Here is a 286,467-nt window from a genome sequence, read left to right on the forward strand (position 1 = left end):
TATTCAATTTTATTTAAAATATTTAAAATAAAATAATCTATATTCAACAAAACAATCTACTTTTACTAATATCTTTTTACGAATATGAATAAAGATATAATGGGAATAAGATCTATGAAATCTCTTTTTATGATATACAATTGTGAGTAAATAGTATCTGAAATATTCAAATATTATGGATTTCATTTAAAAATATCTTTAAAAAATATCTTATTTAAATGATTTAAATACATTTTTCTGGAAAAAAAAGGCAAAAGCACTGATTTAGAAAATTTTGTTTTTTTTGTGCAGTATACCATTGTTGTATTTGTATTTATTTTTACCTGAATGTTTTGAATTATCTTTTTCAACAGACATTGATTCCCCAGCCAATCTGGCAACTAGGGAGGTGACGGAGAACTCTGCAATCGTGACATGGGATGGTGTTCGTGCTGAGATTGATGGCTACATGCTGACTTACAGCTCTGCAGAGGGCACCAGCCGAGAAATTAAAGTGGCTGCGGACGCTACTTCTTACCAGCTGACCTCTCTGAAACCAGGAGTCCTGTACACAGTTTTCCTCTGGGCCTACAAGGGCTCTCGTTCCAGTAGGAAGAGAATGACCGAAGCCGAGACGGGTAAGCTGTTCGCCTTCTGGGTGAGGATGTGGGGCTTTACCCTCACTGTTTTTATTTCCTCGTCTCAAGTGTTCCCTCAAGGGATCTTGCCACTATGCTTTGATCTCTTGAGCTTCGCAGTGAATGGAAACGTGGCATTTTCATATGTTCATTGTTTTCTTGCGCAACTAAGCAGTCATTTCCGTACTTGATTTAATTTCTTTTGACAGAGATTTTTTTATTATTATTATTATTATTAATTAGTCATTTAGCAGATGCTTTTATCCAAAGCGACTTAACAATGAGGACAACAGAAGCAATCAATTGTAGTATTAAAACAACTAAAAACCGATCCAAAACTAAAAGCTAAAACTTTATAAATACTACCTATACACATTTAAAAAATAAAGAAATTAAATAAAAATGACAAATGTATAGAACAAAATTTCAAAACTTAACATTTAAAACAAAATAAATAAATAAAGCTAAAAACAATTAAAAATATTAAAGAACAAAAAGTATAAGAGTATAATAATGATTCTAACATAACACTAAGCCAAACACCAAAAAAAACAACAACTATATATATATGTATATGTAGAACCACACACACATACTTACATACACAAATATATATACATACACATATATAAATTTAATATATATATATGTATATATATCATTACATTTCCATTTGGTTTTGAAGTATTAAAATTACTCAAATTAAATAAAACTAAAACTTAACAAAAGACCTGTACAGACATAATAAATTCTGACATTATTTAACTAAAATTAAAACAGATAACAAATACAAATCACAACAGTACAGTTCATAAGTAATCCTAAGAAATAACACTACCAAACACACATGCTAAAAACAACAACTTAATTACACATAGTAAGAAACAAGGCTTTCCAACAAGGCTTTTGCATGCATTCCTTGGAAAAAAAACCATCTACATTTGTGCAAGCACCAGCAATCTACCAGTTGTAGACATGCTGGAAACAGCGTATTATGGAGCCATAATCTTCTAGTATTTTCCATTCTCCATAAGATGAACCATTATTAACAAATCTCTTTTAAGCTCTTTTAAACCACCATCCTTGTATTAAGACGACTCCTTCATAGCAATTCAAGTTTAAGAAAACGAGAGAGGTTCTCCAGTGGGTGCTGCTGTAGAACAGTAAAGCTGATGGTCTAAGTGCATTACCAGCTGACAGTCAGAGTCAGGAAACACAACCCAAACAGAAGCTCTTGGATGTATAACAAATGTACCCATGCATATTCTCTGTTGGGTTTCCATAACTATTTATCACTGTCCACATTACAGCGTCTAAAGAGCATTAGAAGAAATCTGTGCACTGCAGTGTGAGCTGCATTGTGTATTTCTGTTTACATTGTTAGTGATGCAGCCTTTAACCAACAGCATGAATGATTGGAATATCTACCTTTGAGGCTTTGCTTACTGGAACCAGGGAACTGAAAGTTTAGATTAGCCTTTAAACAAATGAATGTTTTTTGTAAGGAACCTAATCATGTTGCTTACAATAGCTGGTGCCGAAACTTACAAATAACAGTGCTGTATAATATTTGCTACTGGCTTAATTAGCCTCAGGCACGTTAATATGTAATGTAGTAATGCAGATTTTATGTTAATATTTCATATTAGGGAATTAGCATCTCTGCTGATTGCTCAATAATTCACCTATCACTCGTGTTTGCTCTAATATCTGTGCAAATGTTAATCTGCACCGTTTTAGCAAAATGGTCCTTTTACCCTATTTTATCATGTTTTGTGTTTGTATTAACGATTCGCTCAGTGTGTAAATCTTTAGTTTAAATGGAAAGTGTCAATCATATGAACTTCTGTCATCCCAGGTAACACATTTAGGTTATAAAAATGTTGTGGGAACATTATTTTGAAATGTTTCTAAAACATTGAAATGACCAGTTTTCTTTATATAGTATAGCATACTGTAGATATAACATGATTTAAAGGTTAAAATGTTTCTTACAACGTTCTCCTAACTTTATTTTCAACCAAAACAAAACAATATCTGAATTTTTTTTTTTTGTATCCTAACAATGTTCAAATGTCCAGTTTTCTTGTGATTAACGTGATTTAAAGGTTAAAAAAATGTTTCTTACAACATTCTACTAACTTAATTTTCAAACAAAATAATTTTTTTTTCAAATGTTTATTTTTAATATTCTAAGAACGTTAAAACATCCAGTACAAATATCATCATAAGGACGTTCTAAGAATGTTGTTCTAAGGACATTTTCTTTCAACATTATGAGAATGTATGTATATCACATATTAATAATGTTATAAGAACTTTCCATAAATATTACTTAAAGAACATTTTGTCCTAACATTTATATAACTTGAAAATGTTTGTGAAAGATGTCAGAACATTCTTTGTTACATCTATTGATTTTGGTCAGGGTGGCCTTATGCAGACTCCTGCAATCATCATGAATATCATGAATATCAGGAACAAGATGAGTTCACATGCAAACAATGCGGATAGGAAGTTCCTGAAATTACAACAAAACAATAACAGCATAGAAATGGGAAATATTATAATACATATTGATTCAAATGCTGCTACATTTCATAACCAGCACTGACTGACCTGTTATTAATTTTGCTCATGAAAAACACAGGCAATGACACAAAATCAGTGCTTTTTCTTGACAGTTTTGATACTTTCTATATATATATATATATATATATATATATATATAAAACATGAAACATTTAAGAATACTGTTCTACAGCATGTTGTGCTGTTTCCTTTTCTGTCTCTGTGGTGTTGTGAGAAATTGCAACATTATAACAGAACCTGCTGGCTGCATTAATCAAGCTGAACACTAATTTGAGAAAATTGCACTTTTCATGAGCATAGAACATTTCCAAATTTACATTAATTGAAGTCATTAATTTTCGCTGAAGAAGCAAACAACATCAGATAAGATAAAATACTTTATTGATCCAGGAGGGAAATGAAGTCAAACTGTGATGGGAAATAATAGGATTTACTATCTGCATCCTGGATTTATAGCTAATTGTATCAGCATGAAAAGGATAAACTGGCTACCTTCAAGCTTCAGTGATGCATTCCTTTACATGGACATGCATCTTCTTACATCTCCTCTGCTGCACTTTCTATACCTGCATGGCTGAAATGTAGCAATGTTGTGCATTAACCTGTTGTACAAATGGCTTTTTAGATATAGACGCTCCTACTAACCTCATGACCAGGGAGGTGACAGAGGACTCAGCGTTGGTGTCGTGGGATAAGGTGCAGGCTGACATTGATGGCTACATGCTGAGCTACAGCTCTATAGATGGCTCCAGTCAGGAGGTTCAAGTAGGAGCTGACAGCACCTCCTACAGGTTCACTGCTCTGAAGCCTGGAGTTCTCTACACAGTCTATGTGTGGGCTATCAAGGGCCCTCGCTCTAGCAAAAAGAGCTCGACAGAAGCAGAAACAGGTTTTTGAATTGTCTTCCCAGTCGGCTCATGCAAACTAACACAAAGTTCTCTGTTTTGAACAGTTTATCTGTTTGCAGAAATAAGGCGTTATGGCAAGAAGCCGTAGGTTTCTTTCTACAGATAAACTGTCCATCAGTGCATGGCTTTAATGTACACTGTAAAAAAAAAAAAAAAAAAAAGTTGAGCCAACTTAAAAGTTTAAGGTAACCAGCTTCAGCAGATTTTTTAGTTTTCTCAACTTATTTCATTCAAATTTCTTAACTTTTTGTTATATAAACTTAAAACAAGAAGTTGAGAAAACTCAAAAATCTGCTGAAGCTGGTTGCCTTAAACTTTTAAGTTTGCCCAACTTTTTTTTTTTACAGTGTAGAAATGTGCATTAAAAGAGAAGTGTGTCATTTTTTTAAATATTAAAATACTTTCTCATATGCCGTGGTTGTTCACCATTGATTGATTGATTGATTGAATGGTCTTAGTTCTTTTTCCTGTCATTCCAGTTAAACGTCAATGTAGGTTATGTGCAACAAACTTAAGTATTCTGTAAAACAGGCTGCATCGAGTTTTACTCAAGATGTCTTTAAAGGAGCTACCAAAGATGAGCATAACCAATGTTTAGACTGATATCTAAAGATTTTTTCTTCTCGGATATTACAATTGAATAAAACGGCAGCAATAAACCTAGCTAGGTAGGTTAGCTGATTGCCTTACACGTCCATATCGTTTTCAGTTATTAACTGCTATTAACGCTTTCTCCAATAAGCGGGTGAGATTTGTTTATGGGTTGGTCGGCATAAAGCCCATTCAAATTCTAAGACCACCAGTTTGGCCAACAAGGAAAGTAGGGCTGTCACTAACGATTATTTTGGTAATCGAGTAATCGGACGAATATTCTGACGATTAATCGAGTAATCTGATTTTTTTGTAGTAATAAAATAGACCTAAATCAACAATAATAGCCTTTAAAATTACTTAAAGTACATATCTAATAGCAATGAGGCAGTATCAATTAGTTCAAATAGAGTATCAAAAGATAATCATATGGTTTTATTGAACAAAACTGTTAAAATACATTATAAACAATTGAGCTAATGTACATTACGCATTATAACAAATGACTGCAAAGGGCACCTATGGCTCGACGATTGTTTTTACACTTTACTGTGTGATAATGCCGGTTACTTGACATAAGCAAAATACAATCGAGTATTTTTAAAAAATCGAGTACTCGAATTAAATCAAGGAATCGTGACTGCCCTAAAGGAAAGTGTTTGGGAAATTACTTAGTAATAATTAGTAATTATTTTTGCTATTCTCTTTAGTGCCACTAGTGGTAAAGAAATGACGTGCTTCACCTTTAATCAAATGTGTCAACTGTTAATTTAGAAATACATATTCCTACTAACCTCTTGACCAAAGAAGTGAGAGACATCAATGGTTATGGTTGTGTACTTGGCTCGTCTGGGCATATGAGAAGAAATCAACAGCGCCCCCTACAGGTTCACTAGTTTAAGTCCTACAGTCATTGGCATTTGAAAACATGCCTCTAGAATAGCTTTCTTTTCTTCTTAAGTACTTCACACAACAAAACCTATTCATGTCTCATTTCTACCACTTCACTGGTCGAGTCTTTATCTTGTATTAAAAGATAAATTAAGGAAAGAAAAAAAATTAAATACTGAAGCAGACTGTCGTACTTCCTTGAAGAATTCACACTGTTATGCAAATTACTTTCTAGATATAGACGCTCCTACTAACCTCTTAACCCGAGAGGTGACAGAGGACTCAGCATTGGTGACGTGGGATAAGGTGCAGGCTGACATTGATGGCTACATGCTGAGCTACAGCTCTATAGATGGCTCCGCTCAGGAGGTTCAAGTAGGAGCTGACAGCTCCTCCTACAGGTTCACTGCTCTGAAGCCTGGAGTTCTCTACACAGTCTACATCTGGGCTATGAAAGGCCTTCGCTCAAGCAGAAAAGCCACAACTGAGGCTGAAACAGGTTATCTGATTAAAGCAGGCTGTGTGGCTCTGCGCCCGTGCTTTCTTCTTCTGCCTAAAAATGTCAAATGAAGCATGTCGAAGTCTTTGCTAAGGTCTTGTCTCAGCAATAGTGATAAGTGAATTAATTCTGAACATAAAGCTTAAATAGGAAGAATCCATCAGTTTTCGACAGTAACTGGAATGCTAACGCTCATAGTTGTAAGGAGAGACATTTCTCAACCATTTAGAGCTCATTAAGAATGAGTTGTGTTCTCATGATCTTTTCCAGACACATATGATGTTGACTTCATTTAACCTAGTGCTATTTGTTGATCTGCAGAGATTGATGCGCCAAAGAATCTCAAAGCCATTGATGTCCAGACTCAAACCTCCACTATAACATGGAAAGCTCCTCAGGCTAATATTGATGGCTACATCTTGACCTACAGGGCTGAGGATGGCAGTATGCAGGTTTGCTCTACATGCTGACAGCTTTTGAAACCTGTTCAGTTCAATACTGTGTCTGTTTACTGGTAACACTTTACAAGGTGTTTTATATTAAGATTAATCATGCAATAGCTAACATGAACTAAGGATAAACAATACTTTTACTGCATTTATTAATGTTGCTTAATACATTTTAACATTTCAATTTGTATAAATGAACATTAATGTATTATGAACAAACATGAACAAAATTGTAAAAATATATAATTTTATTCATATATGATTTTTAAAAATGTAATCTCTTATACTCTCTTATCTCTTATTTGATGAAAAGAAAGTTCAAAAGAACAGCATTTATTTTTTTTTGTAACATTATAAAAGCCTGTTATGTCACTTTTAATAAATTTAATGTATCCTTGCGGAATAAATGTATAAATTTCTTTAAAGAGAGAAAAAAAAAAAAAAAACTTACACTCAAACTTTTGAACTTTTGTGAATGTATTTTATTTTAGTAAACACAAATGAAAAAATGCTTTAAAAGTTATTGTTCATTGTTAGATATGGCATTTATAGAGTGAATGCATTTTATTTTAATTAATAAAAAAAGAATGCCATAATACATGCAAAAAAATGCTGCAAAATTATAATATGCTATAATATGATACCCAATGCATTAGCTAATGAACTTTATCATAATGTTTTCCCTGTTTAATTTGCATCTGCTGTATTTGTTAATATCTGACAGACACTTGTCAGTTTGTCCCAAATGAGTTTTTCTTTGTTTCACTGATTTTCTGCTTTATTTTTTTAGACTGTGGAAAAAATGTTGACTGCGCGGGAGAATAGATTTGCTCTTTCTGACCTTGCAATGGGGAAAAAGTACACTGTCACCCTTATTGCCTACAGGGGCACGAAGAGGAGTAGGGTAGTGGAGACAAGCTTTAGCACAGGTAATATATTCAGTACTATGTTCCTTCATTTACACATTTATGAGACACCTAATGTATAAACACATCTCCAAGCCATTTTCCCCAAATATTATATATATAGTCATATATAGCCAAGTTAATAGAAATAAAAAACCCTCATGCATTTATTGCACTTCCATTATATTTTAGTGGGCCAGGCCTACCCGTTCCCAATGGACTGCACTCAGATTATGAGGAATGGACACATGGAGAGTGGCGTCTACACAATTTACGTCAACAACAACCGTAGCAGAAACCTGCAGGCGTATTGTGACATGACAACTGATGGAGGCGGCTGGATTGTGAGTATGCCATTATTATTACTATTTTTTCTTACAGATTATTGAATACTGAGATGACTTCATAAAATACAAGGCTTCATTTATTAAATATTCTTCCTGTTTTGATTTTATTAATTCATTTTGTGTCTACAGCATACAGTATGAGTGTTGTATCTAACAACTTATCCTATGTATCAATCACAGGTGTTACAGAGACGAAACACCGGCAAATTAGATTTCATGAGGCGCTGGAGAGAGTATATGAAAGGCTTTGGAGAACTGACAGAGGAATTTTGGCTCGGTATATCTAATAAAGATTTCACATTATACGCTTATTGAAACCTTTCACTTACCCATGTCTTTGCTTCATACCGAACTAGATATTGATTTTGAGCTTTTTTTTGTTGTTGTTGACCAGGCTTGGATAAGATCCATGAACTGACTAATACTCCTACACAATATGAAGTGCGTTTCGATCTGGGCTTGGGATCAGAGCGGACATATGCGGTCTATGATAACTTCAAAGTAGCACCATCCAAACAGAAGTTTAATCTTACCATTGGCAACTACAAAGGAAATGCTGGTGAGTTGAATTATGTAACCCGATTATGCCAGCTAAGTTATATGATGTTATTACACATTGTGTACAGGTGATGCTATGACCTACCACCAGGGAGGGTCTTTCTCCACGGTGGATTCAGACAATGACATTGTGCTTGGTAACTGTGCGCTGAGTCACCAAGGTGCGTGGTGGTACAAGAACTGCCACCTGGCCAATCTGAATGGCAAATTTGGGGACAACAGACACAGTATGGTGAGTTATGAGGGTTTTGTTATAAAGCAGAGTGAAGTAAAAAAAAAAAGGGGGGGGGGGGGTCTGTTTTGGTGTAGTTTATTATTATTTGCCATAGATTCTGCAGTATTGAGATGTAATAACCAGCAGAGGGAGCTCTCAAATTACAACACTGAAGGGAGGATTGAAAGCCAAACCACTTACAAGAAATAGCCCAATAATTCAAAAGAAAAGCAGTGTCCTGGATCTATCAGATCTCATAAGTTCACAAATAAGACGATACTTTCAATTTGGTTGGAGATTTATGTTCTCATTAGAGCCTTTATTTCTTTGAGGCTAACAGGCATACTGAATGTTTTTCATGGAGGAAGGAAAACAACATTTTAGGCCACAAAGTATAGGAAATGTTTTTTTTTTTTCTAAACATCAAACTGAACTTAGGAGTCAGGGCCTACCAACCTTTAAAATTAATTTACTTATTATTTAAAAATTTGTCCATGCGTTGTTTCAGTGTTAACTTTGGCATTTTAGTTTGATTTGTTTTTTAAATATATAATTATAAGTGACCCAAACATCTACTACTATTCAGTAATGTAAATAAATACTTTTATCCTGTACTATAAATTCTTTAATTCAGCAATGATCTATTAAATTGTTCAAAAGTGACAGCTAAAACATTTGCAATGCTACAAAAGATTTCTATTTTAAATAAATGTTGTTCTTTTAAACTTTCTATTCATCAAAGAACCCTGAAAAAAGTATCATGGTTTCCACACTGTTTTCAATATTGATTATAATAAGAAATATTTCTTAAGCATTCTTAAGCATCACCTGTTGACTGCTGAAACAGGAATGAATTATATTTTAAAATACTAAATAGAGAACAGTTATTTTAATTTGAAATAATATTATTGTTTTTACTGTTATTTTTCTTTAAATAAATGCAGCCTTGGTGAACATAAGAGACTTCTATCAAAAACTTTTCAAAAGCTCCTGAATATTTTGAAGCATTTCTGAAAAACTGTCAATCATGGGCAGAATAATTACTGCTCAGTATGAAATCTCTCTGTTTTTTTTTTTTTTATCAGAGAGGCTGCCCAATGATACAATGAATGATTACATGAATGTTAGTAAAATAATCTTAATACTTTTTCTGATTGTGTCTTTTAGGGAGTAAACTGGGAGCCATGGAAGGGACACCTCCAGTCTCTTGACTTTGCAGAAATTAAGATCCGGCCAGTGGGAGCAGCGGGCAGACAGAAGAGGTCATTGAAAAGGAGAGTAGTTGTGTATTAATAATCACTTGACAAAAACTACAAAATGTTATATTAAAATCCAAAAATCAGTATTGGATCAAACCAGGTTGGAATAGTTCTTCATATCAGCAAAGCCACTCTGTAGATTGTATGCTCTGTAACTGTATTTTTGTATCATTTTACAAAAGGAAGATTTAAATAGAATATGCTATACTTTTTTTGATTTAGTAAATATACACACTGCATATGAAAGAAATCCAAACTAAAATTTGTAGCACGACTGACATCACAGTGCCAATCCTAACCCAAAGGGTGTTTTTCATACATTTAAATGAAGGTATATTACATTATAATCTTCACAGAACCTCTTTTATATTACAGAGTTTTGCACCAAAAGACTTTGTACTGTATGATAAAGTTTTGAATGGATATTCAGGATTTCCCCCCCATCATAATAGCTGACGATTAGGATTTAATTCAAATGTCCTGGATAAAAAGACGTTTTATAATACATATTAAGCTAAAATATCTTCCATCTGGTTGTGTACTGTAGTTGTACTATAATTCCTGACACAGACACCAAATCAAGTGTCACATATTTTCACAGAAATAAAGTTTGTTGAAATAAAAAAGAGGTTGGAATATTTCACTCACACATTTCAGGATCAGAGTTGACGGCTATATAGCCAGAAATGATGGGAAATTAGGAAAATTGCACCGCATACTGCAGCATTTCAACGTCATCGTCACTGCAGTGGGCCGTTTGTTAGAAATCTTCACATCACCCCCTCAGAGTAACCAGAAACATAAGTTTAGATCATACCGTGAAAATAACTGTTCTTATAGAGGAACTGATATCAGAAGGAGACATATCAGCCTCAGCAGGAGCTGGACTGTATTGGCTCATCTTCAGGTCTCCAGACATCTGCCAAACTGGCATATCTACTGGGCAAATAGCAGGCTAAAGAAATGTTTTTATTGTTAGTTATTTTCTTTCTATAGGAATGTTTTGTTCAAAATCCCCATGGATTCTGGTACCGAAATGTACCATAAAATGTCCCGGACACCATTTCTGCCGCTCAACAAATGTGGCATGTGTTCAGCCTACAGCTTAGCATGCTTAATTTTTCTCTCATCAGTCCATGGCTGAATCACTGTTTTGAATGGGGTTTGTTATATTTTCTCTCCCCGCCTTCTCCTCCTGCATTAGTGTGAGCTGGAGCATGAGACAAAACAAGGTCTGTTTGGGTGGAGGGATCTGGACTGTGGGTGTGTTTAACCAGGGGAGCCCTGCCTCCTGATGCTCACGACTGTTATGTGATGGAAAGCTGCAGCAATAGGGTGTGTTCGTGGCTGAAAAATGTTCACTAAGTGCTTTTTTTCCATAAACATGCAGGTGATTCATCACACCTTGTTTTTACCATATTCTAGGACTATCGATTAAATTTGAATGAACCATCTGAAGTGTAGGTGTATGCGTAATTTAATTACAAAATAAATGTAACTGTAATCTGTTACAGTTACTGAGAAAAAAATGTGTAATTAAATTACAGTTACTTATGAAAATGTATATATTACAAAGGGGGTTAAATTTGAATATTTCTTGTATTAATATTAACTACTGTCATGGCCAAAAATATCGGCACCCTTGGCAAATATGATAAAAGAAGGCTGTGAAAATTAATCTGCATTGTTAATCCTTTTGATCTTTTATTTAAAAAAATCACAAAAATCTAACCTTTCATTAGATTTTTAATTATTTAAAAATATTTTAAAATGGGGGGGAATATCCTTATGAAATAAATGTTTTTCTCTGATACACATTGGCCACAATTAACCCTTTTATTCAATACTTTTTGAAACCTCCATTTGCTAGTTTAACAGCTCTAAATTTTCTCCTATAATGCCTGATGAGTTTAGAGACCACCTGACAAGAGATCAGAGACCATTCCTTCATCCAGAATCACTCCAGACCCTTTAGATTCCCAGCTCCATGACGGTGCTTCTTCTCTTCAGTTCACCTCACTCATTTTCTACAGGGTTCAGGTCAGAGGACTGGAATGGCCATAGCAGAAGCTTGGTTTTGTGCTCAGTGACCCATTTTTGTGTTGTTTTTGAGGTTTGTGTTTGGATTATTGTACGGTTGGAAAATCCAAACATGGCCCATTATAAGATTTCTAACAGAGTCAGTCACTTATTGATTTTTTTATCTTTTGGTATTTGATAGAATCCATTATGCCATGTGTCTAAACAAGATGTCCAGGACCTCCAGCAGAAATATAGGCCCACAACAGAAAAAAATACAGCAGTATAGTTCATTGTACACATGGGGTGCTTCTTATCCCTGTGTTCACCAAACCCATCTTGAGTGTTTGCTGCTAAAAAGCTAATTTTTTTAGTTTCAGCTGACCTTAGAAGCCAGTCCCATTTGAAGGTCCAGTCGTGACTGATAACTGAATATGCTGGAGTTTGTTTTTGGATGAGCTAGGAGAATTTTTCTTGAAACCCTCCCAAAAAACGAGTGGTGATGTAAATACTGTTGTTTAAGATTTTCTGACCCCGAGAGTCAACTATTTTCTGCAATTCTCAGGCTGTGGTCCTTGGAGAGTCTTTAGCCACTCAAACTCTCCTTCTCATGCATTAGGACGATATAGACACACGTCCTCTTCCAGGCAGTTTCGTAACATTTTCTGTTGATTGGAAATTCTTAATTATTGCCCTGATGGTGGAAATGGGAATTTTCACTGCTCTAGCTCTTTTCTTAAAGCCACTTCACTAATTTGTGAAGCTCAATTATCTTTTGCTGCACATCAGAAATATATTATTTGTTTTTTCTCATTGTGTTGGAGGATTAGGGGAATTTGGGCTTTGTTTTCCCTCCTATTTATATTTCTGTGAAACAGGAAGCCATGGCTGGATAATTTCTTATGATTTTAAAACTGTAATTAACCTCAGGACAATTGTGAAAGTAAAAAGAAGTACTAAGTCTGATTTTGTGGTGGCTGTGCTTCTAATTATTATAATCTTAATTCAAGTGATGAAGGATTTTGAAAGTCTGACTGTAATCATTAGTGTTGAGTACTACTATAAGGTTAACTCTGCCTGCATGCTTTAAATGTTTGAAAATGATTAACATGAAATTGAAAACATTCATTAGATATTTTGAAAAGTAATCAAACATTAATCAGTTACATTATTTTAATAAAGTATTGTTACTTCTTACATTTTAAATAGGGTAACTTGCAATCTGTAACCTGGTGGCCAAAATTGTTATAACACGGTATATTTAAGAGGTTTTTGTTTAATTGGCCATGACAATACCCATAATCTTTAAAAAAAAATTACCTATAAAATTGCCAGAACTACCTGCGATGGAAGGAATCTGCTGGAACGGCCTCCTCAAAGTCCGGACCTCAACCCCATCCAGCAAATTTGGGGCGAGTTGGAAGATAAACTGGACAGAACTATTGTACATTCAAAGCAAAGCCTTTGGCTTGAGTTGCAGAAGGCATGGGATAACATTAGTGTTGAAGTTCTCAGGGAATATATTGACACTAGTTGAAAGAAATTTCTTATGTTCAACAAGGCTGCATTTACTGTATTTATACTGTATTAAATATACTGTATTTACTGAAATAATGTGTGTGTGTGTGTAATGGTTTCATAGTTGTTTAACATGATTAAACAAATTATTGAGTTAACTTATTACATTTAAATAAAATGATGTTGACTCTGACAAGTCTAAACGTACAAAAACAGCACACAATAAATATAAAAAAATAATTTTAATTTTGCAATTCAAGAAAGAGAAAAAGAAAAGACAAGGCTGAAAAAATATGCATGCAGAAAACTTCTTAGCAACAGAGTAAGAAAATGCTGCTTTAGCATATTCATACAAACTGACACTCATTTTCATGCAGAACTGGGCTGATCAAAGCTTTGCCATCACATATGTTGAACGAGAGTACAGGTAACAGAACTTGACAGCTTCGTTGTTCAAACAAATGAAAATGTTCTCCTTTGATCCAGCTGTACCAGAAACCAAAATCAGTGAAGGACAAGTATGATCCAACCTCACTGATTACATAATGAATAATTCAGTGGTTGCTTTACCCGAAATGCATGGTAGTGAAACACAGCAGTTAAGTGAAAAAAAGAACATGATGAATATTAATGCATGACTTTCTGACATGCGTAATCAGAATGTGTTGAAGTACCACATAAACATCTAATTATGGCACTGCAAACATCCCAGCATCTGAAAAGTGCAAGAAGATCAAAGTTTGTTTATCAGCAAGCTCAATTTCACACAACTGTGATGATAATGGTTTTTCTATCAGTCTGAGTTTTGAGCTCAGTATAATAATTTTTTGACTGTATTGTGAATGAAGGTGTTTAGGAGGAAATTATGAGACCAGTGTCATGGTGTTGTTGAACTGCTCTCTAGTAAATCCATCCATATGTGTCAAAGAAAGAAAGGCAGGTTATATTTATAGAAATTGTTTTGTGAGGAAACTATCCATTTCACATGAAGCCATTTAAAGCAACTCATTTTAAAAGCATCGCATCTTTCAAGTGAAGGACAAGTGGTTGCGACCCACTAAGTGCGTCGCTAGAAGTTTTTGACATCTGTATATTACAGCATCTTTGGAAAATGATTTTATTCTAGATTTGGTTTAAGTGCAGCTTTTAGAAGCATTTGAAATTGCGGTAAGCTCTTTGGAAATCTGACATTTTTGACATTTTATGCTTTTAGAAATGTTAAACAAGCAATATCACACAAGTGCTGTTGTTCCGAATATTGCAGGCAATCACATGGTTGCGCATTATATATATTTTAGACAGCAGTTCAAAAAATTTGAATTTCATATTGAGTAACTTACATTTTAGACACAATATTGTATTTTCACTCTGTCTCTGCCAACTAACAAATTCCAAACGTAGCCAAAACAGAATCAACTGGTGCGTCTCTTAACAGTGGTATGTTTCATTCCAGAATGAAATTAGAATGAATTGGTTATGAAAATGATTCAATGACTCACTTATATAGATGGTAACTATAGTTTCGTTCCTGAATGAATCTTTGCATTTGAACAAATCAGATGAATTAATAAATCAAAGATACGCTCATATACACTTGTGCAGTTGTTGCACACATTCAGGAAAACGCAGTACTAATAATACTGATACAGTTACACTGTTTGTTAGGCCGCATTTACAAGACTACATAGTTCAAGTGACCCAATACTGATTTTTTCCTCCCATGTAGCACAGATCAGATATGATCCACAAACATGTAAGCATGGAAAAAGCACACAGATTCAGAGCAGTTTCAGGCCTCATTCATATGTGGAAATAAATCTGTTATAAAAACGGATACGCAAGTGAATAGATCAGATATTCCTGACAATGTGAGTCATATGCAATTGAAAAAGCAATGGTGGTGAATGACATCAGCTCAGGTGGACACCAACTGTGATCATATCACTCTTTTCAATGGCGAAATGGTGGATGAAGGCTCAATCCAGTGGAGTCGTGCTGAAATCCCACAGTTTTCAAAGGCTTGTATTATCATTTCATCTGCCTCCATTGCAAATCATGCCATCTTTACTCCCTTTTCCGCCTAAGTTTTTCCAGGTCAGTACGTCTACCTTGGGCTGTTTTGCCAAGTGTATAGTCTAAATGCAGACATCAGCTTTGGGTCATCAAAAAAATTGGATATAGTCAACAAACTGGATATTGGGCATCAAGACCTGCAATGTAAATGTTGCCTTAGTGGCCGTTTAGACAGAATGCTTTTTGCGGTGTAAAAATGTTTAAAGATATGCATTTTTTTCTCCTAACATAGGTTATTGGAAATCCTTTCAGGACAACACACACCATACAGCATTTTCTTACATATTCATTCACTCCTAAACTTTACTTCTATACAAACATTTTTTTTTTTTAATTCTCTTTTGAACTTTTTACATTCAGGCACATTTGAGTAAACACTGGCTGTAACACTTTTGTACCTTTATATGTACCATGAAGATAAATAAATATACAATTGTTCACACCATAGTCAGTGCAAGCCTTTCATTACTCATATGATCTGTTTTGACGGAGATCCACAAGTCTTCATTATTCTGGCTGCCGTTTTTCTTCTTCTTTTTTTCGGTTTTCGTATTTGTGACTGAGGTCTCCCCTTTACGACAACAACACCGGCATCCGTCGGCATTACGACAGCAGCAACAATGACAGCACACCAGCAGAGATATGAAGAGGACAACCAACGGTAGAGTCAGAAGCACTACCAGGCACACCGTGTTGTAGACGCTCTGGTCGTGCTTGGATGAAGCGAGGTTCCATATGTAATTGAAAAACTGCAGGGTTTCCTCCTTCATGGTTCAGCGAGAGTTCTTCAAAATCTCTTTGGAGTTCCTATAGAGATCAAATCCAATGTGATCTGAGATGTAAAGCCACCGTAGATCCGATTAAACCAGTAATTAGCATGCAATTTCTATCTAGAGATCAAGAAATTGTCCATTTGATCCAGATCCAACACCTGCTAAATGTTCTTACATCATAGCAAGTCCCATCCTGAGGAAATATCACACAAGCCAATTGTAATAAAAGGTGGATGGACAATTTAAAAATCCTTGATGCACACAGTTATTGTTTTAATCCCAGACTACACCATTTATCTCATAAAACGCCTTGCCTTTGGGGTCTAAGAACAAAGCATTGCTTATGAGATGCTTCTCTTTGACTTTTCACGATTCATATCTTGTGGCTGTGAGAATTGGAGAGATCGTGGATTGTGTTTATACTGGGTGGATTCCTCTCAGCATCGGTCCCTCTGGAGACTCCAACTCTATTTTAGTCTCTTCTGCCTTGACTCTCACAGATGTGATGGAATGAGGGCATTTCTGGAGAGAGAGAGAGAGAGAGAGAAAGAAATGTCAAGAAAAAGACAAAGAGAGAGAGAACAGAAGTTAAGTCAGCTGTGGAGCCTCAAATGACTCCTCGTCTCTCATGTATTCTGACTCTCATCAATGTTGCAGGCCGGAGTCATGAGTTCACAGCTACATGATTCAAACCATGTCTAAGAACGAATCTGTATAAGTAGCTGAGTGGGCCATGATATATACTTTTTATTGTAGTGTTTTTAGTTATTTACTTATTTTACTTACTTAGTATTCATATTTTTGTCAAATATGAACTATGTAAATAACCATAATAAAATAAAACATGTATAAAATAAAATAAAACAATAAAACTATTTTTATATTTATATTTAAAAATATAACATATTTAATATTTGAATATTATATATGGTAAAATCAGACTTTGGATAGTTAATTCTTTCAGTGATGCTATTATGTTCACTTGTTTTGCTTTATTGTTTCAATGTAATCCAGTAAAATGGACAAATATATTATAAAAACAATGAAAGAATACATTATTTCAAAGGATGAGGAACCAGTGAATATACTCAACTAGAAACACTCTGATGTCAATTCATATACCACAATGACTGTGACAAAAAGATATGCTCAGCAAAACCACCATATGACAGATAATTGATAGTTAGAACAAATACCACAGCAACATAATGCTATCAATATAATAATGAAGCATATTTGTACTGTAAGTTTAACTGAAGAATAACGATTACATGTAAACTTAGTTTAAATTGCTACTCGCCCCAAGATTTAGACCACAATGTAGGTCATTCACATTGGTGGATTTTATGTCCCCATTAAACAATACTGCATGTTTTACCCAAAATATTAATTCACTTTAATGCCACATGATTTTTCATACATAGATACGCCACATCAACACAAATTCATAATGATTAGTAACTATAATAAAAACAAGAAACATTTCGAAGCAATCAGCAATCCCCAATAAGGATTTTTCATTTCAATTTCACATTAAAATAAAGAATACATATATTTTCAAATGAGCAATTTTGAGTATTACTCTTTGACATAAAAATGAAATTTATGTTGATACACATCCCCCTCCCCCACCCTGTTACTGGTACTTGCCATTTAAAATCTTAACCCTATGCCCTAAATTACGTGGCTTCATAGAAGTGACATCATTTCTTTGGAAGGAAAGAACAAAGTATTAGGCAAACATTTTTTCATTATAATTTTTCAGAAGAATTACTAAAAAAGAAGTATAAGAAGTATAGCCTAAACAAATAAAATGTCCACCCTGTTGTGTCAGTATATACAGGATAAATTAATAGATTGTATACCTCTATTAAAATTATTTCTAAATCATCTCCTAGAATATTGTTTTTTTTCATAGCTAGTAATGGGCTTCATTAGCTTAAACGCAACCTGATCTCATAAAAATACAGGTGCATCTCAATAAATTAGAATGTCGTGAAAAAGTTCATTTTTTCTTGTAAGTTATTTCAAAAAGTGAAACTTTCATATATTTTAGATTCATGACATGTAAAATAAAACATTTCAAAAGTTTATACTTAGTTTTTGTTTTAATTTTGATGATTAGAGTTTACAGCTCATGAGTCAAAAATCAGTATCTCAAAATATTAGAATATTTACATTTGAGTTTCAATTAATGACCATCCCTACAGTATACATTCCGAGTATCCCCTGTTCTTTGAAACCACAATAATGGAGAAGACTGCTGACTTGGCAATGATCCAGAGGACGAACACTGACGCCCTCCACAAAGAGGGTAAGTCACAGAGGGTCATTACTGAAAGGTGTGGCTGTTTACAGAGTGCTGTATCAAAGCCTATTAAATGCAAAGTTGACTGGAAGGAAGAATTTGGGTAGGAAAAGGTGCACAAGCAACAGGGATGACTGCAAGGTCCCTCGGGGGCCGGAGATACAGGCCCCAAAAGTTGAAAGTTTGACCGGGTATAACTCACCCTAGGCGGGGACAGACTCCACCAATTTTTTCTTACATTTCACTGCTGGTTATACTCTGTGTAATTGTGTATGTGACGAATAAAAAATCTTGAATCTCAGACGTCTTCAGGAAAAGGCCTACCAAGCCACTTCTGAACCAGAGACAACGTCAGAAGCGTCTTGCTGTGGAGAAAAAGAACTGGACAGTGGTCCAAAGTCCTCTTTTCAGATGCAAGTAAATTTTGCATTTCATTTGGAAATCAAGGTCCCAGAGTCTGGAGGAAGAGTGGAGAGGCACAGAATCCATGTTGCTTGAAGTCCAGTGTGAAGTTTCCACAGTCAGTGATGATTTGGGCTGCCATGCTATGCCATGGTGTTGGTCCACTGTGTTTTCTGAAGTCCACAGTCAATGCAGCCATCTACCAGGAAATTTTAGAGGCAAAAAAAACAATGCCGCAAATATTTGCAAGAGAATTTAAGTATTGCAAAATTAAATAAAGTTTTCCAAACAAAAATGAAAGTATTGAGAAAAAATAATGTACTTTTTGCAAACAAAAATAAAGAATTGCAAAAGACAATGAAGTATTGCAAGAAGAAAATAAGTTTTGCAAACAAAAATAAAGAATTGCAAAAGACAATGAAGTATTGCAAGAAGAAAATAAGTTTTGCAAACAAAAATATGGAATTGCAAAATATGAATGAAACAGAGCAAAATCAATGATTTTGCAATACATATTTTCCATTGCCATATCTACTAATTTATTTTGACATGAGGGTGGAGTCAAGGGATCGAGGCATGTACAACAGGCCTGGGCATGCCTCCCTGGAAGTTATACCACATAAAATATTAATAAATGCATCTCTGATAATCCCAGGTTGCTATGGTCACGCGGGTTTGTTTACCCATTAATACCTCATGGCCACAACAAAACTAAACCAAAAAGACTCAAGCTTCGTTTTTTAAATCTTCCAGTGACAGTCATTTATGCCAGGAGTTATGTAAATGAAAAACGAAGTTGAGATCGATATGAAGCTTGAGTCTTAGACCTTTTTAATGATGTATAGTTTATGATGTTAATTGCATTCTTTTACATTAAAACTAGCATTAACTCTGAACTAATATAAACAAAGAATGCTGTGCGCTGGCGTCCTCCCACAGGTTAAGAGATTTTAAACAAGCACTGTTAATACACATTTAGTTAACCAAATGAAACAATACACATTTTAATTCTATAAAAGTGTGCACACTGAGAGAAATAAACAGCAGATGTTCATATTAACAACTTCTTTAACTTGAGCAAACGCAGCTAATACACATATACATTTGTTAATAAAGTTAATAAAATGAAAACATGCATGTTTGAAAGCTAGTAAATAAAAGAAACGATCCACCCGCATGCCTCTGCTCAATGATGGTGCCTGATCATTTGTGATCTGCATCTCGGGCCGACGTCACTTCCAGGGAGACATGCCCAGGCCTGTTGTACATGCCCCCGTCCCTTGACTCCACCCCCATGTCAAAACAGTACCACAAAGTGAGACACGCAGAAACGTGAAGCGCAAAGGGGAAAACGGTATTGCAAGCTCAAACTTGACTGAAATGCAATATAAAAGCAGCCTTGCAAATAATTGAGTAGATATGGCCATGGAAAATATGTATTGCAAAATCATTGCTTTTGCTCTGTTTCATTTTCTTTTGCAATTCTTTATTTTTGTTTGCAAAAAGCTAATTTTTTTTTCTCAATACTTTCATTTTCATTTGCAAAACTTTATTTTCTTTTGCAATACTTCAATTCTCTTGCAAATATATGCGGCATTGTTTTGACTCCATACATTTGTTAATGCAACCCTGCTATTTGAACTTCCTTATATGCAGATTTCAACAGTTTTGTCAAACCGTAGTTACACGGGATTCAAACCGGAGCTCCGTACGTCTCCGTAGTCCGTGAGCTACTGAACAAATCTACTGTCTCTGAAAATCCATAGATATGAAGCTGGATATATGCGATGCTAACATACAAAAGCATCGTTTTTCAAATCTCCCAGCATATTAATATTGTTTTGAAGTCATAGCGTGATATTCGTGGAAAGTCGTGGCCTAATGGTTAGAGAGCTGGACTCGTAATCCAAAGGTTGCGGGTTCGAGTCTCGGGCCGGCAGGGATTGTAGGTGGGGCGAGTGAATGTCCAGCGCTCTCTCCACCCTCAATACCACGACTGAGGTGCCCTTGAGCAAGGCACCGAACCCTCAACTGCTCCCCGGGCGCCGCAGCATAAATGGCTGCCCACTGCTCCAGGTGTGTGTTCATGGTGTGTGTGTGTTCACTGCTGTGTGTGTGCAGGTTGGATGGGTTAAATGCAGAGCACGAATTCTGAGTATGTCACTTCAAGTAACTGTGAAAATTATGCTTTTTTAATCAAAACTCTGTAAATTTGTGTGAAAAGGAATAAAAGGTGTCAGAGCTTTACTGCCTCTAGTGTTAATTTCTTTTGGAAACTGCAGTGATATGTACTTATTGGTACGTATTATACGCATCTTGCTAAAATGTGCACCCAGGTACATACGTAAATACATAGGGGCAGTCATGGCCTAATGGATAGAGAGTTGGACTTGTAACCCGAAGGTCGTGGGTTCGAGTCTCAGGTCTGGCAGGGATTGTAGGTGGGGGGAGTGAATAACCAACACTCTCTCCACCTTCAATACCATGACTGAGGTGAGACCCTTGAGCAAGGCACTGACCCCCCCCAACTGCTCCCCGGGGGCCACAGCATAAATGGTTGCTCACTGCTCCGGGTGTATGTTCATTACTGTGTGTACACTTGGATGGGTTAAATGCAGAGCACAAATTCTGAGTACTTGACCACACACCACTTCCCCTTTCCCTAAATGCCACCCTATTACACATTGCACTGAAAAAATGTCATGTACAGGGTGGACAAATTTCTTAGACCAAATGTGAAATAATGGTGATGATTATTTTGTTCTACTAGGCTGAGCTTGACCAGTGGTTTTCCTTAAAGACAGACCTTTTCTCCCTCAGGCTAAAAAAAAACAAAACAATCCTCAACAATCCTGCTCAAAATCCACCAAACTGTAGGAAAGATCCTGGTGTGGATTCATGAAGTTTGCTTACTCACTGATGACTTTTTTTTTAAACTCTGAATTGATTTGTTTATCTTTTGTTTCTTTTTATCAAATACTACACACATCCATATAATGCACATTTTCAGATTCAAATTCAACAAATTTACTTTAACTATATAAATTATTTTTAAGGCAAGACACCACTGGTGAATCGGATAAGAAAACTAACCTCTACACAGTACATAAAGTTGTTTTGTACTACAAGTTTTCTAAAATGTTATATTTAAATATTCCAGTGAGTCATTATAAAATTACATATGCAAACATTTGCATACATTTCTAGAACAGAAATATGAACATTTAATGAAGGTTCAAAGTTCCTGTTTCATTTTGCCAAGATATATAAAGTTTTCACAAAGGAGCTTTTAATAATCTCTTTTTATTACTCTATAAATCAGAAAATACCATCAACAACCAGAAAAGAGAATTGCCATGTTTTCAGGAGTAAAATGCTACTTAAACCAGCAGGCAAATGTTATGTGAACAAACCTTTCTGTAAAAACTTTCAGAATATATACAGGAATAAAATTGTAAAGTTTGGTGTATGCAAGCACCACTAAAGTGGAGATTTCTAGTAAGAGTAAAAAAAAAAAACGAATTTCTAGAAAACGATCGTATTGTATGCAGATATATATTTTGGATGTTTTCTTTGCACTAATCTGATGAGAGTTTATGGAAGTTATGGGATTGCATATGATCATATTTCCCCAATTACTAAACAAAAAAATCCTCTGTTGCCCAAATGTTGAGTTGCACAAACTTTCTGAAGCCTCAGCAACTTGTTTTGGCTGTGCACAGTTCATGCGGGAAATGTGTTCGCCCTGCTTCCTGCAGACAGTTTCACAACAGGAAATCTGTTAGAGGAGCACCATTTTTAGATGTGATAAACACCTATGCAAGAAAAGGCAACTCTCTTCTTAAATACAGACAATTTGAAAACTCTCCAAGAAGCTTAGCACTAATCACATCATATCAAGAGCTGATAAAATGTAAAAACTGTAACTTGAATGCAATGTAAGTCGCTTTGGATAAAAGTGTCTGCTAAATGCATAAATGTAAAATGTAAAAAATATAATGTTTCCCGTTTTGAAGTTTCAGCCGTAGACTTGTTTAAGACTTCGAGAGCATTTAGCTCTATGTTCTTACTCTCATCCTTCACCTCCTCAGCAAGACCCCTCTGAAGAAGAACAATCACTTTAAGTAATTCTCAGATCGGCAGAAGAATGTTAAACAGGAAGACTCTCACAGCTTCACACAATTTCACTCCGAATTTCACTGACAACATCAGTTACATGCAAAGACATGCTGTCGTGCAAATCAGATTCCTCCAAATTTTGTGAAGAGATTATTAGATTAAACCAGGTAGACAAGTAATTTTTTCAGAGGCTCACAAGCAGTTTAACACATTTAGAAAAGACAAATTAACCTCACACAAGAGAGGACACTGTCTAAATACAGAACAGGCCCTCAGGGTCCAAAATGTGTCAGAGAAAAAGAGGGAGAACAGAAAGCCCTGCACAATTACTTAGTTTCATCAGTTGAAAGCTCTATATCAAACAAAAGCTAAAGAGTCTGTCTTGTATTCAAACACTTGCATGCTTCTAGACCTGTTATGGAAATATTTACAAAACCAGAGGACCTATATAAACCTCCACCTGCCCTTCGTTTACGGTGCCCAGTTTATATTCATGAGTGATTTGTATCTCCTGCCTTCCTACTTTGGTGATGTAAAACAGCAATATTTTTACTTGAAAGCAAAGTGCACAATCCCAGGCCTCAATATAAACAAATTGTTTTACCACATCTTTTCCAAGACTAATCTGGAAAAAGGTCAACAGTTATTTAAGGAATATCAGCCAGACTGCAGTTAAGCAAGTCATATCGCAGAATGCACATGTGGTATATATCAAAATTAGAAAAACATATTTCTCAGCATGTCCACAACCTTCTCCATTAGACAGAATGTCAGTTACGACGCAGGAGGAGCTCAGAAGTTAAAGGGGCATATGGCCTGAATTGAGTTAGCTGTTCTCAGCTATGCCACATGTGACAAACAGATGCTCATCAGGCCAGCAATCCATCATTTCTCAGCCCACAAGCATTAAACCTTACCGGCTCTGATCAGAGGTCAGTCCAGACGTCTCTGCGGGCATCACATAACCCTCGTTTCAGCAACACCATCTGCTGCTCTGAATGGACAGCTCGTACGGCACATATCCACTGCTGTACCTGGAGCCTGTGTGTGAGAGGAGGAGTCGAGTCACTGTTTCTCAGTTTTCCTGGGCCGACAGTATAAGAAAGAGCCCTCTGTCTGCTCGCAACTCTTTTGCCTGACACACTGCATTCTTGTGGTTACTTTATAAACTCAACTTCCCTGTGATGTCACAGAACGAAGGGAGGGGAAAATGTGTCACTGTGTTTACATAGTGCCCACAAACAGTTTTTAGCATGTAATGAAATCAGTTTGAAAGTTCACCAAGAACCTAGAGTTAAGTTTAGCAAGAGAATAGTTTCAAATCCTTTCTTCTATTTTAAGAAATGTTTGTGCTTTTAGACTGAGGTGCAGTAAAACTGAAAATGTTCTTTCAAATTGAATGAGGGCAAAAGTAATAGTGCATTCTTGTATTATGTTATCTTGTACATTCATATCTTGTATTCTTGTATTATATTTGATTTATGCAACATTTGCAACATTTAGAAAATGAACAGTGAACAGGGTTTTGTTACTCACACTTATGAATATGCCACTTTGCCAAAACAAGCCATTGGATATGAGATTTGAAAAACAGAATTATCCTTGACCTTACAAAATGGGTCAGTTTAGCCCCATTTCCCTTTATTATTTTCTAACTCATAATATTCCCTACTATTTTTTTTTTAAATGTAAAAATTATAGTAGTGAATATTACACTACCATTCAAAAGTTTTTGGTAAATATTTTGGTATTTTTAACTTTTTTTTTTTAAAATCCAGTCTTCAGTGTCACATGATCCTTCAAAAATCATTCTAATATGGTATTATGGTATGGGAAAATGTATTATTATTGTATTAATATTTTTGCTGAAACCGTGATACATTTAGGGCAGTCGTGGCCTAGAGAGTTAGAGAGTTGGACTTGTAACCCAAAGGTTGCGGGTTCGAGTCTCAGGTCCGGCAGGGATTGTAGGTGGGGGGAGTGAATGTCCACTGCTCTCTCCAACCTCAATACCATGACTGAGGTGAGACCCTTGAGCAAGGCTCTGAACCCCCAACTGCTCCCCGGGCACTGCAGGATTGGCTGCCCACTGCTCTGGGTGTGTGTTCACAGTGTGTGTGTTTGTTCACTTCTCACTGCCACACACACATATATATATATATACAACCTGAATTCTGAAAACTTTACAAAACAGTATGAAGACGTCTGGGCATCAGGGTTATGAGTTTCTGAAGTTTTGGTGTTGGAATTTGGTCCCAACATATAGGTTTATATGATATAGATTTCCAGCTGCTGAAGAGTTCGTGGTTGTCTTTGATGTATTTTTTGTTTAATGATGCACCAAATGTTCTCTATAAGTGAAAGATCTGGACTGCAGGCAGGCCAATTCAGCACCCGGACTCTTCTACTACAAAGCCATGCTGTTGTAATAGCTGCAGTATGTGGTTTTGCATTGTCCTGCTGAAATACACGTCATCTCGAGGGGAGCATATGTTGCTCTAAAACCTTTATATACCTTTCAGCATTCATAGTGCTTTCCAAAACATGCAAGCTGCCCATACCGTATAGACTTATGCACCCCCATACCATCAGATATGCAGGCTTTTGAACTGAACGCTGACATGCTGGAAGTTCTCCCTCCTCTTTAGCCCGGAGGACACGGCGTTCATGATTTCCAACAAGAATGCCAATTTTGGACTCGTCTGACCATAGAACACTTTTACACTTTGAAACAGTCCATTTTAAATGAGCCTTGGCCCAGAGGACATGACAGTGCTTCTGGACCATGTTCACATTTGGCTTTCTTTTTGCATGATATAGCTTTAGGTGGCATCTGCAGATGGCATGGCGGATTGTGTTTACCGACAGTAGTTTCTGGAAGTATTCTTGGGCCTGTTTAGTAATATCAATGACAGAATCATGCTGATGAGTGATGCAGTGTCGTCTGAGGGCCCGAAGTCTTTGGCCTTGTCCCTTACGCACAGAGATTTCTCCAGTTTCTCAGAAATTTTTATGATGTTATGCACTGTAGATGATGAGTTTTGCAAAGCCTTTGCTATTTGATGTTGAGGAACGTTGTTTTTAAAGTATTCCACAATCTTTTTATGCACTCTTTCACAGATTGGAGAGCCTCTACCTGTCAGGAAAGGAGAACTCGGAATCCAGTTGCAAGTGTAGTGCAGTTTATTTAGAATAACAGTGAAAAATAAGGCAAGGTGAGTGGTCAGATGATATCAAGCAGACGAGCAGGTCTCAGAGGCATGGAGACTGCGAGGCACTGACCCGATCCAACACAGCAGGAAATCCGAGGCAGGAAGCAATCAGGAAACAGAAGCACGACAGGCATGAACAAACAACAATCTGACAACATGCACAGCAAACGCGACACAGATAAAGGCAGCGGATAATGCACTATAGGTGCGACCGCGCTGATGAGCTCATCAGCACCGTGGTTGCCGGAGCAATGCTGACAAGCAATCAGACAGGTGACAACAACACACAGACCGGTGAACCCGTGACAGTACCCCTCCCCCTAGGAGAACTTACCTGGCGATAAGTGAATATGATAATCATCGATAAGTGAATGATCCAAAATGTCTCTAGCAGGAACCCAACTCCTCTCCTCCAGACTGTAACCCTCCCAGTCCACCAGGTACTGAAATCCGCATTCCCTGTGTCCCCCGAATTCAGAATACGTTTTACCGAATAAGCAAGTTCCCGAGTTATCTACGAGTCACGGTGGTGGGGGAACTGGGGCAGGCGGATTAATGATAGAATGAAAAACTGGCTTTAATTTGGTAATATGGAAGACGGAATTAATTCTCTTGCACGCTGGAGGAAGTTTAAGGCGAACTGCCACCGGGCTAATAATCTTGGTGACAGTAAATGGGCCAATGAATTTAGGAGCAAGCTTATTACAGACGGTACGGAGAGGAATGTTCTTAGATGAAAGCCACACTTTTTGACCAAAGATGTAGACGGGAGGCTTTGACCGGTGGTGATCGGCCTGGGCCTTGGTGCGTGACCCCACCTGGAGGATAGACTCCCTAGCCCTCTTCCAGGTGTGGCGGCACCTATGGACAAAGGCTTGGGCAGAGAGGCCCGCGATTTCGAATTCCATACTCTGAAAAATAGGTTGCTGGTAACCCAAGCTACACTCAAATGGAGACAGGCCCGTAGACGACAATGGTAAAGAATTGCGTGCGTACTCCACCCATGAAAGTTGCTGACTCCAAGAGGAAGGGTTCTGAGACACCAAACACCGCAACACACGTTCTAAATCTTGGTTGGCCCTCTCCGTCTGACCGTTATTCTGGGGATGAAAAGCAGAAGAAAGACTAACAGTCGCCCAAAACAAATGACAAAATTCCTTCCAAAATTTGGAGATAAACTGAGGCCCCCTGTCAGAAACCACGTCCTTTGGGAGGCCATGAATACAAAAAACGTGATCAATGACAGCAACCGCTGTTTCTCTGGCTGAGGGTATTTTGGGCAGAGGGATAAAATGAGAGCCTTTTATCCTTTTATTGCCTTTGAGAACCGGTCCACCACAGTCAAAACTACCGTGTTACCCTGGGAGGGCGGGAGTCCCATAACAAAATCTAGCGAAATATGGGACCAGGGTCTCGAAGGAACTGACAGCGGTTGAAGGAGTCCAGCAGGGGGTCGATTGGAAGTCTTAGAAATGGCACAGACTGAACAGGCCAAAACAAAAAGTTGTATGTCCCGAGCCATAGATTGCCACCAGAACCGTTGTTTAACGAGAAAAAGAGTACGACTAACCCCTGGATGACAAGCTACCTTGGAACAATGACCCCAACGGATGACATCGGACCGTAAATTCTCTGGCACAAACAAACGACTTGGTGGGCATCCTTGCGGAGACGTTACCCCTCGTAAGGTCGTACGGACCTTCGATTCGATCTCCCAAGTCACCGCAAAAACCACAATTTTCTTGGGCAAGATGAGCTCGGGAGCCAACAGGCACTCAGATTGGTCAAAAAACGTGGGACAACGCATCAGGTTTAATGTTTTTATAACCTGGACGATAAGAAATGGAAAAATTAAAGCGATCGAAAAATAAAGCCCACCGAGCCTGCCTAGAGTTTAACCTTTTAGCAGACCTGATGTATTCAAGGTTCTTATGGTCTGTCCAGACTATAAAAGGTCCCCCCGAACCTTCCAACCAATGAAGCCATTCTTCCAAGGCGAGCTTGACTGCCAGAAACTCTCTATTACCAATGTCGTAATTGCGTTCAGCAGGTGATAAGCGGTGAGAAAAATACGCAAAAGGATGCATCTTGCCATCTGAGGGAGAGCGCTGGGAAAGAACCGCACCACAAACTGACGAGAAGGATCAGGGGCAACAAGAATAGGAGCTGAAACAAAGCAACACTTTAGTTTGGAAAACGCAGCCTCAGTCGAGCTGGACCACCTGAATGTCATTTTGGTGGAGGTCAAGGCAGTTAAAGGAGCGGCTAGCTGGCTGTAATTGCGAATAAAACGCTGTTTTTTTTTTGCAAAATTTGTAAAGCTCAGGAACCTCTGCAGGGCCTTGCGGGAATCTGGGGTTGGCCAATCTGCCACAGCCTGAACCTTGTCGGGATCCTTGCACACTCCCTCGGACGACATAATGTAACCTAAAAAAGGGACAGACTGTGCATGAAAAACGCATTTCTCCACCTTGACAAAAAGCCCATTCTCTAGCAGCCTCTGAAGCACTACCCTGACGTGCTGAACATGTTCCTGGAGAGATCGAGAAAAAATCAATATGTCATCCAGGTAGACATATATGAACTGATCGACCATTTCTCTCAGCACATCATTGACCAGTGCCTGGAAGACGCGGGAGCGTTGGATAGCCGAACGGCATAACAAGATACTCAAAGTGCCCCCTGGGGGTATTAAAAGCGGTCTTCCACTCATCCCCATTCCCCTCCCTTATGCGAACCAAATGATAGGCATTACGAAGATCCAACTTTGTAAAAATGGAAGCACACTGCAGATTCTCGAAGGCTGAAGACATCAACGGCAAAGGATAAGTATTCTTTAGGCATGGAGAGGCACTGGAGAGATCAACAGAAGCACTGGAGAGAACAACAGGCATGAGCAAACAACGATCTGACAACATGCACAGCAAACGCGAGACAGATAAAGGCAGCAGATAATGCACTACAGGTGCGACTACACTGATTAGCTCGTCAGCACCGAGGTTGCCGGAGCAACGCTGACAAGCAATCAGACATGTGACAACAACGCGCAGGAATGAACACACAGACCCGTGAACTGTGACACTGTCCATCTTTACTTCTGAGAGACTCTGCCTCTCTAAGACATTCCTTTTATGCTACAGACCTGATGTTAATTAACTTAATTAGTAGCTAGATATTCTCCCAGCTGAATCTTTTAAATTTTTCTTGCTTTTTCAGGCCTTTGTTACCCCTGTGCCAAGTTTTTTGAGACCTGTAGCAGGCATCAAATTTGAAATGAGCTCATTCAGTGGGTACAAGTGTAAAATGTATTCTTTTAAACATTTATGTTATCTATGTTCTATTGTGAATAAAATATTGGCTAATGTGATTTGAAAGTCTTTTAGTTTTAATTTTATTCAAATTTTAAAAAACGTCCCAACATTTCCAGAATTCGGGTTGTATATATATATATATATATATATATATATATATATATATAAACACACACATATACTGTATATTACACATATACTGAGTGAAGCAGCACAAAGACTGTGTGTTTTAATCTATTAAGCATGGAAAAACAGAGAAATGCAGAACTGAGCATTTATTTTGGGCACGTTCAATTTCTCTTAGTCAACCAAGCAAAACAGGAAGGTTTCCAACCCTGCTGATGCTCATTTCCAACAGTACTTTCACAATTTTGACTGTCCTGGCTGCTTTGTTAAACTTAAACTGAAGCAAGAGGATCATTGTCTGGATTTTACATGTATGAATGTAAAATCTGTAAAACCTTCTACAAGACTTGGGTTGTTGTGTACTTGATTATGTAAACCTGGACTCATCACTTTTGATGTCTCACAGGCTTGAAGTTACTGTGGTTATTCACTCCCAACTGTATAGATCTATGCTGAGGCAAGATTACTAATCCAAGGAAAGCAGACTCTCTCTACCAGTCTCAAGAAAAATGATCTCTCTACCAGTCTCTTCCATCATCTTTATTGTCTGACGTTCTGTTCTCTGATTGGATCCCTCAGAAGCAGTAAACTGCACATCCCAAAAGCACAGTGTGCGCTTTGGAAACATTAGGGTGTTGAGTTAATGTGTAGTACCGCTAATGAAAAATAAAGCAGGCTGCCTCTGAATCCAAATTTAGCACAGGCCGTTCCTAACCAGTCACAACTGTAGCTCATGAGTCATTCTAATGAAATGTATCAGAACGGTGCTATGAAAACAAGAGGAGGGACCAGTGAATGCTCTGTGCTCTGCTATAAATGGACCTGCTCCCTCCTAACTCGCAATATTACTTGGACTGAAGAATCGGGTAATTCACAGAGTAATTTAAACTTTTTCCATTTCTTTTTTTTGTATACTGTTTCATTTCAAACCTAGAGTGAGGTAAAGTGTATACATTTCATTACTAGACTTCTGGAGCTACACATTTCTTTAAACAGGGAACTACCCAATTTAGAAAAGATGCAAGGCTACACGAATTTGTGTTGAACCTTGAAATTGAGCTTCCTGTTTTCACACTCACCACACCTATCCCTCCCACTGTCACAATTAGATAAAGATCAGTGTGAAGTGAGAGGTGGAAAGTAATGTTAAAATATGTGGTTTTATAAATTGAATTCTAAAGCAGATTTAAAAATGTAATTGAATTAGACATGTTTAAAATTAAAATATAGTCAAAATACAGACTGCACCTCACCATAATTTCATATAAATAGCCTATGTAGATAGGCTAATAAACTACACTACTTCATGGACTTCATTTTCTCATAATTTTCAGTCACTGGGGTTTTTGCTTCATTTCCTGTTGAGCTGATTATCAATTGAATCGCAGCAAGTGTGATTTTTACTTTATTCTGTATTTTATTTAACAGAATTTGTGCCCACGAGACCCATATGACGAAAACTTAACAACAACATCATAAAACAAACAAACAAACAAACAAACACAAACAAACAAACAAACAAACACACATAAAATAAGCATATCATTTCTTAAATAACCACTTAATTCTGACTAATATTTCAATAGTTTTAATAACATTAATCTCCTTTTTTTTGAGACATTGGTAGTGAGCACTACAATTTGTGCAGGGCATATTATTTTGATTTAATTTACTATTAAGATAATGTTTAAGGAATAGTTATCTTCTGTGGAACATAAAATAAAATATTTTGAAGGATGTTGGCAAACTAAACTGTTTCGTTTTCCCCATATAGACCAAAATAGTTCACACTTTTTTTTATCAGCATTCTTCAAGATATCTTTTTTTTTGTGTTCAGCAGGTTTTGTTATGACTTGAGGGTGAGTAAATGATTTTCAGTTTTGAGTAAACTATCCCTCTAACAGTATCTAATGACTCTCAGATTTTTATTTAGATTATGACAGCAGTCTTGTTAACACATGTACATCATGTTGTTAGGTAGTCTAAACATATGACCATATGTTAGTATTGTTGACATTGTTCAGAATATCAACCAAAATTACTCAAAATAGAAAAGCAAACACGTAGCTTGAGAAAGAAAGAGATGATTACAGAGATCATGGCTGAATGTGTGAATGTTTACTTCTGCTTTTGAGAACATGAAAAAAAAGAAAAAAAGAAAAGAAGATCAACCTTACTTAATTTTTTTTAAAGGAAGAATACTTTTAAGCGTTTCTAAGATGGTCATATGAAGGTGAGTATAAATTCTGTCAAACATTAAAGTTCTTTTAAAGTACTGAATCTTTTTCAGCTGACGACAGAAAGCTTGAAATAGAATGATTCATTTGAAATGAAGTAACACAAGGATTAGGTTTAGCCTGGACCATATTGAGGCAAAAAGACAAAACAGTTGCAAAATAATGCCTCCCATAAAAGGCCTCAGGCCTGTACTTATTATTGGGTTTCCAGCCCTAAAGGGCACTTCTGTGGTTTTTGCACCGTATGTTGAGACATCTTGATAAAAGGACAAAAGCTTGGGCATGCTCACTACAAGAAGATTGATGTTGCCTGAGAGCATAAATTCCAACATGGCTGAGGAACTCAGAAAAGCCTGCTTTTGTACTAAAAGCTTCTTTTCTGGAAAGCTATCAAGCTGAAGTGTGCCCTAGAAATCCAAGCAATATCTTTTCAACAGTTGTCACGCATGTAACAAAATGAGGTGCAAAATAAACTTATTCTCTTTCAGTTTGAATGACAACACGCGCCTCAGGACTGACACTTTTCTTCAAGTAAACAATCAAAACAATGACTAATTCATCACACACAGATGAAGAACGCTCATATTTTCCAGTTAGTTTATCACTTATATTGCAGCCTAAATGAGCCGTGAAGTCAGGATGGATGAAAATGATCTTATTCTGAAATAAATCTTTAAAGACAGGTAGTATTATAATATTAAAAACAAGCTTCAATGCTTTGCCTGATTGATTAACCGACATAAAAATATTTTATACTTTACAGGCTAATTAAAGAAGTGTAAATGATAGCAAGCTTAAAAAGCATATAATCTCATTTGTTTCATTTCTCAGTTCCACTGACCTGTCAAGATCAGGAAAAGAAACTAAAAATAAAGACACATTACTTCTTTTAGCAACTCATTCATTCTTCTCTATAGAAATCACCTGCAGTTGCATGCATGTTGCGTACCTTCAGATGTACATTGATTGCCGGCGTTCCTCCACAACATGTGCATGTGACACTGAACGTACCTCCACTGGTTCTGTTGAAGCTGTTCCAGAGATTTGAACTTGGTTTCTGATTTAATCCCCGTGTGTGTGTGTTGCCATTAGAGAGTCCTCCTACAGGCAGTCACCCAGCCTCTTATTCTAGTGTCAGAAGTGATTAGTTCGCAGCGTTCAGTGACTTGTGAAGATTTGGGGGGTGGTGTATCTGCCTACTTAGATCAGACTCACCCTGGGCACGGTGCATGCAGGGACCTACAGCTGTGATAATAGAGCAAGAGGTTCTGAGGCCAGGGGGTTCAACCATTTTGAGAGCCCTTTTGGTTGGTCATCAGGCCATAGAGTGCATTATAGGGCTACTCTAAGTGTGCTCTGCAAATATCTGCGGTGTGGCTCTCATCTCTACCTCATACCACCTAGAAAGCATTGAAAAGGCAAGCATTAATGTTACTTTAATACAAGCCCTAGCAAGTCAGTTCAAGACTGCTGTCCACCCGCCTCAAGTAGATAAAAGGGGTTATTACAGCTGTCAACATCTCCAGGACGCTACGCTCCATATGACTAGTAAGCCAATTCTCTTCATAACTGCTATGATGACTTTTATTCTACCCACTTAAAAGATAGAAGTACTTGCGTTGTCCAATCTATACAGACTGTGTCTGTTCCCCGAATAGCGAGGTCAAAATATAAATTTAATGCTGGATCTAGAAAAAATCTGATCGTGATTAAACCAGAAAAACGCAAAATAAATGAACAAAAACTATTTTTAAAGCTTGGGCTCCTAAACATTAGATCACTCGCACCCAAAGCAGTTATTGTAAATGAAACGATCACAGATAATAATTTTGATGTACTCTGCCTGATTGAAACCTGGCTTAAATGAATATTTTGGTCTAAATGAGTCTACTCCACCAAGCTACTGTTATAAACATGAGCCTAGGCAGACTGACCGTGGCAGCGGTGTTACAACAATATATAGTGATGTTCTCAATGTTACTCAGAAAACAGGATACAGGAGGTTTAACTCATTCAAAATACTTCTGCTTAATGTTACACTGTTAGATATGCAAAATAAATCTCTCCTATCTCTTGCTCTGGCTACTGTGTACAGACCACCAGGGCCATACAGATTTCCTAAAAGAATTTGCAGATTTCCTCTCAGATCTATTGGTCAATGTTGAGAAAATGCTAATTGTCGGAGATTTTAACATTCACGTTGATAAAACAAATGATACGTTAGGACTTGCGTTTACTGACCTAATAAACTCTTTTGGAGTCAAGCAAAACGTCACCGGGCCCACTCATCGTTTTAATCATACGCTAGATTTAATTAAATCGCATGGAATTGATCTTACCGATATAGATATCGTACCTCAAAGTGATGATGTTACTGATAATTTCCTTGTATCGTGCATGCTGCGTATTACTGATATTAGTTATATGGCTCTGTGTTATCGTCCGGGCAGAACTATTGTTCCAGCCACCAAAGACAGATTCACAAATAACCTACCTGATTTATCTCAACTGCTCTGTGTCCCATAAATACAAATGAACTAGACGAAATGACTAGCAACATGGGCACTATCTTCTCTAATACATTAGAAGCTGTTGCCCCCCTCAAATTGAAAAAGGTTAGAGAAAAACGTACTGCGCCATGGTACAACAGTTATACCCATTCTCTCAAGAAAGAAACTTGTAATCTTGAGCGCAAATGGAGAAAAACTAACTTAGAAGTTAGTTTTCTACAGGAGCGCATGTGACCCTTTAATCAGAGGTCATGCATATTTAGACCAACAGCTCGATAGTGTTATTTACATAAAACAGTTCAATAGTGGTGTTACTTTCGACAACAAAGTTTGTAAAAAAAAAAAAAAAAAAAAAAAAAAAGAAATGTTTAGGTTACTTTATAGGTTACAGTACATAGCAACCTATAAAGGGTGTCTCAACTGTACCCACTTTACCACCTTGTATATTTCTTAAAATGCTACGTAATCCTTTTAACATTCATGTTAGAAAATATGTCCATTAATGATTGAGTTGAAATATCACAAATATAATTTTTTTTAACAGAATTTGCGTAGCATATGAGTAAATGTGACTTTTACCCTATTATCATAAGACTGTACAGGTAAACAGCATGTGAAGCAATAGGAGACCAATCCCGGCACAGTTGATACACTGTATCTCAACCACACCCCACTGACATGCTCGCACGCTTCTCTAGATTATGAAAAGATTTTGCATGGCACAATGCCATGAAATAAGTCTATTTTTAGAGCACAGAGTAATGTTTGCAATGATATATGTTAAGTTTAACAATCATAAAATAATAATAAGCTATTAATTGTGGAAGGGACATGGTAAAATTAAAATCTCACCTTGGAAAAAAACTTGCCGATATCTTCGGAGTGGAAAGACACACATTTCAAATTTCCCACGATCAAAGAGAACACTAATACACATGTGTGGAGCAAACATCACGGCTCGGAGTTCTTGTGTACGCAAGTTATTTAAGGTGTTTCAACTGTACACACGTAATGTACTCAGTCTACCCTACTCCATCACAAAGCTTCATTTAAGATTCACTACAATTCAATAAATGAGAAGTTAATATAGAGTAACTTATATTTTAGACAATATTGCCAGTTACTTTGTGTATTTTTGCTCCGCCAACAAAAATAATTCTAAACGATCAAAGCAGAAATGGTTAAACGGTTGCAGCGAGCAGCACAGTTGTTTTGGATGAATCAGTGTTTTGAACGAATTTTTTGAGTGAATGACAGTCAATGACTCACTCATAAACTTACCAACTGGTATATTGATTTAACGTGCAGAAAGATAACATTTACATTTATTCATTTAGCTGACGCTTTTATCCAAAGCGAATTACAATTGCTATATATGTCAGAGGTCGCACGCCTCTGGAGCAACTAGGGGTTAAGTGTCTTGCTCAGGGACACATTGGTATCTCACAGTGGATTCGAACCCGGGTCTCTCACACCACCATGTGTCTTATCCACTGCGCCATCACCACCTCATATCTCAAAATCCTGAAATATCCACACCAGAAATGCACAGACTAAAGCCGGGCTCACACTGTGCGATTTTTAAAAGTATTTTGCGATTGTTGCTTGTCACACTGTACGAACATGATCCCCATGTCAGACTGTAGGATCTCAGTTGTCTTAATGTCAGACTGTACGACAGTCAAGACGCGACAAAAACGGACGTACTCAAGAAGACTTGTCCGGAGTTTTACGTCATCAATACGTGACCCGCGTTCTCTCGCTATAATGGTAGCTAGCAAACAACAGCAACGTGTAGCGTTAGTTTTATTAATTACATGCCTTGATGTTAAAAAAAAAACAAACAAAAAAAACGAAAAAGACGACGTGTGTGGAGCAAGTCATGGCTGGGCAAAAGAGGACTTTATGGACTTCCAGTTCTACAGAGCGAACTTGAGGTAATTTTGTTATTCGAGTTTAAACATCCTGCCCCTTAATAAATAAACTTTAAGTAAACTTTACCTTGTACATGTATTGTTTTTACAAATAATGAATGGTTTGAAGTTGTCGCGCTAATTGCGTCATCAAGTTCAGTGCTCCTATTGGTTCTTGGTTTGACGGTCGTCGTAGGAGATGTCACACTGCAGGAAACTTGAGGGAAGTGTCTGAAATCTTCTGACACTGCCAGAATTTAATCGGAGGAAAAAAATTATCGCAACGGCCATTAATCGGCTGTCGGTGAACATGTCAAACCAGCGATCTAGACAACCGATTTTAGCCTAGGATTATAGGAATTTTTAGGATTTTAGGATTTTCAAAATTTGTCTCAGACGAACAAATCGTGGCCAAAATCACACAGTGTGAGCCGGGCTTAAAACAGTGTCTGACTGGCAAAACACAGACACAAACTGTTGAACATCCAGGTGCGGATGAAACACCGTTCTGCCAATAAAATTTGAGGTGCGGAGCTAACTGTGGAATAAATCCCTGTTCATATTTTTATCTGTCAATATATTCGAGGGTTGAGCATGTTAACAAAACTATTAATCATTTATAGGCATTAAACAATTAATTAAATAATAAAACAATAAAATCACTTCACAGTCATACTCAAAGATTTTTTTTTTTTTTATTTTGAATATTTTATTAATGTGTAGAAAATGTATTAAAAAAGGAACTATACAGCACATTTTAAGTTAAACTAGAGCTAATTTGATGTTACAATAATATCCAAGGTTATCTGACAGTGTGGTTAGCGAGTTAGGGACAAATGTCTCAAAGACCGTTCTTTTGCACACATTACCTGCTTCATTAGTGTTCATGCTAAACACATTTTCCAAGAGCCATGGGGTAAAGAACAAGCAGTCGAACATTTTTGCTGCTCTACAACATCCTCTTAGGTACAAAATGTAGCGAATATTCACAATATCAAAATGAAATTAAATAAATGTTTATGAGAGTGGTAAAATGACCTGCCTTCATAACACAGAGTTACAGTTCCAAATGTTGTGTGTAACATGTTTTTAAGTATGTTCCCGTGGTGAATGGAGCCATAAGTGGTTTGGTGGATGGGAGGCATGAATGAATGAAGGGGACTTGGAGTGCCCCCACCATATGCTGAGTCAATGAATAATAAAGGAAAATCTGCCATCTCTCTCAATCAGTCAACACAACACTAAAGTCTCTATTCCTCTTTCAGAAACAACTACAGAAGGGCTGCTTCACTGTGAACCCACAAACAATTAGTTTTCTGACAGAAACGGTTAGAAAACAGAAGAAGGAACACATTTTTCCACCCATGTTCTCTATAGAACAGTAACTTGAGAAAATTATGCCTTCTGGTGCAAGCAAAATGTAAGTATTTTTCAGTGTTAAATGCAATTAGCTTGAGCTGATTAAGAATTTACTTGCTTTCTAGTTCCCATCCCAGCTGTTGCTAAACTCTCTAATCTTACCCCTCAAAAAGGAAAAAAAAAAATAGAAGCAAAGGAAAAACGTAGAAACTCTTTGAAGACATCATAGTGCCGTCTGTCAGAAGAGGCTGATTAGGAGATTTGCCACTATGCGAAACAGGTGTTGTGAGAAGCAGAACTGAAGAATATTTGTCTACAGCCTTACAGAAATGGGTAGAGCATACAGATATATCAAAGAAGAAAAATCTGAATTATCTTGCTGATGTAAAAGTTACATTGCATGAGGACGGTTTAGAAAAATATGACATGGTCGTACTCCTTCACAAACCTTTCAATCAATGTACAAAATACACTGAGTCTATGTTAAACTACAGAATGAAATAATATATTCTTGTCAGGTACAAAAAGGTAAAAGAAGAAAGGCTATTTTCTAAGTTGCATTAGGAGTTGCATTGCTTTTGTGACCTATTGTGTGTATGGCAGGTCTTGAAAACTCAAGCTTTACTGCTTGTCAGCAGGTGTCTGTCCAACTCCATTTTTGACTATGCATGAAAGGAACATAGGATCTATGAAAAGAACCCTTCAGATGGTCTTCACTCTGCATGTACTACTGCAGTGCAAAACACAGACTGCAGTTCTCTTGCACTCAGCTATGAATTGCTATTAATCTAGAGGATTTACCAAGACACAGATGGACAGCATTATTCTTTCAAGCCTACAGGAACAAAACACTCAAAAGCATGGAGTGTGAGACATAACTATGTAAAAATCCTCCATATGAGTTTTTCGTACATACTGTATCTGTGCTCTCAGGCCAGTTTATAAAAACAAAAAAACAAAAAAAAAAAAAAACATCTGATGTGGGACGATGTAAAATTATTACTTATCAGCCTTGCACAAAACTGTAAAATTTAAAATAAAAATAAAATCAAATATGGGGCAAATTATATGACTGAAAAGCATGTGATCATTCTTTTTTCCATTTCAATCTGTTTTGACCTCAGATACTGAATAATTCTTTGGTTTCTGAGATTTCAATAATAATAATAACAACATTTTGTGTTTTGTAACATCTTTTCCAGAAAACCCAACATTTGCAACTTCATCGACTGCAACGCTTCAACAGTACAATGGCCAACTGCTAATGTTTAAGTTTAAATATGAGATGAAAATGCAGTTACAATAAAACTAATATTGTTGGCTTCAGGGTGCAATAAATGCAAAATGTAACACTGTAATGGGTCACATGAACATGAATCAAAACAGTTACTTTTTTAAAGGTATTTCTCATCATTTATAAAAATAGAAGCATCTCATTTTAACGGGCATTCATTTTCTTCTAAAATCTTTTATCTCAAAGGGAGAAATTATCTTTTCTTCACTTAATAATGAGGTTCTTTCCACAAGCATCAAACTGTAAACGTGCTAAAAATACCAAACCCTACCTAGTCTTCAATCTCCCAGAACTGAACAAATAGCATTACACATATAGAAAGTCACCGAACCTCAAGGTTTACAATTCACATCAGACATTCGTCAAAGGGATTTTGTCATTTGAAGATTTAAATAAGTTACATCACTCCTTCTGTCCTCCTCGCCCTGTTTAAAAATAGAAACAGCTAGTAGGCCGGTAGATTAATGGGTGGACCTCCTCCGCTTGCCACTGATGCTGCGGTAGTTGAAAGGTCTCATCTTCATCTCCACAAAAGGAATGGAAAACTCGTGGCCTTTCCAGTGATACCAGTTTATACCCTGCCGAAATCAAACATAATGTCAATACACAAACAGTTGTTTAACTACAGTAGGTATTCATACATGAAGTGTTTAGATAGTATACAGTAGCCTATACAGTATATAGAAAAACAGTATTGTGCAACCTTACTGAACCCATGGCTTCATTTTATGAAATTTTTAAGTCCTGTTATAAAATGGTAGGCTACAATGAAACCATTTTGTCAATTTCAGCTTTGTAACAACTCGTTTACACAGCCGCGCAGACGCAATCATCGCCATTAATTAAAGGGGACTGCTTGTTTGATTCTTATCGTGCCGTTTTAGTGCCCTGCTTCACATCTCTGGCTTGTTTGGGAGGCCTGATTACCTCTTTTCGTTTGTATAAGAGATAAAACTGGCCTCTGTCTCCTTTTTCTTTTTTCTTTTGATTTAAACCATTTAATCTTTTGTTGTTTTGTTTTGTTTTACTTTTAATTCTGTGGAAGTAAAGTTTGTTTGGCTTGGTACTCAATTTTCTTTTCTTTATTCCTGTAAAACCAATTAATTGGTTATAGTTCGTGATGCATGTGATCAATCATCTATTAATGCATCTCGACTTGTGTGTGATCATCTACTGAGTTCAAGTTGTTTTGTAGTAATCTCAGGTGACCAACTATTTGATCCTTCTAAGGTTACATTGTTTCCTCTCCTTACTTCTGTTTGTTATTGATATTCACTTTTGTGAGGACCTGCTTCATTAGTGATGTATTGCCATTTCTAAGTCCATTTCTATAGTTTCTTAATCTCTTTTGGATTTATTGCAGGAGCTGGGGTCCCACGGGTGGATTGATCTTCCTCCTTGTGGTGGTGGTTCTTCTTTATCATGTGCGGTGTACACTTTGAGTGTTTGATAGTGTGATCAGACTGCATGGGTGTGTGTGCGTGTGGACGTGTGCCCTTGTAAAACCGAACTCTACATTGATTCCCGCCGTTGGGAGCCTCAGCCCTGCCGGTATTATTCAGTATTTGTTTTACATGTTATACACATAACTGCTACATACTAAGTTGGTTTGTATTATCTTTTTTCCTTTTGTACTTTGTTTTCTTTTGTTTGAAGTGGGGTTTCTTGTTGGTTTTAGTGTCCAACATTTGAAACCATCTCTGTATCAACATTTGTGTTTTTTTTTATACTTTACTCTCATCTCTTGCCTAATTCTATGAGGGAACTGAACCTGTGTGCTTTATTACTTTATTGCTTTATTAATTTTTGAGTGGTCTGAGTATTTTCCCTCGGGTTAACTCCTAGGGTGGTGTAGTTTCTTACTAGTAAAAACTTGGGCTTGTGTCTCAAAATTGCACTGCCCCCTCACACACTGATACCAATGGGAAATATGACCTTATCGTTTATAATAAACTACACCAACCCTCTAATGTGAGAAAAGCTGAAATTAAAGCAGACCGTGAGACAACAGGACATGACACAATGCAACTGAGCAAGGACGGATCAAGAATATTTTTACCATTGGCCTGTGACTCTCACATATTGAGGTTTATTTGTTTTCAGTTAACTTCAAATTTCTTCTGCATGTTTCCTGTGTTTTTAACGCCTGCCCTTGCAAACAACCTCAAACAATGACTCACAAAGCCCCTGTAGGTGTAAGATCATTTCTCTGAATTAAGATGGTAATCAAGGTAATAAGTTCCTATGAGATTTTATGGGTAGGCTGGTTTTGCCTTCTTGTAATTCCATATCCTGTTTAGGCAGTGGAAACAACCCTTGTTTTAAGGTGTTAAGGCCACATTAGCAAAATTTCAGGGGCAAAAAAAGGTCAGTTGTCTGTCATCAAGAGTCTAGTGATCTTTGAACCACAGCTCACACAGAAGCCACTTTCAAACCAAACAGCTTTGTGTTGGTCAAACAATGGTGAATCTTGAACTTGTTGTCAAATCTGCATTGGAAACGTTTGCCTTCACTTGATATTCCCAATCTTTAAGTTTCCTACTGAAACAACTGGATTTGCTCGCCACGGTTTGCAGAACATCGATAAATGTGACCGAACCAGAAATTTCAGTCCAGTGTTTGAGACTACCTGGCTTACCTGACTATGTCTGGACTCTCCGTATTTGCCGTTAAGGTTGGCCCGATGACAGTTTTTGTACCACCAGGCTCCTTTGTAGGACAGTGCACAGTTGGTGACAGCAATATCATTGTCCTTGTCCTTCGTAGAGAAAGGTCTGCTCTGGTGGTAGCTTAGAGAGTCACCTAAAGTAAAAAGAGAACATAATTACAACTAATAGGCTTAAATATCCAAAGCCACTCTGAATAGATCATCTCTGGGGTGTTTTAAATGATTGAATGAATCAAAAACAAGTTATTTCCTTTCAGTGTATGTAAAATGAATACAAATGTCCTCCAGCCGCACCTGCGGTGCCATTATACTCTCCTATCCGCAATTTGAAGAGGCTCTTGGAATCTCCAATGGAAAACCTGTCATAGTTGGCATATACAGACTCCTGGCCGTCTTTCATGTCAATGCGGAGCTCATAACGACCTTGAGCTGCAATCTTCTGAATGTTGTCCAAGCCTGCATGGAAAAATGGAAAAAAAAAACATGTTCTACCATCCATACTATCTCATCCCTGTGTTCCAGCCTCTTAACAAGTGAAAATGTTGCCTTCAAATACTGTATGGCTCCCACTGATAAGAGCCTATAATTTAATATAAAAGCAGTCCTCCTGTTTGGTGGTCCATCTCACTTTCTCTGACTCTTATATGTTGTGAAGATAAGGAGCAAAAGACTGCAGATAAACAGTCTGTTTGTTGAAGATAATTAAATCTTCTGACTGTGCAGTGGAGAAACACCCTGTCTGGCTAAAGACACAATCACTTTTTGATAGCGTAGATGTCTATTGATAATAGAACTCCATCTATTTTGTGAGTATCTACAAGGATGTGCCGTAACTCTGAACTGTAACTAAGCTCTTAAACTCACCTCAGGATTTAATGCCACAGAATGAACCTAGGAAGCAGAAAGGTGATAAACTGTAACAGTTAGGGGAAGAGATCTGAATTACCAGACATAGCCAAAGAGTATCTATAAAGGCGGCCATTTTTGTAATGAGATTAGTTTAAAAAAAACAAAAACAAAACAAAAAAACTAATTAAATAGCAGCATGCACACTATTTTTTTACTGACCGAATCAGTAAAATCTCAGCAAGAGACTGTGTATTTACTTGATTAAAATCAGCCAGGCATTATACTGCATGATATCTAAAATATTACTTTCATCACCATTTTGGGCTAAGTACTGCACTTTAACAGCACACAGCACATTTTTATTATCCCACTAGCATTGTTTTAAGCATTAACTGAACAAACTTTCGTTAGATTTATGCTTAAAACAGGAATAAACTATTTCCAAAGGAGTAATAATAATAAAATAAAATAAATTAATAAAAATAGAAAGTCATTGTATATGATGGATTAAAAAAAGAAAAGAAAAAAAGAGCAAAACCAAAACTACATGCCAAAAATAAAATAAATAAAATAAAACTAAAGAATTAATTCATTAAAAATAAAAATAACAAACATACATATTTGTTCAAGATATTCTCTGAAAATGATTTTCCTTTTCTTACACAATTTTACTTCTTAGGTAAATGTGCTGCATCAGTGCTTAGATATTTTTTTTTACTGTAAAACAAGATAAAACAGACTATTTTTTTCAGTGCAATGGGGAATAAAATTAACCATTTTAAACCATTTTATCACACTGGTTAATGAAGAACAGGCTGTATGCTTCTTATTTTATAGCATAATTTTGGAGCAGAAACTGAAAATATACATTCAATTAGTTCTGTGTCCTCTGAGGAAAAATACTAATTTTCAAATGCGTTGCATAGAAAATACTATATATTTTTTTTATCAGTCCAGGAAAGCTGCACTGAAATCTCCTGGAACAGATTATTGGAGTCTATTACTTTTCAGAATGGCTTTGCGCCTTCTTCCATAACACCATATCTCTATAGTACTGTCCTGTCTGCATGGTTGATCTTTAGCCCTATTACCCAAATATACCATTCAGGAGTAACCGAGTGTCATGACTAGGTGAGGAATTATAAGGAAACCCATGGACCATGCAGAAGTGAGAAGCACCATGGGAAAGCAGACGTGCTCTCTAATTTGAATGCTTGAATGGAGCAGGGCAGCAAAGTTCGTGTCTGCCGGGTTGTGTGGTTGATGAACAGAGAGTATTTGTGGGAGATGTAGGTCACTAAAAGTTTTGCAGATAAATAAGAAATGTGTGAAGTACATGCTACTACTATGTAAAAAAAAAAAAAAAAAAAAAAAAGATTCTCAATAATTCAATATACCAGGGGCAACTTTTGAAAATTCAGGGGTCACAATGACTGATTTCTTCAGGGTTGTGAATAACATTTCTTTCATGTATAATAGCAATTTATGTAGACTATGTGTGATATGTGGTATATAACCATCAAGGTATTTTTATTTAAATCTGGTATTAGTGTACACTACCATTCAAAAGTTTGGGGTCAGAAAGGTTTTTGAAAGAAGACCAGTGTTCGAATTGTGTTAAAGCTCTTGGGGGGTCCCCCTAACCAGACCCCCCTCGCCCCATTCAAAAATAAATAAATAAAATAAATAAAGCCTTGTATAAATATGATTCATATTTTTTGTCTTATCGTTGAGAAAACCTAATTCTAAGATGAAAGCTTATTTTATGATGCTCAGTGAATTATGTGCAAACAATCACGAAGCAAAGAAGAATTAAATCTATATCTTAGGGGTGTGCAATATAGACAAAAAATAATAATAATATCTCGATATTTTCTGTGATTTTATCGATACCAGATGACATTTTACTAAGTGTGTTAATCTGCAGGACTGCAGTGGACAGCTGACTCCTAAAGTTTTTGATTTTCTTCATATTCTGCGTGGTCAGTTCACAGCAGTTATATAAATTAACATTTTCTAACAAGTTTAAAGTGATTTTTACCCTTTATGGGCATTTTTACCTTTATAAAGCCTTTTTTCCCAAGAATATCATTATTATTAAAATCTTTATCAACAAAATTCATCTTTGCAAGAGGAAACACAGAAGCTGCATCTGAAGTGTTTACACACTGTTTAATGCAAGACATGAATGTATTTAACCTGCAGTTATAAATGCATAAATATTTTTTGATATTTTAATCCAAAAACATTGAATACTGATATTTGAAATTATTTAAAAATGTATACTTTAAATGTGAAATTAAAACCACCAGCAGGTGGCAGCAAGTCACTCTTATTAAGTGAGTCCTTGCTATTGAACCAAATATTTAAACGGTTGATTCATTCAGGAACAATACACCTTAATGTTGCTCAGAGACTCAAAACACTGCTTTGGCTGTGTTTGGAACCATTTTGTGTAGGTGAAATAGACCAAAAATAGGCAATGTGGTGTCTAAAACGTAAGTCTATTAATATTAACTTATTGTTTATTGAACTGTTGTATAATATCAAAATCACTTCGTGTGATATTGATTAACTATATAAAATTATATAAAAATACATTTTCTGCCCCCATCTTGAATTTTGGGAGCATTCTGCATTTCATTAGACTGAATCATGCAGTGAAAGAACACACTCTAAATGAGTACAGTCAGTTTAGCTAGTGTTTAAGCACTCATAACTCCTCTTATAATCTGTATGATAAATGAATCTCTTACTTTTATCGTACGTACGTCTGCCCTTTTATTGCTTATGATGAGGGAATTCGCGAGTTTGAGGCTAAACAAAATTCAGCAATGACTAATCTGACCGCCTCTTATTGGCCACGACATTCCTAAGCTCAACAGAATTGTGTGTGATTGGTTATAACGAGCAACGCTGTACAAACGTGTAAAAATAAAATACGATGTAACATGAGCAGGTCTAAATTTAATACAGCCATCGGATCTTTTCATTTAATTTTCATTTTTACTAGTTTCATGTTTCAAGTATTATAGTTTTACTGAAAAACCAGGGGACCCCCCCAAATATATTTTTTTGGGTGTTATGGGGGGTCCCTTAATGCTTATGGCAGGTCCGGGACCCCCCAGCCCCACCTCAATTCGAACACAAGGCAAAATTTGATCAGCATTTAGTATCTTCCATAATTCTTCAGAAATCATTCTAAAATGCTGATTTGGTGCTCAAGAACGTTTCTTATTATTGTCAATGGTGAAAATGGTTGTGCTGCTTAATATTTTGTGTAAGCCAGTTTTTTTTTAATTTGATTAACAGAAAGTTCGAAAGAAATTAAGTATAAAAAACTTGTCACTTTTGATCAATTAAATTCACCCCAGCTGAATAAAAGTATTAATTTCTTTTAAATAAGCAAAAAATAAATAAAATAAAAAATACAATAAAATAATAACCCCAAATATTAAATAGTAGTGTATATCAAAATATAGTTATATTTTTCAGGAAATTCAACCCACAAATAGCAGAAAAATAAAATAGCCTATTTTAATTTTATATGAAACTTGATGGGCACAAACACAATAAAGATTTTTTTTCCAGAAATGAACAACAAGTCTAGCACTATTACAAAACAGCTTCACATTACAAAACATGCTGAAAAGCCAAAGACACAACAACAAGTTGTGATACCATAAAGGCCATAAACAACCTGTAGTTAGACCATGTTTCCACCAAACACAAGCGCAGCGTAACACTTTGGTAAAACTAACAATATAACAAGCTCTCATCTGTGACACAGTCTATGCAAAATAGATTATTTTCAGCTCTGGCTTTTTTAAATCACAATGTGGTATTACAGATCATTTCTACTGACCACACAGCCCTGCTAATTATTACTACGGTAAGAAGGCATACTAGTGATTATTGTAGGTGCATTTACCACAACCTCTACTCCAACATAACAACTATGAAGTGATTTTATTGTTGTAGTTATGTACAGTACGAGTCTAGTATGTGAAGAAGACGCTCTTCAATGCAGAACTGCCACAGAAAGTATTTACTTTCTGCTCATGAGCTGAAATTTGTCAAAAGAGCTCCTTCCACACTAAATATGGTTATACTTATTATCCAGGCATAAATGTCTGCAGAGGCATAATTTGTAGTGTTTACTTTTTATCTGTAATTGAGACAGTGCTTTGAAATCCATGGCAAGTACAAATGCTATTTTTCCCTGATTTTTAATTAATACAATTATAGCTTTCTAATAAGATTTATGCATCAGGGATAAAAAGGAAAAGGGGCTCTATTGTTTTCTATCAAATTGGATTTTGATGAAAATAATTACCGGATCATTTAAATAGAATCTGAAAGCTCAGAGTCACCATGACAGACTGAAGGGTCCAGGAAGCACAGAGCCCACACAACCCCAAGATACCGTATGCGGGAAGGCACACTGAGAATTTCAAAGGATGGTGATTTGATGCATCCTCTGACAGCGCTAGAAGACTTTGTGTTATTTTCACCTTTATTCAGAGCAGCACCAAGCTGTCTCTCATTTGAAAGTGTGATCCGTATAACGCAAGTAAATGGACGAGTTATACAGTGTCCCTGAAGCAAGTTAGGGTTAAGTACTCGATTAAAGCTAGGCGGCTTCCCATAATGCCTATCTAATATTTAAATGAAAAAAACCTTCTCATTGCTAGTCAAGAGCACTCACGGAGTTACATTTCCAGGACTGAAGCTTAAATAAAACTCAGACATGTGCGAGAAAGTGGTGACCAAATTTAGATCAGCCTGAAGAGATTAATGGGGCCTTAAATTACTATATTTTTAATGGGTCATCACGTAGCAGCTTTTTTCCCAGACAGCTCTAACTGCTCTGTCTATAATTCAAGCGTATTTCACGTCTTCTCACCGAGCCAGAATTCATCCTCCAGGTTGCCAAAGCCGATCTTGTAGTCACTCCACTTCCTGGAGAAATCAGTCAAACCGTTCTGACGTCGCTGGAACACCTGAAACAAAATCAGCAGAGGAACAGCTGCCACAAAAAAACTCTATGCCAATTAAATATAATGCATTTATGTCAATATGGAGCACATGAGTGGCAATTGATCCCTGCCAGTATCATTTTACTTTGGGATGATGACACCTGCAATAGAGGCAGCTGTGTCGACGGTCATTACCAGTAAAAAGCCTGTTGAAAAGACCAGAATGGGCAATCGCCAGAATACGGTGTGCTTCAAAAACTGGTCTCTGGTGTGGGATGCAGGCAGGGTCCAAAATTTACACTTGTTATGATTATAGCTTTTTGCCAATTTGCCACTAACTTTATTAGGAAAAGCAACATTATATGGTTTAAATTGAATAGTAAAATCGATAGTCTGACTTTAGCTGATGCAAGTAGCGTATGTCTACTGAAGAAACATTTATTATGAAAAAGTTTTTTTTTTTTTTTTCCCAGACCTCCATGTGGTTTCAAAGAGTGCCAGAGATGGGCTCATCTTGTTTGTAAAAATAAAATGTCTAAATAAAAAATAATAAGAAATGCGTAAATACATAATAAATGTTTTTTATTAAATAGTGATAATAAAAATAATTTTTATTTATAAAAATGGCTAAATAATCATTGTCATAGCTATAATGATATACTTTTTAATATAATAACTTTAATCAATAACTTATAATTTTATTAATATAATTAATTTCTGTTTTTATATTTTACATTACTACAGTTTTTTGGACAGTAAGAGATTTTTATGGCTGGTTAATTTTCTCGGTTCACCTGCCAGACAGATCTATCAAAAAGTTGATTTTGGACAGATGTAGATGCCCTGGTTTTGACACCAATTCCTCAACTAGCTTAACCATTAAAGGGATAGTTCAACCAAAAATGAAAACTATCCCATAGTTAACTCACCCTCAAGCCATCCTAGGTTGTTATGACTCTTCTTTCAGACGAATACAATCAGAGTTATATTAATAAATGTCCTGACTCTTCCAAGGTTTATAATGGCGCTGAATGGGGTTTAAGATTTTGCAGCCTAAAAAACTACGTCCATCTAACTGGGGGGTTAATAAAGGTCTTCTGAAGTGAATAGATGCATTTTTTAAAGAAAAATATCCATATTTAAAGCTACATAGCTTCCACTAATTGTTGTACATGCGTTCACAAGAGAGTGGCATTCCACCGGATGACATTACAGTTTATAAAATTTTAAATATGGATATGCAAATGCATCGATTCACTTCAGAAGGCCTTTATTAATCCCTGGAGCCTTGTTGAGCACTTTTTATTACAACTCCGATTGTATTCATCTGAAAGAATAAAAATCATATACAGCTAGGATAGCTTGAGAATGAGTAAATCATGACGTAATTTTCGTTTTTGGGTGAACGATCCTTTTAAGCTATGGTTGGTTAACCATGGTTAAAGAGCATGCTGATCATCTAGCTAGGTTTGCTTGTGAACAGCATTGGTTATGCCAGCACTGAAAATGAACAGCGAGCCAGTCCTATAATGCGGTATTGTGGGATTTTGTGTAAATCATCGTGCCAGACATTCAGTACAATACAGACAGACTAAGATGTGATAGTCAGATCTCTCACTCACTATCCAGCCGCCACCGTCGGTTGTCATGTCGCAGTAAACCTGCACACCTTGGCTGAGGTCTCTGTTGATGTAGATGGTGTAGATTCCGCTCAGCGTCTCTCCGTTCAGGAGGTGTTGTGCACAGTTCTGTGGCGTGGGAAACAATCGGTTTCCTGAGGAGGAAAAGGATTGAGAAACATCCAAAACAACAGAGCAAAAGAAAGTGAGGGGCCACTGGGAGGTTAATGAGCGGTGATTTACATCGCTGCCATGACAATGGAGTGCGAATTTGTTGGTTATGAAACACTATCTTTGGAAGTAGGGTCCTTGAAAAGTCACAGAAACACAAGGTAATAAATGAGTTATGCGCACAGATGCTTTGAAGGTGTCTCTACTGATTTGTACTTTATGATGCTGATGGACCGATAGTGTGAATTTGCACCTAATGAGGTGAGTGAACCCGATCTGAAGTCTACAGGAGATGTGGAAGATTTGCACCTGTTGTGAAAGATGTAGAAACAATGGCGCTGGTCTCTAATCCTCTGGCGGCTTGCAGTCTCACAGTATATTCGTTGGTCTCCGCCAGCCCCTCGAGACGGATCCATGTGTCTTCGGCATCTAAGATCAGCTCCTAAAACGCAATCAAACACAGTCTACTGATCCGCAGGCACGCAGAGGCATTAGTACATTACCTCTGTTCAAACACCGTAGACCAAAACTAAACAAAGAACTGCTCAGCAGCAGAGCGGGTTTGTGGAAAACATAGCAAGAGATAATACAAAGCACAGCAGCTTTTTGCATTGTGGGTAGGAAAGATATTCCTCAAAAACAAACAGAAAACAGATCACAATCACTTTAGGAACTGTCTGACAAATTGTTGTGATCCCAAGCAGCTTACTGTTGGGTGCTTTCATACAATACTGCTTTTACTCCTTGTTTTTCTACAATATGATTGGCAGCTCTAAAGCCCAGGATGGGGGAGGAAGAGTCTTATCAGGCCCTGGTGCTGCTGGGGAGAGACGGCATTTCTATTTTGGTCTTCGGCTCATGACAGTTCACTTCCCCTCTTGTTTTTTGAAAAAATTACTTTTATTGAACTAATCTGCCATGTGCCTTTTCAGACTTTTTACTCCGGGGATTCACTAGGGACCTGAATGGATGTTGGCACACGTGACCCAGCCTTGAGATGTATGAAATATTTGATTCAATATTCATCCGTTTCCAGGAAAGTAATGTTCCAGATTTTAAGTAATGTGTATGTGAATTATGCAGCACAGCAGTGTTTTAATGAAGTCGCATCAGGGTTGCTCAGTATGCAGAGGATATTGAACAGGTAATTGTTATAGGGAAGCTGCTGTCTATAGCAGAGTGGGACTCATTTCTATGTTCTCCTCTTGATTCTTTCACAATCCTGAATCTGAAATACGGGTTGAGGCAACACATAGTGGATGCAGAGATTGTATTATTATTTTCAACATTCTAAGTCTTCGAAAAAATCCCAAATTGTCTGTTATTATCAAAATTCTCAGCATTGCATGCCAAGCTGGCTCTAATGGAAAGAGAAAACTTTTATGTCTAACACGCACCAGCAGGGTTTATATCATCTGTGCACCACTGACACCCACTGGACGGATACAAACACTAACAAAGGGCTACTAGGTCAAAGCATTCTGTGTTGCATTGATTGTGTGTGTCTGTTTATAACAACATAAATCTAAAGAATACAATCCATAACCTTTTGTATTTCCAATTGAGTTTTCCCATCAGGCTGGTTAAATAAAGATGTCCAAAACAGATTGTAGGACAGTGATCATGCATTACAAGTAATGCAATTATTTAAAACGGATACTGTATCTACTGTATAATTTCAGATAAATTATTTCAGGGAAGTCTTTAATAGACATATTGTGTCTGGAATGACTTTGTTAAATTATTTCATTAATATTAATGAGCAACATCAGAGAATTTAATTAAATTGAGCTATTCCGGTTGGAAGATCTAACAGCTTCCTTAGATGGTTGATCTCTGTGAGATGTAGAGATCGTAAAGTTGTTATAAGATCAGGCTGTACATCAAGTACAGTTTAATTATGAATTGGAATTAGCACAGAAATGTGAACAGTTGTTAAGCTTAAACCACCAAACAAATGTTTACACAACAAGCATATGCTTTTGTTTTTATTAAACTTCCAGCTGTATTCATTGCTCAAGGGAAAATCCATATTATGCTTGCCTTTCGACTGCCGTCTGCTGCTTTGTAGGTCAGCATGTAGTTATCGATGTCTGCGATGGGCGGCCGCCAGGATATGAGAGAGCTTCGATGGTTAATCTCACTAGCTGTCAGGTTCTGGGGCGCATCCATGGCTGTTTAAACAAAGATCAAAGACACTAAAGTCCCATTACCAGGTTTTCAAGCAACATTACATTACATGGACTTAACTTTACAATGACTGTAAATACATAGATTCAAAAACCCGATAAACGTATGGTTTACACTACATGTTAAAATTAGTTTTTTGGTCAGATAATAATATTTACTTGTTTACATTTATTAAGTGTATATTTTGTTTATTATTTTTTTGGTGGCTGACAATGTATATAATAAAATGACACGTCCGTTTAAAACATGAATTTTCTTTGCTGAATTTATGTACAATGCTTAAGCATACTTGCAAATGCTTCCATATGTGGCACCAAGAATGCATTTATTTGATCAAAACTACAGTAAAAAGAGTAATACTGTAAATATACAATTTAAAATAAATGTTCAGTTTTATTATTTTAGTATGTAATTCCTTTGAAGTTGCATTTTCAGCAGTTATTAGTCCAGTCCTCAGTGTCACATTATCTTTCAGAAATCATTCTAATATGCTGATTTTGTGCTCAAGAAACATTTCTTATAATTATCAATGTTGAAGACAGTTGTGCTGTTTAATTTCGAGGAAACTATGACGTGCTTTTTAAGGAATATAGAAGTGCTTTTTGATGAATAGAAGTTCAGAAGAACAGCATTTATTTGAAATAGATATAATTTGTAACAATATAAATGTTTTTAATGTCACTTTTGATAAATGTAATGTGTCCTTGCTGAATGAAAGAAACAATAACAATAATAAAAATACTTTGGAAGGGCTCGATTTCTGTTATGCTTTATTTGTTGATTTGTTTTGTTTTAGTATTTTGTCACATGGAATTTATGGCTGAGGCTCAAAACAATCTGGCTTCAGCAATCATAAGCAAAGACGGTTTCACAGGGGTTTTATTCCTATCAATTGCTACTAAGATGAACGGGAATGCTAACAGATTATAGCGATTTATAATCTACAAGTATTTGAGACCTGCTGAGTTTAAACTGACAAACTACACTAATAGAGCATGTTTATATTTGACCACCCCCCACCTGACATTGAGCTGTTTTTTCTTTATCAGACTGGTCTGTGTATAGTGTGTATGTTTGGAGCTGTGTCAGCACACCCGCTAGAGGCATGTTAACTGGTCGCTAGCCTGAGGACAAAATAAATCACATGGTTGTGTGTAGTGTAGGTTTCAGGCACAGTGACAGATCCACTTCAGAGGGAAGACAATTAGTTTGTGTTCACCGGCGTCCTGTCTCTCAACGTGATCTGTTATCAGTCAACGTGCCACTCTCCCTCCAGAAGAGCATCAGCACTCAACCTCAACACAACACAACACAACACACACACACACACACACACACACACACACATACTTGTTTTTGTTACTTTGTGGGGACTCATGACAAGAAGGTTACACATGGGGACCGTAATTTCTAAATACAATAAAGCAATAATTTTAAGTCAGAGGTGTCAGGAATAATTTTTGATCCCCAAAAAACATATTTATTATCAAAAAAACTTAAGTTTAAAAAGCTTCATTTTTGTCAGGTTTTTCTATTCTGGCGGGGACGTCACTATTGTGTCTTACCACAAACCACCATTGGGTGTCACTATTATGAATTATCTATAGATTATCTATTTTATAAGAATAATAAACCATTATAAGATTAACAACAAAGTTTAAGTTTAGACAATCATTAAAGAGTTGTTTAAAAGGGATAAATGTGTCTGTATTTATATATTTTATCTTGCCTTTCACTAATTAACCATCAACTGTATTTCAATAGACCATTTCTGGGGATGTAAACAGTGGAAAAAAGCCTTACCTCACCTCCTGTTTAACACATCTAATTTTCTTCAGTTTTGAAAATCTGAAAAGGTCCAAATGATAACTAAGATAAGCAGGATATGTTCATGGAGCATTGACACCATGGGTATCATGATCTTTGCTAAATAATAATGATCTGTGCATACTGGAATCCACTCTGAATTAAAACACCACATGCCTGGCATTCATAATGCTATATATTTCTATCAATATTAGGCTTGTAACAGCACACAAAACTCTGGAGAAGATGAATGGATCAAATGCATCACTTTTTTATTCAGTATTTAACACTACTTGCACAATATGCAACAGGCTGCGTAAGAATAAAATTGTGTCATTTCAGCTTCGGTGATTGTTTACATTAACTGCATTTGTGAAACTAAAAACTCTCTAAAACACTTCACTTGAAAGTACTCTTAACGTACTGAAATTTGTTTTCTAAGCAACAAACACAAACTTGTTGCCTTCAACAGGAAAAAACATCCAGATAAAGGCCCTTTCCCCTTTTCTGTTACATTTTTCGCTTTAAAGAATCAATACGATTCTTAACATCAAATTTGACGCCCTCCCAACTTCTCCCTTGAAGTGCTGCTGGAGAGCGTTCAATACACTCCATACACTGAGCTTTACCAGGAACCTGTCCAGACCTGATGCTGTCCATCAGAGTCTTCTCCACAGCCTCAATCTCCTCTGGAGACCACTTTCTCCGGGGGTTCTGTGACAGTCCTGAATAAAACCAGAGTAATTAGTCATTGTGATTAGTTAAAAGTGACTCAAAACATCGACACATTTTTTGCTAAAATCATGGTTGAAAATCTGTCAATTCTGGCACGTTTACATGCATGTCACCAAGTAACAATGGGAAACAAAACTGCTGGTAATTCAGTCAATATCTAAGATAAGGACAAAAATGACTAAAGATTTCCTTTATTCAGTTTTATTGGTCTTAATCATAAATTACTGCATGGGAAATTGGTGACGGGAACTTTGTACTGGACAAGCCTTCCCTTTCTTCTCATGTTTAAGCCTTCAGTAGATACTGGTCTGAAATAGGTTTTTGCTAATTAAAAGCTGCACATATGCTTGAATCAAATTGGCCCAGGGTGACCAACAGCAACACATCTAAAAATCTAATAAGAGCTTTTGTAAATGTTTTTATCCAATTCTGACATCTCTAGCTGCACTGCAGTCTACAGGAGTTTTGTTGATACTTTAATTAGACCCATTCACATTGCAATCATACAGTGTTTCCTTCTTGACAAATTATGATTTCCACGATGCAGAACACACAGACAAAAATCACAGAATCCAGTCATATTTTGGATGGATACATCAAACGTAGGTCAATATGGACTATTGTCTATGAATATTAAGCCGCAAAAATGCAGTGTTTTATTGGACAAAACTGTCTAAGAAGAAACCACTGAAATGAAGACTTGGTCCATTTTGGATCTATCTGCCATGCTGCTGTAACACATCTCCATCAATGCAGATCACTGAGAAATACACACTTTCTATACGGTCGTGTCAAACCTCTCCAAATTTCAGCTCCACATGAAAATCAAGGGAATTCTGTTGTCATCAAAATGGTTTTTTTGTGCAGATTCCTATTGAAATGACTTGATTTTGACTGAACTTTCACAGAAAAATGGAAAGTGTGGCCTATTTCATAAGACATTTGAAAATAGCTTACTCTTCGTTGTGTGTGGTTCCTCCAAGTCCTTGCCTTTCGGCTGCAGTTGTTTATCAGTCTTGCCTGTTATAAACAAATGAGCAAAACTGAAAAGACTTTCAATATATGCAATATTCAGTAATGGCATAGAATACTGACTAAATGGTTACCAGTAACTGTGTCACACATGTATTTAACAAAGATTAACAGGTGAAACAACAACAAAAACATCTTTTCACTTCTCTTCTCAGGATATAAAAATATAATATAGCATGTATAGGATATAAAAATAATAAAAGCACTGTACGGAATTGAACTCTTTTTACAAGTACAACAATATCAGATGTAGGGCTGGATTTAATCGATTAATTCAAATTTATTTTATTTTTTAGAAATCAAGGATTCACAATTTTTGAATAAAAATATTACCAAACGTGTGACGCGCTCATATCGCAAGGCCTTGTGTTGATAAAGATGCGACGCGTGCAGAGGAATAGGAGAAACATGCAAGAATATGGGAGTGAATGTCTTTTAAGTTGAGCGCTGTTTAGAATGAGCAGCTGATGCGAGCACAACAGTTAAACACGTCCATGGTTACACAGAAAAAAACAACCATGGAAACCTGTAACTACTGTATGTCTCATATTTCATGTGACAGACTGACAGATGCATTTATACATAATAATAATCTACTGGTGTTTTATCTTCAGTCATTTTGAATTTGAATTACCTAGACTTTTGAGATTTATTTTAAAGCATTTTCCTCCTATTATATCTGAACATAATAAGACAAGTTTGAACAAGATGTAGTTGTAGTTCATGCATCTTTTCTGTAAAAGATACTTTAACATTTACATCATGTTGACAACTTCATGTGGTGCACCTGGATTAGAATTTGCTTTAAATAGAGGATTAATAAAGAAAACGATCATTTGAATCATGTTGTAGTTACATTTTTTAAGTTGACTAGTTAAAAATCGTAAAAAAAATCTAGAATCGGTCAAATGGTCTAAAAAAAAAATTGAGATTTTAATTATTTTCTAAATTGCCCAGCTCTAATCAGAAGTTTTCTTAATGTTTTTAAATCGCATTACCTTTGGGTGGTTCTTTATTTTTGTGTTGTCCAACTCCAGCAGAGGACTTCTTTGATTTATCTGGACACAAAAAAGATTATTCAATAACAACTCCTAAATATCAGCAAGCACACTCAATGTTTTTCTTCCAGTAATATTTAGCCTTTTCTAGCTTTCCCATCGTTCCCTTTCAGACTGTTGTGAATTAAATTAGATTAGTAATAGTGAGAAAGTTTAATTCTTCTCCAATAATGCCAGCAGTAACAGTTTAAATACTCATTTATTGTCCTGTACACGTTCAGAATATGTTGCCCATAATGCGTTTCTAGACTGAGAGCATGCTGGACGGATGAATAATGAACGACGCGTGCGCAATGCACTTCTTGTATAGACATGTTTCTGAACGTTTAGAACAATGCTTTATATTTCCGGTCTCTGTTTTCTACTCACATTTACATATTTTCCGAGCTGATATAATATAATGTGAAACCTATTCAAATGATTTTAAAATCACGTGGCGCCGTTTTTCATCACTTTACAGTGTTTTTGCAGTAAAGCACCTGTCATAGTTTAATGAGTGGGAAGATGACATGAAGCGACGCGAGGTTAGCTGCATTGAAAACACATCTGTAGTGAACAGGGCTCTCTGACCACAACAGTGGACAAAGGTTTGCTACATTTTGATTGGATCTTGGTGGACTAACATAAGCAAACTGTCCAACGCCATCAGATAAAGATGCCAGGACAACGGCCAGACACCTCTTAGAGGGCAAGAAGAAGTTCTTCCATCATGTTTGGACTTAATGTGTTCGTAACATTGCCAAAGGTATTCTGGTTGTGGTTTGGTAAGTGAATAATGCATTGGAAAAAGCTTTAGTGACACTTTTCTGAATGTGTGTTTGGACAATGCAAATACGGTTCACAGGAGGAAAGAAGGCCTCTGATGGAAACAGCCAATCACAGCCTGGAAATGGAGAAGTGCCAGATTGCAATCTCCTTCTCATCAGAAATAGATAAAGGTACCTTCCCAAAAGACACTCCATGTTCTGAGTCTCCGGCCTGTTACAGGGAAGGCAGCAACAGAAACAACCGATCTGAGTCTCCAGCCTGCGGGGTAGGAGATAGAAACAGAAACATCCATGTTCTGAGTCTGAGTCCCATAAGGGAAGAGACACTAACAGATACCAAGTCCTGAGTCTCCAGCTTTGAGGCAGCAACAGATACGACCACATTCTGAGCCTCCAGCCTGCGAGGAAAGAGATACTCTATGTTCAGACTTCAGAGTCTTCGTCCAGCGAGACAACAGATGCAGCACGTCCTGAGTCTCCATCCTAGAGAGCCAAAACGGATCGACCAAATTCTGGGTCTCTAGCCCAGACGGGCAGAAGACACACAGACATCTGCAACAAGGTTAAGCTCCGGCGTGCAAACCTTCACTTCAAGGTACCTTTGCTTGTGTGTTCCAGGCTAAGGACCTTCTGCACCTACTCCACGGCCACACCTGCATGTTCCAGAATTTAGGACCCTTTGGTGCTCCAGGAGATCAGCATCCTCCAGCACTTCATGTTCAAGGCTGTCGAAACGGATTCCTGCTCCTTCTCCACTGCATTATTACCAGCACAAGCAGTGGATGAAATCCCCACCACCGGACTGCTCACTCAGCCACAGAGCACATAACCCTCACCTATCCAAACCTCTTCCAGAGACCTTGGCAGTGTTGTGTATCAGTATAGGATTTTTCTCATTTACATTAAATAGCTGATATAGCTGACTGCAGTAGATGACAAATAATGTTCCACGTATTTGTTAGATGCATAATAAGATTGTGAATGTACAGCTCCTGATCGGGGTGAGGTTCACAGGATTTTGTCCACAGAATAAGGGCAAACATTATTTTAACATTTTATTATTTAACACCCAGTATTTTAACTTAAGCGCTGCATACAGCTCCGGACATGACATGTTTTCTGGAACTCAAAACAAGTGCTTTAAAGGAATTCCTTAGTTTATTACGTTACCGTGGCAGCCAACAGCAGCACAGCTTAACCCTCCGCACATTTTTATATTTATATTGAAAAAGTTTCAATTCAGTCAATCTTTTTATCGTGTTTTAACGGATTTCTATGGAGACCGGAAAACGAGAGCATCCAAACGGAAGTTAGAATCCATCATGGAGCCACTCACTTACTCAGGATAAAGGTCTATAACACTGCACAAAACCACAATAAACAGCTCTTTTGTTTTTAATTCAAGTCGTCACTGGTCATTATTGCCTACTGAGCAAAGGCGGCACGACACACACTACATACCTGCTGAATCTGGAGGTGAAGGTGAAGGTGAAGCATCATTTTCGGTCGCTTCTTTCTCGTCCTCAGACTCTGATCCATCACTGTCCATCAGGACTCTCTCTAGAAAATACAGCAATCACATAGACAAAATAATCAGGTAGCAAACTAAACATTTTTTAAACCGCTACATTCAACAAATGTCTATAATCGACAGTGGTGTTCCTGCTGATCGTAACATGGTATTTGAGATTTTTCAATCAGCTTTATTTTTACATTGGCATCTGCCAAAATAAAACTATGGAGGAAAATGTGTAAATTAGGGCTGGGAATATTTAGGCACTTCACGATCCGAGCCGATTCTGGGAGTCATGATCTGATTCCAAAACAATTCTCGATCTACATTTCTTTCCTAATTAATTCTCCTACTGTGCAAATACATCTTTACAACTTTACATTTTAACCAAAATTGGAGTTTCTATGGTTTTTGTTTATAGTTGGAATCTCTGTGACAGTACTGCCATCTTAAAGGGATACTCCACCCAAAAATGAAAATTCTGGCATTAATCACTTACCCCCATGTCGTTCCAGATCTGTAAAAGCTTTGTTCGTCCTCGGAACACAATTTAAGATATTTTAGAATAAATCCGGGAGGCTTGTAACTAGGGATGCTCCGATCAGGATTTTTGCAGCCGATACGAGTACCGATTTCTTGTCATGGTGATCGGCCGATACCAATGCCGATTCTAATGCTTCAAGCTTTATATAACATATGTAATAAAATTATATAAATCATAGAAATTATTCCTTATACAGTGAACATTTTAATATTCCTTTAAAATGGTGTTTATGCATAACATTATGTATATCAGGGATGCTTAATATAAGACAAAAATAAATGCAAACAAAATGTCTGATGCAACCCAAGGCAGAGATGGGCTGGGACTCGAGTCGCAGTTTTATAGCCTTCAGACTTGACTTGACCTGAAATGACTCCAGACTTTATTCGACTCGAGGAAAAGGACTTGTGAATATTTTAAAAGCAACTCGAGTCTTAAATACTTATCCTTAAATACTTCTATAAGTGCATCCATCCGGACTGCGAGCCGTAACAGCAGCACCATTTTAAGTGAGCGGCGCATCAAAACAGCGGAGCGGATCACATTACAAGCGCTCCGGGTCGTTTATGGTAAATATCTTTCAGTGCTATATCCTCTTATTTTTATCTAAAGCTAAACACGCTTTATTCAAGCCCTTTCAGCTCGGTGCGCTTTCTCTCTCCGGATGCGCGCCGGTGCCAAGTTCAAGAGCTGCCGTGGTTAACAACAACAGAAACACGGTGAGAGGCAAAATTATAGATTACTTTCCCTAAAATACAGCAGAAAAAAACAATGCTGCAAATACAATTATTTTTCTATTTATCTATCTATAACTTATGACTCAAACCAGATGTAACAAGACGTTTCTGATCTACATTTAGCTATATATATATATATATATATAAATATATAAATAATTGTTGTTAGATGGCTAGGTTGGAATTTAAACTTTGAAACTGTTATTCTCAAGATGAGAACGTTTTGATTATCCAATGTATTGACGTCATCAAATTGTGATCGGTACATGAGACCGGCCAAATGTATGAGTACCGATCGAGTCATAAAATGTGAATATCGGCCGATACCGATCTCCGGCCGATCGATCGGAGCATCCCTACTTGTAACTGTCCCATTGACTGCCTGATAAATTACACGGTCAAGGTCCAGAAAAGTATGAAAGACCTCATCAGAGTACTCGATCTGCCATCAGTGGTTCAATCATAATGTTATGAAGCAACGAGAATACTTTTTGTACAGAAAGAAAACAAAAATAACGTTGTTATTCAACTTTTCGGCAGCGTAACGTCACCTTAGCGCCATTTTGGAGAGCACCCGCTGGACGCACATAGCGTGCGCTGCTCTGTGTCAGCTGCAATGCAACGAGACGTCTTCTACACGCATTTACGCTTTGATTTGAACACAAACAGCGTATCGTTCCATTGCAGCTTTTACAGCTCTGGAACGGCATGGGGTAAGTGATTAATGCCAAAATTTTCATTTTGGGGTGGAGTAACCCTTTAAAATTAGGGGTGCGAATTGGCACTGGTTTCACTATTTGTTTCGATTAAGATTATCATGTCAACGCTTCAATTCAATTCAAAATCACCATGCATCAGAATGCAACACATCCTCATTTTTTCTCCCACCACTAGTGTAAATGAGTTTACTTATTTATTCATGCCTGTTTACCTTGTGGATCAATCTGGATCTCATCTAGGTTCTTTCCTTTAAAGTCAGACAACTGTCCTCGTTCCATGGCCATAAGTATTTCGCTGATCTTCGCCAGCTGTAATGTTCCTTCGGGCAGGCGATAATACTGGCGATGGACCCTGATGTCGTGTCCTAGGAAGTCAGCGAGGTCGTCCATTTCATTGTCCTTTAAGTTGAGGACCTTGGACATGGTGGCCATGTGCTTCCTCAGTTTGGTGGAGGATAATGCAGTTGGGTGTTTTGCTCCACAGCTTTGAGCGATCTGACGAATAACATCCGATCCTCTGAAGTGACTGAGTGCTTGTGGTCTTCCAAACATGAACACATTCTCATCGAGCACATCACAGTTGCGGCGAGTCTTCACAAGCAACTCCATTGATGTCACCATATCTGGTGTGAGAAGAATGGGGACCTTTCGTCCACGTTTGCCTCTTATTTCAATTCTCTGGAAGTGCTTGCAAAGTGACTTCTCAAGGTCTGATAAAGCAAGCTCTACATCTGGATGAGTCGATGAGGTGTCTCTCAATATAAAAGCATTGAGGGGCATCTTGGACACCTCTCCTTCCCGTCTACGATTGAACATTATTGCCTGACAGAGTGTCACCTTTGCCAGTTCTGACCAGTTCTTGATGCTTGGTTCTTCTTCGAGTTTTGTCTGATACTTCTTACTCTGGCTGTCAAGATACTGGTGCATTTTTTTCACATCATCAGCAAAGGGAAGAAGTTGTGGAGAGTTCCATTTTGCTTCACTCAAATTTCGGAGGGCCTGGGACGACACACACTCACTCCATTTAGTGTCGCAGATTTGTTTGAAGGCCTGCACATTGCTAAGGGCATTCTTATCACCGGACATCATTGCCTCACATTCAATAACGTTAGCCATCTTCTTGAGGTTGTGCCCTAACTTCAGGGCTGCCACACTGTGAACCGCTTCAATGACATGAGGGAAATTAGCCGGGATGAAGAAATCTGACACCTCCTTCAACTTGCTGTTCTTTCCTCCTTGGAGGACCAGGCGCCCTGTCTCACGCATCTTTTGTCTGATATATTCATGTTTTGTGACATCATGGCCATGCTTATTAAAGAGATGCTGTCCTAATTTTAATATGATTTGCTCTTTGCGGACCATATTTGTTATCTCATCCTCATGCATTTCATGCACCATTTTCCAAAATCGTGCATTCACACCATCTGGAACTGGTTCAGCATACGTGCAAAGAGACTGAACTCGAGTTTTTCCTGGCTTCATTCCTTTGACTTTCTGGCTTAGGTGGCATCTCTGCATGTGTCTCCACATTGATTTCCTTTTCAGGTACGCCGCACAGTTTACGCAGTGCAAGTAGTCACTTGGTTTTACTGGTGCAACAGATTGCTGTCGGGGGATTACAAATCCTTTTTCTGTAACTTCAGAATTATGAGGTGAAGAGGACCTGCTTTCAGGTTCAGATAAGGAGGATTCTCCGGTATTGTTTTTGTCCGATGAAGAGGATTCTTTGCTTCCACTCTTAGCCAAAGAACAAGAACGTGTCAGACGCCTCCTTTTCAGTGGTCGAGATCTTGATTTCTTTGACATTATCTTTCCTTGACTTTTCTTGTTTCTTGCTTTCTTTTTTGCTGAACCACTCTCTTCCTCTGCTGAAGTGTTACTTTCAGATTCTTCCTCTGTCTCTGGTATATATTCTTCCTCACTCAGTTCTGAACTGGACAGATATTCTCCAAGCATTTTTCTGTTAAACTGTGAATAAAAGCTACGAGTTAGAGGTCTTGATCAGAAATGCCATGGCCGACAACATATTAAAGGAACAAGCCACTATTTTTGAAAATAGGCTCATTCTCCAACTCCCCAAGAGTTAAACAGTTAGTAAACATTCAGCCGATCTCCGGGTCTGGCGGTAGCACTTTTAGCATAGCTTAGCATAGATCATTGAATCGGATTAGACCATTAGCATCGCACTCAAAAATGACCAAAGAGTTTTGATATTTTTCCTATTTAAGACTTGACTCTTCTGTAGTTACATCGTGTACTAAGACTGACGGAAAATGAAAAGTTATATTTTCTGTGCCGATATGGCTAGGAACTATAATCTCATTCCAGCGTAATAATCAAGGGACTGTGCTGCCGTACCATGTGTGCAGCAGGAGCAGTGATATTACACAGAGTCTGTGGAAATAGTCCCCAGCTTGCAAGACACGCTCCCTGTGCAAGCAGTTGGTCACATTGGATATGTTGACGGAAGTTATCCTATTATCATTACGCCTGCTGCACTCGTGGTACAGCAGCACAGTTCCTTCATTATTACACCGTTATTATAGATTATTATTGTTTCATATGTGCAGGAAAAAGGGCCACTTTTCATATAAATATGTTAAGATGTTGAAATAAACTTACGATTACGCTATCAGTTCTTAGGAGCTCAGGTACAGTGTCCGTGTCCTTGTCTGGAGTGGGGTCAAGGGTCACGGTACAATCACTACCGTCGGAGCACTGATGTCTTTCCTGAAAAATGATCCGAAAAATACACTCAAATGCACATTTTTAATGGCAATTCATTTTTAGCTCGGAAAGCTGTTTTAGCTGTGCTTCAGTTAGTACAATGTTAGCCAAAAATGATCTCCTTTCACCTTGTACAACACAGATCGCATCAACATTCTTGAAAACAGACGGTTATCAGAACTCCCCAACATTTCTTTAATCAGAACAAGTAAAAGAGTAAAAATCACCAGGCTTTATTAAAGCTTTATTTTGGGCGTCCCGTGGCTCACCGTCTAGGGTACCTACTATGTCTGAATCTAACACAGACCCTCTAATGCAAGCTAACACGTTAACAATTTGTGGACCAACCGCTGACTAGAGAGACCTGCTAACTGAAAACGATAAGTTTGATGTTATGATAACTCAAAATTAACTTAACAAACATAAGACTGACCTAGCAAATGAAGCCATACAAAAGACTTAATACAACTAACCTTTGTTTTCATGCTCTGATATAAATATAAAGTCATTTACAGTTTTTGTGTACGCCTTCATGTATCGTTCTTCACAAGCATTGTGATGCGCTCTAAGCTTCTGGAGGCGACTCAAGTGATGCTTCTGAAACTACAAGACAAAAAAACTACGTTTTAAAGTTTTTGGGAAGCTTTTCTTTTGCTATTTATGCTACCTTCAGAACTGAACCTTTAAATAAGGACTTATTGTTGACAGCAGACACAGAGGTGAGCCACAGGAGATTCCCTATATTACACTAAACAACTCGTTAAGAGTCAAATTAGAAATGGATACAGTATCCTGCAACACAACTGTGTTTGACTGTAGGGTTCAGGTGGTTGCCTGACACAAACGTCTGCATGCTTGCTGGTGCAGATGGGCTTTTGTAATGGCTTGTAGGGCTGTGCGATTTGGGGAAAATATCTAATTGCGATGTTTTTTTTGACAGATATTGCGATTGCGATTTGATTTGTGATTTTAAATTTGCTAAAAATCTTCTGCTCCTCTCTAAAAAGATTCTAAAGTCAAGCCTCAGCTCAATCTTGCCAATAATGTGCAGCACAGTATGAGTATCGTTACCCTGCTGAAAAACAAAACTATAGAAACCATCACAGAAATTCTTATAGTTTCCCTAAAAAACATTACAAAATTCCTTTTTGTTTTGGGCATTATTCCAATGGGAATTACTGTTGTTCTATTGGTTGCCATCTGCTAGATTACATCCCACCAATAGAATGCATCAAATACCAGCAGACACCATTATAGTTTACATTAAAACCAGTACAAGTCCCATCATAACCCTTAAATACATTACATTTTCTATTGTGTTTTGGGAGGGGGTCTACTGGCTTTTTTTTTCTGCAGGGAAGATTATAATGGCATTACTACTTTTACAGAATTACTGAATTTCACAGGAAAAATTTGTTTATTTTTTATAAAGAACTGTATCTGTAGTCAGTTATTAAAGTATTACATGGGCTGATTTATTCATTTTTAAGTATTTGAGATTTTAAGAACAAGTGGGAAATGTGCTGAATGTTTTATTTCATCCAAGTGAAATTAGCAAGCAGTTAGACTTAATTTACATTAGTTTTAAACGCGGAGCCAGGCGCGAGTGGACACAGGTTGTGTGTGTGCGTCAGGCCTCGTCCATATTACCAGATGCGCTCGCGAGAGACTTGCGGAGCAGAACCGGACGCGAGACTATGAGTATAAAGAGCATTACGAGACAGGCTGCGTGTAAACGGCTCGTCCGTGAGATGCGTGAGGCGTGCAGCGTGGGGCAGAGCGGAGCGAGTATGAGAATCATTCAGAGACACGGCTGTGTGCGCGCTCTTCTGAATTAGCCAACATGCAGTATAAACTTACTTCAAATTAATCTGTTGGGGAGATAAAATGTGTAAGATAATGTTGATGTAGCCTACTAATAAAAACATCTAAAGATGTATCTTTTATTCTCCAGGACTGAAAGCAGAACCGATAAGGGAGCTCTTGATATGCGTTGTGACGCAGCTCTTGCAAATTACCTTTTTTGTTCGTTTTCTGTCATTTCGAGGCTGAAGTTACATACGTTTCTCTTTAGTTTTAATTTGCCTAAGTTTCGATCTGACCCTTTTTAGATGGTGGGTGTTTAATCAGTTAGCTAGAGCAGTGCTGATCGGGGAGAACGGAGGTCACTCTGTTGGTCAGTAAGACTGTCACTCAAGGCTGGCGGTCATGCATATGCTCTGGAACGGAGGAATAGCACGTCCACATCGCAGGCTTTGCAATTAGCAAATTGCAACGTCTCAAATCGCGATTACGATTCTATTTCGATTAATCGCACAGCCCTAATGGCTTGGGAGAGTTTAGGTGTTGAATAATCCAGACCTGTGAATCACTAGTGATCTTCTTTTCAGGACCGTCTGCCACATCATCCGCTGTAATTCACAGAAGACAAAAGCTTGTTTAGGTTCACAAAGAACAATGCCAGGCTGTTCAAACTTTAGTAAAATATTAGAGAAGACACTAGAAGTTCATTTTCACCAACAATGAATGCATGTAAAAATAAAAATGTATTATTTCAGAAAGGTATTTTTCACAATAACATAATCATATGTCTAGTCCTTTTAAACTGATTAATGCTACCACACCAAATAGTATGTCATTTGAAAGCATTTCAAATATTTAACAAAAAAAGTACACATATTGAATTGGTTTTTGAAATTTATTTTTTTTTAACTAAAAGCAGCAGATATAATTAACTACTTGGCTTACTTTCTACAGATGATCTCTTCTCTTTTTAAATAAACCCGTAAAGAAAATTTATAATCATTATAACAAAAAAATGCAGGTTTCGATTCCAAATTAAAGGTCTAGTTCTCCCAAAAATGAAAATCAGCCTGTCTTTTACTCACCTTCGAAGGTGTAGGTGACTGTTCTTTCAGACGAGTCCAGTCGGAGTTATATTAAACAATGTTTTTGATCTTCAAGCATTAGAATGAAGCATACGACTGTTATTCCAGAGGATGTTTCATCCATCATAAATCATGGGTCACACGTAGCGATCCCGTACATTGTTGTAATAACAATATCCATATTTAAGGACTTATGAACACTTTTCTCTCACTTCCTCTAACCATAGCCGTATGCCTCTAACAGTCAGACCGGAGACCGGAGTCCGCTGGAGCGACACGCTCTTGTGAACGCGTGTATGACCGTCACAGGAACTGACAGGAAGTGCTTCAAACTTCTTAAATATGGATATTGTTATTACAGCAACTAGGGGTGGGCGATATGGCAAAAATATCATATCACGGTTTTTAGAAATATCACGATTTCACAATTTTATCACGATTCTTTGTCATGTTGCTTTGACTATTTTGTCTGAGCAGCCTAAATAATTTCCTATTATAAAGACAAAGCCTTTTAAGGTAACAAAATATAAAAAGAATGGTGGATATTTAGGCCAAAGTGGGCGAAGATAAAAATATGTCATTATTTTATATTTGTTATTAAAAATAAGAACAAAGATACACATTACAAATACCCATAATATACAAATAAAACAGTGTTTCATTTTCAGGTACAATAGATGTATTTAGCAGAGCATTCAAGAAATTGAATGAACAAATATAAAAATAAAACACTTTATAGATTGATTCCTACTAAAGCAACTGTATTATTATAATTTTTTCTCGTTGTGTTTTGTTGTTTTAACATTAAAGAATAAAAATGATGTCATCTGTCTGTCGATTCTGGCATAGTGTATTATATTTATACCATCATTTACATTAAAATTAGTTTTAAACCTGAGTGAGTTTCTTTCTTCTGCTGAACATAAATGCTATTTTGAAGAAGGTGGAAAACCAATCAGTTGCTGGTCCTCAGTGACTTCCATAGGATTGTTCTTTCTATCAAAGTCAATGTGGACCAGCAACTGTTTGGTTACCCTCATTCTTCAAAATGTCATCTTTTGGGTTCAGCACAAGAAATTAATAGAGGTTTGGGACAACATGTGAGTGAGTAAATAATGACAGAAATTAAAGTTTAGGGTGAACTATCCCTTTAATGACAGTCGACAGCATGTTTAGTGTCCTGTCCCTTTAAGAGCTGCACGCATCTAATATACAGGCATGCATCTGCTTCTCTCTCAGCTGTTTAATTTCATTTTAGAGATAACCAACTGAGTCTGTATGTAAACCTTGTGTGTTTGGACAGTATTAGCACAAGATAAGTTAGTTCAGTAATCAGGCGCTGTTAGACAGGCCCTAGTGCGAGCGCTTCGGGGGTACAGGAGGGTGTGCGCTCTCGTCAGATGAGAGTGAATGAAACGTTTAATCAGTAAACGCTTTAAAACACGCAAATACTGTAGTTTTGTGATTGTGAATAAGTGCAGTGTCCTGTGAGAGTAACTCTACCGCTGACTGATGAGAATGTATGTGGTGTTGTACAGTATATTGAGACGGCGGCGCCAGAACTGAGCTGATAGAATATGTGCTGGAGCACCATACTACCATATTTCTTCAAAATCAGATCGTGGACACATTTTTATCATCCACGATCAAAGATCGTCATATCGCACACCCCTAACAACAACGCACGGGATCCCTACAGATCGCTTCATTCACCCCCCGGAGCCGTGTGACCCATGATTTATGATGGATTGAACATCCTCTGGAATAACAGTCGTATGCTTCATTCTGATGCTTGAAGATCAAAAACATTGTTTAATATAACTCCGACTGGATTCGTCTGAAAGAACAGTCACCTTTGTTTGGGGACACTTCCTTTCTAGTGATTATCGTTGATTTGATTACACAGATCCTAATTAAACTAAACTGAGCTAGACAATGACGTCTCTGCATTCAATAATGAAATGCCTTTAACTGAAAATTGAGTGTTTAATCTCTATTCTCCTATTAGATACTGTTAAGTGCTTTGACACAATCTGTATTGTTAAAAGCCTTGAGACTTCCATTTAAACTGACCGGTAATTAATTACTAAATTCTTTACCTATAAACAGAAGATGTGAGATTGAAAGCGTATGTCACGCACATCCATGCACTCGATAGAGGAGAGTATGAGGGCTATGTTGGGTATTTATTTTATTTCAAGGTTGTGCTCTTATAAGCCTGGGTTACTCTGGCTCATAAAGCTACTTTTAATTCTAAGCTTGAAGAATTATTTTGAGTAATATTTGCCACACTATAAACTTGATGAGCTCACCTGTGCATCCAGAGCTGTCCTCCACAGGTGACTGGATACCAGCTTCATCTTCCTGCAAGCACAAGTGTGACAGTCACTCAAACATCACGATCTAACATCACATTACACTCTACTTTAAGCTGCAATAGTGTAATTAGTCAATATATTAAAGTATTTCATATTGTGAATTAAGGCTAGATGTTTTCAGAACAATTTGACAGAAAATGGCATTTTCCAGTCTAGAAAACTGCATTACAGAAGTAGAAAAAACTTGTTCTGTATTTATTGAACTTGTCTCTTGCATATTTTAAACATAATGGTGGTGTTTTTAGTGGGCCAGTCATGAATCCAGCCTCAGACCCCCCACATGGCTCTGCACGTGCAGGCCTCTAATCAGACTCCAACACCAACTACACATATCGCTTCAGACATTAGTTTACACATCAAGGTCAAAATATGTCCTTCAGAAATAGCATTAAGACAACATAGCATTAAGACAACATTTTAAAGTAAATGAAGTTTATAAGTGGATTAATGCTAAAACACACGTTAACCGTGCGATTCTAACTGTGGCCTTAAAACATGATCTTAAGACTTATAAGAATCTACAGCCCTAATTAATATATTATTGTTAACATTACTGTCATTTTGGTACATTAATCTATACTTTCTGCAAAGCTGCATTAAGTTTATGTTGATTGTGAAAAGCGCTAACGCACAGAAATAAACTGACGTCACTTTTTATGTTCCGATATATGTCTAAACAATACGTAAGTTACATGAACAGCACAATATTATATTGTAATCATGCATAACTTACTTTCCCGTCGTCCATCATGTGTGGTCCTCCTCGCGGTGTGTGGAGCATCTCTGAGGCGGGCGCAGGTGTGGAGGAGTGGGGGAGGGGATGGTCGCGGTGGGGACGCGCATCTCCGCTTCTGTGTAACGCGCCGCTCCATTACAATACGATCGTTTCTTTACACTACTTTCCTTTGTGTTTTTCTGGGATTTCTGTTTTCTTTGCAAATCGGTGAATCAGCATATTTGCTCTAACAAAATAAATGCATTTTCCAACCTTGGAGATTTAATGACTCAACCGTTTTAGTTTTTTTTTTTCAAATAAAAAATGACAGAACGTTGATATAAAAATAAATTTATAGCCTATTACATTTTACATTTAAAAACAACACATGAAGGAATGGATCCAATTTAGAACTCCCTTTTTATGATATTAATAAAAAGTAACTATTACTAGCCCTTGTAATCATCAGACCTGATATTATTTGACCCTCTGAGAGGAGATAAAATAAATAAAATAGGACTGAAACAAGTGAGGCTTGTCTTCATGAGACCAAACGTGATCCTGAAGCCTCTACTTGAGGCCTTGTTCTCAGATGGTTTCTGACTAAGTGAAGACCATTTCTAGACTGAGGTGTCATAGATCCATGAACCTGCCTGTTTCTAGCTATTTTAACACAACACAAGAAGCAGCTTGAGTTGCAGCTAACATTAAATGACTTTCATGAATATCTTAACCAAACGTGAACTTTTGTTGGATTCTTAGAAGGGACTGAAATTAAGCGTGTGAAACAGAATGGGAGTCAGAGCTGTTGTTCTTGTTGATGTCCTTAGAAATTGTCTATATTACATTTTTTTACAATTGCAAGGACACATTTCTCAATACTTAGGTCACTTTTTCAAAACTCTTCACACAGCGAGTCTATGTGGCCTATCATTTTTATCATTTGGCACAAAATGCATTCATTGACCACATCTGTCAAATTATATGAATTCCTTTATCACTTCAACACAAACACCACCAAAACTTTATGTAATATACAAGACAATGTGACGTTTACATAATGTTTTCAAAACTATTCAAAACCTAGCACAGTACAAAAATGAATAAGCCAGAAATTTGCAACATTTCTACTGTAATATCATATAGAAAAATGTTCTGAATGTAAAAAAATGTAATGTTATCAAAGCAGTTGCTGTAGCTGAACATCTTCACAAGTGTTAGTCTTTCACTTTCATTATCTTCTATACAAAGGAGGAAAACTTAGGAATAATGTTGTAGTGAAATGTAAACATGGAGCATGTAACATACACTGCAGTGAATTATAAACAGTAGAGAGAGTCTCATTCTTGTCTTGTAAAGAAATTTTCCAAAAGAAAACATTGTATAATGCCCCCTGTTTTTAAAGGTTGCTGTGTTATGAGTGATAAAGTGTGTTTTAGTGCAGTCTGGATGTGAAATGAACTGCTGTGTCAAGCTGAAAGATGGTTAGGAGAGCTGTGTGAAGAGTTTAGAAGAATTGATACATGTGTGCTTTTGAAACTCTTTAACAGCATCCTCCTAACTATTTTTAAAATAAAAGCAAAATCTCTCTCCTTGCTTGTAATGTTCTAGACAGTGATTGAAACCGTGTATTGCTAGCACTTCTCTTAAGTTGAATCGCTTCACCCTAACCCTGACGCTGCAGAAGCATCAAGGGCTGGAAGCACCCTAGTAACTGTGTTTGCACTCTGCTGCATCTGGCAAGCGCTTCTGTAGCCTGATGGCAAACACTGAGAGACTGAGGAGGAGCTTCTTCCCCGGGCCATCAGGCTCCTCCACTCCTAAACTCAGCCTCTTAACATCACACCACTCCACTTATAATCACTAACATCAGTAAGATATTCATATCTCTACCTCATGCTGACAGTGTCATTAGCACACAGCACTTTCTGTCTTTTGGTATTTTTACTTATTATTTTTATTTTTTTGGTATTGCTGCTCCATGACAATCATGTACAACCTGTTTGCACATTCCTCTCTTGTACATTCCTGCTTATCTTAATATTTAAGTCTACAGTATACTGTCATGCACATGTTTATATTTAGTTCTTTACTTATTTCATCTTATGTATATTTCCTCTGTGTTGTATTCTATAATATTTGCACTGTCCATGGAACGGACCGGACTCATTTCACTACTGGTTATATACTCTCTATATAATCGTGTATGTGACAAATAATAATCTTGAATCTTGTATTCCTCATTTGTAAGTCCAATCGGATGAAAGCGTCTGCTAAATGAATAAATGTAAATATAAATGCATTCACCTAGATAACAGTTGGGATGGTAGAGGAGAATGGAAAAAGACTCTCTTTGCAAACTACATCAGATAATTGTCAATTCAGTTTACAAATGCTATAACATGATTTAATTCATGTTACCTAACTATAATACAACAAATGATGGTGCAGTTTTCCTGACTAAGCCCCTGATTTAGAGCCTAGCAAAATTATTTGAAACTACATACAATAATGCTTAGCTTGTGTAGACTTGTGTGTACATTTACATGTGTATATGTACTATACGCACATTAGACTGCAGTGATTATGATATATTGATCATCTTGTCACTCAGCATTAGGAATCAGAGAAGTCAGTGTGCTGCTAGATTAGAGCAGAAGCCCATCATGGCCCTGGTATCTGCTGAGAGAAGCACTGTCCACTTCATTCAGATGAACCGCTCTACTAACAGGAATATTAGTGCTAAAGCTTCCATCCTGTGATGACCTATGACCTTTATCTGCTCCTGTGACTCTGTGAACTGAGGGCATACGTGATCACACTGCATGAGCAATGACAGGAGCGTTAGCAACCAATCATCGGCCCTATACTTCACTAGCAGCACTAACATCTTGATGCTGGACCAGCAGATTTATCATTTCTTTTATCCAGATCTGTTTGTCTCTCACTCTGTACTGTTAACTTCATAAAGAGAGATGTACTGTATCTGGCCCCATTCTCCCACAATCAGCACTCTCCATTAGGTCACGCTAAAGCAGTATTGCTCTCTGTAATCTCATGGCATCACTACTAGCCAGTGTTGGGGGTAACGCATTACAAGTAACGCCAGTTACGGAATAATAGTACTTTTTTATTAATTATTAATTATTTATTAATTGCAAAAACAGATGATCACAATCTGCTGAATTAGAACTGTATGTAGTGAAATATCAAAAACATAATCCAGATGAGTTTAAATAACAGCAGCTGCCAATTTCAGGTACAAAGATTGTATATTATCAGAGCCTGATGATTTTTTTACATACTGTATATTGTTTGTTAGTGATCTGTTGAAAGTAAACTCTTCTGTTTAATATATGCTGAAAGGCTCAGCCACAAGGGTATCCCAGAGGGGGAAAACTGTATTATCATTTACTGATCATGATTTAATAATATTATAATTAAATAATAATCATATATTAGAATAGTAATAATAATGTTCAATCATTTGATGCCTTATGATGTAATGCAACAAAGAATTTGCTTAGTCAAAATTAATTTTCTGTTTGAATTGGTGCATCAACAGTAAATATACTTATTTCTGTTTATTTTATAAAGTAATATAAAATTTTAATTAAATAGTATAATAATATATTGAATACATATATACTACAATTTTTGTTTTATTATTGATCAATAGGTGGCGCTACAATTTTCGTTTTATTATTGACCAATAGGTGGCGCTAGAGAGTGTGGAAAAAGTGCCGCACTTTTCCGGAACAATGTTACTCGTGGGGACTGCAATGTTCTGTGTGATCACCAGGGGCGCATTGATACACAGTCACACAGATTTTTGTCTTGAAAAGGGCCCTTATGGGGACTTTGAAAAAAACGCGTGAGGCGTGTCTAAACACTGTTTGGGAGGAGCCTGTGGGGCTTTGCCCGTGGGGACCTCACTTTAGGTCCCCACGGTGAAACGAGTCCCCACGAGGCGGTGTGTATTCAGGTCAAAGTCCCCACCAGAATAGAAGTACAAGTACACACACACACACACACACACACACACACACACACACACACACACACACACACACACACACTTTCCTTTCATACTACAAATACTGATGCTTCTTTTCCATGTCTTCAAAAGCCATCATCCGCTGTCTATGTGCAGAAAACTAGATGTATTATTGTTGTTTTTTTACCCTTTGGTGGGTTAAAAAATACAGCTCGTTTTCTCAGATCCCATCTCTCATTCTCTGGAACTGAAATTATAAAATGTCTTAGATATGAAATGTTTTGTTGCACAGGCAGGCGAGACAACATTTTAATAAGAAACATGCAAAACTCTCTCAATGTTATGGAGGTGTAGAAAGTCATATCAGAACATATTTATGCATATGAAAAGTCATTCTTGTTTTGCACAGAAACCTACATATTCAGTAAGAGCTAGTATTATATATTGTCTATATTTTATATTATTGTCTATTTGGGTTTTTTGTGCATTTTTCTTAGTAGCTATGTATATAATAAAATGTCAAACATCAGTTTTACATGTTGTTTAATTTGAATTGTATAGTAAAGACATTTATAACATTGTAAAAATGTTACAAAATATTTCTATTTCAAATAAATCCTTTCTATAATTTTTTAATCACCAAAATTCTGAGAAAAATGTATTAAGCAGCACAACTGTTTTCAACACTGTTGATAATAAATGTTTCCTGAACATTAAATCAGCATATACGAATGATATTAAAGGGGTCATATGATGCGATTTCACGTTTTCCTTTGTCTTTGGAGTGTTTCAAGCTGTTTGTGCATATATAAGATCTGTAAAGTTGCAAAGATTAAAGTCTCAAACCTAGAGATATTCTTTATAAAAGTTAAGACTCTGCCACGCCTTCCTAAAACGGCTCATTCAAACACGCCCCCACATGTCTACGTCACAGTGTGGGAAGATTTGCAAAACACCGCACAAATGTATACGCAAAGAAAGATGGCATAACTTTTATTCTCGCTGTAGCATTGTTGTTGCCGCTGCCATGTGGAGACGCTGTGCTTCGTTGTGAAAGCGAAAGTACTTTGCTTGGCCTTCCAAATGAGTACACAACTAAAAATCTGTGGTTCAGTTGTATTTATAACACTGTTCCAGAACAGTACAAAGCTAATATTCGAGTTTGTGCAGCGCATTTTACGGAGGACTGTTTCCTGATCCTGGGAGAGAGTAGCCTACAATATGAAAACTATGAATGACTGTGAACACTATAAAGTGGGGCAATTCCAACGTCGCAAGGACAGTCTGGCGCTTCTGACTCGCAGCCTAAGTACGTTTCGATATTTAAAGAATGTGCCACTGACTATTCAAACGCTTGTTTGGCGTTTCTACGATCACAAATGCAGACATGGTGTTATGTATACGTGGCACAGCGCAAAGCAACGCATAAAAAGACAATTTGAGTCATTATAATCAGTAATTATGTCCTCACTGAATGCAACAAATGCCTCGTTTATAGTGGGTTTTATTGTTTTAGTCTCGTCGCATTGGGACACGGCATCACAACATGGTAAGGGGCATAACATTTCCGTCACACGCTTGAGGTATTCGGCCAATCACAACGCACTGGATAGCTGGCCAATCAGAGCACGCCTCGCTTCTCAGAACGATGAGCTTTGTAAAAATCGATGCGTTTCAGAAAGGCGGAGCATAGAGGAGCATCAATATTGTACAGTATGTGGAAAATGTGTTTTTTGAAACTTGAACTGCGTAAACACATTGCATTACACCAAATACACAAAAATAATGTTCTTTTTAGCAACATCATATGAGCCCTTTAAGATATTAACTTTTTTTTTTTTTTTTTTTTTTACATTTTAAGAGTATTTCACAATATTACCCTTTTACTGTATTTTTTAATAAAATAAATGCAGCCTTGGCAAGCATAAGAGACTACTTTAAAAAAAAAACATTTAAAAATCTTACCATCCCAACTTGTTGAATGGTATTTACATATATAAAACATTCAAAATGTTTTAACAGACCGGGCTAAACATTCTGCCCTTGATTTGCCATTACTTGAATGAGCAGGCAAACTAACAGAGTGCACCTATCGAGAATTAAATTCAACAGTGGAGAAATGGAAGGAGATTCTCCTGTGCATATCTGAGGAACACATTCATATTCCTGTCCTCACCTTAATCTCTTTAACGATGAAGTTAGAACTGTAATCTAAATCAAAATGACAGACAACACTAATCCTGAAATAGGCATGAAATTTGTTAGTTGTTGTCATCTTAATTACCCCCTTAAGCTTCCATAAGCCTCCTCATAAATGCCAAAATGATGCATCTATGACACTTCACCTCCCTCAGGGTGGGAGCTGGCAGATTCTTAAACACCGCAGGATGGTAATTTCAGGGAAGTTTTTTCAGGCATTGCAGGCAATGAAACATTTTTATCAGAGCATGGAAGGATCTAAATCCACTGTTATTAGAGCAGAACTGTTTCCGAATTAAATTGTCATTAAGCAGCCGAAAAAAAAAGAAAAAAAAGTTTGAAGGCAAATGAACATAACAAACCTCATCAAGCGATTATGTGTCAAGATTCTGCACGTCACTGAGCTGGCACTGAGGTTGCAAAGCCATTGGCCTGTGACACTTTTATGTGCAAATTAATTTCCTCTAAACAATCCAAACTAATGAAGTATTCTGGGAGGGCTGTGTGATTAAAGTTGAGGTCTAATGCATCTGAAAGCGGTCCGCCGCTCCACCTCCCTTTTAATAGATGAGCTGAAAGTTTCAATGCAGAATAAAGCAGCTTGAAATGAAACCGCTGCTTGTTCTAGTTCAGTCTTCTGAAGGCAGTTTGCCTCTCTCTGCGGACATCCTCTCTGTGAGGAAAGATGGGTAGTGATGCTGATCTCCTCTCTGTTCTCACATGGGAATCGGAGCTTTGCTGAATTCAGGATTTTGTTACGCAAACTACAAAAATAAAGTCACAGCCTTGTTTTTGCTTCGCATGAATCTCATCTCTGCTAAACTAGAAGAGTATGATGGTATAATTAGAGAAGTGCTTAATCTTGCAGCTGTCTATTTAAGGATATATAAGTGCTGTTTTACTGAATATCTTCACGGCTGCAGGTAACGTGTAACCATATAGGTTAAATATCAGCACTCTTGGGAAGCTGGTTGTCCAATCAAATTGAAATACTGGAACAGTGTATAACAAGTTGTAGATAATGAAATCAGCAATTTTTACTTCTACTAAACCAATGTTTCACAATCTTGCTCATCTCAGCACATTTTGGATGTCTGATTCAACTCATCATCTCATTAGTACAGAGCTCCATGACCTGGAGACATTGTGAGGGTGCATAAGGTTAGTGAAACACCTTAATTGTCGGCCATCAGCAGCAGGATTCAGAAACATGGCAATAAAATGCAAATACTATGATTTGATAGTTATAAAAATTTCACTCATTCCCAGTATTCAAAATATGTCTAAGCTTCTGGGTTCAATGACTGATGTACAGTATATAAATATCCCACTGTATTAGTGCTACAGTGAATATGTTCCTTGAACGGTTCTGGCTACTGAACTACTAAAATAGTTACCTAATAGTTACCTGTGCATAGCTCTTTCATCTTACCCTAAGATATTTTAAAATGTTATATGTTTGTCTGTTATGCTCACCAATGTCATGCCCTAGGACTGTCTGTGTGTGCTTTTCTGTCTTTCGTGCTCCCCTTGACTTAGTTTATCCTCGTGTATGCCCATATTTGGTTATGTTCCTGTTCCTGTCCTTATTGCTGCATTATTAGTTCATTTGTTTCCAGCTGTGTTTGTTTAATTATCTCATTTAGTCTTTTATTACTTAAGCCCTGTGTTTTCAATTGTCCTGTGTCCGGTATTAACGTCGATGTTGTGTTCTTGTGTGTCTCTGCCTGTCTTGGTTTCCCCTGTTTTGAGAAGATTAATTTTCTTTGAGTTTTACCCTCGTCTCCTTGTTCCTCGTTTTTCCACAGTTTGCAACCGTGACAGAATACCGGACCAAAACAGTAAGCAGTGCCCCTTCTCCTTGTTTTGTTTTTTCCGGTTTTGAAAGTCTTTTGTTTTCTAGTTTTTTTCGAAGTCGCCGCTCGCTCATCAGTCAAGTTCGCCGGCCGCGGCTCACTCAAGCCTGCCGGCCGATCCTCAGTCAAGCCCACCAGCCGCTGCTCACTCAAGTTCACGGGCCGCCGCTCGCTCAAGCCAGCTGGCTGCGGCTCCCTCAAGCCCGCCGGCCGCTCCGAAGTCAAGCCCGCCGGCTGCGGCTCCATCTAGCACCTTGGCATTTCCAGACCCAGAATTCGCTCCTGTGTTGGCTCCAGCCCCGGAGTTCGCTCCTGACCAAGAGTCCAGTGCAGGCTCAGGACCCTGACCAAGACTCCAGTGCAGGCTCCAGCCCATGACCAGAGTGAAGGTATGTCCCCTGAAGCATTGTCCACAGGAACAATTTTAGTTGGTCTTGTCTTGTCTGTTGGGGTTCTTCAGAAGCAGGCTGCTTCTTCTGTCATGGCCACGGAGGCCATTCCCAAGCCGCTTGCTTCTCTTGTTGCCTCGATGGAAGCGGTTCCTGGGTTCAGCCCAAGGAGGGCTGTTGGTCTCATGTCCGGCCTAGAGAGGGCCTCAGATTCCGAATCTAACTCAGAGAGGGCTCCTGTTCCTATTGATAGCCCCGAGAGGGCTCCTGTTCCTAAGTTTAGCCCAGAGAGGGCGCCAGTTCCCGCATCCAGCCCAGGGAGAGCCTCTAGACCCGAGATTCTCCCCAGTTAATTTTTTTGGGGGGCTAATAGAGCTCCGGACATAGGGGCCAGGCCATTAGCCAAGGCCATGGATGCCGATCCACCATGGCTCCCTGGACTGTCCATCCCGCCATGGCTCCCCGAGCTCCCTGCTCTGCCATGGCTTCCCGAGCTCCCTGCTCCGCCATGGCTTCCTGGACTGCATGCTCCGCCATGGCCTCCCGGAATGGGTACCGCTCTGGAGCCCGGCCATCCCCGTGTAAACCTGTCCTGAGGGGCCTCTAGAGTGCCTACCCCCTCTCCCCGGTAGATGTTATGCGGCGCTTGGACGCGCCTTCCGGCAGGGGGAGGTGATGTCATGCCCTAGGACTGTCTGTGTGTGTTTTCTGTCTTTCGTGCTCCCCTTGACTTAGTTTATCCTTGTGAAACAATGATACAATTTTTTTCCGGATTCTTTGATGATGAACAGCATTTATTTAAAAAATATTAATCATTTATGAAATTATAAATGTATATACTGTTACTTTTGATCAATTTTAATGTGTCCTAGCTGAATAAAAATATGATTTTTTTCAGAAAAAAGGTACACAAAAAAACAGTAAAAAAAAAAAAAAGTACAAAACAGCAGAACACTGCACTCCAAAATATTTTGTTTTGACCTCTTGTATTTAACCATGCAGTACTTATTGTGTCAGTTTGAATGTCTCAAGTTTGGTTTGGTCTCATAACTAAAGCAGTGAATGCAAACCTTTTGTTTGGACTCAGCTCTTGGATTCTCCTCTGCTTCTTTCCCTGAGCTCTACCTTTCTCAGAAACTGGGGTAAAGGCCATTAGGCCTGTTTTGAGATAATGAGGGGAGTATAACTGTAACTACGGGGTCTTGACCTCCTCAAGCCCCCTGTAATTAGAACACAGGGAACAGAGATGGAGCACTTACGTGTGACAAAGTTGGCAATGACTGTGCCACTGGTGAGAGGACCTTTAGTGGCATAAAGAGCCACTGAGTAGGTGGTGCTAGGGATGAGCTGACTCAGCTGGTACTCCTGCTTGTTACCCTCCACTAAGAAGGTGTCTGCAGTAACTGGAAAGATAACATTCATTAGTGCAAAAGCAAGTGAAGAACTGGAAAGTTTGCAAATACTCTTGGAGACCTATTTATTTTAAATTAGGGGGAAAAAAAAACATTATAATTGAAATTCAAATTACCTACATTGAAATTTAAATAATAACAAACATTACACATAGGTAGCAACATAACAGTTTTAATGTACAAAAATATTTAAATGTCCCTACTGTGAACTGGATTAGACCGCCAAATTAAACAACTATTACCATTAATGATAATTTTGGTTTCTAAAGGGCTGTTCAAACCAAAGATGACACGTATAATAATAACTGTATCTATAAAGTTTTAATAATCATTCTAATTATTTGAGATTGAGGAAGTACACTCTACAATGATGACAACACTTTCAGGTTATTTTTTCCAGCTGATGAAAAAGAAGTATATTGTTTAAAAAGCTTATGCATTTAAAGTGGCAGATGAAATCACTATGCATATGCTTATAATAAACAGAACATTATCGTCTGTTGGTGTGGATGCTGATAGTTATTGTTATAATCACTTTTATAGTTATTGTTCTTTGTGTGAACAACCCTTTTTTTGTTTATTTATTTTTTCCTTGCACAGATTTGCTAATGATATGTGAGGATGCCAAGAAACTGGTCCATGTTGGCATCTGCCTAATTTGCCTAGCATCTACCAAGTTACAGATGCATTAACTGCAAAAGTTTGACTGGATGTGCATCTTTGATGTCAAAAAAACTAATTACACAAATTCTCAACAAAAACAATTCTCTTCACCCTTTTTAAAAGTCAATAAGCCAATTCATTTTGCTATCCCAACTATGCATGATAATATGGTTAATTGCATTTTATTATTGCCATTTAGCAAGACCCATTTGCATAGCTACATTGCCTTTTCCCTACTGCACACAGACCTTAAATAGCAATACAGCATATATCTTTGTCCAGTGAGAAAATAAGTTACATATTGTATTTATGGCTGTGGCTTTTGGGATGTTATTTAAAGAGCAAATATTGCTGATAAATGATGGACAGAGAGGTTGTTTCCACATACCTTGGTTCCGGGTGAGGGTGAGCACGTAGTTATCAACACTGGAAACAGGGGGGTTCCAACGCAGCAGAGCCCCCTGAGGTGTAACATTCAGTGCAGTGAGCTCCATAGGCATGTCCATAGCTGTGTGAAACAGAGGATTACGTGCAGGTTACAGACAGACAGTCGGAGATAAGCTCAGCCAAGGTAATTGGCAGCAGTCTCATCTTCACCTTTTTTTTTCTTCCTGTGCAAACGATATTCACCGGCAATTTAAAAATAGAGCACCTCAGCAGCTTGGAACTAATTTGTTGTGATTATCTGGCTGGAGAAGACCACAATTTCCTTAATTAGCCAACATCGAGGGGGAAATTATACAGTCAAATGTGTGCAGAGCTCATTCTCAACAGCATTTCTATGCAAGTGAGTAATGAGAAATGTTGTTCTCCGTAATCCTCTATCCATGCTGTGACTTTCACAGATGGCCTTTCTTTTTTCAGACAGGAAAAATCTCACTCTCCTCTTTGCACTATGGCGTATGTCCTCTTAGATGAGGTCAGTGGACTGTAATCGCACATTACCATCTTCCCATCCTGTCCCACGCGCATTCTTTTTCTGCCAGCCTCTCTAGCAATAGCCATATCACTTCTACAGCTGTAGAGAGCTGACCCTCCCATTAGGCACCATTGACTTTGTTCCAAGAAATTCTAGGCCTCTCACAACCTTCCAGAGAAGCTGATCTCCGCTGCCTGACAGCCGTGCAGTGGCAAAATCCCCCAATTCCCCATCGCACCTTCCCCTCTCTCTGCTGTACCAAACAGACAGACTGGGAGGAGAATATCAGTTTTCACTTATGCAGTGAACGTGAACTTGATGATCCTCAGCAGGTCATTAGGCAGAGCTGTGAACCAGAACATAGCTCTGAACCAGATCCATCATGTCTCATCAACTCCTCTTGGTCACCCTTTACATAACAGCTGAAATAAGCCACAATGTTTTCTATATCCTATTAATAATAAGCTGTTTCCAAAAGATGCATTTTTTAAAAGGAGTCGCTTGTCACTTTGCATTGTTACAGCATTGGCAAGATTCCTGTCAACATGGGCAGCTTGAGATTGTTTGCCGGTCATATTTTTATTAGCTTTGAACAAAACTGTCAGGCTTTAAGCTGCGATGGGGAGTGTAGTTGTGTTTTGATGTATAGGCAAACACTTCCTACCTAGTTATTAAGCAAGTCAGCAGTGTTTAAGCAAAGGCCAGCATCTGTTTGTTCTATTGTACTGCATCAAATGATATGACTAATTAGTTAACTTCCTAGGCTCGAGACATAGACTAATTAATTAATTTCAGTGAAATAATGCACAGCTAGAACAAAGACTGTTCTGTGCGATTTGTCTATTGAGACGCAAGTTAAATATTCCTATATTAAATCTAAAGCACTATTGTATTCTTAAGATAAGCTTTTAACATTAAAGCATTACAATGAGAACAGGTTCACCAGGGCTTTAGTAATACTGGGTCTCATTCACTAACTGCATATGTGCTTATTTGTGTGATTTTTAAAAAAATATTAGACATTGCTTTATATTTATTATCATGTTTTAATAATAATAATAATAATAATATTTATAAACATTTTATTTATTTTTAATTCATAAAAAATAAAATACATTGATAAGTATTTTTTATTTGTGCTGGGCAACGATAATCGTGATTAATCGCATCCAAAATAAACGTTTTACTTTATATAATATATGTATGTGTACTGTGTATATTTATTATGTATATATAAAGACACACAAATAAATCATATATTTTGAAAATATTTACATGTATATATATTTATATTCATATAATTTAAATTATATATAAATATATTTAAAATATAAACATAACATTTTTCTTAATACATTTCATTTTTGTAATATATACATGCATGTATGTGTATTTATATATACATAATAAATATACACAGTACACATATATATTATGTACACAAAAACTTTTATTTTGGATGCGATTAATCGTTGCACTACATTTTATTTAACTAATTATATGTAGATATATAACATTATATAGATAATTATAATTATATATATTAAAATATATCTTATAGATATACAAATATATTTTAATAATGATAAAAAACATTCTACATATTATTCACAAAACAATAAACTACAATACATTAATAACTACTTAGAATAACCCTCATTTGAATAATAACCAGCAGGGTAGAAACTCTGCACAACATTTTGTGCATCTGATGGAAATTTTCTGTCAGTAAATTGTCTGAGCATTTAAGCACAAACACTTGTCAACAATTAGTGCATGAGACACAACCTATAGTACTAGCTGCCTGTCGCCGCCGTGCGGTGCTGTTCAAGTAAGACGGCAGGTGACCATCTCTGCTGATCACTGATTCCATTAGGAAAATTTCATTTCACTTCTGTGAGATGGTTGGCAGCCTCCCAGAGGACGGGCGGAACGCACAGGGTGAGAGATGGTACTCATCACATGGTAAATGATGTGCATCATTCCTCAGACTGTCATCCATATTTCTATCAAATCAAAGTTCTGTGACGAATGAGGCTATATGAGAGCATATCCTTCACAAAATACCAAAAGACATTTCCTAGGGTAAATTAGAATACCAGTCTGCAGGATGTGCAGTAGTATATGATTAGTAACAGAAGAGAACAGAAATACCTGTAAAGACAGTAGAGGTGATGACCTTGCTCTCTTGGCTTCCTCTGACTGCGTTTAGCTTGATCTCGTACTCCATTGCTGGATGGAGACTGGTTAGGGTGTAGTTGGTGATGTCATTGTCAATCACCACATTGTCCATCCTACCTGTGATGACAAATAGTAATGCTGACTTATTTGTCTACTTTGTTCCAATTAGACATGCTTTAAATATAAGGCAGAGAAAGTACCTTTTGGTGATTGGTAAGACATTTTATAGTAATCAAAGGGTGCGATTGGTTGAATCCATGATATGGTTACAGATTTCTCTGTGACGTACAGCACACTAATATCTCTGGGAGGGTCCATTCCTGCATTATTTAAAAAAAAACTATCTCAGTTTCCACCAACTATTAAGCAACACAATTAGTTTCTTGAACACCAAATCAGCATATTAGAATGATTTCTGAAGGATCACGTGGAATAATGTCTGCTGAAAATTCAACTTTTCCATCACAAGAATAAATTACATATTATAATACATAAAATAGAAAACTGTCATTTCTGATTGTAATAATATTTGATCAAACAAATGCAGCCTTGGTAAGCCACAGAGACTACTGTGAAAACATGAATAATCTTACCAACTTTTGAACAGTAGTGTAAGTATATCAATAATGTTGCCTTGACTGTAGAATTGCACTATTCACAGTTTGACATGATTAACTTATTCCTAAAGTAAAAATGTCCAATAACAGGGGGCTACTGACATAAAAATGAGTAGCACTCAGTTGGTCATGAGATCCCAATATGTCTTCCCCAATAAGGTCACCCAAATATATTATATTATTGATAAAAAATATTTGGTAATACTTTAGTTCTCGCTAGTTGCTTTTTAGCATGCATATTATTAGCATATTGTCTGTTTATTAATTGAATTGAATTGAATTTATTTTATTTGATCAGGGACAATGCACAAAAAACATTAGTCTAAAAAATAAGAGATGTCATGTGCCAGGTTATAGCAAAAAATGCTAATTTCCACCCGCAGTCCCTGGACAGGTTGATATTATACTTACACAAATTCATAAAATATATACAAAATAATACATGGAAGCATTACTTCACTCACATCATAAAAATACTCTCCACTTCAGGAATCTATCACTCACTTACTCACAATTTACACCATTCATATCACAGTCATTCAGTGTGTACAGGTTTGCTTTAATAATACTTTTTAAATAATTTTTAATTTTTAATAATTACCGCTTATAGTCTCCACTGCATTGTTATTTATTTCAGTGGAACAGTCATTGTAATTCTTTTCTATTCTCATGTAATTTATTTACTATTTCTATTTGTCAACAGCCCCAGAGTGGAGGAGTATGAGTATGCTGGACACACGACACTCTTCACAAGGACATTTGCATTGTTATTGTCCGCTGCTGTCCAGCAGGGACTCTTTCATGATTTGTTTATCTGTCTGAATAGCACTTAGCATTGCTAAAGTAAAGGTTACACAGCCTCTGAAAACAGCTTAACAGACTAACAGTGGTTCTGGAGCATTCTGGCAATTGAGAGGGAAATAAACTGATTTACTCTCGTCATTATTGAAGCAGCCAGTCCTTAAAGCGAGTGAAAAGTCATTCACACCTCCCATATTCATTAGACTAATGCATTCAATTCATAAACTATGGGTGGCAATTCATAAACAGGCTGTCAACCTCATTTAAATGCTTTCAGGGTAAAATATTCCTCAGTAAATGAGTTGTGATTATTCATGTATGCATATCTTAATTTATTTTCTACTCAGCAGAGCAGTCAATAAATATATATTCAGACTTTTTTATAAAGGGCAGCAAGAACAACTTTTTTTCAGCCCATTCCATCTGCATTTATTCCGTTTCTCATTGTTGAGCATATGGTGACATTTTTTTCACTTATGTTAATGTAAAGGAGCGTTAATGTGTGAAAATATGGTTTATAACTAAAGCGAGAACATGCTGAAAATGTACTAAACACATTTCTAAGCTAACAGGCTTTATAAAACTTTAGACGACAACATGTGCGAGTGCTTAAATTGTTAATGTACAAATCACGTCATTACGATAATAATAATAATATGAAGCAATGTAAAAGATGAAACTTTTTTTATTTAACTAATCAAGCTGCTGTGCAGGTGGCCTGCTGCAGAATTAATTTCTATGTTTAGAAATAGCTCAGAGACAATATCTCCTTTGGCAACTGCAAATATCAGTTCACTGACAGAACAGCTGAATAATTCTTGACACCTCCACATTGAGAGAGAGGTAATTAGGGGAGGATTACACACTGTTGAATTAATTAAGACACAAAAGGGTGAAAAATGTGCTTTGCAGCTGTGTGCATGAATCATAATGAGAAAATCCAACAGGTATAGATGAGATCCTGTTCGGCGCACGCTCACAAATAACTGTTAAATGACTAACACAAATGCAAAAACCTTTAAGGGATAGTTTACTCAAAAATGAAAATTCTGTCATCATTTACTCACCCTCCACTTCTGTAAACGGTAGCCATAGTGTTTGGCTATACATTCTTCAAAATATCTTCTTTTGTGCTCAACAGAAAAAAAAAGAAATTCACACAACAACTTGAGGGTGAGTAAATGGTTTTCATTTTTGGGTCACTATTCCTTAAAAGAGCACCCTAGGAAAAATGCATGTTAACTTGTTTTATGATTTTTCAAAAGAATCCAAACAACCACTCAAACAGACTATTAATTTAGTAAAAGTGTTCTTTTTCAGTAATATTTGCACTATTTTCAGTACAGCACTTCAGTGTGAAGTAAAATTTTTATTTTCAATGACGATAATTCTTCCTCTTGAAACTTCTATACATTTACAAAGCCTCTCATTTCGGGTTAAGCCAGAGAATTTCATTCACATAAAATAATATGTTTTCTCAAGTGGTGGACTTAAGGAAAGAACAGTATGAATGCTGATTCCATGAATGGCACAAATGTCTTTCAATATCTCTGCAGGTCTCTTTTATTGCTTGGAGAAAAGTTACTTTGTCATAAGGCTGCGGTTGAACAATTTTCATATCTTGAAAGAGATGAACTCAACAACTGAATTCAGAAATGGAGAATAGGCGAATGGAGAATAGATAGGCCACCATCACAAAATAGGTTTTCACAGATGACTCTATATATAAATAGCAAAGTCATGATAATTGAGTGAACAAATTCATAAATTACACTTTCTGTGCTGTGTGTATTACAAGCCCAGCAGGTATCAATTTGATGCTATTTGACAGCATGCCATGAATATAGGTTTCTCAGTTTCTCCCCGCTTACTGTTTTTGAAATCAAACTGAAATGATTCATGAAAATGGCACATGCAATTTGCACATGCACACAGGGCTGTGTCTAGAGCATTTTAAATGGGGGGGCCAGTCTGGGGCACTACCTTAAAAGAGGGTGGCCGGGGGGAGGGGTTGGATACACGATGTTCATAGGCCTATATTATATAGACTATTAATTGCACAGTGTGAGATTCATTGGTCCTCACAGAACTTTGTGAGATCGCGATGAACAAAGAGTGACAGCTTTATTGGTTATGAGCACTCTTTGTGAGCTTTCTAAGCAATCCATTTAAAATGTAGAACTTAGTTCCCTTCCAGGAATCTCGAGCTGCGTCCGGAGACGCTATGGGAATGCCATCAGCGTAACCGGCGCTCTGAATATCGTCTACAACTAGTCCAATGGAAGGACGAGGCGTCATGGGCGGGGTGACGTCACGACCAGGAAGTATATAAGCATGTGCGGCGGAGCCAGCGTCAGCTTTTTGTCATTCAGCAAGCGCTCTGTGTGTTGTCAGTCTGATTTTTGTCTTGTAAGTCCTATTTAGTGTTGTCTGTCTGCAAAGATGCCTAAAGCGAAGGCTAAGACAAGGGGCGATCCCAGATCGTGTTTCAGGTTGTGTGTTAGTCCTTGCCCTCGTTACATCACGGGTGGGGACACACACAACCTGTGCGTGGTCTGCCTGGGTGCGGAGCATGCGGCGTCGGCTCTCGAGGGAGCCGATTGCCCGCACTGTGAGCGGCTCCCGCTGCGCACACTCCGCACCCGGAAGGCTCTCTTCTAGAAGGGAGCCTTCGTGAGCTCCCCACGCGGTGCTGGTCCCGCTCCTGCCGAGGCAGAGCGGTGGCTGCACTCGTGGGGCTCACAGGCTGATCTGGCTGGCGGGAGTGAGACGGGCATGTCCCTATCTCCTCCCGTATCCGCCAGATCTGGTGACCCGTCTCTCGGGGAAGCGATTCCTTCCCCCCGAGACGAGGACTCAGCGCTTCGTCTCTCTTCCTCCGAGGAGGTTGACGTGACGAGCGTTGACGAGGTTTCGCCGCCTCTCTCGCCCCAATACGAGGAGTTGCTAAAGGTGGTAACTCGGGCAGTGGCCAAGCTCGACATCAGTTGGCCCCCCGAGAAAACAACTGTGCCGCAGTCCAGCTTGCTGGATGAGCGTTTTCTGCGCTCGCGGCTGCCACCTCTACGCAGGACAGGGTTTCCGTTGTCCGGTAATTGCCGGACATTGGCCGGAAAAAAAATGAAATGTCCGACAAAATTAAATCTCTCCGGTCAAATTGTCAGATTAAAATGGCCTAATAATCCCGCCCCACTAACACAATCTGAATTTGAGAATAAGCCTAAAATGTATAAAGCAAAAATACACCGACCTTTGGCTATGTTATAAAGGAACAGGCTCTACCGGTTGAAAGTTATTAAACAACATCGCATGCTGCATTTAAAATAAAGCGCACGCCTAAGGGGCCGCTCACATATCGCGTCTTTTGCGAACTCAAGTTCGTTATTTCAAATGGAGACGCGCGGTATGCGCGCTGCGCTCGTTTTTTCCAGGCGCGTCCGCGCCGCATCGAGATAAAAACATCTCAACTTTTCAGAATGCCGCAAGCTCACCGCAGGTCATGTGACAAGAACCAACCAATCAGCTTCCTCACCTTTTCCGTTACTTTGAAACCTCAGCAGCATTTTTGAAGTATGGGGTGCACCCAAACACTGCGGCGTTTTTTACTTTTCTTAGTAAATAAATCTTGTAACAGAGTTACAGCAAGTGTTTTTCGGTGTTGGAAATCCATTGCTGAAATTTCCTTGTTGTAACGGAGAGCGCAGCTGATGGTTGTTTAGCAACGACAGACGCCTCCGGAGCACAACCGCCCGAGCGCTTTGGAAAAAAAGAGAAAGCAGCGCGCCTAGCGTTTTCCACGCGTTTTTAGGCGCGATATGTGAATGGCCCCTGAGACGTCTATTTATAATAAGCGCAGCATTCTTTTGTTGGCCTATAATTCTAATATCGTTCTCACCTATTATATTATCTTATAGCTCTTCAATAATATGCAGAACCAGCGATCAGAAGGATTATTTGCCATTTTACAAGCATTGAGTCTGCGGACACCGCTCCTCTTATCGATGCCATAAGCCTGCGACGTGATGCCCTCGCTGTCATGACAGAGCTCCGTGGCTATGGAGGATTGCATTTCTCCACAGCCTGCGAAGTCCTCATATGTGATTTCAACGAAATGTATCCAGAGTGGACAAAGCTCGCCAAGATAGCCTGTGTAATCCCTGTCCCGAGTGTTCCTGCAGAGAGGGGGTTCTCGCTGCAGAATCGGATCAAGACGAAGCAGCGAAGTCGCCTTGCGGAGAACAAGGTTACGCGCCTTATGCGCATTGCAAGTTGTGGAGAGACTCTGGGAAGTTTTGATTTTAAGTCGGCAGCTGCACAATTCAGCACTGCAAAACAGCGTAAAAAGTAGCCTAAAATGACAGTGTTATAGGCCTAGTCATTTGTTTGTTCCAGTTAATTTGACAAGGAGTCATTTCACGGTGGCCAATTTAAATGTTACCAGTTAAATGAGACATATTGAGAGTGTATAATTAAGTTCGCTTGAGTAAAAACAATAGGCTACTATTCAGATATTGTATGTGGGGAAGGGGGATTGGTTTGTTAAACTATGAATGTGAAACCATGTTTTTTCCGTCTATTTGAAAGTTAGGCTAATAAACGTTGCATTCTATACGGCCTGATTATGTCATTTTTAAGTTACATAGCCTGCTTCCAGTTTTCCTCAACTTGACTAATTAAGAGGCGATATTTGACCGGCACATCACCAAAATGTCCGGAAAACGAAACGACCGGCACCATTTTTTTCTAGCGGAAACTCTGACGCAGGAGCCTTCCGTTTTTCCCCGATCTCCACACCGAGGTGTCGAGATCGTGGGTTAAACCATATTCATCCCGCCCTTTCGTTCCCACTTCTGATTACTACGGTAATGTGCAGGAATTGGATGGGCGTGGATATAGGGCGATGCCCCGGATCGAACAGACGCTTGCGGGCTATCTGTCTCCTTCCACGGCGTCGTCCTTGAAGGCTCCTACTCTGCCCACTAGGCCTCTGCGCACCACATCATCCTTAGTGGGCAGGGGGTATGCGGCAGCAGGGCAGGCTGGTGCGTGTCTGCACACGATGGCTGTGTTGCAGGCGTACCAGGCTGAACTGCTGAAGGAGTTAGATGAGTTCGGGGATATCAGAGCCTATGATATCTTAGAGCTCAGGAGGACCGCCGATTTGGCTCTCCGCGCCACCAAGGAGTCAGCCCGCGCTATCGGCCGCTCCATGGCAGCTATGGTGGCAGCGGAGAGGCATTTGTGGCTGACCCTGTCCGATATTAAAGAGAAGGACAGGGTCTGCCTCCTGGACGCCCCGCTTCAGCCTTCTGGCCTGTTCGGCGACGCTGTGAGCACTGTCGTCGACAGGTTTCAGGAGGCTCGCAAGCAAGCGGAGGCGTTTCGGCGGTTCCTCCCCCGTCGCTCTCTAACTCTGGAGGCTGCTGGGTGGGAGCAGCCTCCTCCGCATACCAGCTCCTCACACAGGGCTGCGCAGAAAGAGAGCGTCGCCTCTCGTGCTCCCCGAGGCGGAGCCGAGGGCAGCGGCGCTCCGCGCCGGGGACTTCGAGGCCAAAGACAGACCTGAGGGATGTCTTGTCAGCCAAGAGGTCCTCGGAGAAGAAGTCCTGATGGGCGAGCCCCAGGACTTCGGAGGGCGACCCCTACTGGGGTGGAGCGGCTTACACCGCGTCTCACGGTGATCGTCTCCCCTTGGTGCCCTCCGGGGATTTGTCTGCCAACCCTGCAGTTTCAGGGCACAGCAGGTCCCAGCGAGTGGTATTCTCAGGTTCTTCCGCCTGTGATTTCAGCGGGCCTGAGAAACTCGCCTCAGCCGCCAGATCATGCGTCTCCTGCCGGTGCGCCGCAGCGAGGCAGCGGTCTGGCCACTTCTCTGACACCAGAGGTCAGTCTCGAGAGACTGATTCCCTTAGTAGATCGTTTGGCAGCCTGGCAGTGGCTGCCAAATGTGTCTCTTTGGGTCCTGCGGACGGTAGAGGCTGGCTATTCCATCCAGTTCGATGGGCCACCTCCGCGGTTCAACGGGGTTTGTGTGACTACGGTCCGCCCCGAGCAGGCTCTGGTCTTGGAACAGGAAGTCGATACTTTGCTGAGAAAGGAAGCCATCGAGTTGGTTCCGCCTCACGAAGTCCACACCGGCTTCTACAGCCAGTACTTCATTGTTCCAAAGATACGCCAGATGCAGTTAGAAACTAAAAACAAGCCTATCGCAAGACATCTGGTAGGGGGGGCACCTGGGGTGGCCAGCCAAATTTCAGGGGGGGCCGGTGCCACCCCTGGCCACCACATAGACACACCCCTGCATGCACATGCACAAATATACAGTCTGTTTAGAAAAAGTGTTAATTGTTTTGAGTGCACTGGTGTAAAATCAACTGAGAAAAAATATAAATATTAAATAAGCACACTTAACAACCTCAGACATAATATCCATAAACATCATATTCATTATTATTAATACCTGTTGGGACTGAGCCTATAACTGGCTTTGAGGTCACATTGCCGTGCATGGTAACCAAGGTAACAGTGTACCACCTGGAGGGCAGGAGACCAGTGAGTGTGATTCTGGTTTTGGACCCGTCTAGAGCAATCTCAGAATCATCACTGGAGTCCTGAGCATTGTAGTTCAAGATGAATGCGTCAGCAGGCGGTGCCGGTGCACTCCATGCCACAGTCAATGAATCAGAAGTGACATCGGAGAAGAAGAGCTGTGTGATAGGGCGGAACCCTGAAATTGAATGACAACAACTATATTACGAAATGCTGGCTCCTGTGATTAAAGATATCTTAGTTGATTGGCAAATCCTCACAGGAAGGAGGAAATACGAGTACAAGAATGAAGAACAATAAGGTGATCGGATGAAGTTTGCGGAAGAGATGCAACCAGTTAGTAGATATCAAGCGAATGATGGAAACTGGATGAAGAAAAGTGGAAAATGGTGATGGAATATGATAAAATCTTGATAGAGTAGTTATAAATGTGTTGATGTGGCATGCCAAAGCAAGTGCGTGATAACGACAAGGAAGGAAGATAAAGTCTGACGAGTTATTACTTTGAAAGAGTAAAAAAAAAAAAAAATGAAGCGAAGCAGAGTTTGAGGCATTATCAAACCCCAAAGGGCTCATAGCTGCAGGGGGTTCTAGAAAGTTTGTGAAAGAAATATTAAATTAAATTCAATAAAATTAGTGCTGTTAATTTAATGTGTTAATTTAGTGCATTAATTAAAAATAATGGAATAAAAAAAATAAAAAATAAATATGAATCACGCCCTGACCATTATGTAAATCCCTCCCTTAAAAGGGGATTTCTTTTTTTTTTTCCTACTGGAGCAATTCAAGCATTGAAGAACCATTTTCATACCACCACTAGCGCCAACACACCTCTCCAAACCACACTACTGAGAGCAGACAGAGCTATTCTCACACCACTACTACATTCTTACCACTAGCTATCAAACAAATGATGGAAACTGAATAAAGTGGATAATGGTTATGAAATATGATTAAATCTTGATGCTGTAGATATAAATGTGTTGATGTGCCATGTAAAAGCAACTGAGCGATAAAGACAAAAATGTTGTAGAAATGCATAAGGAAGAAGAGCAAAATGATTAAATACATCTATTTTGCTGATAAAAAAGGTTGGCAACCCCTGGAGTAAAGGACAGTATTTTAATGAAAGATAATTAGAAGCAACTACAAATGAACCTGCTTGAAAAAAGCTACAGGAGCCATTGTATCTTCTTTGACCATGGTTAACAATAAATTAAAGGTCTTACATCCACACCATCCTAAATCCTCATGTAATTATCCAAGAGATTAGTGATATTTCTGGCCAAAACTGACATGAGATGAGGAGATGAGACAATGCTTTGGCTAGTCAACAGTGATTTTTGTGCTCTATTTCCCAAAAGATCAAATTACCTGTGAAGGCATCAATAGTAGCTGCAGAGCTCTGTTGCCTGCCTCTCTGTGCTGCAACTGTAATGGTGTACTCAGTGCCCGGCTCTAGAGCTGTCAGTGTGGTGGTGTTGACGTCCTTGGGCACTGTCAGCTCAGTTGTGACTCCAGTGGAGGAAGTGTAGGTCACCCTATAGTGATCAATAGGCCCCTGCACTGTGCCCCACAACAGGGTGATGGTGTTGTCTGTGGAGGCTGTGACAGTCAAATCCAAGGGGACATCCAGACCTAACAATCAGAGTACACTGTGGCTGTTTAAAGGTTTGTAATGGGAATACTAAGCTGTGTGGTTCAGTAAACCTTATCACAAACATTATATATCAGTTCTACTGGCAAAAACAGGTTTGCACATAGTCGGCAGTAGGAATACAAATTCCATGCAATTGAAAATACATTTATTTCACTGTGATCTGGCAACGGAAAGCCTATAATCTTATCCCTTACCCGTTCTGGCATTCATCGTTGCTGGGGTGCTTTGGTTGGCACCTAGAACAGCTGAAATTCCTATGCCATACTCTGTGCCAGGCAGTAAATCTAAAGAGGAGAGAAAGTAAAATAGTAAAAGATAGACTGTGATTTAAATAAAACGAGCAATACATTATGCACATAAGTAATATATTTTGCTGTCACTAAATAAGTTTTTGGTAAATATAGATTTGTGGGTGCTCACAAATTAATTCTCATTATGTGTGTGTGAAACATCTTGATGCGACTTCCACGTAGAGGTAAGAAACAAATAATTTATTTTCAATGCTTATTATCAGAAATGTTGCTTACTCGCACAAAAGCTGTAAAAAAAAAAAAAAAAATCTGTATAGCAAATTTGAAAGATATTTAAAACTAACATACACTTCAACTCATTGTACACTGTAAAAAAATCGAATTAATGTTGGAAGGGCAAAAATATTTAAGTTGAGCTAATTTTATTGCTTGGCCTTAGTTGAGAGGACATATTGTATTAAGTCTACATAAATATATTTGAAAAACATTGAATGAATGGTTATTTTCAAATCCAGTCAACAATTAGCTATGCTAATGTTGACTAACCTAATAAAAACACGTGCACACATGCACTATAAAACTTCAGTAAAAGTTGAGCCAACTAAAAAATAACAATTCAGACAACACTTTGAAGTCAGAAATTCACTGAACGTAAAATTTCTGTGGAACTAGTTACTAAATAATAATTGGTTGAAACCTCTTTAAATTATTTACAGTGGCGTGACAAAGCAATAAAAAATAAATGAAGACCTCAACCCATTATAATGACAAAGAAATATACATAAATTATATATTGATATATTTAAAATGTTAGGATTAATGCGAATGTGTGATGGCATGCTGTTTTATTATAAATACAATTTTAATTTTTTTTTCATTTTAAATTTCAGTTATGAAGCAACAATTGTATTTCAAATAAAACAATTTTCAAGCATTTTTTATTTTAAATTTGAATTTTATTGAAAATGTTAAGAATTTTAAATGGAATTTACAAGAATGTCACAATTTATTTTAAGGTCCATTTCTCGCCATTAACAAACCAACAAACTATGACTTTTGCCTCAATAAACTCCCAATTTGCTGCTTATTGATAGTTACTATTGATAGTAAGGTAGTTGTTAAATTTAGGTGTTGGGTAGGACTAAGGATGTAGAATATGGTCATGCAGAATATGTGCTTTATAACTACTAATAAACAACCAATATGTTAACAATAGGCATGCTAATAGAGGGTGCTCGCTGCAGAGCCAAATGGGAGGAGCTGGAGCTGTAGCTCCCCCTCGCTAGAGGTAATGGGTGGAGATAGACACCTAACCACACCCTAACCCTACCCTTTACCCTATCACTAAACCAGTGGCGGCTGCTGGTCTTTCAAAGAGGGGAAGCTCATTTTCGGCCTACATCATAAAAATTGTCTATTTATTTATACGTAAATTCTGCCATCGTGTGCAGTTTGCTAGCTGGCTAGTTCACCGCCTGGCCTACTGTATGAATGAATGAATGAACAAACAATCTAAAAAAACATTAAACTCGATGGAGGAAATGTGGGAATTAGGTTAAACTGAAACAAGGAATGTGGTGTATAATTGTGTGAAATGTATAATGAAAATTGGCCAGCAATTTCGCCAAGCAAATATCAAGAAATAGGTTGCAGCAGTTTGTCTTTTGACTACACTTGCAAAGTCCACTATGGGACTGAGCTCGAATCAGTGTTGCCAGCTTCTTTCGATGGAAAGTAGCTAAAGCCAGTTTGAAAAGTCGCTAAATGTCGCCAGATGACGCCATGCGCTAATTAGCATATTCATTACGTCATCGCGTCATTACCTTTTACATTTGTTTGTCTCTCTGTGCTCATACTGTATTTTAATGCAGCCAAATTCAAAATAAAACTGTTTTCCTTTATATATTTTACTGTTTATGTTGTCAGTCAACGGGATAAATATGAAATAGTGACTGAAACGCAGCCCTTTAAGAATACATAACCAGCTCTCCCTCCCAAGTAGTTAGTATGCACAAAAATACTAATTTATAATCGATTTGGGGTAGTTTTTTCGTTTGTAGTTGGTCTGGAGATGTCACACAGTCGGAAACTCGCTTATCTCTCACCATCATCCTCGCCAATTAAGAAGAAAACAAAACCAGCAGCCGCGGCGCCGAGCCCACATTCAAGACAATATAGCGGTCACTATAAAGCGATTTGAGGACATTTTGAAGGCTGAATTAGCAGCAATGCGCACAGAATTCGCCTCTCATATGACTCAAAAAAATCCAGAATATATGCTCTAAAATTGACTTTTTAATCGGGGAGAGAGCAGAAAAAAGTGATCGGCGAAACACATTGGCCGTCTGGATGCCCTCGAGCAGCAGGTGACTGATTTACAAGACCGCAGCAGACGCAGTAATCTTTAATAACCAAACCGCGAGTGTTTCTCTTCAAACTGTTACACTACAACGACAAGAATTTGATCCTTAATGAAGAAAGACGCCGTGGTCCTGTGAAGTGACGGTTCTTCCCCGACTTCTCTCCCACGAGCGCAAAGAAGCGGAGCTCCTTCAGTGCAACACGGAATGAATCGAAAGAGGCAGACCTTTCTTCAGTATCCTGCTACACTGAAGATCGTCATGAAACACAGCGAGACCAAACTAATGCACTCACCGGACGAAGCGCGTCATTTCCTGAGCTTCATTCCCTCTCCTCATTCTCCTGGGATGGACGTGGCATAAGGGTTTGATAACACAGAGTGACTCGACTTCTGATTTACTGATCTAGATCTTCATGTGTTAATCGCTACGGGCAGTTCTTCATGTAAGATAGGAAACTTGGTATCACTAATGTACAGTTTTCAATGTACATGATACAATTAAGCATACATAATCATTATTTTTTTTTTTAACCCCACTTTAGCACTCGTGTGAATTCACAGTTATTCTGTTCTCTTATAATAAGGCTAATGGCGGTGTTATAAAGATTTGTACTGGCTGTCATGTTTCTGTCACTGATTAAGACAGGGGAGGGCGGCAGGCTGGGGTTTTCACCCCAGTCTCTAAAGGTTTTATGGGGTGTAATTATGTTAATGTGTTTTTAAAGGCAGATTTGAGTTAATTCATTTGCAGTGGTATAACTTTCTCTCAATTGTTCAGTTCTCTTATTTGTTTGATAGTAAGGACTGAAATTAATATAAGTTGTGGTGTCAATGGTTTAGGTGGCCCCCATAAACATACAGGTTTTTTACAACTACTGCGACGAAAAAAGTTTGACATTGCTTTGATCCAGAAAGTTCATTTGTGGATGGATGATGTTCATAGATGCGATAATAAATATTACGAGGTGGTCTCTTTTGCTGCGACTGACAATAAAACTAAAGGTGTTTTGATAACTGTTTGAAGAAATTTAAATATTTCCATTTTAGACAGAAATGGTGATAATGCTGACAGAACTGCCTGTACATCTCTTGTGAAAAGTAATTCTCCCCGATCCTAACTGATAATTCTGTTGTTTGCTCTTTTCTCCTCATACAATCATGCAGTCCATTGTTGTTTTTGTATTCATGTGTTATTTTTTGTTCTTTTCATGTACAGTTTGCCTTTATAAAAAAAAAAAAAGAAGCAACTAGTTAATAGTGAGAATTGGTCCCTATACTAAAGTATTACAATTTTATTATAAATGAAAACCATTTTACCAATTACTGGTTTCATAATAATATATTATATAAAAACTGTATAGAATATTTCAGTACTATAAAACAAAGGAAAAAGGTTGGGTTTGAGTTTACCAGTGAGAGTAGTTTTGGTGGTGGCACCATCGTTGCGTGGGACAATGACTTTGTCATACTGATCACCAGCCAGTGTGCTGTAAATCACCCTGTAGCCTTCTACATCTGCCTCACTATTGTCCCACTCCAGCTCCAGGCTAGTGGAAGTTTTTGACAGCACTCTCAGGTTCTTCGGTGCATCGATTTCTAAAAAAAAAAAAAGACACAATCAATAATGTACTACTCACTTAGATGGATAACAGAAAGATGGATTATCAAGTTGCATTTCTGCAATCAAATATAAATGTTTACTTCTGTGAATCAGACCTACTCCACACTTAAAGATGCCGGTATAGATCAAATAAATAATGTGAAAACAAAAATCAAAAGTGAATGGTGAAAGATAATTTACACAGTCAGATCTTCTTTCCTTCACCTGTGGTAAACTCTGTGGAAATGGCTCCACTCTCAGTGCCATTCCAGACTCCACCGACTGATACTTCATATGTGGATCCAGGCCTCAGGACTTGGAGGGAGTACTGGCTCAGAGTAGGCTGGAGCCGAAAGGTGGTCTTTGGTCCGTCCACCCCTACCAGCCCATATCGCAATATAATCTGGTCCACTTTAGCCTTGGGTGGGCTCCATTCCACAAAGGCAACCGTGTCTGAGATGTCTCGTACAATAAGCTGTGTTGGCCCATCTATCACTGATGGAAAAAACATAAGACAACATCACTAAAATGAGAAAAGTCAGAGCTTCTCAATATGCTAGAAGGGTTTTTAACCATGAGTTTGAGGACCCTGGGTGTCCATACAAGTACTCAAGGTGGTCCATGGAGAAGACATAGAAAACATTCAAAATTTTATTTTAAATTGTGACTTTTTAAACAATTAAAAAAATCTGATAAGCATTATATAATCTAAATATAAATGCAGCTACTAAAAGTGATACTGAAAAAATATAGCAAAGGGAGAAGGTCCTTGGCTCTGTAAAGATTTAATACCCTTAATATAGAATTTATAGAAGTTTCTCTAACATGGTAAAAGCAGCATAAGAACTTCTGTTTTGAGTAATTTGTGCTTAAAGGTGTTTATTTGATGATTTGAGTTTAATATCTGAAAAAAAGAAGAAAAAACGACAGTCTGGATGAATAAATCCTGTGATTAATGATGGACATAAAAACACCCCTTTTTGTACCATTAAATGCAAATTAAGATAAAATACAAATGAAAAAAATATGTGAATTTGCTTGAAGCATATTTTTCCACAGAAAAACATAGCCCTGAGCTATAGACCGAACAGGTCTTAGTGCATTCAGAGTGAAAAATACCCACAAAAATGACTTATTTTGATATATTTTATCTATTGTATCATAAGAATCTCACCAAGGTAATGGTGCAGGGCCAAGAAGTGTTGGCAATATATATATACATATATATATATATATATATATATATATATATATATATATATAAAAAGAAAGTTAAATGTTGTGGGAATGTGCAGAACCTGATAACGCTGAATTTGCAAGTTAAGCTTGAACTTTAAATATAGTGAACTGTGACTGTGTCTGATTTAAAAGGTGAGGTGTGTAATTTATGTGGCACAAAAAGTACCAGAGGAACACCCCCCCCCCCCCCCCCCCCCCCAAAAAAAAAACAACAAACCAAAACAGAAACTCATTGTAATGCCTGCCTCCATCTACTATAATGGCAGCTCAGTTCAGCTTGGCTGAACGTATAACCTACTGAAATTTTGATGACATGCATTGTTTCTTGAAAAAAAAAGCTACTTTGTCAGAAAAGTGGTAACATCAGTATGCATAGAATGGCTGTCAGTTGAGCAAGATGTTTTTATGGTTTTGTTACAGCTCATGCTAAGCAGCCAAACACTAAATCTTGGGACAAATTCACCTTTTTAAGCCAGAAGTTGAATTACTTGAACCAAACAATGTTTGAAAACTTAGAGCCACAGTGCTTACCTCAAGTTTTTTTAACTGGAAATATATATTAATATTGAAAATTACACCCTTCACCTTTAAGTTATCCCTGGTTTAAAGTACAGTACATGAGAAAGTGTCAATAATATTCACCAGCAGGCAGTCCCACTGCAAACCCGCACTCAAGCGACTGAATCAAGAGGCCAAGCTGAGCCTCCAACAGGCTCTTTTAATAAAACGCTAACTGACTGTGTGAATAATTAACCTGCTTATTTATATAGGGCAACATGACCATCTGCCTCAGAAACAGGTATTGTGAAGGAAGATGAACATCTCTGGTACTTATGACCTCAAGAGTTCAGCTCATCTCCAACCTAGAGCTCATTCTGCTGTGATATGCAAAATGCTGCTAATTGGACCAGGTGAGACTGCGCTGAATCCCACGTATACCTTTCTAAAGATGAGTCTACAGCATATACTGCACATGATGCCATTGTGACTCCCTAAAGAGTATTACAACTAACTAATGTGACCCGTTAATCAAACACGAGGGTTTCGGAGGATCCCCAAGTAAATGAGGAAATTATGTCACCTCAGGTTCATGGGAATATTTACTTTAAGTTCTTTAAACAGCCTATTGAGTCCACAAGGGTGATTTCTTGGTTTTATTCAAGGCACACCCGCACAGACTCATTTTTAAGTCTAGGCACACCGCAGTCCAGGCAGTAGATTACTGTTTATTTTTTTACTGTGTATTTTAGCGCTTAAGCATAATTACTGTGAAGCAAACTCATGAGGCGCTGAGTGCACGCTTAGCGAAAGTCTTCCTGGGCTTTCTCCGGGGATAGATAAATCTTTGCACACATAAATAATTAAGTGACATCAAATTTGTCTTTTTTTATCCAATAAGGTATCCGCATTGGACGCGTGAAATATTAATGGGCTCGCATGCATAATTAATGCCTCTTTAATTATGCTCGACAGTGAGGCCCGTAGAAATTAATGGCGTTTTCACATGCAATTTCAATTGTCCAGGAAAAGTTCAATTGAATCTAATCCTCCTGTCTGTAAGTGACAGAAGAAGAATTCTTGGGTGAAGTTTACAGTAAGTGCATAATTGCTGGCAGACTCACCCATTCATCATAGTGACATTTTCCATTAGCTGAAGCAATGTGACACCTCCTTGCAGTTTATGCATTCCCAGCCCAGCTCGGCCCTTCTCACATGCCATTTGAAAGCTCTGTTTACATACCTTCCTTTGTGAGTGCACTATATTACTGGCTGCATGTTTTTCTGCATGTCTTGTCAGACACATCTGCAATAGCGTTTCGTTCTGACAACACACTGTCAGCAGATTAACAGTAAAATGACTGTATTCATAGTATAGTTTGAAGGTGAGCCCTCTGTTCAGCCTCACTGCTGCACTACTGATTTCAGCACCAAGGACAGGGGAAAAACAACAGGACATGGCAGATGGGTGGAGGAAATCACTGCTCAAGCCACTTCCAACTTGTCAGCTCCATCTACAAAAGAGACACTAGTGACTCAGCTGGCTGAGTAACCTGAAGGGAAAAACACTTCACACTGTTTGCTCTTTCATCTTCTCAGCACACACAAAACAACGGTAAACTAGATCTCCCTGCACTGTGCATCTGCCCGAGGAGCATTTGTTTGCTTTGCAAACTTTTATGTCTCCATCAAGGATGAAACATTCTGTTCTGCCATTCCACACTAAGAGCATCTATACTGTCTATCACAAAACTTGCTTGTTTGGTGAGCATAGTTGATTCAGTCAACTAGGGATGGCTGTTACTAAATAAGGCATTTTAATATAATAATATAATTATGTAATGCTGTCAAAAGATTAATCACGATTAATCACATCCAATATCAAACTCAATACTGTTTTTTATTTTTTATATATACATATACATATACATGTATGTGTGTGTATTTATATATACATAATAAATATACACACATATATTATGTAAACACAAACTGTTGTTTTGGATGCGATTAATTGCGATAAATCAAATATAATACAATATAATATAATGTAATGTAATATTATATAATATAATAGGCCTATAATATGTTTGTTAGGATAGGACAATATTTGGCTAATATACAACTATTTGAACATCTGGAATCTGAGGGTGCAAAAAAATCAGCTTTAAAGTTGTACGAGTTAAGTTCTAAGCAATAAAAAGTATTAATCAAAAACTGCGTTTTGATATATTTACGGTAGGAAATTTACAAAATATCTTCATGGAACATGATCTTTACTTAATATCCTAATGATTTTGGGCATAAAAGAAAAAATGATACTTTTGACCCATACAATGCATTTTTGCCTGTTGCTACAAGTATGCCTGTGCTATAATATGATATAATATAATATGCATAGAAACATTAGCAAATAAGAAAAAAAACAAACAAAAAAACAAACAAACATATTAATGGGAACTTTTATTAAATTATTAATTATTCAATTATTAAATTTAGTAATGTATTGGTATTGTGGACAAGAGGTGTCTAGTATAGCTTTTTCAATGTCATATTGAAACACAATGGTATATTTGTAGACAGATGACAGACCTTGTTCCTATATAATTAATTACCATACAAATGCATTCGTTTTGTTACTGTGGAGCCATGAAAATGTCTTCAAGTTCCTCAGAAACAATTACTGAACAAAAGGCTTAAGTTGCACAATAAAATCTTACACAGAACTTATTGACTAAAGGTGCAATATACTGACATTGTAGAGGTAATGAGAAAATGCATGTATTGGGACACACAAACCACTCTAGGTAGGTCATTAAAAATCAAAGACATATACAGCTAGTTCAAGAAAAACACGATTGAGTTATCGGCGAATGAAACAGCGAGGTGTAGGTGTTCCTATAGGTCGGCTGGTACAGCATGGTGCTAACAATGCCAAGGTCATGAATTTGATTCCCAGGGACTACGCATACAATAAGCGTAATACTTGAATGCACTGCAAAATGCTTGGAATAAAAGTCTGTCAAATGCATAAATGTAATCTAAATGAGTGAGAGGCGTACGTGTGATAACTGTTGCAGTAACAGGCTGGCTCCTTCCTTGGTCTTTCAAGGCCACCAGGTTAACAGTGTATTCTTCCCCAGGCCGCAGCCCTGTTTGGTGGAACGATGTGATGGTACTTGGTAGCTGTGCTGTCATCCCTCCATCATTGTCCTTTGAAGTGCACAAGACACAAACACATACGAAAATATCACATTTCACAATTCTGGCATCAGAGTGCAGGCAGGCATGCAGGAACAAACAGTACACCACTCAAATCAACAGAGATTGTTTTCAGGAGCCAGTCGGCTGTGTAAAAAAAGAAGCTGTTGGAATTTCAGCATAGATGCATTTCGCCAGATGTTTGATGTATTGAATCAAGCCTTGTTTTTTCATAAGACATCAACTAACCTCCCCTGGAATGCTTATGAAATCAAGCAATATCAAAGTGCGAGAGGGTTTCAGAAGATATTACTGTTCTAAAAAAACGCTTTCCTTTTGCTCTTTTGACTCGGTGAATGCACACTTATCCCTGCCCTCGCATCCATTACGATATTGTGGACAATCAGTATGGCTCTTACGCTTTGATTAAATGCGCAGAGGATAGGACTTCCACTTCTAATATGATTTCCCCAGAGGCATACCAGAGTTGGCTCTCATGCACAGTACTCTTAGCAGACCCTATCACCGATGGAAGATTGAAGTAGAGCATGATCCCCCGCCCTCGACCGTCAGCTTCTTTGTATTCGCTTCCTACTCTCCCGAAAGAGGCTTTTGACTTTGTTTCCAAGGTATTTTCTTCTTTTAGTCCAAAAATGAAGGATTTATGAAACTCACTTTGCCAGGATGTAAGTTATGAATTTTGCTGAGAGCTAAAACAGTGGGATGAGACCCAGACTTCCCAGCATAGGACAGAAACTGCACTCTTCAAGGGGTCCTAAAATGTGTGGCTTTTACCCAGCTGAGCTCTCAAAACTGTCTGCAAATAGATTTGCCAAATCATCTCCTGGCTGAAGGAAATCCTTTGTGTGAACCATTTAAGCAAACCATAATCCTCACTTTACCAGTTTCCATTACACACAAGTACACCTCTGATATGTCTTTTGTTGGAGGGTTTGAGTGTGTTTACAGATTCAATGGCTGGGTCTTAATAGTAACGCTACAACCAAACGAAATAAACAATGCCTCAGGGGCTCTGATGCGTATTTGTTATTATACATAGGGAGAGATGTTTCACCTCGATGTGAAATGACAGGTATGTTGCACAGGAGACATGCTGTTTTGCATACAGTGATGTCTACCACAGCTATTTCATAATGAGGCACCGAGCACAAGCTGCACATTTTGCTGGCATGCAGGAGCTGGACGTTTTTCTTCTTCCTGTGAGGGTGCAGAATGCACATGCTGAAAATGTTTAGTCCTTTCTCCAGATGGAACATTTGAAAGGGGATTAGTGAGAACATCTCTGCCTGGATGTATTGTGTTTCTGCCATGATGCAGAATAATTCTCTTTCAAACAAGAGCAGATTGACATTTCTCATGCTGAGAGGCACCTGTCAGAAACCGAATCATCTTTGGCTTCAAAAAGCATTAATTTATCAGCTGTGTACACATGTCTGTCAAAACATTATATTGCAGTTTTCTTGTTTACTGTTGTGGAAACACAATGCGGCGGATGTTGAAGTCCACAAATGCTACAGATTCCAGAACCTTAGTGTTGTTACGCCAGAAGCTACGGCAGGGGCAGAATCAAATGAAGTGTAAAAGAGCCTTACCTTGGGAATGAAGCTTATTTCCCAACCATCAAACAAGTAGTCTAAGGGTTGCCACTGAACCTCCACGGATGTCTCCATGATGGATTTGAAGAGTAAACCGTCTGGATTCGAGAGATCTAAAAGGTACAGATTGATGCATTATTGGCCTCCGTCCTGTGTGTGTTCAATAAATCAACATTTTTCTCAGCCAAGGTAGATCTTTACTCTCTGCTTTTAGCTCTGTAAAAAGAGAGCAGTGGATACAGAGAGGTTCACTTTGCAGACATATTCAGGATTATTTTAGTTTTCCCAGATATTTTAAACATGCAATGCGTCTTAAATCAGTTGACATTTATTGTATAATGGATGCAGTCGGGAAACCCAAAGAATAGAAGGAAATAGCATTACAGTCGTTTCACAGTGCACAAAAGTGAACCTCCAACCTTTTCAGTGTCAACAACAGTAAGAGCCTCCAGAGGATTTGAAAATAATATCACGGAAACAGTAATAAAACGCTATCTATGCTGGAAGTGTTCTGCTGCATCCATGTATATATGATGACATACAAAGGTTTGTAAGGAAGTGATAATGTACCGTCATACAATAAATAGTACTAGTCTCTGTTGCTCTCCTTTTTAGTAACCTACCTACACTACTATTCAAAAGTTTGGGTTAAGCAGATTTTTTTTATTAAAAAAAATTAAAGCTTTTATTCAGCAAGGATTTCATTTATCAAAATTTCAAATGAGATTTAAGACATTTAAAATGTTACAGATTTCTATTCATATAAGTGCTGTTTTTAACATTATAAAAATTCTGAAAAAATATAATTCTGTTTCTACAAAATATTAAGCAGCATAACCTTTTTCAATATTGATAACAATAAGCAGCATCAAATGCTTTGGAGTAATTTCCAAAGAATCATGTGACACTGAAGACCAGAGTACTGCCATCGCAGGAATAAATTACATTATATAATATAGAAAAATAGAACAAAACATTTTTTCACAAAGATTTCACAATGTTACTGTATCTGTCTCTTTTCTCTTTATTTCCTTCCTTGCTTTCTCTCTCTATTTATCCCTTTCTTGCTATATGTTTTTCTAATCATAACTGCACAGGATTTCGGCTATTGCAATCATCCTTCAGTTGCAGAAAATGGGCAATAATGTTCAACATTAGTCTCATCTTTGTTACATTATAGAAATTATGGCTCCACTAGTTGAATATCTCAGAAGTCTAAGCAAATCCTCGATGCCTGCCAGATGCCACATGCAGATAGCAATTTCTTTCAAATTCATTAAGTTCCAATTATCTTTATTATCTCTGAATTACCTGCAAAAATGTAAGAGACAGAAGGCCAGTCAGTGGTGTTTTATGATTGTCTGTAGAATGCCCAACTGGCTTTTCACAAATAATGGAATGTTTATTATGATATGTTCTATTCTAGGCTGAGGCATTTTGCTCAAGGCTGACAGGCAGTGACTGTATACGAAAGGCCCTCTAGCATTTTGCCAATCTGGCACTGCTACTCACCAGGTGGTGGGTGTCTAATCATATCCTGTTGGCAAAGACAGCCAGTTGTTTCTCTGAAGAACTAACATGAGGTATGTGTGTGTGTGTGCAAATGGGACTGTGAAGGAGTGTGTAATCTCACATCCAGGTCTATTAAACCCGGGTCATGCTTGGGTAACAATGATGCACTTACAATGAAAATGTCACATTCAAGATCTATGCAAAACGCCTCAGACATTTCAATAGAAAAATAGCCTTATCTGACCAAAACACCAATGCTATTTGAATAAAAGAGCTCTCAGAAGAGAAGTGCACTCACAGGTGGAGACTAAGGTGTTCATTGGGGCACTTATGATGTTGTCAATCACCGCGTACAAATTGATGTTGTACTCCAGACCCAGCTCCAACCCTTTGATGGTGGTGTTGGTAACATTTCCTGGGACTCTGATCTCTAGTTGGACTCCACCAGGGGTTGTGGGGGCGTAAGTGATGAGATAGTCTGTCAGGATCACAGGCCCCTCCCATTCCAGATCAATGGTGTTCTCTGACACCCCCCGAACTCGCAGATTCATAGGAGGTGACACTGTGTATAAAAAGGCAGACAATATCACATGAATATGAATTATTCTGATTAAAAAGCAATCATTCTGAGGAGACGGGTGTGGAAAATTTGATCTGAAGCAAATCACGCTGCAAGCATTTTACAACTTTTGTTCACAGATTAGACAGACAGACAGACAGACAGACAGACAGACAGACAGACAGACAGACAGACAGACAGACAGACAGACAGATAGATAGATAGATAGATAGATAGATAGATAGATAGATAGATAGATAGATAGATAGATAGATAGATAGATAGATAGATAGATAGATAGATAGATAGATAGATAGATAGATAGATAGATAGATAGTGTTGCAATGCAGCAATTTTAAGGGGTTGCTCCAAGCCACATCTAGTATTATCTGACAATGATGTTCTGGTATTTAGTGAACTTGAAAAAGTTAGAAAATGTAGCTACTTATAAAAAGAGTTTGAAGAATCCCATTTGGGCTACCCAAGAGACTAGGAAACAACCCGGGTCTCCGCAACACATGCGACTTCTTCCTGATACTGGGCTCATAGGAGTAGCCATAAGTGGCCCCCAGGGAATTGCTAAGGACTTGAGAAAGCAATTCAGCTCCTTCCACACGAACAGGACAGACTGGCGTTCCTTCTGGTCCCCCTCTACAAAAGACCCCTCAAAATATAGAAAAAAAGTCCCAGAGTGCATACTTAGCAAAATTTATCACTTTAGCATCTGTGCTTTTCACCCATATCTAGCTGCCAAGCTCCCAATTTTATTTTCAAAGAAGCAACAAGAATCCGGGAAGCGGAGCAGATACAGTTTTAGACAAAAAGGGAGCAACGGTCTCTCCAACTGGATACTTCTCAGTTTCCACATCTCACGAGAAAGTCTTATCATTTACAAACTTGGAAGCTGACATACATTATTTGAAAATATTTCTGTCATAAAAAATGACTGTGTGCAAGCATTGTTTTACACGTATAGCCAGGGCTGCCAACTTTTGAGTTCATCTTAGAGTGAGATTTTGGGGGCGGGGCTTGGTTATGGGGGAGGGGCTTATGGAGGGGCGTGGCTTGGTGTGGAAAAAATACAAACACAAAATCATTGCTGTAGCAGAAGTGTATTAGGTATATATTGATTGTCAAAGTATTTGGTATCTGTACAGAATTTCTTGGGAGATTTACATTACATTTAATTTTCACAAACATTTTACAGAAATAGGATTAACATGTGATTAACATGTTCACAGATTAACATGTGCTCTATTGTAAGACTAGGCATATCCAGATATTTGTCATGTTTTTTTAATGATAAAGTTATATAAAATAACTGCTCAGTGCTGCAAAACAAACAACTCTGCTAATGCTAACTTAATTCTATATAAACTATAACAGCATATTAGCTACTAGCCTAAACTGGACGGAGACACGGGGCGCCCTGTAACTCACTGACCTGCCTGTGTTCACAATTCACACGGTGCAGATGGGAGGGAGAACGGCTGACTACACAGTTTATGGGAATAAATTGTGTATTTCCCTCACAATTGTCACAAAAAACTCACTACACTGTCTGTCTGGGGGCTGTTCCATAAACCAAGATTAGAGTATAAGTCAGGCTTATTTCGGTTAGTCAGGCTTATTTTTGGTAGATTCGGTTTCATAAATCAAACTTAAAAAAGTTCAAACTCAGTTACCCCGGCAACTTATGCTGGCAAACTAACCTGGTCCGGAGCAGGCTAACTGTCAGGCTAAACTGAGCTCCTCTAACTCTGACCAATAGGAACGCATCCATATTACCACTGACTCTCTCACATACAGTCAGTTTCATTTATTATCGGTCCAAAAATACAAGTATACAGAAAATACACCTTAAATAATCCAATAAATAAAAAATAGGCTACAACCAACTGTATTTAATGTATTGTGCCCAAAATATAGGCGAATGTCATTTTAACATAGTTTCTACTTGTGCATGCAGTTGATCAGAAGTTTCTAGCCATGCAGCCTTTCTCTCTGAATTTATGACAGCTGTAACTTACCTTTTATGGTTATTAGAACATTAAAACATTACAATCTAAAATGGCTCTTTAAAGCATTAAAGCATAAAAACACAATCAAAAGTTAAAATCACTGAATTAAAAATGTAAATGTAAAAAAAATGTAAAAGTTTGATTTATGAAACCGAATCTACCAAAAATAAGCCTGACTAACCGAAATAAGCCTGACTTATACTCTAATCTTGGTTTATGGAACAGCCCCCAGACAGACAGTGTAGTGAGTTTTTTGTGACAATTGTGAGGGAAATACACAATTTATTCCCATAAACTGTGTAGTCAGCCGTTCTCCCTCCCATCTGCACCGTGTGAATTGTGAACACAGGCAGGTCAGTGAGTTACAGGGCGCCCCGTGTCTCCGTCCAGTTTAGGCTAGTAGCTAATATGCTGTTATAGTTTATATAGAATTAAGTTAGCATTAGCAGAGTTGTTTGTTTTGCAGCACTGAGCAGTTATTTTATATAACTTTATCATTAAAAAAACATGACAAATATCTGGATATGCCTAGTCTTACAATAGAGCACATGTTAATCTGTGAACATGTTAATCACATGTTAATCCTATTTCTGTAAAATGTTTGTGAAAATTAAATGTAATGTAAATCTCCCAAGAAATTCTGTACAGATACCAAATACTTTGACAATCAATATATACCTAATACACTTCTGCTACTGCAATGATTTTGTGTTTGTATTTTTTCCACACCAAGCCACGCCCCTCCATAAGCCCCTCCCCCATAACAAGCCCCGCCCCCAAAATCTCACTCTAAGATGAACTCAAAAGTTGGCAGCCCTGTTTTAACTGATAAGAGGAACACACATTTAACTCATTTGAGCTAGTGATTAACAGTTGCTGCTATCATAAAAATACACTTATATGTAGGAATTAAAAATTCTATGCGTCACATTTAATGTCCAACAACAAATATTTTAGCAGAATGTATATTTTACTCAGAATTCTTGCGCTAGTATTCTATTCTGCTCCGTCTGTGTAGCGCGCCGCAGCGCTCGTTCTCTCGCATAAGCTCCGCCCACTCCTGACAGCTAAATGGATATATTTGCATGGCTTTCTGACATTTACAGATGTAAAATATATACCTGTGACGTATCAGTAATGCACTGAGGAAAACACAATGTTTCAAATGCGTTAAACAGCACAAATATTCGCTGTTTGCTATGGTGGATCGATTTGATCCATGATCGACATTAAGGGCTGCTTCAGAATAAGCGTGTACGTCACATTATCCTGACTCACTGAACCTGGATAGCATTAGTCAGATTGCGTGAACTTGAATTGTGCTTTATGGAACCGCTTTAGTCCCGATTGATTTGTTAGGTTATTTCAAGTCAGGTTTTGGACTTTAATCCCCGCTTTTCTTAGCGTCTTTTATGGAACAGCCCCCAGGTCTCTCTGCGCGTTGCTTTGCGAGATCATGCGGCGCGATTTTTTTTTCTCACTGCTGCACGAGTCTACGTGAGAAAAGGGGGGTGTGGCGTGAGAGCGTGAGAATTGGGTCAATTGCGTGAGTCTCACGCTGAATGCGTGAGAGTTGGCAGCCTTGCGTATAGCCTACTCAAACGGATATACTTCCAACTGTTAAGTTTAATTAAGATGGTTTATTTATGTTTACTGAAGTACAAATGTTCATTTGAAATGGTCAATTTATGTTTATTAACTTCACATGTATGTTTATTTTCAAAATGTAGGAATTTATGTGTTCCCCAGTTTGTACATGGGCTACCAGCAGCTCTAAGATTTCAGTGTTAATTTTTTTTTTATTATACAATACACTAGGAACTAGTGTACTTTTCTTGGCTTTTAAGTAAAATAAAGGAGTATTGCAATAAATCGTTTTTATTTTTTTCTCCTTAACCTCTTAGCCTACTGTTCCTATTGCCTAAGCATAGAATAACAAAAAAAAAACACTTATGTGTCAAGCCATCAGAACCGAACCGAACCGAACCGAACCGAAAACCGTGTTAAAAAACTGAGGTATGTATTGAACCGTAGGCTAACTGTATTGTTGCATCCCTAATATATATATATATATATATATATATATATATATATATATATATATATATATATATATATATATATATATTCTTCAGCATATTACCGGTATCAGCATATATTTCCTAGCATACTAAGCATAATCCTGAAATGTTTTCTATTCAAATGATATATATATTTGTGAATTTTTCTAAAAATTTCATTCAGTACAGCAGTACAAATTCTAACAGCAATTTCTCAATCTATTCATACTGGACTCATTCTCAGCTTTGTACACGCATTAGTATTGGCAGGCCTGCTTGTCTAAATTATCGATTGTCATGTACTGAAGCAACAATATGTCAGCTAACAGTATTTCAGAATAATTTAAAGACTATGTTTTGGCATAGTGTGTAGAGTATAATTTGCTATTACTTATTTCATGATTACTTTTGTTGAATTATAGTAGAAAGACTTGTTAAAAGCAGGTGTAGTTCTATGTTTTTTGTCAGAGCAATTTAATTCCTTGATGAATAAAAAATATCTGATTAGAAAAAATGTCATTGTCAAAGAAAGACATTTCACATATAATTTCATTTTAAGCTATTTGAAGATTTCAGAAAGGAAATTCTCATCACATCTTATTTCCTTCATTACTTTTTCCCCCATCGTTACCTGTTTGCAAAATACTTTTTGCTTACGTTTTCATCGGCCTAATGAAACGAGAAAATTGGATAGAGTAACTGAAAGAAAAGCTATATCCTAATTCATTCCCTTGATAATATGAAGACCTAAGAGAGCAGAGAATCTTCAGAAGCTGTGTGGAGAGTAATAATTGAGCAGCCACGCGTCGTATGCCACCACCTCTCGCACACAACACCCCACTATTTTCTCCTAATTGCAATGAAATAAGCAATTTTGCCTCCACTCAGTCTTGCAGAAAATGAGAGGGAGAGAACTGGGCTGGTAATATGATTTGCCCTTCCCTCTCCGACTTGTGAGATGACAGCTGTCTTCAGCGATGTGGGGTTTCGGCAGCCTTTTCCACGAACTAGCTGTGAACCTGGGTAAGCGTGATGGATAAATTGCTTCGGCCTGGTTAATATGACACATCTTCCCCAGTGATTGTGACTTTTGACAAATAATGGTGTTACACTGTGAGTTGTCACCAATTTTACAGCCATAACTGAAAAGGGGCCTATCGTGGGATTAAGCATCTGTCGTGTGTGCCAGTAACTGGGGAATCGGTTACTCCTCTTCCCAGAGAGGATTTATATTGGAAAGAAAATATACCAGTTGCACATCACTTAATAAAGTGGCTCGTTTATCTGCAATTGGCTTAAACACTTTGATGTTATGAAAATGATGTTCGTATTTTCTCAAACAAGTTTTTGTTATAGCTTAATTTCTTCTTTGATGGATTTTAAATGCTTAAAGAACACCAAGCGTGTCAGACATTAAATATTCACTTGCACAAACTCATTTTCTAGGGTAACGGTTAACTGCATCTACTGTGCCAATATAGCAAGCTGTGATAATGTTAAAACAATGAAAAAAAGCATCCGTAAATGCTTTAACTACATGTAATGTATATACTGTAAACAGATTTAAAATATATTAAAATATTTTAGATTTAACAGAACAACACATAATTTAGCTGCAAATTGTAATAGTACAAATTACCATATAAATTACTGTGAAAATCTATTTAATATTTAACAAGATAATAAATGTACTGCTTTCTTACAGGACAAAATATGGTTAAATTTATGGATAATAGAAAACAAAACAAAACAGTTGCCTTCATGTCAAAGAAATAACACAGAAATGTCTCTGTCACACATCACATTTGATTATATTTCATCTATATTAATTGTTTCTTTTTTTTATCAGTTATGTACGTTAATGGGCTTTATGTTGCAGCACTTTGAACAAATTGATTGAATGAATGAATTGATGACTCACTTGCTGTCACCTACTGGTGGTTTTAGTTTCATATTTAGGGTATATAAAAAAACTAAAAATTTAATATTTTTCAGTATTCAATTAAAAAACATCAATACCCATTTATTATCATTATTTATGCAATGCTGAAACAACATTTTTCTTTCTAAAGCTACTGTTTTGTATTGTCTATCCTAGTGAAAAATAAAAATACTAAAATGTATATACTAAAAATATATGTTTCAAATATATAAATATAAAAAATATACTAAAATTCCTTTATTGCATGCTAAGTATGTTACAAATAAATTTATATATTTAGGAACCTACTAAAAAAATTATACTTTTAGTATACTAAACTGGTAAACTAAGTCTTAAATTGGAACAAATTAATTTGTGCACTTCAATTGTGGGGAAGTAGTGATTAACATAATAATGACTATCTTTTGGGGGGTAATTTCTCAGCCAAAATTGATGTGATTAATTTGCTAGTACTTAGATTAATTTGCACATCATGTAATTAACTAGATAAAGAAAAAAATTACAACTTGACAGCCCTAGAAATAACTAAAAAATATACAGGGAATAAATGTCTGAAACTGAAAAAAGTTATGTCTACAAATTTCCTGGCAACAAGAACTACAAGGGTGTTTTTACACATTGAACACTGACCTGAAGTGCAGTCATCTCCTGTATATCCCTCTTGACAGGCACAGAAACCATCCTTACACACCCCTTTCTGGCTGCAGTTATTAGCACAGAAGATGAGAGAGCAGTCTTCCCCCAGGAAGCCGGGTCGGCACTGGCAGGTTCCGTTCACACAGGTTCCTTGATCTGAGCAGTCATTCAGACATCTGCCCAGCGAGCAGTCCTCTCCAGCAAAGGCTTCCTCACAAACACACTCGCCATCGATGCACAACCCCCTGTCAGAGCAATCACCTGGACATCGAGGCTCCGAGCAGTTCTCACCGCCAAAGTTACGGTCGCATACACACTCGCCTTCAATGCAAATGCCCTGGCTGGAGCAGTCATCTGGGCAGCGGGGTTCAGAGCATTTCTTGCCAATCCATCCTTCTTCACAAACACACCCACAAACCTCCATACTGAACGTGCCATGGCCACACTGAGGGACAAAGTCCAAACGACCTAAGATTGAACAAATATGTTGAAGTTAATTAAAAAAATGAACATGTCTGTCATCATTTATCCACCCAACCGTCATGGAGAAATTGGCAGCTGGCGGTCTGATACATGAATTAATATTTTTTTTAATTAATCAGGTTTTGTGACTTAAGTCAACTTATTCATCAGACTCTACAATTTCATATGGATAGTTATGTATAATTGTGTATGTGACGAATAAAAAAAATCTTGAATCTTGAATCTAGTTCACTCAAAAATTTAAATTCTGTCATCCTTTACTCACCCTCATGTTGTTCCAAACGTGCACGAATTTCTCTCTTCTGCTGAACAGAAAAGAAGATATTTTGATAAATGTGTATAACCATTGATAAGTCAATATGGGACCGGAAAATATTTGATAAGCCACATTCTTCAAAACATCTTCTTTTGTGTTCAGCAGAACTGTTCAACTGTTCCTAAGTATATAACACTTAAATTACAGACTGTTTCTCACACAAGGCTATCATTATGTGTTCTGAAATAATTCATACCACCTTTATCATAATTTTATAGTGCTTTTTTTTCTATCATCTTGATCCTCACTCAGTATCCTGGACACTCTTTTAAACGTATCTTTAAAAATGACTGCATTTCCCTCAGAGGAATACATGCTGCTCACATATTATTGCAGCCCAGTTTGTGCTGATTACAGTGTTATTAAACTTTAGCCATTAATATGTTTATATGCAACTGAAAAAAGCACAAATGTCAGGGCATGTCAAAACTTGTTCAGGGCCCCAAAACACATCAGGTTGGACTAACATTAACCTTACCTAATGTTAATGTTCCTAACATTAAAATAGAAAATAAATGGATAATAATTCTGAGGCAATATCTTGCCATTTTATTAGCTCCAGCACATTTAGCCTGGTTTGATTCAGCAAACAGAGGACTTATCAAAGGCATGAGGGGAAGACCTCTCCAGCAGCAGTGCTGTAATTAATCTAGTTCACAATCTAACCTCATTTGTGTAGCTTAATATGACTTTCCCTTTACTACTGCAGTGTTTCAGCTGTTTTTAGCTGCCCTGCAGGGGCTCCGCAGCCAAGGTGTGTAGGTGTGAATCCACTCGAGTGCCCCTTTGAGACGTTAAACAAGCACAACACTACCACCGTCCACAGTTCTGTTGTCCCTATGGGTCAGTGCACAATATAGTCTCTACTTCACTTAGCACCGCAGTCACATCATAACCGACAGAAGGACCAGGATGCACTTTTGCTTCATCCACTGGGTACTATGAGCCAAAAGACACTTGAAATGGATTCAAGATTAAAGAAGATGAGTTTGATTAATCCATTATAAAACATCAAGCGGCGGTAGATACACAGTCTGCATATAATACATCCATGCTATTTTATTATGAATATTTATCTACAGCAGGCTATATTAACACTTTCATACAAGATGATAAAGGATCCATGGGTGAGACAACTATTGCAGGATAACCCAGTTCAGTTGCCTCTTTAATGACAACATCAATGAGTACAAGAAAAAAAAATATTAGGGGTAGAATCTGGTAAAAATATTTTCTGAGTTCCAGTGAGTGATTCTTAGATGATACTTCACTAATTCAGTGCTATTTGAGTCTGACTGAGAAGTAAGTTTTTAATTAAAATTAGTCAGTTTAAATTTTTAAGCTTAAAGTGCTAACAGTTTTAGATTAAAGAGAAAAGTGAGAGAAAAAGAAAGTGATTTCTTATTTTAAGATATTATAATATGAAATGTATTCCTGTGATGGAAAAGCTGTAATTTCTGTAGTCATTATTCCAGTCAGTGACCATTTTCAATTATTTTTAGTAAAGCATACAAATAGGCAATATTAGCTTTAGTAAAGCATGTGTTGTACATACACATAGGTACAATAAGGAGCAAAAACTAAATAAATAAAAAATAAAATAAAATACGTAGACAAAATCATTCATGGTTTTGTCTGATCTCACCCTAATATATTTAAAATACATTTATTTAATACTATATTATACTAAGTATAATTAAAATCTACCATATACTGACATATCGCTCAAGACTTTTACAGCATAAAAGTTATAATAAAACAACAATGCACATTTCTTATTATATTAAGCCTAAAATGGGTTTTAATGTCACTATTGATGAGGATAGTATTATCTTTCAATAATATCGGTCTTTAAATGCAAGATATTTAAAGTTTACCTGAAGTGTATTCACAATAGTTCCTCTTTAGCACAATCAAATATACTTCAGTATATCTTTAGTTGGACTTCAGCACTACAATTAATGTGCATTACGTACAAAATTAGTTGTTCCAGTTCCAGACTTAATAAACTAAAAGTACAATTGAGGAGTATTTCTATTAAGTACATACATATGTAAATGTATTTGTAGTATACTTAGTATGAAATAAATGTATTTCAAATAAAGTTTAGTACATTTATTTTTCACTAGGGCATCCTTGGCTGAAATGAGCTTGAAATACTTGATTTAAACAGCTTGAACATTTTTAACTAATCTTTTTTTTTTAGATCATTGTCTGTTATATAATGAAAATACCATAACAGTAAGCATGCTTGCATGAACAAATCCAGTCAGATCTCAGAAACATAACTTTTTTTTTTAATATAACAGTAGAGGATATGCAAGCAATGTATATCCACCTCACAATCTAAAACTTACCCATAACAGAGCTCTCTCCACAGCAGCTGGAGCTACACTGCGCTCGAAGCAAGGACACCTCCCTCTCCAGCATCTCTATGCGGTTAGCCAGCTGTTCCATGGCGACAGCCACAGGACAAGCACAGGCCTGCTTTGGGATATTGATGCGATGGGTAAAGGTCACCTGGCTGTCCGAGTCCACTGTCTCTTCTGTGTACTCTGTCGGCATCTTGTCACTCTCAACTGTACCTTTGTTTGTGCCTGGCCCTGGTACTGTGTCTAGGTCCACTGAACAGAGTGACTCTAGTGGTACATTGATGTTGTATACATGATTGAAGATCATGGCCTGGGTCTGGTTGCTAGAAGGACCACCACCTTCGGCAACCTGTCGCCTCACTCTTGTGGTCCTCACTAGTTTGTTGGTGGGGTTAGGAACAGCTTGAATCCCAAAGAACAGTAAAGCCAGGCTCACCATTGAGCCTTGTATTGCCATGGTGCACCCCCACATCACAACTTGGGCACTAGGGCGAGATCATCAACTCCACAAATAGGCCTCTGATTGGCACTGTGAACAAAAAGAGACAATTTTTAGCACTAGAAAACAGGAAAGAAAATAGCAGACCTTAACAATGGCAATATTTTTTACTGGCCTCAACCTCAATATATACATATTATAAATAGGCAAGTAATTTTGTGTTAGAGTTTATAACATTACAATTAGTCTATTTAATAGCATTTAGTAACTTTTTATTGAATATCTGACCACTGATTAACCAATTGGGTATTCCAGAGCAGTGTAATTCATCCTATGTACAATTGCAAGCATGAGAGGCGGGTATCAATCACACTGAGAGGTTAATCAGCCAATCACAGAAATTAAGAGAACATGATAGGCGGGTATTATACGACTGACAGGTCATTGAGCCAATCATGACACAAGTCACACTTCTCTCATGTGACTTTTCACCTGTATTTGGCCTGTAAAGGCCTGTAAAGAGGTGCTGTCAAAAACATTGGTATTGTTGTATGACGGTGATTCTTTTACAAAAACAAGTTTTAAGTGTTAAGTAATCCAAAAATTATAAAATTTGTTTCCGTTAACTGACATTAAGCTCAAAATACAATATAAATAATAGCTAAAAAAATGAAAAATGAAAAATGTTTCCTTGCCAACTAACTGAAATAAAGTTTAGGTTTAAGTTGAAGCACTAAAATGACTAAAACTGACATAAAAAAATGACAAAAGCACACCATTCCAGCACACAGACTGGAGTGAGTTTGCTGCCCAGGCCACCACAAACTCTCAGATTAACATTGACATTTATACCAACTCTGTCCTGGAGCACATCAACAGTTGTGTGAGCAGAGTGACTACACACAAAAAAATAAAAACTTTCCCCAATCAGAAGCCCTGGATGAACAGAGAGGTTCGCCTCCTGCTCAAAGCAAGAGATGCAGCCTTCAGGTCTGGAGACCAGGAGGCTTACAGCTCAGCCAGAGCCAACCTGAGGAAGGGTATCTGCCAGGCCAAACTCACACACAAACAGAAGATTGAAGATCACTTCAATTCTTCAGACCCCCGGCGTATGTGGCAAGGCATACAATCTATCACAGATTACAAACCACCTAACTCTGTGCCCCCCTCCAGCTCTGCCTCCCTCCCAGACGAGCTCAACCACTTTTATGCTCGTTTTGATCAAAATAATAAGGAGATCTCACTCAAAGCTGAGCATCAACCCAGTGAACTGCCTCTCACTCTCTCCACATCAGATGTTTACTCCACTCTGCGCAAGGTGAATGCACGGAAGGCAGCTGGCCCTGACGGAATACCTGGTCGTGTGCTTAAAGCCTGTGCGGAGCAGCTAGCTGAGGTCTTCACGGACATTTTCAATCTGTCCCTGGCCCAAACATCTGTCCCCACTATCTTCAAAACCTCCACCATCGTACCAGTACTGAAACACTCCACTGCCTCGGTCCCTAACGACTTCCGTCCTGTTGCACTCACCCCCATCATTGCCAAGTGTTTTGAGAAACTGGTTGCATCCCACTTAAAATCCTGTCTCCCTGCTACACTAGACCCATTCCAATTTGCCTATCGCCACAATAGGTCAACAGAGGATGCCATCTCAACAGCACTTCACTCTGCCCTCACCCACCTGGACAGTCAAAACACACATGTGAGAATGCTGTTCATAGATTTCAGTTCTGCATTTAATACTGTAATCCCCTCCAAGCTGATCTCCAAGCTCAGCCAGCTTGGAATCAGCACACCCATCTGCAATTGGATTCTAGATTTTCTGACTAACAGACCTCAGTCCGTGAAGTTAGATAACCTCTCCTCCTCCATCATCACCCTGAACACCGGCGTGCCACAGGGCTGCGTACTGAGCCCTCTCCTGTACTCCCTCTTCACCCATGACTGTGTTCCTGTTTATGGCTCCAACACCATAATCAAATTTGCAGATGACACCACGGTAGTAGGTCTGATCAAGGATGACGATGAATCAGCCTACAGGGATGAGGTGCAGCACCTGGCTGTGTGGTGTGCCACCAACAATCTAGAACTAAACACCCAGAAGACAAAGGAGATCATTGTGGACTTCAGGCGGACTAGGAGTCATGCACACACACCCATCTACATCAACGGAGCTGTAGTGGAGCGTGTGTCGAGTTTCAAGTTCCTTGGCATCCACATCTCTGATGACCTCACCTGGTCCCATAACACCTCCACTCTGGTCAAAAAGGCACAGCAGCGCCTTTACTTCTTAAGGAGCCTTAAGAAAGTTCACCTGAATCCCAGGATCCTTGTGGAATTCTACCGCTGTACCATTGAGAGCATACTCACGAACTGCATCTCAGTATGGTACAGCAATTGCTCCGCATCTGACCGCAAAGCACTCCAGCGGGTGGTGAAAACTGCTCAACGGATCACCGGCACCCAGTTAACTTCCATTGAGAACATTTATCATAAGCGCTGTCTGGGCAGGGCAAGAACCATCATCAAGGATGCCTCTCACCCTAACCATGGACTTTTCACCCTCCTTCCATCCGGCAGGCGTTACAGGTGCCTACGTTCTCGCACTAGTAGGCTCAGGAAGAGCTTCTTCCCCGAGGCTGTGACACTTCTGAACGCCACACCACCAATCTAACCTGCACCTGCTTATTACTGCACTGGTCACAGTACTTTACACACATGCATTTGCACTACTCATATTTTGCACAGACTGCACACTGTTAAAGTTATTACAATATAAACTGTCTAAAGTTGTTACTGTACAAAGCACAGTAAACTATTTCTATAAAATATTGCACTACTGTTATTTTGCATAGAATACATTGTTCTATCAATACTTGCACACACTCATCCAGCTGTATTTATTTATTTATTACCACTGTTCTCACGTCTCTGCTGTTCATAATGTGTATATATAATCCCACATTGCTCTGTTCATAATGTACATACAATCCCTACATTGCATTCCTATTTATATTCTGTATATACTCTGCTTAATACTGTATATAGCAATTCCACTGTACATTCTGTAAATCATATCTTCATTTACTCTGCACTTATATGTATATAAAACACTATATTCTTGCACTTCTGGTTAGATGCTAACTGCATTTCATTAGCTCTGTACTTGTACTCTGCATAAATGACAATAAAGTTGAATCTAATCTAATCTAATCTAATTTAATATAACTAAAACTTGAAAATGTGAAAACTGGAAATATAAAAATAAAAGATAGAAATTAATATAACAATAAGATATAAATAATTCTAAAATAAAACAGTTTTGCCTGTCTGATTTTTATTCCTAAGAGAAAATGCCCTGCTGCAAAATAAATTAATTTCTAGCTAATGCTTTCAGGACTATTAAGTAATTCTTCCAATTTCATCAAATCAGACAATGTTTGTTTGGTGACATGAATCAGCCTAATTCACAAGAACAGTCTTGAGAAATCCATATGTTTTTTAGAAGTGCAGCTCATACAAACTGTCTCACAATGGCCCCGTTTCATCAGGCCCTTTTTACTGTTGAGCCCTGAAAATCAGAACTGTTATTGAATCCATATTTTGTGCTGAATTTTTTTTCTGATAATTGTATAGACATTGAACCTATAAGCTTTCCCTACAGCATGAGAAACATTTGAGTAGTTCGACTGGGAATTTTGTTGATATGGTTCATTGATTCAGTAGAGACCTATGTATGGAATTTTCTTTAAATCTTCCTTAATCCCTTGTCAGCTAAAGAACTCAGGACAAGAGCAAACTGTAAAATGAATCACTGAGTCAGACTCACACCTGGACTTTTGGGCTATGGTCAGAGTGATAATCGCCTCTGACATTTTCTATTTTTAATGGACTGGCAGACATAGTCTTCCCTATAAGAAACTCTTTTTGTTGCTGCTCAATCACCTGGATAAAAGTAGGAGACTTTAAAGTAAATGTATAGTGCTCTATAATTTCTCATAGGAGAATAATTCATATGTAGAGAACAAAGCATCCATTCAAAACTTCAATCCTAATCACTCCACTTTAAACTAGCAATCTAAATGTACTTTCAGATTAATTACTAAAATCTACTTAATATGTTTCACAAAAGAATGAAGTTAACTACAAGCTTGTGCAGTCATATATTCCTGTCACACGGTGACATCTTATTTCTATCTGTCGGAGCCTGGGGGTGTGTCTAAGCGGGTTGCTCTCGTTTTATTTGTGGCACTGAACACTGGAGCAAGTGGCTCATTAATTCTGCCTCCATCCTGCCTCTTTATTATGAGTGGCAAACTTTGCACAGAAGTGGTCTGACATTACACAACCTATTTTGCCCTCACACCTTCTACAGAAATATAGTCTGATGAAACAAAAAAAACCTGAGTCTTCACAAATATTAGCCAAAACAATGCCAGTTGTGAAAACACAAATGCCGAATTTTTGTCACCCTTTGGTCATTCAAGATTGAAATGAGTTTGTTTCTCATCTGGCCATATTTAAAGAATCTTAGCATTAGATCACTTGCTCATCAATGGATCCTCTGCAGTGAATGGGTGCCGTTAGAATGAGAGTCCAAACAGCTGATAAAAGCATTGCAATTATCCACAATAAGTAATGCACACAACTCATGTAATGCTTAATTTCTCTAAATCTATTTTAATGAACAAATAAACTGATCTACATCTTGGATGACCTGAGGGTGAATAGATTTTTTAGCAGATTTTCATTTTTGGATGAACAACTCCTTTAGCAGGCAAAAATGTCCTTTTCCCTGAAGTGTTAAGTCTTGAGAAATGTCTTTCCTGTGGTCTAGTGTTCTCTCTAATGGAGAGGGTTAAACAGACTTCAGAACTATAGCGAGACAACAGACCACTGAAAAGACTGTCACTCTCTTTCGCTGTCTCTCTTTCTCTCAAAGTATTGTTACTTTTTTATACATGCCGCCTTCAAAGGAGAAGTCAGACCAGGGGGCTGTTCCATAAAAGACGCTAAGAAAAGCGGGGATTAAAGTCCAAAACCTGACTTGAAATAACCTAACAAATCAATCGGGACTAAAGCGTTTCCATAAACGACAATTCAAGTTCACGCAATCTGACTAATGCTATCCAGGTTCAGTGAGTCAGGATAATGTGACGTACACGCTTATTCTGAAGCAGCCCTTAATGTCGATCATGGATCAAATCGATCCACCATAGCAAACAGCGAATATTTGTGCTGTTTAACGCATTTGACACATTGTGTTTTCCTCAGTGCATAACTGATACGTCACAGGTATATTTTTTACATCTGTAAATGTCAGAAAGCCATGCAAATATACCCATTTAGCTGTCAGGAGTGGCTTATGCGAGAGAACGAGCGCTGCGGCGCGCATGCGCGCTACACAGACAGAGCAGAATAGAATACTAGCGCAAGAATTCTGAATAAAATATACATTCTGCTAAAATATTTGTTGTTGGACATTAAATGTGGCACATAGAATTTTACTACATATAAGTGTATTTTTATGATAGCAGCAACTGTTAATCACTAGCTCAAATGAGTTAAATGTGTATTCCTCTTATCAGTTAAAATGTACTCTGATTTCTATTATAAATTTACATTTTTAATTCAGTGATTTTAACTTTTGATTGTGTTTTTATGCTTTAATCCTTTAAAGAGACATTTTAGATTGTAATGTTTTAATTTTCTAATAACCATAAAAGGTACAGCTGTCATAAATTCAGAGAGAAATGCTGAAACTTCTGATCAACTGCATGCACAAGTAGCAACTATGTTAAAATGTCATTCGCCTACATTTTGGGCACAATACAGTTGGTTGTAGCCTATTTTTTATTTATTTAAGGTGTATTTTCTGTATACTTTTTTGGGTTATAAATTAAACTGACTGTATGTGAGAGAGTCTGTGGTAAAGTCGTGACGTATTGTCAAGTATGGTGACCCATACTCGAAATTGGTGCTCTGCGTTTAACACACACACACACACACACACGCACACGCACACGCACACACGCGCACGCGCACACGCACACGCTGCGGCGCCCGGGGAGCAGTTGGGGGTTCGGTGCCTTGCTCAAGGGCACCTCAGTCATGGTATTGAGAGCGCTGGACATTCACTCCCCCCACCTACAATCCCTGCCAGCCGGGGACTCGAACCCGCAACCTTTGGATTACGAGTCCAATTCTCTAACCATTAGGCCACAACTTCCCCTTCCTGATATGGATGCGTTCCTATTGGTCAGTGTTAGAGGAGCTCAGCTTAGCCTGACAGTTAGCCTGCTCCGGACCAGGTTAGTTTGCCAGCATAAGTTGCCGGGGTAACTGAGTTTTAACTTTTTTAAGTTTGATTTATGAAACCGAATCTACCAAAAATAAGCCTGACTAACCGAAATAAGCCTGGTTTATACTCTAATCGTGGTTTATGGAACAGCCCCCAGGTCACGCAGACAACTCTGTGTTTCTCCTGTTATAATGGGCGGATGGGAAACTTTTCTTTGACTGGAGATCTTGGCAATGCCAAGCAGCCCGCAGCCTTTGAAGAGAATGCGTGCCATCACGCTGAATTGACGAATAGGCTCAATTAGGAGAGCTCTCAATTAAATACCACAGGGAGGATCACGGGCTTTAAAATATAAGAAAATAGAAAACAGTTATTTTGAATCTAGAAATGGGGAGCAGAAGAGACGTCTTAAAAAAAAAAAAAAGTCTTACCAATCCGAGTCATTGGTAATGAAAATAAGAAAAGATTTCAAGTTGAAAATTTATTTTATCAATGCCAACCCTTTTGGATCCCAAAAACTATAATTGTAATGCATTAACAAGTTAACAAAAAAAAAAAAAATTAATAGATCACTGTTGTTAAAAATATATGAAAAATTAGATGAAAAGCATAAGTTGAAATACTACAATTACTAATACTGAAATAAACAAAGGCTAAATGGAAATATAAAAAGCTACTAAAAAATGACAAAGGCACACAACAAATTACTAAAACTTAAAATAAGCTGAAAATTTTTAAATAAAAGCCAATTCAAAATATAAACAAATACTATAATAGTATATAATTCATTGTAATAACACTGAAATCAACTGACATCCATAGTTAAAATGTATACATTCTCCCTGGAAACTAATTAACATAATATTACAGAGCCAAGCAAATAAATTAAAGATTTTTTTTTTTTTTTTCAAAGATTGGTCTGCAAATGTTCTGTTTCTAATGTAAGTGATGCTGTAATTATGTGAAAGAAGAATACTGTTACGGAAGTAGTCAGGACACAGAGGATTAGTTCATTTAGTAGAATGTTTTATTGATTCAGCAGAGGGAATATGGCAGTTGAAGGGGAGTAGAGACTTGATACTGAATGAGAAGCAGAAAGGATATACTGAAGGATGTTGTATCTTGCCAGGAACTCGTGGAAGACTTGTGGCAGCACACACCCCAGGATGACGTTGGAGACGAAGGATGATGATGATTGCAGGAGGAGGGCTGACGAAGGAGACACAGAGGATCAACGAAGGAGAGGAGCAGGAGGTAAGTACATTTGCAGGTAGGTATCAGGTGAGTAACAGAGAAGCGCTGAGAGAGTCCACTTTGTGTAAGTGAGATCAGACAATTGAACTGGAGTAGGGTGTGTGCTTAAGTAGTGCGGAGTTGATTGGGTTTTGATGAGGTGCAGGTGGTGTGATTCAAAACTCAAGTGACAGAGATCGCTGTGATGGATTGGTGATGGAGCCTGGCCGATATGTGACAAATACATGGTGGAAAGAGATGTTATAACTAAGAAAAGAACAATTGCATCATTATTTCCTATAATGACCAAATTGGACCAAACAAATCCCACAAATACCAGCTTAAGCTGTATTTTCCAGCAGTGCACATGCCTGAATCTAATGAAACCTTGTGATGAGATCATTTTCACCTGCAAGACACATCATCCATTCATCATTCATTCTTCAGAGAACACAAACACACCACTGATTGAAATGTCAGGGCTGAAGACATGAATAAATGTATTACATGATATCAGATAATTATGTCTCTTGCAGATGTTCTAGTGATATGACTCCAGCAATGACCGTATTTGTAATTTTCAAGCAGCAAGCTGATGGATACTCGCATGTCTTCAAGGAGTACTGGTAATTCTCCTGTGTCCTGCAGGACAATTCTCCTATGGTTCAGTAAATGCTTGTTGTGTTCTTAAGCCATGATTTGTTTAGAGAGAAAGCAGGGGACTTAATAAAAACAGAGCGTGCACAGCAGAGTTGTGATAAAGACATGTAGCCTACATGATGTTAGGGCATCAGGAGGTCAACAAAAGCATTAACCTCTCGCCAAGATAACAGATGGGAATGTTTGTTGGCTTCGCATTGCATTTGGAAAAGACTTGTTGATAATGGAAAGATAGCGAGGAACATTATTGCACACCATCACTTTTAGAGCTACAGTACAGTGGCAACATGATGGAAACAGTCTCTAACTGGTCTTAAAAAGTGAAAAACCATAATAGAGGAAACTAGATAAGATGACTTTGAAACAGCTACAATCTCTGCCTGACACAGTTTTAGTCCAGAGTGAAGACTGCTGATTTTCTGAGCAAAATAACAGACACAAGGCTTCCATGAAACCCTTTTGTTTTTTTTCTCAGCTTTTCAAAATTCCAAGTCTGTTTTCTAGTTCACATTAAATGAGAGCAAGGTTTCATGATGTAAACAAGTGTCTCTGCATCAAAGAAGAGTCAGTGTTTTATCATTCATTTTAAGTGTATTCAGCGGCGGATGCTGGCAGACACAGTTTTCAGATCAACATTCACTTCTTTGCCACTCACCAAATTTCTCTCTGTTCCGCTTGCTGCTTAAATGAACTGTGTCATTTTTTATCGGTTGCTGTCTGTTGGCACTAGCCTGTGCATTAAAAAAAGTGTCTTTATTTGCTAAAAGTCAGTAAAGGTCAAGTTAACATTTTATGCAGTTGCAGTTTTACTTAGTTTATTAAAATATATATATATTCCTCCACCCATTTAAACCCAACACCTTTATCACGCATAGAAACTCTCACTGTTTTACCAATGAGCTGTGCAATGTCACCAAGATATATTTTTTAATAGATTACTTTTATTATTTAACTGTATAAGCTTAAAAATAGAGGTTCTTTATTGGTATTGATGTTTCCATGAAGAACATTTAATATCTACACTGTAACTGATTTCTGTAATTTGAACAGTATTGTACTGTAATATGTGCAGTAAGATACTGTAAAATGTATATACAGTATTTTACTGTAAACTGCAAAGGATTGTGGGAAAATATATGTATTTTACAGTAAACTACTGTAAATTTACAGTAGTGAACTTGCCCGTGAAAAACTGACCAATGGCAAGGGAGATTTCTTTTATTTACTCTTTGGTGGAAGCAGCGGTAAAAGGACAAAAGAGAAAGGTTAAACTGTTAACCGGACAAAAAGGTAAGTATATTATTTATGTTTTATACAAAACTGAGATATTTTAAGTTGTTTTAACTGGTTAACAACAAACTAACATTATTCATTGTGTCCTTTTTCATATCGGGAGTTGGGGCCTTTTTTTCTGACTGACGGCCGGATTAACACCGCCATAACGGTGATAACATAGACTGGTGAGTAAACTAAGGTCACCTATATTAGTCGAAATAAACCTTAGTTAAACCGAGAAACACGTTTGTAGGTTATGCTAATGTTACCCCTTTAATGCAAGTTAGTTAATCTGGCAAATCCTTACTTAACCTTAACACATACTAACATGAAATAACGTTACTGAGGTAAAGTGCGTAGGCAACAACGCTGTTTCAGTCGAGATTTTAAACAGTATTTTCAAGTACTTCTTTTGTTTGTTCTTTTCAAGTTTCTTGTCTAGATTTCGTCTGCAACGTCGGAGGTGTATTTTGGAGCCTCTTCTTGTGAATGCCATCGATGATAACATCAACTGGTAAGTTAATAATGTCAGTTAGCCGAAGTTAACGAACACAGAGAAGCATAATATCTTTTGTACACTGCCTCTTTATCGCAAGTGTAATTCTGTTCAAATGCTATTTAAGTTAGAAACGCGTGTACCAATGTTGTATGTAACTTTAGAGACGGTCCCTAAATTCAGTGAGAGACGTAAAATAAAACCGCGAGCTAACATGAAATACTGAGGAAAACTGAGTTAAGAACTACCACTGTAAAGTACATCTTTTGTATTTTATTTAAAGGTGCCATAGAATGCATTGATACAGTATTTTAAATTGTTCTCTGATATCTACACAGAAGGTATGTGGCTTAAGTAAGGGCAAAAAATCTCCAGAAACGATTTTACATGTCCATTTACAACCCTAGGATTTCTCCCTAGAATGAAACGGTCTGTTATTGGCTTATTTGGCAGGGTCATGAATAATAATGAGCTCTGCTCTGATTGGCTGTTTCACAGTGCTGCTCAATGTTGAGCTCTGCTCTGATTGGCTGTTTCACAGTAGGGCTCATCAGCAAGAAGGAAGCACAGGGAGGAAAATATATATTTAAATACTTTCTCTCGCAGTTATATCGTCGGGTAATTGTACTGTATATAAAACGCGGGCATCAGGGAGCCGTTATTAATATGCGAGGCATTGAAACTGCTTTTGAACGATCCATCGATCACGTTATAGTTCACTTTCAAGAGACGCGATCACACAAACTATGTTTACATTATGGAGCAACAGTACTTATCACACATTTCACAAGATCAGATGCTTGTCAGTGGTGCTCAGGATCTGTAAGTCATTCGCCATCATCCTCATCTCTCCTTACTGAGAGTGAAATCTTATGTACTGTAACAGGCTACCGCTAGCAAGGAGCTAACCATGTCCCTTTAGTGGCTCGCGTTATTTGCTTTCTGTGCCTTTCTGAATACAGACACCAATCCATCCCTGCACTTCACACCCCCTGCACGGCCTGGAACATAAAATTTATTTTGTTATTTTCGCTGTTGTCCGCGCTTGTTTATTTACAATACCTGCAGAGCTTCTGATGGTTCGGCCGGCTTAGAACAAGGGCGGGTTTATGCAAATGTTGGGGGCGTAGTGATCCCGACTGTTGCGTCACAGTCGGTGTTATGTTCTGATTCGCCTGTTTTTCAGTGGTCTTTTTTAATCACGAGATTTACATATGAAGGAGGAAACTATGGTGTTTGAGGCTCACTGTATGTCATTTCCATGTACAGAACTGTTATTATTTAAATATGCCAGGTTAAAGACAGTTTTTCATTCTATGGCACCTTTAAGTTTGTGGTCTTGTCGTCTGCATCGGAGGAGTACTGGAGTCTTTTCCTGTGATTGCCGTCGTAACAACAGGTGAGCTTTTATCAACTTAACTAATGTTACTAAAGTAGCCAAATTAGCCACGGGCTGCTGTTCTCCACTAACTCCAGAATGAGTTTACTTTTTAAAGAGAGGAATGGGCTAGCAATATATTAATATAGTAAGTTTTGCTTATAAATATAAAAAATGTGGTAACACTTTACAATAAGGTTCATTAGTTAACATTAACGTTAGTTAAAAACATTAGTAAACATGAACTAAGAATAAACAATACTTCTACAGCATTTATATCTTAGTTAATGTTAATTTCAGCATTCACTAATGCATTATTAAAATCACAAGTTGTGTTTGTCAACATTAGTTAATGCACTGTGAACTAACATGACTAAACAACAACTGTATTTTCATTAACATTAACCAAGATTAATAAATAGTGTAATGCATTGTTCATTGTTTGTTCATGTTGGTTAATACATTAACTAATGTTAACAAATGTCACCTTATTGTAAAGTGTTACCAAACATGTTTATTTTATTAAAAATGTTTGTATTACCAGGGTTCCCGCGGGTCCTTAAAAAGTCTTAACATGTCTTAAATTAAAATCCGGGTAATTAAGGTCTTAAATTGTCTTAAATTTACCGTAAAGTTGCTGTAGGTACTAATTTTTTTGCCGGTGCGTTTAATGGCGATGGGAAAGCACAGTGGCCCACCGTAAAACATCTAATAGTTGATTAATTTTAGTATGGTGTGAAATGAGAGTCTCCGCGATTTAATAGCTGTTTACGGTACGTCGGCTACAGACGCTGACGTCAGGCTGCGTGTCGCCATTACGCGGTTGTCGAGGTGAGGTTCAAAATGCAAAGAAGATGGGGAAGTGCAAGTTTAACGACAAGTGGATGGAAAAGGATGCATTTAGGAGGTGGTTGGCGCCGGCTGAAAACAACAATGAGGCAATGTGTAAATTATGCAAAAAGACCTTTTCATTAGGGACCATGGGGCTCAAAGCCGTCGAGTCGCATGTGAGAGGAGGAAAGCATCAGTGGTAACGTTACGTTGCAGCAGCTAGCCATAGCGGGGCCAGGTTAATCCCTGCATTGTTTGCAGCACGACCTAACGACGTTACAAGTTCATACGCCACCTCTCAGTCGGCTATAAAAAGTTTAATTTCACCGCCAGACACCCAAAGGCAGAGGTACTGTGGGTTCTCCATACTGTGACGAGGCACAATTCATTTAAATCTAACGATGACGTGCCATATTCCCCGATTCGCAGCTTGCAAAGTCATTCAACTTTTTGGCTTGGGAAAGGCTGTTTTGAGGACTTTCATTATTGAGCTCATTTATGATGGAGACTGCTTTAAGTGTTGGAAGTATTATTATTCTGTCTCCCACTCAGCCATGATGGAGTCCGCTTTAAGTGTTGTTATTTTCATTATTCTATATGGCTCCTTCATGCAATGCATTGTGTTGTTTAGTGTAATCCAACTTATGTATGTTATGTTGGCTCTGTTCTGCATCACAAAGGAACAAAAAAAAAAAAAAATGAAAATGCCAACTATGAGCTTTGTTTACATCTATATTGGCCAAACAGTGTTGGAAGGGTTATTGTTAGTTATTATACTTTCTCCTAATTTGGAAAAAAAGGTCTCATGAAAGAGTATTTTTGCAGAGTTTACACCTTGCACATTATTGATAACAAATGGAAAAAATGTAAGTTTTGATTTCCATTGTAGGAGGCAATAAACTGAGTATTTCAAAGAAATTATGACATTTTTGGGTCTTAAATTATATTTGTTGAGGTCTTAAAAAGGTCTTAAAAAGCATTAAATTTTACTTTTAAAATGGTGCAAGAACCCTGATTACTGTATTGTAGTTTTAAACTATAGTAACACTAAAAGAGTGTTGTGACTCTGTCTGTTACAGGAGATTTCTCCAAGCAAAAACAGGATCCTGAATATGAGGGCAGAATCATCATAGAGCCAGCTGTCCATTTTACAGATATGCAGAATTAGGTAGCCCAAAATACATTTTGTTTTACATTGCATTACATTCATGCATTTGCCAGATGCTTTTATCCAAAGCAAGTTATATTGTATTTAAAGTAGGGGAGCACAGGGCACAACCTAACAGTGTTTGACTGTCTTAGTTTGTGTAAATCCACAGCCATGGGGTTCAGAGTATACATTTTTAATACACTTTAATTTCACACTTGTCTAGTACAAATATGTTGCGTTGTTTCATAATTACGGTGTATATGTTTTTCGTTATTTACCTAAAAAGAATGGAAGTGAAATGTGACAACATGCCCCATAGGTGGGGTACATTGTAACATGTGAGGGGCATGTTGTAACATAACCATATGACAGCTTAAAATATTATCGGGTCTAATGAAAAAATATACAAGACAAACTAAAATATTTTGTCAATAAAATAAAATCATTAACTTTTTCAAATAAAATAATGACGTTTTTAAAAATGAAAAATAATCTAATTTTGGAGTTTGACACTGAACACATTCCAACCATGCTTGGGACGGCCCTGATCGCAACACACAGCTACATATACAGTGTAGTTCAAAACAGTGTGTGCAGATGAATAAACACATTCATAAATGATCCCTCCACACACAGCTGTCATAGGACATGAGACGCATAAACAAGCCAAAATGCTTTACATTTCTTGAAATAATCATTTGTGAACATTGAACATCGATTGTCAGTCTTTATTCACCTGCTTCTTGTGGCTTCTCATTAAAACTCATAAAAGTAAATGGTGTAAATTGCATGGCTAAAATCATAGAATAGCATAGTTTAATAATAGCGGGGCACATAGTAACGCAGTGTTATAACGTTCCCCATCTGTGCAACTGGAATTTAAAACTGGTTAGTGTCTTCTGCTAGTTAGCGAAGCATTACAAAACTATCTAAACTGATAAATAACAGATTGGAGATTAAAATAATAACAGATTTGTCTAATTTTAAATGAATACTAAAAACTGAGATGACAAAATTTACTTTAGCCAGAAATTTACTTCGGTAGAATAAATATTCAGCGACATCTTCAAAAGATTTTTTAATTTTGGTGCACATTGTTCTCTTTATAGTGTTGATATGGCAGCTAGTAAATACTGAAAAAATTGGGTTATGCTAGCATGTGTGGAAATATTTAAACCATGTGTGTTACAATTAACCAATGTAAGTTTGTGCCCTGCGCTCCCCTACACATTTGATGAAGTTAATCATTCCCTGGGAATCAAACAGGGGCGGCGCTAGGGGTGGGCTAAGGGGGCTGAAGCCCTGAATGTTTTTAGTACCATGCATTGTGCGCATAAAGATTGAGTTTTCATGCGCATTAAAATTATTTCTATTAAACCAGCACTTGAACAGCAAAATGCAGCTGCTTTAGGTATCTTTAACTTACTGTAGCCTATAAATTCATAATACCGATATCCCCATCTGACAAAATTAGATTACCGTTACTGTATAGCAACAAAACAAATATGTTTTTAATCATGGTATAAGCACTGATTTTCTAGGACACACACACATTTAGAATGACTAGAAAATATGAACAGATTGGTTAGCATTTAATATGGTCTGTGGCAGACTTTACTAAGTGTCAGGGCAACAAAGTACAATAAACAAGAAGTTAATATTAAGTGATTTTAAATTGTGAAGAAAATATAGTTTTTTTGCTCTATTTCGCAAAAACGGTTCTAAACAAAGCCATGTTGTGCGTCTCTTCACACAACAGTGTTTCATTACTGAAAGAATTGACCTTTTTTTGAATGCCTTGAATCAGTGATTCGTTGATCCATTCATAAAAACAGTTTCTTCGTTGCTGAATGAATCAGTAGTTTTTAATGAACTGATTGAATAAATGGCTCAGTCATTAAGACAGTGGCTTGCTGCCACTGACTTGTACTTTTATTTGACTTGTATCCCTTGTATTCTGATACATAAATTAATGTCTCTGGGCTAACCCCCGGAACCCTAGAACCGCCCCTGGAATCAAACCCATTAATTCAGCATTCTAGTACTTTGCTCTACTGATTGAGAATGCATTGTAAACAAAAATGGAGCTTTAATAATTTGAATGTGATGGATTATCAACTAATTATGTACTTTCCCTTGTAGGTGCGTTCAGATGTAGTATATAACGTTTTTATTAACATCAAAGTGCATACAGCACCACGTTTGACAGTTGAGGCAAATTCTATAAACACTGCTTTAAAAAAAATAATATATATATTTTTTTTCTTGTGCTTGCAGATTCATTCAGACAGTAAATCTTTGTGGCACCAAATTCTTTGAAAGTCACAGATCAGCTGGAATTCTGGAAAGAGGGTGCAAAGAAAAAGGATCTGCCTGAATCTCATCCTGCTGTTTCTCATCGGAGAGCTTGTCAACTTTGACGGTCAAAATGACTGAAATTTAACACAACAACACAAACTCATTTTTACTGTATTATTTCATTTTATTAACACTACCAGTCAAAAGGTTTTGAACAGTACGGTTTTTAATGTTTTTAAAGAAGTCTCTTCTGCTCACCATGCCTGCATTTATTTGATCCAAAGTACAGCAAAACAGTAACATTTTGAAATATTTTTACTATTTAAAATGAATGTTTTCTATTTGAATATATTTTAAAATGTAATTTATTCCAGTCATAAAAGCTGAATTTTTAACATTATTACTCCAGTCTTCAGTGTCACATGATCCTTTAGAAATCGTTCTAATATTATGATTTGCTGCTCAAAAAAACTATTATTATTATTATTATGTTGAAAACAGCCGAGTCTAATTTTTTCAGGTTTACTTGATGAATAGAAAGTTCAGAAGAACAGCATTTATCTGAAATATAATTTTTTTGTAATTAATGTCTTTATCTTCAATTTAAAGTATCCTTGTTAACTAAAAGTAGTAACTTCTATACCCCATCCCCAAAAAAAAATTAATCCAAGCTTTTGAATGGTATAGTGTATAATGTTACAAAATCTTTTTATTTCAGATAAATGTTGGATCTTTGGATCTTTCTATTCATCAAAGAATCCTGAAAAATGTACTCAACGGTTTTAAATATTTATGATGATGATAATAATAATAATAATAATAATAAATGTTTATCAGCATACCTAATCCAAAATGCCGCTGCAAGATTAATCTTTAATAAACCGAAAAGATCGTACGTCACACCTCTGTTCATCAATTTGCGCTGGCTGTTCAAAAACTTTTGACTGTTAGTGTACTCGCTTGTTTTTGATTTTCAATATGTGCATGTTTTGCCATGATACAAAGTGCCCAGGGGGCTGTGGTGATGCCCTTTTTTCAGCTAGTTCATCCTAGAGACCTTTGTAATTTGTACTTTTAAAAAGAAAATGTTCAACAATTAAAAAGAATATTATCAGAATTAATGCTCATGAGTTATTGTGATTTTTATGGAGTGGTAAAAAATCATGTATTACAGTGCTGTACCACAATTTGTTTTTTACTGGTAAAAATTTTTTAAACTACATGAAAATAAACACTACAGCACTGATACTGTAAATGAAAATATGGTAATAATACTGTAAATGAAAATAAGATAATGATACTGTAAATGAAAATACAGTAAAGCCATTATTATACTGTAAATGCAATTACAGTAATAATACTGTAAACCTTTTTACAGTATTTTACTGGCATCCAGCTGCCAGTAAGTTACTGTAAAATTTACAGTAATCTTTTTACAGTGTACGGAACCTTTCCATTTCACAAAAGGTTCGTTATTGTGGAAAAAGGTTCTTTAGATTATTAGACTGTTCTTTATATCTATAAAACCACAGTTAGTTTAAGAGCTGCTCACTGAAATATTCTTTTGGGAACCTAAAATGGTTTTATTGGTTTCAACTGCATTGTTCTTTGTTTAACTACCGTTAAGCTATTCTTATGAAGTGGTAACACTTCATGTCTGTTGGGGGACCCCCAAAACAAAGTGTTAGCAGATATTAACCATGCAGTCTACTAATATTCTAATGACTGGTAGTTGACATGTTCCTTATAATTAGTAAAATGTCAAAAGTGGACTATCAAAATTGTGTTATCTTTGCTTCATAAGAGTAGCTTAACAGTAGTTGAACTTCTTTTAATCATGATTAATTTCTACCGTTTCAGTGCAGTTTACTGGTCTTAAGTCTACCTCTTCCATCATTTGACAAGGTGTTTCCAGCTGGCCGAAGTGTATCTGGCAGCAGGTTAGTAGTGTTCTTCCTTTATTTCAAGTTCGTCTAATCTAGTATTGCTTTGTCACGTCTGAGAGAACACGAGGAGCAGTTCCTCTAAGAGACAGCTATGCCTCATCTATCTCTTTATCCCTCTCTAGAGAGTCCTGTTTCTCTCTCTCTGTCTCTCTTACTTCGACATGTTTTTCTCATATTGCTTCCAGTGGTATCTTCTGCTTGCACTGGCTAGATTGACATGAAGAGATGTCTTTGTTGCCTGTACTAGGAGCCGTCCAATGACTTTGCAGGGCGAGTGTTAGCCTCAGTGAGGCACAGACACAGGCGGATGGGTGAGGGTTCTGTAACCCCTATTTATGCAGGTTAATGTGCAAACACCTCGACGTGGAGACCACCGCGCACACTAGCCTTGGCCTGGCTCGCAAATGCCCCTGCAACAGAGCTCAGCCCCGCAACATTACCATTCTATTCTCATTATTCCGACGGTGCCTGCCAAATTGCCTTGTCTTTCAGGATCATTGGACACTGTTCATTTCCAGCACCTGCGACCCAGCAGGTTTTACTTTGCAGCCTCCTTCTCACTCGCACTCCCAGAGTTCCCAAGGCAACGTGGATTTAAGCATGTTGGGACCAGTGTTGGGGAAGCTACTCTGAAACTGTAGTTTGACAAGCTACAAGCTACTCGTAAGTTAAAGTAGTTAAACTACAGTCAAGCTACCCTTTTGGAAAAGTAGTTAGCTACACTACAAGTTACTATCAAAAAGTAGCTAGCTACATTGAAACTACTTTTAATTTTTTTGAACAACGTATATTATAAATAACTGAATAAATGTCTGAGGAATGTTTTAAGTAAAATATTTAGTGTTTAAAACAATGCAATACAATTATGATTTCTGTTTAATTATGGTTTTATTACACACAACACTCAAATATCTCAGACTGTTACAAAAAGTGTAACCTTTACTTGTTTCTTTGAGGGACATGAACTTGGACAAATAAGGCCATGGGTAATTAACGTTAGTTGTTTCTCCATCCTCCAAATCTGCCGCCACGTCTTGCTCCATCATGGATAATATGGGTGTGTCAACCCACTTCTGTACGTCAGTGAACCGTTAGCCGCAAGATGCGTGATTAAACAACAGGTGGCGGTAATGGCAAAAAATGAGTTTGTAATCAAACAAGAAGAATATCCTTGCATCGCGCTGATTCGCGCAGGCTCGACAAAACGCAATGTAGCTTTTGCTCGCGCTAAACCGCTACTTGCTGCAAAAAGTAGTTAGCTACTGGAAAAGCTACACTGTTTAAAAAGCAACTGAGCTACTGCCAAGCTACTGAAAAATGTAGTTAAGTTAGTAGCGTCGCTACTTGTAGTTAACTACTCCCCAACACTGGTTGGGACACAAGGAAACCGTGTTTAAAGAAAGTATAATGTGAGGGCCACACTCCTTTTCACCAAAAGAGCTGTCAGATGTCTACTACTTTTTTTTTTACTCTGTCTCCAAGAAATAAGCATTTGTTGTTCCATTATTAAAAGAAATAAGCATTTGTTATTCTATTATTAGAAATAAGCAACTGTTATTCCATGTAATTACTGAACAATCTGATGCAAGACTTTAGAATTTATTTACTTCAAAATAAGAATATATTTATTAATGATCGTCTCTATTTTAATTTTTCCCTTTTTTCTGTCCATTGGCTATGAATTTATATATAATTTATTTTTATATTGAATTTATATTTATATTGAATTTATATTGTCATAAATAAATTATTAGTTATGGATAGGCTATTTACTATAGATAAGGGTCAAAGGTCAAACATGTGATGTTTGCATGCAAAATCACACGCTAACTGTTTAAAACCGCCTTTTAAAGATCTGTCCATCTTAATTAAAACGCATAATTCAATATGTAAAATGAAATAACCCCCCCCATATTAACTATTATTTTTAACTTAGCTTTTTTTAAACTTTTGGAACCACAAAATGAGTAGTGGTTAATTCATTTAATATATTGATATATTAATACTCCCAGTTCTTATATTATTTATATTAGGGGGAAGTCGGGGGAAGTCGTGGCCTAATGGTTAGAGAGTCGGACTCGTAATCGAAAGGTTGCGAGTTCGAGTCCCCGGCCGGCAGGGATTGTAGGTGGGGGGAGTGAATGTACAGCGCTCTCTCCACCCTCAATACCACGACTGAGGTGCCCTTGAGCATTCATTTAATATATTGATATATTAATACCGAACCCCCAATTGCTCCCCGGGCGCCGCAGCATGGCTGCCCACTGCTCCGGGTGTGTGTGTGTGTGTGCATTTGTTCACTACTCACTGCTGTGTGTGTGCACTTGGATGGGTTAAACGCAGAGCACCAATTTCGAGTATGGGTCACCATACTTGACAATACGTCATGACTTTACTTTTTACTTTTACTTTTTTATATATCATATATCATGTCCATATTGCTCTAAAGCATGAACAATATATGGACTTTGAAGAAACAGCTGTGCTTTTGTTTATGGAAGAAGTGTTATTTTTTATTTTTTTCAGCTGTCCATTTGTCCTTGCTCTGTTTGCGCCTGCCAATTTCATGCTTGAGTGAATTGTGTATAGAGAAATGTGTTCGACTTAATTTTATGCTTGAGTTTTTATTTTCATTTCAGAACAAAAGTGGGAAACTGTTAAGTTTAGACCTGGCTTGGGTTTAGAGTGATTCATAATAGAAAATTATATTCAAAAGGTGTGTACTGTCATGCTGGTACAATTCTGAATGTAAAAGGGAAGACTAAAGGTTTTTTTTCAGCCACTCTTATAAGAAACCAGGAGGTAAAAATGCATGTCATCAGACCAAATCCTTCAAGCAAAGGGAGAGAGAGAGATGTTCAAAGACTTAATTTACATTCTAGAAGCTCCCTGTGCACAAAAATGTCAATCTAGTCCCTCAATCCACTCAGGCCTCAGAATAATTGCTCATAAAGTGCTCCACTATTCTCAGCATGCAGTGCTGCTAGTTCAAGAAAACCGCCATTCAGAGTCAGACAAAATTCCAAATGGAAGAACTGGCTTACTTTCAATTCATGAGTTGAAAATGGAATGGAATTGGCCACACCTCACAGGATGTTGAACTGGAATTTACAGGAAGAGAAGTTTACTAAATGGAGTTTACAATTTTTCTTAACTAATTAAATGAACTAATACTTACTGTCAGAACCGCACCACAAATGATCTATTTTAAGTACATTTTTAGAAAAGTGTTGCTCTACCATAGTTTACAAAATGAAAGTTTAATATAATGAAATACATTGATTATTAAAATCATATTTCGGAATGATAACATTTATGAGTAAGCCATACTGAAAAGTTAGTAATGTGCATACACAAAATAAATGTACATTTACAACAGTCCTTAAATTCAAATTTGATGCTTTCATTCAAAAATATTTTCATTTCACCATATTTGCTTCCTCAATTCAAATTCAAAAACTGGATTGGAACATTTAAGGCATTCTCAATTTAATTGTGGATGGCACACAACCCTGCTGTTGCCATTTCAGGCAATTTCAGTAAAAAGGTCTTGAAAATGATGCACAGGTGTTTTTGTTTCATTTTTATGCCAAAGGCTGGGTTAGAGTCAAACTCATCATTATGATTTTTGGCAGTCCTGGTACAATTGCACAACCATTATGACCACAAAACGATAGCTATTCACAAAAAAAAAGAAAAAAAAAAAAATTCTTCACAGGAGTTTTCTGCTTTTTTCTGGGTTACACCTTGAATTATTGCATCACTGAGTACAATGAAATTCTTGCTATGTATGTAGTAATTGTGCGACTTTGGCAAGATATGAATTAATAAATATTTTACAACTTTTCTGATATATCCGAAGCTTTTACTACCTCTCAGGCAGAGTGTTTATGGTATTATCATTGCCTTTGCTCTCCCTATAATGTTTCTCTCTCCTATACATCAGTGAATCAAATAATTTATCAGGGGCGACGTTTGACAGGAAGCATAATACCCCCCTTCCCTTTAAGTGCAACCCCATCTGAAAAAGCTATTCTCTGCCATCCCTCTCTGAAGAAAATTTACCTTTCATCTTTTTCTCTCACAACCCTCTATTTCTTTTTCTACCCAAACTGACAGTTATTGTTGGGCTTTCATAAAAGACAGAAATGTCTCTGTTCTAAGATAGACAACAAAACACAAGATAATTTCAGGGAGTATCGGAAAGAGAATGAATCACCTAGAGGTCAAATATATATAAGTGTGTATATATGTGTATATATATGTGTGTATATATGTATATATGTATGTATATGTATATATACGTGTATGTATACGTATATGTGTATACGTATATGTATACATAGTGTATATAGATTTATATATAAAATATATAATATATACACATATATATATAACTTTTTTTTTTTAAACATTGGTGTACGATAGATCCTTCATAAAGTGAGATTGTGGATGCCAGAGAAGTGCATTTGGGATATATGTTGTGGCCTAATGGTTAGAGAGTCAGACTCGTAATCCATAGGTTCGAGTCTCGGGCCGGCAGGGATTGTAGGTGGGTGGAGTGAATGTCCAGAGCTCTCTCCACCATGACTGAGGTGCCCTTGAGCAAGATACTGAACCCCCAACTGCTCCCCGGGCGCCGCAGCATAAATGGCTGCCCACTGCTCCGGGTGTGTGTTCACGCTGTGTGTGTGTGTTCACTGCTGTGTGTGTGCACGTTGGATGGGTTAAATGCAGAGCACGAATTCCGAGTATGGGTCACCATACTTGGCAGTATGTCACTTCACTTCACTTATAAAAATTGAATGGCTCAGTGATGGTCCAAATATTCACAAACCTTTTGTTTTCAGCACTGCCAAACAAAGTTAAGTCTTTGATCTCTCTAACATATAAACAGTCTTTGTATATAGCTGTGGTTGTGTAAACTGTCAGAAGAGATAAGGCTGTAGATAAAGCATAAGGAAAAAGACAGGACTGTCCCGGATGGTGGACCTGATACTGACAGATACCGAGAAGCTGATGGATTAGAGGGTAAAATCGGACATGCGTTTCAGATTATATAACTCCCACACATTCATTATTGAGTAGCTTGGGTTCAGATTGAGATATTACATGTTTATATAATCAGAGAAAGACATGGTAAACACTTGAAAATATCTCCTCCAGGACCTGATTTCTAACATAAAGATAAAGTTAGGATGGCGGTGAGATGCCCTGTTGCAAGTGGCACACTTGAATTGATGTGGATGGCATTGGTCTTGCTAGATTCTTTTTAGGGGGCTTTAGCTTTCTTGTCTTTCATGTGAGCTCCTATAAAAGCTGCCAGGAAAAAAAGCTGTACAAATCTGCTTTTTGATCTCTCTTCATTCTTGTTCTCTTCAAAAAAAAAAAAAATTCTTCCACAAAAAATGGTATGGTAAATAGTAAGAGTAGTAGATTTATGCTTCAGAATTCAGCGAGACACTTGTTGTATTATGGAATAAATCAGTATTTTTGAGCAAATCGAAACGATTCAAAACATGGAATCTCTTGCATAAATAGCATATTCAAGTCTACAATCCTAGAATATTTTTATTGTATTTGCTTATGATTACCACAGCTAACAAACCAAAAAAAATGTTTAAGAACATTTAGCTAATGTTCCCTTTAAGTTATGAACATTCAAAACGTCCAGTTAATTTTTTTTAAAACATTTACCCCCCCCCCCCCCCAAAAAAAAGTATGGGAATGTTACTTTTGACTGAACATTCTAAAACAAGTAGTGCATTAAAAAAAAGAAAAATCCAAGGGCTGAGGACATCATCTGAGAGGTGCGATGGAAGTTGATTATATATTTTTGTGTTCCAATCAGCATAATTAAATCAACATACGCCTGCCGTCCTTCAGTTCAGTCTTCTTATAGATTAAAGAACCCATTCTTAGACGGCTCGAACTGACTAACTGATCGACAACAGTAGGCAGCATGAGCGAGTTATCGGTGTCACCCTAAAGTGCGCTCTTATCCACAGAGATATGTGAACTGGTATCTCTCTTAATTCAAGCCATGCTAATGGCTCATTAATATGAGAGTCATGGGCCTGTCAAAGACATGGCACAGCTCAGAGCTAAAGGACACTAATCCCCATTGATTAGAGTTCTCAGATCAAAGGCTTCCAGTGCTGTCACTTCACCTCTATTCTCTCCTACCCACTCGCGTCGCAATTAGAAGCCCTCTCAGCATTTCATTAAGATGTTAAAAATACCAAGTCGCCTCCCCCTCAGAGACACATACCGAAATCCTCATTTACCACTGTGAGAAACAAACCGTGGCATCTCCCTGAACATTTCAATCAGGTGGTAAGCCCCACTCATGCCTGCAGTACACAAAAGCAAATGCTGAGTCCTCAGTAACCCTGGACTCTACTGCGCATGGAATATGTGATAATGAGCTCATCGTCCACCAGGGATGAAAAAAGTACATTTAATTAGCAAGAGAAAGGTTTTTTTTTTTTTTTTTTTTTCCTGAGACAAAAAAAAAAAGAACTTAAGTGAGCTCAACAGCAATAATTACAGGCTTTAAATAAGGAGTGCAGATTCACAGGGCATCCCTTGATGTGTAAGTGAAAGCTGTCAAAGGACACTTTTATAAATAAACCTTTGACACAGATAAGAAAGAAGACAGGAAATTATAGGTAATTATGTTTAAATTGGCATGTTAAAAACACTGCCTCTTATTTTATGTCACTTTTTATAAATATCAGTGAAAGGATATTATGATATGTGTGTGTGTGTGTGTGTGTGTGTGTGTGTGTGTGTGTGTGTGTGTGCGTGTGTGCGCGTGTCCTGGTGTTCCCTACGTTATGGGCAGAGTTGGATGGATTACTTTGAAGTTGTGGTCCGTTACTGATCCCATATTACATGACCAAAACTGTAGTTAGTTACGCAATCAATTGCATCACACATTTCAGGTAATGTAATAAGAATACTTTTTGATTACGTTTAGATTACTTTTGACTTAAGTTGATTTACATTGATTTAAATAGGATAATCTTGTACCATGCTGATACAATAATACAAAGAGTAAGAAAAATATATTCCATTCATTGTAATTAACAACATGAAATGCATGAAACTTTAACCAACAGAGAACAGTATAAAAATCATTACATCTATGGAATGTCCCCATAAAACATGGCAACCCAACATGTGTGTGAAGCTGGAAGAGATATATTACAACTGCTCCCACATACTGAGTCTTATCTTACCTTACGTGCCAGTTCTGATGCTCTTCCTGTCTCACCACACAGAAGGATAATCTGCACCTGGAAGAGAGAGGAAACACATCGCTGAATTGAGCCATACATATGCATTCATGCACACTCCCAGCAGGTATTTGTAAATTTACTTGTGCATATAAAACACACCCATGAAACAATCATATACTAAGGCAAGATTTGTTTTCCTGTTGGGTTCTGCAGTCTCAGAAACTTAAAATCCTTGAATTGTAAACAAAAATCTCAATAAGCTATAAATAATATATTATATGAAATATTATATAACATGATGAAACAGATTTGTCCAAATACACTGATTCATTTAGGAATGAAACAAGCAGCTGTATTTTTGAGCGAGTCATTGAATCAGTCACTCAACCAAAACACTGCTTCTTTCAGGAATTAAACACCACAAGTGTGCAGGGCCTAACCACCAAAGCCATTGATGTCTCTCTCTCTCTGATATTTTTATATCATTGATGTCTCTCTCTCTCTGATATCACTCGCAAATGTCAAAAGGATTGAGATGGCTAGTCAAATCACAGAAGGCATGCTTAACTGTTTAGAGAAGCCGGACATGAAAACCAGCACACCTCTTTTTAATGGTGAAATAAGTTTAAGTAGATAAATAATCAAATCAAATTCAACAATTGTGTTATGATAGAAATGACCAACAGTTATATACAGCAATGCAAACGACTCTACATTTTTGGTCAGATTTCTGTGAATTGATAATAACCATCATTACCTTTTTAAGTGATATGTGTAATTTGTAATTGAAATTGACAAGAAACATTAACAGAGCCATTTTTGACAGATTTCATTTGCAGATAGTTAAAATAGATTGCTTTTACTGTTTGTCTTTCTCTTTCTTTATTCCCTGCTGATTACAAACTATATTCCTTAATCTACACAAATTATCTGTTAATATTATGTGTAGCAGAGGCCGTGGCCTTTAGCCTCCTTGTTAGAGCGCACGCCTCCCACGCCTGAGACCGCGGTTCGAATCCCGCGGGGAGAGTAGGACTGCAACATTGGTGCCGTGACCCGGATGAGAGTGAGGTTTAGGGGGGTGAGTGCAGCAGAGGCCACCGGGCAAGTGCTGTGCAGGTAAAACCTCACTCCCCGATCTTAAGAGATGCTCTAGCGACTGATGCTATAGGCCGTGACCTTTAGCCTGCTTGTTAGAGTGCCCGCTTCCCACGCTGGAGACCGCACGCACGGGGAGAGTAGGACCCCACATATAAAGTGAAGCAACATATAAAGTGAAAGTGAAGTGACAGACGGCCAAGTATGGTGACCCATACTTGGAATTCGTGCTCTGCATTTAACCCATCCAAAGTGCACACACACACACAGCAGTGAACACACAAACAGCCATTTATGCTGCAGCGCCCAGCGAGCAGTTTGGGGTTCGGTGCTCAAGTGCACCTCAGTCGTGGTATTGAGGGTGTAGAGAGTGCTGTACATTCACTCCCCCCACCTACAATCCCTACCGGCCCGAGACTCAAACCTACAACCTTTGGATTATGAGTCCGACTCTCTAACCATTAGGCCACGACTTCCCCATATATAAAATATATAAAATGTACAATGTATAAAATATAACTTACTCAATACTAACCTCTTGTTTTTTAAACTGTTGTATAGGCTATGAGCATTTCTGTTTTGATCAGAAGCTATTTTCTCATCAGTGTGGCCATAATCTTTGTATTTCTTCCTTAGGGAGAGATGTTGTTCACCAAAATAAAGTCAATTTATTTCTAGCTTCGCTTGTCAGCAGTGAGGATGAACAAATGTGAAAGATTATGGTATTTAATTTTCTTTCTGGCCGTAGCAAGATTTCATTACAGGGATGGCTTTAGGGTAGACTGGGGCTTAATGCTGTTCTCTAGAGATGTGAATTAAGAAGAAGTGCATACTTCCTATAACACAATTCTACCAATATGCATATGGATATTGATCGAGACTTTTGAATAAGTAGACCCCAGTGCATGTTTCCCCTGAGGACACATGCCATGTCTGAACTGATTTGAATATTTGAGAAGAGCAAGTAAGCAAACTTTATAAATGTAAACAATTTCCCAGAGAGCAGAGCATGCAGGAGGCAGGCCGAACAAAAATAGTGCCGCGTAGGCACAAAAGAATGGATCCATAAAATGAATACATGAATAACATAGAGCATGCTCGAAACAAATATGCTCTATCCATTCAATGGTATGCCAAAAAATCTATGTGAACCAACAGCGTTCCAGCTCCAACAGATGTCAGTGCTCATTTTCTGGCTCACCTTCCATCACTACTCACAACCTGTTAAGTGCTACAATCAACAGTGTGGCCAGTTCACTTGCAGTAGCTTTTCAATTCTTGTTCTCCTAAAAAGAAATTCATGAAGGACCAATATGAAACTTCTGAAGCTTCTGTTTTTCCCACACACACTTTTCCTTCACTGTTTGAACGGGACAAACATTGTACAATTTCTGTAGTTTTCCCATATGTTTCATAGTCCTCACTGTTTGCTGCAGCTTAAACATGACAGAAGTCCAGTGCCTCACATCCAGTCCCTGTGCTGGAAGTTATGTCAGTAAAGCATCAGAGAGAAGGATCACCATGGCACCAGTTCTCTGTGAATCACAGCAGACTCACTGTAATTTGTTATCTTTCGGAGATCCCATTTCCGATGTGTTGATGTAGCAGATAGATTCCCATACCATAACCATTTATCACCTGTCACTGGAAACTGTTGTCACACTTTTTTTTTAGCTTTCTGCAGGAAAAAAACAAACAAATCAGCTTTGAGAAATGCTCTTTGCAGAAGCCAAGAGTCATAAACTTTGACAACAAACAGTGTGAAAATACAAACAATATACAAAATACACGGTTTACATATATTCATGTCAAAATAAATGTAAACACTGTAGTACGACTGTATATTATGTTTGCAACACAATGTCTGTGTTGGTTTGAGCTCAGCTAGTCATGATCAATGAACACAGATAATTAGTCACCTTAAAAGTATAATACACTTCCTGGTAACTTTTTGACAGATTATAAAATGAGTAATCCCACTAGTGTCCTCATGTCAGAGTATTTTAAGTTAAATTAGTATCTTTATTTTTATCATCCTGCAGTATTTGAGTGGTGCAGAAAATGACAGTTTTTGCTGTTGATTGCTATTAGACTTAGCAAGTGGTTTTGTAATGTTCTCATTTTATTTTTATGTCTTCTAAACATCTAAGATAATTAAGACATTTGTTAGATTTTACAGTGATTAATTGAGTATTGACTCTTACTTAAGTGTCATTGCTTAAATATTACACAGTAAAAATATGGTAATGAAAATGGCATATGTTGTTCATATTGCTGAAATTGTGTTTTTAGAAGTGAAAAATGATTTGCATATGGAATGGTGATGTTCAATTAAATCTGATTAAGATTAATCGCTTGTCTTGGAATTAAGTGAAAATGCTGTTTTGCTCAACAAGTTAACTGAAAGGGTGAAGCTTCAGCGCCCCATTGTTCAATGATTTATGAATCCTTTTGTATTTAAATGTTAGAAGTCATCTTTTAATAAAGTTGTGCCATGGTTCTATTTGTAAATGACATGCCATTTAATTGTGCCCTTAGCCTTACTCTGCTTGGACAGCAAACTTACTTTACTTTGGTAAGTATGTCTAATGGTTAGAAATGATTAATGGAAGTGTCCTTTGTGCCTTCATATAAATGATTAAACAATAATGAAGTTATGAGAATGAAATTGAATTATCAGAGCAGCAAATTCAACAGGTCAAACAATGTCTTTTGTTGCATTCGAGTTTCTAATTAATCTATCGCCACACCCTCACGATTAGAAAGGTCTACTGCAAAAATGTTCTGTCTACAACCATTGCCACACCTCAGAGCTTTGATATAAAACCTGTCAAATTTTAATTAATATTATTTTCTTGGCTTGGGTTTTTATGATCGACACTTCTGATAATGAATTTCATTCACAGTTACAGACTGTGAATAAGGAATATGTTTCCTGTGTAAGACAGTGGGTAATATTAACCTTACTCACTCTCTTTAGTCCAACACAACGATTCACAGGATTTTAATTTCTCATGAATTGGTAATTCCTTGTTAAAATGGTGATGTGTATTGAATGAGAAAGTATTGGCTTCCCCACATCCATGGCTAAGTCCCCACATTCCACCTAATAAAAAAACAATGCTTAGTAATAAAAAAAATTAATGATAAAAGGATCTTTTTGGAGTGCTTTTATCTTTAACGCTTTTTCTGAATTGTGAGACTGAGTTGAAGTAGTAGCGCCCTTCACTAGGCAAAGTGTCAGCCTTCATCTGGTGATGCTATGACATCAAAAAAAGCCAAAACTGTTTTAAACTTAAAACCTGAAAAGTAGAAAGCAAAAAGTTTTGACCTGCTCTTTGTATTTTGACGAGAGTGCACTATTCAGTGAAACGCATAATAACAGAGTAAGCCTCGTGAGTACACAGGCTTATTCTGTTCTTCCGTTGCATTCATCGGAAAGGCTTCCATCAAAAGAGTATAAAATGACCTGGGAGTCTTAAAATAATGTGCAGGGGGTTTGCAGTATCTTATTAAAAGCACTTTTATGCCTTGTGGCTTAACCAACATCGGCTTTATTGTCTAAGGAGGTCAGAAACCCTCTTCCATCATGCATCACAGAATCTGAATACAGAAAAGCAGGAGAGCGGTTTTATCTCTCAGAACTCAGCAGACACCAAATCTGATACTCATTCCTTTATGCTAATGAAGATAATAATGTAATAGTTTAAGTCCGTAGACTAGAGTCTATCAGGCACTCAGGATTTGTTATTATGCAGACAATTAATAATCTAGAGCAGTGTTATGTAAAATGGTACAAGACTCTACTCTGGAAGTTCAAAATACTATACTTATATATCTTGTGTCTTATTTAGCAACTGTAGTGAAAAACTTAATCTGGAAAGGCTTCGCTTATTACTAGGCTGATTATTTTTTTTGTATAGTGTCATAGATTATTACACTGTAAAAAAGAAAAAAGAAAAAGGTGAGCCAACCTAAAATTTTAAGGCAACCAGCTTCAGCAGATTTTTGAGTTTTCTCAACTTGTTATTTTAAGTTTATACAACAAAAAGTTGAGAATCAGGTATAATTATAAAAATTAATTTCAAATCAAAAGTTTACATCAACACAATTATTTTCATGGTAAGTATAAACATCTGCTGACCACTAACACAGCTTATAGGGAACGTTCTCTGGCTAATGTTCTCGAAAGGCTCTCTCAAAGTTGAACAAAAGTTATTCCATTAACATTAACAGAATGTTTATTCAAAGTAATCTTGTTTTAAAATTAAATTCCAAAATATAAATATGCTTGAATCACACTGCATGCATTTTTATAGGATCATTTCGCAGATCGATGGCCTTGCCTCTGAATAATTTATCTTATCTACAGAAATGTAGATAGTAATCAGAAAATGCCATTATGTCGCTCACACAGTACCTGAGTTTCTGTTTAAAGAAATGTCAATGATGCTTGACCTGAAACGTTTGACCAACAGAATGTATGCAAGGAGAGCTACTTGTAAGATCCCCAGAGATTTACAGAGAAAGGAAAATGTGAGCAAAAAACAGACAGATTTCCATCAGGCCAGTACAAAGCAAGAGAAACCGTGAGAAAACCGAAACCTATAATCTTCAATCAATCTCTATTGAGCTGTTATTGCATTTGGATGGTCTTTAGAGAGGTGAACTATAACTTCAGTTTAACATTCTGGGATTAAAATGTCAAGTATAAACAGGATCGGTTTTATTATGGCTGCTGTAATGTGAGATTATTTATTTAATGCTGAAAAAGAGCTGGGAATCAGGTGCATTTTTGAGAAGTACTGCATATATTCTGCTCATTAATATAGACAGGCTATTAAACAAAAAACAGAGCAACATTTGCTGTAAACATGGCCTGAGGAAACCATCGATGCACACAGATACTATCAATGTGGGCAGCAAAGAGGAAAAGCCAGCACAAATAATCTTGTTTACCATGATAGTTGCGTAAATCCCAAATCCTGCCCTGCCTCAGAACATTGGATGTACATGGCCTCAGGACTACCGGGCACTTTGGTGAATGCTAATTAAAAACTATGAACCGATCAATTGAACTGCTCTGTGCTCTTGTAAAGTGCATAGAGAAGCAATGGGATGCCAGATTTGTACTGACACAGCAACCTCTCCTCTCTGTTTTTCTGCCCTCCTCGCACTCTTCTCTTTCTCTTGCTTGCTTCTCCACAACCTCAGCCTTTCACTTCTCTCCTTTCTGTCTTCATGTCTTTCTCTTTTCAGTCTCCCTTCACTTTGGTTTCTGGTTGTGCAAAGCGGTTTTTTATAGGGTTTTGTGATGGAGCCTTTGGAAAGCAACTCCCCAGAGCTCTCTGGGGTCTGACTGCATGACAAAAGATTTTAGAGTTGGGCTTTATAAGAGCCCGGAAAATGAGGGATAGCAACCCAGAGTTCTTTGGTTGGACTGTAAGGTTCTGGCATTAGGTTTGTAAGTCCCCTGCGGTTCCACTTCAAATAGTCACACATGAGAAGAAGAGCGTCTCTCTTCTAAGAGTAAGGACAAGCTCTATAGTTAAACAGTGTGCTCTCCCCAGAACTGAGGAGTTACTAACTAAAGGTACTGTAGTGACTCTTTACATTTTTCAGTACTGTGACAGTAGTTTACAAAATAACATCGGCCTGTAGTGACACACCACTTTTTCCAGTAGTACAGTAAAGTATTCAGATTAATTGTATTGCATATGCTGCTTCACAGTCCAGAAATCTCTTAAAATATCCTCTGATTGAGACATTATGTTTACTAGCCACATAACATGCATAATTTTGTATATTAGGTACTACCATAATGGACTTTACAGATAACAGAATACTTCTTGATTATAACATTGTAAAAATATGCATTTTCTTTTAAGCAACACAAATAAACTTGAATTGAATTAAATTGAGTTCATTCTAAATTGTTCTTTCTCATAAACATAGTATTTGAACATCAGATTGATTAATATTTAACTCTTCTGATTCAATTTAAGGAATCAGTTAGGTCTGAACGAACTAATGAATTGGTTAGCTGTAATCCGTTCGTTTTATACTCTCATATGCGCTATATGAATCGGATAACGCTAAACAATTCTTCCTGGTTTACTGTTGTGAATAGTTCACACTAAAAAGTCCTTTCTTTCATATGCAGCCTTTGGAAATTTGAATCATTTGTTTAATTGTTTTTTTAAAAGCATATTTTCCTCGTAAGTAGCTCAAATTTAGTTATCTTAAATTGTTAACTTACACTTTTTCAAAAAGGTTGCTTGCAGATGATAGACTTTTGGTAACATTATGTAACATTTTTGCTATTCCAAATGTTGATAATAATATACAATACTGATATTTAATGCATTTGTAATCACTGTTGCGTTTACAAGTCTCCTGAAATATGTGATAAATGACAGCAAATGAATGGTGGCTGAGAGAGCTCGACGCGCTGCAAATAGAAAAAACACCTGCAAATTAAGAAAATAACTTTGTCAATTTTACAACACACGCGCTGGAAATCCTCACAACACAACCAAAAAAATAAACGCTGCAAATAAAATTCTTTATTTGGTTGTGTTGTGAGTGCGATTTGCAGTGCATTTCTTTATTTGTTTGTCTTGTGAGCATTTGCAGCACCTGCTGTCAAATTGATGAAGATGTTTTCTTGATTTGCTGGTGCTTTTTCTATTTGCATGTGTTTTCTGAAGCTGCAGCGTGTTGAGCTCTCTCGGCCACCGTACCAAATGTGTGAATGTGAAACCTGTGTTAATTCATACTTTCTCAGCATGTAGTTGTGGTAGTAGCTGTCCTGAGAAACCTAATAAGAATTCAATTTTCTGACAGGAGTCATCACTTTAACAAGTGCGCGCACACACACACACACACATCTCGATACTCAATGGGCTTGAAAAACTGTCACAGCTGTCACAACCTGTCTTCGGACTTAGTACTTATACAAGGTTGTCTCCTTGGAGAAAGACGGAGAGATAGCCATAGCTGAATTGATTTTTACACACAAACTCAAAGTCAAAGTGACAGACAAAAAAACAACTCTGGATCATGGTCATGGTCAGAGAGTGCATTAATGCCTATAACAAATATTACATCACGCAAGACTGAATGTGGCACAAGTTGATTAATAATGCTATCAGCTCCTTCATTTTCTGTTGTCCTCTTTGATAAATTATAGATATTGCCATATGCGGGATGAACAAATATAGCTCAAGCAAGGCTGAGCCAATCACACCAATTACTATCTCATCCTAGATAAGAAAATCATCAAAAGTGTTGCATTTTGGTTTGAAGTGTCCACCATGGATGAGCATATATCCAGTTCTCAATATTTTACTTGACTTTAGTTGGTCAGCAGGGAGTTGGGCTGGTTTGAGAAAATGAGACAGGCAGAGTTGCTGCTGGCCTCAGGACATTTACACTCTGGTCTGTGAAGGTGGATCTATTGGCCCATTTTTGTGCTGGAAAGTGGATCATAAGAGGTCGCTCATAAGGGGAAGCTGGCCAGTTCAACTGGACAGAGACCAATCTGTTCCTGCTCCCCTTATGAGTGACTGAACAGTACAAAAAGTTTTTGTTTTTTATTCAGTGACACAGGTTACACAGTTAAGCCAGCAGGAGGAGACAAGTGACTGTTTTTACGAATGAAACAATGAATCATTCATGAATGAATCAAACAATGAATCGATTCGTTCTGATTCACTCAGGAATGAAACAAGCGACTGTATTTTTGAGTGAGTTTTTGAATCATTCATTTAACCGATTCGCTCAAAAACACTCATTAGAAATTAAACAAGTGAGTTTTTGAATCATTCCCTCAATTAGATGAAAACACAGCATCTTTCTGTAACAAAACACTGTGTGTTGCTCGAATGTACACGAGGTAGGCTAAATGGCAGTATTGTGCTTAAAATGTAAATCCATGAATTGTTGTATATAAGGAATATCGACACCTGTTTACCAAAGGTTACAGTTCTTGTTCGCAGTAACTTAGCAAGATATAATTAGTTATGTTAGTGGGTTAAATTAAATTTGTTGTCGGTTCTACATTTACATTTAGCTGACGCTTTTATCCAAAGCGACTTACAATTGCTATATATGTCAGAGGTCGCACGCCTCTGGAGCAACTAGGGGTTAAGTGTCTTGCTCAGGGACACATTGGTGTCTCACAGTGGATTCGAACCCGGGTTTCTCACACCAAAGGCATGTGTTTTATCCACTGCGCCATCACCACCCTTACATTTGGTTCTCTGACATTTTACAATGGTTCTTGAAACCAAACATTTCTTTTCAGTTCAGATTTACATAGCTTTGTCAATTGGTGACCAATGCATCTTATGTCGCTACCATCTACAAATTGACAGAACAATTTAGTGCATCAAAACATCGCAATAGATGGGTGCATGGATTTTGATTTTAACAACAAAAAGATAGGGAAAGTGTTTTCAATTCCCATCGATTAAACATTTATTAAATAGTTATGTCTTTGTTGCATTTTATTGTTTACATTCAGCAACGGGAAGTCGTGGCCTAATGGTTAGAGAGTCGGACTCGTAATCCAAAGGTTGCGGGTTCGAGTCTCGGGCCGGCAGGGATTGGAGGTGGGGGGAGTGAATGTCCAGCGCTCTCTCCACCCTCAATACCATGACTGAGGTGCCCTTGAGCAAGGTACCGAACCCCCAACCATACTTGGCAGTATGTCACTTCACTTCACAATGCTAATACCTGCTGTTCGCATATCAGAACCAAGCAAGCTCTTTTGTTGCAACCCACTAGAAAGACTATCGATCGTACAGTCCCTAAACATAGATCACGAGCTCAAAAATCTAATTATTATTTTTTTCTTTTTCTTCTTCCTCTTTCTTTGTTTTTTTCTCCATCTACACTATCTTTTAGAAAGCATCAGAAAACATGCAAGGTCACCTATCTCTGCATGCAATAATTTCTTAGGGGCATTTTAATTGCCAGACCACCATCTGATATTGAAACACTAGAGAGTAGCTCAGTGAGATAACACCGTCTGTCTTCCTACAGGGGTGGGTCACATAAATATGCTCTCCTCTACCATCAGCTCTTCATTAAAGACTGAATAATGTCGAACTGCTGATGAGACTTTATTTGCATCTCCACATTAATTCTAGTCAGCTCCTTTGTTCCCGCCAGAACAAGAGGGTGCAACAGCTTAGTAGCAGTAACAAAGGCAGACCCTAAAAAATTACAAGACCCCTGCATTTGTGTGTGCATCGCATACAGTGATTGCTGGTATCACGGCCTGCTACTTTGGTATATCATCCATCATGCTTGGTTTGGCGTGAAAGTATGAGGAGCACATTAATCTATTTTTAGAAATTTAAATGAGGAGGATACTTTTTCATGCCCAACTAAATCCGTGGGCACAGTTGATGTTTAAAGCAATGGATTACTCCAGCTGGAAGTCATTTGCAGCTAAGGTCAAAAGTAATCGAAAGTCATTTTTACTGGGGGCTGTTTTCCATGTTTGAAATACTGCATGCACAACTCAGGATGGGGGTTGGCCACTCACCCAAATCCCCATGAAAACGCCACCCACCAAACTCACCAAAATATAGGATCATCACAGCAATAAAAAATTCAAATAAAGATCACTGATCTTAAAGCACATTTCAGGAATATTATCACCTGCCATAAATACACGCTTAAAGAGGTTGAGATTTGCAGTAGGAGTTGAAATTATGAGAGAAAGCTTAACAATGGTTAGCTGCTATAATAATGTCATAGAAAATCCCTTATTAGTCATAGAAACACTTTTCATTATTCAGAATCTTTAAGCCGAAGTGTCTGGCAGAGAAAGAAAACTTTTCTTAGTTCCCCTGCAGTGAATTTCGATCATTTCACAAGGACATTGTTTGTCCTGTCCCTTTTCTGCAGGTTTGCGGCTGGAACGTAATGGTGACCATTTTGTGATTGAATCCTTTCCAATGTAATTGGACCATAATGGCTCGGTCATTGGCCTTCTCAGCAACAGCGATTTTCAAGAATCCAAACAGGAAATTCACACTGGACAAAGGAAAGGCAAATAAGCAGAAATTATGACTCCATTTACCTCCTGTGGTGTATGTGTTTTAATATGTATGCTTGCGCTTAGAGACCAGACCTGGATGTTTTTTGAGCTACTAGTAAAACAGGCTCTCCTGAAATAATAGAAAAACTAACAAATACAGTGTGGGCTTGTACAGATCTTGGGCTCTAAGCACATTCTCACTCGCATTCTATTGAATGTGGTGCCAACAACTGACTTCCAAATGTTTCAATTTCTTCTAGCTGATTAATAAGGTAGTTAAGGTAATGTTTAGAACATTTCCTAGCATTCAGTTATTTCTTGGTGAGAGTAGCACTTCAACTATTACTAAATTTGTCAGTGCCACCATGGTAATGGCAAGTTTTGCAATGCGAGATCCCAAATCTACCGTAGAAAATAGATAATCGGAGTTCTTGCAGAGCACAATGTATTTGGAAATTGTCACCCTTTCTCCTTAGTTCAGCTCATGTGTTAAACCAAATAAAATGACTCAAGAGAAATACAAATTGTCAATTTTCACCGTAGCTGAACGACCAGAGGTAAAGAGATGATGCATATCGCCGCTTAACGCTGATGCTTTCTAAACATCCCCACAAAATGCCATTGCATAAAATCTCTCAAGGATAAGCCCTTTGCCCATCTACACTAACGGCGTTAGCTCAACCCGATTTAAAGTGAACCCGAGTCAGATTTTCCACTGCCGCCTATGCATCATGCTCACAGAGGGTTGAAAACATAATGGCCATTTAGTTGACAGATCTCAATGAGATTATGAGGAAAAAGTGGAGGAAGTGTGAGCAGACTCAAGGCTTTTCCCGAACAGGCACATACCAGCTTTGGCTCCGTAATAAGATCTGAAAGCACTGATGCACATTAAATGCTCAACATCAGTCACAGGTAGGCAGGGCAGCACTGGGTTTACACTCACCTGTCAATGCCTATCAAGCTCTATCAAGGACATGGATATAAGTCAGTGCCTCGAGGCACAGAATGCCCTGCGAACGCTAAAAGCAGGTACCTGTTCAATCTGTTATCGTAAGGCTACTTGGCAGACCTGAGACAAATATGTAAGCATGCTCAGCTGTAAAGGTCCATTACTTGTGACACTGGGAAGCCATTCGTAAGATTGAACTGCTGACAAATTGCACTCTCTCAATGCATAGTAACAAGCCAACTGAGACTGATAGTTTATTACCGTGAACCTTTCGGTTTTCACCAGATTTGATACCTTTACTGTAAAGCCATTATTTAATTCATGATTACTGAGCCAGCTTTAAAGTTATTATCCCATTTGTTATATTAAAAGCTGATATGCAGAAAGGCAGAAGTGTATGTTGTTGGGCCACAACAAATTAGTCATATTTATTTAGGTATTTTCTCTAAAAGAGGGCAGATGCTTTTTTCACTAAGTGTTATAGAAGTAATGCACCAGAGGAAGGGAGAAAATAGCCTTGCCATCAAGATTGGCTATTTGCATTTGTAAACAGACACTAGCTGTTCAGTCTCAAAGAGGAGTAGAATTTATTTTGGTATGTAGCTTGTTTTTATATTAGCTTATTAAAAGGCAACTAAGTGCCATCTTCTTTCTGGGTGTTTTTAAGCACAAAAAGCTCTGGGATCAATGATTTTCTATGTCATCAAGTATGTTATTATCTCTAAGATTCCTTAGGCGAAAAATTGGTCCAAAACAATTGAAAATGACAGCTGAGCAACTGCAGTATTTTCATTTTTTTTTTAAAACGTGTTCATTATTAATGAAGTCAGTGATGAAAGACCGGCTTGAAATTCTTTTTTTTTTTTTTTTAAGGAAGTGCACCAGAAGGACAGTGATAAGAGTTAATTAACATTGTTTTTTATGTCTTTTGTGAGTTTTAATGACAGCAAATGCCCCAGTGACTGGTCAGAGAGTGTTTTGTCATGAATTATTCATATTCACCTAATGCTATTGCAACACTTTGGACCGCTTTCCAGAATACACATTTTTAAGATAAGTAGCAAAACATGCCATCATATTCAGTGTTTATAATCCAGCATAAATATATGTGAACTGGACCACAAAACTGATCATAAGGGTAAATTTTTCGAAATTTAGATTTATACATTATCTGAAAGCTGAATAAATAAGCTTTCCATTGATGTATGGTTTGTTAGGATAGGACAATGTTTGGCTGAGATACAACTATTTGAAAATGTTTGCAAAAAAAAAATCAAAATACTGAGAAAATCATCTTTAAAGTTGTCCAAATTAAGTAATAGTAATAATGTATATTACTAATCATAAATTAAGTTTTGATATATTTACAGTAGGAAATTTACAAAATATCTTCATGGAACATGATCGTTACTTAATATCCTTAATTATCTTTATTTAATTATCCTTAATTATTTAAATATCCTTAATTCATTATCCTGGTTTTGTGCTCCAGGGTCACATATAAATTAAATATAGCAATTTCACAGCATAGAGCATTTTTTTCTAAATTTAAATGCAAATAGAACTAATCCACTGATTCTTTCCAACCCTGTCATCACAGAGTTCACAGAATCTAATGCCAAACTTAATGCTTCAACAAAAGGAGGAGAACAAACAAAGAAAATTTGTTGTCCACTTCAAAATACAGTGTTGATTTGGTCCATCCGGGAAACGCTGTGACTCCCTGTGCTGTGTCAGTGAGATTGAGTTCTCTTTGAACTGATAGCACTTTTCTAGTATACATCAGTATCAGCAGTTCTCTGTTGCTGGCAAACACGGCAATGACAATAATAGATACCTTGTGTTTGCTGTTGTGCTTTGGCACTCAGGTCAGGAGTAGAGGAGATGGTTTATTCAGACAGCTTGCACCCCTCCCACCTCCTTTTGAATGATGCTTTTTGACTGCATCTCTGGTAAGATAAATGCATGCAGTCATTTTTCATTATAGATATTTGTGTGCTATTTTACGGAAAGTCGATCAGTTCAACCCCATTTGAGATTTGTCTATAATGCAATTTATAGAATTAAAGGGATAGTTCACCCAGTAATAAAAGTTCTGTCATCATTTATTCACCCTCATGTTGTATGATTTTCTTTTCTTTTTCCATGGTACATCAAAAAAAATATGTCGCACAGAATCTTCATACTGTTCTTTCATAGTTACAAACTGACAAATGCACTACTTTGGGGTCAGTAAGATATTTTTGAGAAATGAATGCTTTTATTCAGCAAAGAGGTAATAAATGTATCAAAAGACATTTATGATGTAACAAAATAATTCTATATCAAATAAATGCTGCCCTATTAAACTTCCTATTAAATAATCCTGTCAAATGAATGTTTTCAACATTGATAAGAAATGTTATTTGCGCACCAAATTAGCATATTAGAATGATTTCTAAAGGATCATGTGACACTAAAGAATGGAGAATAATCACAATCACAATATTGCTGTTTTTACTGTATTATTGATCAGATGCAGCCTTGATGAAAATACTATAAGAGAGTTTTAAAAACATTACAAATCTTCACGACCCCAAACTTTTGAATGGTAGTGTATAAGAAATGCAAATAGTTTTGAAGCAAATGATGAGTGAATGATGACAGAATTCATTTTGGCGTAAATTGTCCCTTTCAGAAAACCAACAGAAAAGTGTTTCATATTTTTATATGATCCTATCCCAGCAGGTCAGCTTCATCCTGGTACACCCCTAATATCAAAGTTAGTTATTAGCAGCTATGTGAGCTCCAACGAGAGACTGATGACGAGCATGTGGTTTGATGGTAAATTTGGCCTGCCTGTTGGCTTCACCTGCTCTTACTTAGCCCTGCATCACAGCCTTAACGCCTCTTTACACTGCTGTACACAGCAAAATCCCCAGAATTAAATCAACTCTGCTCAGAGTACATATTGTCCCAATCTACAGAGTGTTACAGTAACACTGAAGCAGAGTTAAAGTTAATGGGATAATTAAGCGATTCATTAAGTGATGAGTGAGCATTAGAAAAGAAAACCCGTTGTTAACAATGTTGAAGATGAACAACTACTGCTCTGGCTTTTAGACATGAAAACTTCTCATAATCCTCAACACTGGTAACTCTACTTCAGTGTTACTTTAACACTCTGTAGATTGGGACAATATGTACTCTGAGCAGAGTTGATTTAACTCTGGGGATTTTGCTGTGTAGAGCCCACGACCATCAGCAGAGTCTATCATCTGGACAGAATTGCTGACTAACTATTACTTCTCTGTAGTTGCCATAAAACCAGGCAATTAAATGCTATTGGCCTATTCTGTTCTGTCTTAAACCAGTGAGTTCTGGTTGGAGGCAGCCAGTGGAAATGGGAAATTAAATACTGTGACAGTTACTGTAAAATCGCACCTGATGAGGTGGGCTTGAAAGAGCTATGGAAATACTTTGTCGTCTTCATTGAAATTCAGCAGTCTCGGATTACTTTTTTGATAATCATAGAATGAATAGTGCTAGTGTTTATAAAGTTAGTCTCGATCATGTTATAAGATGAACATATTAAACAATCATAAAACTCCTACATAATACATGTTCAAAGTTTACCTTCAGACTTGTTGTGGTGTAGCCTACATGGTAAAAACCAAGGCTGGTGACTAGCAATTAAAAAGTTGTAGGTTTGTACTCTGCAAACGTTTTATGCTAAAACTTTGACCATTTTGCACTTTTATTACTGTAATATTTAATCGAGATTTAAATTCTGGCCCATAAGCTGGAAAATATTTTTGTGCTATTTATATTAAATGGCCAGTATTAAAATGGTATCATATAATGTCTAAGTAAACAAACAAAAATAAATTTTAGCATCAGAACATTATAATATAAAATATGAAAAACCAATGTTCATTTTCAATACTTTTATATTGTTCCTGAAAAACAAAAGTATCACTTTTTCTACAAAACTATACCGTTTCTTGAGCGCCAGATTTCTGAGGATCAGACTGAAGACTGATGTAATGGCTACTGAAAATTCAGTTTTGCTATTACAGGAATAAATTGCATTTAAAAATATGTTAAAATAAGAAAACAGGCATTTTAAATTGTAATAATATTTCACTATAAAATAATAATAATATAATAATATTTTTTTGCTGTATTTTTGATCAAATAAATGCAACCTTGGTGAGCATAAGAGTCTTCTTTCAAAAACATTCTTACAGACTCAAAAAGTGTGAACATAAGTGTAATCTGAGTGCATAAGCACAGTAAATGAGAATGCACAATTTAATATCTAATATAGGATAATGAATAATTAAAAAATAACCAATATGACACTGATATGTTCTGGATTCCTACTCAGATAAGTCTGAATTCTCCTAGCTAGGACCTTTGGAGGGAATGTAAAATGTTAGACTGTCTTACATTTTATATAGCGAGGGTACCTCGGGGGTCCTAGTGGTCGGCTCACGCTGTATTCACCATATTAGAGTTGTGAGTTTGTACTTTGTGTGCTCAGGGTCCTCGTTTTCAGCTTTGGCAATCTCAGACCACATGGCCTCAGGCTTTGGAGGCATGTGGCAGTCTATAATTTGGCCTGCACACACTGTACTGTAATTCACTTAATAATTTCACAGTTCAAGATGGTGCAGTTAAGAACAAATGTCAAAAAAATAGAATGCCAAAATCCTTGTCAAACACCTGTTGAGTAAAAATGAACTTAAAAACGTTGCGTTAAGGCCCATATGTTAAATTAGTGCACTAGACATTACTTCTATTTGAGAGATTTCATAACAAGAGATGTCATCCTCCATCTCCATCGTTTTACTGGTATAGGATGGGGGCATATAACTGTCAATCTGCTCATGGTTATTTATATCACCAACCATGAACCATATTTCTATTTTATCCATCACTGAATTTTATGATCTTTTTATGATCATTACACAAGCACAGGCTCCAAGACCTTTCTGTGGCATCTAATTTACTGCATTGGTCAACATTTTTGTCTGAATTTTTTACTGAATAGAGTGACTTGTAGACTCAGAATGCTGTTTGGGCACCTGTCACATGATGAATGAAGACAGACACAGATTTGCATTCTTAAATATAGAATATATATAAAACAATCCATTGGGTTGATTCCAGTTTATTATTTGTATGCTGGACAGTACTGATATCTCCAAGGACAAAGGAATGTCTATGAGAGATTGCTGCCAACTCTGCAGCTGTTTTCTCCTCTGTCACATAAGAAAAAGGTTTGTTTATTCTGCCCCCACAGTCTCCATATCCTAAACATAAATTGCAATCAAGCAGGATGCAGGTACACAATGCACCAAAGCATTACATGCACCCGACTCCAGTGAAAGGATCCAAATAGCTTCATGGCTCATAAGTGGAGCAAATGATTTAACTTTCATTTAAATCCTGATTCCACCCACTTATCCATCTTGTGTCTAATGCTTGTCACTGCCTGAAATTGGATGGATTTGAATGTAAAGCAGCCATTTGACATTATAAACACATCAAAGTGAGATCTGGCATCAGTTTACTGCCATGATAGTAATTGTGGTAGTGGTAACTGTTTTTGAGAGTGTTTTGGGCATAAAAAAATAAATGCGTCCATAATGTGTTTATTGTTATTAATTGTCATGATACATTTCCCTCCAGTCAACATCTGTTTAAACGAGTTAGTATGAGAATGTCTTAAGTAGAGAAAGTGTTGCAGCTGAATATTGAGCTGAGGAAATATAAACATAATTTAATATTGCATTTGACATTTAAACAGAAAAGTTAATCCAAAAATGAAATGACTCACCTGTCTTTCAGGGTTCAAAACTATATAGACATAGGCTATTAAAAAAAAAAAAAAAAAATAAAAGTGACAAAACACAACTTTAACTATTTAATTAAAAATGGAAAATATTAACTATAATAAACTATAATAGTACTGTATGTCAATGAAACTAAAATAGTACTGCTGTTATTTGAAACCTGAATAACGTTTTCTACCAAGGAACACAAGATGAGTTCTTTTTTATATATAGCAGAATGTCCAAGCTGCTCTTTTCCATTTAATAAAAAGTGAATGATGACAACTGTCCAGAAATAATTTTAGTTATCATATGGCTGCAGAAGATTTGGATCATAGTGCATGAGTCATATGGACTACTGTATGGACTACTGGTGCTTATATTGTCCTTTTTGTAGCTTGACATTCACTGGTCACCATCCACTTTGGATGGAGCAGCACGCCATGAATATTCTTCAAAACTTTTGTGTTCTAAAAAAGAAAGTAAGTCATACCGAAAACATGAGAGCAAGTAAATGATGACAAAATATATTTTGAGTGAACTATCCCTGGAAAATAAGCTGTAAAAGAAAATGATGGAAAACTAAATCTCATAGTAATGAGTTTGCTTGTTAAATTTGTTGAACATCTCAGCCAGGTATTCACAACTTGTATATTGATTTCCCCTCTATCATTCCACATCTCTGTCTCTGCCTCTTTTTGTTCTGTAAGTTCATTGATGCTTAGTAACTCTGAGTAGTGCCCCTCAGCCTTTTGGTTTGCCATGGTTTAAATCAACCTCGATTGCCATGGGACTGATCCCGTATTACATCATGCCATCATCGCTTTGCACATCACCTTCTTCTCCTTAGGCAATAAGGGCTAGAACTGGCAGTGAATACTTATTGCATTGTTAGCAGTAGATTGTCATTGTATTTCTTCTGTCTTGAGAGTCAGAGCTTAAAGTAGAGTGTTATTAAAGTTCAATCCAGGGCAAAAAATAGAGCTGTCATTTTGATGTATTCATTTACATTCAAATAACTGTAAAGAACATTTAAAATATATATATATAAAACATTTAAAGGGATAGTCCACCCAGAAATGAAAATTCTGTCATCATTTACTGATTTACTGAATGTTGGTAACCAAACCGTTTCCGTTCACATCGACTTCCATTCCAGTCATAGGGAACCAAAGCTCTTCAGTTCTTCAACATATATTATTTTATGTTCCACAGAATGAAGTAAGTCACATAGGGTAAGTAAAATATGACATAATTTTCATTTTTGGTGAACTGTCCCTTTGAGCAATTAATCATGCAAATTTTATATTATGTGATTTTTAATTATCAAATGTTTTTTTTAACTAATTTGAATAAAAAAAATAAATGGATTGACAATTCTAAAAGAAACAAAGGATTTGAATATTGAAGTCTCACACTTAAACCAGTAAGTCAAACAACTCTACCTGCTGGTCTTTAGTCACCTCTCTCTTTAAGGTGGATGTTCCTGTGATTGCACCAGATAAAAACAAACACTTAGCCAATATTGGCTGACATCTGGATGTGCACGTACACACATTGTTTTCTTGGCAATCGATGAGTCCCTGTCTTTGCTTTAGAGGGTGAGAGTGCGCAGCAGGGGGTGTCCGCTTCAGCCTCCGAGGCATTCGGAGGGGGAGTCTAGACACATGCCTTTTAAAAATCCAGCCAATCAATGCCCGTTCACAGAATCGATAGGGACCTCCTATTAGGAGTAATTAGAAAGCTAAGCTTAGTTCTGCCAAGCACATTTACCTATGGTCTGGTGCCTAGGCCATATTATAATGTTCTAGGTGATTTAAATGGGAATGCATTAATACTTACGGTTCCTTAAGGGTTTCTTATTTTTCAACTTAGGTTAAGTCTCACTGAGGAATGATTCAGAAATGTGTACTGACTGAATCTAATAAACTAGTGAAGGGAAATGCACTGCAGTGCTGCACACATTTGAACATTTTGTTCTGTTTACCGTTTTTTTATTATCATTATTTTGAGAACAACGTAGTAATAAAGAAACCTTGCCTTGGGATAATTTGTACTTATTGTGGTATTTCTCTTTGTTTGGAACACACACAAGGTGGTTTCATTAATAGTTTGTGCTCCTGTGCTATAGAGATGAAATAATCCATTTACGTAAGGACAGGTATAGCCAATGGCCCAGTTCTGAGAATAAATTAATTTTGATCATACTCCGCCAACACCAATCGCCCCCTTTTAAAATCGGTATTCACCTCATACCACTGAGAAATGTGCCACAACCTCTATGCAAACACCAAAGGAGTAGCCATCTGCGGTCGTTATTTACGGGCGGCATTAACATCACACTTTTCATCACAGAAATGATACGGTGCACAGCTCATTGTCAGATCCCTTTTCACCCTTCCTGCACTTTTTATCAAATTACAGGCTTGTCTTCCAAAGAGCGATTCTAGAACTTCAACTGCTTCCCTCTGGCTTAGCTGGCTCTCTGATTCGGTACAGGAGGATTAGCATGATTGATGTAATGTTCACTGCACCAGAGCTCTGCTTCTTTTTCAGACACAACATGCAGTGCTCGCCCAATATACTGTCTGTAAGGAACAGCCAATTCTTCTTTAAAGTCATCCCTCGGGTAATGTGGTATATAAATGCATAGTTATGTAATAAATGGAGGTTCTGTTAAATGTCTTGGATGCTTCCTCTCCATCTAGTGAGGTAGTGAATCTAAAATAAAAAGAATGTGCAACGAACTCAATGCTGGATAGGTGAAACTTCATCTTCTCGTGGGTGGAAATAGGTTTTCCGCATCAATGCAATAGTGCTGCATAAATTTATATATTTTAGTATTGTAGCACAAGGAAAACGGTCGTTAGTGGATTTCTATGCACCGACTGGCACTTTCTTATTAAAGCCAACCCATGTTTTCGATATGCTATCTACCCGGGGTGTAAGATATGAAATGTTAATTAGGTAACTAAACATTCGCCCAGTAGACATAAATGACTTGCTGAAGGCAAGAAAGTATACTAGTCATATTAGGGATACCAGCTGGCATAGGCTTTTGCAAAAGTCGTTGTTTTACATTGTCGTCTGCATTGCCGTCCCATAATTTTTTTGTGGGAGAGATAACTTTTTTAAATTGTTCTCTAGTAATTATGATTGTTATCATGCTATTTTCTCAACAGTGTTCATACATATTGTTGTGATGTTAGGAATCATAAAACACTGTTTAGACAGTATGTTTATTCACTAAGATTAAATTAATTAATAAGATTAATTTGTTCTGTAAACAGACTACACTGTTCACATGGTCTGTTTCGGCTCAGGAGTCATTCATTAGGAAAGTGGATTACACTGCATCCACTGTCTGTAGATTCAGTGAACAATTATTGCTGTAAAATCTGAATATTTTCAATATTCCTTATACTTTTGGGGAAGGTTGCATGTGCTAGAACAGTTAACAAAAATTAACATCATTCGGTTTTGGTATTTAACAAAAATAAATAAATAAAAGTATTGGCAGTTCCCAACCCTTTTTGAGAGTGTGGTTTATAACTAAAACAAGTACAATTTCAAAGTAAAACCCCTCATTCCCCACTCTCTGCACCGTCAGTGAGAAGTTACCAGTTTCAAATGAACAAAAATGCTTTTCTTTTGTGCTCATTTAGAAATTAAAGAATCAGGATATTATTTTAGCACAGCACTAAGAGATGTGTAGAATTAATGTGCACATATGGCAGCATGAACAAGCAGATGGAGCCTGAATTTCACTCTCTTTCCATCTCAGAGACTACCAATTAATTTCCAGGTGGGTGGGAATATAATGTGGAGGATGTGAGGGTTCTTTGCTGAAGAGGAATGTGTTAAAAATTTCTTCTTCATTCATCTTCAAAGGGGCTAAAGCAAGCTGGAATGATATAAGCTTTTTGTACTGTAATGAAGACAGAAAGCAGAACTACTACACTGTGTTAGCTTGGGACCAGAGTTGCGTACATGTAACACTGTACATGTGATTAAAATAAACACATCAGTCTATAATATAAAACATATCAATAAGGAGTCAACTAGTTTGGGAAATTTAGCAAAGAGAGGAGTAAACAGTTGTTTTCTGGTGAGGTTGAGAAAAATGGCCTGTATGGTCATTGTAGAAAGCATTTTTTTACTTATCAAATAATTAGGCATACCCCAATCTATTGCATTTATGCACCTCACTGTCTATTCTAATGAAACCACAAAATAAAAGAAAAATAAGAAATGTGCCCCACTTACTGCTGCAGAACTGCAATTTTGATTTATTAAAATAAAATGTTAGATTAGGGCACATTAGAGCACAGAACCCCATGTACTTGAATCAAAAATGCTACTTAACATTCAGACTGATCCATTTATCCACTGAGCTTCAAAATCCTGGGACCAACAGTGGCAGAAAATGAAGATTTGAGGATTTGATTTGATCAGCAAGAAAAATCACTCCCTCAAATCCCTGAGAAATGAAAACTTTGTGGTACGTTAAAAAATAGCAACTCAATTTTCTATTGATTTGGACAGTTTTTGACTTGGAAATGAGCAAATACTGTGTTGCGGGCTTTGATTAATACATCATATATTTATCAAAATATTTCACATTTTTAGAGCCTAACATAATTAATATTCAAAAGCTAAGACTTTTCCACTGTGATGACGCATCCAGCACATCTGTGCACCCCCTCTGTCTCATCATTTTTTTTAATTTATTTTTTTTAACAAACTGATGCTTTCGCTGTATCCTTTGACCTTCTTCTGTTTAAATATTTAGGTCTACTTTCCCTCCCAATGTCTGTTTCTCGCTGAGCATAACAGCTTGTTGAACAGAATGCATTACATTCAACCAGTGTTCGGAAAGTGTGATGATGTATATCTGTGCTGGCTCTTTTACAAGGTCACTCCTCTGCTTGAATAAAAAAATGTATTTATCCGTAAATGAGGCCAATAAAGCCTCAATGCTGTATTCATTCCTTTGGAGAATGTGCTACAACAAAGCAAAAGTGAAGCAATGTGTTTAAGCCCCATAAACAAGGTGACTCAGCATATCAGAGTCCAGCTCTATAGGAAAGAATATACTTTATTATATTCATTAAAATATCCTAGGAAAAGCATCCTGCTATTGTTGCTGTGTACTTAGAGGAGCTCAATATACCATGAATTCAGTGTTTGCGCAGAGGCACTAATAAGAAATCATTGAGACTCACCTAATTTAAAATGCATGAGGCAATGGATCTCAGATCTAATCCTGACAATTAGTAATTAACAAAAGAGACACACAAGCATGCTTGAATCGGAGAGTTGTTTAGATAATGCTTTGCTAGACCTATTTGTCGTTAATATCCATGCACTTCCGTGACAGGCTGAAAAATAACCAATAGTGATTAGCCAGACAAACTTTATGCAGTATTTTGTGTGGACCTGTCTGTGCCGCTGCCCTGTGGTTGTTCGCGGGGGGAAAGGCTTTCATTATAGCTTGACCCGTTCGCAATTAAACTGACCCCAGCTGTCCACGCTGCGCGGAGTGGCGGAAGCTCCCATCACTCTTGAGGTGAATAACTTGAACATCCGCTGTTGTGCATGCCTGAGCACTAATAAACATGCAGGGTGGAGTGTGTTAACTATGGCTGTAAAGATGTATGCTGTATGAATACATCACCACAGCCACAGTCCACAGTTCTCAAGGGGTTTTGCCATGTTTTATTTGTTGCTTTGACTTTGTCTATTGTTGTTGTGTTGTTTTTTGTAAAACTTTCATCTACTAAATTTGACTATATACTGTTTAAATATTTGGGGGTTGGCAAGATGTCTTTTGAAAGCAGTCTTCTTACAGAGACTGCATTTATTTACAAAAAACAATACAGTAAAAGCAGTAATATTGCAAAATATTATTTAAGTCTTTATAAGTCTCATTTGCTCACTAAGGCTGCATTAATTTGATAAGAAAATACAGTAAAAATAGTAATATTGCTAATATTATATTGTGAATTATTATTACATATAACAATTATTACTACATTTTAAAATATATTTCAAATGTTCTTTATTCCTGTGGCAAAGCTGAATTTTCAGCAGCAATCACTCCAGTCTTCAGAGTTACTTCATTTTAATATGCTGATTTGGTATTAATTTCTTATTATTATCAGTGTTGAAAACAGTTGTGCTGCTCAATATTTTTGTGGAAACTTTGGATTTGGAATTCTAACTAAAAATGTTTCTAGATTATTTATAACATTTAACAAATTCAAATAGGAACAACTTATAAGATTTTGTCATATACAGGTTTTGCACACAAATACATGCACATGTTTATCGAATGAGACACAGTGTCTTTTGTTACAATTTTCTACAACCATTTGAGAATGGTGTTAATTACTTGCAAGATGCCATATGCTAGGTTAAAGAAAATATAGTCCAGAAAATCCTCAAAAAATACATGATTCATAATACAATGCTGAGGCTGAATATGTAAATGTGAAGTGCTTACCATTGTTGACCTAGTGACCCACTGCCCACCTCTATTCACAAATACAGCAATGTTTTTCCATCTCTCCCTTTGCTTTCTCCCAGTACTCTCTCATGTGGAGACAGTCTTGATGCTCCAAATAGTTACATGAACAGTTTTCGAACGGCCTCCTCTCAAATGTGCCGTGGGGAGGCATAAAATATGAGCTTCCAGGTGCTAATTAAAAATTCCAATGCTGACAGACAACACCACGCCAGAGATGCAATCGCCTTGTCTCTCCATGGGGGAGAGGAATAATATGATTATCTTTTCACAGAATCAATTCAGCTTCGTTTCATGGGAAAGAGGGACTCTCAGCAGAATGAGCTGTTTGAGGTGGAGAAACAAAGGGAGTGTAATGTTTTTGAAAGTCCTGCTTTCATGTCTCCAGCATCTGGTGCATGGAGTCTTTGCAGACCGACCCTTTGCACACATAAATGCTTCAAACATGTGCCTTTCTTCCTCAAAACTGGCTGCATAAGTATAGAAACAAAGCTTCTGAGACCATTACCAACAGCTGAGCGCTATGAGAGCTAGTTTTTGTCTCTTAACTGTACTGAGGTCAAAGTGGTAATATCAACAAAGCAAGCTCTCATTTTTCCTTGGTACTCTTTCTCTGTAAACATGCAAAGATGTGAGCTTAAGGGAACCAGTCCAAGTGTTTTGGATTCTTCGTGCACAGAATTTTTTGTGCGACGTTTCACATTGAATGGCTTCCCATAGAAAACCATTAGAAGGAAAACACTGAACCGTTAAGCAAACTGCATTCATATTCCCGGCCTCATATGCTTGCCTGTGTAAACTATACATCATTAATGTGGTGATTACAGAATTTGATCTTTTAATATCACTGTTTTAAATATATTAAGGCACTTTTAAGTGTTTTTACAACGTTTTGTCGCACTGTTTATGATTGAAATATTGCCGCGGGTGCTTAATATGGATTGCAAATGGCCACAACTTGCATTTTGTTCAGAAATACCTTTGTTTATTATTTTGAGAGGTGATCTAAATATTTGCGGCTGGGAAACAGATGAAAAATTGATACGCTTGTGCAACAGTTCTATGGATGTTTTGCCCTCCAAGTCTTTGAGCCGGTCATGTGAAAACTATCAATAGTATCTATATTAGGGCTGTCAGTTTAATGTGTTAATATGTTAGTATCAAACATGAAGCATTTCAGTTACTGAAAATAATTTTTAATAGTTTTAGTTAACAATATAAGAACAGATATATACAATTATTTTGATTCATTAACCAGCATGTCCTGCAGTTCATTTTCTCATTGATTGTCACTCATAGTCTTATAAAATAACTGTTTTAAACTAGTGTGAAACTAATTAAGCAACCTAGTGAAAATCTGGGATCTTTTTTTTTCTTTCCAGATCTACCATCTTTTGTCTTCTAGTCCCAGGTTGAAAATAAGTCTCAAGGCAGGAGGTGGGCCCATGTTGAGGCAGAGTAACTGATTGTTTGGTCCAACTGCACCATTTGTTTTTTAAGGGTATGAATCTAATGTCATTCCTCCTCATTACAGTACAGCCTTCCAATGCCTGTGCTAATTCCTCCGCCAATTCCTTAGAGAAATCTCTCCGCTGCCCTGGCTAGCATAAATCATTTTTATCGCTGGTACTTCGGCCTCGATCTGCACAGACGGGTGATGTTTTAAACCCTATGTGGATGGTAAATCTGCCAACTTTAATTAAAATGGCATCTTTCCCCTTTTGTCCTGGTGACATAATGGCCTCCAAACTTCCTACAAAATATCTGAGGACTGACCTCAAGGAAAATAAGAATAATATAATAATAATATTATATATATATATATATATATATATATATATATATATATATATATACGTTTATATATATATATATACCTCATGCATTCTCCAGCAGATGACCTAGTTTAAAAGTTTGAGGTAAAGTAAGTTTCAGAGGTGCTATTAATTAATAAATAAAATAATCTGCAACACATAATACCAGTAAATGACAATGACCAATTGTCGTTTAACAGGCAAATTCCACATAAAAGAAAAGGCCTGAAACCCAAGGTACTCCACAGCTGTCAAGGATAATAAAATGTTTCAATTTCATTTAATGCAGTCATTTATCATGTTTAAACTGCGAAACAAAAAGGTTAAGTGAGATCCCATGAGATATATGTTTTAACGTAAACGCTTTTCTCACAAAGAGCCAAGTCATCCATGGCCACTTGTCTGTCTTCATTGCTGTTAATAACAGTGTGAAACTCAATCAATGAAAGCAATTCATTTCATTTTGCATGCTAATCATTCAGCAATGCTAAACACATAAGCCCTTATTTGAGAAGCGCATGAATTGTGGCAACAGTTTCTGCTCGCTCCAGCTGTAGAGCTGAAATGAAAAACTCATTGAGAAAAGTCAACACTGATTGCACTGTACTGCATTAAAACACAAATATTTATGCTGTGACATTTTCCACAAATCAATAACTTAATCCACTTTCTGCCAAATGCTTTTAAAAAAGGCCATGATGTACTTTAATGGTCTGGCCTTTTAACTACAAAAGCCTTTCTGTGAATTGAACTCCGGACCCTGAATCCATCCATTCTCATCTTGGAGGGAGAAGGTCTAGCTGTGTGTGGCTATATTCACACCAAAACAGAATACAGTGTCTGTTCTTAGTGCAAAATACAGTTTACACAAACTTTATTATGAAAATGAAAATGTCAGTCCTGTCTTCCTGTGTCTCGTGTTTCCCCACCTCTCCTGCCCATATTTGGTTAGCTCCTTTCCTGTGCCCGTTTTGGTTTATTGGTTCATTAGTTCCAGGTGTGTGCGTTATTAATTATCTAGTTTATCCTCGGCTGTGTCCAAATTCAGGGTCTGCATCCTCCTTAGGATCCTTCCTACCCGGTTGAAGGAGGAGGGATCCTCCGACGTCCGCAAAACCCGGAAGTCGGTGTTTGTGAATTTGGACAGCCTACCCTTCTTTCAGTTCCCTCCCTTACCCGTTGCTCATATCCTGTCGCCTAGCAACCGTGACAGCGCCAAGCAAGAAGCGGGAAAATGGACAAACAAAGAGTTATTCTCCTCATTTTAATTCTTTTGGAAGAAATAAAGCAATTAAATAAATTAATTACTTTCTTTGCTCGTTGTCGGAGTTTTTTATATCAGACTACAAGACAGTCACATCCAGGTAAGCCATTATAGCCTATTTTTATTTGTTTTTAAGTATTCTACTAATTTCTCCTACAAATTCATTGAGCCGAAGCATAAACTTTAGCTTGTTTTGTCAGAGAAGCTCCTCTCCCACTCCGCTACCGCTCGCTTCGTCCGCCATTACGCTCTGCCGAAAAGAATTATGGGATAGGTAGGACGGGAAAGGATCCACCACACCCATCCTTCCAATTCGGGGAAAAGGAGGACGTATTTGTGGGCCGCATTTGAAGGATCCTACGAATTTGGACAGCCTTCGTCGCGGCGAATTTGGACACAGCCCTCGTTTAGTCTCCCCTACTTAAGCTCTGTGTTTCCTGTCTCTGGTGTCTGGTCTTGATTGTCGTTCTCTGTCTCCAGCGTTCCCTGAGTTTGGCTCAAAGTCTGTTATTTGAAAGTTCCTCGCCTCCTCATTCCCTGCTCCTGCGTAGTGTGATAGAAGTCACATCTCATTCTTTTTAAATGATTTTTACGCATTTAAATAGACAAATTATTGTTTTAGTCTGAACAAAAAGTTTTATCTAGTAAGAGAATTTTCTTCAGCAGGGACAGATTAAAATTTACCAAAAATGGCAGCACTGTTTTACACAGTTAAACATTTGAAATAAATGCTGTTCTTTTGAACTTTCTATAAATTAAAGAATCATAAACATTCAACTGTTTTCAGAATTGCGTGATATAAACAGAATTCTGACTTTCTTACAATTCTGAGGTTACATCTCGAAATTCTGAATTCCTCAGAATTCTCAGTTTATATCTCGCAATTCAGTTTTTTTGTTTGTGCCACAGAATAAAAAAGGTAAATTACTTTTTATCTCACACTTTTGAATTTTGTCCTTGCATTTGCAGGTTTATATTTCCCAATTTTAAATCCTGATATTTTTTTTTTTTTTTATAAAATTTAATTTTAATATATATAAATTTTATATCCTGAGTTTAAATCTCAGAATTCTGATTTGTCCCCCTTTTTTAACTGTGTGGCGCAAACAAGCTTCCATACATAAGAGACTTTAAAAAATCTTTTGAACAGTAGATGTACTTTGTGTGAACCAAGTCTATGTGAAATATCCAGCCTCTATTGTTTGTCTTTGCGGACAGCCACTAATTTTCCATTTCATTTTTCATCTGGGGTCTGCGCTTTACCAGTAGAGATATAACAGTCATCGGTGTCCCCGAGACATTATCGAGACATTATCAAAACCTGACAAAGCGCTCCAGTGTGGGCCTAATAAAGATCCTTTATGAGGCTGAGTGCATTAGCAGGACATAGAAAAAGCATTGGACTCCATTGATTTCATCCACAGTGCACTTTATTTACACTTCCTCTCTATCTGTTATCAGACACAGGCTGCTGTTGTTTTCTCTAGCGTGGGCCACTTATGATGCTTATTTTGCAAGAGGTGTTACTTTAGGTGTGACTGGCATGAGGAGTGGCCAGACTATGGTGTATTTTTTATTTCCCTGACTGTCTTTTTGTACATCTCTCATATACAGAGGTATTTCAAATGATTTTTAGGAAGGAGGGAAGGTGAGCTTTGCAATTGAGCATTGTCTTTACATTGATTTAGCTCCCGGGTAGGTACTTGGAGACCACAAATTTCCCTATGTGAAGCAAAATCAGCAATTAAATGGATTGAAATACTGTTTTGTTACACTGTATGCTGCCATTTGCATGCAACATTTTGTTTGAGGACTAAACAAAAACAGTACTTTACAATGAAGGTTTGACAGTGATAAAGATTTTCCCTGCTGACCTTTTAACAAATATCAGAAAGGAGATTGGCACATCCTCAAGTTATGCAGAGGTCACACAGATTCGACCGCAATTTCAAAAAGAAGTGACTGTGTGTTTTTAAAAAAACTGTAACAAAATTTTGGAAGAAATAGTACAGCACCTTAAATCTTCAACCTGCTATCTTGACACACTTCCCACATCCTTTTTCAAAAATGTGCTTAACTGTTTAGAAGCTGATCTCTTAGAAGTAGTGAACACCTCACTTCTTTCTGGGACTTTTCCAAACTCCCTTAAAACTGCAGTTGTTAAGCCCTTTCTGAAAAAGCACAATCTTGATAACACCATGTTGAGCAACTATAGACCCATATCAAATCTTCCTTTCATAGGCACGATTATTGAAAAGGTAGTTTTTAATCAGCTGAACAACTACTTAAACTCAAATGGATACCTGGACAATTTTCAATCTGGTTTCCGAGCACATCACAGCACAGAGACAGCACTCATTAAGATAATAAATGATATTTGCTTCAATTCTGATTCTGGCAAAATATCAGTGCTGGTACTACTAGATCTTAGTGCTGCGTTTGACACTGTCGATCATAACATACTTCTAGAGAGACTGGAAAACTGGGTCGGCTTTCTGGGATGGCACTCAAATGGTTCAGGTCATACTTAGAAGGGAGAGGTTATTATGTGAGTATAGGAGAGCATAAGTCTAAGTGGACGGCCATGACATGTGGAGTTCCACAAGGCTCAATTCTTGCACCGCTCTTGTTTAGCCTGTATATGCTCCCACTAAGTCAGATAATGAGGAAGAACCAAATTGCCTATCACAGCTATGCTGATGATACCCAGATTTACCTAGCCTTATCTCCAAATGACTACAGCTCCATTGACACCCTCTGCCAATGCATTGATGAAATTAACAGTTGGATGTGCCAGAACTTTCTTCAGTTAAACAAGGAGAAAACTGAAGTCATTGCATTTGGAAACAAAGATGAAGTTCTCAAGGTGAATGCATACCTTGACTCTAGGGGTCAAACAACTAAAAATCAAGTCAGAAATCTTGGGGTGATTCTGGAGACAGACCTTAGTTTCAGTAGTCATGTCAAAGCAGTAACTAAATCAGCATACTATCATCTCAAAAACATTGCAAGAATTAGATGTTTTGTTTCCCGTCAAGACTTGGAGAAACTTGTTCATGCCTTTATCACCAGCAGGGTGGATTACTGTAATGGTCTCCTCACCGGCCTTCCCAAGAATACCATTAGACAACTGCAGCTCATCCAGAATGCTGCTGCCAGAATTCTGACTAGAACCAGAAAATCTGAGCATATCACACCAGTCCTCAGGTCCTTACACTGGCTTCCAGTTACATTTAGGATTGATTTTAAAGTACTTTTACTTGTTTATAAGTCACTCAATGGCCCAGGACCTAAATATATTGCTGATATGCTCACTGAATATAAACCGAACAGACCACTCAGATCATTAGGATCGAGTCAGTTAGAAATACCAAGGGTTCACACAAAACAAGGGGAGTCTGCTTTTAGCAATTATGCGGCCCACAGTTGGAACCAGCTTCCAGAAGAGATCAGATGTGCTAAAACATTAGCCACATTTAAATCAAGACTCAAAACTCATCTGTTTAACTGTGCATTTGTTGAATGAGCACTGTGCTATATGTCCGAACTGACTGCAATGAATTTTAAGTATAATCATTTTCTTTAACCTCTTACAGATCCTGTAAAATTTGCTTAAAACGCCTAAAAAAGGCATACCCAAAGTAAATTGCATTCTGTTCTTGAACCATTTGGATTATGTGCATGGTGTTGGTCTCTTTTGAAAGGTGACACTCTGAGGTTTGTACCTCAACAGTCAGAATCACTGTAAGTCTTACTGATATTGAGTAATTGAACTTTGAAAACACTGAAAAAGAGAAAAAAATTCCGCCTACACTTTTTTTGTAAATAGAAGCCTGCAGATGACTATAGCTGGGAGGTATGAGCTGGAAAATACAATGGGATCACAGAATGAAGCCTTACCAAGCTAAATTTCAAACTTGATAACAATACCTTAGATAAACATGTGTAAAACACTCATTTTCTAAGTTTATGTCTAGGCGCTTCCCAAAAAAGGACACTTGGAGACTCCAAATGGCCCTCTGTAACCATTGACACATAAAATGCTGTAATTCTTGAATGCTGTAACGTACAGTTATAATTTTGGTGTCAAATGAAAGGTTACACTTAGAGCTATTCTATTCCTTATCCAGATTCACTGCCAATAATTGTTGACACATAACTGAAACAAACACATTATAGTGTTTTTCAATTCTTGAAACTAAATGTGAAAATAAAGAAACAAAACAAGTGCTATGGTATAATTTTTTTTAATTAAAACACTATATATATATATATATATATATATATATATATACACTGTATAACTATTTAAAAATGTTACTAATTTTTTTTATCTGGAACATCAACACCATTCCATCTCTCTTCAGATGTGCTTGTTGACACATCTGCTTTACTGCTGCTGCTGGCAGTTCTCCCTCCCCCTCTGCCTCTCACCATCTCCGTCCTCTGACTCACCCTCCCTCCCCCGTCCTTTCCTGGCAGAAGTGTGAAATGGGGCTCCTCTTATGTCCCTGGCTCCCAGTCTTCATCTGATTCAATGTCAGATGATTGTCTGTGATACAAAGCACAACAAAATAAATAAAACATTTACATCTTTTCTGTATTCAACTATTTTTTTTTCATGCTAAAATGTATATAAACACATGCACAAACAACCAGACAGATACACTGGTGCATGAGTACACACACACTATATATTTATATTTTGTGAGTGTAATATGTACATATGTATGTGTGTTTGTCTATACACACAAACACACACACACACATATATATATATACATATACAAATATATATATATGTGTGTGTGTGTGTGTGTGTGTATATATACATACATATGTACGTATACACACACAAATATAAATATACACATACATACATACACACCCGACAAAAGTTAGCAGGAACACCTCAAAACACATATCTCAGTATGTGAGGTACTGCATATGAGTAAAAGTACAGTAAAAATGTTATAAAATACAATAAAAAACTCACTTGTGGAGAGTGGCGTCTCCCCATCTCCTCCGCTATGGAGTCATCTGATGATACTCTCTAATATCATCCTCCAACTCATCACTGTGCTGAAGGAACTCATTATAACCTCTTCAAGGGAAAAGTTTGTTTTCATCAATCTCATCGCCATTTTTCACCATTCAAACACTTTCAACGCTTCAACTCTCTCCAAACATTTCACACACGGACGAACGCGTCAGTATCCATTTTACGCACATGCGCACAAGATTGTGCGCACAGTCTTTTGACCATGCTAGCATGAACCGACCCCCTAAAACATCATATCAGTCTGTTCAGAAGCTCATTGGCTATCAGAAACGACAGTCATTTGCAGACTATAATGCAACTGGATCGATCTACTGTCCATCAAAGAGAGGGTTGGTCCATCTCCCATGCTGGACGCTCTTTGGCTCTAGAGGCTTGTTGACCCCTCTAAGATGAACCTATTGGTTCAAATGAGATGTCAATCAAAAGGTCAGCCCTCAGCGGCCATTTTGACATCAAAACATCCTCTGTTTGTGCATGAGAGTAGATATACATGTGCTATGGACTAAATATTGCACTGAATTGGATAGTCTGGACTCTTTACAGTGTAACAGCACCGTTTTTGTTGGAATATCATGGATCAGTGAACTTTCAGGAGGCTTCATAGGTGAGTTCCTTCAGTTTTGTTGATTTTCATTGGGTGCTGGTGGTCTGACAAAGACACTGATTGTACCTGCTGTGTTGATTGTATCTTAAAATGCCTTACATCGTTCGAATCAGAAGAATCTCAGCTTTCCATAGATATATGACATGTTCAGCTTTTGTTTTTTTGGGTTTTTGTGTCTAAGAAAGTTTACCCCCGGGGGGGGGGGGGCCGTGTGCCGCCGGCGGCACGCTGGACCGCTAACAGGTTTTAAATTTATTTTAAATCAATTTCTATATCATTTTAAAATTCCTTGTTTTTATTTCCATGTTTTTATTGATTTTTAATGTCTATTTCACTTTCTTTTATGTAAAGCACTTTGAATTACCACTGTGTATGAAATGTGCTATATAAATAAACTTGCCTTGCCTTGCCTAACACAAGGCAGTGTGATGTTTTTGTTAGACTGACAAGAAAGTGCTGCCCACTGCCTTGAAACTTCAAATTCTCCTTTTCCTCCGCCATCAACATGGACTTGATTTTTTTTCATTCTTTCTTTACAAATGCAGTAGGAAAAACACCAGTTATAAAATGTCTGGCATCTGTTTTTGTATTTAGTTATTTGATACTTTTATAGTCAAATCATATTGGATTGATGGATGGATTTAATTTTGCATTAATAAAAAAAAAAAAAAAAAAAAAAAATTTGAACATCTATCACACTTACCCTCTGATATACTGCAAAGTCACCAGTGGTCTTCTGAAAAAAAAGAGAAAGAAAAATAGCAGAATTATTTTCATCAAGCCACCAATGTAATGATTTAACCTTTTTTCAAATTCTCAAAGGTGGAAGCAAAGCCTTTTAAAAGCAAGTTACATAATAATTCAGTCTTTTTCAAAATTCATAGCAAGCACAGAATGAACTGTATTGTAACAAATATCTGAATGTTCGGAGATAAACGTTAAGCTCTACCAGACACCCCCAAACCACCATTTGATGCTCCGTGTCGTTTGCTTTAAAGAGGCCGGTCCTTTGGTTAAAAGGGTCATAAAAGGGTCAACACTTGCACGCTGGTTATATAAAATGTAGGCATGTTAAAAACAGAAATGAATAGAATAGAAAATCATTACATCTAGTTGCAAATCCCTTCTGTGCTTGCAGTCTTAGGAAATGCTTTCATAGTTAGACATAGTCTCTGTAGTTTGCTGAAGAACACATAATTAGGCACTATTTTTGTTCTGCTTATAAATGCTTCTTTTGAGGAAGAAATGACCAGAAGTTGTTCTGTACCTAATAAGCAATGCCTTTCATTTCATAAGCAGAGTGCAAAACCATCCTTCATTTAACAGCTGCTCAAAAAGGCTTCTCTTTTCTACAAAGTATGTAACCCTGGACCACAAAATCAGTCTTAAGTAGCTGGGGTATATTTGTAGCAATAGCCAAAAATACAAGTTATCGATTTTTCTCTTATGCCAAAAATCATTAGGATATTAATTAAAGATCATGTTCCATGAAGATATTTTGTCAGTTTCTTACCGTAAATATATCAAAACTTCATTTTTTATTAGTAATATGCATTGCTAAAAACTTCATTTGGACAACTTTAAAGGCAATTTTCTCAATATTTTGATTTTTTTGCACCCTCAGATTCAAGATTTTCAAATAGTTGTATCTCGGCCAAATATTGTCCTATACATCAATGGAAAGCTTATTTCTTCAGCTTTCAGATGATGCATAAATCTCAATTTCGAAAAATTTACACTTAAGACTGGTTTTGTGGTCCAGGGTCACATATATTATTGGTAAACACCATGCATTTTTGCAAAAAGTACAGTACAGTTAAAGTAAAAATTACAAAAAACATAAGTGAAAGTGAAAGTCGTGACGTATTGTGACCCATACTCGAAATTGGTGCTCTGCGTTTAACCCATCCAAGTGCACACACACAGCAGTGAGTAGTGAACAAATGCACACACACACACACACACCGTGAACACACACCCGGAGCAGTGGGCAGCCATGCTGCGGCGCCCGGGGAGCAGTTGGGGGTTCGGTGCCTTGCTCAAGGGCACCTCAGTCGTGGTATTGAGGGTGGAGAGAGCGCTGGACATTCACTCCCCCCACCTACAATCCCTGCCGGCCGGGGACTCGAACCCGCAACCTTTGGATTACGAGTCCGACTCTCTAACCATTAGGCCACGACTTCCCCGCATAAAACATAAACATAAAACAACCATATGCAGAATTATGTGGCCCCATTAGTTTGTTTAGTGATGGTTTACGGCTAAGAAGAACCTTAGCAGCTGTCATATGAATGTGCTGCTGATGATTTATAGGAAATGGTTATTCTATAATAAATCACTCTATGACCTGTGTAATCTGCTCATTAGCCAAAGATTGTAATTTATTATGTATTGATTAACTGACAGTATGAATAATTTTTCATACAGATAAAGATGTTATCATTTTTATTAATAATGTACAATCCATTAGTGATGGGGATTTCAATAACTTTTTCTGTAGTTTACATGTAACATCAGTAGGTGGCGACAAGTGACTGTCTTTATGAGTGAATCACTGAGTCATTCATTCAACCAATTCATTCAAACAAGCTGATTTATTCAGGAATGAAACAAATGTCTCTTTATGAGTGAGTCAATGAATCATTCATTCAGCTAATACATTCGAAACATACTCTACTCTGTGTGGCTGCATTTTTGGAACTAGTTGTAGAAAAAAGTAGAGAAAAAACAGATATAGTAGTAGAAATTAGAGGAAAAATAAATTGTTTAATAAAACTGGATCGACAATATCACACTCACAGTTGTGCTGTTTTTAAGATTACCAAGGCTCGTGATATTGCTTATTTTTCTCAGATGATAGTCTGGTAATGTTTCCATTTAATCATGAATCATTTTATTACACTTTATTGTATTTTAATAATTTGTCACCTTAATAAAGAAAATGCAGACTGAGACAGAATGTCTCGAGACTGAGATAAAATGTTCGAGATGGTGCCGCAGATGGCAGCTACTGTGCATTGCTCTTCAGTGTTTGTACTGTTTTTGTTTGTTTTTCCTGTTTTTTGTTACTCAAATACAATCAGTTTTACCAGGGATGACCTGCTGAACATTCGGCAGAACACAGCACAAAATCTTTTGCCAGATTTTGACTACTCGGACGTTTTGCTGGACATTTTAGTTGGTGGAGCCGTAGCTCTGGTCAAACGCTTCAGGAGGAGCGCGGATTTCGAATGCCGTTGCCTAGCATCCATCTGGCGAATCTCCGCTCTCTACCCAACAAAACGGACGAACTCCTTCTGCTCTCTCGGATAAACAAGGATTTTGCTAACTCTGCTGCTCTGTGTTTCATGGAAACCTGGCTAAATGTCGACATACCGGACAGCGTACTACATCTGCCTAATTTCCAGCTTATCAGAGCAGACGTGCTTTTACATCAATGAGAGGTGGTATACAGATGTAACTGTGTTAAAGAAGATTTGCTGTTCAGATCTAGAAACGCTCTTCATTAACTGCAAGCCGTTCTATTCGCCGTGGGAGTTCTGCTCGTTCATTCTCATGAGTGTCTACATTCCACCGCAAGCGCACGTGAGCACAGCTTTACAGAAACTCGCTGATATGATCACAGACACAGAACAACAACACCCGGACTCCGTTGTAATCCTTCTCGGGGACTTTAATAAAGCAAATCTCTCCCGCAAACTGCCAAAATACAGACAGCACATCACATGTCCTACCAGAGACGGTAATATACTGGATCACTGTTACACAGCGATAAAGGACGCATATCACTCTGTCCCACGAGCAGCTTTAGGACTCTCTGATCACTGTTTGGTTCATCTTATTCCGTCCTACAGACAGAAACTTAAATCTGCAAAACCTGTATTAAGAACTGTTAAAAGATGGACTAATGAAACAGAGCGGGATTTACAAGCCTGTTTCTCTCTCACTGATTGGACTGTTTTTGAAAATGTTGCCAACGATCCGGACAAGCTCACAGAGACTGTAACGTCTTATATCAATTTCTGTGAGGATATGTGCATTCCTACCAGGACTCATTTAACCTACAACAATGACAAACCATGGTTCACTGCAAAACTCAGACAGCTCCGTCAGGCCAAAGAAGATGCTTACAGAAAGGGGGATAAAGTCTTGTATAAACAGGCCAAATACACACTGGAAAAGGAGATCAGAGTGGCAAAGAGGAATTATTCTGACAAGCTAAGGAACAAATTCTCTTCCAGTGATCCAGCTTCAGTGTGGAAATGTATGAAGGATATCACCAGTTATAAGTCACCACCCCCCAGCGCTCTGGAGAATCAACAACTGGCAGACGATTTGAATGACTTTTACTGTAGGTTTGAAAAAACAACCCACACCCGCCCTGAACACCTCTCCAAACAACCATTAACACCTTCAGCAACCCCCCTCTCCCCCACACCTACAATTCAAATCAGTGAATGTGACGTGTGCCAGGTCTTCAGAAAGAGCTAAAGAAGGAAAGCACCAGGTCCAGACGGTGTGTCACCAGCCTGCCTAAAAACCTGTGCTGATCAGCTGGCCATCATCTTCACACAGATCCTCAACAGATCACTGGAGCTGTGCGAAGTCCCCTCATGCGTCAAACGCTCCACCATCATCCCCGTCCCAAAGAAACCCAAAATTACTGGACTTAATGACTACAGACCTGTGGCTCTAACGTCTGTGGCCATGAAATCATTTGAAAGACTGGTTTTGGCTTATCTGAAGGACATCACTGGACCCTTACTGGATCCCCTGCAGTTTGCCTACAGAGCAAACAGGTCTGTGGATGATGCTGTCCATATGGACCTGCACTTCATCCCGCGGACAGACCAGGGACTTATGTGAGGATCCTGTTTGTGGACTTCAGCTCCGCTTTTAACACCATCATCACGGACACCCTTCAGCATAAACTATCTCAGCTCTCCGTCCCCATCTCCCTCTGTCAGTGGATCCACAGCTTCCTGACAAACAGACAGCATTTAGTAAAGCTTGGTAAATCCACATCCAGCACTCGTACCATCAGCAGTGGAGCTCCTCAGGGCTGCGTTTTCTCCCCACTGCTCTTCTCCTTCTACACCAACGACTGCACATCTAAAGACCCCTCTGTCAAGCTCCTGAAGTTTGCAGACGACACCACACTGATCGGCCTCATTCAGGATGGTGACGAGTCTGCTTTCAGACAGGAGGTTAAGGAGCTGGCTGTATGGTGCAGTCTTAACAACCTGGAGCTAAACACGCTCAAATCTGTGTAGATGATTGTGGACTTCAGGAGAAACCCCCCTGCACTCCCCCCACTCACCATCATGAACAGCACTGTAACAACAGTGGAGTCATTCAGATTCCTGGGCACCACCATCTCTCAGGACCTGAAGTGGGACAATCACATTGACTCTATTGTGAAAAAGGCCCAGCAGAGGTTGTACTTCCTTCGCCAGCTGAGGAAGTTCAACCTGTCACAGGAGCTGCTGAAACAATTCTACTCTGCCATCATCGAATCCGTCCTCTGCACTTCAATAACTGTCTTGTTCAGCTCAGCTACCAAATCTGACCTCAGAAGACTACGGAGGGTAGTCCGGACTGCTGAGCGAATCATTGGTACTACCCTTCCCACTCTCCAAAACTGTACTTATCCAGAGTGAGCAAAAGGGCAGGTAAAATCACTCTGGACTCCTCGCATCCAGCACACTCCCTCTTTGAACTGTTACCATCTGGTCGACGCTACAGAGCTCTGAGAACCAGAACGACCAGACACAGAAACAGTTTCTTCCCTCAGGCAATCCATCTCATGAACACTTGACAATAAAACGCCGAACACACAACTCTATTTATTCACCACACTTGCTTACTTTATCTAATTTTTTTATTTCAAATTTGCACATATCAGACCTGTACACACATAATTGTCTATATTATATATTGTGTTTTTTGCTGTTTTGTACATTGCCTATTTGGATATTTGTATTATTCTTTATTATCTGTGTCCTGTCCTGTTGCTGTCTCTCTGTTGTACTGTGGAGCTTCTGTCACTAAAACTAATTCCTCGTATGTGTAAACATACCTGGCCAATAAAGCTCATTCTGATTCTGATTCTGAATGTCACATATTCACAGATCTTTGGTGCAAAAGCAGAGAAATCAATGACACTTTTTAAGGTGAAGGGTGACTCTCGAGGCAGGATAGATCTATAGAGAGCACATTAGCCTTCTGTGATGACAAACGTGAGTTTAAATGATTAATAGTGCATGTGCTTGAAATAAAGACTTATTGATGTAACCTTTGATTGCAGGAATTTGGTGCAAATGGAATGACATAAATCCGCAGGACTTATCCTTCCTGATATTTCCATACCATCATCGTCCTTGCCAGGAGAATAGAATACTGTAGAATTGTGGCACATCTGTTCGATGTTAGGCAAAATATAAAGTTAAATATAAATTAAACAAATTAATTAAATATATAAATTAATTTATAAATTAAATATAAAAGATTGTGACTTGTGTAGTAGAAAAGTGTAGTAACTTTTTTTTTTTTTTACCTCAGTGTATATTTATTATTTTTGTATAGACACAAACTATAAAATCTTGTCTATTAAAAAAATCTGTTAAACTTTTAACCATTATTGCTCAGGAAGAAAATAGATAATTAGAAGAGACAATTAGACAAAGAAAATTTATTTGACTCACATTGACCTTTTGTCACACTGTATAGGCTAAGTTGTTTGTCGTGGGCTGTTTTTGGATTTTTTTTCTGTACAAAAACAGAATTGGCAAATAAATACTGCAAATTATAAATTGTGAGAGAATTGTGAGCATTTTTAACCATAAGTCAAAACTATAGATAAAGCAAAGACAAGAACGTTTTGACTCATTCCAGTTGCTAAAATACAGTCCTTGTGAATATTATTCTGTGACAATTAGCTCCAATCTCCTTAAATATATCTCACATAAATGTCTTATTATAACACTGTGCACTCCAAGGAATTAATAATATACAGCACACATTCTAGACTCTTTGATCATTTCATTAACTAAGCCTTTCAAGGTTTCTGTTTATGTCCATATGTACAGTTGTGGTCAGAATTATTGGAACCCTTGGTAAATATGATCAAAGAAGACTGTGAAAATTAACCTGCTTTGTTAATCCTTTTGATCTTTTATTTAAAAAAAAAATCACAAAAAGCTAACCTTTCATTGGATAATAAGAATTTAAAATGGGGGGAAATATCATTATGAAATAAATGTTTTTCTCTGATACACATTGGTCACAATTAACGGCACCTTTTTATTCAATACTTTTTGAAACCTCCATTTGTCAGTTTAACAGCTCTAAATCTTCTCCTATAATGCCTGATGAGTTTAGAGAACACCTGACAAGAGATCAGAGACCATTCCTTCATCCAGAATCACTCCAGATCCTTTAGATTCACAGCTCCATGACGGTGCTTCTTCTCTTCAGTTCACCTCACTCATTTTCTACAGGGTTCAGGTCAGAGGACTGGAATGGCCATCGCAGAAGCTTGGTTTTGTGCTCAGTGACCCATTTTTGTGTTGTTTTTGAGGTTTGTGTTTGGATTATTGTACGGTTGGAAGATCCAAACATGGCCCATTATAAGATTTCTAATAGAATCAGTCACTTATTGATTTTTTATCTGTTGGTATTTGATAGAATCCATGATGCCATGTGTCTGAACAAGATGTCCAGGACCTCCAGCAGAAATATAGGCCCACAACATCACAAATACAGCAGTATATTTCATTGTACACATGGGGTACTTTTTATCCCTGTGTTCACCAAACCCATCTTGAGTGTTTGCTGCTAAAAAGCTCATTTTTTAGTTTCATCTGACCATAGAAGCCAGTCCCATTTGAAGTGCCAGTCCTGTCTGATAACTGAATATGCTGGAGTTTGTTTTTGGATGAGCTAGGAGAATTTTTCTTGAAATCCTCCCAAACAACATGTGGTGATGTAGGGGCTGTTTGACAATTTTTTTTAAAGGTTTTCTGACCCCGAGACTCAACTATTTTCTGCAATTCTCCAGCTGTGATCCTTGAAGAGTCTTTAGCCACTCAAACTCTCCTTCTCACCGTGCATTAGGACGATATAGACACACGTCCTCTTCCAGGCAGTTTCATTACATTTTCTGTTGATTGGAAATTCTTAATTATTGCCCTGATGGTGGAAATGGGGATTTTCACTGCTCTAGCTCTTTTCTTAAAGCCACTTCACTAATTTGTGAAGCTCAATTATCTTTTGCTGCACATCAGAAATATATTCTTTGTTTTTTCTCATTGTGATGGATGATTAAGGGAATTTGGGTTTTGTTTTCCCTCCTATTTATATTTCTGTGAAACAGGAAGCCATGGCTGGATAATTTCATGTTCATAATCACCCTAGAGTGCTCAAAATTGTGAATATGAATGGGAGTATACTTCAGAGATATTTTACTCTTAAGAATTTCTAGGGGTGCCAATAATTGTGTCCAACGTGTGTTTGAGAAAAACATTTATTTCATAATGATATTTCCCCCCATTTTAAATTCTTATTATCCAATGAAAGGTTAGCTTTTTGTGAATTTTTTTAAATAAAAGATCAAAAGGATTAACAAAGCAGGTTCATTTTCACAGTCTTCTTTGATCATATTTACCAAGGGTTCCAATAATTCTTACCACAACTGTATGTATAGGTTTCCTCTATGTGCTTAATCTAAGTGATGAATCTTAAAAAGACTGCCAATTAGTTTCGATAATAACTCCATACACTGCTTACTAGCAGCAAAGAGCAAACAGCTATACTAGGAAACTGAATGCTGTTATTTTGGCTGGTGGGATTTTAATGAGTAACAATATCTAATTTTTGCCTCGTAAGAGGAAATGCTCACACTGACCACAGTGTCGTCTTACCACAGATTTAATGTGTCATTGCGGCACAAGCATATAGCATGTTGTAAGACTCTCAGGAGAAGCTCATTCAAACAAACACAGATGCTTCCATCTGTTAAGCTCATATTTACCACACTGTCCCAATTCTTCTCTCTCTCTTCCATGTGGGCAGTCCAGGTTTAGTATTGATCAGGGTGCTCCTAACTCATTCATCTAACTTTCTGCCTCTGTCCGCCCCGCTACAGCTCAAGGACCCAAAAGCTTGGGGATCCTGGGATTTTGAATAGCTCTACTTGGCTTTTTTTCTTGGTGACATACTGATGATCCACTTAAGTGGTAATGTAAACAAAATATGCTCTTTGTCTCTCTATATATGTTTTTTATGCAGACTATTTAACTTAAATGGAAAGCAGGAAATGTCAGCTGTTTAAAGGTCATGTAAGCAGTGTTTGAAATGGCACTTATACTTCATTTAATCATTTATCTAGTGCCTTTGTCCTCTAGATCTCCTTCTGCCCGTTGTGCTTGATGTATAATAAACCAGGAAGATTCAGAGAAACCCTTTATGAGAATCTAATGGGCCTTTTGTTTCTCTTAATCCATATAATTGATGCCAAGCTCAACAGCACTGCTGCATATGGAGATAGGCTACAGTTTTCACAGAACAGTTAAATGAGCATTCAACCCAGCTAGAAATTGTTTTATTAACAAGGTTCGGGAGGAGCACGATCAGATAATCAGTCTGGCCAGGTGCAGCTTGTCAGCTAATCACCTTAACAAGCACATCAGGTGTATATATACACAGCCAACTCACCTCTGTTCTATTGCAGTTTTCCAGCATCCCGCCTCCATCCCAACGCCGCACTCCAATCTAAATTTCATCCCATTCTTGGGATGAGGGGGGGAGTTCTCTGGGTTTGGGCTCCATCCCGAGCTCGGAGCCCTCCCTCCTGACAGCATGCCAAATATGCTTACTAATTGCTCAATCATATTATATGTTAGTGCGAACTCGTGAAATAGTTTTCCAACCTTTTGTCTTTTGTTTTCAGTAAAGCTCAAGTATGCCTTCATAGACAAAAAGTGTTTCTTCATATTCAAATTGGCCTGTGTAACATTTAGCATTAAAATTAATATTATTATAATAACCATTATTAAAGCACTGAACTGATGCAGTTAAAACAAACAGATTTTAAAATATTATAAAATAGAAAAGTTACTATAAATTATAATTTTTATAACAATATTACTTTTTTACTATATTTTTTATTTGTAATGTTTATTAAATAAACACAGCCTTAATAAGCATGAGATATAGTATTTCTTAAAAAAAAACTAAAATATACCCTAAACGTTTAAAACCGTTGTTTTTAAGAAACGGAATGTGTTATACTGTTAATGACGACAACAACAACAACAACAATAATAATAATGATGATAAGACTAAAAGCTTTTGGATACCCATCATATTTTAATTTTTTTTTTAAGTTCAAAACACAAAAACAAAATCTTCCATTGTGCTAGAATACACAAGTTTCTTGGTACAGACACACCAGATATGGCTGTCCATGCTGAGCTGTCATGTCTGCCCTAAAAACAATGATTCTTCAGCAAAGGATGAACAAAAAGTTGGCAAACCATCTCTCTCAGCTATTACTGCCTGTTGTCTCCCTTGTCTTTTGCTTATCTTTCGCTTTTGTTTGTTCCTTATCCTCTGCTATTCCAAACACACTTTCTGAATAGTTGCATCCGCCTCAGGAAGGTTTAGTTACATGCAGCTTCTAAACACAGTTACAGTCATATCAGTAATAGGGACATGGCTGAATTCCCAAACCGTAATTTGACAGTAACACATTTAATAAGTAAAACCACTCTTCCGCAAATAATTAATGAGAAAATCCGCATCCTTCATTAATCTCAGTCAATTTGAAAAACAAAGCCTTGGTCTTTGATCCATATTAATGTTATTAGTTTTCTGCTGAACCAATCTTTAGAAATTAAATCCCCACTTCACCAAAGTAAGCTTCGAAGTTTTATTTATTTAAATTTTTTTTGGAAGCAGAAGGATGTTGTTTTGTTTTGCTGCAGAAGATCTGTGATTTATTGCAAAGCTGAAAACTAGGCTAGATAAGAAGAGGAGGGTTTTATACAAATGTGTTTGCGGACACATTGACCCAAAGTCCCTCGAAACCCCATAGTGTGTGTTGCTGATTAGTGATGGCTGAGCAGTAGGAGTGTGCTTTCATACCTCCTGCTTCTCAGAAGACCAAACAGGGAATTTGTACGCTGAGTTTTATTAAAAAACCTCTTCTGCTCAAAGAGGATATGACAAAAATTGACAAATTCATGTTTGATTGGATAATCCCAGGGTACTCCATCATGGGTGAGACATGCATCAGTTCTCCTTTGAAAGTCAGAGGCAAGGCGTCTGCTACACTCCTCAGACAGCGTGAATCCCATGAGTACCTCAAAAAGACTGTGTTACACTCTTAATCAGATGAAAGCCCTTCGCTCAACAAAGTAAAATTCATCTTAAAATTCATCATACAAAAACAAGAAAAAAAACCCTGTTATAGTGTCAGCTGTTATCACAGTCAACAAATTGGTCAACAAAACTCATTGGTAGATCTACACTTTTACCCTATTAGTCAAGTTTATCATTCTGACTGAATATTTTCCTTCAGACTTTCTCTTTTTCTCTGGCAGGGTTTGTGTGCAACAATTTGAATAGAATGCCTTAGCAACCAGTATGCAGTTCAAACTTGCATGTGCATAGAATTAAAGTGAATTCAAATGGTTTTTGTTGTGTAACTGTAATTTTCAAGACAAACTTTGAATATCGGCTTGAGAAAGCCATGTTTGAAAGTGTGGTAACACTTTAGTATAGGGGCCAATTCTCACTATTGACTAGTTGCTTATTAGCATGCCTATTAATTAACATATTGGCTGACCATATTCTACATCCCTAATCCTACCCAATACCTAAACTTAACAACTACATTACTTGTTAATAACTACCTTACTACCTTAATAAACTGAAAATTAGGAGTTCATTGAGGGAAAAGGCGTAGTTAATGGCTTGCTAATGGCGAGAATTGCAATATATTGGAAAATACCAAAAGGGTTCAAACTAAAATAAAAAGCCTTTGAAATTTGATAGATAGCTTAGTTAATGGTATTGGGAAGTTTAATAAAATTAAACTTTGCCAAAACAAAATTTGATAGGTTTTCTAGTGTGTTTGTAGTTGGCGGCTTCTTTCAGTTTCATACGATACACATCTCAGCAAACAGACCAGTAGCTGCAAACTAGGGCTGTAATCAACCAAAGAAAATCTTGGTCGACTGAAGTCCTGAAACTTTCGACTAAAAATCGACTAAAAATGACGTTGTGGAGAAAAAAAAAACGTACGTTACATTAATTAGATACACACTGTGCTCAGTACTTGGTAGCCTTGTTGTCTGCCTAAATTAATTATAAATAAACATAAAAAACTAATAGGCTATTTGGAGTATATTAAATCGTTTTTGACCTAATTATTTTGCACTGAAATGAGTCTGACACACGAGTCTGTCGTCTCTGACAGCGGTGCATCACGTGCACCTGCGCAATATCATAGCCTGTGATTTCTGAAAACAGTACTATGTTGTCAACTAGTGATATCACAAGAACTTTTGAGGAATGTGCAACATAATTTAGAAAATTATTTTTGTCATATGTTATAAGTATAACTGTCAGACACTATCATTTCAGCCGCTCTGCGCAGCTCGCACAGAGCGAGGCTGAACATAAGAGCTCAGCTTCGCGGCTGAGACACGAATAGACTTAAAGCTTTTACTCTTAATAAACACAAAAGGCGCGTCCACTTTAATAAAAAAATAATATTTATTAAACAAACAAGAGCAGAAACCAAATAAAGTGCATAACTGAAAAATAAAGCATCTTAGGCTCAAAACTAACACAAACAGTGGGCACAGCGCAATTGCGCAATATTGTGAGAACTGAGAACTGATCGCGCGCTGTGTGAGAACTGAGAAAGTGGAGCACTTCTATCAGAGTGATTCCGCCTATCGCGCCTTCACTAACTTTAAGTTAATCAACAACGAATTGTGACTCCTGGGAAAAACGGGATGTCTGGTCACCCTATCCCTATAACCATTCAGTTGCTGAGGCCATTGTTTCAGATCGCTAGTTTGCGTTTTGGTAGCGTATCCGCCCACTGCGGCTGCCATACTGTGACTAGATATACAAACGCCCCTCATCTGATTGCGATCCAGTGACAGGGACGCACATTTTAAAAGACAAGACAGTCAACTTAGCCTATGTATTTTGAATGTCCGGTAGTCCTCAAATAACATTTTAGTCCCGTCTCGTCTCGTTAACGAAGACGCGCATACATTTCGTCATAGTTTTTATCATCAGATATTAATTTTATCTCGTCAACTTCTCGTCTTAGTCACAGAAAAAAGGTTCGTTAATGAATATTTTTCATCGTCCTCTTCGTTAACGAAATTAGCACTGGTTCTTTGGAAGGAGACAGCTTCTTGTTTTATTGACACTAGCTTATTATTAAATAAATAATATTCAGCATCAAACCTTCTAAAGCCTACTTATCTGTCTCTCTTCTCCAGTGGGTTGGGCTAATCCAAAAAAAGTGAAAACAATGGGGGTGTTCTGAAAACAGACTGTTACCTGTGAAACAGGGGTGCTCTGAAAATACCCCCATTAGCAATTAGTGCTTTCCACCTGATGAAATGAGCGCGGCCAAACTGATGAAATGAGCGCGGCAAAAAATCGACCAATCAGATTTTTGGTCGAACCAGACCGTATCGACCAATTAATCGACTAATCGACTGGGACGTTACAGCCCTACTGCAAACACAGAAAATCCAAGCCCACCTAACAAGCGCTGACTGCCAGTACATATGGCAGAGGCTAAAGCAGAGTGAGACCCTCCAGAAAAACAGATTTTGGATGTCTCTCTTATCGAACCCACCAGATTTAACACATCAGCTCATTAGCAATGTGTTCCATGACCTGATTGGGTGCGTCAGATTAGTGAGACATCTAAAATGTGGAAAAAAAGATAGTTGGCCCATGTAAAATGAGTGCTATAAATCTGAGCATGCGTCATCTGTCAACTGAACGAAAGTGCAGTCGGTATGTGATTATTTTAACATGGCTGTCACCCAATTACCTGCTATGTCACCTAATTAATATTCAAAAGCCAGGCTGACAAGCAATGAAATGTGTCCTCTACTTTTCAATCATTCCTATGATCTTTGACAGCTGTGAACCCTCCAGGGTTGCCCACTATTCGTAATTTTCAAGATATTGAATGATGGATGGATGGATGGAATGCATTACCTGTGTTGCATTTATTTGAACTGTATTCAGTAAACCCGTCTTCCTGTCTTTCCACTTCAGGTTCCCCTGGGGTTTGGCCATTTCAAATTCCAATTCGCAAACTGAAAGGGAGCCACATCTTGAATTCTGAATTTTGCACTTTCCTAACCTGATGTAAAACCACTTCTCTGCCAACAACATTGGAGCCAAGAATACAACTTCTCCAAATTATGATCAGGTGCTGTCTGTGGCTGAGATTAGCAGACATTGCAAAAAGTCACCCTATGAAAATGTATTGGCCCAGATGGAATCCCTGGCAGGGTGCTGAGAGAATATCTTAGTAAGCTGTTTGATGTCCTCTCGGATATCTTCAACATCCCGCAAACACTGGCTGCTGTGCTTACATTTCAAAACCACAATAATATTTCTGCCAGAGAAGTCAATGTTAACATTTCTTAATGACGACTGTTGCCTTGAACTCACACTCATCATAATGAAGTGTTTTAAACTACTGGTCGTGAGTGACCCACATTTAAGGCCTCCATCCCACCCACACTAGTTTGCTTACAGTCAGAACCGTTCTGCTGTGCACACCATAACATCTGCCTCCCACTTGGTTATTTCCCAACTGCACAATAAAAACACTCATGTTAGAACACTTTTTGACATCAGTTCAGTGTTCAACACTATCATACCACTGACACTAATTGGCAAACTCTCTGTACGATGAAAAAGCACCAACCATGAGAGTTTACAGAGTGCCTGTGGATGACAGAGGAAAATAGACAAAAGAGATGAGCTTTAACTTGAGATGGAGATGAGAGCAATGAAATTATTGCTTTGATATTCATATATGTATATATATAAATTAACAATTCCACATTCTAATATTCCACATTATGCACACAAAGTTCTCCTCCAAATTTAAATATATGAATGTCGGCATAAAGGCTTAAAATCTCTGTTTGCACTGAAAAGCACACTCAATAACAGGTTAATCAAATAATTTTGTTATGAGTGCTGAGTTTTGAGTTATGCTTATGAGTGTTGCCACTGATATTGCAGATTGTGCCATTGTGTTCCTATATACTAGAGTGACGAACACCTAATGGAGTTTATAGAGTTAAAGTTTATTATTACCTATTAAAAGGAGTATTTAGATGTCATACTACAGTGCTTTTCAGAAAATGTGCTGAGAGATCACATACTCATACATTTTTAAAGGGGCTGACAGCTTAATAGAAGGTTTTAGGGCAGATGAGATGACAGAAGCCTGTCTAAATAGGGTCTAGCAAATGCCTTGTCCTTACAATGGCAAAGACACGGCAAAGGCCCAGAATAGTAGAAATGAGCATCCAGGTCTAGGGGTTTGTGGCAAAAGTCATCTTGACCTGCAGTATCACTGCTGCGAAGTTCCTATATCATCTGATAACCTTTAGTTTCTTCACACACACACACACACACACACACACACATATATATAGTTCAAAGAAAACCAAGCTTTTGCAATATTTCTGAGAATAAAAAGTAATATGTATTAGCATATGTTGTAGTGTTCTATAGCATTGCTTTGATACTTTAAGTTAAAGTATGATTAATTGTGCCCAGATTAATTTGACGGCTCTATTATATATTTAATTGAAATTATGACATTCTACAAAGTCTTATGTTCTCTTGAGAGAATGTAGAACAGAAATCACCAAAACAACTTTGACTTTTTATATACACCTTTGCAGCCTCTGAAGCAGAAGTAACACGTCATGATCAGAATGTGACAGCAGATTACACTGTTGAATTACGAGAGCAGCTTTGAGAGATTTGGACTTGTTAAACCCCACTTTGCTCTTAAACTTGTGCATCTGAGTGTGAATTTATATACATGATTAAAGCAGAAGTTTCTGTTCCATCCGTTTGATTTTAAACAAACTGATTGGCATTCTGTACCCTAGAGAAAGAAGCCGACTCTCTCTCACTGTACTGTACAGACCCACGCAGTTAAATATGCATGGAAGAAAAGACTCCAGAAAGATCAGGTGAAGTTACGCAGGGAAATATGAATGGGAAGGAATCTTTAACTGCTTTATAATAGAGTGGGCATTAAAGACTTGAGTGCATTACATTAATTTGGCAGTTCTCAGAGACCACAAACACAGACTGTGAAAAATGAAAAAATGAAGGAAAGCCAATAAAATAGCAAACACACCAGCAACTGTTGCCTTTTAGTTTATGGAGGCCTTGTAATTAATCAGTGTTCACGAAGGTGAGGATAATATTTATGCAGCCAAAATGTCATATAGTTACTTTGAGGCGCTGAATTTAATTCAGCTGAGATTGAGCCAGGGCGCTCACGCAGTATAAATACAAATCTAGCCCTAGGCAACTTCAAAATTATGTTAATAAAATGTGAAATATGGCTGTGATATTTCCTCCCGGTTTTGACAAGGAAGTATTTTTCTTTGGCAAAGATTGGCTTTATGGGGTTTATGGAGTGAATTCTAAAACTCCATCATAACTCAGTGCTCATTACTTTGCTAATGAACACAAGCTTTTTGAACTTTTGTATGTGTATAGGAGTGTAAGTGAAATGTCAGCATTTCCCAGGGCTCCAGACAAAAAAAATACTACAGAGCTATATGCCTTTTGGACATTTTGGAGCCAAAAGTCTGTCTAAGTTGTTAAATTACATAATCACTCAATAAAGATCAGATTTTAGAAAAGCTTCAGATCATTAAGTGCATAGTTTTCTAATTTAGCTTCTAACAGTTATTAACGAAGTGACACTTTAGCATAGAATGTGATGCTTTAAGTATACATCTATAATTATTTGTCAAATATTTGAATGGTTTTTAGAAATTACCAATATGCATCTTCAGTTTTACATTTACATTTAATCATTTAGCAGATGCTTTTATCCAAAGCAACTTACAAATGAGGACAATGGAAGCAATCAAAATCAACAAAAGAGCAATGAGATGCAAGTGCTATAACAAAGTCTCAGTTAGCTTAACACAGTACACGTAGGAAGGTTTTTTATTTTATTTTATTATATAATAAATATAAAGAAAACAGATAGGATAGAATAGAAAAAGAATAGAGCAAGCTAGTGTTAGAGGCCTTTTTTTGCTTTTGTTAATTGTATAATAAATAAAAAGAAAAAAAAAATTTTTTTATAAAGAATACAAGCAGTAAATGAATAGAGTGCAAGTCTAAAAGTTTTTTTTTTTAAAGAATATAATTAGAATAGAGAGTGCTTGATGTTTTAATGTAGTCATATGAACGATTACTCTTACAAAACGTATGTACACATTACAATAACGGAAAAATTACTCAGTTGTGAACTCAATCATGGCCCTGAATAATTCACTGACTGACTGAGTATGATCATTCATTTGTGAATCAGACAATACAACATGGTGGGTTTGGTGCTCATTTTAAAATTGTCCTAAGTGAAAAATGACTCGGGGGGGGGGGGGGGGGGGGGTCCAGTGAGGGAGTCAGTTATGAACTCATTAACAGCTCTGAATGAGTGAGTCTAGTTTCCTTTTCCTTTTGAGTCACTACTCTTTTTCACTGACTTGTTATAAAAAAACGGTTCATAAGAGTCATCCATTCGCCAGTTTGACAGCACGGCTTGTACTGTGTTTGGTGAACATTTCAAAATAGACCCAATTGAAAAGTGACTCAGGGTTCAATGAAGGAGTCAATTGTGAACTCATTAACAGCTCCGAATGATTCACTATCTGTACAAGACTGATTCAAACCAATTGTGAACTCATTAACAGCTCCGAATGATTCACTGACTGTACGAGACTGATTCAAACCACTATCTTGTAAGTGATTTCAGAGGTACTTCACAAATCTTTTTGACTCATCATAATGAAGCGGATTGCAAGAGTCATCCATTCGCCAATCGGACAGCACGGTTTGCGGTGTGTTTGGTGTCCATTTCAAAATGGACCCAATCGAAAAAAGACTCAGGGTTCAGTGAGTGAATCAGTTGTGAACTCATTAATGTCTCTGAATGATTCACTAACCCAATTTCAGTGGTGCTTGACAAATCTTTTTGACTTTTGACTTTCTTGACAAGAATCATCCATTCGCCAATCGGACAACACGGCTGGTGGTGTATTTGGTGGTGCTTGCAGAAAACCCAAGATTCAAGATTCAAGAGTTTTATTTGTCACATACACAATTATACAGGGTATAACCAGCAGTGAAATGTAGGTCAGGTCCGCTCCAAGGACAGTGCAATTATATAGAATACAAATATTAAGAAGGAGAAGTACAAAACATAAAATAAAATAAAATAAGATAAAAAATATAATATAAATGTGCAGGTCAGTATGTTGTTGACTTAAATAGTAATAAGAGGAATGTGCAAAAATAATGTGCAAAAAGTTGTACAGGATATTTGAATAGCAGCAATATGAGGTAGAGAAAAATTATGAATAGCTTATTGATATGGTGATATTTACATGGAGTCAAGTGATGTTATGACACAGAGTTAGAGTTTAGGAGCCTGATGGCCTGGGGGAAAAAGCTCCTCCTAAGTCTCTCAGTTTTTGCCATCAGGCTACGGAAGCGTTTACCAGATGGAAGCAAAGTGAATAGTCGGTTACCAGGGTGATTAGAGTCCTTGATGATTTTAACAGCTCTACTTTTGCAGCGTTTGAGGTAGATGTCCTGCAGAGAGGGGAGAGCAGACCCTGAGATGCGCTCAGCTAAGCGCACAACTCTCTGTAGTGCTTTGCAGTCCTGATTGGAGCTGTTTCCATACCACACTGTCAATACACTTTCTATGGTCCCTGAATAGAAAGTTTTCAGGATTGCTGGTGAGACCCTGAATTTCCTCAGCTGTCGCAGATGGTACAGTCTTTGCCTGGCTTTCTTAACCTGTGATTGGATGTGTGTAGTCCAAGTCAGGTTCTCGGAGATGTTTACGCCGAGGTACTTGAAGCTACTCACCCTCTCCACAGGGGTCCCACTGATCCTGAGAGGAGAGTAGGGCTGCTGCTGTCTCTTCCTAAAGTCCATGATCAGCTCTTTAGTTTTGCTCACATTCAGAGAGAGACAGTTGTCCTGGCACCATGATGTGAGTCTCTCTACCTCATCCAAGTATGCGGTCTCATCGTTGTTGGAGATGAGGCCCAGAACCACAGTGTCGTCAGCGAATTTGACAATAGATGTGGAGCTGTGAGAGGACACGCAGTCGTGCGCGTAGAGAGAGTAGAGCAGGGGACTCAGGACACAGCCCTGTGGGGCTCCTATGTTCAGAGTGATGGAGTTTGAGGTGAACTGGCCAACTTTCACCACTTGAGGTCTGCCGGTGAGGAAGTCTTGAATCCAGTCACAGAGTGAGGAGTTTAGGCCGAGGTCTGTGAGTTTAGATGCCAGCTTGATGGGGACTATAGTGTTGAAAGCTGAGCTATAGTCAATGAATAGCAGCCTTACATAATTCCCATTGTTGCTGTCCAAGTGTGTGAGGGAAGAGTGGAGAACGTGAGAAATGGCATCGTCCGTGGATCTATTTGGGCGATAGGCAAACTGAAGAGGGTCCAAAGTATCAGGGATGGAGGAGCAGATGTGGCTCTTTACAAGTCTCTCAAAAACCTTCATGACTATAGATGTGAGGGCAACTGGGCGATAGTCATTCAGGCAAGAGGGTTTATTGTTCTTCGGCACAGGGATAATAATGGATTTTTTGAATGAAGTGGGAACCACGGAGGTAGCAAAGGGACTCATTAAAAATGGAAGTGAACAAACCAGCGAGCTGATCGGCGCAGGACCTCAGAACACGGCCGGTTATCCCATCAGGTCCGGCTGCTTTCCTGACGTTCACTTTCTTTAGCGCCTTCCGAACCTCATCCTCCGACACGGTGATTACAGGATCGTCGCTGCTCTGCCTGTTGCTTCCTGACGCGCTGGTCGGCAGAAACGCGCCGTCGCCGTTGCCATCGAAGCGGCCGTAGAAGATGTTTAACTCGTCGGCCAGCAACGGATCTGCTCTCACCTCCGCGGAGGATTTGTTTCCGAAGTCACAGATGGTCCTCAGTCCCTGCCACATCCGTCGAGAGTCGTTGAGCTGGAAATGAGACTCAATTCTCTCTCTGTATCTGTGTTTGGCGGCTCTTACTGCGCGTCGGAGAGCATAGCACGATGCTTTGTACTCGCTCGTATTCAGACAGAAGAGCCTCATTGTAAGCGGCAGTGCGTGTGTTAACCGCGGCACGGATTGTTCTGTCCACCCACGGTTTCTGATTGGAGAATGTCCTTATCGTTATTGTTTCTGTAGCTTGCTCGGTTAGCGTGTTTACAAAACTTAATGCTACATCCGTGAACTCGCTGACGTCAGAAGAACTCGCCCGGAACATGTCCCAGTCGACGTCATCAAGCGCCGCCTGCAGCATAGTCTCTGAGTGGGAGGACCAGCGCGCCACTACTCTCTGCACCGGAGGTTCCTGAACGAGCCTTTGTTTGTATTCCGGTGTTAGAAAAATGGTGGTATGGTCCGATTTGCCAAAAGCCGGTAGTGAGCGGGCTTTGTAGGCATCCTTGAACTGAGTGTAGCAATGATCCAGTGTGTTCGGTTCTCTAGTAGGACAGGATACATGTTGATGGAAGTTCGGCATGACCTGTCTGAGGTTGGCTTTGTTAAAGTCCCCCGCGATGATGAAGGCAGCGTCAGGATGTTTGTTGATGTAGCCGCTGAGCACATCGTGAAGTTTAGACAAAGCCAAGCCGGTGTCCGCCTGTGGTGGAATGTACACAGCAGTAACAATGATCGATGAGAACTCCCGGGGCAGATAAAATGGGCGGCAAATAATGGAAAGATGTTCCAGATGAGGCGAGAAGGAACGCGGCAGAATGGAGATATTCCTGGGGTCACACCATTTCTTGTTAATCATGAAGCATACTCCTCCACCCCTGGATTTACCGGCCTCTGCTGTTCTGTCCGTCCGAAAAACAGAGAAGTTATCACTCGGCATTACAGCAGTGTCCGGGACCGAGGACGAAAGCCACGTTTCTGACAAACAAAGGATGTTACAGTCCCTAATGTCCCGTTGGAAACTAATCCTGGCTCTAAGATCGTCCATCTTATTCTCCAAGGATTGGACATTAGCGAGGAGAATGCTTGGAAGCGGAGGACTGTGAGCCCTTTTCCTGAGTCTGACTCGAATTCCAGCGCGCTTCCCGCTGTGTTTCTTGATCTGTCGCCTCGGGGGGTTATTGTTCGTCTCCGCGTTCCGAAGAATCTCCAGAGGCCACGCAAGATTCGTGGATAAAGTGTCCTGAAGCAGGTTGGTGTAGCGGTTTCCAATGTCCAAAAGTGTTTCTATGTTATAGGTGATCAGTGCCGACGTGAAATGTGTAAAAAGAGAAAGTAAAAGTAGGTAAAAAAGTAAGTTTAAGCAAAATCTCAGTGGAGCGACCCGAACGGCGTCCGAACACAGCGGCGCCATCTTGGTTAGCGTTCATTGTTGCAACCTAACTAGATCATATTTGACAAATCCTTATATGAATAGACTCAAAGATTTCCTCACGGTGTAGATTTTCAATTATTGTCAGAAATTTTTATTTTTGTTGCAATTGGAAGCATTTTAATTGCAGTCTGGAGCCCTGTTTTTTCACCCTTTTGCTTGTATTCAAGTACCTGCTGAGCACTCTCGCACAAAAGGTGATATTGAAGTTGTACAGTCAGTAAACAATATCATTCATCAGACAGCACAGTAAATGAGCTCCCACCTCCATCCAAACTGCATTTACACACAGGTACAATGTTATATTTTTTTCTGAGGAGCTCTATACAGGACAGGCTATAAATAGCTGTATAAGGACACCTATTTGTTTCATGTCAAAGACTGAAGTACTGTGAACTGAAGAGGTACACTAAGGCATCTTTTCCTAGCCATAACTCTACCTCGAGAGAATTTCTATGCATACATAAGAGAGTGCAGGAATTTATGCGCATTGCTTTGCAACAATTGCCTTTGATGAATTGTGTACCTATACAAATTGTTGGTGCTCTTCATATGCTATCTGTCTTGATAAATATGCTTTATGATGCACATGTTAAGTTATTCGTTTTCCAGCAAATATGCTGAAATTACAAGTAGCTTATTCCTAATTGTTTTTCATGAGTACACTGAGTACGCTTTCAGAACGTAGATTTATATGGACAGCTGCAAAACTGTAAAGTCAGGTAGAAGCTGATTTTGAAGGAGAAAATCTCTGCGTGTTATTCCTTCAGCCTCCCACACAATTAACAAAGTGATTTTCACAGCTCTCTATACAATTAATCTTTCACCACAGTTCCTTGAACACAAATGCTCCACCAACCCCCACAGAGCCAAGCCGCAGAGGGTTGGATCCGAGGCCAGTTTGAGGGCTGTTTCACGCCGCACATAGAAACAGTGCGCAAGCCATGCAACAGCATACAGGCTAATGTTGTGATTTAACACTGAGAGAATTTGTGATGTGTTACTGATCTAACAATGGACATAAATAAAAAAAAAAAAAAAAGGTTTCAGAAGCCATTAAAAAATTGCAAATTAAGTTACTAGTTAATCTACATAGAATGGAACCCAAACACCAAAATGTAGCTATAAACTGCCTAAACCTATTTCTTTCATGAATACTCTTGGAAGATTTTACCACGGTAATGGATATGACAGTGTTAATGTATTTGGGCTTGGTGGAATAGATCTGCAGCACTGCTGCTGAATTGCTGCTGCTGTTGGTTATTGCTTTTGTTGTAGAATATTGCTGCTGCAAAGCAAGTACAGGAACTGCCATGTTAGATCTATATTGGTGGAGCTGGGGAAGGTGGAGGGTTTCATAGGAACTCTGAAAGCGTGCTGTGAAATACTCTAGTGAATGCCAGCTAGCCATTTAAATGTAAAGCAGCAAGCTCATTGGCTGTGTATGCAACATGAACCAATCAGTTTGTGTATATAAATATCATCAGTTTGCGTTAACACATCAGCCTGTGCCATCTAGAGTTTCATGACAGAACTTGGCATTATTATTATTATTATTATCATTTATTGTTTAATTTTTTATTTATTTTAAATCTATTCCATGTATTCAGACTGTAGGCAATATTCTATTAAAAAAATCTGCAGAACGATTTAACCTGCGAAAATGTTCTGTTTCAGTGTGTGTGCCTTTTTCTATTATTTTTTTTCTTATTTTTTATTGAGTGAAATTAGTTTATTTTAATTAATTTTAGACAATTTTTAATTTATGTCACTTTTCATGGTGTATATTGATGCTTTGACAATATTGTACGTGAAACAATCATGCCAATAAAGTTCTCTAAAATTGAAATTCCTTAAATGATTCAGCTTGGGTCAGATTCACTGAATATAAATTATTTGTGTGAATGTGACAGTATGGTGTTCTTGTTGATCAGTTGGTAGAGCACACTGCTAACAACACCAAGGTTTGATCTGAGTTTGATTACCAGAAAACACATGCTTTGGATAAAAGCTTCTACTAAAAATGTAAAAATTAAATGTAGTTCAATCTAGTCTTTTATTTTGATCCCAAAAGCCTATATTGCAAATATATAGATTTATACTGCATTTTTACTATATTTTCTTCAGAGTTCTCCAAGCTTCATTTAACAAAAATAAGCTTGGTGCCAACACTCGCACCTTATGCCGTGCTCCTAGTATGCAGCACTTTGTTGGTTAGGTGAAAAGTGTCAATAATATACCCTGCTAATATGAAATCTGAAATAAGCTTGATAGCACATTATTTTGGTTGTGCAGCCGTCACAATGCATCTTCGCTTCAACTTCACTCAGGGCAAATCTGTGAAAAGGGGTCAGCATGATGTCTCAGCATATATGGTATTTTATCAGTGTGTATGAACAGCAGTGAGGCACACAGCAACCCAGTTATGAGTTAATAAAAGGTAGGAGGCTGAGATGAAAGTGACACCCAGCACCTGTGAGTCAGAAGAGCAGAAGTGAGACAGACAGTAAAGCCAGACAAAATGGGCAAGAGTGTCTCAGAGGAGACGTTTGCATCCCAGCAGGATGGCAGGTTCAAATGCAGGTAAAGAAGCAGTGCTGCTGGCCTTAACATGCCCTTCAGAGCTTTCCAAGCTTACAGAGATGAGAGGAGAACTCTCTGGCCAAGACCCACATCCCCAGCTGACTATCTACCGGCCGTGTGGGGGAGCTTAGGAAGATAGATGGATTTGGAAGGAGTTCAGAGGGATTTGATGGTTGTCGCTGAGGTGGCTGTGCCGCTTGGCCTGTAATACTGTTGACATCTCCATGATGGTGCAAAAGTTTTAGCTGCTTGGCAGGTGCAGGACCCCAGCAAGAAAGGGGATGTGGTGGAGAGAGAGAGAGGTATTGAGATTTGGCTTCCTCTGCCAATAGCGCCGAGCACTTTTCCTCTGGGATCTAGTGTTTTATTACCCCCTAAATGGCTACTAACTGCACTGTATGTGAAGCGTGACAAGAGTGTTTGCTTTAAACCTTTGACTGGAGAAGCAATTGTCCTATGTCTGTCGATACCAAAAAGAGTTTTGAATAATTAGTAGCGCTGAGATCCAGAGAAATAAAAGGATGATTTGAGAACCCAGCATGAAAAGCAGAGCATAAACAATGTTGCCTGTTGTTCTGCTGAGTCCTGTTGGTACAGAATTACTGCAGCCCTATGATAATCATGAAAGGAATGGAAAGGAAAAAGGAGAAGAGAAGAACAGAAAAGAAAAGTAAGGAACAACACAAGAGAATAAAAAAAGAACAGTGCAGTATAGAAAATAAAGGAATAAGAGTGAACTTAAAAATGGAAAAGGAAAGGAAAAACCCAGCTGAAAAAAAAGACCCTGCTTAAACCGGTTTCTTAAACCAGCAAACAGACCAGTTTGACAAGGCTGGGAGACCAGATAAGTCTAGCAAACCAGCTTAGACTAATTTAAGATTTCAACAAAGAAGAAAAGGAAAGGAAAGGAAAGGAAAGGAAAGGAAAGGAAAGGAAAGGAAAAAAGAGAAGAAAAAGAAAGGAATTGAACAAAAATTAGCAGAAACTAAAGGACAGGATAACCCAACTGAAAAAACCCAATCCCAATAAAACCAGCAAAATGATCAGCATTACAAGGCTACGACAAATTCAAAGAGAGAGAAAAAAAATGGAGAATACATGAAATGATAAGTGAAGAGATTTAAAAGAAAAGAAAATAAATTAAAAGAAAGAAAATAGAAAAGAGGAAAGTAAATACAAAAGAAAAGTAAAAAAAAATAATAAAAAATGAAAGAAAATTTAAAGGAAGGAGAAAGAGTGAGCAGAAAAGAAAGTAAAAAAAAAACAAATTCTGATCTTTAGCTGGTTTAAGCTAGTCTCCCAGCCTAACCAGTTGAAAAATATCCAGAACCCCCAAAGAGCAGGAGACAGACAAGGCCAGAAATCAGCTTAGGCTGGTTTAAGGTTAGAAAAGAAAAGAAAAGAAAAGAAAAGAAAAGAAAAGAAAAGAAAAGAAAAGAAGAAAAATAAAATTGAGAAGGATTTAAAAGACAAAAGGCCAATGAGGAACTAAGGAAAATGGAAAAATGGAAGAGAGGAAAGGAAATGAAAAAGAAAACAAAAAGGCAAATACAGAGGAAAGGGAAATGGTGAAGTAAAAAGGAAACAAAAGTGACTAGATGTATCGTTTAATTTAATCAAATGACAGAGCTGAAAAAATCCAGTAAACAAATGTTTAGGTTGAAGACAATTAAGACAATGAGTCAAGCAGACAGATTGACTTCTATAATTTACAATTAAATTAAACTATAATTTGTTTTCACAGAATCAAATCGGCTGTCCAGCAACAATAAACCAGCACGGAAGCATTAAAGGAAGAAGATGGCAGAACCTCACAACATGGCCGTCTACACCCATGCTAATGTACTGATGGCCTCTATCACTCTCAGTGTCAAGCCAAATAGTCAATGAGCAGTACTGAACACAGTTCCTTCTCCACATACATGTTGGCTAAAACCCACAGCTGAAGCCATTTAAGTGAAAGCGGGAACCTTTTGTTGCCCCCGGCGAAGCAACATTTGCCCTCTTCCTACCGTCAGCTTTGATGAAATGCCACAGACCTGGGCTCATGTGCACAGGTAGGCTGCTTTTGCCAGTGGGTACACAGAGTCTAAACACTGTTCCTCAGTCAGCAGGGAGTGGGATTGGGCACTAATTTATGTCAGTTGCCCGGGAGCCCTGGGATATCGCCAGCTGGACTTTTGGCAGTTTATTGAGTGGTTACATGATCTGGCGACTCAGTGGACTGATTCACAGTCTGCTTCTGTCACCGCTGAATTCATAAAACGGCTCCTCAGGGGCAAAGAAGACCCTGTTTTTTGTGGAAAAACAGCACACAAACTCATAATGCATGTCCTTATTTTTAGTGCAATTCCGGTGCAGACCACACCTAATGGGAAACACAGAACAGAGGATGCAGCAGACCTGAGAGCCCCTGTCTATTTCCAACACCCTTCATCTAAGCCTGACACCCGTTTCCTTGGCAACCGCATCGACGGTACAGGGGCTGTGGGGGTCGTGAAGTTCTGAGATATCTGAGACAGAAGAAACGGGAACTACTTATGCAGGCCCTGACACTACTGGGTGGCTTTGTCTTCTCCTCACCTCACCCCAATATTCTCCCGCACTTCCCTGCCTAATTGAAAATGAAAGTTATGCAAACCAGTTTTATTTCATTTTAATTTCTAGCACCGTTCTCTTGTTACTTTTTATATGAGTTCAAAGAAACTGTACAAAGAAATTACATTTTCATATTAAAGCTTACATTTAAAACCACTCATAGAATATGACTACTTTGTAAGTACAATGATGCAAGGGTAGCTTTTCTACAGCTTCACACAAAGTCACAGATTTCAACTTTACCTTTTTTCATTTTGTTATATGAAGGTCACCTTTTATTTTTAGTGCTTTTCGAATTTGTGTGGTTTTATTATTTTACCCTTGTTCCTGACACATACACAAGTATGAAAAAATGTATTAAAAATATATGCGTTTCAAGGAATGATAATATTACCAAAAAGCAATATTATATTAAATAAATATAAATAATTTATATAAATGTTTATTACATTGAAAATGTTTTTTTTTTTTAAGATTTATTTTTGGCGTTTTTGCCTTTTATTTGATAGGACAGTAGTTAGACCGGAAGCGAAGTTGGACAGATAGAGGAGGGTGATGGGATCGGGAAAGGTCCACAAGCCGGTACTCGAACACGGGGGGCCCAAAGCACAACAGCGCTACATATCGACACGCGCCGACGAGCAGAGGTGGGTAGTAACGAGTTACATTTACTTCGTTACATTTACTTGAGTACATTTTTTGGGTAACTAATACTTTTAGAGTATATTTTAAAATGGGTACTTTTACTCAAGTATATTTTTAGAGAAAAAACGGTACTTTTACTTCGTTACTGTGGGCGACTCTCCTCTCGTTACTGTATCTTAATGCAATACAAGTTAAAAATGCTTCGGTTTATTCCAAACGTGCTGTCTACTTTTCTCTGAGCAATGAACGATGCCCGTTCGCGAATGATTCATTCTTTTGAGTCGATTTTGTTTAAAGGCTTTATCAAACCAGTTGGCAAACCAGTGAATCGGTTCGCGAATCAGTTTGAATGATTCGTTCAGTTCCCTGCCGCACGCGCCGAGTCTCTGAAGCGGTTCTCACTCAGATAACAGTGAGTTTAAGAACATCAAGAGCACTGAAGACGTGGCTTTGGATCTACAGTCAGTTGAAAGCAAATCTGCAAAGGCTTGTTTGCTAGAGCTATATGAAGATCTTTATTAGATGAACACCGCGTGTGCTGTCTACTGTTCCACAGGTATAGGCCACGATACCACTATGACATCACCAGTTTGTTGTACATGTACCTTACATTGTATACAATGTATAATTTATACATTAAATAAGCAGTCACAGAGTATGAAATGAACACCCGCGGAACCCGCGTTAGATCTGCGCAGCGGCGCGCGGCCTGTTCTAGACACAATTAATATTCATATTTTTACTATATTTACGCTTGCAAAAATATAGGCTACATTTGTTTACATTTTGCAGAACAGAAGATCCGTCAATATGCATTTGTTTCGTTATGTTCAGAGCAGTCATGTGAGGCGTTTTCAGAGGTGTCAGAGGTTATAGGATAATACATAATTAATTTACTTTAAAATATTATTTAATTCAGTGATGCAAATCAGAATTTTCTTCAGCTGTTACTCCAGTTTTCGGAGTCATATGATCCTTCAGAAATCAATATAATATATCGATTTATTACCAGTGTTGGAAACAGTTTTGCTGCTTAATATTTTCTGGAACCTGTGACATTTTGTTCAGTATTCTTTGATGAAAAGAAAGCTAAAAAGAGCAGTACTGATAATAAATCAACATGATTTCTGAAGGAATATGTGACTCTGAAGACTGGGGTAAAGGCTGATAAATTCTGATTTGCATCACTGAAATAAATTACATTAATATATATATATATATATATATATATATATATATATATATATATATATATATATATATTTTGAACGGCAGTGTGTGTGTGTGTTTGTGTGTATACACATAACATAAATGTAATCTATATATCTAAATAAAAATAGACTATATTCAGTACCTATATGATCCAAAGTAACTAGTAACTAACTACTTGAGTAGTTTTTTTATCCGATACTTTTTTACTCTTACTCAAGTAACTATTCAGACAATTACTTTTACTTTTACTTGAGTAAATATTTCTAGAAGTAATTTTACTTTTACTTGAGTACAGTTTTTGGGTACTCTACCCACCTCTGCCGACGAGGCTATCAGCGTTGACAATAAAAATGCATTTTAATTTAAGATACAAATTGACTGTCCCTCGTTTTATGGAGTCTCTTATGGTCACCAAGACTGCACTTATTTAATCGAACATACAGTAAAACATTGTGAAATTGAAATTTGAAAACAACTATTCTTTATTTTAATATATTTTGAAATATAATTTATTCCTGTGATGGCAAAACTTAATTTTTGGCAGCCATTACTCCAGTCTTAGAAATCATTCTGATATGATATGATTTGATGCTCAATAAATATTATTATTATTATTTTGTGTGTGGGTAACGATTAATCGCTTCCAAAATAAGAAAGTTTTTGTTTATGTAATATCTGTGTGTACTGTGTATATTTATTTTATTTATATATATATATATATATATATATATATATATATATATATATATATATATATATATATATATATATATATATATATATATACATATACACACACACACTCACTGGCCACTTTTTTAGGTACACCTTGCTGGTACCGGGTTGGACCCCCTTTTGCCTTCAGAACTGCCTTAATTCTTCGTGGCATAGATTCAACAAGGTGTTGGAAACATTCCTCAGAGATTTTGGTTCATATTGACATGATAGCATCACGCAGTTGCTGCAGATTTGTCAGCTGCACATCCATGATGCGAATCTCATAATCAGTACTCACACATATATTATGTACACAAAAACTTTTATTTTGGATGCGATTAATCACTATTAATCTTTGCCCAGCACTATTATTATTATTATTATTATTATTATTTATTATTATTACTATTACTGCTTAATCTTTTTGTGGAAACTGTTGTGGAATCTCCCCAGAATTCTTTGATAGATAGATGGATAGAAAGTTAAGTATACAAACATAATATTTATTATATTTCCACACCAAAAGTAGTAACGTAATTTTCACAGATTTCACATGCATTCTCATTTTATGTAGTTTAAAATGGTTAAAATCTTTATATCTGTGAAAATAAATGTGCCACTTCCTGAATATTAAGTGTTGAGTAGCAAACTGCTATTAAACATTGCTTGTCAAGATGAATAACACAGTGGCGAGAATGCCCTTCATTTCTTTCTTTGAAGAATAATGTATGATGTTGTTTTCATGTGTAGCTCTCTGTGTCCCACAAACCCTGTCCTGGGATTATATTGAATATACACCATCCTACGCAACATTGAATGAATGATATATTCACCTCTAAGTCTGGGGATAGCCTACTCCTTTTCTGAAAAGCTTAATCCACTGGTGGGCCAAAATGTCCAATGTGATTAAAAGAGCAAAAATTCTGACCTTGCAATGGATAACCGTCATGCTAGTTCAGAACAGAACAGTTGAAAAGCCTAAAGGTGTTTATTGATTCTTCCTGCATTACTCCATATATTGAGTTCTGTCTCAGTAGAACATAAGTATGAGGGAATTGCTGGATAATTTGGGCTCACCAATTTGTCTCCTGGCACCCACAGTGCACTGCAACTGACAGATATGGCACAATGAACAAGGACTTGTTGTTATTATTGTTGTTTAATAGCATGGCGGGCTTAGATTATTTTGAAGCAGTGTTCCGAAAAGAAAATTAGGTAAATGGAAACTGGAGAACTGTAGCTGCTCAAGCTTGTTTAAACTAAAGCACGACGCACAAAAAGTCAACTTTAGAAATATGCTAAAATCTCGTCCATAAGGAACGTCTATAATGAAGTCTCTGCGAATAAGGCTGCAGCTTCTTCATGGAGCATTATCATTCTTTATTTGAGCACTCTGGATACTTTGAGCTGTACAGTGAAGACATATATAGAGCTTAAGTCTTTAAATGAGCAGCTACACCACATGAAAGGAAGGTATGTTGGTTTAGACGACAGCAAATTGCATTCATGTAGTTCGCTGTATTCATCTGCATCTCTTTAAAGATATTATTTTTATCTCTGCCTTTATAGCTGAAGTGTGTCATTTATGTGCCATTAGTGCCATCAAAGGCAAAAAAGCAAAGAAATAGCAAAACTTATCAACTCAAATAGCTTTTTTTATTCTGTCTGCCTTTTGTTGGACAAGCAGATAGAACTTTTCCAAACTCACAGGATTTGTTGAGCCAGTGTTGCTGTTTCAGGTTGGATGGTTTACTCAACAACAACAACAATACTAATAATAATAATAATAAATAAAATAAAATATTAATACATAATTTAATAAATAAATTTATTATTATTATCCCAAAGTAAAGAAAATAAATAAATAATATGTATAAATATATAATAAAAATATATATATAAATTGTCCTATTCAAAACTTCACAATTTAAACATATTGTAAAGTGTTTATTACATACATACATATTGTTAAGTTAAATTATTTTACTAGAATTTTATATATATATGCATACATACATACATACATACATACAGTGCCTTCCAAAAGTATTGGAACAGTAAAGACAAAATTGCTCTGTTGGCTGTGGAGTCAAGACATTTACAAATATGACTAAAAGATGAATATGAGACAAAACTACAGAATGTCACATTTTATTATTGGGTGATTCAACACACAGATGTTTTACCAGCTAAGGAGTTCAGCACTTTTAGAGTTTCATCCCCCTATCTGATGTGAGCATAAGTATTGGAACAGTTGCCTCACAGGTCTTTCTAAGGGATCAGCTGTGTCCTGTTGCATTAATTCTTCAGATATTAAAAGCAGGGAATGTGTCGTATCAGTTATATCCATTACTTCTGCATTCTGAATCTTGCATTCGATGATGACACACACAAACCAGGATAAAGACGAGGGAGCTGACTTTGAGAGAAAAGCAAGAAAAGCAGAGCTCTGTCAGTTAGAGCTCTAGCAAAAACAAAGGGCATGGAGAAATCAAGAGTTTGGAAACCACCAGTGACACCAGCAACCAACAACAACCTGATCGGCTGAGAAAACAACAGTAGTTGATGACAGACTGTTACATCCCTAGGATGTATATTGTATTAAAATGCATTGTTGGTGTGTTTTCCCGCCCTTTGGGTGTGGTTATGTTTCTCCTGTGTATGTGTGTGTGCTCTCTCTCTCTCTCTCTCCCTCTACCTCTCTCACTCTCTGCTTGCTTGGCAATTGCAAATTGCCCACAGGTGGTGGTCATCAGAGAGTGTGCTGCAGACGGTGTGCTACAAAAGAGCAGAGTGAACACTGCTTGGGGAGGTTCACTTCTCCCCTGCTCCAGACTTGTTGGGTGGTCTTCTGAGGTTATCTGTTGAATGATAACTTCTGAGTATAGTGGTACAAAATGGTTATCTGTTGAATGGTTACTTCTGAGTGTAAGTTGTATTCATTTTTGATTCCTGTTGACCAGCAGTGTGCTTAAGCTACAAGTGACCACTTTAATTTACTTTGTTAAAGGTATTAAAAGGTATTGTCATTTATTTTGTTTATTTGCTTTATTGTTAGATTGGAAGCCGTAGGGAGAGGGTGTCATTTAATTTTGTACTCCTGTTTATTCCTGTTATTGGTTAGTGAGGGAGTTGAGGAAAGCTTTTGTTGATTTATTTAGTACTCCTCCTGTTAGTTAACTGCCGTTTTGTTTGTTGTTTTGGCCAGGCCCTCTCCTGAAGACATCTAATGCTTCCATGATTCTTGCTTTTCTAAATAAATTAAGTTTTTCTAGTTAAATGGTTGTTGCATTTCTGGGGCAGAGGACTAGCTGGGGTGATTCCTCCTCGTTTTATTCATTTCTTCTTTTATAAATTTGTTAACCTGTTACTCCCACTCCCAACCTTAGACTGGGGAATGGGAACGTAGCACAAACAAATCATAAAAGCTGTGAAAATTAACCCTAAAAGATGTGTCCGTAAAATCACCAACAACTTCCAGAAAGCTGGGGTGATGCTCTGACAATTTACTGTCCTCAGGAGACTTTGACACAGAATTACAGATGCTATACAGCAAGATGCAAACCTCTGACCAGCACCAAAAATAGAAAGACATGATTAGAGTTAGCAAAAAAGCACAAAGGTGAGCCAGAAGAGTTTTGGAACTGTGTTTATGAACCGATGAGACAAAGATGAACCTTTATCCAAGTGATGGGAAAGCAAAAATGTGGAGAAAAAAAGGGAACTGCAATGATCCCAAGCATACAGCCTCATCTGTAAAGCATAGTGGAGGTGGTGTCATGGCATGGGCATGCATGGCTGCCTCTGGAACAGGCCGTCTCAACTTTACTGATGACTTAATGTATGATGACAGTAGCAGAATGAATTTGGAAGGGTACAAAACCATCTTGCCTACCAATATTCAAGAAAATTCCAACAGATTCATTGGGAAGTGCTTCATATTGCATCAGGATAATGACCCAAAACACCCTGGCAGTTCAGTCAAGGAATTTATAAGGGCAAATAAATGGAAAGTTTTAGATTGCACAAGATTTAAATCCGATTGAACATGAATTTCAGCAGCTGGAGAGGAGAGTAAAAGCAGAAACTTCCCAAAACAAGCAACAATTGGAATTGGCTGCATTAAAGGGTGGGAAAAGCATTTCAAAGGATGAGACCAAGAGTCTGGTGATGTCTATGGGTCACAGACTCACTGCTGTGATTGTGCGCAAGGGATCTGCAACTAAATAATAACTTTTAATCTTTGATATCTGCCTTATGTTCAACTGTCCAAATACTTATGCTCACATCAATTAGTGGAATGAACTCTAAAAGTGCTGTTCTTTTTATTTGGTAAAACGTGTTGAAACTGCTAATAATAAAATGTGACATTCTGTAGTTTTGTCTCATATTCATCTTTTATTCATATTTGCAAATGTCTTGACTCCACAGCCAACAGAGCAATTTTGTCTTTACTGTTCCAATACTTATGGCGGGCACTGTACATACATATATACTATATATATGCACTCACCGGCCACTTTATTAGGTACACCTGTTCAATTGCTTGGTAACACAAATTGCTAATCAGCCAATCACATGGCAGCAACTTAATGCATTTAGGCATCTAGATGTGGTGAAGAAGACTTGCTGAAGTTCAAACCGAGCATCAGAATGGGGAAGAAAGGGGATTTAAGTGACTGTGAACGTGGAATGGTTGTTGGTGCCAGACGGGCTGGTCTGAGTTTTTCAAAAACTGCTGATTTACTAGGATTTTCACCCACAACCATCTCTAGGGTTTACAGAGAATGGTCCAAAAAAGAGAAAATATCCAGTGAGCGGCAGTTGTGTGCACGAAAATGCCTTGTTGATGTCAGAGGTCAGAGGAGAATAGGCAGACTGGTTAGAGACGATAGAAAGGCAACAGTAACTCAAATAACCACTCGTTACAACCAAGGTATGCAGAATACCATCTCTGAACGCACAACACGTCAAACCCTGAAGCAGATGGGCTACAGCAGCAAAAGACCACACCGGGTGCCGATCCTGTCAGCTAAGAACAGGAAACGGAGGCTACAATTCACACAGGCTCACCTAAATTGGACAATAGAAGATTGGAAAAACGTTACCTGGTCTGACTAGCCTCGATTTCTGCTGCGACATTCAGATGGTAGGGTCAGAATTTGGCGTAAAGAACATGAAAGCATGGATTCATCCTGCCTTGTCTCAACGGTTCAGGCTGGTGGTGGTGATGTAATGGTGTGGGGGATATTTTCTTGGCATTCTTTGGGCCCCTTAGTACCAATTGAGCATTGTTTAAACGCCACAGCCTACCTGCATATTGTTGCTGACCATGTCCATCCCTTTATGACTACATTGTGCCCATCTTCTGATGGCTACTTCCAGCAGGGTAATGCACCATGTCACAAAGCTCAAATCATCTCAGACTGGTTTCTTGAACATGACAATGATTTCACTTTTCTCAAATGGCCTCCACAGTCACCAGATCTCAATCCAATAGAGCACCTTTGGGATGGATTGGAACGGGAGATTCGCATCATGGATGTGCAGCTGACAAATCTGCAGCAACTGCGTGATGCTATCATGTCAATATGGACCAAAATCTCTGAGGAATGTTTCCAACACCTTGTTGAATCTATGCCACAAATTAAGGCAGTTCTGAAGGCAAAAGGGGGTCCAACCCGGTACCGGCAAAGTGTACCTAATAAAGTGGCTGGTGAGTGTACTCAAAACTGCCAGAAGCTCGGACTCCCCCCCGAAAGGGGAGTCGCAAGGTTTCCACAGTGATGTGTGTCTTTAGGGCAGCGAAGGTAAAGAGAAGAACGCTCCTTTTGGGTGTGGGAGAAGTTTTATCTGGATCCTGTAACACCCATTTTTGGTCAGTTTGACCAAGAACAAGGCACATAGTTTCAGCGGGAAAGTGTTTCTTTGTCTCACTTGACACCTCATTTGCATGTTTTATGGCCGTTCTGCTCAATCAGTGTAATTCTTCCCACAGTACCCTAAGAATAGTATGATGCATTTCACGAGGTCACAGTGTACATCATTGTTTGAGAAATAAAGAGCAGATCATTTTGATATCAATAAAGAGACATCTAAAAGATATTAAACCAGAGATACATTCATACACTTGAATATGAGTGTTTAGAGCTTGCTAATACAAATAACGAGTGGTCAGGCTAATATAAGGCTAATATAATAAGGAAACATACAAACAACACATGCCTATACCAGATACCTTTGTAACTGATTAATTATGGTCTAAATAAAGGAAATGTCTCTAGGCGTGTGTGTTATGTGTGTTGTACTCATGGAGGTAGTCCACTAGTCAGCCAGGCCTGGTACCGAGGGTCATTTAGTTCTCTTGGGATGTGTTTGAAGTCCGATGGAGAGAACAGATAGTCAATTCTGCTTAGCATCTTTTTGACAGTGGGGGGACAACCACTGGCAATTTAGCACCCATATAAAGGTAGAATGTGGGGCCAGGCTGTGAATTATATGCAAATGTCAAAAGGCTAAAAGGGTCTCTTAAGACATGAAGTCCCAATGACCATCAAGGATCATAAGCAGATGCTACAATACATACATAATATATATACATACATATATATATATATATATATATATATATATAGATATACAGTGTTGTGAAAAAGTGTTGTTTTTGCATGTTTGTCACACTTTAATGTTTCAGATCATCAAACAAATTTAAATATTAATCAAAGATAACAAGTAAACACAACAGGCAGTTTTTGAATGAAGATTTTTATTATGAAGGGAAAACAAAATCCAAACCCACATGTGAAAAAGTGCTTGCCCCCTAAACCTAATAACTGTTTGGATCACCCTTAGCAGCAACAACTGCAATCAAGCGTTTGCGATAACTTGCAATGAGTCTGTTACAGCGCTGTGGAGGAATTTTGGCCCACTCATCTTGGCAGAATTGTTGTAATTCAGCCACATTGGAGGGTTTTCGAGCATGAACTGCCTATTTAAGGTCATGCCACAGCATCTCAATAGGATTCAGGTCAGGACTTTGACTAGGCCACTCCAAAGCCTTCATTTTGTTTTTCTTCAGCCATTCAGACGTGGATTTGCTGGTGTGTTTTGGATCATTGTCCTGCTGCAGAACCCAAGTTCGCTTCAGCTTGAGGTCACGAACAGATGGCCGGACATTGTCCTTCAGGATTTTTTGGTAGACAGCTGAATTCATGGTTCCATTTATCACAGCAAGTCTTCCAGGTCCTGAAGCAGCAAAACAGCCCCAGACCATCACACTACCACCACCATATTTTACTGTTGGTATGATGTTCTTTTTCTGAAATGCTGTGTTACTTTTACGCCAGATGTAATGGGACACACACCTTCCAAAAAGTTCAACTTTTGTCTTGTCAGTCCACAGAGTATTTTCCCAAAAGTCTTGGGGATCATCAATATGTTTTCTGGCAAAACTGAGACGAGCCTTTATGTTCTTTTTGCTCAGCATTGGTTTTCGTCTTGGAACTCTGCCATGCAGGCCATTTTTGCCCAGTCTCTTTCTTATGGTGGAGTCATGAACACTGACCTTAATTGAGACAAGTGAGGCCAGCAGTTCTTTAGATGTTGCTGTGGGGTCTTTTGTGACCTCTTGGATGAGTCGTCTCTGCGCTCTTGGGGTAATTTTGGTCGGCCGGCCACTCCTGGGAAGGTTCACCACTGTTCAATGTTTTCGCCATTTGTGGATAATGGCTCTCACTGTGGTTCGCTGGAGTCCCAAAGCTTTAGAAATGGCTTTATAACCTTTTCCAGACTGATAGATCTCAATTACTTTCTTTCTCATTTGTTCCTGAATTTCTTTGGATCTCAACATGATGTATAGCTTTTGAGGATCTTTTGGTCTACTTCACTTTGTCCTATTTAAGTGATTTCTTGATTGTGAACAGGTGAGGCAGTAATCAGGCCTGGGTGTGGCTAGACAAAACTGAACTCAGGTGTGATAAACCACAGTTATGTTTTAACAAACACTTTTTCACACAGGGCCATGTGGGTTTGGATTTTGTTTTCCCTTCATAAAAAAAACCCTTAATTTAAAAACTGCATGTTGTGTTTACTTGTGTTATCTTTGATTAATATTTGAATTTGTTTGATGATCTGAAATATTAAAGTGTGACAAACATGCAAAAAAAGAAAAAAATCAGGAATGGGGCCAACACTTTTTCACACCACTGTATATATGATGTTTGATGTTTATTAACAATAACAACACACACACATATACATATATATATATATATATATATATATATATATATATATATATATATATATATGGTAACACTTTACAATTTGTTTAAATCAAACATCAACTTGTATCAAACATTTGATACAAATATGATACAATGCATGCAATGCAAATTTTATGGAAAGCTGAGTTGTGTGGAGGCTGGTCTTTAAACCTGCACTGCAATGATGTTCACCAGGATAAAAAATTCATTTTCTCTCAAGAACATCACCCCCCAGAAAGTCCACTGAGATTTCATTCTTCCTCTTCAAAAGGATTTTAATGATATAAATGTGACCTCTTTTTTATCCTCCATTTCACCGTTTCTTTTGCAACATAATTGATTCTTCAGTCCGAAGGTCTCTCTACCATAAAGGTCTGCACTGAAAATGATGGTCAGATTTGAAAAGCAGTGACCTTTGAAGTGCCTCGCGATAGTTGGCTCTTCACGATTCTAGCCCATGAGTTGCTCCTTCATTCTGGTGATGTAAGAATGGCTAGAGGACATAGGATGGAGGGCGATCACTAGAGGCTGACAATAAGTGTGTATGTGATCCAACATGTCAGCCTGAATATGTGATTTCACTCAATTTCAAGCTTGACTGGCCCTACACGACTCACGCGTTTCCTTAAAATATTCCCGGAAAACATTTATCTAATCCCTTTCAGGGCTTCTTGGCTCTGTAGGCTGGATAGTGCACAACTGGGAAAGGAACGTGTCAACTTTGCACATTCAAGCATTGTATTTGTACTGCTAATGCTGTCAGTTAAATATTTACATTTATTCATTTACATTTATTCATTTAGCTGACGCTTTTATCCAAAGCGACTTACAATTGCTATATATGTCAGAGGTCGCACGCCTCTGGAGCAACTAGGGGTTAAGTGTCTTGCTCAGGGACACATTGGTGTCTCACAGTGGATTCGAACCCGGGTCTCTCACACCAAAGGCATGTGTCTTATCCACTGCGCCATCACCACCCGACTAAATAAAAACCGACTTAAATAAAAAAAATACTTAATTAAATAAAAGCCTTTTTTGGAGGGGATTGGGCTTTCCTTCCCTTCGATAGTTTTTTTTTTGTTTTTGAGTTTCCAGTTCACTTTTCTCACATTTAACTCTGCCAGCTTTAATTTGAATAATCAAACTTCAAAGGCTTGTTGCTTTTTAAACCAACGTGTTCCTGTGCACTGAACGGCTGCTATTCTGCTCTGAAATGGTTTGTGCCTTATCTCAATAGACAGATGTCTTCTCATCTGGTGATTTCAACATCTTGTGGGTCTAACAATTTGACTGGCTCAGTGACCAGCAACAAGCTGGAGGTTGTAAAGTTTGGGGTAAAATGTATTTCTAAACCGGTTTAACTTGCGAAAATAGGGCTACTACAAAAAAATATGTTCTGCTACAGATAATTAATTAAACAATTCATAAAGCAGGAACATGGTGGGCTTCCTGTCCTGAAGGCAGGATTAACAATTGGTATTTGGGCACGTGTCCGGGGGCACCGTGTCTAGAAGGGGGCAGCACCACACCCAGGGGGGCACCATGTCAAATAGCAAGAAAAGCAGCACAATGGAAATATTACACTAATTCAATTCATGAGAATGCTAATTTCATAGGCAACTAATGATGAGAAAAAAATCACTAGGTGACAAGCCTAAATATTTTGAAAAATGGAGAACGTTTACAAACAATACTTTTTCTTTTTGTCTACTATGTGACACACTTAAATGTCAGGAAAATATCAGAAATCTTAACAGTAAAATGGAGATAAAAATAGGCAACACTTTATAAAAACATTGGTGGAGGGTTCAAACATCTACTATTTGACACATTTAAATGTTTTAAATATCAGCAATCTTGCCAGCAAAATGGAGAGATAAAGAGGCAACATTTTAATACAATAAAACATTTTTTGGGGCATTTAAACATCTGCTATGTGTCACTTAAATGTCTTAAGTATTAGCAATATCACTGGCAAAATGGAGAGAAAAAGAGCCAACACTTTTTGGGGGACTTCAAGATCCAATAATAACGCTTGATTTCTTTTGAAACTAAAACACTTTTTTTTTTCTAAAAGAAACAATATTCTGTTATTCTCAAAGCCTGCTGATGAATAACACAAAGCATGTGAAAACTGGATTTGATGCAGTAAAAAAGGAGTTGATAATGAATAGATGAATAAACAAATAGAACACATGGATAACTTCTTATTTCAACTCAGATGCAAAGCTGAATGTTCACAGAATACAATTTTTTTCACAGACTTTGCTGTCTCCTCTGAGGATTTGACTGTGAGAACAATAAAACTGTTTTGTTTTGTTTTTCCAAGGAAATTTTCTTTATTTTAAAAACTGTATTTATATAATATGCACTTTTTTCAAAATACATTATGCACGCTTTTGTGTTCTTAGATATAGAGTTGAATCGTTTTGTCCCAGATCTGGACATGGACAGTAAAAGGTCAAAGCATTTTTTTGTGCATTTTGTTTGGTCAGTTCTGTCTTGCTCCAGTGCACAAAGTCAATGCACATTGAGGTCAAGTGAATATCGAGCGTAACACATGGAAATGTCATTTTGTTTCTGTCCTTCGGCTTTCAGAATATAAATCATTTGCGCAAAACAAATATACCACCAGAGCAAACCGATGTCCTATAGAGAGAACTTCACCTCACAACAAGATATGTCAGAGGGTTAGATTTAAATTTTGTGAAGAAGATTGTGATGCCTCTCACACAATGGCTTTGATATTGCACCTGTACTGAGTGAAGATTCATAGGCTGCATCTGGTACACTGATTCACCTGCAAGTAATTCTTTTGAAACCAGATAAGTATAGACTGGATTAGAAACACCTGAAACTGCCTTTAGAACATTTAAAGACACTAGCCCCTTTTCAATGCATTGCTAAAAATATTACAGTGTAATTGTACAGTAGTACTGAGGAGCAGAAATTTGTTTGCTAAATTAATCACAATATAATCCCAAATCAGATTTATTCACAAAAGAAAAAAAAAAAACAGAAAAGGTTTTCAGTAAATATTCCTAAAAACAAACAAACAAAAAAACTGTTGCTTATATTATATTAATGCGTCAGCTTCATGTGATGAAAATTGATGAAAAATGTAGTCATTATTTACTGAGCTGGTAACCAGATAATTGAGTTATTGACTACAATCATTCATGAACAAATCATTCAGATCAGCTTTGCAAACCAGATTCAACTTTTTAACTAATTCATTCAAAATATCTGACTCAAAAGATTGATTCATTCATTTATGACTCAGGATAATTATTTCATGAACTATCGCAAAAGTGCTGAGTGCATAAAAAAAGTGGATATTCTTCAGAAATTCACCTTGTACTGTTTGTTCCATGGTAATGCGGTTTTGGAACAGTATATAGGGTGAGTAAATACTGACAAAATTGTTTGTTTTTGGGTGAACTCTCCCTTGAAATGAAAACGAAAGAGCCTATTCAAGACAGCCTGATTAGAACAAAGACCTGTTGCCAATTCTAGTGTCCTTTCCTTCATAACAGCTCTTCCACTTTACCACACACACACTGCCTGCCCAGAAAAGCCTCATTGTACTCTCTTGCTGGGCTGGTGGGTTAATGTAATGTGAAATATGAAGTCAGACTGCGCAGACCGTGGCTAGATTTTCTAAACACTAATCAGTCTGGAGATGTTTTCTCCAAGGATGTGTGTTCCATAGGCCAGCACACATTAACACCGCTTAAAAACATGCACAACCCGTTTCGGCTTCATGGCAGTTGGGAGAAGGAGACGTGTCTTGCTTGTTTATGAGATAAAATCCAGACAGAAAAAAATGTGAATGGTAGGATGACACTTGTGTTGTGCAAAGGAAAAAACAAACACATATAGAGTACTTTTAGATATTGGAAGTACTAGGCTAAATTAATAACCCACTGTGTGTTGGTTGAATTCTTGAGTAATTTTACTAGAAATTCTGCATAGTACTACATTTATTTTGTATTTTAAATAATTATATTTCCCAGAATCAAGCATAAAGAGATTAAAAAAAAAAAAAAAAAAACTGATGTCTCAACCAGTATGATTTTCCTTCTTCTGTGGATGAAACAAAATGTAAAAAATAAATGTTCATAAGACTTTTTGTTTTTTTGCTATATTGCTATAATACTATCTTTGTGTATGTAAAATATTGACATTTGTCACAAGTTTGATGTCAATGATGCTAAATGTAGTTGGTTCTTTTAACCAATCACAATGTGCTAATTTATTTTTATTTTTTTCCTCAATTTCATTGATTACCATTCACTTTTATTGTATGGAAAAAGCAGCAGCAGAAATATTCAAATCTTTTTGTAAGTCAAACAAAACGAGGGTGAGTAAATAATGACATAATATTCATATTTGGCTGCACTATCCCTTTAATCATTTTAAAGACTGTCCTAAAAGTCTCTTTGAAATGCCTAGAGGCATCTCCAAACAGCTCTTTGTACGCCGAACTCAATGTTGACCGAAGGAATTTACATCAAATGACAACATAGCCCTGCTGTGGTGTATTTGAATGTAAATTGCTGAATCTACTCGCAATTCTTCCCTGACTCGGCATGCAGCATCTATTTAAATATAACACTCGTCAGCAATTGTGTGGGCTTTTGTTTAAAGATCAAGTCTCCCAGACGATCACTTGAATGCACTTGTCCATTCAAATAAGACACAGGCTGATATAATTCCGCATGCATTCAGCTGACAAATCAAGACTTTATTAGTTAGCCTGAAATGTCCATGAAAGAGGCAATGAAATGATAGCTGGACCGCTTAGCGAAGATATACAAAGGATCCAAAAATGCTTCAATTTTCTGTTTTAACTACAAAGCAGGAAGGATGGCAATTGGCAAAGAAAACTTTATGTGGGAGTGTTCATCCATCTGCCCGCACAGATGGGGAGAACTAGCAAGTGAAAGACCAACATGAGCCAGCCACACAACTACAAACAGTAGGTCAGAGCAAATATCCACAGAACAGATCTGCTGATTCAACAACAGAAGGGCTGTCTGCAATATATATACATTTTTCAACAAACCGCCTCTTTTCAATCTTTATCTATTGACAAAGGGGCCGGAAAGACCGTTGCACAGAATATCAATGCGTCTGACTTTTATTGCACTTCTCAAATCGCAGTCATTTGATTGGCCTATTGCTTCAGGGAGAACAGGAAGCAGGAGCGGATGGCTGATGATGGGTGTTTGGGAGCTGGGCTATCTCTCTGTGGGAAATCAATGATATTTGTTTAATTATTGGATGAACTTAATCAGTTCCACTGCTGTAATTACTGGCACTGCCTAGAAGTCATTATAAAATCATTTGTTTTATGCTATCTCGGGCTGAAATAATGAATATAAGCAATTTTGCAGAGGAGTGTTTCTGAATAAAAGAAGATATTTATTTAAGAGGTTTTTTTTCATGGCTAGCTTTAGTTTGCATGGCTGCTGTTCCCTGTGTCCTTTAGCAAAATAGATTTGACACTTTGTCAATGATTTCTTTTGACAGCAGTCATTGACTGTGTCGCTTCCAGAATCCAGCTAATGTGTCGAAATACTAGGAATAATTGAGAATGACTTTGTATCAGAAAGATTAATTTTACATGTAGGTTCACATCTGTATCTCTGAGGGTGTGTTTTGAGAGCTACAAATGAAATGTGAGCATGAGCAGGTACATTTCCATTTCTAACATTTAGCAGAGCATTTTGTGAGCAGATAACATATTAAGTTAATGATACAATTCTAACTGAAGACAGATGGAATCTTCACTGGAGCAAATAATTGTTTTACTTCTTAATCGCATGTCAATTAACAAGTGAAAGATTCGCAGCAAACCCGATTGGCTGAAATAAACGTGACCTCACCCACATTGGAAATCAAAAACTGCTCTGACTAAAGAGGTAACGCATAAAAAAAAAACTAAAAAAAAAAAACTTGTGAACTGGGTGTTTAGCAAAAAGACAAATTTATTCATACTTTTGCCAGTTTTGGCAGATGACAGTTTGTGCAAGAAGTTAAAGCATTCTGTTTATCAGTATCTTTAGGGCGACATAAACAAACAGGCCATTTAAAAATGAGAAAACATGATTTATTTTTTATTTTTCTTGAACTCATGTGTCTGCCACAGATCAGATAAAAGCATGAACTTTTAATCACAGTGCAGAAACCACATGGATAGTGGTCTTTAAACAAGCAAGATCTAGCTTTTAACGAGATCAGTATCTGGACAGAAATAAATGTTTTAATATAAAATCTACCAACCAGTTTAGCCATCAAAACTAATGTAAGAGACTAAGAAAATAACTATTTTTAATCAAACTAATTACATGATATTCAAATGTATTAATGGCAAATAATCACATAAACTGTGTGCAATAAATGCTGCATTGCATAAAGATACAATTTCAAAGGAGGTGTCAAAATCATATTTATTTGAGAACTGGAGGAAAATGTATAAATATTTGTTAAAATGTATTTATCATGTTTTAATATGGTAATTTGACATGCATTTTATTTCATTTGTCTAGAAAATGTTTGTGTTATTTATTTGACCCTTCGTTGGGAGTTTGATTGACAGGTGATCTGACCAATCATAACACTGAATCTGCCATTTTATCCAACAAACAAACCAGACAGGAAAGTAGATTAAAGTCGTGGTATTGAGCTTGAAAAATGGTGTGTGTTGACATCTTTCCATTGGCTGAAGCAAGTTACCTTATGATACTCATTCATGTTTATTTACACAACACAAAAAAGAGTTACAAAACGTTGGAATTTCTTAAAAACAATGACAAAATTTGAAAGCTGAGACTTTTGCTAATGTAAACTCACAATAATTACTTGACTGTTAATAATTATTAACTGATAGGACCTAAGAAATACCTGGCTCTTATCTGTGTGTTTGTAAATCACTCTTGATTTATTCATTTCTTCCATTTCCTCCAGAGCTTTACAGAGCAATCAATCGCCCTGTTAGCTGGCCCTGATCGAATGCGAGCTGATAAGTCAAATGTTCTTTGTCACTGAGCACTATTTAACAGTGTTTTTTTTAGCCCTATATTGATTGCTGATTTTCTTTGGCTCAGCAAAGCCTTTGTCAGGCTATGTGTCAGGTATACCTGATATAAGGCCAATAAGAACACACAAAACCTGAAGTGCTGACTTGTTGCATTTTCACTATTAAAGGTGCTGCAAGCAATTTTTTTTTCTTGAATACCAAGTATAAAATGTTCCAACTATGTATGTGACATATATCACTGAAATAGGTGTCCTGAGAAATCACACCTGTTTTGGAAAAAAATTAATTAATAAATAAATAAATGCACCGCACACTCTGTTTTAGCCAATCAGAAATGCTTTCTGCATCATTTTTGCGATTTTTGGCTTGCTAACATGTCTGTGGTTGATTGGGATTTTTATGAGAGTATGCAGTCTAATTCATTAGCTAAGATAGCATATTCTTTTACAGCACATTTAAAAGGAAAATGCATTTTCACAACACTAAACAGAAGTGCAATATGTTGGGTTGAGCACCCAGACTAAGACAGACATGCCATTTTCTTATTCAATAACGTAAATTTAGGGTGGGGGTACATGTTTTCTGATCAACGACGGATAAAGTGAGTGCTAAAAAAAACATATTGGAATACATTTATAATTTTGAAATCTTGTTTGGTGTCTCTAGTGGTGTGGAAATGGCACACTGCACCTTTAAATCATGTAAATGAAGCAGTTTTTTACTCACAGGATTTCTTGCACACTCTGAAGCAGTTCAATCCGATTAACTCGCTAATCAGATTAGCCAAATAAACATTAATCCCATTAATTTAGAGCATCACACTGCAGTTAAATCATTGTCTGATGTGCTGAAATGATCATCAACCCATAAGCACATTTTCAAATCAAAGCAAGAGCTCACCGGCTCCCCCTACTGACTGCACTGAAGTCTGGGAATCATATGCAGGAGGATTAGGACACGTTTGTAGGCAGAAAAATGTGGCAGGAGAGGTAAAAAACCAGGTGCATGAGCAGCAGGCAAGGATTCAAGTAATTTTCTTTCTCCATCACTTGCTCTCTTTGTACCCTGATATTATTTAAAGCTAGTGTGGCTTTCAGAAGGTGAACACCAAAACAGCTCAGTGCGGTGAAGCATTTATCAAACAGATTGAACCCATGACAGAACGGACCATGGCTTCGTGTTTGAGGGGGTGAACGAGAAATGCCTCCTTTGTATGGTATAATTTTCTTCAGCAACAACAGTTTTTGTTAGCTGATGTGTCCTTGGCTTATGCTGAACATTGAGGGTTGGTAATTAAATTGAGAACAATAGTGCTCAAAAGGGTCATTTCAACAGCAGGAGCACATTAAAAACGCACACAAACTGCAATAACATAGCGTTACAGTAAGCGGATCCATCAGCTAAGCTGTATTTAATTCAATGACAAAAAAGAATAGTCACTTTCTAGCCATTTATGGGCAGTTGAACAGGGAATGCAAAGAGAGCAGCCGCCTCAACCTGCGTTCATTTTGGACAATGATCCTCCGGTGGTCCAATATATGCAGCTCGATTTCTTTTTAAACGCTCGTGTTCTTCCGCAGAGTGCATGCAAATGGAGTCTCGGCTTAATTACCATTTAGCAGTCTAATGGCAAGAGTAGAGGAAACTTCTGCAACACAGTCACTGCTGGGCATTGTGCAGAAGCAAAGCCCCTGGACTGAAATATTATGTAAATTATTAATTTCCTCATAGACTAACACAGTTGTGCTATTTGGTTACCCACAGGCGTGCCGCTACATCTTAATTAATCTCACTGAGAGGGGAAAGTATCAGAAAAATCTAATTTTATTATGCAATCATGATTAATACAAGATATTGCTGCTCAGGTGTGTTTATATTATATTGAATTATTACTTCACTTTTTTTTTTACTGTAAAACAATATTTTGTGAAGTTGTAAATAAAAACATATATTATTAAAGTACATTTTGTAAGAAAATATTATGCAAGTTTTTCTACAAAATGTAAAATTTAATTCAGTGTGTTACTTGCCACTGTTTGTTAAATTTACTTTTTAAGTTAAATTTTTAAGTTAAAATTGTTTGTGCACTTTTTTTCTGGGTGTAGTTGAATATAATATTGATTTCCACCATAAATTTTATGGTATATTCTTTTCCCAATTAGCTTTTTCCCATTTTATTTAGAAATTACACGCATGCATGTTTTACCATATTCAAAAGTTACTTCAGATAATAATGTAATGTAATATTTTTGCTTTGTTCTGAAATGTAGATCAACTGGGTATGTTCCGCTCGGTTAATTTCGCTTTCAGAGGGCAACATTTCAAAATGAACAAAAATGTGTTAATAAAAGTCTGAATATTCGACACGTGGCAATAAATGTTAAGGTGGATAAACAGCAGCTCTGCAGACCAATAATAAGCACCGGAAGAAAGCCACGATTTGTCATTACTTTGTTGTGTTATATAATCTTAAAAGTATGGTTCACTGAAAAATTTAAATTTGGTGATTTGGAACACAAAATAAAATATTTTGAGGAATGTTTCAATTGATTTTGCCCATATAATGAAAGTCATTGCGTTCAAAATGGATCACACTGACTTCCATTTTATGGGAAAAAACAAGACATTTTTCAAAACATCTTCTTGTGTGGAAGCGTAATTTGAATTTGCATGTCATTCTCAGCACCTTTGTCCTGGCAGTGAGTGTACCGTTTGCCATTTTAGCACAAGTAAACATTTTAAAGTTGAATGTTTGTTTATCCACATTACCGATTTACATTTCCATAAATTTGGTTGAGAGAGCCTTCTGATGGCTGCATGTTTAATAGATAGGCCTGCGTGCTAGTGGGAGCAGAGCGCGTTATCTGAATTCTCAGACTCAGGGAAAGCTTTGAAATCATGCCTAAGACTAATGAAAGAGGAGCAGGAGGAAGGAATGAGCCGTGGAGAGGTGTGATCTACCTACGGAGAGATTACCATGTACCCCTGGGCTCTCATCTTACACTATGTGGGGAGGCGTGCGGTATCGTTCGTTCACATGGCAGCGTGGTGAAGAAAAGGTCTCGTAGCCGAGGTGTTAAGATTTAAACTCCAGCTATAAATCTGCAGAAAGGATCCCCCACACCAGATTTTTAATATTATGCCGATGCCACACTCTCTGCCCATGGACAATATGTTCAACTGACTTTGACAAATCAAACACTTTAGAAATATGACAATATCCCTCACAGTGCAGCTCTGCAGGGAGGAGGAATGGATGCACAACAGCAAGCGTGAAAATATTTCTCTGAAAAAGATGGCACAGGATGTAGGGGAAGAAATAAACAGCTAGTTTATCCACAGGATGGATGGTGACATCATTATCTGCCCATAACAGCATCCCCAACTATTTGGATGGAAACTTTACCCACTGCACAGAATAATTGCTCACTCTGGGGTACAGTGAGGCTACATGGCTTTCAGAAAACATCTATGTAAAAAAAACTGCACAGAGGAATCAGATCATTCTTGATCTATTCTTAAAACTAACTACATCTGGATTTGAATGGCAAAGCTGCAATCTGTCAAAGTTTGAAGTAATAGAGTTGCGCCAAAATCTATTAAATATATAATTATAATCTATTATCTTTGGATTTATATTTCTAAACAGCACAAAAGTAACTGTATGTACAATGTACTTTTTAAAATATTTCCATATTTTAAAAATATTTGGTCTATATTATGGTATACAGTTGTTACAGTAATTTAGATGATTATATATATAATATATACAAATAATACATTTTAAAAATCAAAATAAATTATTAAATAAATTTGTTTTCAGTTAATCTGGCTGAATACAAATGATTTAAGCAATTTCAATTTCAAAGAACTTTATTGGCACAATTTATGTAGAAATTTGCCAATGTGACATTATACACCATAAAAAATGACAAAAACAAATTTAAAATGAACAAAAAAACAACAATTTAATTATAAAAATAAAAAAAAACAACGTAACATAATATATATTGAATATTTATAAGATTTATACTACAGCTATTTGTTGTGACAAATTATTGTAATATTCAGATTTCAGTAGCAATGTTACATAATTTCCCCTTATAGTGAATTTAGTTCAATATAATTTCTAAAGCATCATATAGAACATTTTATTTATATATACATATAATCTCTTCCTACAGTTTTAAGTATTATACTCCATAACCATATTCTATATTATTGTCGAAATGGCAAATATTACTGAAAGTAAAGTTCTGCAATCATAACACAGTATCAAAAGAGCATATGAAACCAACTTCCTTAAAACCATCCATGCAATGTTTTTACTCACTGTACTTGCACTTGTGAATCATTCAAAACAACATGAATGCATAAAACTGATCCTACTTATGGAGTACTGTTCAAATGAAATATTCAAATGCATGTAAATGATGTAATCGAAGAAGAATCCAGCTTTGGTTACACCAGACCTGGTCTGCTCCCTGATGTGACTTCAGTAACCTGACAGTCGGTCTGAAGCTCAGAATGATAATGTTTTGATTGATGCACAACCCAAAAACCAATTCATTACCTGAGCCCCCTCCCATACCTCAGTCAGACCCCTAAAGTACAGCACAGCCGCTATGAGAAGAGAACACTTATTAAACAGCAGACGCTCAACTTACCTAATTTTGGAGCCCGGTGCTGTAATTGCCTTTAGATCTTCGCCTTATCTGCTCCTCCCTGGTCCTTGAGCAGCTCTCTCCCTCTCACAATGTTTCTGGCAAAGGTCTATTGATCGGTCAAGCTGTGTTTTCAGTAGTCTATTGTTGCCACCGGTTAGATTGGAGCTCCTCTCTGGTTGCCTGTCGCGGCTGCAATGAGGAGGCTGAGCAACGTGTGCACCTTGCTCTCGCTCTAACTCGGTCTCTCTCTGTCTATCCGTCTTTCGCACCCTCCTCTCTCTCTCTCTCTCTCTCTCGCTCTCACACACACACATGCACGCTATCTCTGTGTCTCCCTCCCTCACCCAGCGACTCCGGTCCGTGTACGTTTTGATAGTTTGTTTTCCAATTTGAAATGAAATAAGCAGAAACGAGAAAACGGCACCTTTATTCGTTTTTTCGTTTTTTTGAAAAAAACGAAAAAACGAGATTTCGGCTTGATTTTTCGTTTTTTAGTTCAGAGGCATAAAACGAATAAATGACTTCAAAATTCGTTTTCCACATGTGGGCGGTCCTTAGACGCCCCCTTCCGCCGATTGGTCAAGCAAATCTGAGCATGTGACGTCATCAGTAGTCGCTCAGGTCTGTTCAACAAAATAATAGTCCTCTAACGTTACTATGGCTACCGATTCTTAAACTGTACAGGCAGGTCCTGTTGGGCTTTCCTCTGTGCAACTTTACGCGTTTCACAGAAATCTTTACATCAGAAATATTAAATATTAGTCTGCCACCAGCCCGTTTTATTTAGCTGTGCAGAGTTAAATCTGTGTGGTGAAGCTGCGCTAGACAGCGCCGAGCGAGAGAAGATCACTGACCAGTGTTCAGTCAGCAGTCAGAACTTGGGTACCGATGATGGTGAAATACATAATACATTTTTACTGAAAATGACCCGCGAGTATGATTGACAGGACGATAGTGGAGGCAATTAAAAGCGCAATATAACTTCTGTTAACAAAAACATAATTTTTTTTTTTTTTTAATATAAGTGGCTTTGTCTTTGTTTTAATCAAATAATTGTGAACCACAAACCGAGCCTTCGTTTTAAAGGGCGATTTCCAAATATATTTTATTTATTTGTTATAATATGGGTATTTTATGTCACCCGTCTTATTAGTTTGATTATAGTAGGCTATACGCGAGTTTTTTTATTGTACTATTTTACTGTTGTTTTTTAATTAACAATATATCATAACAACTTATAAAGATCAAAATCTACAGAAGAGATTAACAAATAACATTGGTGTTGTCATAAGTTAACTAATCAATGGGAAAATTTCCTCACCGGCACAACCCTATTCTTAATGTTGGCTACATGTTACAGATTTAATGTTGAGCACATAATGTTAAAGGCTTCTTAAATACCATTACACTCGGTTGAAGAGTCAAGAAGGATGTGTTAATTTACTGTAGATTTCAATCTGTCATTAGTTAGTGACCCGGTGTAATTATAATAGCATAAATAAAAACAAATACACGTAATAGGCTTTGTATGCCAATAGGCAAAACACATCTGCTTTTCCTCTAGATCACTTTACTATGGAAGCCTGTTTCCGCCAATGAATAAAAAATAAAACAAGGTAATTGCGACTTTTTATCTCACAATTCTGACTTTTTTTTCTCGCAATTCTGACTTTATAACTCGCAATTCTGACTTTATAACTCGCAATTCTGAGATATAAACTCGCAATTCTGAGATATAAACGAGACCAACTTATATTATTATTGTCTATACGATAATTTAATCACAGAAGTATATTATATAGGCCTGTAGTCTAAGAGTTCAGATGCAAAAGCCTCTAAGTGCCATCTGAAATTTTCTTCTAAAATGAGCATTTTTCTCAGGTACATGTTCTTTTCATTGTCATTAAAGTAAAATAACTGAATATAAACGAAAAATACTAATTTTAGAAGAAAATTTCAGATGGCATTTAAGCTTTTGCATCTGAATTCTTCATATATAATTGACTAAATGATTTTCATTTATTTATAATTTATTTATAATTTTCATTGGGGATGTCTTGCTTGGTCGATATCTTACAACATTAAATACAGGAGATAAGATAATTCTATAGCAAGAACATAGAGATGAAAGCGCGCTTTACGCGAGAGTGAAGGAAATCCACCTGCGTGCATTCATATATATCCACTCTCGTGTTACAATAATATGCACTTTACTTGACAGCTGTTATTAAAATAACGTGATAGAAGCTGCCTCAAACTCAGAACTATAAAGAAATGAATAATGTTTTGTCTGAAAGCCCGGCGGTAATGGTAGGCTACTGTCCAACCGCGTCCAAAAGCCTTACACGGAGAGTGGTTTGCTATGGTGCGAGAAAGTCAGAGTTGTGAGATATAAACTCGCAATTGTGAGAAAAAAAGTCAGAATTGCGAGTTTATAAAGTCAGAATTGCGAGTTTATAAAGTCAGAATTGCGAGTTTATATCTCAGAATTGCGAGTTATAAAGTCAGAATTGCGAGTTATAAAGTCAGAATTGCGAGTTTATAAAGTCAGAATTGCGAGTTTATAAAGTCAGAATTGCGAGTTTATATCTCAGAATTGCGAGTTATAAAGTCAGAATTGCGAGTTATAAAGTCAGAATTGCGAGTTTATATCTCAGAATTGCGAGTTATAAAGTCAGAATTGCGAGTTTGTATCTCAGAATTGCGAGTTATAAAGTCAGAATTGCGAGTTTATATCTCAGTTCATCTATAGCAAACTGAACAAAGTACTGCAAAGCCTTACACGGAGAGTGGTTTGCTATGGTGCGAGAAAGTCAGAGTTGTGAGATATAAACTCGCAATTGTGAGAAAAAAAGTCAGAATTGCGAGAAAAAAAGTCAGAATTGTGAGTTATAAAGTCAGAATTGCGAGTTTATATCTCAGAATTGCGAGTTATAAAGTCAGAATTGCGAGTTTGTATCTCAGAATTGCGAGTTATAAAGTCAGAATTGCGAGTTTATATCTCAGTTCATCTATAGCAAACTGAACAAAGTACTGCAAAGCCTTACACGGAGAGTGGTTTGCTATGGTGCGAGAAAGTCAGAGTTGTGAGATATAAACTCGCAATTGTGAGAAAAAAAGTCAGAATTGCGAGAAAAAAAGTCAGAATTGTGAGTTATAAAGTCAGAATTGCGAGTTTATATCTCAGAATTGCGAGTTATAAAGTCAGAATTGCGAGTTTATATCTCAGAATTGCGAGTTATAAAGTCAGAATTGCGAGTTTATATCTCAGAATTGCGAGTTATAAAGTCAGAATTGCGAGTTTATATCTCAGAATTGCGAGTTATAAAGTCAGAATTGCGAGTTTATATCTCAGAATTGCGAGTTATAAAGTCAGAATTGCGAGTTATAAAGTCAGAATTGCGAGATAAAAAGTCGCAATTACCTTGTTTTATTTTTTATTCATTGGCGGAAACGGGCTTCCATATTAAGAAGCCTTTAACATTATGTGCTCAACATTAAATCTGTAACATGTAGCCAACATTAAGAATAGGGTTGTGCCGGTGAGGAAATTTTCCCATTGATTAGTTAACTTATGACAACACCAATGTTATTTGTTAATCTCTTCTGTAGATTTTGATGTTTATAAGTTGTTATGGTATATTGTTAATTAAAAAAACAACAGTAAAATAGTACAATAAAAAAACTCGCGTATAGCCTACTATAATCAAACTAATAAGACGGGTGACATAAAATACCCATATTATAACAAATAAATAAAATATATTTGGAAATCGCCCTTTAAAACGAAGGCTCGGTTTGTGGTTCACAATTATTTGATTAAAACAAAGACAAAGCCACTTATATTAAAAAAAAAAAAAAATTATGTTTTTGTTAACAGAAGTTATATTGCGCTTTTAATTGCCTCCGCTATCGTCCTGTCAATCATACTCGCGGGTCATTTTCAGTAAAAATGTATTTCACCATCATAGGTACCCAAGTTCTGACTGCTGACTGAACACTGGTCAGTGATCCTCTCTCGCTCGGCGCTGTCTAGCGCAGCTTCACCACACAGATTTAACTCTGCACAGCTAAATAAAACGGGCTGGTGGCAGACTAATATTTAATATTTCTGATGTAAAGATTTCTGTGAAACGCGTAAAGTTGCACAGGGGAAAGCCCAACAGGACCTGCCCTGTACAGTTTAAGAATCGGTAGCCATAGTAACGTTAGGACTATTATTTTGTTGAACAGACCTGAGCGACTACTGATGACGTCACATGCTCAGATTTGCTTGACCAATCGGCGGAAGGGGGCGTCTAAGGACCGCCCACATGTGGAAAACGAATTTTGAAGTCATTTATTCGTTTTATGCCTCTGAACTAAAAAACGAAAAATCAAGCCGAAATCTCGTTTTTTCGTTTTTTTCAAAAAAACGAAAAAACGAATAAAGGTGCCGTTTTCTCGTTTCTGCTTATTTCATTTCAAATTGGAAAACAAACTATCAAAACGTACACGGACCGACACCCCCCGTTCTCGTTCTCTTTCCTTCTCCTACCCTCCCTATGCCTCTCTGCGCCCTGTCTTGTTCTCTCTCTCTCCCATTGTAATGATCTGCCAGCGCTGGCGTTCTCCTCCTGCAGCCTCTAGAGGGTGTTCCAATAGCCAACAGTAGCCGGTCCAGAACTAATCCAACTAGCTTCAGTTCGGCTTCGCTCTGAAAGAGAAAGCTGGAGAGAAAGGGGAATGGAGAGAAAGAGAGAGACAAAAGGATGAAATGTAGATTCTCTCTCACAGTAAAAAGCCTGTTAAATTTACAGTAAAGCTTTTTACAGTAGCAGCTTTTGTTGGCACAAGTTCACTTTGAAAATACAGTGACAACATTTCAGGCATTACAGGAGGCATTTTGGTGCATATTTCACAGTCCATTACACTATATAGCTTTAACTGATGGGATGATAATATACCAGCCAGTGTAATAAACTTTGTATTTCTTAAATATAGTATATAATTGTGAAACGCGTAAATATAATTTAGCCGTTTAAAAAAAATTAAAAGTGGTCATTTGCTCAATTAGCAAAATGTATTATTATTTGTGGTAAAAATATCCCATCTGTCATCTGTTTTTTGTTTTTTTCTGAATATGAGAAATACATCTTATGTCATTTTTAATGATTTATTTATTTGTTTTGTTGTCATAAATGAAATAAATAGATTATTTGACAGATCAATCCATCCAAAAAAAAAAAGAAAAAAAGAAAAGATAAAGAAACTGAGGCCACTGAGGGCCTTTAGTCACCCTAAGTGTCTCTCTTTAACTTTTCACTTCTACATAAAATATTAATGAAAATAATAATAATAAAAGTAATAAAAATATTTTTACCCTACAAATCGAAATAAATTACTATGTCCACAAATCCCCCACCCCCAGATTAATAAAAGCATAAACATTAGATGTGTTTTAGATGAGATTTACTGACATCTATGGTCAAGAGGAAAATTAAACTACTCTGCTCATAACCACCATAATAGAGGTGGTAAAATAGCAGGCCATTTAAAGACAAAACGTTGTTTATATGTAGGCCTATGCATTATCTTGTTGACTATAGAATACAGATCTCCAAGTTTCAACCATCCTTTTTTAGTTGTTCAAAAAAACATATTTAGCATAAAATGTTACAGTTAATTTGCATGTAATGTCCCATTAACATTTTATTTTTATTTTTTTACCATAGCTTTTCCATTCATTTTCTATTATTTTAAAATTACAAATATTTTTCACTCTTTCACTCTCACTGTCTCTCTTCTCTCAGGCAACATGCAATCTGTGCTGTCAGCTGAGCAGCGGGACCCCTGCCTCAGTGAGAAACAGTGAAACTGAGACAGGCATTAATGTTTCAGCAGGCAGTCTGAAGCAAATGAATACAAACAGAGAAGGTGAAGTCATATCCCTGCTGCGCTGGTCTTTACAAATCAAAATTGGAAAATAACCTTTATAGCACCTCCCAGGAGGATGTCAGACTATTATTAGTTGATACATTTCATCATATTGTCATAGTGACAGTGTTCAACTTGCTTTTCAGGAATTTTTTATTTTTGCACAATCAGCATTATTGCTCGCAGCTGAGAGGCTGCGATGTAACAATCTGTCAATAAATCTACACGCCTGTGGCGTGACACGCAAGCTAGATTAAACGCTGTGGTTTTCAACTGAGCCACGGTTTTCCCCCAACACAGAAAAAGAAACCTCATGCTCATATTGTCAGTATTATTAGTTGGGAAATTCCTTTAATTCCTCTGCAAGTCAGCTGCTATCTTTTTTCACAAGTGGCTTTTTTCATTTACACTAAAAAAAAAAAATGGTGTAGGATGTGAAAATGCTTTCACTCAAAAAAGGCTAGTAAATTTAACAAATAATTACAAATAAATGGGAATTAAAATATTATATTAAACATGAAATTGTGAAAGATGGAAATAGTATTTTTTTGTAAAATGTACTCCAAAAAAAAAAAAGGGTTGCTTCACTCTTGTATTGTGCTTCATTCTTGTAAGTGTTTTTTTGTCCATAAAAATTATTTTCCTGTAAGGGCTTTCATTTTATAAACAATGAAAGTCCACAGAAAAAAAGAAACCCATACATATTTGGAACAATGAGTGAATTATGAGAGTTTTCATTTTATTGTGAACTATCACTTTAAGCTGTGAGAAAGCCTTCGCCGTGCTAAAGAGTGGGCTGTTTCTAACAATAACAGGCGTCTGGAAAAACCTGCACTACCATGATGAATAATTGAGAGCGCTCATAGTTTTTTTCGGAATTCCCAGAGCCTGCGGTTCCTGTATATAAGACCACCAGCTACATTAAGAGTGTTAAATGGTCTGTCAGCACAAATAGAGGGCAAAGCTTAAAGACAGCAATGGAATAGTGATTGGGTGATATGTATTGCTTGTTGCTCTGTTCGAATCAGAGGTTAGGAGAGTCGACAGCTTTCACAGCACCGACTCAGAGCTCCTTAGAACAACTTGAAGAATTTGGTGAAAAGAAGCGTTGTACTTTAGAGGCATTGTAAGGCTATATGTGGTACAATACACAATTTTGTCTTAAAAACTGCTTACCTCCTTTTGATACAGTAGTTCAACCAACAATCGTAATTTACTGAACCTTATGTTAGTCTCTAAACCAGTTTGACGTTGTTATGTGGAGCACAAAAGAAGACATTTTCAAAGATGTCAGTACAGTGAAAGTCAGATTTTGTTTTAGACCCCACTGAGTTTCATTTTATGGCCGAAACAGTTCTTCATAATATCTTTTGTGTTCCAAAAAGGCTTGTAGTGTTACTTAGTGAATGATTGTGGATTATTTTCACAGAAATAATAATTATGCGCTTCTATTATTCTGGAGAGAATCAATCAGACACAGTGTTGATTATGATTATAACAATTAAGGAGGAATGAATCATTATTCAATGAATCATACACTAAATAATGATTATTCAGCCCTGAACATGAAGTACTGTTCAAGACGAGGGTGTGCCAACAGTACATCTGTATTCACATTTCAAAATAAATGCTTTTCTTTTTATAAACAAAACCACAAAATTATTGAGAAGCCAAGTGTTTTCAACATTAATAGTGATAAGAAATGTTTCTTGAGAACCAAATCAGCATATTAGAATGAGTTTTGAAGAATTGTGTGAAATTTAAGCCTGGAATAATGGCTGCTGAAAATTCAGCTTTGTAATCACAGAAATAAATTACATATTAGAATATTTAAAAAAAAGATTTAAATTATCTAATTGTAATAAGTGTTAGTATTGTATTTTTTAAAACAAATCCAACCTTGGCGAGCATAGGACTTTCAGAAACTTTTAAACAGTAATGTATAATAACGTATAATATAATTATCGTTGCATATAAATCTACATATATAGTAGATATAAATAAAAGACGAGTTTAGAATAATCACAAGACAATTCAGAAGTTATTTAAGTGCATTACAAGTACAATATTTAGCAAATCCAGACCCGCTCTATAAAATAAATATAATTTTATTTCAGTCAGACAAAGAAAATGAAGTGGTTGCTGTACAGCAGTCTACTCTGTATGTTTGTTTATAATTATATTAATTCATGACATAAAACTATACACAGTAAGAATGCAGATCTAATTCATAGTTTATAAAAAAGTGCCAAAATGCTATCTTGAGTTTGTTTGGACACTAAGCAAGCAGAACACACCTGTTACCCATTTTTGGATTGTGACCCAACCGTTTAGAGCCACTGCAGCAGGTCTTGTCAGTGATGTTATTTTGCTTTCAAATACATCTATAAACAAGGCAAAGTCATTATTTATTAATTCAGTCTCAATGTTTTTAGCTGAAAGCAGTATTTCCCTGAAGCTTAGTCTGCTTACCATTTGTACGATTTACAGTGGCACAGTAGGCACTTGCACAGTCACCATAGAGATATATCTGGTATCATAGCAATTCTGTAGCAGCCATCTTTGATCTACCACTCCAAATTGCCATGGTACAGTGGCCTGATCTTCTCATTCTAATTCTATGCACTTCTTATTGAAACCACAGTGTTTAGTCAAGCACTTACTGAATATATTGCGAAACATATGAAGTGAAATGAAAACATTTTAGGGAAAGCATCACTTGCATTCCTAAGAACTTTCTTTTAATCTATAATTAGCATTCTTTATTGACAGAATATTAATACCCTGAGAGAACAGCAGATGTTAAAATGCTACATATAAACAGCCTCCATCTGCAGCGCTGCTAAAATAAATGTAAGTGCTTTTCTTTAGGATAAAGATCCCTTGGGCTGCTCTAAGCGTGTCAAGGGTTAGCAAGAGTACTGTGTAAATGCAATTAGTCATGCATAAGCGTTAAGGACTTAATCACTCCCACTCGTAAGTTCTTCACACTGCAGAGATGCTTGAAAAACTGTTGGCTGGATTCTGGAAACAGCCTTGCCATTGTCTGATTTAATATTAATGAGTTTAAGTCGAAAGAAATAAATAGCTACAATGCTACAAGAGGAAAATTGTTTCTGTGACTGTGTCAGAAAAAAAATCATTTGAGATAAAGTAAACCAGTAATCTTAATGGTTTTCATAAACAAGTGCTCATAAAAACCGTCCTCAAGAGTCTGTTTTATGAGTTGCGTATTGGTTACTTGTCATACGCGCAGGGCAAAACAACAAAGCTTTCTATATTTCCACATGGTGAATGGATTTAAAGTCCCAAACATTCATTCATTTTAATGGCATGAAATTAAATTTCTGAAAATTTTGGAAGCTCCCTCCACTTTGCAAAGCCTATACTATAGAAGTAACTGTCATCTCTACCAGGATAAGGCCAAGTTCCGAATAGTCTTTCACGTAATTGTCCAATCTAGGCTCATGGGAAAACATACCTCTACCTAGATTTTACAAAACAATTGCAGTTTCCAGCTGAAATGAAAACTAGTGGAAATAAAATACCAACAACTTTTATTCCATTTTGAACAAATAATGATTACGGGGCAGATTATCCGTTAATAAAAATATAGACTTATTTTCATGCAGTTCCTTGCACAATGATCACATAATTTCTGGTGTAGTAAACTTGTTCGGTATGGCTCACCTGGTACATTGCTGCTCTCTGTTGTGCAGAGCACTCTGGGACAAATTCTGTTATACATGATTCATGATAAAACAGCTCAAAGACTTGTAGAAGCAAGCTAAATGGCATGCTTGCTTCAGCAAGTCCGGTTTTATCTCACACTTGCTTTAGTTAAGTCTATCGGTTTGGTTTGGTGTAGTGAAGGGTTTAATGCAATATATAAAAATGTGATAAAGCATTAACCTTTTACCTGCGCTTACTGAACATTTTATTTCTGAACTGCTGCGATATGTACAACAATCAACATAATACAATTTACATTTATTTGTTTTGGATAAAATGTTTAGGGCCACTCATTGGACATTTTACTTTGAAAATGCAAAACATTCAAAAAGCAATGTAATTTAATGTTGCTGAAATGTCACCACAGATACATTTTTCCAGTGAGCCTGGGTTGCAGTTGTCAGTCATTCATATAATAGTAGTGCTTTACTGTAACTTTTTCACATCACAGGCAAGATAATTTAAGTGAAAACTGTTTAACAAAATTGCTTTGACTAATAACACCAATTTTCTATTGGCCTGAAAGGACACTAAAAACTAGCATGCATTAAAATACCATTGCACATTCAGACAAAAACATTTCGCATAGATGGAATATCAACATGAAAAGTGAAATGTTAAAAAAAGAAAACCGTCCTCTAACTACAAACTGTTGGCAAAAGCCTTTGTAATCTCTCATGTGTCCTCTTCTTTCTTTCCAATGAGTTGACACTCATTTCCAAGCAACCCCCAGTCACTGAGAGCATCGCGTTCATTGGCAGCAGGTGGGGATGGGTGATTGTCCTTGCTGAAGTCCTTGTGTGGCCTTGCTTAGAGACAGTAGACTCTGAGTAAGCACCCTTCACCAGCAAGTCTCCTGCCCTCCACGTAACCTAAATCACCTTGGACAATAAGAATGAGGGTGATTAATATTAAGTATTTTGTTGTTGTTGTTGTACCAACTCAACATAGATGAAATTATTCGTTACTATCCTGCTAGCTGGCTATCCAATTTGTTGCGCAGTGCCACTCATGCACACAGCAGTGATGTATTCCTTGGTTAGCTTTTGTTGCTTTTTACTCTCGACAGTGATTAACAAGAAAAACAGCACTCAGTGTTAAAAAAGAGTGCTGACCCTGACCTAAATAGTAGCATTAGGTCAAGAGAAGATTGTTGAGACTCCTTTGGAAAATGTGTTTTTTCCCAACCGTTCGTATTTTTTTATGTAGCTACATGGATACTATTGCACTTCTCCAGCAGAATATGTGCAGTTATACTGTGCTCATGGTCAATGGTAATGATTTTATTAAGCAATAAAGTAATTCTTTATGGAAATTCCATGACACTGTCAGGGATTCACAGTCACAGCCACCTCAGTCACCGGCCACAAAAATCACCAGATCACTCATCAGCACTCATCAGCACTCATCAGCTCCCCTTGAAATACACGCTTCCCACTGATGCTCACCATCTGGTCTACCGTTCACGACCTTGAACAGACATCAGACCCAGCTATACTTACCTGTGCTATTACCTCCTGTGATCCTCCTGCGTTTCCCTGTCTCAGTTCCTGATTCCTGCTCTCCGTTGTTCCTCCCAAGAAAGGACTCTGATCAGTTTACAGCTAAGGCCCATTTGAACTGTTTCTCTCTCAGGATTCCTTACCTGTCAGTATGTCCGCTCAATCTACATCCTCTGTTCAATAAATCATCCTGTTGTTTCACTCACCTGTTGTTTCCGCCTCTGTTTGTGACAGAAGACCAGACCCACACCGACACTTCCATGGATCCCTGGCCTTCCTCACCCACCGATGTCCTGGAGGAGCTGGTCACCACCCTTCGGGCTTAATTGATGCCAGCTCCTGTCCTTCAATCTGCCTCTGCCAGTCCCATGTCCATGCCTTCTGCTTACGCGGGTGATTCGGCGGAGTGTGGTGGCTTTCTCCTCCAGATGGTGCTGTATATCGAAATGCAGCCTCAGAAGTTTCCCACCGAGCTCTCCAAGGTAGCCTTTCTGATTTCTCTCCTTTCGGGCCGCGCTCTGTTATGGGCGAGAGCAATATGGACTTCCAATAGTGTCATAATGAACTCCCATGAAGATTTCACTAACCACTTTAAGGAGGTGTTTGGCTCGGCTACCGGAGCACTCTCTGTCTCAGATCAGCTACTGCGACTGTGCCATCGACTTGCTGCCTGGACATAAACTCCCCAAGGGTAGAGTATATCCATTGTCCATCCCGGAGCGCATGGCTATAGAGGAGTACATCAAGGAGGCTCGTCACCAGGAATATATATCCGGCCATCCAGCTCACCAGCAGCCTCGAGCTTCTTCGTGGGTAAGAAGGACGGGGGCTTGTGGCCGTGTATCGACTATCGAGCTCCCAGACAGTCAAGCTCCCCTATCCATTTCCCCTGGTCCCTGCCGCACTCGAGGAACTCCGTGGGCCCCGCATCTTCTCCAAGCTGGACCTGCGGAGCACTTATAACCTCGTTCGGAACAGGGAAGGTGATGAATGGAAGACGGCATTCACTCACTTGTTGTTTCCGCCTCTCAGTGTGACAGGCACAGCCTACACTGAATGACTCGCTACCAATGCATGTTGGGGATTCTTATTAAAATTCCATATTAAAGCTGTCACCAAATGGAATTGCAAAAATAATGACTGTTTTCAAATAGGTTTCTTGAAGATTCCGCCATTTGAATAGACAGTTAGTCCCTCCCCCTAACTCATGTCATTGGTTGAGCCAGTGTTAAAACTGGAATAAACTACATGACTTCTAAAATCTGAGTGCATAAAAAGTGACATGTTTAGACAAGGATTTCACAGGGACTTTAAAGAATTGACTCATAGTCTGAAGCTATGCGAGTCTTCTCTGAAACTCTGAATGCTCAAAGCTTGCAGACTGTCTTCGTCTTTTGACAACTAGCGTCATCAGCTCATCCAGACTGCAAACAGTGACGACAACCTGGGTAAGTTGAGTAGTGAATTCCAGTCTTTATTCAAACAAACCAAACCACAGAGTCACAGTGTTTACATTTTTGTGGAAATCAGCCTGTGAATGGCCTGCTTGTAGTTGTCTCTGCAAGTATGCATATTACGTTTAATATCTTAATATAAAAAATAACTTTTAAAATCATGCAGATCACAAACCGAACTTAAAAAAAAAACAGTCCAGTGAGCTTAAAACATCCGGAAGGCTCACACAGTACAAAATGAAATCAAACACATCGCATTTAAATAAAACACATTTTAACCTTTTAAGATCGCCGCCAAACTAGATACTGAATCTAATCTGTGAATCCTGTGGCAATTCTTGGGAATTGCATGATCTCAACAAGCCCCTTTTCAGAGAAGAGTCTTAAATTTGCCAATGTCATGCTGACTGAAGGTAAAGGCAGACCATGATCAATACACTTTTTTCATTGTTTCACATGCTGTTCTGCCAATACCAATAATCCAATTACAGGCTGCAGTCACAGATACACTTTGACAAAGGAAAATAGCCAGAGAGAAACTGAGTGGGAGAGAGTGTCGCACTAATTTAACTCGCATATGGACTTTGACAGAGTCCAATTAACACCTCGGTTTCATCACAGGTCTGGTAATGTAGAATCAATGCGTCCTTCCGAACTTAAACTCAAAATGTCTTTAAAGATTAAACAATGGCTGAATGACCGTTTCTTTAAAGAAAACATGCAAAATGACCGTGCAGCATCTTTTAAGTCCCAGAGAAATCTGTGTCTTGACAGGGCAAGAATTCTAATCTTTTGTAAGTCAACAGAGTTGATAAAAATCTATGATTCAGTGTTTTGTGAAAGAGTGCTGAATGAAGGCCAGCGACCAATCATCTACTCCAATGTGAAAGCAGCTTTAGCAAAGATGCTATTACATTCAAAAGAGTCAAAGGAGTATAAGATCTTTAAAAAACATTAATAAAAAGTCAATTGCTCACTCAGTCCATGCCAGGTTGGGACTGATCTCCCTCAAGGAGTTCTATAATACATGGAGGATGCAATCAATTAACATTTCCATTCATCTCAATGGCACTTGTTATTCAGCTGTGATATTAAAGGCAGACAGGAAAGAAAACAATTCAACACATCCGAAAAACTGAGCATTGGTAAAACATACTATCTGATATTTTAAATGGCTGTCAATGGAGAAAGATGTCCTTGCTCATGATGAATGACACATTACGGCAATTTATAAGTAACAAATTAAATTACTAGCATCTGATGTTCAAGAGCACTGCATTGAGGTTTTCCAATGGATGACAAAAGACTATACAATTGAGTTCACAAATATATGGAGTTTGGCTATAATTTGGCTATATACTGCAAGAATGGCAGTTGCTTATAGTGCACATGCATGCAGTTATATTATCCAGAGTCCCTAACTATTCTTTTTATGACAGATCCATTCCTTTTTTTGATGAAAATCCAGACATAAGCAGTGTTACAAGATAAGAGTCAAACCAATCACTCAGATTAATGCTTTTGAGAGTTATGACATCATATACATAAAAATACAGGTCCTTCTCAAAAAATTAGCATATTGTGATAAAGTTCATTATTTTCTGTAATGTACTGATAAACATTAGACTTTCATATATTTATAGACTTCACATAGATTCATTACAACACAACTGAAGTAGTTCAAGCCTTTTATTGTTTTAATATTGATGATTTTGGCATACAGTTCATGAAAACCCAAAATTCCTATCTCAAAAAATTAGCATATCATGAAAAGGTTCTCTAAACGAGCTATTAACCTAATCATCTGAATCAACTAATTAACTCTAAACACCTGCAAAGGATTCCTGAGGCTTTTAAAAACTCCCAGCCTGGTTCATTACTCAAAACCGCAATCATGGGTAAGACTGCCGACCTGACTGCTGTCCAGAAGGCCATCATTGACACCCTCAAGCAAGAGGGTAAGACACAGAAAGAAATTTCTGAACGAATAGGCTGTTCCCAGAGTGCTGTATCAAGGCACCTCAGTGGGAAGTCTGTGGGAAGGAAAAAGTGTGGCAGAAAACGCAGCACAACGAGAAGAGGTGACCGGACCCTGAGGAAGATTGTTGAGAAGGACCGATTCCAGACCTTGGGGGACCTGCGGAAGCAGTGGACTGAGTCTGGAGTAGAAACATCCAGAGCCACCGTGTACAGGCGTGTGCAGGAAATTGGCTACAGGTGCCGCATTCCCCAGGTCAAGCCACTTTTGAACAGAGAAGCAGCACTGGACTGTTGCTCAGTGGTCCAAAGTACTTTTTTCGGATGAAAGCAAATTTTGCATGTCATTCGGAAATCAAGGTGCCAGAGTCTGGAGGAAGACTGGGGAGAGGGAAATGGCAAAATGCCTGAAGTCCAGTGTCAAGTACCCACAGTCAGTGATGCTGGTGTTGGTCCACTGTGTTTTATCAAGGGCAGGGTCAATGCAGCTAGCTATCAGGAGATTTTGGAGCACTTCATGCTTCCATCTGCTGAAAAGCTTTATGGAGATGAAGATTTCATTTTTCAGCACGACCTGGCACCTGCTCACAGTGCCAAAACCACTGGTAAATGGTTTACTGACCATGGTATTACTGTGCTCAATTGGCCTGCCAACTCTCCTGACCTGAACCCCATAGAGAATCTGTGGGATATTGTGAAGAGAAAGTTGAGAGACGCAAGACCCAACACTCTGGATGAGCTTAAGGCCGCTATCGAAGCATCCTGGGCCTCCATAACACCTCCGCAGTGCCACAGGCTGATTGCCTCCATGCCACGCCGCATTGAAGCAGTCATTTCTGCAAAAGGATTCCCGACCAAGTATTGAGTGCATAAATGAACATAATTATTTGAAGGTTGACTTTTTTTTTGTATTAAAAACACTTTTCTTTTATTGGTCGGATGAAATATGCTAATTTTTTGAGATAGGAATTTTGGGTTTTCATGAGCTGTATGCCAAAATCATCAATATTAAAACAATAAAAGGCTTGAACTACTTCAGTTGTGTTGTAATGAATCTAAAATATATGAAAGTCTAATGTTTATCAGTACATTACAGAAAATAATGAACTTTATCACAATATGCTAATTTTTTGAGAAGGACCTGTATGTCTCTTGTATTTGAAATGAGTATTCATTTTCATACATGCATCCAAGATACTAAAGTGGATCCATCATCCCTGCAACCCTGCTTAGGATAAACTGTCATACTCAAAACTCCTGTTATCAGTGATTAATGACTATTGCCGTGTTTTATGAAAATAAATGATTTGTATACCTAAACAAACTGTGTCTTCCTAACTGTTACTTAAAGCATGATCATGATAAATGTATTGTAACATCATGCAACTTGTCTGCTTTATAGCAAACAACTGCCAGCAACAACTCCTTTAGTAAATTAATTCCAAATATAAATGCCAGAGGTTCCTTTTTACAGACCATATTTTAACAAAATTTTTATGTTGTGCAATGACTGGTTGTGTATTGCGTGTAAAATTTAAGCAATACAATAAGTCAGAGCATGGCAAAATGCATACATTTTCCTTCACCACTTTTCGGGTATTTTGATGTACACTTGTTCCCTGTGCAGGTTGCAGTGCCCTTCGGACTCATCATATATGCTCCATGTGATTTAATCTCATGAGAGTCAAACAGTCTGTGAAGTCCACTTCGCAGGGCACTATCGCACAGTTGGAACACACACACAGAATATGTCATAAAGTACAGTTGTGCAGTTACACTCCTGGAAATCTACCTTCCTGCAGATTTTAGTATCAACCCTGCACTACACACCTGCCTGTAATTTTCATGTGAACCCACAGGCTTTGATTAGCAGCTTCAGGTGTATTTAATTAGAGCTGGAATTAAACTCTGCAGGATGGTCACGCTCCAGCAGCAGGATTTTGGCATGTCTGGTATAGTTGGACACCCATTAAAGCATTACCTTTAACACAATGTTCTTCACAGAACATGCAAAGAGATTCTTCACCAATTAATATAAAGGTGATTGTAAAGCAGCTGAGATGCTATTCTCACAGTCTCTCAATTAAATCATGACAGCAAATAGGTGGTAATTTTTTTAAGGTCGACAGAGGACCTAGATGCTGAAGGACTATACATTTCCTATCCAGACCTTTGACCTTTTCTTCTGCCCAGAATGTCACTAGTAAAACTTTTTTTTTTTTAATTAGTTCTGTCAATTAATTCATATTTGACTTTTATTCTAAGTTTTTAATAAAATTAATAAAAAATTACTCATTTTGTATTTATATAGCATATTATATACAGTTCAAAAGTTTGGGGTCAATAATTAAAAAAACAAACAAAAAAAAAAAAATATATATATATATATATTTATAATTTATTATAAATATATTAAATGTATTATATTTTTTATAAATTCATAAAAAATAAAGATACACATATATATATATATATATATATATATATATATATTCAGCATTGATGCATTAAATTGATGAAAAGTAACAACAGTATTTATATTGTGCAACATATTTATCTTTAGATTAATTTTAAAATATTTTTTAATTAGTTCTGTTTTTATTTAAAATATTTAATTAAATTAATAAGAACAAAATAAAACAGTTATATGCTATATGTATTACATAAAGACTATATATACACACAAGAAAAAAATGATCAGTTTCTACAAAAATATTAAACAGTACAACTGTGTTCAGCATCGATAATAATAATAAATGTTTCTTGAGCACAAAATCAGCATATTAGAATGATTTCTGAAGGATCATGTGACTCTAAAGACTGGAATAATGGCTGCTAAATTGTAATTGTAAATTGTAACTGTAAAAATGTTTTACAATATTAGTCTTTATCATACTACTGTATATTTCCAATAAATTTACAGGCCCATTTTAATCAATGAAAAATAGGTGCATGACTTATTCAAGGCTTATTCATGTATATTACCTCACATTTCATGCATAATCTTTCAGAAGTCCCCAGGTCTTATTATGGCAATAGAAGTTGCTAGAATTCGACATCGCTTATACCTACAAAGCATTTGATCGGCAGTCAGGCAGGTTTTTTTTTTTTTTTTGCCCATTACACATTTTCAAAATATAATTAGGGGACTATTTCTTCAGGTTTGCCTTGCTCTAACACTGTGGCCAACAGCATTCCTAGAAAAAAAAATCTTGCTGAGTAGGAGAGTTGTGCACAAAGAGGCGATCAGGTAAATGAGCTACAGTCTGGCAGTGTGGGTGTCGCTAGTCAACAGACGGAACGTTTGATTGAGAGGCTGCAATTATTCAAAGAGAAAGGCAATGTGCACAGCCCAGTTAATATTATGAGCCGTTCCATAAAACCACCCATATTGCTGTACAAAAGTGTCCTCAAGCTGATGAAATCATACTGCTGTTGTTTTACATTTTGCTATCTGTTGTCTTACAGAGGCCATTTGTGAATGATGCATGGGTCTTACGTCACCTAGTGCCATTCAGACTTCAAGGCTCTTCTGTTCTGCACCAAATTACCGTCAACGCTGCACTTCTTTCCAGGAACACTCACTTGAAGCAAATTAAAATGAGAAAGGGTAGGTCTTTTGGTAAAAGCACATGCTTCATGCAGAGTCTACATGCAAAGACATGTATAGATTGCATCTGGCTCATTGTCCTTTATGCCAGATATTTCATATGAATCTTATACTTGGAAATATTATACAACACAAAGTGTACAATTAACCTAAGACGCCCATATCCAGGAACTTGCTGTGCTGTTCTTATTGCAGTCAATCTCTCTGACCTACAACTCAAAATTACTACTCACTGCCCACTTATAATTACCCACATATGGGTATGCAAATGCATCTCCCACAATGTGCAAGTGGATTGTAAATGTAGCAAAATACATGTGGTGATTCACTTGCTTTTGTATAGTACAATACTATCTTGAAATGGAAAATGCATTCAGGTATATATGTATAAAATAGGTAAGGGAAAGCATGGAAAGTAACTCTTTGATTGTTCAGCCTACTGGTAATTTTATGACACTAAAATTTCAATTGAAACATCCAGAGGTTTTGATGTACAGGCCTTATATTATCAGCCTAGGGTTACATAGAGCACGTTGATAAACTATATATTTTAATAATTTTTAAACCCCAAAGAGTAAATTTTTAAATGTAAAATACTTCAGTAATTTAAAATCATGCCTAATCTACACTGTATCATTACCAGCTTGGCACAAAAAGACTTCGAGACCTAGACATAGCAGTTATTCATGAAGACAAAAGTCTATGGTATTTTTTAACTAATGATACCAAATCAGGCCAAAAATAAAATAAAAATAGAATAATTTATTATTTAATTTATTCTAAACCAGAAATGAATTAGGGAAAAAATACGCAAGGAAGTAATACACATTTACTGTACCTTCACATACCTGATATGACTATAGTGAGTGCATCATGCATTAAGTTATTACCATGCATTACAATTTTCCCTGCACTCAACTGTTCTGAGGATAACCATTGTTTACTGATGCCAGTTAATTTGAGTGTTTCCTCACTGCAATCTACTAAAAGCATTGTTCTTATTAAGTTACTGTATAAACTATGCCTCAACAATATGACTCTGTTTGCTGAACACAGAAATAATAGACATAAGAGAATGCACTTTTCACCTGAATTATGAACAAATACTCTTTTTGTATCTCCACTGTTGCTTGCTATTTACAGAAAAAGCAAAACCTTTACGCTATGTAACATCTTCCCTCAGGCTGTCCAGCTGCCAAGCGCTTCTCTGCACAGGATGTTCATCTTACTCTTTTTGACAATCACTGGTGTTTTTCTTATGGTTTAAACATGAAATATTATATAGTAATGAGGAGTCAGAAGCGATCGGATCCATTTACAGTGTTTATTAAGATCAAAGTCAACAGCAGGCAGTGGTCGATCAACAGCGTCAGGAATATCACAGAAAACCAGAATCATAAGAGTTACCAGGCTGGGGTCAGGGCAGGCAGCAGGCTGGGAACAGGTCAGAGACAGATCAAACAACAAAGGGGCAGGTGGCAGAGAATCATAAGGGTCAAGGCAGTCCAGGATCATACTCAGAATAAACAAATCAGGGCAAACGCTCAGAAATGTCAGACGGGGCTAAACAAGACTTCGCAATGGGGTGAAGTGAGAGTGTGGCTTAAGTAGCTGGGGTAATGAGAAACACCTGGCGGTAATCAGTAGTAGGCACGTGGAGAGCTAGTACTCGGGTGAGGGTGTCCTCTGGTGGTGATCGGAGAGAGCCACAGAGGCCTGATTTGTGACAGAGCCACCCCCCCCTGCGAGTGACTCCCAAAGCGAGAACGATCTGGACGGCGAGGTCTTCCACAGGGTCGTGGTACTGGTTTGTTAGGGAGGTTCTGATGAAACTCGGTGGTGAGGTTGGGATCCAAGATGTCCTGGGAGTTTACCCAGGACCGTTCCTTGGGACCATACCCTTCCCAGTCAATGAGGTATTGGAGGACCCTGCCTCGGCATCGTGAATCTAGGACCTCTCGCACCTGATAGGCCTCCTCGCCGTCCACGACTATGGGAGGGGTACTCTCTGCGGCGGCCTCGTCCTGGTCCCTCTCTCCTCTACGATATGAAACTGGGGTGATTTGTCTAATGATTTTGAATGGCTCCACGTACCTAGGGTTGAGTTTCTTGCAGGGACGGCGGAGCTGAAGGTCTCTGGATGAGAGCCATACCCACTGACCAGGGGTAAAACTTGGTCCTGCTCTGCGGCGACAATCAGCCTGTTCCTTCACTCTCCGAACTGCCCGTTGTAGATGTACGTGGGCTGCGTTCCATGTCTCCTCACTCCGTCTTAGCCAGTCATTGACACCTGGAAGCTCTGAGGGATCACCTGACCAGGGGAACATTGGAGGTTGGAATCCTAGAATGCATTGGAAGGGGGTAAGTCAGGTTGCTGCCTTCTTGAGAGTTCTGGGTATACTCTGCCCAGATCAGATACCGGCTCCAGTCATTCTAGTTGTTGTGACAGTAGGAGCGGAGGAAGCGGGCGATATCTTGGTTCAGTCTCTCAACCTGGCCAAAGGATTCTGGATGGTATCCGGAACTGAGACTGATATTGACGTTTAGCTGTTGACAGAAAGCCCTCCAGACTCATGTTTTAAACTGTGGTCCCCGATCGGAGACGATGTCCTCTGGGAGGCCATAAAACCTGAGTACCTGTTGTATTAGGGCTTCAGCCGTCTCGAATGCTGTGGGTAATTTAGTGAAGGGAATAAGTCGGCAGGCCTTGGAGAAGCGGTCAATAACAGTGAGTATGGTGGTGAAGTGATTGGAGTCGGGTAGGTTGGTTACGAAGTCAATGGCGATATGGGACCAAGGTCGTTGGGGAATGGGAAGAGGCTGGAGGAGACCTGCCGGTCGCTGATGGGATGACTTGGAGAGGCTACAAGTGTCACAATTCTGCACGAACCGGATTACGTCTGATTGGAGGGTTGCCCACCAGAATCGATTAGTGACGAGTTGAATGGTGGCATTGATACCTGGATGAGTTCGTGAACCCACCACATGACCCTCAGACGTAGAGCGGCGGGCACGTAAGTTCGGTCAGGTGGGCATTCGCCTGGAGTTGGATCATTGATGGGGGCCTCGGAAATCTCAGTCATAATATCCCATTGTACAGGTGCTAGAACAAGTGTGGAAGGCAGAATGGGTTCTGCCGTGTTTGAAGTGGGGAGATGGTCGAACTGTCTGGATAGGGCGTCCGCCTTGCCATTCTTGGAACCAGGTCGATAAGTTACTTTGAAATCAAAGCTTGAAAGGAACAAGGACCATCTGGCTTGTCTGGGGTTGAGTCGTTTGGCGGACCTGATGTACTCAGGGTTGCGATGATCTGTTAGCACGAGGAATGGTAATTTTGCCCCCTCCAACCAATGCCGCCACTCCTCAAATGCGGCCTTCATGGCCAATAACTCTCGATCACCCACATCGTAATTCCTCTCTGCGGGGTTGAGTTTGCGGGAGTAGAAAGCACATGGGAAAAGCGGAGAGACGGGTTACACCAAACTGCATGGGCTCTGGGAGTTTCTGTGTGACGGGCAGAAGTAGAGCTGGATGACGAGCACATCGTGAACGCATCAAATTGTCAATGCAGATGGTCAGTTCCATAAATTGTTCTAAGGTTCTCCCTTCATCGGCATGCCAGCTCAGACTGAAGCTCCTCATTAAGTCCTCTTCGGTAGAGCAGTTTAAGGGGGTAGCCCAGTCCGTCTGAGCAGCAAGGGTACGGAAGGTGAGAGTATAATCCACCGCGGTGCTAAATAAAGGCCAATTCCTTTATTTTTGCTGTAGACTGAAACATCAAAAAATGAATATGAGATGAGAGATTAACCATTCAGATTTTATTTACAGGTATTTTCATCTGGATCTGATACACAATTTAGAAGATAGCACCTTTTGTTTGAACCCACCCATTTTTCATGTTACCAAAAGTATTGGAACAGATAGAATTAACATAGATTAAAGTGAAAAAGATTTAATATTTAGTTGCAAATCCTTTGCTTTCAATAACTGCATCAAGCCTATGACCCATTGACATCACCAAACTTTTGCACTCTTCTTTTGTGATGCTTTTCCAGGCTTTCACCGCAGCCCCTTTCAGTTTTGGGGGGTTACTCCCTTTAGTCTCTTCTTTAGCAGGTAAAATGCATACTCTACAGCAGGGGTGTCAAACTCAAATTCACAGTGGGCCAAAATTAAAAATTGGGACAAGGTCGCGGGACAAATTCAATATTTATTGAAAAATTGCAATGCAATTCTGCATATTTTCTTTTATTTTGAGATATGTAATGTTAAACCTTTTCATATGAAAATAGATTTTAGTTTTGCCCAAACATTGAATCCAGAACAAGCATAAACAAATAGAAATAGCATTTAAAATAAATAATACTGTCTCTATAACTATCAATTTCAAGCTCCTTTGAAATGTAAATATTTTTTTAACAGTCCAACAATCCAACAGCAACAATTTCTTTCAATGAAAATCCAATATTTCAACTATGAGTCATTAAGAAAACATTCATCCAAGCTCGGTTTTTGCTACACTGTGATTTAGCCTACTCTGCTGCACATGGGTCCAAGCCCGATACTTGGCATCTCTTCTTAGAGGCAAGTTCATCAAAGTCTGGGGTCAAGCTCTGAGCTGAGGAAATTCTCAGGACTGAATGTGTAAAGGTGTTCGTCAGTGAGACGACTCCTGTGTGGTGTTTTGTTCATCTTCATCAAAGAGAAGAGTTGTTCACATAAATATGTGCTGCCGAACATAGAGAGCATTTGAGCAGCTTGGGCTCGGAGTTGGGGCAGAGTGTCGGGGAGGAAGCGTGGGAACTGCGCAGCACCGACGGAGTCGTACTTTGACTTGAGCACGTCACTACACTGGAGCTCAATCAGCTCCATTTGGAGATTGGTCGGTGCGCTCTTCACGTCAACCGCAAACGGATTGCTGAGTAGGTCAAATCTACATTTCTGGGCTTCGAAGTCTGCAAATCGTCGGGTAAACTCCGCGCTGAGTACGCTGTTTTTCAGCAAACTGTGCAATGGGCAACACGGCGGGAGTGATCTCCTCTTTCATAATTTGGCAGCACAGAAAATGAGCCAGGTTTTTTTGCAGCATTTAACTCTCCCACAAGCATAACTTGGTTCTAAAAGCCCGCACCGCACTGTACATGTCTGTAATGACATGCTCCCGTCCCTGAAGCTGCAGGTTTAGCGCATCAAGGTGGCACACGATGTCACACAGGAATGCCAGCTCACACTGAAACTTTTTATCCCTGAGCTCTGTTGTGTCTTTGCCTTTGCTTTCCATAAACAGACAGATTTCCTCACGCAGCTCAAAACATCTCTTCAGTACTTTTCCTCGGCTAAGCCATCTCACCTCTTTGTTCTGAACCAAAGTTCTCCAGAAAAGACTTGAACTGGCGGTGATTTAAACCTTTGGCTCTAATTAAGTTAACTACTCGTGTTATGGCGCTCATAATATGATCCATTTTCAAGACTTTGCCACACAAGGCTTCCTGATGGATGATGCAGTGGTAAACTGTCAGCTCACCTCCATGATTCTCCTGCATCTTCTCCCGAATCCTGCCCACCAATCCACTCTTCTGACCACACATCGCAGGCGCACCATCCGTCGTCAGTCCCACAAGTTTATCCCAAGGCAGCCTCATTTCATCGACACATTTGGATACCTCCTCATAGATGTCTTTGTCAGTGGTTGTGCTATGCATGAATTTTAATCCTAAAAGTTCCTCTGTAACGCAAAGTTTTGAGTCCACTCCACGGATGAAAATTGACAACTGGGCAGTATCTGCTCTCGTCTACAGCAAGTGAATATGCCACAAAATATTTTCCTTTTTCCATCAGCTGTTCTTGTAGATTGGTGGCAAGCTCACATGCACGCTCAGCCACGGTGTTTCTGCTCAGACTCACATTTAAAAACACTTGCTTTTTATCTGGGCACACGATATCGCAAACTTTGACCATGCACATTTTTACAAACTCTCCCTCATTAAAGGGCCGGGCAGCTTTGGCGATCTCTGCTGTCACAATGAAACTAGCCTTTACAGCAGCCTCACTTTGGGATTTTGCTTTGGTGAACATAGTTTGCCGTGAAGCCAGACTTCTTTTCATCTCCTCCACCTTTTGGAGCTTTTGCTTTTCGTCCAGATCCTTATACTTGTCCTGGTGTTTTGTTTCATAGTGTCGTCGTATGTTATATTCCTTTGTTACAGACACGTTGGCTCCACACACGAGACAAACAGGTTTGTCTTTTACGATGGTGAACATATAATCTGCCTCCCACCTGTCTCGAAAGCTCCTGTTTTCTCCCTTTCGTTTGGCCATTTTTTTTGTGAGGGGTGGAATAAATTTGAGTGAGGTGACTCGTAGCTTTGCTAATGCGTTGTAACACAGAGGAGGGGGTGTGTGGTCTAGAGACTGACGCGCCGGCGGCAAAGCGTTAGCAAAGCATTCTGGGATTCGTAGTCTTAGCGGTGCATACGCTATATACTGGCGCGGCGGGCCAGCTTTAATACATTATTGGAGATGATCTCGCGGGCCAAATAAAATTAGATTGCGGGCCAAATTTGGCCCGCGGGCCTGAGTTTGACATGTATGCTCTACAGGGTTTAAGTGTGGAGATTGACTTGGCCAGTCTAAAACCTTCCACTTCTTGCCCCTGATGAACTCCTTTGTTGTTTTGGCACTATGTTTTGGGTCATTATCTTGCTGCATGATGAAGGATCTCCCAATCAGTTTGGTTGCATCTTTCTGTAAATTGTCAGACAAAATATTTCTGTAGACTTCTGAGTTAATTTTGCTGCTGCCATCATGTGTTACATAATTAATGAAGATTAATGAGTCTGTCACTGTTCGCAATATTTTTTATTTCCATTGGTCATTCAGTAACAGCAAATATACTGTTGGCTCTTTGTGGTCATTTTAAAATGGTTGTTGGTAAAATAAACATTATTACAATATTATGTCTGGTAATTGCATTCAATTACATTTGGAGAATGTGATTCTTGTGTGATGTAATATAAGCACACAAACTGCTCAAGAGCTTGAGGCCATCAGGACCACTAATATTAAAGATTGGGTTGTCAGAAGACCTTTGAAGTCAGTTTATTCTAGCTGACATGCCCAAAGGCTTACTTGAACATTCTTCAAACATTCCCCAGCGTCAGTACAAAAACCTGACAGCAACTTTCTGTTGGCCTGTGGGTTATATGGGGAAAAGAGCCGTTCTAATTCCCTATAGAAAGGAGTTTGTTTTGCCGTTCTGTTTTTGGCAACAGTCTTGTGTGCGCTTCTTTGTAGATGGTATGTTTTGAAGTCATGTCATTTAACAACTGTTAAAAGGAAAAAGAAAGAAACCCTTGTAGTGCAATAACTTATAGCAGCTCAACATGGATGAAGTCTGTGGACTTGAACTGTTAATAATTATAATTACCTGCTCATCTCATGGACTTCCAGCTTACCAAAATCATCATTTGCATACTATATCAAACAGATTTAAATGCAAATTCATGGATAAAGGCACCAGCAACCAAAGAATAGTTCTAAAAAATAGGTTTCGACAGTCAGCTTAAAAATCAAAAGTGCATAAAACATGCTTTTAAGGTGAATTGCAGGGTTCAGTCTACTAGCTCTAGGGAGCAAAACATTGTGCATGCAAGCAAAGTGCCAAAAAGTTCAATATCAACAGCATGAATAATCATGAAATGACACATTTCTTGAAGAAACAATCAAACACTTATCACACCTCACCACATTATATGACAACAATTCACTGCATTTAAAGTTGCTAACAACAAAAGTGCTCTGGACTACTGGGAGTTGAATGTGAGAAACGATTTATGCTTTTGCTGTGTTAATGTTTTGTTGGTTTGCTTATGCCATTGCATCAAGGTTAATGACGTGACTCCGAATATAGTGAAAATAACACATGCTTTCCGCCTTGATGTAAATTGCTTAGGCTTTCCTATTCATATAGCTAGCAACACTGCAAGCTATTAACACAAAATTGCTTACTACATTGAAGGTTCTTGAAGAGCAAATGTCTTTACTGTCATCAAATTACAAATGCTGTCATTTATCTACAGCCAACACATTTCAAAATACAATTAAGGCAACTGCATCAAACTTGTGAATAAGTGTCACTGCTTGTAGAGGGTATTTACCACAAGTTATCACTGTCGAAAAGACCAACTTTGTGGATAAACAGCAGAGATTCTCTTTTGGATGGCCGTCATGGGATGGTGGTGTGACTACCAGGCTTGGTCTACCAGATAAAATTAGAACCCGTTAGAACAAGCCTAAAAAGCTTGCATTGAAATTCATTCTGGTCTAAGATGGTCTTTTCGACAGGGATGCCAATGGGTAGAAATTACCACCTGCAAATACCCACCATCTCTTGCCAGGCTGCTGGCTGAACTAATTAAACTGTCACAAATTTCACTTTTCCCAAAATCATTTTATACTTATTTTATTATAATCCCACCAGAAACCAGGACATAAATGAACCCTTTTGAGTTGAATGGCACCACTGATTAATGTTCCATGCCACAGTCACCATAGACCAGCTGGCTCTGCTGCAGAAAACCTCACTTAAATTCCTCATGATGCCCGGCAGCATTAAGTTCATTATCTCTTCAGCCTTCTATAACTGGCAGTGTCCCAGCAGACATCTGAGAAGCTTCCTTCTGCCTCTCTGCATGATCACTCAATAGCCAGCAATGTTATAGTCACGTTGACTGGATGCCCCAAAAGAGGTGGATCGATATAGGCACCTTTGTCCTACTAAATGTCCTTCGATCAATACAAACCGTTTCATTACAAATGTTTCTGGGCTTGAAGAGATCCACGGCTCAGGGGAAGTGGTTAAGGCGTAATGTGTTGTGGCTCTATTGGATTAATCTCAATGTCACTCAGCATCATTCTACCATGCTATAGAAATTTATTTCTCGTATAATTGAGTCTTGCAGGCATTTGTGGTGCGCTAAAAGAGACATGGATAAACACGGCAAGGGAGTTTTATTTAAAAATGTGTTTCATATTGTTAGAATGTGCAGTTAAATGCTATTTTATTTTTAAATAGAGGGCTACATGTTTGAATCCCAGTGGCAATACATCGCTGTGAAAAAGTAAGTACACTCTATACGCAGTTTTGGCTTTCTTCAACATATGTTGGCATATCGATACTGGAATGTTATTGGGATAGTATTTAAGAGTGAGCGTTGAACAATAATGAACAAACAAACAAAAAAATACTTTTTTCATATAGCTCTGTATCTTTTAAATATTTTATTTGGAATCTAACTGTAGTACCTCAAGTCGAAAAATAAATAAATAAATAAATAATAATAATAATAATAATAATAATAATAATAATATATATATATATATATATATATATATATATATATATATATATATATATATATATATATATATATATATATATATATATATGTGAGAGAGAAATATACACACTACCACTCAGTTTTTTTTCTCTCTCTCTCTTATTCTTATCTAGACATCTTATTCTGGCGTTTATTTGAACCAAAATTATGTAAAAAGAGTAATATTGTGAAATCGTATTACAATTTAAAATAACTGCTTTCAATTTTGAAACATGATTTATTTCAGTGACTTATGATCCTTCATAAATAATTCTGATATGATGATTTGGTGGTCAGGAAACATTGCTTATATCAATGCTCAAAGCAGTTGTTTAATGTTTATGTGAAAATAATACATTTTAGGTCAAACAACATTACAAACCATACAAAAAAATAAATAAAAAAATCTTACTGACACAAATGTTTGTAGTGCATCTATACTGTACATTTAAAACATACAGTGCTGTGAAAAAGCTTGTAGGATTTTTCCTGTGAAAAACAAAAGGAAATATTAAACCAAAATTGCTTTTCTATTCTTCACGAAAATGTATGTTTATCTCTCGATGTCAAGTTCAGGTCCACTTTTGTTAGGGTTTAATAAAAGATTTCTTAGATGTGAATCAAGTCTCAAATGTACGGTGGCCGAGAGAGCTCAACGTGCTGCAACTTCAGAAAACACATGCAAATAGAAAAAGCACCAGCAAATCAAGAAACATCTTCATCAATTTGACAGCAGGTGGTGCAAATGTTCACAACACAAACAAATAAAGAAAGGCACTGCAAATGCTCACATTACAACCAAATAAATTTTATTTGCAGTGTGTTTCTTTGTTTGGTTGTGTTGTGAGCATTTGCAGCGTGTGTGTTGTAAAATTGATGAAAGTTGTTTTCTTAATCTGCAGCCGTTTTTTTTTATTTGCAGTGCGTTTCTTTGTTTGGTTGTGTTGTAAGTATTTGCAGCATGTGCGTTGTAAAATTGAAGAAGTTGTTTTCTTAATTTGCAGGCGTTTTTTCTATTTGCAGCGCGTTGAGCTCTCTCGGCCACCGTACAAATGAGCTAAAGGAGAATAAGGTTCTAGGCAAACACATCTTATACAGTATATGGGGAACCACTAAATTGACAAAAGCCTTTCTTCCCCAAATGGTCATGTCTTATCTCAACTAAATCAGCAAGTGAGCCACAGAAACCACTTCTGGTTCACAGGTTCATGACTCCCCTCTCTATAACCTTGTACTTCTCTTTCTTACCCTTGAGGAAAAAAGCAATATAATTTCAGAGCAGTAAGAGCTCATTGGCTTAAAGGAAAAAAGGTAAACTAATTGGAAATTGTTTTGACATAAGAATAAGGGATGCATCATCTCAGCGTGGCTGCAGTGGTGCTCTCAGCCTCCTGTGGGGAATTCTATTGAGGCTATTGTACATATAAAGAAACAAAAGGATGTCGCCAGAGAGAATCACGTGGCACACAAGCACACATAGAGATGAAAGCAACTAATAGATGTCTTGAAAATATAACCTTTTTGTGGTTCACTTAACCATGTAGGCCTACCTCAGGCAGCATTGTCAGCATGTATATAATGCTGAGGTTATATGGGGTCTATGTGTATATGCTGTGATGAATCAAGTTGGTCAAAAAGTCAAGCTGAAATCCCAGTGTTTATGCACATGGACATTCTTAATCAAAGCTTCTCTCAACCCACCCGAGGTAGAAGACTTCTCATTGTCAGCTCTGTGGAGATATACATGTTTACATTTGAGTCTTTTAGCCTTTGAATAATAAATGGTTTTAAATATTCCCCCTTGATCTAAATAGTACAGCATTGCTCATTCACTCTAATGGTTTGTAAGAGGATGAAATAGTTGCTTGCAGAAATGTTTAACTCAGCGATGTCCTGATATCATCGGCTTATTCTGATGTATTTAGATCATTTGCATATAGATCATATTCCTTTTATTTGTGTTTTGACAGTACTTTATGCAGATGTGTCGCTTCTCTTTATTTGTTCACATTTTCTCTTCAACAGTTTGTTTTGTTTTACGTATCTTTTGTTTGATCACGTCCCCTGTCAGGGAATTTCAATGCTTCAGATGATAGTGTAAGTTATTCCAATGTCAAAAGACAAATCTTTACATGTCAGATGTGCTGGAATACAGCAGTACTTGACAATGAATTTCAACAAGCTTAACCCCTTATTTAAATTAAAATAAATTAGATACAATTATATATACTACAAGTCAAAAGTTTTTGATCAGTAAGATTAATGTTTTTTTTTAAGAATTCTCTTCTGCTCAACAAGCCTGTATTTGGATTATTGTATGGTTGGAAGATCCAAACATGGCCCTTTTTTATCTGTTTATCTGTGTCTAAACGAGATGTCCAGGACCTCCAGCAGAAATATAGGCCAACAACATCAAATATAGCTGCGAGCAGCGATGACGGGCCCAAGCCGTCAGCATACGCCACCCCGGTGGCATCGATAAAACGGTGCCCAGCGAGCACAAGCATCACAGTAACCCTCTGGCAGTTTGATTTTAAGGGATACGGCAATTAAAGGGTTAATCCAAACCATCAACTCTGTGAAACACACACACACAGAACAACATATAAAACTTTAAATTCTGTGAAAATATATTTTTCATTGGTAGTTGATGTTAGTTAATGCATTTACTAATGCTAACAAATGAGAAATTATTATAGTTACCAAAGGTTTTAATGATTTATAAGCATTTTTTAATGATTTATTTTTCCATTAACTAACATGAATAATTTTTTCTAACACAAATGAATAAAGTAAAAAATATATTGTTAATATTTAATGTTATTTGTGAATTAACCAATGTTAAAAAACAACATTATTTAACTGTTGTTAGTTAACATCATTAATAAATATATACCATTTAATGTTGATCAAAATCAATTCCAAAATGTGTTAATATATTATTACATTTTAAAGTTTTATCTTTTGAACATGACTATTTTTCTAATATTAAAAATATTTTGTTCATTGTTAGTTCATTGTAAGTTCATACTATCAATGAAGAATTAACATGCTGTAAAAAATATATTTTTCATTGTTAGTTCACGTTAATTAATGCATTTCCTAATGTTAAGAATTGAGACCTTATTATAAAGTGTTATCAAAATCTTTAATGATTTATAAGCATTTTTTAAAGATTTTAAAAAACAGACCCTCTCTCTCTCTTTCTCTCTCTCACCCACTGGCTCAATCCACACAGTCACTCACACAGTCACTCACACCCCACCCCCACCCCCACCCCTCACTCAGCTGCAGGCTGACAGGGATCTCTCACTCAGAAGCAGTCTAAGTCTAACTCTCTGATAGTTTTCAAATTTTCTCCTCTGCATAGTGTATTGTAAATTCATGAAATTAATCACATATCCTCAGACTGTATTGTTCTGTGTATGTAATTTTTTATGAAGTGTTTGGAAGCTGCTCTTAAAAGATAAAAAAAAAAAAAAAATGATCTTTTTTACTGTAACTTTAATAAATTGCCATTAAATCATCGTTCAAGATATCCTAAATCCGTCCGCAATTTAGCATCTTCAGTATTTTGGCATCATGATAAAAAATGTTTGGTGTGATTTCCGTGTTTCTGCTTGGAGGAGTATTAATTTGTTTACAGCCCGTTTTTAAAAAAAACCCACATTAAAATAAATATAGCCGACTTCCTGTTGGTCGTAGCTAATGACTGTAAATTAGAAAGTTGTCCGGATTAATTAGAACAATTTATGTACCGAGTTTGGGGTCTGTAGCTAAAACTAACCCCCTCATTTTTGACAAAAGGTGGCGCTATAGAGTGCCTCTTCCACGCCCGTTTATGAGCTTTTTCCAGTGTCTAACTATCATTAATACTCATATGTGTGTTGAGTTTCATGACATTCTAAACATGTTATCTGCCTCAAAATCACCAGAAACGAATTTTCAACTTTGACACGTTGCCATGGCAACATAATTTTAGATATCAATATTCCCTTCACAGTTTTACATCGGCCGTGTTTTGACATTATTCTGGTGAAGTTTGAAGCAAATCGAGTAAAAATAAGATGCTGAATTCAAAGCATTTTGAAAACGACACACTTCCTGCAGCCAGTTGGTGGCGCTATAACTTTCAGTCATAATAGTCACATCTATCCGATCGGCATCATACAACGAACAAATCACTGAAGTTTGATCTACATCATACAATGTGTGTGGACGTTATTAGGCATTTCCTGGGTCTCATTTTTCGCCATAACTTCATCGCCTCGCCACGGGCAAACCGTTCGACATATCAAAAATATCTTCGCAATTTAGCGTCCCCAATGTCCTGAGATCATGTTCACCGAGTTTGGTGGCAATCGTATGGAAATCCTCAGAGGAGTATATCAAATTCCAGAGCATGCGCTTTTTAAACAGCCCTGAATAGCCGACTTCCTGTTGGGCGGAGCCTAAGACATGCTGCGTGAAAGTTGTTCAGCTCAATGAGTTCTATATGTGTACCGAGTTTCATATGAATACGTGCAAGTATGTGTGAGCTATACATCAAGTTTTCTGACAATTTTCCAGGGGGCGCCGTAGAGCCCCTGTGCCACGCCCGGGTCCCAGCCTCAGCGGCGTCCTAATGGCCGCAGGTTCCAATGTGCGTGCCAATTTTCGAGAGTTTTCGGGCACGTTAAGGCCCCCAAAAGTGCCCGGATGATTGAAATAAAAAAAAAAAAAAAAAAAAAAATAAATAAAAATAAATATAGCTGCGAGCAGCGATGACGGGCCCAAGCCGTCAGTGCATACGCCACCCCGGTGGCATCGATAAAACGGTGCCCAGCGAGCACACACATTACAGTAACCCTCTGGCAGTTTGGTTTTAAGGGATACGGCAATTAAAGGGTTAATCCAAACCATCAACTCTGTGAAACACACACACACAGAACAACATATAAAACTTTAAATTCTGTGAAAATATATTTTTCATTGGTAGTTGATGTTAGTTAATGCATTTACTAATGCTAACAAATGAGAAATTATTATAGTTACCAAAGGTTTTAATGATTCATAAGCATTTTTTAATGATTTATTTTTCCATTAACTAACATGAATAATTTACTAACACAAATTAATAAAGTAAAAAATATATTGTTAATATTTAATGTTATTTGTGAATTAACCAATGTTAAAAAACAACATTATTTAACTGTTGTTAGTTAACATCATTAATAATTATATACCATTTAATGTTGATCAATATTAATTCCAAAATGTGCTAATATATTATTAAATTTTAAAGTTTATCTTTTGAACATGACTATTTTTCTAACATTAAAAAGATTAATAAATGCTTTAAAAAAATTGGTCTTTGTTAGTTCATACTATCATGGAAGAATTAACATGCTGTAAAAATATATTTTTCATTATTAGTTCACGTTAATTAATGCATTTCCTAATGTTAAGAAATGAGACCTTATTATAAAGTGTTATCAAAATCTTTAATGATTTATAAGCATTTTTTAAAGATTTTTTTAAGACTCTCTCTTTCTCTCTCTCACCCAGCTCCTCAATCCACACAGTCACTCACACAGTCACTCACACCCCACCCCCACCCCCTCACTCAGCTGCAGGCTGACAGGACCTCTCACTCAGAAGCATTATATCAACTCTCTGATAGTTTTTAAATTTTCTCCTAAGCATAGTGTATTGTAAATTCATGAAATTAATCACATATCCTCAGACTGTATTGTTCTGTGTATGTAATTTTTTATGAAGTGTTTGGAAGCTGCTCTTAAAAGATAAAAAAAAAAAGTTTTCTCTTTTTTACTGTAACTTTAATAAATTGCCATTAAATCATCGTTCAAGATATCCCAAATCCGTCCGCAATTTAGCATCTTCAGTATTTTGGCGTCATGAGAAAAAATGTTTGGTGTGATTTACGTGTTTCTGTTTGCAGGAGTATGAATTTGTTTACAGCCTGTTTTTAAAAAAAACCCACATTAAAATAAATATAGCCGACGTCCTGTTGGTCGTAGCTAATGACTGTAAATTAGAAAGTTGTCCGGATTAATAAGAACAATTTATGCACTGAGTTTGGTGTCTGTAGCTAAAACTAACCCCCCCATTTTTGACAAAAGGTGGCGCTATAGAGTGCCTCTTCCACGCCCGTTTATGAGCTTTTTACAGTGTCTAACTATCATTAAAATGGATATGTGTGTTGAGTTTCATGACATTCTAAACATGTTATCTGCCTCAAAATCACCAGAAACGAATTTTCAACTTTGACACGTTGCCATGGCAACATACTTTTAGATATCAATCTTCCCTTCACAGTTTTACATCGGCCGTGTTTTGACATTATTCTGGTGAAGTTTGAAGCAAATCGAGTAAAAATAAGATGCTGAATTCAAAGCATTTTGAAAACGACACACTTCCTGCAGCCAGTTGGTGGCGCTATAACTTTCAGTCATTATAGTCACATCTATCCGATCGGCATCATACAACGAACAAATCACTGAAGTTTGATATACATCATACAATGTATGTGGACGTTATTAGGCATTTCCTGGGTCTCATTTTTCGCCATAACTTCATCGCCTCGCCATGGGCAAACCGTTCGACATATCAAAAATATCTTCGCAATTTAGCGTCCCCAATGTCTTGAGATCATGTTCACCAAGTTTGGTGGCAATCGTATGGAAATCCTCAGAGGAGTATATCAAATTCCAGAGCATGCACTTTTTAAACAGCCCTGAATAGCCGACTTCCTGTTGGGCGGAGCCCAAGACATGCTGCGTGAAAGTTGTTCAGCTCAATGAGTTCTATATGTGTACCGAGTTTCATATGAATACGTGCAAGTATGTGTGAGCTATACATCAAGCTTTCTGACAATTTTCCAGGGGGCGCCGTAGAGCCCCTGTGCCACGCCCGGGTCCCAGCCTCAGCGGCGTCCTAATGGCCGCAGGTTCCAACGTGCGTGCCAATTTTCAAGAGTTTTCGGGCACGTTAAGGCCCCCAAAAGTGCCCGGATAGTCGAAATAAAAAATAAAAAAAATAATAATAATAAAAATAAATATAGCTGCAAGCAGCGATGACGGGCCCAAGCCGTCAGCATACGCCACCCCGGTGGCATCGATAAAACGGTGCCCAGCGAGCACACGCATCACAGTAACCCTCTGGCAGTTTGGTTTTAAGGGATACGGCAATTAAAGGGTTAATCCAAACCATCAACTCTGTGAAACACACACACACACAGAACAACATATAAACTTTAAATTCTGTGAAAATATATTTTTCATTGGTAGTTCATGTTAGTTAATGCATTTACAAATGCTAACAAATGAGAAATTATTATAGTTACCAAAGGTTTTAATGATTTATAAGCATTTTTTAATGATTTATTTTTCCATTAACTAACATTAATAATTTTTTCTAACACAAATGAATAAAGTAAAAAATATATTGTTAATATTTAATGTTATTTGTGAATTAACCAATGTTAAAAAACAACATTATTTAACTGTTGTTAATTTACATCATTAATAAATATATACCATTTAATGTTGATCAAAATCAATTCCAAAATGTGTTAATATATTATTACATTTTAATGTTTTATCTTTTGAACATGACTATTTTTCTAATATTACAAATATTTTGTTCATTGTTAGTTCATTGTAAGTTCGTACTATCAATGAAGAATTAACATGCTGTAAAAAATATATTTTTCATTGTTAGTTCATGTTAATTAATGCCTTCCCTACTGTTAACAAATGAGACTTAATTATAAAGTGTTATCAAAACCTTTAATGCTTTATAAGCATTTTTTAAGGATTTTATTGAGATGTTTAAACAGACCCCCTCTCTCTCTCTCTCCCCCTCCACACTCACTGAACTCACACAGTCAGTCACTCACCCAGTCACCTACCGCACACATTAGAAGCACAGAGACAGGAGATCTCTGATAGTTTTAAAATGTTCTCCTCCGCATAGTGTATTGTAAATTCATGAATTAATCACATATCCTCAGACTGTCTTGTTCTGTGTATGTAATTTTTTATGAAGTGTTTGGAAGCTGCTCTTAAAAGAAAAAAAAAAAAAAAGTTTTCTCTTTTTTACTGTAACTTTAATAAATTGCCATTAAAACGCAGTTCAAGATATCCTAAATCTGTCTGCAATTAGCATCTTCAGTATTTTGGCATCGTGAGAAAAAATATTTGGTGTGATTTCCGTGTTTCTGATTGGAGGAGTATGAATTTGTTTACAGCGCGTTTAAAAAAAAAAAAAACCCACATTAAAATAAATATAGCCGACTTCCTGTTGGTCGTAGCTAATGACTGTAAATTAGAAAGTTGTCCGGATTAATAAGAACAATTTATGTACCGAGTTTGGTGTCTGTAGCTATCATTATATATATATATATATATATATAAAATCATTAATAATTATATACCATTTAATGTTGATCAATATTAATTCCAAAATGTGTTAATATATTATTAAATTTTAAAGTTTATCTTTTGAACATGACTATTTTTCTAACATTAAAAAGATTAATAAATGCTTTAAAAAAAATTGTTCTTTGTTAGTTCATACTATCATGGAAGAATTAACATGCTGTAAAAATATATTTTTCATTGTTAGTTCAGTTAATTAATGCATTTCCTAATGTTAAGAAATGAGACCTTATTATAAAGTGTTATAAAAATCTTTAATGATTTATAAGCATTTTTTTAAGATTTTAAAAAACAGACCCTCTCTCTCTCTTTCTCTCTCTCACCCACTGCCTCAATCCACACAGTCACTGACAGCCCACCCCACCCCCACCCCTCAATCAGAGGCAGACTGGCAGGAGCTCTCACTCAGCAGTTTAATAACTCTCTGATAGTTTTTTAATTTTCTGGTCTCCATAGTGTATTGTAAATTCATGAAATTAATCACATATCCTCAGACTGTATTGTTATGTGCATGTAATTTTTTATGAAGTGTTTGGAAGCTGCTCTTAAAAGATAAAAAAAAAAAAAAAATCAATTTTTTACAGTAACTTTAATAAATTGCCATTAAATCATCGTTCAAGATATCCTAAATCCGTCCGCAATTTAGCATCTTCAGTATTTTGGCATCATGAGAAAAAATGTTTGGTGTGATTTACGTGTTTCTGTTTGGAGGAGTATGAATTTGTTTACAGCCTGTTTTAAAAAAAAACCCACTTTAAAATAAATATAGCCGACTTCCTGTTGGTCGTAGCTAATGACTGTAAATTAGAAAGTTGTCCGGATTAATAAGAACAATTTATGTACCGAGTTTGGTGTCTGTAGCTAAAACTAACCCCCCCATTTTTGACAAAAGGTGGCGCTATAGAGTGCCTCTTCCACGCCCGTTTATGAGCTTTTTCCAGTGTCTAACTATCATTAATACTGATATGTGTGTTGAGTTTCATGACATTCTAAACATGTTATCTGCCTCAAAATCACCAGAAACGAATTTTCAACTTTGACACGTTGCCATGGCAACATAATTTTAGATATCAATATTCCCTTCACAGTTTTACATCGGCCGTGTTTTGACATTATTCTGGTGAAGTTTGAAGCAAATCGAGTAAAAATAAGATGCTGAATTCAAAGCATTTTGAAAATGACACACTTCCTGCAGCCAGTTGGTGGCGCTATAACTTTCAGTCATAATAGTCACATCTATCCGATCGGCATCATACAACGAACAAACCACTGAAGTTTGATCTACATCATACAATGTATGTGGACGTTATTAGGCATTTCCTGGGTCTCATTTTTCGCCATAACTTCATCGCCTCGCCACGGGCAAACCGTTCGACATATCAAAAATATCTTCGCAATTTAGCGTCCCCAATGTCTTGAGATCATGTTCACCGAGTTTGGTGGCAATCGTATGGAAATCCTCAGAGGAGTATATCAAATTCCAGAGCATGCGCTTTTTAAACAGCCCTGAATAGCCGACTTCCTGTTGGGCGGAGCCTAAGACATGCAGCGTGAAAGTTGTTCAGCTCAATGAGTTCTATATGTGTACCGAGTTTCATATGAATACGTGCAAGTATGTGTGAGCTATACATCAAGCTTTCTGACAATCTTCCAGGGGGCGCCGTAGAGCCCCTGTGCCACGCCCGGGTCCCAGCGTCTGTGGCGTCCTAATGGCCGCAGGTTCCAATGTGCGTGCCAATTTTCAAGAGTTTTCGGGCACGTTAAGGCCCCCAAAAGTACCCGGATAGTCGAAATAAAAAATAATAAAAAAAAAAATAAAATATAGCTGCAAGCAGCGATGACGGGCCCAAGCCGTCAGCATACACCACCCCGGTGGCATCGATAAAACGGTGCCCGGTGAGCACACGCATTACAGTAACTCTCTGGCAGTTTGGTTTTAAGGGATACGGCAATTAAAGGGTTAATCCAAACCATCAACTCTGTGAAACACACACACAGAACAACATATAAAACTTTAAATTCTGTGAAAATATATTTTTCATTGGTAGTTGATGTTAGTCAATGCATTTACTAATGCTAACAAATGAGAAATTATTATAGTTACCAAAGCTTTTAATGATTTATAAGCATTTTTTAATTATTTATTTTTCCATTAACTAACATGAATAATTTACTAACAAAAATTAATAAAGTAAAAAATATATTGTTAATATTTAATATTATTTGTGAATTAACCAATGTTAAAAAACAACATTATTTAACTGTTGTTAGTTAACATCAACAATAATTATATACCATTTAATGTTGATCAATATTAATTCTAAAATGTGTTAATATATTATTAAATTTGAAAGTTTTATATTTTGAACATGACTATTTTTCTAATATTAAAAATATTTTGTTCATTGTTAGTTCATTGTAAGTTCATACTATCAATGAAGAATTAACATGCTGTAAAAAATATATTTTTCATTGTCAGTTCATGTTAATTAATGCATTCCCTACTGTTAACAAATGAGACTTAATTATAAAGTGTTATCAAAACCTTTAATGCTTTATAAGCATTTTTTAAGGATTTTATTGAGAAGTTTAAACAGACCCTCTCTCTCTCTCTCTCTCTCTCCCCCTCCACACTCACTGAACTCACACAGTCAGTCACCCACCCAGTCACCTACCGCACACATTAGAAACACATTGACAGGAGAACTCTAAGTTTTAAAATGTTCCTTTCGCCATAGTGTATTGTAAATTCACGAATTAATCACATATCCTTAGACTGTCTTGTTCTGTGTATGTAATTTTTTATGAAGTGTTTGGAAGCTGCTCTTAAAAGATAAAAAAAAAAAAAAAAAAGTGTTCTTTTTTACTGTAACTTTAATAAATTGCCATTAAATCACCGTTCAAGATATCCTAAATCCGTCCGCAATGTAGCATCTTCAGTATTTTGGAATCATGAGAAAAAATGTTTGGTGTGAATTTTTGGTTTCTGCTTGGAGGAGTATGAATTTGTTTACAGCCTGTTTAAAAAAAAAAAACACACATAAAAAAAAAAAATAGCCGATTTCCTGTTGGTCGTAGCTAATGACTGTAAATTAGAAAGTTGTCCGGATTAATAAGAACAATTTATGTACCGAGTTTGGTGTCTGTAGCTATCATTATATATATAATCATTAATAATTATATACCATTTAATGTTGATCAATATTAATTCCAAAATGTGTTTATATATTATTACATTTTAAAGTTAATCTTTTGAACATGATTATTTTTCTAACATTAAAAAGATTAATAAATGCTTTAAAAAAAAATGTTCTTTGTTAGTTCATACTATCATGGAAGAATTAACATGCTGTAAAAATATATTTTTCATTGTTAGTTCACGTTAATTAATGCATTTCCTAATGTTAAGAATTGAGACCTTATTATAAAGTGTTATCAAAATCTTTAATGATTTATAAGCATTTTTTAAAGATTTTAAAAAACAGACCCTCTCTCTCTCTTTCTCTCTCTCACCCACTGCCTCAATCCACACAGTCACTCACAGCCCACCCCACCCCCACCCCTCACTCAGAGGCAGACTGGCAGGGAGCTCTCACTCAGCAGTTTAATAACTCTCTGATAGTTTTTTAATTTTCTGCTCTCCATAGTGTATTGTAAATTCATGAAATTAATCACATATCCTCAGACTGTATTGTTATGTGCATGTAATTTTTTATGAAGTGTTTGGAAGCTGCTCTTAAAAGATAAAAAAAAAAAAATAAATCTATTTTTTACTGTAACTTTAATAAATTTCCATTAAATCATCGTTCAAGATATCCTAAATCCGTCCGCAATTTAGCATCTTCAGTATTTTGGCATCATGAGAAAAAATGTTTGGTGTGATTTACGTGTTTCTGTTTGGAGGAGTATGAATTTGTTTACAGCCTGTTTTTTAAAAAAACCCACATTAAAATAAATATAGCCGACTTCCTGTTGGTCGTAGCTAATGACTGTAAATTAGAAAGTTGTCCGGATTAATAAGAACAATTTATGTACCGAGTTTGGTGTCTGTAGCTAAAACTAACCCCCCCATTTTTGACAAAAGGTGGCGCTATAGAGTGCCTCTTCCACGCCCGTTTATGAGCTTTTTCCAGTGTCTAACTATCATTAAAATGGATATGTGTGTTGAGTTTCATGACATTCTAAACATATTATCTGCTTCAAAATCACCAGAAACGAATTTTCAACTTTGACACGTTGCCATGGCAACATAATATTAGATATCAATATTCCCTTCGCCGTTTTACATCGGCCGTGTTTTGACATTATTCTGGTGAAGCTTGAAGCAAATCGAGTAAAAATAAGATGCTGAATTCAAAGCATTTTGAAAATGACACACTTCCTGCAGCCAGTTGGTGGCGCTATAACTTTCAGTCATAATAGTCACATATATCCGATCGGCATCATACAACGAACAAATCACTGAAGTTTGATCTACATCATACAATGTATGTGGACGTTATTAGGCATTTCCTGGGTCTCCTTTTTCGCCATAACTTCATCGCCTCGCCACGGGCAAACCGTTCGACATATCAAAAATATCTTCGCAATTTAGCGTCCCCAATGTCTTGAGATAATGTTCACCAAGTTTGGTGGCAATCGTATGGAAATCCTCAGAGGAGTATATCAAATTCCAGAGCATGCGCTTTTTAAACAGCCCTGAATAGCCGACTTCCTGTTGGGCGGACCCTAAGACATGCAGCGTGAAAGTTGTTCAGCTCAATGAGTTCTATATGTGTACCGAGTTTCATATGAATACGTGCAAGTATGTGTGAGCTATACATCAAGTTTTCTGACAATTTTCCAGGGGGCGCCGTAGAGCCCCTGTGCCACGCCCGGGTCCCAGCCTCTGTGGCGTCCTAATGGCCGCAGGTTCCAATGTGCGTGCCAATTTTCAAGAGTTTTCGGGCACGTTAAGGCCCCCAAAAGTACCCGGATAGTCGAAATAAAAAATAATAAAAAAAAAAAAAATAATAATCCTTAGAAGAACAATAGGGCCCTGCGCCTTACTGGCTTGGGCCCTAATAATCCTTAGAAAAACAATAGGGCCCTGCGCCTTACTGGCTTGGGCCCTAATAATAATCCTTAGAAGAACAATAGGGCCCTGCGCCTTACTGGCTTGGGCCCTAAAAATACAGCAGTATATTTCATTGTACACATGGGGTACTTTTTATCCCTGTGTTCACCAAACCCATCTTGAGTGTTTGCTGCTAAAAAGTAATTTTTTTAGTTTCATCTGACCATAGAAGCCAGTCCCATTTGAAGTTCCAGTCGTGTCTGATAACTGAATATGCTGGAGTTTGTTTTTGGATGAGCTTGGAGATTTTTGCCCGAAACCCTCCCAAACAACATGTGGTGATGTAGGTGCTGTTTGACAATTTTTTTTAAAGGCTTTCTGACCCAAAGACTCAACTATTTTCTGCAATTCTCCAGCTGTGGTCCTTGGAGAGTCTTTAGCCACTCAAACTCTCATTCTCAACGTACATTAAGACGATATAGACACACGTCCTCTTCCAGGCAGATTCATAACATTTTATGTTGATTGGAAATTCTCAATTATTGCCTTGATGGTGGAAATGGGAATTTTCACCGCTCTAGCTCTTTTCTTAAAGCCACTTCACTAATTTGTGAAGCTCAATTATCTTTTGCTGCACATCAGAAAAATATTTTTTGGTTTTTCTCATTGTGATGGATGATTAAGGGAATTTGGGCTTTGTTTTCCCTCCTATTTATATTTCTGTGAAACAGGAAGCCATGGCTGGATAATTTCATGTTCATAACCACCCTGGAGTGCTCAATTGTGAATATGAATGGGAATATACTTCAGAGATATTTTTATCATAAGAATTTCTAGGGGTGCCAATAAATGTGTCCAACGTGTATTTGAGAAAAACATTTATTTCATAATGATATTTTCACAAATTTTCAGTTCTTATCCAATGAAAGGCTAGATTTTTGTGATTTAAAAAAAAATAAAAGATCAAAAGGATTAACAATGCAGATTCATTTTCACAGCCTTCTTTGATCATATTTACCTAGGGTGCCGATATTTTTGGCCATGACTCTCTCTCTCTCTCTCTCTCTCTATACACTCACCTAAAGGATTATTAGGAACACCATACTAATACTGTGTTTGACCCCTTTCGCCTTCAGAACTGCCTTAATTCTACGTGGCATTGAATCAACAAGGTGCTGAAAGCATTCTTTAGAAATGTTGGCCCATATTGATAGGATAGCATCTTGCAGATGATGGAGATTTGTGGGATGCACATCCAGGGCACGAAGCTCCCATTCCACCACATCCCAAAGATGCTCTATTGGGTTGAGATCTGGTGACTGTGGGGGCCATTTTAGTACAGTGAACTCATTGCCATGTTCAAGAAACCAATTTAAAATGATTCGAGGTTTGTGACATGGTGCATTATCCTGCTGGAAGTAGCCATCAGAGAATGGGTACATGGTGGTCATAAAGGGATGGACATGGTCAGAAACAATGCTCAGGTAGGCCGTGGCATTTAAACGATGCCCAATTGGCACTAAGGGGCCTAAAGTGTGCCAAGAAAACATCCCCCACACCATTACACCACCACCACCAGCCTGCACAGTGGTAACAAGGCATGATGGATCCATGTTCTCATTCTGTTTACGCCAAATTCTGACTCTACCATCTGAATGTCTCAACAGAAATCGAGACTCATCGGACCAGGCAACATTTTTCCAGTCTTCAAGCGTCCAATTTTGGTGAGCTCGTGCAAATTGTAGCCTCTTTTTCCTATTTGTAGTGGAGATGAGTGGTACCCGGTGGGGTCTTCTGCTGTTGTAACCCATCCGCGTCAAGGTTGTGCGTGTTGTGGCTTCAAAAATGCTTTGCTGCATACCTCGGTTGTAACGAGTGGTTATTTCAGTCAAAGTTGCTCCTCTATCAGCTTGAATCAGTCGGCCCATTCTCCTTTGACCTCTAGCATCAACAAGGCATTTTCGCCCACAGGACTGCCGCATACTGGATGTTTTTCCCTTTTCACACCATTCTTTGTAAACCCTAGAAATGGTTGTGCGTGAAAATCCCAGTAACTGAGCAGATTGTGAAATACTCAGACCGGTCCGTCTGGCACCAACAACCATGCCACGCTCAAAATTGCTTAAATCACCTTTCTTTCCCATTCTGACATTCAGTTTGGAGTTCAGGAGATTGTCTTGACAAGGACCACACCCCTAAATGCATTGAAGCAACTGCCATGTGATTGGTTGATTAGATAATTGCATTAATGAGAAATTGAACAGGTGTTCCTAATAATCCTTTAGGTGAGTGTATATATATATATATGATAATGCATACGCTCAAAGTTGAATATCTAAAAGTTGTTCCTGAAGTAAGAATAATAACCATATGAAGGGGAGTTTTTTTTCTTTTTTTGATCTGGTCTGCATCAGGACTCAGGAGCAATGAAAGCTGATCAGATCTGGTCTCAGATGTGGTTATTATTGATGTCTGCGGCAGGGATGTCTGGTTAATAGAGCATAAGTGGAATCAGCTGTCTGCCTGTGGTGAGAAAACATCATCCTTGCCCAGACAGAGAATACATTAGTATATGGGTTTCTTAGTTTAGTCTCATAACATGCAAAACCTGCCTCCAAGGTCTGCTTAAAAGTCAGATTTCATTTTTATCTGGAAGCTAAAATGATTTTGCAGAAATGTCTGAAAAAGGAATACTGCACATTACCACAGCTATAGACACCAGAGTCCAGACCTAATTTTGAATTCTTGGCCATTCTCCTCACATCAAGTGTTCAAGACAGTCATAGTACACTGACAATGATTTGTTCATTATCCCAACTGTGATGTGAAATTGTTTCCGCCCCGATAAAATGTAATTCAAATCATCTTTAACTAAGCTTAAATGACAGTGAGAGCCCAATAAAGGATGAAAAAATGTATTTCAGTGAGATTGCTTCACCATTTCCCTCGCTGCCTGTTCCTGAAAAGCTCTGATGCTGAATCAGGACACTTACGCAGTCTAGCTGAATAACTTTTCCTCAAGACAACACAAAAGTTACTCAGTTGTTACTGTATATTTAAAGTGTAATGGCTAATGATGTAATTTTAAACAGCCTGCTCATCCAAATCAGGTCTACAAGGGCGAGACTTTAAAAATGTTTAAAGAATGTAGCTTGCATAATTATATGTATAACACGTTTAAGCGTAATTGCCATTTAATTTGTAATGCCACATCAGCTGTGAATGCGTAATTATTCAGAGCCCGTTTCAGGGACAGATTAAACCCATTCTCTACTAAATTGCAACAGTAATTCTCCATCGAAAATCCTTTTTAGTAGGACTAAATTTGAACTTGTATACCCACACACACATATAAAAAAGCACAGTTGGATCTTACCATGCCTACTTGTGAAACTATGAAAAACTGACAAATAATTAGACTGCAAAATGTTCACAATTTTCACAGTAGTTTCACTTCAGTTACACCCTTGAAAATAGCAGCAGTCTAACAGAAAAAGGGCTGATGAAGTTGGTGTTCTGAGACGATGACACCATTAATCACAGTCAATAACAGATAAAGGCTCAAAGTGAGAGAGATGGCGAGGTGGGTTGTGTAAGGGCAGAGTAAGAGAGTCCACATGGTCGCTCATCTCATTTGAATCACATGGATGGTAATTAATGTGGCCATTGGGACGTTGTGATGGTGTCAGTGTGCTGTTCTGGGTTTTTGCCCTTGAGGAACATTGCCACCATGATATACCCTGCTGGGAGACAGCAGTGCCATGATTGCTGTGATCCTTAAGTAAGGTCATCAGTCATTCTCTAAAGGGTGGGTGACAAGTGCAGGCTATCCTAACCTCTTTGTTTTTTTGTTTTTTTTTATGTATTTAGTCATTTAGCAGTCGCTTTTATCCAAAGCGATTTACAAATGAGGACATTAGAAGCAATCAAAACCAACAAAAGAGCAGCAACATGCAAGTGCAATTACAAGTCTTGGTTAGCCTAACTGTCACGGTGCACACACGAGGCGGGAACACATGACACACACGAGAGAGGATTGATATAGCTCCCCCCTCCTGAAAGGCTCCGAGCCTTAACAGTTCCACCGGGTAGGGGGGGTGTGTGCTCTGGAGGCCCCTCAGGACAGACACGGACAGGAACACAGGACGGGGACCTCCAGAGTGGAACAGACAGACGGAGGCCAAGGCGGAGCTGGGAGCTCAGGAGGCCATGGCAGATGGTCTTTGGGGCCTTGGCCTCGGACCCCTCGGCCCGGCCCCTACAGCTGGATCCCTTTTACCCCCCTCAAAATTTCCCTGGGGAAGTTAGGGGGTATCAGGAGCCCTCCGGGGCTAGACACACTGAACAGTACAAGACAGGACAGGAACAGGACTGGGACAGGACAACCCACAGGAACAGGAAGCCCTCCTGGGCAAGCTAGGAAGCTGAGGCTTCTTCTGGGCATGACGCCTGTCCTCAACGAGTCTCCGTGGACAAGACAAGACAAGACCAGATTAGATTAAAACTGCTCCTGTGGATACAACACAACATAACCGCCACTCCTGGCCGGAACTAGGAAACAGCGGCGGCTGGCGGGCTAGAGTCAACGGCGATCCGGCGGGCTTGGGGGGGTGCCACGGACGGCGGCGTAACTTGGGGGAGCCGCCGACGGTGGGTTGGCTTTCCCCACGGACGGCGGACTTCGGTGAGCCGCGTATGGCGGGGGATAACTCCCGCGATAGGTGGGCTGGAGGACTCGCGACACTCGCGGTGATCCCGCCGAACTCCCACGCCGACTTGCAGTGGACTCTGGCGGGATCACGAGTGGCGACTTCCTTGCCGCGGGACAGACAGACACGAACAAAATAAAAGACTATTGAAACGAAAAACTAAACGGTGTGAAGGGGTGCTGCTTACTGCTAGGTCTGGTCTTCTGTCACGGTGCACACACAAGGCGGGAACACATGACACACACGACAGAGGACTGACACTAACGCGCAGTACACATAAAAATTTTTTTTTTTTTTTAAAGAAAACGAGTAGATAGAATATAGAAAAAAGAAACCTAGTGCTTTTTTTGTTTGTTTGTTTATAAGAAACAAGTAGACAGAATAGAAAAAAATTAATAGAGAATATGTAATTGATAGAAGGTCTAATGTGTGTTTTGTTTTAAATAAAAAGAAGACAGATAGATAAAATAAAATTAGAATAGAGAGTGCTAGAGTTAGATGGTCAAATAAAGATGGAAGAGATGAGTTTTTAGCCGTTTCTTGAAGATGGGCAAGGATTCAGCTGCTCGGATTGAGTTGGGCAGGTCATTCCACCAGATGGGAACAGTTAATGAAAAGGTCTGTGAAAGTGATTTTGTGCCTCTTTGGGATGGCACAATAATGCATCGTTCACTTGCATGTTCTTTGTTAAAAGGTGTTTTTGAAGGAAAAATAAGGAAAACGTGTTTCATAAGCTACATAAGCAACATTAAACAAACAACACAAAGAAGGTGAATGGTTTAGCAAATAGTGGTGATGCAGTTTTACTGTTCAGAGGAACTTGTGTCTCCAGTGTTGAGTGGAATGAGGCTTGAGGCTTTTTTCCCTCCATTATATTACTTTGGTCTTACCACTCTCACCATACTCACAGTCATCTATCATCTGGCCCTCAGTGATCAAAGCGGATGAGACAGTGTTTTTTTTTTCTGCTGGTTTGATGGATATAGTGCCACTAGGTTCATCAGCAAATGAAAGGCTTACCGATTCCCAACACACCTGGCCAGCAAGCATGCAGGCCCATGACTTTGATTTGTACCGAAGAGTTATTATTTTATTATAAGACTTATTTTTTCCCCTTTTTTATCCACTTAGGAATCTTAGGATGTTCTTAATGGTACCGAAAACAAAGGCTGTATGACTTGATGGAAAATAATTGAGCTTTTCAAAGCAAAATTCAAGCTATTACAAAAATTGGATTTCAGTAAATTTGTAAAACTTTGTAAATGTCATATCTCAACATCTATCTATCTGTCTGTCTGTCTGTCTTACAAAACTGTGAAACATAATGTACAAGAGAGAGACACATTTTATCACTGACTTTATATTTAATGCAGCTATATCTATTATATAAATTAACAAATAAAATGTAATCTAAAACTACATGTATAAATATTCGTAAAGATTTTTACAATAAAGCTATTTCGGTAACAATTTACTTAAAGACTTTATGTATAATGTATTATAAAAGTGAATGCATTAATGTTTTAATGCATTAATTATGCCTTTTAATGCACCTTATAATTCATTGAACAATCTCCTGAATAATTGTAATCACAGTTATTACATTATAACACTTATCAATTCATTGTTACACTATGCATTTTAAATTCTGTTATAATTATTTACAAGAAAATATACAACACACATTATAAATAATTATAATGCTTTGTACATAAAGTTTCCGCTGTTTGTTTTATGTTTTAGATGCTGACAGTATATTTTAAGATTAAGCATACAGTATATCCAAACATACAAAAATGTACTTGTAAACATTATGTAAGATACATATCTTGTATATACTGTCTCAATAAATAATTTCCATTAAAGAATTAAATGAGAAAGCCAATGTAGTGTACTTTTGACATTATTTGTACGCTGCATCATTAAGTCTACATCACATTTAATACAATTCAGCAGTTCTGGAGCTAATGGTCTTTGAAAACAACTTGACCTATGTCTAGACAAAGTGGACGGGGCAGCTTTAGTTTTCAGTTTCTGGTCTGTAAAGCTATTCATACACACATTTCTAAGGTCATTCCACCAGTCTGAGCTACCGCACTGACCAACAATAAGGGACGAGCATGTCGGTACCAGACTTTTTTCCTCTTATCTAACTCTTTAATATGAAAGGCCAGACACTCGCAAGGCCAGTGGTTGTTCTACTTAAATGGGGGCAGAGGGTTAGGGTGTGCTTTCGTGATATGTGCTTTGACAACTGAAAATCTAATTACATGTGTATACAGCAGAATAGTGAAAGTAGGCCTGCCTGTAGGCATGGCTGAGTACTTGTCAATGTGCCGCCCTTGACTGGGGCCCTCAAGGTTAGGCAATAATGGCTTCATTACTCTGTGAGGCAGAGAGCTCATGAAAAATGAGTCTAATCATCAAAAAAAAAAGAATCTTCTCTTAAAAGTGTGATCTCTTCTGTAGATTCTTATGTTTTAATACTTTCGTCAGATTTCAAGCAGGCACTTCAAGATTTTTGGCTGACACTGTTGGGCGAGACACAAATGGAGACCATCGGTGATCTGATATGGAGCTTTGTGAAAGGAATCCCAAGAATGTACAATATATATATTTTTTTTTCAGAAGTACTAGAACTCAATTGCTATTTGAAAACCATATGATAAAATGTAGCAGCCATAAGAGATTCTATAGACCTTCAGACACATATCAGTCATGATTATTATTGTTAAATTATTACTTGAAATAAAATAAACATTAACTGAAAATAACTAATATTTCAGCTAGTTGCCTAGTTTCCTTTCATTTTCCTGAAGTACTCAAGTAACTATACCTAAATTAACTAAAAACTAAGATTTAAAAAACTACAGACATATATATAAAAAAATGAATAAAAATGAAAACAACAATTACTTGAAATGAAAAAAAAACAACAGAATTACCTACTTTAAAATGAAAACAGAAAATATATATATAAAAAAAAATCAAATTTTCTATTATCGAAAACCATAATAGTATATAAGTGATGCTAAAATAACACTGATATCAGTCATGGGCAAAAATATCGGCACCCTTCGTAAATATGATCAAAGAAGGCTGTGAAAATTGATCTGCATTGTTAATCCTTTTGATCTTTTATTTTAAAAAATTACAAAAATCTAACCTTTCATTGGATAAGAATTTAAAATGGGGGAAATATCATTATGAAATAAATGTTTTTCTCTGATACACATTGGCCACAATTAACGGCACCCTTTTATTCAATACTTTTTGAAACCTCCATTTGCCAGTTTAACAGCTCTAAATTTTCTCCTATAATGCCTGATGAGGTTAGAGAACACCTGACAAGAGATCAGAGACCATTCCTTCATCCAGAATCTCTCCAGACCCTTTAGATTCCCAGCTCCATGTTGGTGCTTCTTCTCTTCAGTTCACCTCACTCATTTTCTACAGGGTTCAGGTCAGAGAATGGCCATAGCAGAAGGTTGGTTTTGTGCTCAGTTACCCATTTTTGTGTTGTTTTTGAGGTTTGTGCTTGGATTATTGTCCGGTTGGAAGATCCAAACATGGTCCATTATAAGATTTCAGATTATAAGAGTCAGTCACTTGTTGATTTTTTTTATCTGTTGGTTTTTGTTAGAATGCAAGATGCCATGTGTCTAAACAAGATGTCCAGGACCTCCAGCAGAAATATAGGTCCACAACATCAAAAAACATCAGTATATTTCATTGTACACATGGGGTGCTTCTTATCCCTGTGTCCACCCAAACCTATCTTGAATGTTTGCTGCTAAAAAGCTCATTTTTTAGTTTCATCTGACCATAGAAGCCAGTCTGTTAGCCAGGTTTTGTGATTTTTTTTTAAATAAAAGATCAAAAGGATTAACAATGCAGATTAATTTTCACAGCCTTCTTTGATCATATTTACCAAGGGTGCCCATATTTTTGGCCATGACTGTATATACAGTATATGTATAAAATGTTTTGGAATGAAGTGTTACGCTCAAAACATAACAGGGCTGTTGGGGAAAAAAATTATAAAATGCTTTTATGCTTCTATACTTATTTATTAAACGGTTAAAAAGGCCTATGGGGAAATAAATAAGTAAATAAATAAATAAAAAAAAACTAAAAACAAACTACAAGCCCTGGTATCTTGAGAGGCATTCATCTTTCGCTTTGTTGCGGCCAACATTTCATTCAGTTATCTGCTTCTGTCTTTAATCTTTTTTACAATTTGTTGAGGGCTTTCTGTGCACTCTGGCATTACACTGAGCCTCACACAGATGAAAGCCTGTAACCCCCTGCTCAGAACAGATTTAGTCGTTCTTCTTGCTGCCTATCATTTTTATAGACAGAGTGAGTGCCACTGACAGCTTGTTTCAAGGGATTTCTTTTTGGACTGAAGTAATAAATGCCACAAGCCCATCGTAGGGCAGGTAACCAGAGAGGAGGCGGTACAATGAAAGCCGATTGTTAAGGAGATCTTATAAGGAAAGTCTTTGACTCTCCTTGAAGCCGCTTTATTGAACCCCTTGAGAGGAAAGGTCCTGGTTCCTTCCAACAGCGCTGCTCACCTGTAACCCTGAGAATACGTCACAGCTAGTGTGCTATAGATAGAGATGACTTCACTTGCCTGGCAGCTGGGATTAAATCAGATATTAAATAAGATATTTTTCCTTTTGTAAATGAATTGAAAAAAGTAGTTAAAACTATTGTGCTAGAAGTCACTCAATGCATAACAACAAACTTTTTATTTTGGAAATAAACCTGTATTGTGAAAAGCATACTAACAAGGATACAAAATATAGTAAAATATTTTTTTCTGTGTTTGACTGAGAACTATGTAAAAATACTTAAACATTGATGTAGAATAGAGGAGGAAGGGGAAATTGTAACAGTTTTACGTTTTTCCTCAATGTACAAACCACTACGAATCAACATAATATCGTTTGGTGAAGAAACGTTTTTTATGTGCCAAAAGAAAGTGTGCATTGTCAGTGCCAATAGCCTTGTGGGCAGTGCGGTGACATACCCTTTGCGCTATGGGCATCCCGAGTACAAATCCCGACTTAAGGCTACCCAGACTCATTGGAAATTATGTTCCTCTAGACACATTTCTGCAAAACTGAAAAAAACATACTTATATGTATGAAACTGCAGTTTACAGTTGAAATGAAGCATTAAAACTGACAAATTTTATTCAGTTTCACACAAAATATGATTTACAGGTCCACAGTTTCAATTAATAAAGCCAAATTTTCACACAATTACTTGAATAATATTATGTTATGACTTCAAAACAATTTTAACATGCTGGGAGATTTGAAAACTGATACTTTTGTATGTTAGCGTCACATATCCAGCTTCACATATATGGGTTTTTTATATACAGCAGCTGCGGAAAAGGCATATTTAATGTTTTTCCTGGTATTAAACTTCTCATATGTCACGATTATTAGTAATATGCCAACTGCCAAATATGACAAAGTAATACAGTTTATGAATGAATATAGAAAAGAAAGAAAGTTGGGATTTTTTTCTTTTTCCATTGTTTTATATGATTTATTTATTTAAGTTATCTTTATTTTATTTATTTAACATATATATAGTAACTTTTTTCTGACCATCAAGTGTCAGTCACTCAACGCCAACTGTTAGGAAAACTTGGTAAATTCCAACCATTTACAATAGATAGTGCCGACAATTCATATAACTATTTCCACACGGGCACACATTGCGGGTGATAACCTCCCTGTGCTGATTTGCATCATATCATGTGTAGATGATAGCCAGAGATATTGTCAAAAGCATAAAAAATTGGCAATATTAAGAGGATTTAGCATTTCCAATTAATGTAGGCCTGTTACATTCTTATTATTATTAGGCCTATTATTATTATTTTTAGATTACTTTGATTATTAAATTACATGAAATTATTGCCCTGCAATAACTTCATAGCGCATCACTGTTACGGTGTGTCAAAGCAGGAAAGCGCTGGAGACAACGGAGAGGTAATAGAAAACTCAGGACATCAGGAAATACACACTTCAATATAACTAAGATCGGACAAAGACTGCAACGAAACTGAATGCTTATAAAGAACAGGAAACAAAGGAGTAAATGAGATGATTAATACTAAACAGGTGAAAAGAATAAACGATGATGAACTTAACTAGAACAGGAAAACCCAAATAAGGACAAACAGGAACTAAACAGAAACCAACACGTGACAATCACCGCTTGATGCTTGGTATATAACTGTCTTAAATTATTAAGGGAATAATTTAAGACAGTTATATACCATTATCAGCATTGTCTCAGAGAGAATATGCGCCGTTAATGCAGCGTTAGCCATCAGTTTTTATACTTTCACTTTCTCTAGTGCAGGGATGCCCACACTTTTTTGTGTGGGGATCTACTTTTCCAATGAGAAACTCACCGAGATCTACCAAGTGAAAAATAAATAAATAATAAAATACATATTAAAAAAAAAAAAAAAAAAAGGCAAGTTGGGCTGTGTCTTTATATTGCATTACTTTAATTTTTAATAATAATAATAATAATAATAAAATAATGTTGAATTCTTAGTACCCCTGTAGAACTGTGCCTCCATTTACCTAAAGCAGTGGTTCTCAACCTTTTTTACTCCAAGACCCTCTCCTCTCCAAATCAATAGCCTACTGCAAGCCCAGACTTTTCTATTCACTAAAACCTTTGTATTTATTATTACTTTTCAATTACATGTAATTTCTTTAAAACAAAACAAATTCATACTTTGCAAAAATGTCACTGCAGATATTCTATACAACTTAAAAGTTTGTAAAGTTAAACAATTAAACAGTAATTTTAACTTATAAGCACAAGTCAACCTACCATACCAAACAATAAAGACTGCTTATAATCTTCTATATGGGTCCATTCAGAATCACTAAACACACCAAAATACTTCCTCTGAACAAGCAGTTTGGAGCATCCGATGCCCATTTGTACATAAACGCACCGATCCTCACAAACTTTTCCAAAACACCCAAGCGTCCATAAACACTCGCTGTATTCAAGTAGCCTACGTGAATATACTGAGCTGTAGCCAAAAATATGATGTTATATTGATGAGTGAGCTGAGAACCCGCACGGTTCGTTTGCACATCAATTATAATGGACACAACGTGCGCCTAATGCACGATCCTGTATGTCACATCATCTCTACATTGATTACAATCGTCATCCATCAAAACTTTAGGCTACTAGCATGACACTGGCTTCATTTATCCAGCCAAGAGCTGTAGTTTGCGTATCATATGCTCATAGAACGGTTTTGAGCCGCCGTTCAGTCTGTATTTCACACAGCGCGATGAGAAACGGCTTGAGCTGCTCCGAAACACAGAACATCACATAATACATAGAGAGGTGGTGCTGTTATTTATTTACATATATTTTTTACATTATTTAACATATTAGTCATAACATTAGTGAATAGGCTATATTATATTTATTTTTCAATGTTAATGAGAGTGACACCGACAGTTAAAAAAACAGGAAAATCATTTGGAACATCACAATAAAGGCGAAAATGCCTAAAATAAATATTTTTTAAAAAAAGAAAGAAAATGCACCATCAATACACTTATGATAAAAAAAAGATAAGATCATAATATGAAATACAGTGAATTATGAGCAATTGGAATGCCTGAAAAATAAACCAAGTTTATCTTAAATAAGAACATGAGTCAAAGCAACCATATCGTTGCATTAATACTAATTATACTGAATAGTTTTAATCTTTATTTTAAATTAATTATTTTAGCTGCTAGGAATAATATGTGATTAGAACAAAAGCCTACATTATACTGCTAAACTGGGATGACCATTATAATGATCTAAAATCAGGTAACTCCATTTAAACATGATTTTGAACTTTGATGAAATAATATTAATTACACATTTTAATCAACCAGTGTTACAACTGTCAGTGACCTCACAGTCAGAACAAAGTCCTCTATGTATTATCATGTAGGAATCTCTATTTCATATTAATTTTCAACCGAAATGTTGGTTTAATTAAAAATACAGAAAATCAGAGAAATTTGCATGTGCAAAGTGTCATCATTTTGAAGAAATCTAAAATGTGGCATCTGCCCCTATTTTAATAGCTGCCAGAAATTTTCATGCATTTCAAGCAACCTTTTTACATGAACCAGATCGCCGGGAAAGAAAACTATTAGTCATTCATGGCGCATTCATTTGGAGGACCCGATTGACTGTAATCAGTGTTTACTGTTACAAAGATAAACAGTCATTTATCAATTTATCCTGAACATTTACTGCACAGAATAGTAATATTTCTAATTCCTTTAATACTTCAAGGCAGTTTCAAATTGTCAGTCCGATAAAACCAGCCTCTGTGAACTTACTGGCAGTGTGTGGTATGACTAAGAGAATCTAAGCGTGCACATATAGGCACTCTTTTCTCTCCTCCCTCTCATCAAATCCAATTACTCTTCCTACCCAGTGGGCTCAGGGACAGCAGTCTGAGAGACAGGGCAGCTCCTGCTGATGTGTGCGCTCAAGAGCATGTGGTTGGAGCTTCGCTGTTTGCCACATGTTGTCAGTGAACCTCGGTTCCTAGCGCTTCACTGCTGTATAACAACAAGCGAAAACAGAGACTAAATGCCATGTATCCTGGTATCAACCCTCTCATTATATCCTGTAACAGAAACACTGTCTCGGAATATCAGGGAGTTGCTTCAAAGCAATGCTGAAATTTTCATGCATGCTGTTGTATTGGGTTAGAGGTCATCTCGCCTATGAAGCAGGTGCAAGGAATTGGACAGCAATACTTAACTGTCTTTTCTGAAATGTGGGTCCTTTGGTCTTTATGATACCGGCAAGTCAAATTATAATGGTCTGAAAAACCTGTTATTGCAGTTGGGAAAAATTTCATTCAGAGATTCAACTATAGACAGAAAGCTTTCTGAATGTCTGAACATTCTTCTCGCAGAAAATGTTCATATTAATTTTGGCTGAGGACTAAGAAATCCAGTATTTATAAGATGTCTATTGATGTGGCAAGTTGCTACCGAGGAACGAATGAGAGAGAGAGGGAGAGGGGAAACTGAGGTCTTCATGGCATGTGGCTAAAGAAAGAGAGAGGGAAAAAAATGAAAAGCACAAAATGTGTCCAAAAGGAGAGGTAGAATGTCAACACCTAGATCTTTAGATTTTGAAATTTATATGCTATAAAAGATATATCCAGAGATAGCAGCTTCACCATTAATAAAATATGACATTGATCAGAATGTCTTTTTGAAAGTAAAATGAGAACTGTGGGTACCAAATGTACCCAAATGTACCAAAAAAGAGAGACCTTTTTAGGATTGGACTGTACTCACCAAATAAATGTAAATGAAATATTTATCCAAGTTCAAATCATTGTATAATTCTATATATCTTAAAATGTATAAGAATAACAGTAGGTGACTACAAAGTGCTAAACTAACAAAGTTCACAAACACTGCAATAACACTAGGAATATTAACACTGAAGGTAATTTTCACAAAAATCGATAACTGAGACACAAGATGGCACCAGTTGTGTTTGTACAAAATGAGAAAGTGAGACAAGAGACATGAAAGTAGCCTGATTTCTGACGCCTGTCATACAGAGTTGCCAGTAAAGCTTTGCAAATATTTATAAGTGTCTGACTGCTAAATGCCTTGATTGCCAACAGGCAACATTCTAATGAACGGTGTAATAAAAACGATAATTAATAAGTGAAATAGTAGTGTTTAAATATGAAAAGGGTCAAGGAACTCTCTGTTTATTAAAATGCGACTCGTCAAATTTGTTTTGAACACAAGAACGAGACATGACAATTTTTTTATGCCTCAGACAGATGATAGATTAAATCATGCACAAGAAAACAGAAAAATGAAAGATAAAGCTGTCTGTGATACAGGCTGACAGTGTAGGATGTTATATTTTGGATTACTCTGATAGTTTTAACATTAATCAGCTTCTCTCTTATCACTGCCAACATGCAGACCAAATGTTGCCAAACAGTGAGAGCCAGGAAAGAATGGGCAGTGTATGATTTCAGTCAGCTAATTTCATTTTATTAATATTATGAGATTTAAATACAAGATATACACTAGATTAATGTACATAATCCAATCTGTATTTGCATCTAAACTAACTCTATTCAAATTTTCTCTTTTTTTTGCATGCCTGTGGTGCTATTTGTTTCAGAAGTCAGCAAATATTTTGTCAGTGTCGCAAAATCTGTGTACATTAATCCTTAATACCACAAACCCTAGAATACATAAAGCTATGAGGGGAGGATGCACCATCTTTTTTTAAGTAGATAAAAGTAGATTTTAAAATAAAAATAAAAAGTAGATTTTCTGTTGACCCAATTCAGACAAGATGGCTGGAGAAATAACTTGTGCCAATTTTTGCATCATTTAACCAGGCAAAAAAGATTAAAGATGGCAATGACAGCTTCCTGCCCCTCTCGATTTTTTTTAGGGTTCTGAGTAAGAACTCAGTCATACCGGAGAGAATTAAAGTGCAAGCTGTTGCCTGAGAGAAATCGGGAACGCTGCCCACATTGCAAAGTGAAAGCCATCGGGTAGACCATTTGCAAAATATGGTGACAATTTGACTTAGAAAATGTGTATTCATAAATTGAATTCCATTTTTCCCTGATGCTGATGTTATATGTTTTGACATCCGGAAATAATAGCTGATGGAAAACATACATATATAATTTCATATATAATATACATATATAATAGAATATAATTTCATATTAAAGTTGTGACGTATTGTCAAGTATGGTGACCCATACTCGAAATTGGTGCTCTGCGTTTAACCCATCCAAGTGCACACACACAGCAGTGAGTAGTGAACAAATCCACACCCACACACACACACACACCATGAACACACACCCGGAGCAGTGGGCAGCCATGCTGCAGCGCCCGGGGAGCAATTGGGGGTTCGGTGCCTTGCTCAAGGGCACCTCAGTCGTGGTATTGAGGGTGGAGAGAGCGCTGGACACTCACTCCCCCCACCTACAATTCCTGCCGGCCGGGGGCTCGAACTCGCAACCTTTCGATTACTAGTCCGACTCTCTAACCATTAGGCCACGACTCCCCCCACTAAATATTAAATATCCCCCACTAGACATTAAATATTTAATTAATGTCACATATAAATTAATGGAGTGTAAAAAAAAAGTACATTGAAAGGTACATAACCTTTTCAATATGGTAGGAATAATCTAGGGTTACTCATGTAACCATGGTTCCCCGAGAGGGAACGAGACGCTGCGTCTGCGATGAATAGTTGAACTGGAGGGGACCGGCTGAGACTACATACTGTAGACCTCAGAGAGTGGGCTGTCTACTTGCAACCCTAGCAGGGGAGACAGCACTGTTTAGGTAGGGCAAGGAGACCACTACTTAAAACCCTAAGCCTTAAAAACCCGGTAAACCCTCCTATGAGGCTGCCACAAGAGTGGGCTATCTACTTACAACCCTAGCAGGGGAGATAGCACTGTCTAGGTAGGGCTCAAGGAGACCGCTACTTAAAAACCCCAGGAAGGGAAGCAGACCCTGAGCTAGCACATATATATCCTCAGATAGCCATGCACCTAGGAAGGCTACCAGAAGGGGACCGACTGAGATTATCCAGACCACAAAGAGTGGGCTGTCTACTTACAACCCTAGCAAGGGAGACAGCACTGTCTAGGTAGGGCTCAAGGAGACCACTACTTAAAACCCTAAGAAGGGGAGCAGTCACTGAGCTAGTCCATAGATATCTTCAGATAGTTATGTGTGTAGGAAGGGCTACCAGAGGTGAAACTGACTGAAACTACCCAGACCACGAGGAGTGGGCTGTCTACTTACGACACAAGAGGGGAGACAACTCTGTCTAGGTAAGGGCTCAAGGAGACCGCTACTTAAAAAAACCCTATGCAGGGGAGCAATCACCGAGCTAGCACATGGCTAGGCTCTAGGAAAAGGGAACCACTGCAACTGCCAAGACCACCAGTAATGGGCTGTCCAATTATAAACCCTATAAGGAGCAATCACCGGGCTAGCACATAGCTATCCTCAGATAGCTACGCTTCCAGGAAAGGGCAAGTTAACACACACAGCTAACCTCAGAAAGCTGCATCCAAGTAAGCCCGTCCTGCCATGGCAATGGCTGAAATATAACAACCCTTTGGTGACTATACTAAGGAGGTCCCCAATCCGTGTCAGTCCCACAGTAGGTTAGTAAACTCAATATATTGACCAGAGGCTCACAATAGGAAGATCCAGACTATAGTAATGATTCGCTAAGAAGCGGACACATAAAACCCACTAGTCCAGATCAAAGCCTGATGCAAGCAATGGCCATAACACTAGGTGACTGGACACAGCTATCCTCAAATAGCATTCCCTTCAGATAAGGCTGAAGTTTTCACAGGCCATGAAGTGGGCCATCTACTTTAAAACCCGAACAGGGGAGACAGCACAGTTTAGGCAAGGGCTCAAAGAGACCACTACTTAAAGACCCCACAAGGGGGAACAGTCTCCAAGCTGGAACACAGCTATCCTCAGACAGCAGATTCCAAACAAGACTTCAGTGCTTTCCTGAGAAAGCTTGTGCCCAAGGGGAACCAAACCATAGCTGTCCTCAGACTGCTATATTACACAGATGGCTATACTCTGAGCAGAGACTGTTCACTTATCATCCGGCTAAACACAGGAAGGAACATTCCCCGTAACCACTCGAGACTAATGAAGCACCCTGGGAGAGACAGCTAACAGCTTCCCTCCACAGAGCATTCAGTATGTCCATGCCCAGCAAGGCTCTCCACACACCATAACATGAATAATACAGAGGCACGCCTGAGCTGAACATAGCTCCGCCCGCGATCTTGCACGCCCTGCTAAAAACGACTTGGTGCTCACACTTAATAGTTATAGCAACGCGAGCAATATCCGCAGCATCAGGCAACCCGATAGTAAAGGGTATGCAGAAACCGCAGGCGCGAACGCTTTGCCCCGCATCCCTCGGGAATAGGAACAAACGCGAGCCAAACGCATTAAAGTGAGTCATCACAAAGAGCGTGTGATCGCAGAGACAAAGACCAAGAGGTTAGAATATGCTTTCAAGTGTTAGAACCCCAACATGGAGGCACATATTCCTCAAAACGCTGTTCGACTCACCAGGATGATGTTTCACACACTTTCAACAGTTACTTTTTTTTTCAGACGGCTCCGAAGACAACAAAAGTTTGTAACGTAATCAGCAGGTGCCCTTTTTATACTTTCGGGTACCCGGCTATGACGTCACGGGCCACATGGACCAATAGGATTGGAGTTGTTTTACACATGCTTCAGGTAACGGTCACGCAGACAGCATTCCCCAAATTGTCCACCAGGACGCAGTGTTGAGTTCCCTAGAAGGGGAACTTATGTTCTCAAAAAAAAAAAAGAAATTCTAAAGTTCCTCCGAACTAGAGGTCTGTGCAGGACTGTTTTTTAAGTCCCACTCCCACCCGCTCCCGCGATATTTTAACTCTTTGTTCACCTGCTGTCCGCTTTGAACCATTTTCTTCCCGACCCAACCGTTCCCGCTAAATTTAGATCTCGTTTCCAGAATAACACATTTAAATTTCCTCTACTGAAAGAAAGATAGGCTAACAAATAAAAGTGTAGTCTGCACAAAATGTTATTTATTTTATTCGTCTTGTCAAGAGTCTTTTATTGACAGTAAAATGTTAAACGAATTTTGTGTCTTAAGACACAACACGGCAGGAAAAAAGCGTCATAGAGAAAATAAATATGTAAAAAATTGTATTCCTTGTTTTTATTCGTCTTGTCAGGATACAATTCGTTTAACATTTACAACACAATAGGAACAAGTGTCGCAGAGAGAGAAAAACAAAAATGTACACTGGTAAAACGATTTACTTAAAATATATATGCACCATTTTTGCATCATACTTTTTAAGTAAACCCAACTTGTTTATTTTAAGTAAAATAACAAAGATAATTTTTGTTATATGAACTTAAATATTTATATGTGGCCATGGTGAAACTTCCAATCATTTAGTATCTCTGTAAAGCCCTGAATGTGCTCTGTACAGGAAATCCAGACTTACAACTGTGACATGTGAGGTCTCAGAGAAATTCACTAAAATAGAATGTCCACTACAGAGGCAAAAACTCCATAGCTGGGTCTCAGGAGGAATATTATTAAATGAGTTGAACCAAAATAACATGACAGCTTGCCATCTTTTTCAAATATGTCCACTCTATATAATTATTACCCAAATTAATACAGAGACCTCAATACATGTTAAACAAGCCAAGCAATCAAACAATTTAAGGCTTTTTATATGGGGTTCTTAAAATATTTAAACTGTCTCATGAATAAACATTCAACAATACTTTTACTGTGTTTTGAGAATATGAAATCCGTGCAAGGTCTATGCAAAGGCTTTAAAACCTGTAAGGACAAATCCTAATGCAACTGCATACAGTGACATCCTAGTGCTTCCAACTTTGTGGCAACAATTTAGGGAGGGCCTTTTTCTGTTCCAGCATGACATTACCCCTGTGCACCAAGTGCCATAAAGAAATGATTTACTGAGTCTGGTGTGGAAGAGCTTGACTCACACAAAGCCCAGACCTGAACTCCAGTGAATACCTTCGGGATGAATTTGAACGCCGACTGCGAGCCAGACCCAATTGCTTGTGTCTGAATGGGAGCAAATCCCTGCAGCCATGTTCCAATACAATCTAAATCCATCCAAGAAGAGTGTGTGCTGTTATATCAGCAAAAAGAATATAAACTCCCTATTTTTGCCAATGGTTTTGAACCTAAATGAATACATATAATTGTGATGTTTCCACAGATTGTTGTCCAGGGCTTATGCAAATATACACATGCTGTATATGAATATGCAAACGGTATGTAAATTTGATCATACACATACATTTCATGTTTGCATATTTCAATGTAAATATAATGTTAGATGCAAATTGAATCACAAACCCTAGAGCATATAGGAAAGTTATTGAGCTACAGTACTGCACAGCCAAGCAATAATGTTGCTGTGGAAAATCACAGCTCATGCTCTGGGGGGCTAATTGAGCTCGCTCTTAGAACAGAGGATTTTCTCCGGATAGCTGTCACATCTGCAAGATTTGCTTCCATGCATTTCATTTTTTTAGCATGCACTACCATTCAAAACTTTTGGCTTAGTAATGCTTTCGAAAGAAGACTCTTATGCTCACCAAGGCTGCATTTATTTGATGAAATGACATTGAAACAGCAGTATTGTGAAATATTTCAGTGTCACATGAGCCATCAGAAATCATTCTAATATGCTGATTTAACATACCTTATTATTATAATGTTGAAAACAGTTGTGCTGCTGCTTAATATTTTTGTGATACTTTTTTTTTCAGGAATTTTGATGAATAAAAAGTTCAAAAGAACCGTATTTACTTGAAATATAAGTATTTTCCCAGCTAACAAAAATATGTTCAAAGAATGTTTTAGTAATATTCCCTTCAAGTTTAAAGTTAAAAAGTTAAAAACTAAAATAAAAACATTATTTCTGAATGTTTTCTGAACGTTCAAAACCTTTTTTCTTGGTCATACAAACATTAAAGGAACAGTCCATTTTAGCATTTTGCAAACATTATGGAAATGTTACTTCTGAATGTTGTCTTAATGTTCTGAAACAAGTACTAAAAAAAAACATTAGATGGACGTCCAACATTTCAGAACTAAAACAATGATCAATGTATTCTATGATCAATGTATAATAATGTTTTTGTGCAAACATTATTAAAGACCAACTAGCAATGAAATAAAATTGTATTAATGTTACTGGAAGAACGTTTGTTCAAAACTTTGCCAGAAGGTTAGCCAAAGTTCTGTGAATTTTCCATGTTAGCTGGGTTACTGTCACTTTTGAGGAATGTTGTAGTTTTGAATGGGTTCCCTTCTAGACATGAGTGCTGTATGTTTGTATGTGCTTCATAACTGTACAGCCCACACTGTAAAAAAAAATGGTGAGCCAACTTAAAATTTTAAGGCTTCAGCAGATTTTTGAATTCTCTCAACTTAATTTTGTAGGAGATTCTCAACTTTTTGTTGTATAAACTTAAAACAACAAGTTGAGAAAACGCTGGTTGCCTTAAAATTTAAGTTGGCTCAACTCTTCTTTTTTTTTTTACAGTGTAGAGGGCCAGTCGTTATAGCCTGCACTGGGGCCTGTCATTACCAAGTTATGGCACTGGTTGACGGCGATGCGGAACGAGTTCACTTCTCACATGTCAGTTGTTCAGTCGCTATGCTCTAAACTGGATCTTCTTACAGGGGAGATGAGAGAACAAAAGAAAGTTGTTGCAGATCACGATAGGCGAGTAGCCGCCCTCGAGCAACAGGTGGTGGACTTACAGGATCGCAATAGGTGCAGCAATCTGCATCTGGTCGGATTGCCTGAAGGTTCCGAAAAGGACGACCCCATATGGACTTTCTGAAAAGATCACTACCGACGTGGCTCCCGTCTCTGGCTGGCAAAGAGATTGAAGTGGAGCGAGCGCATCGCGTGTACACAAGGCTCTCCTCAGATCGCCCTAAACCATGAGTTTTCATCTTTAAACTGCTGCGACACACGAACAGGGAGCTCATTCTGCGGGCCGCCAGATTTCACACCCCGGTGAAAACATCCGACGGAGCAACGCTGTCTTTCTTTCCAGATTTTTCTCCGGTCACCGCAAAAAGAAGAAGTGCATTTGCGCCAATTAAGAAGGAAATGAGAAGAGCTGGCATCCAGAATTGTCTTCTTTATCCTGCAACGCTGAAGGTTATTCTCAATCAAGGTGAACCTAAAATGTTACACTCCCCAGAAGAAGCAAGAGTTTTTCTCAGATCCCATTCATCCACCAACTCTCAGTGATCTTCAGCTGGACATTTGCTGTTTAATCGGAGAAGAGATGCTCTGAATGGTTGGGTGACTGTGTCTTTCACTGTTCACTTTAATGTTCACTTCTTAATTCATAGTTACTAAAGAGGAGGTAATATTGGTGCGGAGGACTTTAAATATTACTATTTTAGATAAAGGTTGTGATACAAATGGTAGAATAACACGTATAAAAACAATAGTGGAAAATAGGAATATTGTATTTCTCTCAGTTTATGCTCCTTGTACTCCTGACCCTACTTTTTTCTCTGTTTTATCAGCCTATCTCTTGAAGTTTTCAGATTTTGAAATTGTATTGGGTGCAGATACAAATTCTGTAATGTTGCATATCCTAGATAGATCTGGATCAAAGGAATCACACTCTCAAGCTTTTTGTTCTGACAAAATTTGGCAATGTGTAACCTCATCCTCATTGGTGGATAGTTGGCGTTTATTAAACCCTTCTGCTAAGTCTTTCACTTTCTTTTCAGCTACTTCACGAATTGACTATATTTTAATTTCTACTTCTTTATCTTCAGCTGTTTGTTATGCCGATATCTTTTCCTTATCTCTGTCGGATCATGATGGAAATTTGTGCAGATTATCTTTGATCCCTGGCCATCTCGTGCCACTAGATGGCGATTTAACCCTAAATTGTTACAGGATGAAAACTTTCAGTCATCATCAAGGTATGTCATCAAGGTATGTTCAGTCATCAAAAGGCACTCCAGTTAAGCCGTCCATCCCAAGAAAGACTTAGGATATAACAATTAAGAGTCAATAACAGTTATAATTAAGACACAAAAAA

At 37.6% G+C, this 286,467-nt stretch overlaps 3 protein-coding genes across 10 annotated transcripts in view; 1 reads left to right on the forward strand and 2 right to left on the reverse strand.

The window, feature by feature from the left end:
• Positions 1-10,446, forward strand: part of tnn (tenascin N) — a 32,202-nt gene extending 21,756 nt beyond the window's left edge. For 3 of the 8 annotated variants that reach the window (XM_079434642.1, XM_079434643.1, XM_079434641.1), the window contains 10 exons: positions 354-617; positions 3,835-4,098; positions 5,835-6,098; positions 6,420-6,550; positions 7,338-7,476; positions 7,645-7,796; positions 7,980-8,076; positions 8,194-8,358; positions 8,426-8,589; positions 9,739-10,446. In XM_079434642.1, coding sequence (XP_079290768.1) covers positions 354-617; positions 3,835-4,098; positions 5,835-6,098; positions 6,420-6,550; positions 7,338-7,476; positions 7,645-7,796; positions 7,980-8,076; positions 8,194-8,358; positions 8,426-8,589; positions 9,739-9,864 — 1,766 coding nt within the window. In that variant the 3' untranslated portion in view covers positions 9,865-10,446. The remainder of the gene's footprint in view (positions 1-353; positions 618-3,834; positions 4,099-5,834; positions 6,099-6,419; positions 6,551-7,337; positions 7,477-7,644; positions 7,797-7,979; positions 8,077-8,193; positions 8,359-8,425; positions 8,590-9,738) is intronic. The other 5 variants (XM_079434646.1, XM_079434644.1, XM_079434647.1 and 2 more) reach the window with 3 other exon arrangements.
• Positions 10,447-15,734: 5,288 nt separating this feature from the next.
• On the reverse strand, positions 15,735-24,187 carry kiaa0040 (KIAA0040 ortholog). Its single transcript, XM_079436218.1, has 3 exons — positions 23,960-24,187; positions 16,528-16,735; positions 15,735-16,406 (listed from the first exon to the last, which is right to left on the reverse strand). The coding sequence occupies exon 3, from the start codon at positions 16,208-16,210 to the stop codon at positions 15,878-15,880; it is 333 nt and encodes a 110-aa protein (XP_079292344.1). The 5' UTR covers positions 16,211-16,406; positions 16,528-16,735; positions 23,960-24,187; the 3' UTR covers positions 15,735-15,877.
• Positions 24,188-37,053: 12,866 nt separating this feature from the next.
• Positions 37,054-223,100, reverse strand: tnr (tenascin R (restrictin, janusin)). The gene is made up of 23 exons (XM_079436215.1): positions 222,905-223,100; positions 174,158-174,190; positions 140,262-140,318; positions 114,996-115,539; positions 111,834-112,307; positions 104,920-105,183; positions 103,107-103,222; positions 101,355-101,505; positions 96,781-97,050; positions 96,366-96,551; positions 92,537-92,626; positions 92,057-92,320; positions 82,916-83,035; positions 82,689-82,832; positions 80,004-80,123; positions 78,800-78,943; positions 51,334-51,464; positions 49,600-49,732; positions 49,123-49,274; positions 47,428-47,524; positions 41,967-42,128; positions 41,643-41,806; positions 37,054-39,582 (listed from the first exon to the last, which is right to left on the reverse strand). Exons 4-23 carry the CDS (start codon positions 115,480-115,482, stop codon positions 39,466-39,468), a joined length of 3,786 nt encoding a protein of 1,261 aa, XP_079292341.1. The 5' UTR covers positions 115,483-115,539; positions 140,262-140,318; positions 174,158-174,190; positions 222,905-223,100; the 3' UTR covers positions 37,054-39,465.
• Between the last annotated feature and the right edge of the window lie 63,367 nt (positions 223,101-286,467).

The sequence above is a fragment of the Barbus barbus genome (assembly GCF_936440315.1).
Source record: "Barbus barbus genome assembly, chromosome: 15".
Lineage (NCBI taxonomy): Eukaryota > Metazoa > Chordata > Actinopteri > Cypriniformes > Cyprinidae > Barbus > Barbus barbus.

Bases quoted from the DNA above. Each gene is read 5' to 3' on its own strand.
- kiaa0040 (XM_079436218.1), bottom strand. From the start codon at position 16,210: ATGAAGGAGGAAACCCTGCAGTTTTTCAATTACATATGGAACCTCGCT.
- tnr (XM_079436215.1), bottom strand. From the start codon at position 115,482: ATGTGGGGGTGCACCATGGCAATACAAGGCTCAATGGTGAGCCTGGCT. The intron at 92,627-96,365 runs GTAAACTCAAAC...TCTCCTCTTTAG, and splicing joins CACCAAAACTACTCTCACTG to ATTTACTGCCTGGCACAGAG. The intron at 83,036-92,056 runs GTAATTTGATCT...TAAATAATGCAG, and splicing joins TACTATTGATGCCTTCACAG to GAATGGACCCTCCCAGAGAT.